Source organism: Antechinus flavipes, chromosome 6 (assembly GCF_016432865.1).
Source record: "Antechinus flavipes isolate AdamAnt ecotype Samford, QLD, Australia chromosome 6, AdamAnt_v2, whole genome shotgun sequence".
NCBI lineage: Eukaryota > Metazoa > Chordata > Mammalia > Dasyuromorphia > Dasyuridae > Antechinus > Antechinus flavipes.
Window position 1 is genome coordinate 203,465,169 of NC_067403.1, and position 288,358 is coordinate 203,753,526.

Here is a 288,358-nt window from a genome sequence, read left to right on the forward strand (position 1 = left end):
CTTGCTGATGAAATCTTATTTGAAACCTGGTAAGTCAGAGCAGCACCAGTAGCAGTAGTTTCACCAGTGAAATTCATCATCCCTATTTGAAGAAGTTTCCCCAGCTTTTCATCAGACATTTATTATAAGCAATTTGTCTGATTTGAAGGCTTGTGAATACAGTGTTTGTACACCTTAAAGATAACAGAACCAAAAACAAATACCTTGGAAGTTTAAAGTAAAAATAATACAAATCCAAAAGGAAAATCTTTATTAGAAATTATGCAATGCACATATGAAGTACAGCTGCAAGGATACTTAGCCTCTGAGCACAAAGACAAACATTATCAGTCTTTCATGAACGTGCACACCTAGAAACCATCAAAGGGAAGAGAAATAAAGAAGATATACTCCCGATTTCCAAGGTTTTATGTTTTTCACAAACCTACCCTGGCCATCTCTTCAGAGGATGTACTAGCCAGAGTCTCTTCCAGAAGCAATTTTGTCAGTTACCTAATTCGCTTCCTTTAAAAAAAAAATAAAAGCAAAAAGAAATAAATATTCAGAGAGGCTACATCACACAGTAAAGAAAGTACTGGGTTTGAAATTGGGAATATCTGGATTCAAACTCCATCTTTGATACTTAGAGTTTGTGTGAAAATGAGTGTCTAACTTAATTCTTGAGCCTGTTTAATTAGGTATCTTCCATCCCTAGAATCTATTAACCCTTCATCCATTCAGCATACATTGATTAAGCCCTTACAGTGTCAAGAACAGTATAAAAGAGATACAAAGTGGAGATCAAATGGAGATCAATCTCTACCTTCATGGAACTTAATACCCTAATAGGATGCTGAACATCATACAAGGATAACAATAATTCCTAGTTATTCATAACAAGTACATGAGCAATGATTAAAACAAGTGACTATTTGAGGTACCAAGGGGAAAATCACTACTAACAGAGGATGATCAGGGAAGGCTTCCTTGAGGAAATGCCATTTTGTTTAATTTTTAAAGCAATTCACTAAGTGAAGGGAGATACCTCTTCCCTCCTGGTATTCTTTAAGTGCCAATTGAAAGTCTGTCTATAGGAAGACTTTCCCAACCTTTCTTAATTCTAGTGCACTACATAACTCTTAACAAGAGACTAGGGGACCTTTTGGGCTAAATTCATATAGACTCAATACTATACCAAATTTCCTGATGCATGGGAAAAAACCTTTGATCTAAAACCTAAGATAATAGAATTAGAGTAACAGGAGAATAAAAAGTCCAATTTCTTGATTTTTATAGAATAGGAAACTGAAACTCAGAGAGATTAAGTAATTTGTCCATGGCTACATAGTTCGTAAGTTTAGAGATAAGATTTAAATTCAAGTCCTCTTGGTAGCAAGGACAACATATTAGCCATCACCAGGGTAATACTTTGGCCATTATACCATGCTGTTTATTCCCCTATTATCAGGTATGTTCATATGATAAGGTGAAGACTTGTTGTGCTACACAAAGTTCCATCAGTGAGTGTCATTCTTATGTTATAAAATCAGACATAGATACATCCTTGAAATATCTTTCAGGCAGAGGCTTAAAAATACCCATATATGACCTGAAATGGGTTCACTACAATTCTGAATGCATCATACTATCATGGGCCAATTTGACCAAGGACAGGTACAGTACCTAATTCTACTGCATAAACATGGTATAGTATCAAAGACTTTTGGTTTTTAGTTAACTCTTTTTAATTACTTATTAGCTAGAGAATATAGTATATTGTTATAAAGATCAGTTGAGTTCCTAATCTTCTGTGGAACGCCCTCCAGATTTTCCCCATAAACTCTGTCCCTTTAACACTATCTTTGCCAAAGGTCCATGTAATTTAACTAGACAGATGGATGGATAGATTGATATCTAAATAGACAAAATATGTGTCTAAATCTAAATATCTGTAGAAATTGTTCACAAAAGTAATTTTTTATAAAACTAAAGACTTATTGCAGATCTGTTACAAAATCCAGTTCTACTCAAAATCAAGTCTATAATACAAATGGCTAAGAATATAAATCATTTCTGGGTTCAAATCCTCCTCTTGGTTTATCTTTTCATATGCAATGTCCCACTGTCTATAATCATGTATCCACCTCCACAGATAGGCTGTGTTCTGGTTCTAGCCCTCAGTGAAATTTCATCAAGTTTTATAAAATTCAAGTTAGGAATTCCTAGAATATAATATTAATATTTTCAGTGCCAAGGAGTCCTACTAAATTTTCATTGTGAGCCATGCTAATTCTCAATCCATTTAGTCCATCTGGCTTTAAAATAAATCCAGGTAATGTTATCAGAAACTAATAGAAGGGATGTTTCTAAAACTCATAGTATAAAGTCAAAGTGACACATCACAGATGATATATCAATTACAAAGTAATCCTTTTTCTGCTTATAGTTATGAAAAATCAAAAATGCATCAGGGAAGTCAAGACATATTAGGTCAGAAAGTCAGTGAAGATATCATTTAAGAATGCTTAAATGTTGCCAACCTAGAAAGTTGAAAATTGCATCAATAGTATCCAAATCTAGTGTGGAAGGTTATCTCACATTCATCTCTAACCCTAAATTTCACAAGATCATACTTCCCCAGTTAATCCAGTTTATAAATATTCCCCCCCAAAAAAAAATTGGCTGCTTTACCACATCTCTCATCACTCACACCTGGCTCCTACCACTATTCTAAGACCCAAAGAATAAGATTGTCTGTCCCTGAGATGGAAGTGGTCAGGTAAATTGCTTTCTTCGTTTTTATGAGGGAGTTTATGGGAAAAGTCTAGAGGGCATTCCACAGAAGATTAGGAACTGAATATACAGTTTTCACTGGTCATGATAATTTAGTGGGTAACTCTACTCATGGAGCAGAAAATTCCCATAGATGAGAGCTTTCCCTAATCCGAGCGCAGTAGAGCTTCTAAACATCATATAAATCCAGATCCCTTGTTGATATTTGGTATACTTTGTCCTTCCTTGTTTCTATCAATCTTGGAAAACTCAAAGATTGAGTTTAATTCAAACTGAGAAGGTTCCTGCTTGAGAAATTACATAAACCCATATCCCATTCAATAAGGAGAGAGTTGTCCTGCCAAGTCAAACAGCACTTTGTCAAACCTGTCACACTGAGTACCCCCAATACATCCTTCTGAATTTCCCACTGCTCTTTTAGCATTGCCTGACAAAGGAGAGAAATTATTTCCTACTGCTTCTAAGAGGTCCTACCTTCTAGTCACCACATGTTCAGGTCTTTTGATGAAAAGACACTTTCTATTTGCTTACCATTTTCCTAGAAATATGAATCCTTGATGTCCCATAATCTATCAAAAACCCTCCATTAGTTTTCCCATCTCAGATGCCCTAAAGCATCTTTCCTGTGAAGGTGACCATAAAAGGGGATTTCTTCTATCTTTCTAAGTTTCTCTCTCCAGTCTCTGAACTGGGAATTCCTATCTCATTCTTTACTGGGTTCTATTCCCTGTCATGTTTGTTCTGATTCCAAATCTCTGTCAAAACTACATTTTCCATCCATTTCTCTAATTTGTCACTGAGTTGCATTGTTATTAATTAGCCTTTCTAAATGTTGTGATCTCATATCCTCTGCTAATCAATCCTGAAGATCTTTACTTGAACAGCTCCTAAATCACACTCAGCACTGGGTCTTCTCAGCCAAAAACAGCTTGTAGCTGACAAGTGAAAACACATGTCTATGTTTTCAATTAATGGCCTTTAAACCTATCTCATCTATATTCCTCTGAATGTACCCAAAGATCATGAGAAATTCAGATTGGTTATTCCCTTAACAAGAAACTTCCTTTATCTATTACCATTAAAATCTAGTCTTAATCATTCATGTTCTTTCCAAACACACACACACACACACACATACACACACACACACCAACAAAGGCTATTTGTATTAGATTAGTGGCAAATTGGAATGGTTGCATCTTAAAGACCAATTCATGGTGGCCATAAAACCAGTTTTTTCACCATCTATGGAAAAAATGAGGGAAGAAACTATAGCAGAGATATCATTGCACCCTTTCAGATTGATTAAAATGTTAAAGGGGGAAATGACAAATATTGGAGGGGATGTGGAAAATTTGGGACAATATACTCTGATGGTGGAATCATGAACTGAACCAACCATTTTGGAGAGCAATCTGGAATTATGCTCATATAATTACAAAACTGTCTATTCCCTTTGACCCAGAATATCACTAGTAGGTCTGTTTCTCAAATAGGTCCCACAAAAAGATTATAGTATCTCTCCGGGGACAAAAAAAAAACCCTAGAAATTGGGAGGATGCTCATTAGTTGGGGGATGGATAGCAAGTTGTGGTATATGATTGTTATGTAATACCCTGTGCTGTAAGAAATGATGAGCTGTTTGATTTTAGAAACACATGGAAAAATTTGCATGAAATAATGAAAAACAAAGTAAGCAGAATAATGAGAATTCAGTATACAAGAACAGGTCACACGAACTAGGTATACCAGAAGATAGAATGGGGACCCAGAAACCTGCAAATGAATCCCAGAGGTGATTTGATTTTTGACTTCTGCACTTTCCTGTATACCAGTCTGAGAATTTCACAAGAGTAAGAGTGTTAAGTTATACAGCAGTACTGAAAGAAAAAGAAACCTAGCCTAAATAAATTACTCTTTCTAAACTCAGGTGCATTTGGAGCCTTCAAAACACACCCACTGTTGTGTGACCCTAGATGTGCTCTTCAACTATCCTATGTATTGCCAATAAAAGCAAGGAATGAAAGGGCACTACAAGTATATAGTTTGCCTACAACAAAATGCATTCTGTACCTGGAGCCAATATATACCATGCTGTTCAGAGATAGGATGTTTAGTCAAGCTTTCATTCTGCTGTTCAGGGGTTAGCTAGGGGTTGAAATTAATACTTTCTTCTTTGATTGGGAATCTGGATAGTGCCAATATAAGGAAAAGGAATGATTTTCTCTTCATACATACCAGTATCATTAATATGCTGTTTGATCCAGTCAGTGAAAACAGTGACACTAGTGTAGACACCTGGATAATTAATCCTTCCACAGCCAAAGCCCCAGCTGGTTATCCCAAAAAGGGCATAAAGACCTGAATCTTCAAGGGAGCAAACCAAGGGACCACCTGAGTCACCCTAAGCATATGAAAGGGAAAAAATGTTAAATAATAAGGATGAGTAGCTTAAAGAATTAGAATGCCACAGGGGATCTTATTCCAATGTGTCTTACTGAGTCTAAAGGAACACATTAAGAACGGCCCTTGCAGTCTTATCTCATTTCCTGTTTCTTCTAAATTCCCAGCCAAAAGAAAAAAATAGTGCAAAAAGATCATCTCCTTTCTTTTAGCTCTGTCTCCCCACCATACCCTGAAATGGAAATTTTCTAAGAGTTCTCTGTGCCCTTGGAGGGAGAATTCTTTGGAAAAAGCTCAGCTATCCAAAATTAATCAACAGAGATTGGGTGTGTGGTTTGAGAACTGAATATGACATGAGCTTACTGAGCAAGAATCCTTGTCTCCTTTAGAAGGGAACCCAGCACAGAACATCCTCTGAGATACCCCCACAGAGAGATTTTGATAATATTCCTGACACACATCAGAATCAAGGATAGGAACTTCAAGTTGCTGTAATTTGTTGGATTTTTCTCCATCTGAAAGGTAAAACATTTTGGGTTTTCTTTGTTGTTGTTGTTGTTAAAGACCAAAAATGCTACCTTTACCACCGTGGCCTCTAGAATTTGGTCCTAATATAATCCACTCAATGACCCAGACTGAGTTCATTTCAGCTTCTATCATCCCTCTCGTCTTTACACATCAGCTCCAATTCCCTCTGCAAAGACCAGGAAATTTATCTTCCTCCACTACAATCTCTAGTTCTCACTACCTCTTATCCCTTTATCCATTCTGCTCTTGCAAGATTCTTCTGCCTAGCCAACCTAAATCTTCCCCCTTTCCCTGTTCAGCACTCATTAAGACGATATCTCTCCCAGTTCCATATGTTACCAGATTATCCAAACTCCCCTTTGAATGATCCATTCAGCATTCTGGGAAGGGACATTCAAAAACGTGTTAAGGGCCAGAAGAAACTGGAGGCTCTATGCCATAAGATTGAAGCACAACTCCATATATATTTTAAGAAAACTGGAGACACTGCTCTGGACTTTAAGAAGAGTATTTTAAAGGAAAAACAATTGTCCTTGCCCACAAATTACCTCAGTTAGAGACAAAACACTGAACTAAATGGACACAGTGTGGTCTGACTGAGTGGGGTCCCTTCCCACAGAAGCAGAGCAGGAAGGAGTATTTGTGGTTGTATATGAACCATAGTTCATATTGGCATGAGTAGAAACGAACAGAATGGCCATGCTTCAAGGACTGATGCTATTAGGTGGACAATAGCTAGCTCCCTATGAAGCTGTTCTACATGTGGACAAAATAGAAGAAAAGATTTCATACAGACCTAGATTATCAATCCCCCATCCAGTGACCACACACATGCTGGATGATGGTATTTCTTGACCTTTCTCAGGAAGACACACTGGATGAACATAGTGATTGAACTGAAATGGTTCAGTCATTTGCAAGAGAGCAATATCATAGTCCATTGTGGTTCTGTCAAAGGCTGGATGAATCAAAATGTGTTTTATTGATCTTTTCTAAGAGGAAAAAAGCAAAATGAGAAACCTTCCAAAGTAATGGGCCCAACAACAAGTTACTACTGACTCAGTACTTAACTGAAGTTCAAGACATACAAATGTTGAAAGCAACATAACCATCCCACTACTGCAAAACTCCGACTTATAGAATTGAGTGTTTGACTATTTTTTCATCATTTTTGATCCATAATCTTGATTCCATGAATATGTAGAAGCTTTTGAGAATCTTCTAACAGTATAAATTAATAATTGATCATTATAGATATAGAGTCGGAAAAAGAGATCATTTAGTCCAAGCCCACATTTTACAAGAGAAGAAACTGGGATGCATAGGTTAACTGACTTTTTTTAACACACAATTGGTGTTTGTGACAGGTTTCAAACACAGGTGCTTTGACAATAAATCTAGAACCCCGTTCACTCTGAGGGTGTAGGATACTCCCATTTGAGAAAATGTTATTTTTGTGTCATTGGAAAAGGATGGCCTAGTAATTAACTTCCCATGGTCACATGGGAATGTGTCAAAGTCAGTATCTGATTCTTAAGTCAAGACCATAACCACTACACTATACTGTCTCTCAGCACTGCCTCTATCATCACTAATAGACTAGGGACTGGAATTTTGATTTCATGATTGTAGCAAACTCCCACAAAAGGAAATTCCTCTACCCCCAAAAATGGGCACCTTCTATGCAAGTAACTTGTCTAGAACCAAATAATCAAGATGTGTCAGAAGTAAAATTTCAACCAGTCTTCCTGGCTCCTGCTGTAACTCTTTACCCACTATCCACCTGTCATATCATCACTAACATGAGAATTCAATGCCTAAAATCTCTTGCCTGAAGTTAGAACTACCTCTAGAGTTCAAAGAGAATATGCAATAGAAGATGACAACTGGGGCTAAAACATGTCCATTTCTGTCTCTTGCCACATGTCAGCACTAAATGCATTCAAGTTGCATGGTACCCAGATAGTATTAATCTGTGGGGTATTTGAGAAATATTCCTTTTAATGTGACGATCACGCTAGCACCCAGGACACCCAGAATCAGCCAGGGTCAGGATAAGCAAAAGTCCTTAGTCTTTATTCTTGTGCTTTAGGGATAGAAGTAAAGGGGATGGAAGCAGAATCTCCGCAGCCTTCTTATTAGTCCTAAGTGCTTGAACCGACTTCAGTGCAATGACTCAAGAGTTTCAGCCCTCTACACTTTTCAGGGCTAAGATTTTAGGGACAGAGACATAGGAACCATATCACTGTGAAGAAAAGTTTCTAGGAGCTGAGAGCCAAGGCATAATAGATCTAGTGAGCAAATCTTGTTCATCCATATAAATTTGAACAGTAAAATCATCAAAAACTCCTACAGCACTCCCAAATCCCTGAGTAGCAACCTGTTGTGAGTCAGATTGGCTGCATCCTATAAGTGCTCTAATGGAAAATGAGATTTCATAAAAGATACTGAATTTCTGGGTTATCTCTTTTCCAGTTCAAAGATCAAAGGCATTTTCCTTTAGCATTCTAAGCAATGCAATGGCCAGCCATGACAATTGAAGTCTTTCATCTCTTTTATATCATGTCCCTGATCTAGACTTGTGATGTTTCCCATATTCTTTTCCCCCTTTTTATTTTATTTTTTCCCAATTACATGTAAAAGCAATTTTAATATCCATTTTATATATATTTGAGCTCCAAATTCTCTCCCTCCCTTCCTTGCCCCCTCATTGAAAAGACCAACAATTTGATATAGGTTAAATCTGTACAGTCATTTAAAAAAACATATTTCCATATCAGTCATGTCATAAAAGAAAAAAAACCAAAACAAAGAAAAATAAAGTTTAAATATATACATATACACCTTGATATGCATTCAGACTCCTTCAGTTCTTTCTTTCTAGTGGATAGCATTTTTTTACCATAAGTAAAAATTCTTTCTACTGATGGATCATTCTATTGATGAGAATTGCTAAGGCATTCACAGTTGATCATCAAATAATATTACTGTTACTGGCTATCAGATTCTCATAATTCTGCTCATTGTTTATGTTCATATATGTCTTTCTAGGCTTTTCTAAGAACATCCTACTTGTCATTTCTTATAAAATAACATCATAATCATATATCACTCATTCAACTCTTCTCTAATTGATGGGCATCCCCTCAATTTCCAAATTTCTGCCACCACAAAAAAAGCTACTTTAAATATTGTTATGTATAGAAGTCCTAATCCTTTTTTGTTTTTATTTCTTTGGATACAGACCTATTATGTATTACTGAGTCAAAAGTTAATATAGTTTTATAATCCTTTGGGCACAGTTCTTAATCAGTTTACAACTCTACCAACACTGCATTAATGTCTAATTTTCCACATCACCTCCAATATTTGTCATTTTCTTTTTCTATCATATCAATCAATCTGATAGGTGTAAGGTGATTCTCAGAGTGGTTTTTATTTGCATCTCTCTAACCAAATGGTGACTTAGAGCACTTTTCCATATGACTATAGATAGCTTTTATTACTTCATCAGAAAATTGCCTATTCATATCTTTTGATCTTTTGTCAATTGGGGAATGACTTGCATTTATGACTTCGTTTTCTATTATGTTTGAGAAATGAGACCTTTATCAAAGAAACTTGCATATTTTTATTATTAATTGCATATTTACTTCTATCTTATTTCCCCCCATTTATTCTTCTCTTTCTCTCCTTTTATCCTGTCTAGCTTCAAAAGTGTTTTGTTTCTGGACATGATATTTCCCAATCCCATCCTCTCTTTTATCATCCCCTGACCCTTCTCTTATTCCCTTCTCCTACTGCCTTACTGTAAGGTAGTATACATTTCTATACCCAACTGAGTATATCTGTTACTCCCAATCCAAGACAATTCCAATGAGAGTAACATTTAAGCACTTCGTCCTTCCCCTATCTTCCCCTCTACTGTAAATGATTTTTTCTTGCCTTTTTTCTATAAAATAATTTACCCCATTCTATCTCTCCTTCCCCCTTTGCCCAGGGCATTTCTCTCTCACCCTTAATTTTGTTTTTAAGATTCATCCCATTATATTGAACTCATACCTCTGCCATATATATCTATTTCTACATAGATATAAATAAATAGATATGCTTCTTCTAACTGCCCTAATAATGATAAAGTTCTCAGGAGTTATAAATATCATCTTTCCATGTTAAAACTATAAACAAACTAACCTTATTGAATCCCTTATGATTTCTCTTTCCTATTTACTTTTTTATACTTCTCTTGGGTCTTATATTTAAAAGTCAAATTTTTATTCAGCTCTGGTCTTTTCATCAGGAATACTTGAAAGTCTTCTATTTCATTGAATATACTTTTTTTACCCTGAAGGATTATACTGTTTTGCTTGGTAGGTGATTCATAATTCTAACTCCTTTGCCTACTAGAATAACATATCCAAGCCTTCTGATCTTCGAATGTAGAAGCAGCTAAATCTTGCATTATCCTGACTGTGGCTCCATGATATTTGAATTGTTTCTTCCTGGCTGCTTGCAATATTTTCTTCTTGACCTGGCAGCTCTGGAATTTGGCCATAATATTTCTGGGAGCTCTTATTTTGGGGATCTCTTTCAAGAGGTATGAGTAGATTCTTTCAATTTTTATTTTACCCTCTGGTTTTAGAATATCAAGGCAGTTTTCCTTGATAATTTCCTGAAATAGTCTGCCTCTAACTTTAAACCTACTAATCCTAATTATGATTCTTTTTATCCTGCTAATTTTCTTATATATAATGTTCTTTAAAGTTTTGTGCAGGTAGAAAAAAAGTGACTGCTTTATGTAACTGAATAAAGGCATTAGGATGTAAAATCATCTTCTATAGGTAGACTGAATATCTGTGAGATACTTCTAGTGATTGTTAGAATGCTAAAAAATAATGTCCTGTTTCTATCTGCTTTTTTCTTTCTTCTGCCAGGTCTCTACATTTAGAAAGTTTTATAATTTTGCTATCATAAATATTATTTACAAAAGGTTTTGTCCTGTACAAATGCCACTGATTAGTATTATTATAATCATCTTGTTTGATGTAACAACCCTATGTGATGGGTTCAACAAGACAACCATTGTCTTTTGACAGAAAAGGAAAACTGAGGCTTGGATATATCATATGACATAACTATAATAAATATTCAAAGTATGAAAAAGATAATTTCTTGAAATATGATGTGTAGTGCCTTTTTTTAATCATGGTTTTCAAGTAGTATAATAATTCTTAAATTATCTCTCTTTGTGATCAGCTTGGTCGTTTTTTTCAATAAAATATTTCACATCTTCTATTTTTTCATTCTTTTGATTTTGTTTTGTTGTTTTTTAAGCTCTCACAGAGTCATTAGCTTGCACTCGTCCAATTCTAATTTTTAAGGAATTATTTTCTTTTCTGAGCTTTTGTACCTTCTTGGGCCAAAGATAATGATAAATCTTGAAGGGGGGTTGAAAATAACTGAGACACTAATGCAGTTGTGAAATGACTTTACCATTCTGAAGAGCAATTTGAAATTATATCCAAAGAACTGTAAAACTATGAATACCCTTTGATCCATAAGTGTCACTGCTGGGTCTATAACCTAAAGAGATCCTGAAAGGGGGAAAGGACTCACATGTGCAAAAACATTTGTAATAGCTCTTTTTATAGTGGCAAGGAATTGGAAATTGAGTGGATGCCGATAAGTTGAGGAATGGCTGAATAAGTTATGGTATATGAATATAATGCAATATTATTGTTCTATAAGAAATGATGAGCAGGTTGATTTCAGAAAAGTCTGGTACCTACATGAAGTGATGCTGAGGGAAGTGAGCACAACCAACGGGACATTGTACATAGTAACAACAAGATTATGTGATGATTAACTGTGATGGACTTGGCTCTTCTCAATAATGCAGTGATTCAAGACAATTCCAATAGACTTGTGACAGAAAAAGCCATTCCCATCCAGAGAGAGAACTATGAAGACTGAGTGTGGATCAAAACATAGTATTTTCACTTTTTTGTTTCTTTGTTTACTTTTTTCTCATGTTTTTTTCCCCTCTTGGTCTGATTTTTCTTGTACAACATGACAAATATGGAAATATTTTTAAAAGGATTACACATGTTTAAAAGATATCAAATGGAAGAAGAGAGAAAAATTTGGAAAAAAATCTTACAAAAATAAATTTTGGAAATTAAAAAAATAAATAAAATTAAATTGTACATCTTTAAAAAAAAAAAACTATCAGATTAAACCAAAGGAAAAAAGGACTTTTAACTCCTTTTGAGGTTTCCTCATATTTTGTAAAGATATCTAAGCTCATGATTTCTTTATTTAATTCTGCCTCTTAAAAATTCCTCAGTATCTCTACTACTATTTCTTCTTCCTACATTATAGCTATTCTTAAAATTGAAGCTTTTAATCTTTGTTCTTCATGGGTCAACAAACCTATGGATCTCATCTCAGAATGCTTTTAAATAAATACAATAAAATAAACCTAGAATTATAAAGGAAACTAATTATATTGAAATATAGCTTTCAAAATATTGTTTAAAAACAAGTTCATGGACTCAAAATTAAAATTTTCTATTCTATGGTATCTAGTGTGTGTGTGTGTACAGTTTTCTCTCTCCTTCCTTTCTAATTTAAAGCCCTTTGATTAAATTTGTAAGACTCCAGGAAAATACATTTTACCAGTTCTCCTTAGAGATGCTACATCTCTGAACAAGAACCTGTCATGTCTGTATATTAAATTATAATTCAGAAAACCATATCCCATTCTCAGACCCCAATAACCTATTTACTTCCCAGATCTTATCACTCTCTTTTCATGCTGCAGTACTCTGAAAGAACAAATTTAAAAGGGACCCATCTCATATAAACCAACAACAATTATATTGCTTCTTCCACCTAAACATATTGAAATCGTGTCACTGTCCAGTGCCTTATCTGTGGTCTTTGCATTGCACTGTCTCTCACAGATCTTTTCTGTGATTTTTTCCTGACTTGGTTATTCTCTGCAACATTGGACTGGGTGGTTGAAGCCACTTCTCATAGTGATTCAAGAGTACCAGTCCTTCTAAGATTAGGACCTTCATATAAACTACTAGATATAGGAGATCTGTACTATCCTGGAATTCTAGATTCTATGCATATTCTTCCCTATTCCAAGCCCAACCCCTTTCTTACATTTCCAAATGATCATGAACAATGTATTATTGGATCTTTTACAATATCTGCAGATGGATTGATTCAACAAATATGTATTGAATGCCTATGATTTTTTAATTCTTTATTTACTTTTTTCTCATGTTTTTCCCCCTCTTGGTCTGATTTTCTTGTACAACATGACAAATATGGAAATATTTTTAAAAGGTTTACACGTGTTTAAAAGATATCAAATGGAAGAAGAGAGAAAAATTTGGAAAAAATCTTACAAAAATAAATTTTGGAAATTAAAAAAATAAATAAAATTAAATTGTACATCTTTTAAAAAAAAAAAAACTATCAGATTAAACCAAAGGAAAAAAGGACTTTTAACTCCTTTTGAGGTTTCCTCATATTTTGTAAAGATATCTAAGCTCATGATTTCTTTATTTAATTCTGCCTCTTAAAAATTCCTCAGTATCTCTACTACTATTTCTTCTTCCTACATTATAGCTATTCTTAAAATTGAAGCTTTTAATCTTTGTTCTTCATCGGTCAACAAACCTATGGATCTCATCTCAGAATGCTTTTAAATAAATACAATAAAATAAACCTAGAATTATAAAGGAAACTAATTATATTGAAATATAGTTTTCAAAATATTGTTTAAAAACAAGTTCATGGACTCAAAATTAAAATTTTCTATTCTATGGTATCTAGTGTGTGTGTGTGTACAGTTTTCTCTCTCCTTCCTTTCTAATTTAAAGCCCTTTGATTAAATTTGTAAGACTCCAGGAAAATACATTTTACCAGTTCTCCTTAGAGATGCTACATCTCTGAACAAGAACCTGTCATGTCTGTATATTAAATTATAATTCAGAAAACCATATCCCATTCTCAGACCCCAATAACCTATTTACTTCCCAGATCTTATCACTCTCTTTTCATGCTGCAGTACTCTGAAAGAACAAATTTAAAAGGGACCCATCTCATATAAACCAACAACAATTATATTGCTTCTTCCACCTAAACATATTGAAATCGTGTCACTGTCCAGTGCCTTATCTGTGGTCTTTGCATTGCACTGTTTCTCACAGATCTTTTCTGTGATTTTTCCCTGACTTGGTAATTCTCTGCAACATTGGACTGGGTGGTTGAAGCCACTTCTCATAGTGATTCAAGAGTACCAGTCCTTCTAAGATTAGGACCTTCATATAAATTACTAGATATAGGAGATTTGTACTATCCTGGAATTCTAGATTCTATGCATATTCTTCCCTATTCCAAGCCAAAACCCTTTCTTACATTTCCAAATGATCATGAACAATGTATTATTGGATCTTTTACAATATCTGCAGATGGATTGATTCAACAGATATGTATTGAATGCCTATGATTTTTTAATTCTTTATTTACTTTTTTCTCATGTTTTTCCCCCTCTTGGTCTGATTTTCTTGTACAACATGACAAATATGGAAATATTTTTTAAAGGATTGTACATGTACTTTGGAAGATCAATTTCAGATAAGAAGCACTACCTGTGCCAGTAGATATTAGAAATAATTGCTGGATTGAAATGAATTAAAAGAATGATCTTGACAGTCAATCTTTCAGATTCTTATTTAACCTTCTTTTGAATATCTTCATCAATACAGCATCTTCTCAGCCCATACTCCTGATATCCACTGTCACTACAGAGGACACCCAAACCATCAACAACCTTGTCTATTTGTCAGAACTACCCTATTTATGTCACAGTAAAAAACTTCTAAATCGAGTTTTAAATGATTCATAGCTCCTTTATTCTGTTTGTACAGCCTAATTTGTACAGGACAACCTCCCCTAATTTTTCAATAATAGATGCTCTCCCTTGTCCAATTTAGTCTTATATAATCATTCAAAGCTAATTTTCAAATGCCAATTTGCTCTGGGCTAAGAAGTGTTTTTCTGGCATTACTCTAACACGTTGGTAGCTTCAAATTGTAACTATGTGGATATAGCCAGAAATACTGTACTATATGTAACCAATGTTACAGCTATCCAAAGCTCAGTCCTACTAAGCTACATATCATGAGCAGTTTCTGTATATCATCGAATTCATCCTCTTTTCTAAGTGGGAACAGAGTCAGGACCTAAGAAGAGTTACACAGGTTCCACGAAGCTAACACTGGTTTTTCCACATTGGGAGGTCAATCTAGGACATCTAAAACAATCTGGCTCAATCAATCTATGAAACAAGATGGGGAAAGAGTTATGATTGATGCTCAAGGAACTGGTTTCTTATTAGAGCCAGTCTTCCAATGACTACTGTTAGGAGAGACTTCAGGAAAATAGACACATTGATCTTTGTTGGGGGATCTATGGAGAAGTCCAGCCGTTCTGAAAAGTAAGTTTTAATGACTGAAAAGCCACTATACTGTCATTCCTTTTGACCCAGCAATACTATCATTAAGCCTAAATTTGAGGGAGATCAAAAAAAAAGAACCAAAGGTTCCATATGTAAAGTGTGTGTGTGTGTGTGTGTGTGTGTGTGTGTGTGTGTGTGTGTGTGTGTGATGGCAAAGAAGTAAAAACTAAAGGATCAATTAGAGAATGACTAAACAAAGTATGATATTTAAAAGTAACAAGATATTATTGAGCAATGACAAAGAAAGAAAGTAGTGGAAGAGAAATCCAGAAAGATTTGTATGAACTGATGCAGAGTAAAGTGAGAAGAGAAAAAACTTTATAGTAAAATAAAATTGTAAAAATGATTTCTTTTTTAAAGACAAGATTTTGCCCTACCTGTTGGTTGTTTCGCTCAGTCAGATCATGGATTCCAGCAATTACCATCCACACAGGCACATGCTGCTTCCTAGAAAAAAGGAAAGAGAAAATTCTAAGAGGATTTTTCACTTACAGCCTCTCTATCTGCTAAAACAGACTATGTCAGAAATAAAAAGTCACGTGATTCCCTTAAGTCCCATGATACAATGACCAGGTTCATGCATAAACTAACCTGGAGGAGTACCCTATACACAATCATAACTTGAATTTTTGTAGCACTTTAAAGCTTGTGAAGTACTTAGTTCACAATAATTCTATTAGAAAGGAGGGAGAGTTCCATTATCCCCATTTTATATATAAGAAAACAGAACTTCAAGGTGGTTAAGTGATTTATCAAGTTCCCACAGTTTAAAAATATAGTCAAACTGGAATTCAGACATATCATTCAACTATAAGATAGATGCTCAATGGATGTTTCTTGAATTACTAAATCTCATATCAAAAAGAAAGAAAAGACTGAGAAGAAACAAGCCTTAAGGATTTTTCTGACTTGTAATATGATAGATAGTTCGTGTTTTATAGCTTTTATTTTCAAGGAATTTTTTATTCATTATTCATTTCAACCATAATTTGATAATACCATGTTCATTTTATAAATGAAGGAAGTAGGCAGCTAAATGGCACAGTGGATACAGCACTAGCCCCAGTAAACAAAAGGACTTCAAATCTGGCCTTAGAAATGAAACATTGGGCAAGCCACTGCAAAAATAAGTAAATAAATAAAAGAGGCTACTGAGGCACAGTGAATAATTGCAGTATGGATATTATTATCTGTGTATATATAAATGTGCATTTTTGGCCTTTCTTTTATATTCCCAGCACTTAACACAGTGTATGACACATAAGATAATAAATGCTTGCTGAATGAATATTGCATTAGATTTATGATCAGAAAATGGATACAATCTGCTATGTTCTACTATTATTTTTTCTTTTTTTAAAAATAATTTCTTTGTTGAACTAAATATAAAATAAGAAAAAACAGAATAGAAAAAAGAAAGACAGAAAAGGAAAATTTTTTAAAACATAGTCATGTGCCAACAGAACATCAGGAAGGATTCAAAGTATATAACAATACATTTCCATTTCAAGAAAGAATATATAATAATAGAAGAAAATATATTCATGAGTATTTGGAAGAAAATCCAAGTTTCTGTCTTTACTCCGCCATCTTAGTTCCACTTTTCTTATTTGCTTTTTAAAGTCTTTTCTGAGTTCTTCTATAAATTCTTTTTGGGCAGGGAATCATTTAATGTTGCTCTGTGGGATAGAAGAAGCTTTTTTTTTATTTCAGTATATCTTCCTCTGAAGAGATGAACCCTGGTCTTCCCTATTCCCTAAGTTTCTATAGTTGTGTTCTTTTTTCTTTGTTATCAGTTTTTTTTTTTTTAATAAAAACTATTAATGTAAACACCTCTAGTCCTGGAATGTAAAGTAAGTTGTCTCTAGCTTCACTTCAGCTCTCTCCTCTGATCTGGAACCCTAAACCAAAAAGTTCCACTCTCCTGCAAGTGCCCATAGCCAGCGTCCCTGACCCACTCTTTCTGCAGTCATGGGGTGAGTTGGCTCCTTCTCCCCCAGGACAATGTCACTACAGCACAGGTAGGCTTGGGGTTTCTAATCAGAAGAGATTTCCCATTCCCAAAGCTATCCAGAGGTGAAAGCTCCTATGATTCCAGCTGGGACTCCAACCAAACCCAGCTAGCCCCCGAGTCTCCCATTTGCTAGTTCTCTAGAGCTAGAAATATTTGCCCTTCATACTAATTATATTCATACTAATTAATCCTTTTCCTGGAGTCTTTTTTGGGTCTTCCTGGGTTATCCCTAGAGGACCCCCATTCTGTCCCAAGTCCTTTTTGTTTTTCATTAGTGCATATTCACTCTGAGGTGTGGAGGAAATATGGAAGGCTTGAAATTTTCTAACCTACTCTGACATCTTACCAGAATCCTCCCTACGGTTATTTTTCAAAGCATTAATAACTCAGTAGAGCCAAAAAGTACTCTTATGGTTATTCTGCAACAAAGAGTCTATCTTGAGTACATGTTAAGATCATGTCTATTACAAATGTGACCATAGAGATAATATTATTTAAATGATCCCACTAAGTATTTAAATCAGAGCCAAAAAGGAAAAAGAGATATCCACCAAAGATCTCCTCTAGTGTTTTGGGGGAAGATATACAACTCCCAAATAAAAAAAATATATTTTCTATAGATAATGAGGGTCTCCAAGTGAGTTCATACTGATTGTATCAAGGACTAAAAAATATATATAATTTCCTCATGAGAATAACTACCACTGGAAAAATGTATACTAACTATGCACAGAGAAAAATCAAAGTAGTTGAAAGATATATATTACTGAGATTGCTGGATATATATATATATATGATTGCCAACTCATTGGACAATTCCATCAGTATATATATCTCAGATAGGTGTTATAGACAATGAGAAGAGCCCAGAATAGAATAGGAATAGATCAGGCAAGATCCCAATTTGAAAGGTTATTTCGTACTTCCAATGATCCCAAGCTCTTCACTACTTAAAAAAAGAATCTTTAATATCAATAATTTCTCACTGATGTAATATAGATACAAATCACAGAATATAATGATCTCAGAATGCTGGATTTGCAGGTGCCTCAAAAGACAATAGAAAGTCAAATGGAAGTTGTAAATAGATTGCTGATGATTTGGATTTGAGAAGCATAAAACATATCATCAATAAGATGAATGGCCAAAAAAGGAAGTGGGCCAGCCATGTAATAAGAGTGAGAGATTATACAGAAATAGCCTAAATGTAGCACTACTTAGCCAGAAAGTACTAAAAAACCAGAAGGCTGCCAATGCAATAGCTATATCCATCCACTAGCAGGGGATTATGGAAAGAAATAGATGTGATTTGTATAAGATGAGTTCCATTGCCATATCACTTATTGTCTATTGGACATTTCCAACTGGATTTCCCATAAACAATTCAAATTCAGCATTTGAATGAAACATATTTCATTATCTTTTCTCAAAATTCTCTCTTCCTAACTAGTCTACTTTTATAAATGGATGACTATCTTTCCACTTATCCAGGTTTTCAACCTTAGAATCATCTTCTAATCATCCATCTCCCTCACCATATCTAATCAGTTGCCAAGTTATGTCAATTTTACATGCACTTCTCTCCATGGAGACTGCCAGCACCTTACTTCAAGCCTTCATCCCCTTTCACCTGACTTCAAATAATTTCCTCCCTGGAGTTTCTCACTTTTTCAATCTATTCTCCACATAAATGTCAGTCATCTTCTTGCCTTAAGGTTCAAATACAAACTCCTCTTTGAGACATTTAAAGCCCACTATGTTCTTGCTTCAGCTTATTTTCCAGGCTTTTATATTTGTATCCTCAGCACCCAACACAATGCCTGGAACACTGGAGACATTTAATAAATGCTTTGATAAGATTAGTTTTGTATCTGTATCAGTGAAGGAATACTGACCTGGATGAGACCACTAATATATTTAAAATAAAAACAAAAATGATATTTCCTTTTAATAACACATGTATATATACATATATATACATATATATATATATGTTTTCCTAATACCATCCTAAAGCCAAATCTCATCAGCATGTCCACATCTTATGAAATGTTTATAAGATATATGAAATTCCAGAGGTCATTAGTCAATGATAATTATAGTAAGGAGCTTGCATTTCTGTAGCATTTTAAAAGATATTATATGCATTATTTCACTTGATCCTCATGAAATTTAAGTTAGGGATAGAAAATCTTTCTATCCTAAATGTAAATATGAGGAAATTGAGAGTCAAACATGTTTGGGATTGATGCAATGTCACACAGGATCAAGCTGCTATTCAAACACAAATCTCCTGACTTTTTTCTACTACCCCAAGTAATCACTCAACATTATTTTCCAATTTGTTTCTCCATACATCTTTCAGGTCTTTATTTAGAACTCTATTTGTGTCTAAAATCTCTTGTATGACCTTCAACATGTTATTCTCTTCAGGGGTCCTCAAACTTTTTAAATAGGGGCCAGCTCACTGTCCCTCAGACTGTTGGAGGGCCGGACTAGAGTAAAAACAAAAACTTTGTTTGGTGGGCCTTTAAATAAAGAAACTTCATAGCCCTGGGTGAGGGGGATAAACGTCCTCAGCTGCCACATCTGGCCCACAGGCCATAGTTTGAGGACCGCGTCTAATTCTTTCATGTTGATGAGTTTTGTCTTCCTGGAAGCAAAAGCGGCAGGGGAAAATAAAGGGGACTTCACAGTCAGAGAAGGAAGTTGCTACAACTCTTTTGATAACCCATGTGAGCAAGAAGGAAGGAAATAGAGAGATCCACAAGAAAGAGCAAAAAAAGACATCATAAGATGAGGCTGTTGGTCTAAGTAGTTGTCAGTGCTATCATGACTTGAAGGAATGAAGGATTCTTGGAAGACTGAGGGTTAAAGATAAATGCAACATAAATCAACCAGACCTTCTCATTGTACTTACTTATCATTAAAACAATGGGCAGCTGTGACCACCCAGCTCTTCCCAATCACTGTTCCCCCACAGAGATGTTCTGCAGCAATCTGCAGGCTGACCTGCCAAGGCCAAGATCTGGCTGCTGCTGGCTGTCCTCCCACAATCCTGCTGAAGAGAAACCTGGGAGGCTTGGATGCTGCTCCACAATGGTCATCTAGGAAGAGGGGAATAGAAAGATAACAAAATTGTCCATTGACATCAATTACTGAGGGACTGAAATATATGGAGCCCTTTCCCAAAAGCCAGAGGTAACACCTCTGTACTCCAAACTGGAGTAAAATGGAAAAGATAAAAATGATATTCCAGAGGCAGCCAGGTAGTGCAGTGAATCGAGCACTGCTCTAGAATCAGGAACACCTGAATTAAAATCTAGCCTGAAACACTTACTAGCTGTGTGACTCAGGTCAAATCACTTAGCCCTGATACCTCCAAAAAAAGACATTAAAAAAAATACAATATAAGACAGTAGTCAATGACCCCTAGGCTCCTCCCTCGTTTTCACTGTATTCATCCTATCATGTCTCAAATCCTCTAGATCAGCAGTTCTTAATCTAGTGATTTAGGGGGAAATGGATTTTCATTTTCACTAATCCTCTAACTAAAAATTAACATTTTCTTCAATTGTGAATTTTTTTTGAAATTCTAAAAAAAGGTGCCTGCAGTCTTCATCACTCTGCAAAGAGGTTCATCACTACAATAATAATAAAAATTAAACCCCTACTCTGGATTATTCTTTTCACATATTTCTCTTATCTCTTGTCATCATGTCTGTCATTTATCACTTATTATTTGGGCTATAGCTTTCTAACTAATCTCTTCCCTACTCCTCTCTGCCACTACAATCCAATCTCACTGCTGACAGATAAATCTGAGAACTGTAGAATGTATGGACAAGAAAGGACCCTAAAGATTATCTGGATTAGGGGTTCTTCAAAGCTTTGTATCATGGACCTTTCTAGCAGCTGAGAAAGCTTGTCAATTCCTTCTCAGACTCATCTCTCTAAATAAATACAATACCTATTATTCCAAAGGAAACCCATTATATTGAAATTTCCATCAAAATATTTTTAAGTTCATATATTTCAAGTTACGAACCCCTGATCTAGACCAGTCTGTTTGTTTTATAAAGGAAACTGAAAGGAGGAGAAATGACCATCCAAGATCACATATTAAAGAGGAGACCCTAACTCACTAGAATGAGATGTCTTGGCTTCCAGGCCAGTATATGCTACCTTAACTACATCATAATTCTGGGATCATAGACTCTCAAGGTTGGCCAGATCCTCAAGAATGATCTTATTCAGTCTTCATTTAAGCAGGTATCTTCTATAATATCACAAACAAGTATTCATCTGGTTCCTCCACTTTAAGATTTCCGGTGATGGGGAACTCACTACATCCCAAAAACTTCAATCAATTTGAAATTCAGATTTATGATTTGACAGTTCAAGGTACTCAGAATCCATAGTTCCAGTTCAGCTTTATTTCCAGTAGTTCTTTGTATACTGGACTCATCAGTAGGTTTCCAAATAACTCACCTGCAACACCCAGGTCTATATCTGTGCCATGGCCAGATGAAGGAAGCTCAAACTCGTCCTCTGTGTCTGAGATATTTAAATCTGGGCAGAAACAGAACAATAAAATAATGCAGAGAAAGTAGACTGTCCTCTTTTCTGAACTTATAAAACAGAGTTTGGAGATTCAACAGGAAAAGGTCCTTAATAAGAATGTGATCTATGCTAGGATCGGAAAATCGTTGCTATTTCAGGGTTTTTTAGTGTTTTAATAGAATTATGTATGGATTTTCTTGGGTGAAGTACCATTGCTCAAGCACCAGAGCAATTAATGAGGAAAATAGGGTTGGAAAGGGATTGGAAAAAGATGGAAGCTAGTTGAAGAAGAATGGAAGAAATTGGAAAATTGGATCAAGGGTTTGCTATTATTTACCTGTTTCAAAGATGAAGTAGAAGGAGGCCTGAAATCCCCTGAAGACATGGCTTTCATCTGCCTGGAAGCTGATTAGCATGACACTGGAGGAGCTCAGTACAGGTTGGGGCACAGCAAAGCCACAGTACCGAGCTAGCCCAATCCCAGCCCAGGAAAGCCAGCAGCATTGTGCACCAGCCCCGCACCAGTGAGGAGGACATCAGACATTAATAGCATGAAAAAGAAAAGGGAAATTTTTCTCAAAAGCAGTTACTGGGAGGGAGGGGAAACTCATAAACTCAGATATACCTAGAGATATTTTTATCAAGGAAAGAGGAAGTTTAAGTTATATATAGTAAATATTATTTCTTTTAAATACATTTTAACCTTGTCCCTGTCCCCAATATGTTGATTGTAATTTAGTCTCATTGATTGTTAGAGGTTTAAAAAAAAAAAAAAAGACCTTAGGAGTCACCTGTTTCAAACCTTTGTTTTATAAATGAGGAAACAGACTTTCAGAAAGTAAATGGTACACTGAAGATCACATATTGGCAAAGCCAGAACCCATACTCAGATCTTTCAGACTTCAACCCACTGCAAAACATTTAAATAGTCCATTTCAAGGACCTAGTTATGATTTTCTATAGTACCCTTATAATACAAATACCACCTAAATGCATTCCACAGTACTATCACTCACAGCAGAAAGCATTGTAAGATGTGTAATTTATCTCAAAATGCCAGTGCCTTCCCTCTCTTAATTATCTCTAATTTATCCATAACTTGTTTGTATGTAAGTGCTTTTGTGTTGTAGCCCCATTTATTAATTGAGAATAGGAGTTGTCTTTTGCCTTCCTAGTATCCCTAGCATTTAGTACAGTGCCTAGCATACCCTAAATATTTCATATTTATTGACTGATTAATCTTTTTTAATCTTCCTGACTTTTTGTCAGTTAGGTAGTACTATTATCCCTATTTTACAAATGACGAAACTGAGGCTGAGAGGTTTAGTGGCTTGAGCTAGTACCAGGGACAGTATCTGAATTAAGTTCCTTCTAAATCTAAGGATAGGAGACTTGACACCCTTCCGTGGATGTCTTTCTGCATGCTGAAGTTCTACTGGGATAGGAACCAAGGGAAGACAAAGAAGAATATCGTCTTTGTTTATTTTATCATTAACTGTTGTAAATATTAGGAATAAATAGAATCTTAGACACTAGCTCAATTCCAAACATTAGCTTATTCTATAGATGGTAAACTGGGGTCTCTTTTGACTTCTTTGTAAGTGCAAACATCCTCTCTGCCCTTCTCTCTAATTTACCTTTCATCCAAAGCAGGGATGTATGGCTGAAGAAATATGGATGAGAAAAAGAATTATTCCAATTCTGGGCACTTTTCTCTCCCCCAATTGCAAACCTTTATCTTCATCTATCATCAATCTTAAAACAAGTGGAAACAGAGGCTACCAAAGATAAAATAGACACCAACCTATTTCTTCTTTCCCTTCCACATCATCATATACTGTCACTGAATCAGAGAGGCAGCCATCACTTTCTTCAAGCTCAAAGTTCTGAAATTCAAGCTGAAAAAATGTGAAATTACATACAAAGCCAATATCATGGTTAGTTAATTTGCAAGTTAGACTGAAAGATGGAATTACATCGCCTCCCTGAGGCAAAATTTGCTAATAAGTGGAATAAATCCAATCCAAAAATATTCATTAAGTACCTACTATGTACTATATGACTATATGACTATACTGACTAAATGACTATAAAAGACATATGCTGGATGAAAGAGGAAAGGAAAAGACAGGGAGAGAACCTATGGCTTCACTTGAATAGGGAAATCTTAGTAATGATAAGGGATGAGGATGATAGTGATGAAAGCTGGCATTTATAGGGCAATTTAAGGTTTGCAAAGCACTTTACAAATATTATTTCATTATGCTTAGTAAGATTGTATATGTATAACTTATCTCAGATAACTTGCTAACTTGGTGGGAGAGGGAAGGAAAAATGGAAATCAAAATCTTACAAAGGTAAATGTTGAAAACTACATTTACTGGTAATTGGAAAAAATAAAATACTATTAAGTGAAAAAATGTCATTTGTTCTTACAATGATGAGAAGTAGATGTTATTATTATTTCCATTTTACTGCTGATGAGATGAGGCATAGAGAGGTTAAATGATTTGCCCAGAACTAAAAATCACACAACAATATAAGAGTCTGAAATGAAATTTAAATTCAGGACTTCCAAATCCAACACTCTATCCTAGTTGCCTACAATAATGAGGAAACTACTCTAATCGATAGAGGCTGGGACAAGATATGCAATTTGTTACAGTTATTCAGTCACTTTCAGTTATATCCATGAAATATATCCATATTTCATGACCTGTTTGGGGGTTTTCTTAGCAAAAATACTAGAATGATTTGCCATTTCAACTCCAGCTCATTGTACAGATGAGAAATTGAAGCAAACAAGTGACTTGGCCAGGGTCACACAGCTAGTATTTTTCCCTCACCTCAATATTAAATTCACAGAAACAGTGATTTAATAAGCCCCATTACCACTGGTACCTAATATCCAAAAAGGAGGCATTTTAGAGTTTAATCTCTGGGAGAATCTGGATCAGTGCAAGCCTTAGACTCAGAAAGAAAACTTAGATATCACCCAGTCTGAAACAGTTCCTACATAGTCAAGCTCAGTTTTGGATTCAGGACTTGTGGCTCCAAAATGCAGTCTTCTTTCTACATACCATAATTTCACATTTAGATGGATCTCCAGTGTAGGTAACTTTCAAACCAAAGAGAAATATAATTCTAAAGTGCATGCTAGTGATCACCAAAATAGCTTCTTCTAAATGTAAGTTGACTATTAAAAAAAAAATCAAAATAATACACCTGGAAGAAACTTAATAGATGATTTCATCCACTCAATCTTTTTTATATGCAAGGATACAGACTCATAGATATATAATGACTTGCTTGAGATCTTAGGGCCAGCAAGTAGCAGAAGTGGAATTTACCTTAGGATCTTTTAAATTCCAGTCCACTGTTCTGTTAACTAAACCACACTGACATAACTATCTCTTAATCCTGTTAGAGAAACTTCACTAGAATAGATCCATAATATATGCAAACAGTTCAGCACTTCTAGGATAATCTTGTCCAATCCTTTCTTTTTACAGAGAATAAAACTGAGTTCTAGAAAGTGGAAATCATTTGTCCAGGGACCCTCAATGGTGTCAATATTGTGATTTGTACCACAAGTGTTTCACCTCTTCTTGTGAAAAGGAAACTTTCTTTTCTCACTGTGTTTCATTGTCTTCACCTCATCAGTCCCTTGTTCTTTCCATTATGGAAGGTCATTTTCAAATGAAAATTGAAATAGATTTGCTTTCATCTTAAAGAGCTCCTCTTCATAATTCTTCAAGTACTTAATCTCCCACTTAGGAAAAGAAGCTATGGATCAAATTATAAGTTGAGGTTCATCATCCTCATTCTCAATTAAAAATTTACAATTTTTATAAGTTTCTTGGGCATTGAATCTGAAGCAAAGAAGCCAATGGCTGGACAATGGTGGCAGTGATAGCTGCAGTACACATTGTCTCATCTCTATTTCTTTCATTTAAATTGATGGTAATCCTTTGAAAAGTGTAATCCAATATCAAATTACAAATATCTATACTAACCTACCTGGTTCAATAATCATGGAATCAAAGACACTTGGGGTTAGAATGAACTTTAGAATTCCAGCCCCTCTACCTATTTTAAATATCCTTTTCTTAAAACACTAAACTGCTCCTCCATTGTGAATCTTCTGTTATACTTGCTATCTTCCATGGTATCTTTCTTTACAGTTTTATCTGAGCATTTTCTTCCTGCCCTTCAAAATGCCTTTCAAATGTTTCATTGATTCTCTATGTGTCTTGCCCCTGGTATTTCTAAAATACTCTCTTTTCCTTAGCAGACCAGTTAAATCTTCATCAAAATCATTTATATTGTCAGCTAATTTTTTTCTGATGCTGAGATCTTCAACTGGAAGAAAAGTTGAAAATATCATCTATACCCAGAAATATTTAACTTCCTACACAGGAATTTGTAGTCACACAAAACATTACCCACATTTCTTCTTGTTTCTATCATTTCTCTCCACATTGCGTCAGCAGAAGGAGGTGGAAGAGAGTGTATTGGCTAAGTCCTACAGATTTTTTTTCTTTTCTTTTTTTTTTTTTTTGCTGAGGCAATTGGAGTTAAGTGACTTGCCCATGGTCATATAGCCAGGAAGTGTTAAGTGTCTGAGGTCAAATTTGAACTCAGGTTCTCCTGACTTCAGGGCTGGTGCTCTAGTCTATTTTTAGGCTGGTCTTTAACACACATTGAAAGTAATAGCATATCTTCCAATTATCACTGTCAGATTAAATAAGATTGCTACTCAGAAGAGAACAGGATAGAATACAAAAAATATTTTTCCTGGGGCATTCAAAGGGAATGACCTAAGGATAATGTTTCTATGTAAAACAAAAAATACTACATATCATTATGAAGGATCCTTTGAAATGTAAATGAACTTCATTGAATCTTTTGCACAATTAAGTTCAATTCAAAAAACATTTTTAAGCATTTTTTAAAGTACTGTCATCAGCCCTGGGAATAAAAAAATAATAATAACAAAATGACCACTAATCTCTAAAAGCTAAACAGGCACAGTACAACATGTACAAATGTAATGGATTTTTGAAAAAAGAGAGAAGATTAGCAAATGGGAAGATTAGAGAAGATTATGTAGAAAATGTGGCATTCAATCTTAGCTTTAGATGAGGACTCCAATTACAGAGAAAATAAAGTTCATTTCAAGCATTTCAGACATCTTGTATAAATGCACAGAGATAGGAAAAAGAATACCTTACTCAAGGAACAGCTGATGATCAAGTTTAGCTGTAATGTACAATTCATGAAGAAAATGATGTGAAATAAAACTGGAGAGGTAAATAAGGATCATATTATAAAGGGCTTTAAATACCAGATCAAGGAGATGTCATTTTTTCCCAGAAGGAAGAATGAGCCATTGAAGGTTTTTGAGAAGTAAAGTAATATGTTTAGATATGTTTCTTTAGGAGATTATTTTAGTAGCCCTATAGATGGATTGAAAAAGGAAGAAAGTGGAAGAAGTTGGAATGGAAGACTATTAAGGAGACCTTTATATATATAGAAAGGATTTGAACTAAGATGATATCCAAGAGAATGTAAAAAGGGAAGGATATGCAAGAGATGCTGTTTATGCAAAATTGACAGAATTTAACCACTGGTTGGCTAAGGGACAAGAAATAGTCAAGGATGACTAAAGTTTTAAATTTAAGTGATTGATAATTTGGTGATGCCCTTAAAAGAAATAGGAAAGTTTGGAAAATGAGTAGATGTATGAGGGAGGGTGTTGAGATCCATTTTGACTTTACTGAGTTTGAGAATCCAGTAGGACATTCAGCCAAGTAAAGGAAGTACAGCTAGATTTCAGCAGAGACAGCATGTCTTACTTTATTGTATTGCTGACAACAGCTAAGTCACTCACAGTTCTACTCAATTATTCTAAGACTCAGTTTCCTCACTTGTGAAATGGATTTTAATTTGAGGTTCACTTCATTACCTAACATTTAAAGCTATCATCAATCAGACTATACAACCTTTGTAGTGTTAATTCATTTTTATTTCCTTTCACACATTCTCCCTGAACTACCTTCCTCGTTGTTTCGAATATAAACTGTGCCATCCCTTTTCTCTGTTTCTTTGTACAAACAGTACTCTCTGTCTTAAATGCACCATTTACCTCTACCTCATAGAATCCATAATTTCCTTCAAAGCACAGTGAAAGAGCCACCTTCTATTTGAGACCTTTTTAAAGCACTAGTACCACCACCATCTCACGCCAATTATTAGCACTCTTTTCCTCAGCATACCAATTGGAAGTGAATCGAAACTGAAAGAAACTTTTATGGCATTGTACCGAGCCTTGAGTGTCTGAAAAACTAGACCTGTTGCTTAGAGAACAGATGTGTTTAATGCTTAAATTAGGATCTAGGTTAAGCCTAACAGAAACCCAATGAGATCCAAAGATTGATGCAAGGAAAATGAATTGTTTTCTCCCGCTATACATCTTAAGCAACCCATGTTTTATCTGAAATTTGTCTCTGTGTTGGCCAATAAAGTCCTGTTTCCTTGTTCTTTTAGTTGAGAATTCTATACAAATGTAAATTACAATCTCAGGGACAAGAATTGGAGTAAGATATCCTTTAAGGGGTTTTCCCCTCTTTCTAAATTATTTCATTTTAGGAATCTTTTGTTGTCAGCTATAAGCACAACCATAACACTAAGAATCATTTGTCAATTGTTAAGTAATAAAAGAATATGAAGTTTTCATAGAATTTGTAAACAATAATCAATCACACAAAATCATGTTCAAATCATAAATACTAATATATATGTATGTACACACATATACAATAATAAGAAAAAGATACATTTAAAAACAAATGTGACTACATAGGAGCTCTCTAATAAGTTAACTTTTTTTTTAATGTAGAAAAGAAAAAAAAAATAAAGAAGAACCAAGACAAAAAAAAAAGTGGCAAGGAATTGTGAAAGTGGTAGCAGAAAAGCTAACATTGAATATAATAGTCATTCTAGAAAGGTTCGAACTAGCTGCTTTTTAGGGGATTTAAATTGCTTAAGATCTTAGAACTATATTTCCTCCCAACTCAAGAAGATTTAAAGCTATCATGGAACCCTAAAATGGAAAACAGAGCTCTGAACTACAGTAGCAATTTTTTAATCTCTCTGTAGAGAATTGCAAATAGGAGGTGGAGACAACAACAAAGTAGATAGAGCAGGTTTTCCAGGACACTAACTCAAAACCTTAGTAGCTGAAGTATGTTCTTTTCCCTGAAATCAGCAACTAGCTTATTAAGAGAATCTTGCAAGGTAAAGCTGAATAATGCCTACTTAGAAAAACTTTTGAAACAAAAATAAATTATTTTTCCCTTCTATTGTGTACAACAGAAGGCATGGTTAATTACCAGGTGTTTCTCTGTTGCTTTAAATTTTGTTATTTGTATTTTTAAACAATTGTTTTCCAGCTAAAAATATGATAATTTTAATTACTTACTGAGTTCCTTCCTTTTTACTAAAGAGAATGTGATGAGGCAGTGAAACTTTGGATAATTAAATACACAAAAGTCAACTGCCTGGGAAATCTGCTTCCAAGTCAGGGAATCAAATAAATCATCTGGGGACTGAAAGTTGTATGAATTTTTGTCAGCAATCGATGTTTTCCGGCTTTCTAATTTTGCAAAGACTGAAAGAGGCACGATTCTTGCCTAGATTAAAACTTCACGAATTAATCTCATTATTTCCAAGTAGAATAACTTGAAAAACATAATGGAGACACTGAAAATTGTTTGTAAGCTGTATTTGAGAAAATAAAGTCAAACCAAAAAGAACTGTACCATTGCCTAGTAAGAAGATTATGTTGGTAGATTAAAGAAAGAGAGTAAAACTTTTGCTCCCCATATTCTCCATCAAATGTAATTTTCTTCAAACTACAAAGGTATGAACATCATTAACAAGAAATTGAAGCCCACATAGGAGAGCTTCCATCTACTTCCCTTGCTTTGATAATCCATTCTATGTCAGTGAGTTCCACTTCAAATTCGCTTTGACCAAAATTGAACTCACTATGTCTTCTACAAAGCTTGTCACTCCAACTAATTTCTCTGATTCTATTCATGGCACCATCATCCCCCTAGTTTCTAGAGCTCAAAACCTTGAAGTTGTTATTGATCTTTCCCTCTTTCTCCCTCATCCCCACCATGTCCAATATCTTTGGAAATGTATCTAACAACATCATAATAGTTCCTTCTACATCTTCTTTCCTCCATTCCCACAGAAATCAGTCTAATTCAAGTTGTTATCAACTCTCGCCTGAATTGTTATGTTTCTTAATTGTTCTCACTGCCTCTAGTCTCACTCCCTCTCCAAAACATCTCTTATATGTGTCAAAATAACTTTCCTAATTCAAAGGTCTGATAATTTCCTTACAATGCTCACAAATTTCCCCTTAACCTTAATTCCAAAGCCTCCTCCTGTAGAGAGGCTTCATTCATCAAATCACATCTATATTGTAATCAGTTCTGATATTCCATTTCAGAAGGGATATTGACATGCTGATTTTTGTCCAGAAGAAGGTGAGCAACTCAGTGGAATAGTGAAACCAGTGTTTCTTATGATTTGGGGAGTGGGGATGTCAGACCCCAAATACAAGGAAAGAAAATAGCATAAAACAACAAAGCAGAAGGTACAGGAAAAAAGTCTATGTTAATCAAAACAATTTACAAGGAAACTAATCTCACTCATATATAATGATCTGCATAGCTGTTAATGTGGTTTTGGTAATTAGGAAAAATTGTAAACAATTCATTAAAATAACAAATTGGTATTTCCTTTACACAGTCAAACCAAGAGTCAGTTTCATGTCATATAAAATAAGAAAATTAGACTACATTCAAAAACTTTATGTAGAAAAGGAAGAAAGGAAACAGAATTGAGATGCAAAAATATGATCTAAGTTTGTCTTTGTCACCTTCCATCATCCCTTTCGATCCTTTTTCATTTTATTGAGTCATCTCATCTCAACCTTCTTAGAAAAAAGCAAGGGGAGATGGTGAAAAGAATGTTCAAGTTGGAGGCAAAAGAGATCTATATTCAAATCATGTGATATCAAAAAAGTAACAACCCCTCAGAAATTCAATGTTCTTAATTACAAAATGGAAATTATCCGTTTCAAAACCTATCTATAGAGTTGCTATAAAGAAACCATTTTAAATTTCAACATAAATGTCTATTTATATTATCCACCACTCATATCGTGTCTTTCCTATTCAGTCATTCACTTTGTAGCGCCAATCAATTCTGAAGTGAAAATATCTCTCTTTCCCTCTGTCCTTCAACAATATTAAGTATTTTTAGAATGCTATGTGAAGAGCACTGTGCTAGGCACTGGAAGATATATAGATAAATAGAGCATGCTCTCTCCCATCATGGACCATCCCATTATAAGACTATAAATTTGATTTAGAAAGGCCCTCAGAGTTCCAATCTTCTCATTTTTCAGATGATGAAAATGGGGTTTGGAGAAATGAAATAACTGAAAGTGACATCAGAAATAAGTAATTGAGACAGGATTTCAACTGAGGCCCACTAATTCTAAATCAGTGCCCTTTCCAAGAACGTTCTCTCTCTCTCTCTCTCTCTCTCTCTCTCTCTCTCTCTCTCTCTCTCTCTCTTTCTCTCTCTCTCTCTCTCTCTCTCTCTCTCTCTCTCTTTCTCTCTCTCTCTTCTCTCTCTCTCTCTCTCTCTCTCTCTCTTTCTCTCTCTCTCTCTCTCTCTCTCTCTCTCTCTCTCTCTCTCTCTCTCTCTTTCTCTCTCTCTCTTTCTGTATTACTGTCTCTTTTTCTCTCTGTCTTTCTGTCTCTCTAGGTTTCTCTCTGTATATCTCTTTCATACACACACACACAAATACACATAGAGTGATCTATCTTACTTGGAATATAGCTCAAAATGGACTATAACTCATCTGGAGATAAAATTATTAAAATAAAATGTTATGTTAATCCCATATAGAAACTCCTAAAATTTTTTCTTCAGATGATAAAAATGTGTAAGTTTTCTACAAACCAGATTTGATGGATAAAGTAGAATATGCTAAAACCACATAGAAGCCTGTTAAAATGTAATGAGCAGAGGTTTTGAAATAAAAAATCTATGCTCTAATCTCTGTTCTAATACTTACTCTGTGTATGACCTTTGGAAAAAGATATTTAATTTCTTTTGGTTTCAATTCTTTGATCTGGAAAACAAAGGGATTGTACTAAATAACCCCTTCCAAATTTAAGATTCTATCAAATGTGAATAAGTCTTAAACTTCCATATCACTGTCTTCATTTTAGAAAAGGAGTTTGCTAACCCAATTGATTGGTAGAATGTATTGACAAAAAAAAAAGTGAAAAAAGAGATCATTCCTGCAGAGTTCATTTTCTGGTCGATAAGTCAAATAGATGAAATTAGCTTTGTAGACACAATCCACCCACCATGGCTCCTGCTACTCACAATCCTTAGTATATCAAGATAAATCTGCAAAGCCAATTGGTTGAACCAAGTAGAAAATTCCAAAATGTGAATAAAAAGGGCCACCTTTTGCCATTCCCAAAGGTGCTTAGAATATGAGAATCTAGAGATCCAGCCATTAAATTCTGGATGTAGTAGCAGTCAGTGGGGTAGTTCAACACAGGATCTTTATCTTGTGTAACATTCCAGATTAAACTGAGGACTAATTACCAGATCAAGTCAAAGACTAAGATGAATCAGATTCTTGGAAATCTATGGTACTTATAGATGGACTGACTGCCTAATATTATGGGGACCAAAGTATTCAGGATTAAATCTGTGCTTTCTTTTATATAGGGAACTCCTAAGTAAAGGAATCTCTTTTACTAATGAAAATCAGCATATTCTCTGTAATTTATAGTGTCAGACTAAAGAGAATTGCCTGGAGTCCAGAGAAATTAAATAATTTTCTCAGAGTCACAAAATCATTATATGTCAGAAGTTGGACTTGATTAAAGGTCTTCCTGGTTCTGAGCCAATTCTTTATACATTAAGTTATGCTACCTCTCAAGGAGTCCAAGCTATTGGAGGAGAAAAAACTGAAACCAAGAAGAGCTAGCAAAGTCAGAGTAGCTCTGCAGTGAAGAGTCCAGTACCTGAGGGAGCTGAGGTGCTACTTCCTAATAGTAAAAACCACTTTTTAAATAGAAAACAATTATTGCAGCCCTGCCTTCTATATACACACTCAAAGAGGGTCAGATCCAAACAAGATTCTCTACTTGAATTAGCCATAAAACCTTTCCTTCGGGGTAAAATTGCTAGAGTGGCTGGGATAAGGGGAGTGTGATACCACTTATGGTGAATTGATTTCATGGCATCCATACTAGCTGGCCATACCAAACAGGTGTAAGCTGAAGCTTCAAGGAAGCATCAAAACTTAGTGAGAATTTTGGTCATTTTATGTCCTGATGGATTAAAATGTGCTTTTGTGTTTGTTTCTGTGTTTCTTAGTGGCTCCCATAGCAGAAGGAATTAATAACTGCTACACATATGCCCAGTAACCCAGTTGTACTAGTTAATAGATGGAACAATGATCATTGCCCTGAAAGAAAGAAAACAAATGCTTTTTTCCAGATTGTATAGGGAATAGGTAACTTTTAACTGAGTCCTAACTGCAATAATTAGGGGCCCAATTATAGTACCTTAATGATGCGGTCTTCTGGAGCATGAATAATCCAGTGACAAGTGAGCAGATTTGTATAAACATCCGGATAATGTAAACTTTGTATTATCCCTTCTTTAAAAAGGACAGTTAAGGCAACACAACCAGAATCTAAAATAAAAACCAAAAGTAAAAGTTTTCTCTCCATCTCATCATATATGAATTTCCATTTGAGAACAAATGAGATTGCATTAAATCTTTAACATCCCATCACCACCTGCATGGGCTGCCATTATCTCTGTATACATGATTTCTTATTAGAATGGTCACCAGGACAAAGAGATAGAGATGTATTCGATGTCCAATGTACCCCCTTGTCTGCCACAAAATTAAGTTCAATTTTCATGCTCTGTTTAACAATTTAGACTGGGGAGAAAAATGTGTCCCATTTACTTTCACTACTGTGCTCACCGTTGTTGTTCAGTCATTTCAATCATGTCCAACTCTTTAGGACTCCATTCTAGGATTTTCTTGGCAAAGATACTGGAGTGTTTTGTCATTTCCTTTCCCAAATCATTTTTACAGAGGAGGAAGCTGAGGCAAACAAGGCTAAGTAACTTGTTCAGGGTCGCACAGCTAGTGAGTGTCTGAGACTGGATTTAAACTCATGGCTTTCTGACTCCAGAGCTAGCAGTCTATCCACTGCACTACCTAGCTGCATTGTTCAATTTAGGATATCCCTATACCCAAGTCCTGCTGCAGTTTTTCACCTGAACTACAAAATTATAAAGTAAAATAAATTACTTTACCAGGAGAATGATTTGGTTTAAGAGCTTTGTAGGTGAGTGAAAATCCAGTGCCATACTCTGTAGCATCAGAGACAAACTTCAGGCTTACTGAGTTGGAGCTAATGAAGATTGGTGAAGGGACAACCACACCACAGAACTTCCCTGCAACATATCATCAAAGATTCTCAGTTCAGAATCTAGTGAGGAAAAACAAAGGTACCTCCTCAGTTCAACGAAGATCTGAAGAGGAATTACATTGCAGTCCATGGCCAACGCTCTGGACATTCTGGCTCCTTTCCACCCCATCCCTTTCATTACTAAGGCACTTTACTATGGCTAGTTAGTATTTCTCTCCACACTCAAAGAAGGTAGATGAATCACCAAGTCTGGATCAGTTAGTCACAAAAGGATTATAGAATTAGAGATTTAGAGATAGAAAGTAGCATCTTGTTTCATCCCTTTACAAATGAAGAAACTGAGATCCAACAAAGTTTAAAAATTCACACAGGTCATTAGGGATATAACCATTATTTGAACCTGCCATCCCCTGAATTCACATCCAGAGTAACACAACCAAAAAGAGGTTAGAAAATTGGGTTCTGGATTCAGAATCCTTAGAACAGGCTGGAACCATAATGACCCTTAGCTAGCAGGACTATAGGAGACTTTAAGTGACAGTCAGCATAAATACTAGTCCTTGACAAATCAAAGCACATCTCATGTTTCATTTTCATAACAATCCTGATTATAGTCTTGCTAAACTAAATTTTGAATTCAAAAAACCGGAATTTTTAAACTTAGAAAGCTTTTGCTTCCCTACTCTTCCCAATCTCCCCCAAAGCATCCCTCACCATTTTTCAGGCTGAAAAAAAAAGTGTAAATACATAAATGCAGTGCTCACAAGCCAATGCATTGTTAAGACCATAAACCATCGGGGCTTCTGAGCACCAATGAGTTCAAGCTTTCCCCTCACACAAATGCTCCTTAGGCACTGTTTTTTTCAGAGGACCCCAGGGGAAATCCACTCACCGATGAGCCTGTCTTCTAATGAATATACAGACAGGGAATCCCGGCGACAGAACTCCTCAAATTCCACATCCAAGTGGGAAAAATTGAGCCAGATGTGCATCTGCCCTATGACGTACACGGTCCACACACACAACCTAGAGACACACAGAGTGAATGAAAAAAGGACTGATTTTTCCCTGGCAAGTAGAGATGATAATGATCCAACAGGTGGAACTGGACTTGGGAAAGGGGACAGGTGAATGGTGCTGACTCACTCATCACTTCCATAGAACTGATGGGGATATCTTGGGAAGCGGAGCTGCCCCTCGGGCCCTGAGAGCTGCCCATCGTGGTCACTGCACAGGGCTTGGAAGAGAAGTCAAGGAAGAGCAGCGTTGGCCAGTGGTAAGTAGCACTACTTGGACAAAAAAACAATGAACAAACCGCTGCAGCTGTAGCTATGAGCTCTGGGTTTGTGTTGCTGGTGACATTGTGTGTCCTAGGTAAGACTGTGTGGGGAGGCTGTGCATCTGACCAGGGCCTGGTGCCAAGGGAGAGAGACAAGGGTACTGAAGCTTAGTTCCTGTTGGGTGCATCTATGCCAAGTCCTGCAGGGGCCACCTGGTAGAGACTAAGATGAACTCAAGAAGCAACTGTACATTACACCTTCCTAATCAATCCTTACAGACTACCTCCTAACTCTTTCCATCTCTCCTATAGGACAAGGGAGGCCATCCTGACCCAAAACTTGCTGGGACTAGAAACAGACATCTGTTCAGTTAAAGAGGACTCTTCCTCAATAATCAGAAATATAAATGAGTTGATTGTTTCCTAGGGTCATAGATTCAAAACCGAAGGGCACCTCAGAGATTATCTAGTGCAATCTGCTCATCTTATAAATGATTCATTCAAGACCCAGACAGGTTAAATAAAAAGCCAACAGTTACTCAGGTAGTCAGTGTCTGAACAGAGATCTGAATTTAGGTCCTCAGACTAAAAATCCAGTATTCTTTCAACTTCATCAGTGAGCTGTTGCTTACCCACAGAGCTTTTCATCCTTTGCCCTGGGTGAAGAAAGAGAAAGCTTTTTAAAACAACCACATTTGTGAAAAATCCTACCCCAATCCATCCAAGAGCCTCAGAAATAATAATCATACAATAAATAATAATAAATAAATAATAACGAATAATAGTCTTGCATTTATTTATATAACTTACAAATAATAATCATGCATATTTATATGATCCTTTACAATTTAATAATTGATATTTATAAAGTACTTTAATATTGACTAAGAAATCTTAGTGTATTATCTCATTTGAGCTTCACAACAGCCCTGTGAAATGAATATTACATATAAAGAATTGTCATAGGATCATGAAAGCACAGATTTCAAGCTGGAAGGAGTCCCATTTTAAGAATGAGAAAACTGAGACCCAGCACCCCTCTTGCCATGGGTATCCAAACTATACTTTTCCAAGAAGTGTGGTTCTAAAATTGACCTTTCAACATATGTTTCTTAAATGTCCAATTGACAAAAGCACATATAGAAGAAAAAGAATGTATTTTAAGAAACAAGTTCTAATTTCAGATTTCTTGTTTGCTGTATGATCTTGAGTAAGTCATCTAATTAATATCTTTGTGCCAGCCTCACAAAGCTATTGTGAGATTAAAATGAGATAATGAATATAAGACATTATTTAAAACTATATAAATAGTTTTTTATTGTTATTTGGCCACCACGACAGACAGAACAAAATACATATTACATCCAACTAAGGCCCTGATTTCTGGTTTCTCTTCTAAAGAATTATTTTGGATTTCTTGAAAAGTTTCCTTCATGAAATAGTATTTGAGTTAGGCTTTAAAAGATAGGTAAGAGTTAAACAGACAGAGTGGGAGGGATAAGTATTCTTAGAAGAATGAATAGCCTAAAAAAAGACACAGAGATCTTAAGATAAACTCTATATTGGAAAGGGAAAAGGGGAGATTTATTATAGGATCAGAGATTTAGAAGGAGCCATAAGTATCAAGTCCAACCCCTTGTTTTTCATATGAGAAAACTGAGGGAGAAAGAAGATAAATAACATGCTCAGATTCATACAGCTAGTGTGTAGGATGAGGTATAAGACTATACCTTCCTGAATTCAAGTTCAAAACCCTATTTACCCTGCCATGCTGTCTCTAATATATTTGGACTAAAGTATATTTTTTGGAGGGAAGTTTTAGGAAATAAGATAAGGAAACATTGAGTTTTAGTGATCCTTGAATGACAAAGAAGTCTAAACTTTACTCATGAAAAAAAAAAACAGGAAATCTACTAAAGATTTTTGAGCAAGAAAAATATGATCAGATCTAGGAATTTTTTAAAAAAGATTATTCTGAAAGCAGTGTAAAAAATGGATTGGAGAGGAGAAAAGTAGAAATGGATAACTGTTAGACAATTATCTAAAAATTCCAAATGAGAAATGAGGGCTTGAACTAGGTGGTGGCAAGCAAAAGAAAAAGAATATATCGAATGGATAAAAATGCCATAACAGAACAAATACTACTAGCCATACCAAAGGCAGGCAACAAATAGGATGCTCTCTTCTTAGGGAAGAAAGAACACAGTCCCGTGAGGGGAAAGGTAAAGATCCCAACATAACATAATGCAGCTACTTCTTGAGTAGCTCTGTAGGTAAGGGGAGGAGAAGGGTAAGGAAGGATCTTACTCCAGAATACCATCCAGTAAATTGTATTTTATCTAATCTTGATAACTAAGTACTAAACTCTGATGTTTCTATGTGATTAAAAGTCTGTGCTGTCCACTTCCTCTAAATTCAGGGCCCTAAATCAAAGTACTTTGTTGTTTACTCACCCCACCTCCAGGTAGAAGATAGAAGCTAGCAGCTAATTAAATGTGGGAAGTAAGGGAAAGAGAAGAGTTACCTTGACCACAGGAGAATGGGAGATGCTGCCCGTGATAGAAATAATAAAGAAACAGGAAAAGATAGTGAATTAAGTTTGAAGTATGGTTGATTTTATTTGGCAGTGGGTTATATAGGTGAAAAAGTCTGATGGCACTTGAAGATGCAAAGCTGAATGAAACTCCAAAGAAAAATCAGAACCATTTCTATAGATTTGATAGTCACCTGTATAGATATATTGTTTAAAGTAATAGGGGCAGATGAGATCATCAGTGAGACTCTGGAGATAGAAGATAAGAGATTGAGGGACAGATTCTTAGGAAACACCCAAATTAAATGGTGACAAAGAAGACAATGATGATCCAGCAAAAGAAACCAAGACGGAGTAACTCCAAAGGTATCTAGAAAACCAGGAAAGTGTAGTATCCCTGAAATCTAAGTAGGAAAAGGTAGATCAAAGGGTCATCAACAGATAATGTAGCTATTCACAGACTTCAGTTATGACATCTACACATGGTTACAAAACATTGGAATAGAAGAAACCTTGGAAAATTCTAATCCAACAATCTCATTTTATTGCAAGGGTTCTTGCTAACTTAATTGAAGAGGAAGGTACACTATAATATCAGAAATCAATGTATTCCTAATCATTACTACACGACTACCTAAAATTTTTAAAAATTAATGGTTAAATTATCATATTAATCTTCCATTGAATCTCTAAATGAAATATATTTTATTCTAGAAAAACATGTTGAGAATAAATAATTTCTATGTTCTCTATGAAACACAAAAGCATAATTTGGAGCCTGACTTCCCTCAATTTCTCCATGTCTCAACTTCCAACCTCACAAATTCTCTGCCCCTATCAAAAGAGATACTGCAACTTGGGTCTCTATAAGACATTGACTTTATTACCCATTTCAATAGTATTGTGAATCCAGGGAAGCACTTTAGTCAGGTCTGTAAAAACCCCAGGAGTTCCTCTGTAACTGGCAGTTTTCTGACAGTTGTGCCTCCAGCTGCGAGCACATCCCATCCCCCAGGAAGTCACACCAGCTAGAGTCCAGGCCCCATGCTTATTCCTGCACATCAGGGAGCCCCCTGAATCACCCTATAGGAAAAGAAACTCTTGTCATTAATGTCAGCATCAGTACCTAACAAAACTTCCACTTTTTGCCTTGGGACTTCTATAAGAGTGACTAGGAAGTCTTTTTAAACTCTGGGGGAGTTCTGAGGGAAAGGGGTAGTCTAGATAAATGAAATACCCAGATAATCCTCAAAACTTATTCTAGTTTTACACTTCTACTCTTTCTTTTTCCTCCAGCTATTTCTTTAGAATCATAGGAAGGAATAAGTCTTCCTAAATAAAGTTTCTTCCATTTCTTCCCTCCCAAATCATAGAGCTGATGTACAAGAAGCAAGAAATTACCCTAAGATTAATGGCTCAATGTTTAGGACTAGATTTGGCCATATTAGGTGCTAAATAAATGTATGTTGACTTGTCAAAGGGAGAAAGGGAGGCAAGCAATGGCCAAAATAATCCACAAACTGAATAGTCACCAAATAAGAGAGTTGGCCAATTTTTGTGTTTGGGAAAAGAAATAAGCATTTTCTAACTATTAAAAATTATCCTATAAGTGAGAGATGAATAATCATTCTTAGCTCCTACCACTTGATACCTGAGAGAAAGAGAGATCAAATCAACAATCCAAAAATGCTTTTGAATGATTATTTCCAGCTCTGATTTAACCTCCAGACTCATGGCTTCTGATTCTAGCTCTTTGGCCCTTCAGGGTCATCATGAAGAATTGTTGAATCCATCTCTCCCATGGGAAAATAAAAAAGAATGAGAATTCAAACTATTATCAAGCTAGGCTCTGCTTTCCCTTACCCACCTGACATGCATCCTTTCCACCATCTGGAAAGCCAGCACAGAGAAGCGTATTGCCCTTGATGGGCCTTTTTAAAGTTAACAGCATAGCTGCGCACTTCCTCTTAGTCAGAATGGGCAAGTCCACTTGATGCAAGACATGAGGGAGGCGGCCATCTAGGAAAACAAACAATAGGAAAATATAAGAGAGCCTGAAATCCCATAGTCTTTCACATAGAGATTGCTTAGGTGCAAATGCTTGTTATATTGAGATGTTGGTGTATCCAGTGGGATGGGATGCAGCTGCTTACTCTCTTCCAGACGGCCCCAGCCTGCAGTGGTACAGATGAATCCTGGCTCAAAAGTTTCCCCCCGTTTGGGAAGACACACGGGCCCAACAAACTGGCCTGTAGGAAATGACAAGAGGGACTCATCCAAGCCTGTACAGAACACCCAGGACTTACCCTCCCTAACAGGACACACAAATGCAGCTGTATCTTTAACATAATCTTTAACATAATCTTTAAAAAGTAATCATTAATCTTAAGAGCCAGAGCCTCTTGGATTTATTTTATTATGATACTCCCATTGGCAAGCATCCTTCCCAAGCCCTTAATTATCAACAGGGTGAAAAGTCAACAAGTGAAGTATCTCCCAGAGAAACACTGGAGCCAAAAAAAAAAAAAACCTTAGCTCTCTTCTCCTTTACCTTCCACAAACATGGGGCTACAATGGAGAAGAATTATCAACCAAGAACAGTAGCTTTAAAGCTTTAAAGTCAAGACCTTGACTATCAGAGCACAAGCTGGCTAGGCCCAGAGGAGCCAGGGCATGGCTAGCCTCAGATGGTTACCAAACTTAAATGCGCCATTCATCTTCAAGAGGGCAATGTCGTAATTCATTGGTTTTTTGGGTGTGAAATAAGGGTGTCTGATGATGTTATCCACAGAAAGGATCTGCTCTCCTTGCTCTACCAAATTCAAATCATGTTCTCCTGCTGTAACATTCAGAAAAGTTTTCATATCCCTACAGAGAAGAAAAGTAGTTTAAGAAAAACAACCAACCAACCACAGAGATCCAAAAGATTACAGGTAGTGAATGGCTATCATCATTAATCAATACTGACTAAATATCTGTGTGTGCAAGAACCTGGTCTAATCCCAGAGGAGACTTATTAAATGAGATTGTATTGCTCCCTACAACCAATTCTAGCATTCCTTTAGTACTCTATTTCTGGCCATGAATTTCATGACAAAAGGGGAAATACCAGCTGATCTCCAACCATGAGATTTTCCTTTCTTACTTATGCATGACACAGTGAGCAGCTGTGATCACCCATTGGGCAGAGATGATAGTTCCTCCACAGAAATGCTTTTCTCTTCGTTTCAGAGACACCTGAAGGACAAAAACTGTAGATAATAACAATGTCTTTCATTTGAGAATACATTACAGCAGGGGTCCTCAAACTACAGCCCGTGGGCCAGATGTGGCCACTGAGGACATTTATGCGGCCCGCCGGGTTAGGGCAAAATCAGACCAGAAGTGATGTTCGACCTAAACTCGCTTACAGCACTGGGCTGAGGTGGCAGAGACAGAGCGTGAGGCGATACCGAGGTGAGGTGAGTTCCCAGGCCGGGGTGTGGGGTGGGGGGAAGGGAGAGAGATGCAGAAAACAGAGAACTTGTACAGTAATGGCAGCCACCACCACAGACAGATGTGGGGGATGTACAGTGCATGCTGTGCATGTCACAGCCGCTGCAGGAGGAATTCCCTGCAGCAGTGAAGGTCGGAAGCAGGAGCGCTAAGCGCGAAGAGCAGGAGAGAGAGTGTGGAGAACGGAGGCATCACAGCTCAGAGACAGCTTAGAGGAAGTTGGGCATTGCAGTCTGTATGTCTCTGTATGGGCAAAGTTATTGCTGGTATATTGTTTTTGTAGTGCTGTATATATACATGTATATATATATATATATATATATATATATATATATATATATATAGGTATTTTACTAACAGCAATTTGGAATCTCTAGGAAATCATGATGTCAAGAAAAAGAAAAATTGACTCAGAGTATAGGATATTCAAAGAACAGTGGACTTATGATTACTTTTTCATAGGACAAGGAAAGAGCTGTATGTCTGATATGCCAGAATATAGTGTTTGTGTTCAAAGAATATAATTTGCATGGATACTATGAAATTCAACATAAAGATAAATATGAGTGTTTGGTTGGAGAAGTGAGAAAAGATAAAATATTAAAACTGAAAAATACATTGACAACTCAGCAAAATACTTTTGTGAAGCAGAAGCAGCTAAATATTTCATTACTGCGAGCAAGTTTTCAAGTTGCCAAGCTAATAGCACGCACTTGCAGACCATTCGTGGAGGGAGAATTTGTTAAAGAATGCCTTCTTTCTGTTGCCAAAGAGATGTGTCCAGAGAAGGCCGATTTATTTAGTACAGTGAGTCTTTTGGGATCTACAATTACATGGAGGATTGAAGAAATGGGAGAAAATCTGCATCAGCATTTGCAAAACTCCATTAAAAAAATTTCACATTTTTCCTTGGCACTCAATGAAAGCAATGATGTTTGTGATTCTGCACAACTTCTAATTTTTATTCGTGGGACAAATGATTATTTTGAAGTCATAGAAGAGTTTGCTGCACTGCAAAGCATCAAAGGAATAACTACAGGAAAGGATATCTATGAAAAGGTTTGCCAAACTATGAATGGTTTGGAGATGGACTGGGTTAAACTAGCCAGCGTGACAACTGATGGTGCTCCTAGCATGGTGGGCTCTAAGAAAGGAGTAATTGCTCGCATTAACCAAGAGATGGACAAACATAACCATTCTCATCCAATAGCCAACACTGCCTCATCCACCAACAAGCGATGTGTAAATAAATCACTGAAGTGGGACTCTGTTATGAAAATTGTGGTATCTTGTGTTAACTTCATTAGAGCTAATGCACTAAATCACAGACAATTTCAGGAATTTCTGCCTGAGCTAAATGGTGAGTATGATGTTCGAAGATGTTCTATATCACACAGAAGTCCATTGGCTGAGTCGAGGGAGAGTTTTGAAACATTTCTATGACTTACTTCCACAGATTACAACTTTTCTTCTTTCAGAAAACAAAGAAGTACCAGAGCTCAATGATGCAGAATGGAAATGGCACCTTGCCTTTCTGACAGATGTAACAGAGCTACTCAACAATTTCAATATGCAACTTCAAGGAAAGGGGAAGCTCATCTGTGATATGCAATCACATGCCAAAGTATTTGAAGTAAAATTAGGCCTCCTCATCAAACAAGTGAAGGAGGAAAACTTCTGCCATTTCCCCACAACTCAAAACCTGTTAGTGGAAAAACCGCTGATTGCATTCCCAAACAAAACCTGTATGGCTCCATTGGAAAAATTGCAAAAGGAGTTCCAATTTAGATTTAAAGAGCTTCATCTCCATGAACAGGACATATAGCTTTTCCTTAACCCATTTGCTATTGATATTGAAAACGTGGATGCAATTTACCAAATGGAAACTAGCTGAACTGCAGAATTGTGACTCTCTGAAAGACACATTCGAGTAGGCAGCTTTCAGAATTTCTATGCATCTCTCCCCCTGAGACATATCCTCATCTCAGGAACCATGTACCCAAAATGGCAACCATCTTTGGCAGCACTTATATCTGTGAACAGACTTTTTGTAGAAGGAAATATTTGAAATCTCCACCTAGATCAAGACTAACGGATGCACACTTGCATCACTTGTTACGACTAACCGTGACAAATATGAACCAGATATTGACGATCTCATTAGCCAAAAGCAGGTCCATAGTTCCCATTGAAATACTGCTAAGTTGATTTAATTTTACTTCATTTTAAATATTGTATTTGTTCCCATTTTATTTCTTCACTTCAAAATAAGATATATGCAGCGTGCATAGGAATTTGTTCACAGTTTTTGTTTTTACTATAGTCCGGCCCTCTAACAGTCTGAGGGACAGTGAACTGGCCCCCTATTTAAAAAGTTTGAGGACCCCTGCATTACAGGATGTAAAGTTTTCTTCCTAATCGTATTTGATTTTCATAATAATACTATAAACTAGTTAGAAGAGGAGTCCTTCACCCAAACTTCACAAATGAGAGTCCCAATTCTCAGAAATTCAGCCTGATCCTGGTTTGTACTTTATCTACATTTTTCATTATACCTTCAAGGGGAATGATTAAGTGTGAATCAACTCTCTTTCCCTCTGTCCCTCACTCCCACAGTGTCTGATAAGTTTTGGAGTTTATCTAATCTAACAGTACAGTGGCTCTTTATATATCCTTTTCTCTCCATTCTCATAGCCACTAAGTGGTTTTAATTTCTCAAACCATAAGAGATGGTGGAAGGAATCCTAGAGACCATCTAGTTCAAATCAATTTTATGGTTTTTTTCCATTATTTCTTAAGTTTTTTTTAATAATAACTTTTTATTGACAGAACCCATGCCAGGGTAATTTTTTCACAACATTATCCCTTGTACTTGGTTCTGTTCCGATTTTTCCCCTCCCTCCTTCCACCCCCTCCCCTAGATGGCAAGCAGTCCTATATATGTTAAATATGTTGCAGTATATCCTAGATACAATATATGGTTTAAATCAATTTTAAAGATAAGGAGGTTACATGAGTGCCCAAGATAACACAGGTAGTAAATGATATGAACAAGATTGAAACCCAGCCAAAAAAGTACTTTTTTCCACTCTCTCATGCTGTCTTCCTGGTCTTTAATTACTTTCTCCATCAAACAATGTTTACATGTAAAAAGAGCTATAGTGAACAACTACATTCAAGAAATCCTCAAACCTAAAAACCCAGAAACTAAATAAGTCCCAAAATAGTAACCCAGAAATCATAGTAGAAACAAGGTCTGTCATACCCTTGCTCAAGAAGCTACTTGATCTCAAGAAAAACTCCTTTGGTATTTAAAGCCCCTCATCATCTGACTCCCTGTGTATCTTCCAAGACTTTTGTCACATTGCTCTTCCTCATGCAATCTATATTCTAGCCAAGGTGGTCTTCCTATTACTCACTGTACATGGCATTTGATCCTTCTCTCATGATTTTGTTCAGAGGAACAAATGGAATCTTCTCTACTTTCATCTATCATTTGTCATCTCTAGGTTCTGTCAAGGTCTAAGTTCAAAGGTCAAGAGCTATACACTTCCTTTCTTGATTCTCCCTTTGCTGTTAGTGCTCTCCACCAAAAAATTTTATTTAAATATATATAATATAAATGTATCCTGATAGTAGAATGTAAGGTCTTTGAATACAGGAAGTGTTTTGTGTTTTTTACTCTATATTCCTAGCAACTAAAATGTCTTGCAAAAAAGAAGTACAAATGGGAATTATGGGCTAGGGTATTTCAGATACCACCCCACTCCTGGGTTGGAATCTGTTTACATAACAATGATCAGTACTGGTTTCCAAAACTTTAACATTTCCACAATGTTATTTCCATTATCATATAAGATAGCTTTGTCCACTGCCTATCCATTACCTTTTGGAAATTCAGCCTGATCCTGTTTTATATATACTTTATCTACATTTTTCATTATACCTTCAAGGAAAATTACTAAATGTGAACCAACTCTCTTGGATATAAAAACCAACTTGATGTCTCTGACCAAAGGCAATTTTAACCTATATTTGAAATTTCCTACCATTTCCTAGAAATACATATGGCCCTAAAATATGGCTTATTTTGGATTTAGAAGAAAAAAAAACAGCATGCAGAAATCTAGCAACATCATGTTTATGTTTTGAAGAAAAAATTTTGTAAAATACTAAAGTTTCAATATTTGGAAAATATTGGAGGACCTATGGGAAAATAGAGGGGGAAAGAACAGAACTTTTCCTGCTCCTCCAAGATCACCCCAGATTTCAAAGTAAGTATTCTTTATTCATTATTTCTCCACCCTTGATCACTTGATCCCCAAAATCCAATTCTGATCCTATCTCCTCTCTTACCCTCTTTGCTACAATATCTCTTTGGGTAAAAAGCAATTCTTAAAATTTCCAGGATTCATTTGTGTTTTCAAATATGAATTTATGGGCATATTAGACATATTTGTGTTTACTCTGAAATAGAATTAGAAAACAATTTAGATATGTGTGGCTGTGTATCTCTTCTTCCTAGATAGACAGAAAAAGTAGATGGTGACACAGTAGAAGAATCAGAATGTGGAAAAGACACATCTTCATGAGAGAACAGCTAATCTTCTATAGCCCAAGCAACCTCATTCTCCCATAGACCTTCCATAGCAATCAATGAATATTCATGGAGAATGAAAATAAAGGGCAAAAACTGACTTTGTAAAAAAAAATTATAAATTTTACTCTAAATATATACATTTGCCTGATTTTTATTTGATTATATTTTACATCCATTTGTATACTATAACTCAACAAGGAAATAATTTCAGATATATTTAAATGTCAAGAAACATTTATTAAGTGAGAGGATTGTATTAGGAGAGATAGAGAAATAAGTAAGTCACATTCCCCTACTGAGTTCACAGTTTGTCAGGGATATATGACATAGTTACTAATGACAGTATACTGCAGGCTTGTGTAGAGTGCTAGGCTTGCAGTTGGCAGATCTGACTTCAAATTCTGGTTTTGCCATTGGCTACTTATGTGACCATAAGCAAGTAATTTAAGTTTTCTGGACTTCATTTTTCTCAACTATGAAATTAAATTTTAGAGCCTTTTTGGCTAAATCTGTCATCCTGGGATCCTATAAATCCAAAATGATGCATGAAAAGTGTAAATCAAATACTAGTTAAGGCCTGATGCAGGAAAGGGTACATTACAATCTTTTCCTGACAAAGGATATCAAAGAAGGTTTCATAAACAAGAAGGAATTTGAGATCATTCTTCAAGAATGGACAAAGTAAACATTTGGAATAGGGTCAATGGGAGATAGGAAAGGGCATTCCAGTTATAGGAACCAACAAGAACAAAGTCACAAAAAATGCTTGTGGCAGCCCTTTTTGTAGTGGCAAGGAACTGGAAACTGGGTGGATTCCCATCAATTGGAGAATGGCTGAATAAATTAAAGGAAATATTATTGTTCTGTAAGAAATTCTGATTTCAGAAAAGCTTGAAAAATTTAATGAATTGATGATAAGTGAACAAAACCAAGAGAACATTGTTTTTGTTTTTGTTTTTTAATTTTTAAATAACTTTTTATTTACAGAACCCATGCCAGGGTAATTTTTTTTTTTTACAGCATTATCCCTTGCACTCCCTTCTGTTCCAATTTTTCCCCTCCCTCACTCCACCCCTTCCCCCAGATGGCAAGCAGTCCTTTACATGTTAAATAGGTTACAGTATGTCCTAGATACAATATATGTATGCAGTACCAAACAGTACTCTTGTTGCACAGGGAGAATTGGATTCAGAAGGTATAAATAGCCCAGGGAAGAAAAATAAAAATGCAAGCAGTTTATATTCATTTCCCAGTGTTCTTTCTTTGGGTGTAGCTGCTTCTGTCCATCCTTGATCAATTGAAACTGAATTAGCTCTCTTTATCGAAGAGATCCACTTCCATCAGAAAACTTCCTCAAACAGTATCGTTGTTGAGGTATATAATGATCTCCTGGTTCTGCTCATTTCACTTAGCATCAGTTCATGGAAGTCTCGCCAGTCCTCTCCAAGAGAACATTGTATACAGTAACAACAAGATTATGTGATAATTAACTATGATGGACCTGGCTCTTTTCAACAGTGAGGTGATTCAAAGCAATTCTAATAGACGTGATGAAAAGTGCCATCTGAACACACAGAGAAAACTATGGGAACTGAATGGAGATCAAAGCATAGTATTTTCACCCTTTTTGTTGTTATTGTTTGTTTGCTTGCCTTTTTTTTTCTTTCCTGTTTTTTTCCCCTTTTGATCAGATTTTTCTTGTGCAGCATAAAAAATATGGAAATATGTTTAAAAGAACTGCATATGTTTAACCTATATTGGATTGCTTGCTGTCTTGGTGAGGGGAGTGAGAAGAAGAGAGGAAGAAAAAATTGAAACAAGATTTTGCAAAAGCAAATGCTGAAAACTATCTTTCCATGTATTTTGAAAAATAATATTAAAAATTTTAAATAAGGAAAGAACAAAGGCACAACAGAAGCCATATAGAGGATGGCATTTTGTTTTTTCTTTTCAGGAACCATCTAGAACACACAGCAAGGAACAAATACTTGAGCATATTCTCAATATGTCTTTTCAGGAACCATCTAGAGGATACAATAAGGAACAAATACTTGAGCATATTCTCAAAAAGTAATGACGTGGCCCCAATCTCTCTGACAGCCTCTCAGATGTGACAATTTTTTCTGAGAAGTCATTCATTCCTGCCATAACAATCATTGTCTAGTACTCACCTGCCATGGATATGCTCCTTTTTCAACTGGACTTCCTCCAACAATTCGACTGAAATGGCCCAAATAATCCCAAGGCTGGTTGTCTATTGCACTCCGCCCACACATGTGACCTAGGGACCCCGATCAGGGAAAGCATGAACACATAGTGAGCTCCCTAACATTCCAGAGTCCTGCAGAGAACCCTGCTAAATCAAAAAATACAAAATCCATTTGACCAGTGTATAAGTAGGGTTCCACTGATTATGCCATCCACTTAAAAGTATTTACCATTTCGGGTCATTACTTTTGTTCTTGAGTGAATCAGTCAAATAGAACTGAGTCCAAATAGAACCCTTATCTTGAAATAATCAAAACTTCCTTAAACAATCAAAACCATGATGTGAAAAATTTGGTCATGGTCTAAGAGATCTATATAACCTACTTTACTATCATCCCTGATATGTTTTTCTTTCCTTTCCACAGCGTAAAACACAATTTAACAGATGCCTTTTCAAAAGGCATGAGTATCATGATAGACTTTGAGTAGCTTTCAGAAATAGACAATGTCTAAAAATGATCACCAAACTAAAAGGGGCAGGCATGTCAAAGCTGAAGTGGACTTTAATATTTATTTAGTCCCCTTCAGTTCACAAATTAATAAAGGGGCTCAGAGGAGACTTTTCTAGGTTTGCATCAAGCAGAGATAATAATAATAAAGGTATCAGCATTTATATAGCTCGTTAAGGTTTAAAAGCATTTTTATTTATCTTAATAATGTTAATTAACAGTTGTATTCCTGACTTAACATTTCATTCAACTGACATCTATTAAGGATTTGAAATTATTTGAAAAATAATTAATAATGAATCTGGAAAAGAAAAAAAGAAAAATTTTGTTTCTGCATAATCTTTCCTTCTCCCCTCCCCCAAGTTAATTGTTTGATGTAGGGTTTTCTTTTTTATAGATACCTCTGAGAATAGCTTGATATTGTGTTAAAAAAAAAAAAAAAAAGAGCAGCATTGTGTCAGAGAACTGGATTCGAATCCTCTTTGTACAACTAGAATTATGGGCAAGTTTCAGCCCTCTGGGTACCATAAATTGATCAGTTTTGCTCTTAATCCTTAATGCTTAATGATCCTTTTCCAATAGCCCTTAATAAACACATTGTCAGTTAATAAAACAAAGCATCAGGTTGGGAATAAAACTGTGAGCAAAGGCATTCAATAATATCAGACATTCTTAATTTATCCACATAACTTTGTCCATTTACATGGATCTCTCTTCTTCTGTAGAAAGCATAAAAAAATTAAGGCAGACAGAGTTTGGGGGCTTTGGAGAGGAGAAAAGGCAGGAGTTCAACTGGGGAGAAAGTTCCCTCTTTCCTACTTCCACTTTTCTTAAAGATAGCTCACTCTCTAGAGTGAAAGGACCATGATTTCTTATAAAATTCTTGCACTCAAGTACATCTGCACAGTGCATCAAACATAGAAGACATCTTTAAGCAAGAAAATGGAAAAAATAAGCACTTTTGAAATTTGATACAAGTTGAAGAACACTTCATGTGGGAGTCTCTGCTATGTTGTTATTCAGCCGCTTCAGTCCTGTCTGACTTTTGTGATCCCATTTAGGGTTTTGTTGGCAAGGATACTGGAGTAGTTTGCCATTTCCTTCTCCAGCTCATTTGACAGATGAAAAAACTGAGACAAACAGAGTTAAGTGACTTGGCAGGGTTACACAGCTAGTAAGTATTTGAGACCAGATTTGAATTCAGGAAGATGAGTCTCTTAGACTCTAGATCCAACTATCAATCCACCAAGCCACCTACCTCTCTCTCAGTTCTCCCCTGGACTGATACAGAAAATGTTTTTTCACTTGCAAAAACTGAAGATCAGCCTCAATGTCCTAGACTTATCATAACAACCAAATAGCCTGTCTTAGAACCTATCTATGAATCCTGAGTTCCACATTGTGGCTTCCCTTTTACTTCCTCCTCTTAAATAATTCTACTGTATTCAAACTCCTTTGTAACAGAAGGCAATCTTTAAGCAATGAAAAAGGTTGGTTTTCTGTTGCTACCATTTGAATGACACTTATAATAATTTTTGTAATGCTTTAGAGGTGAAATATACTGTTTCCTGAAGTGAACCTCTCTGAAGCAAAGCCAAGAAACACAATGGTTCTGAGGGCTGGCACCAACACAATCAGGAAGCAATTTGCTGGGGACCTCTTTATTTTTTTTTAAGGAAAAGGTGTCATTTGAAAAAACAAGAGGAAATGTAAATTTCATGTTTTCCAGAAGGCTGATATATGACATTTGTCTAAGGTATTCACATTTTTTAAAATATTGATTATTTTTTAATTAAATGACTAGAAAATCATGTAATTGAACAGTACATCTAGATGATGGAAACTATTGTAGGTTTACTAAGAAATCTTAATAAAGTTCACCTTGAGTCTTCCACTCTTAGTTCAAATGTCAATCACTAAGTAAAATAAAACATAAAATAATTAAAGTCAGCAATGCTCATATCCTAAACATCTGCCCCTTGCATTCCCCCAGAGAGCTCCTGCAAAAAAATCCCAGAACCCTGAACATATTTCCAGAAAAATCCTTTCCACAAGAAGATATTTGTTATCGTGGCTCATCTCAATCCTACCTCTCAGAAGAGACTGAGATGTATATTTTCCTGCTCCAAAACAGACCATTTCCAGAAGTAAAATGAATTTCCAAGTCGTTCCTGACATTTTAAGGATGAGACAACTCCCTGAAAGCTCAGGAGAGCAGACAGAAAGGAACTGTGGGACAGAGCAGCAATCAACCAATTAAAATGGAGGTTACTTATTAATCCATAGATAAAGGACTTAGCCATGCATATCTAGCACTTCAGAATTTGTTCAAGCACAGTGACTTCTTGCTAAGATCATTATAACTGAACACACATTGAAAGCTATCTAAGAAACAGCCTCCCCAAGACCAGGAGATGACTAATATTGTAAAATTTCATGCTCCAGCAGCTCTACACAACTCGATTGGTGATACATTTCCATTACTATCAAGAAGATTAGCTTCTAAGGGATTCATTTCCAAGCTTCATTTAGTGTAACTGACCCCTTGGTATGAGGAAGCTCCAAAGAAGTTGAGTGTTTTCATTTCAAAGAAACAAACAATTCTGAGACATTTTTCAGTCTTATTGACTGAGTAGTAGAAATATCACTAATTATTAGACGAGGAATGGATAAGAGAAATAATTGAAGAACAAACAAAACAAAGGAAACCCGCTGTCTAGATGAGCTTTGTCACTAGATGAGCTTCCAAGGCCCTCCTAGTCTTTTTTTAATACTTCATGATATGGATCATAATCTTCTAAAGTTTAGCTTTAAAACATCCTAATATTCTTCCTCTTCAAAAACAGTGACTTTTATCTCAGTTCATTTCATTTCAAGAAGTAATTATAAAGTACCTACCAAAGAAACACTGTTCCGGCATTAAAGGAGAGATAAATATGAATCAGTCATAATTTCTGTCCTCAAAGAATTTATAATAAAATAAAAGTAACAAGGTTGGTATTGCGTAGAAAGACAACAAAATTTCAGCAGCCAAAATATAGCACCAAATTTGAGGAAGGGAAGGGTTTGTAAGAGGGAAGTTGCTACTTAAAAAAATATGGGAAAACCCAGGTGGGCAGACAATAATGACCTTGACTCCTTCACTTTTCTCAGGGGTCAAACCTGTTTGCATTCCAATCCTGAGAGATATTAGAAATCAACTCTTACTCATAATCCAACTTTCACTTAGCTCCTATAGAGTTTCTTTGACAGAATCCTATGAAATTGGTTTTTGTGACACATGACCCCCATAAAGGATCAAATGGGAACTGTAGGAAATTTCTCTGCCTAAGTCAGAAAGTTGTCTCAGAGATTAGACTTTGATTCAGCCTCAGACACAAGAAATAAAAAAAGATTTGATATTATCTGGAGCAGTGGTTCTTAAAGTGTGGTCCAGAGAATACCAAAGAAATTTGCACAGAGCTACAAATTCAAAATTAATTTTTATTTCTAATATGATTAGTATCTATAAATATAAGCCACATAAGCAAAAACTCTTTGGATAGATCTTCAGTAATTTTAAAAGTGTTAAGATATTGAGAACAAAAGATTGAGAATCACTAATCTAGAGGACCCTCCACCTGGTTTTTGTTCAGCAGTTCTTTACTTAGATATGATAGCTCATAGAGCAAATAACTGTCAGCCCCCCTGCCAGGAAGAAGCTTTCTAGTCATTATACCCTAGCAGACTGGAGGTGAAGGTAGCTCTGAAAAGGTGAATCTAGTGGCAGCGATGATCAATGCAATGATCCTTGGAAACACGAGACCAACAGAGCCATATGCCCAGGAGAAAATGGAGACGTGATACCCAATAGAAAGTAACTGAAAGCAATGTGAAGCTATCACTAGAGAACATGATGTTGTATTACATCCCATAGCCATTCATAAGTTCCCTATGTACACAGAATGTACACATTTTGTCATGGTCTCTAACCATACAGGCATTTTCCCTAATCATATATACCTTTCCTTTATTATTACATTATTATAATATAGTATTATTATCATATTATGAATTATTAACATATCATAACCTATGGAAGGATACATACCTGGTATGCATGGAGTACTTTTGTTATTTTATTTACTATGCTATTTAAGGAAATAGCTTTTACTTGAACTAATGTATCTTCTGACCGGATAATTTTTTTTTTTTAATTACATACGCATGGGTCAATGAGCTATGGACTTGAAAAAATTCTAATCCTTAGAGTACCTCAAACCTTGGGTAACATTCTGAGAGAGGTAGTTCCTTAGGAACTATATAACATACTACAGTTATATGGGATTTTATTTATTTTTACATTTCACTCATATATTTCAAATAAAGAGACATGACTCATACTTTAGGAATTGACCTAAGTCCAAAATACTGGTATCAAAACAAAGAGCAGAGTGAGGAAAAAGATATTTCTGAAGCATAACTACCTGGGCTCTTAGCCATTTGCTCTAATCTTAAACTATTCCATAGCACCCAAAGTTCCAGCATGCCCATGCTTGCAAACTGGCCATGAATGGCCCTATGTAAAAAATAAATGAGCATTAATAAACTCCACTTTACAATCCAGGGTTAAAACAAAAATTCCCCTCTATCCATGAAGAAAACGACCCCATTGGACAAACTGGATAACAATGCTCCTATAATCTGTTACAATTCCTTTAATGTCTCCTGACCTTCCTTACCTTTTGGATTTACCATCTGTTCTGGCTATTCCTATTGACATTTCCTTCTCCTTTTGGAGGGAGGGGGAAAGAAGAGACCACCATCTGACAAGCCTACATCATATATAGTATTCCATTTAGTCCTTTTAACTAATTGATGATTTACATAAATATTATTGTCCCAAGCTAAAGATACTGTTTTTCAGTATTTCAGTATTTTCATGTATTTCAGTATCAAAGAAAAGTATTTCTTTGTAAACATGAGAGTGATTTGCCATTTCTTTTTCCAGCTCATTTTACAAATGAGGAACTAAAGCAAATAGGGTTAAGTAACTTGCACAGAGTCACAAAGTAAGTGTCTAAGACCAGAATTAAATTCAGGTCTTCTGACTTCAGGGCTAGCACTCTATCTACTGTACCACAGAACTGTCTAGTTAACTGACCACAATTATACAACTAGTACATCATGGAATACAATTAACCCAAACTTTCAAACCCCAATTCTAGTGATCTAGAAAAGTCTCTGACACAGTCCAGTAGAAGTAAGATGTAGCCACTTAATTATAATACAAAATAGACATTTTAAATTTTTCATGTTATGTGATCGATCATCAACTGTGATGGACTTGGCTCTTTTTAACAGTGAAGTGATTTAAAGCAATTTCAATAGAATTGTGGTGGAAAGTGCCATCCAGAGAGAGAACTATGGAGACTAAATGTGGATAGCATTTTCAGCTTTTTTTTTTTTTGTTGTTTGTTTCCTTATTGTTTTTTTTTTCGTTCTCATGTTTTTTCTCCTTTTAATCTGATTTTTCTTGCACAGTATGACAAATGGAAATATGTTTAGAACAATTATACATGTTCAACCTAGGTCAGATTGCTTGCTGTCTCCAGAAGATGGAGAGTGAGAGAGGGAGAAAAAAATTTGAAACACAACATTTTGCAAAGATGAATGTTGAAAAGTATCTTTGCATGTATTTGGAAAAATAGAATGTTTTTTTAAAATAAATAATTATATCACTGACATACTAAAATCTATGAGAATTCCAATTCTCATATTTCCATATATGAAGATCAGAAAAGACTTTGGAATTATTAAATAAAAAATTTAAAAAAAAAAAAAAAGAAAAGAAAAGACTTTGGTTTTGTCCGCCAGAGATAGGGGAAGGACTCTGGGAAAGAAAATTCTGAGTTTAGGCAACACTCTGAACAAAGGTACAGAAGCAGAAAATAGGACGTGTTCAAAGGGACAAAGAATAGCTCAGTTTGGCTAGAAGATAGAACATGTGGAAGAATTTACTGTTACAAGACTAGAAAAGCAAGAAGTCTCCAGAACATAAAGGACTCCGTAAATCAAGCTAAGCTCTTTAGATTTTTATTTAGAAAACAATAAAGAGCTATTGAAGATTTTTGAGCAAAATAATTATAGTCATATCTATGTTTAAGGAAGTTTCTCTGAAAACTTTTGTGGGATACAATCATAAAGTGGAAATAGAGTAAAGATGGAGAAACAAGATAAAAATCTATTGTCAACAAAGTGGTACAGTGGATAGTATCTAGTCTGAAGTCAGGAAGACTCAAGAATTTCCTAGCTGTATACCCTAGGCAAGACATTTAATTCCTGTTTACTTCTGTTTCTTCATCTGTAAAATGGAAACAAAATCAGATTTGTTGTAAGAATAAAGCAAGGTAATAATTGTAAAGTGTTTGCACAGTGCCTGTCACAAAGTATTATATTTTTTAAAATATAAAAATTATTGTTCAATCATTTTCAGTCATATCCAACATTTTCTGATCCCATCTGAGATTTTCTTGGTAAAGATAGGGGAATGGTTTTCCATTTCTTCTCCCAGCTCATTTTACAGATAAAGTTACTGAGATAAATAGAATTAAGGGACTTGCCAAAGGTAACAACTCATGAAGATGAGTCTTCCTGATTCCAAGCCTGGCACTCTATCCACTGCACCACCTAGTGGCCCTAATATTAGCTATTATCTAGGGCTCTGAAAATTGAAAGAAATGGGAGAAAATTTGCTTAAAATGTAAGAAAAATACAATTTAGGAATCGCAATTTTGATTTGAGGGCGAAAGATAAATCCCACATAACTCCAAGACTTCAAGTCTTAGAATTTCAGAGTTAAACAAGCTCTTGGTATAGCCATTTAGTCAAACCAATAGCTGGGAAAAAAAAAATTCCTGAGGACCAAACATATGACAAATGATCTCTCAGCATTGAGTTTTCTAAAGAAGAAGACATTACAGTTCCTGAACCAGCCTTTGGAAAACCTTTGGGCTATTCCAATCGTTTGAAGTGTGTTTGTTCTTCAGACATCGAGCTAAATTTGCCTCTGCAGCATCCACTCTTCCAACCTGGTTCTGCCTTCTGGAGCCAAACAAAACAAGTTGAATTCCTCTTAAACATGACAGCTTTTCAAATACTTGAAAACAGTTATCATTCTTTCATGTGCTTTCTCTCCTGGAGGCTAAGTAAGCCCAATTCCTTTTTTAAAAAATTTCCTCATATGGCAATATCTGAAAGTGGTTTATGATCCAAGGTGCACACTGCTGAATGCTTTCCAGTTTATCAAAGTCTTTCCTAAAATGTGGACCCCAGAACTAAATATAATATTATAAAAGTAATCTAATTTGGGCAGAGCATAATGAGACTACCACCTTTGTATTCTTGGAAGTTATGCCTTTTTTAATGCATGAATTCATTTTCTTGGCTGCAGTGTGAAACTGTTAATTAATATTGAACTTGCAGCTCATTAAAACCCCAAAATCTTTCTCAGATATACTGTTGCCTAATCATGCTCCCTATATTACCCTAGCAAAATAAATTTATTTTTAATCCAAAAATAAGTATGTTTATGCCTATTAAATTTCTTATTAGATTCATTCCTAGTAAATATTTGGGTTGGGAAAGATCCTTATATCATACAATATAATAGTTATCTTTCTTAGATCTCAATCATTTGAAAATTGGATAAATTTTATGCCTCTCTCCAAGTCACTGGAAAAAAAAAATATTGAACAGCATAAGGTCAAGCAGAGTTATAAGGCACTCTACTAGTAATCTTCATCCAAGTTGACAAAGAACCATAATTGATTATTACTTGAGTCCAGCCACTCAACCAGGTCTGGATCTATCTGTAATTTACTCTGGTTTGCTCTATCATTTCCACAAAAATAATAATAGATACTTCAGAAAATACCTGATGAGCATCTAAATAATTATGTCTACAGCATTGTCCTGATTCACCAGTTTAGTAACCATGTCATACACAGGGATTGCTTTGTTTCCCATGGCTAGTGTATGTAAATTCTACAAATCCATTCCTACATTTGCTTCATGTGATACACTCTCAATACCTTTGAATGAGCAGAGCAAAATGAGTCAGGGGAATATTCTACACAATAACAACAAGAACATAAAAGAAAATGAATTTTGAAGAGCTTCAGAACATCTGATCAACACACACACAAAAAAAACAGTAATCATTTCTTTAGAATACTGATTTCTTGTGGGCAGAGAAATAGTTCATCAAAGGTACAGAGTTAAAAATAATTTCATAACTGGCTAATTCATTTTATTTAACTATACTTCACTTGTAACAAGGCAAGTTTGGAGGGTGGGGGTTGGGAAGGGAGTAATGAGGATTAGCGATAGAGATCCCAAAAAAAGAGCATCACTAACATATTCAAAAGAAAACAAAAAGGAAATAGAGTATACAAACAGGAAGGTTTTGTTATTGTATTTTAAAATTTAGCATACACTTTGAAAACTTTATGTAACAGAAGTCATCAGGAAGGTATGTAGTTCTTTTTTTCTCATTAAAAAGAACATTTCCGGGGTGGAGTGGATAGAGAGCCGACCCTGACGTCAGAAGGACCTGAGTTCAAATTTAACACTTCCTAGCTGTGGGATCCTGGCCACTTCACTCAACCCCAGTTGCCTCAGGAAAAAAAAAAAATGGAGAATGTTTGTCTTTCCAATGTATTAGAATATTTGCGTTTGTTGATCCTTAGTCGCATAATTACCTACAACAATGCTCTATAATACAATCGTATATTACATATAATTCTTGTGAAGTTAACAGTGTGTTACATTTGATTATAGATAGCAATCTATATTGCTATATATATATATAAAGCTATATATAAAAAATAATAATAAGTCTATAATAGCGCTTCTTGTGGGTTTAATAATACATTATGGGTGATATGCAATCCCACGGGTGCCTACAAACATATATACATCTGCAGATATAGAAAACGTCTGTTGCAGCCTTAGCTATTTCTTTCACTCACTACTGAATTCTACCTGAACCTCAGTGTCCAACTCCAGTATTAGTAACTCCCATGGTACAACAATGTAAGATGTGAAAATTATTTTACATAAATGGTCTCCTTGACCCTCGCCCCCGCGCTACGAGGGAGGTACGACTTAAAGTAATTAAGTAATTAAGATCATTACTTAAAAGTAAAGTAAGACGAGGAAACGCGAGTCATTTTCGTTTGCTGTGACACATTTCCCGGATTTATGGGATACGACTCGTTTGAGCAAGCATCGATTAAAGCGCCTATTATGGGCAAGGCACCGTACTCACGCACGGTTAAAGAGCGTCCCCGCTTCTGCTCTGAGACAAAAATAGACGGCCGAGGCTAGGCGAAGGGAGACAAGATGCTGCTGGGTTTAATGCAGACAAGAAGTCAGATCTGGAGCCCTGAAAATACACCGTCCCTGCGGCCATTTATGAGCAAGCCGCCCTTTCCAGGGGTCGGGAGTGGTTTCCTTCTGCCACCTAGCGGAAAATAGAAGAATAACACCTCTGTGCTGCAAATTTCTCTTTCCGCCCGGGCCCACGGTTACAATCTGTCGCCCACTTAGCACCGCGGTGGGCTCACGGGACACCTCAGGCGCTCAGCGCTTGTTTGGCTTTGATAAGGAGCCAGGAAAGAAATGGCTCCTTCTGGTCGATCTCAGACCCCCGAGGGCAAAGCAAAAAGGCAAAAAGTTGCGGGCCTGGGAGGGTACCCCATCCTCCTCCCTAACTTAAAGGGCTCAGTCTCGTAGCTGGAAGAAGCCTCCGACAATCTGGAGTTCCAGCTGGGCTGGAGCGCAAAGCGCCCTTTTCGGAGGAGCGAAGCGATTAAATTATTGTCCATAATTTCCGAATTCAAGACGTCTCACTCCTTGGGGGCCCCGCCCGCACGCAAAGTGGGGGTACGAAGTTTTGAAAAGAAAGGCCCCGCTGGGATTCGAACCCAGGATCTCCTGTTTACTAGACAGGCGCTTTAACCAGCTAAGCCACGGAGCCCAGGTAATTAACCATCTTGCGTCGACCTAGAAAAGCGCGTAGCTTGTTTCTATCACAGAGTATGAGCAAATCACGTAGAGGACTGGTGCCGAAATACCGTTCTTTCACAGTGTTACTCTCTCTGGGATACTTTGAAAACAACAGAATTCAGCCTCCACACGGGAGGAGCTGGTTGCCATTTCTCCCTTTCCTTCAAGAGCCTCTGGCGCCCCCCAGAATCTTAGCATCATTTTAATTTTAGGGAGCGGAAGGTCCCTCAGAAATAGTGCAGTTCAACTCATTTTGTCTTTACAACGTTCTGGACCAGTGACCATCCAGCAGCTTCCATTCAATAAACTTTTTTTTTTTTTAAACTTAAGTGAATCAAATCTCCAGGGATAGGAATTAAAAATCTATCTGGATATGGCAGAGTACGACAATATCTGGTTCTTTGCGATTTCTAATCTAATGGGTTAATGGGGGGAGGGGGAAGAGGAGAAGTAGCAGTGGAGAAAGGGGAAAGCCAGAAATGATGGCAATGTCAAACCAAAAAGCATCACTGAAATTTATTTTTTAACCCAGTGTGTATATAGAATGTCTTTTATAGGATGGCAGATTTAGAACTGGAGGGGAACTCAAAGATTAGCCACTCCCATCCCTTCGTTTTCTAGATGAAAAACCTGAGAACCAGGTAGGAGAATTGATTTGTTCAGTCTAAAGAAGAGATTAAGTGACAGAGCTGAGATGTGACCATGTTGTTGGTAATGGAAAAAAAAGCCATCTCATTGTTTGTCACTTCATACAGATGTGCAACAAATAACAGAGACTAGAAGAGCTTAAAATTATGGAGGACGGTAAAGACTTGATTTACTGGCCAATGAGGTAGAATGATCATCAAACAGTGTCAGTTTCGAATAGAAATTCTTTTGCAAAATCTTATAAAACAAAGAATTCTGGGAGAGTATTCCCCTGACACTTCCCTTATTTTACAATAAGTTTATTTCCATAAAAGATATTGACTCCAGCCTAGAGACTCCATGGAGTCAAAAGATTAAAGGTTTAGTTCATTGATGTAACTTTCTGGTTGCATAAATGCAAAACAGCCATGAGAAGTTCCAGTTTCTCCTTCAGGTTTCTACCTATTATGGGCACAAAGTTAAAGAAATTATATTCAACCTAACTAGGGCTACATAAATCCTCACTAACTTTTTTCCCAATATAGCTAAGTAAATTTCATTTCTGTTTACTAGTAAATATCCCATCAGTGTTTCTTTGCCTTCGTGTGTGATATACTATAGAGAATTCCCTGACCTGATGTATAATCATAATAATAACAGTAATAACTGCCAACATTTACATAGCACTTTTTAAAAGTGCTTTACAAATATTTTTATTTCAATTTTATAACAGTTCTGGGATGTTGGAACAACTAGTATCCTCATTTAATAGATGAGGATATTGAGGCAGAAAAGTTGGGGAGTGAACTGCCCAGGATCACATAGCTAGTAAACATCTGAAGCTTCAGATCCAGCACTACATTCCCATTAGGATACCTTGTTACCATGCAAAGAAGGTATCCATATTTCACAGTAAACTAAATATTACCATCACAAATTTGACTGTAAGATGTAGAGCAGAGGTATCAAACACAAGACCTCTAGGTTACCCCACAACATTCCCTAGTTCTGCTACAAGCAGATTAAATTGTAATTGGGAAATGTTTAGTGAAATAAAATAAAATATAATATAATATGATGTTAATATGTGGTTTCGTAAATCAAAATATGCAGTTTGCAGGGATCCTTAGACATAATTTAGTGGTTTCCCATTTTTATCTGAACATTTGAAAATTAAGTTGAAGTTATATACAAAGTTCTCAGCACTATCTGTTTATTTAGTCGAGCTCAGATCTACTAACAAAGTGGGTCAAAGACTACCTCAATAATACAAAAAACCCAAATGAAGGATAACAAAGTATTTTATAGCAGTTAACAAAATGACAGAGTAAAATTGCAAGCTACAAAGACATGTATTCTTCTGTTTGGCTATTGATGACATGATCAGAGTTGAGATTACTTTATTTGAATCTCCCCTTCTGAAACCTCTTTATCCACAGTAAACTCATGTGGTTGAAGTTAAAAGACAAAGATTGTCAGGCAATGGAAGCGATTTTCAGATAATTAGAGTGGCTACAATATTTTTGAGATTTCTCTAGAAAGTGGGGGATGGATAAAATTTAAAAGGTGGAAGTAATTATAAAACACAAACTTGACCTTCACACAAGTTTCTGTGGAATGTAGATGGAAGGTAAAGTTTACAAGGAAAAGAACCAAGAAAGGGAATATTAAACTGGCTTGATTAAGTCTTAGCAAAATAGAATTAGAATCAATTTTCAATCTAGGATTATGGAAAATTCAAAGTCCCACTGTGCTTCCTTAAAAACTCTCTTTCAACAAGGTTACTCCACTCCCTATAACATAATTATTTGACATACATTGAAAACAATGACCTGATTTAACAAATTCCTAATCATGTACATCAGGAAATATTTTTAAAGGAAGAAATATGAACATTACGACAGGAAATCTAGCACAGATTCCAAGTTGAAAAGGATTTTCTGAAATTAAGAAATCTTCTAAATGCACTTCTTTGTAGCTGACATCATGCTAGTATCCACAGCTTTAGGACATTACAGAGCCTCCCAGAACAGATTTATAATCATTCAGAAGTCTTTGTCCATCAGTATGTATGTCTGAGACAGATAAATGGATAAAGTGAATCCAAAATTATACAAGAGCAGAGTGGATTCAGTTACCTTCCAGAAATTTCAAAAATCTTATAATGATCCCAAGTTTCTTCCAGAAACAACAACAAAAAACATTATACTATCAATATTCTAACATTTTTGTTAAATGGCAGCAATACATGGAATTTGGTAGATTCCAAAGAGCTGAAAACAATCATTCATAGTAAGGGAGAGCAGCATATAGAGAGTGTGAACAGGCAACAAAAGTAACAAAAGAAATGACTGGATCCGTGAGCTAATAAATGTGAAACCCTGAAGAGACTTCTAGACAACTGTGGTAGGTCTTTAACCATAAAAAATAATAATAATAATAAATCCAAAGTATTAAGGATTGATGGGGGCAGCCTTTGGTCATTTTAACAAAATTGCAGGCAGATGAGCATTGTTTTTGAGTTTGCCTCTCCCTATGGAGGATGTAAGCATTAAATTTCAGCCAAAATAATTGGGTTTTCACCCTAGCTCTACCCCTTTGTTTGCTGAGTGGGCCAAGCGATAGGAAAGTAGAGACTTTCCCTCTTTGGGCATTAATTTTATCATACTAAAATGAAGGAGCTAGAGTAGTTGATCTTTAAGCACTCTCCCAGCCCTACATCCTAAGATTCCATCTGCCTTCTGTTCTTCACCCCAGTTTCCTCTCTGTTCCACATTTCCTTTGGACACTCTAGGTTAGCCACATATTTCCTAATGCGGCAACCATTACCAAATGCAACACCTCAGATGTAGTGATAGTGACAGAGTAAAATGATGTGGATTGCTTCCCTAACCACCTGGGATAGCTTCTGAGTAATGTTAGGGGCCTGAAACAAGCTAGATTACAAATAGCTTATGAAAAACCCTATTAGGGAGTAAGTATTGATACATAGGTAGTATCCTCACTCCTTCTCCCTGACCCTCTCTTCACTAGAATTTGGGATCCAAGCAACCTGCAAAACTGAGAAGTTTTCCAAATCTCTCATGTAGAGGGCTGAAACTCCAAAAAGGTGTGTTTTAATCAAAGAACTGAGCACTTAAGGCTAATGACCTATTCGATATGAGATGACTCTATTAGTATGTATTTGGGTAATGGCTCTCCTCCCCATTGGTGCTTGCTGAATGTTTGGTGTTACAATAATCATAGGCAAGGAGTTGGGGGGGAGGGGGAGGACAAGGAAGGGGAGGAGAAGAGACCAGAATCACTTGGCAGCAGGACAAGGAGGAGAGAGGCTGGAGATTTGGGGACTCCAGAATCCAGGATGGATCTTTGACAAGCCTCATGGCAGCTTACTTGCCTCCTTTACTTCTCTCCCTAAAGATCAAGGACTTTGATTTATCCTGACTCTGGCTGACCTTGAAGCTCTCCAAGGAACTAGCCCATCTTCTACACTTTCACATTAAAAATGACAGCTTACTTCCAGCCTAACATTCTGAGCTAGTGATTCCTACCCTGATCCTTATCCCTAAAAGAATAAACATAGTTGCTAGAGATATTTGTTTAAATTTGGTCCCAGATGTTTCTGGGAAATCTGTGAAAGTCTAACATTAGTCTTCCCACTTTAATTAATTCTCCTCCAACCCATAGTAGAGCTGAGTGGAAGGAAGGAAAGAAGGAAGGAAGGAAGGAAGGAAGGAAGGAAGGAAGGAAGGAAGGAAGGAAGGAAGGAAGGAAGGAAGGAAGGAAGGAAGGAAGGAAGGAAAGAAAGAGGGAGGGAGGAAAGAAGAAGAAAAAGAGAAAGAAAGAAAGAAAGAAAGAAAGAAAGAAAGAAAGAAAGAAAGAAAGAAAGAAAAAAGAAGAAAGAAAGAAAGAAAGAAAGAAAGAAAGAAAAAAGAAGAAAGAAAGAAAGAAAGAAAGAAGAAGAAGGAAGGAAGGAAGAAAAAGAAAGAAAGAGTAAAGAAAGAAGGAAGAAGAAAAAGAAAGAAAGAGTAAAGAAAGAAGGAAGGAAGGAAGGAAGAGAGAGGGGAAGGGGGAAGGGAGGGAGGGAGGAAGGAAGGAAGGAAGAGAGGGAGAGAGAGAGAAAGGGAGCTAAAAAGAAAGAGAGAAAAGGAAGAAGAGAAAGAGAGAGGGAAGAAAGAAGAAAGGGAAAGAGGGAGGGAGAGAGGAAGGAAGAAAAAGACTTTTCTTTAAAGGAGAATTCTCCTTTGCTATCATCTATATTTCTGAACATTAAGATACAACAAACTGCTTATGATTTCTTTGTTGGGCTTTGTTATATTTTAAAGACTTAAAAACAATAGAGAAAACATAGGAAAAGAAACTTCTAGAGTTTTCTCTCTTCCAGGACCCTCAAGCCTGGATGAAGTGAAAGGAAACAAGGCTTCAAGTAAGTAAATAATCCAACAAGCATATTCAATTTACTCCTAGAAAGAAAGGGAGGGGAAATGTTTGTCACCGTCTCTCCCCATAATTTAAGCATTGTAGATCTTTCTCATTCCATATATTATGCACAGGTAGTTCCCCATAATTTTTTAAACAAGAGAAAGATAATTTAAATAGTTACATGGAGGGTAGATTGTAAAAAGAAGTGATGGTAAGGATAAAGCCAATCAGGAATTATTACAGTTGGCCAGGCTACTTCATCTTTCTCCAAAAACAATCAATTGCATTCGCATAAGATGGGAGAAGGCCTGGCTAAAAATTCATGTAAAAATGAGGTTTTGATGGAGTTCAAGAAAGTGTGAGTCACCACTAATGTGTTGACAATGCAGCCAAAGAAAAGATAAATTCTACCATAGGATGCAATAGTAATCTGTACTGGTGTACCCATTTCTTAAATGGTTCATTTATTTCTAGCTGCCACATTTTAAGAGACATGTTGATACAGTCACAAAAGGAGCAGAGAGAAAGGGGACAAGAAACCATGCTAAAAGATGATCTGCTAAGGAAATGTCCTGCCTGCAGAAGGCTTAAAAGAAAGCAAAGGATGTAGCACTGGAAAAGGTAGCAGAAGCCGTCTAGTCCAAAATTCTCCTTATTTACTACTTAAAACTCAGGCTCATAGACGACTAAACAGGTGGCAGGGCAGAGATAGAAATCCGCATCCTTTAACTAGGAATCCTGTGCCCTTACTGCTTCATGTGCCTTTCCTTGACATGACAGCTGTCTTTAACTATTTGTAGAGCTTTGAAATGAAAGGGAGACGACATCCCCGGAGACCAGGACCCGTACGTAGCACTGGGGGAAAGTTGCAGAAAGGCTTATAAGGGGGACCGTTCGGAAGCATTCTCCCCAAATGAAGTGAATTACACGTGTAGATGCTGAATCCCTCCGCCCAGGAGGGACTGGATTTAAGTCACCTAGGTTAAAAAGTAATCTAACGCAGTTTCTTCATTTTACAGATGAGGTCATCGAGGCCCGGGATGTCTCAGAGAACCTCTCCGGTCTCTCTGAGTGCAGAACAGGGCTGCAGACCTCAGCGTGTAATAACTCTGTGCAAGCTGAAGCTGCGCTCGCCCTTGCCAGGGGAGCTGGGTAAGAGCCAGTCTCTGCTGCCTCTGACATCCCTTCCAATCTCGAGACTGTGTTTATTCACGGAGAGGGCGAAGGGAAACATGGAATCCGCAAGCGATGGTTTACTTCCTTCTGGGTGAGATTGTTTTCAGACAAGCCTCCAACTTAGGGCGGGAGGGAGTGGAGAAAGGGAGTCGGAATGATGCGGGAGGAAAAAGATGGGAAAGGATCCACGCTGGCTTCTCTAAATTGGACGCAAATCGAAAGGCTGCTTTCATCCACATTTCCTCTCTTTTACAGATCCAAAAGGATGCTGTTATGTGGCTCCGTGGCTTAGTTGGTAAAAGCGCCTGTCTCGTAAACAGGAGATCCTGGGTTCGAATCCCAGCGGGGCCTTGGATGTTTTTTTTTTTCCCCCCCCCCAAAGCTTGCACCTGACACAGAGATATACAGATACAGAGAGCTTGACTGGAATATAAAATGTGTTAAAAAAAAAAAAAAAAAAAAAAAGGAATAAAATAAATGATTCAAGAAAGTTAAGTTGATTTCAGGCTACTGAAGGATTGAATGTAAAAGTTAGTGGGAAGCTGTAGAAAGTTTTGGAGAAAAGGCAAAATAAAGCTATATCCATAGGTAGGAAAGGTTATTCTGTGGCAGACCAAGTCTGGGAGACTCCTGGGTCTCCAGAGTTCATAATTTCAGATCTCATTCTTCTCTAATCCTCACCAATATCATAATCACTTATGGTTATGATAGAACACTCTTGTGCTATGAGAAATGATGAGCAGGATGCTCCCCCAAAAAACTGGAAAGACATACATGAACTGATGCAAAGTGACATGAGCAGAACCAGGAGATCATTGTTTACAGTAACAGCAATATTGTATGGTGATCCACTATAAATAATTTAGCTGTTAGTCTCAGCGATACAATGATCCAAGACAACTCTGAAGGACTTATGAGGATAAGTGCTGTTCATCTCCAGCAAAAGACCTGGTGCATCCTTAGTACAGATCAAAGATACTTTTTCATTACTTTATTCTTCTTGGGTTGTTTTGTTTTGTTTTTTTGTCTGTGTTTTCTTTCACAGCATGATTTAAATGGAAATGTTTGCACCAGTACACATGTGTCAAATTGCTTGCCTTCTGGATGGGGACAGGAAGAAGGAGGGAGAGAATTTGGAACTCAAAATTTGAAAAAGAATGTTAAAATAAAATATTAACAGTAGGAGGGAAAAGAAAGCTTATTCTAATAGCAACTGGAAGAACAGATTGAGTACCAGGGGAAAGCAAGAAGAAAGGCCTGATGAAAGGCTCCTAGAATGACTAAAGGGATAGAAATTAAAGCTCTGACTAAAGTAATTGTTGTGAACTGTTGAGGAAAGGATGGATTCCAGAACAATGAGAGAAATTAAATTAATAGATCCTGGGATTTAGAAATGAGAGATGAGAAAAGAGAAGAATCAAAAGTCAGCCACAACTCCAATACTAGTCATAGGTCTCCCAGGTCTCCAGAATTCGAAATTTCAGATCTCATTCCCCTTTGATCCCATCACTGTTGACCATTCCTTCTTTTTTCTGCCTCTGAGACATTATCCTTCTCTATTTTTTAATGTGGGTGTTCTCTCAACAGTGGGTCTTTGATTAAATTTTCTTCTCTAACCATACTCTCTTCCTTTTATATATTATTTCTAGTAGTGAAATGAGAGATGGTGAATGATGGTGCTATGGAGAAAAATGGTGAAATAAAAAAAAAATTAAGTATGAGTAGAGAGGTAAATAATTGCAATGATTTGGGGAAGTTTGGTTTGAAATGGAAGGTTATCTAAATGATTATGTCATATAGACCATTGGCGATATGGGTCTAGCATTCAAAAATAGAATAAATTGAATTTTATTCAACAAGCATATATTAAGAACCTATTTACAGTGTGCCACAAACCACAGTTGGAGCAAGTGATACAAAGGATAATCATGGTGCCAAGGGCAAATGTGAGGTTCTCTCCTCATTGGTGGAGATGAATGACTTAATGCCTCAATCCTGCACAAGAGAGGGAGATGCAAAGCTCTTCTGACATCCAGCTTAAAAAGAGAAGATGCAAGATGTCAATCTCTTTTCAGATTGCTGAAAAGAAAGAAAGTTTCAGGGAAGAAGTTGATATTAGAGAAGTTGGAAGTCTGTTGTGTCCCTATCCTAAGCTTGCCACACGAGACTTTGGAGAATTTTCCTCTTGGGTAAGATCCGGGATTCTCTTGCTTGAGCAGAGACATCTCAATCCTAATGGGAAAGCTCTTTCAATCTGTATTATCTGGATTGTATTCTCACATGTATACTTTCTCTGATTTCTGTTTTGCTATCAATTTACATAAATAGGCTTTTTGATATTTACTAAATATTTTCAGTGTCAATATTGTGAACTGGTACTGGATGGAAAGGGAGTCAAGCTTGGATGTATAGCTTAGTCCCTTCATTTTCCTTTTAATGAATATTGATGAGACATTTAATTTGAATTTTATGGTTATTTTCTCCTTAATGAAAATATTTAAAGGGACAAATAGATCTAGTTCTAACCCAGTAGTTTTTTGCCTCTGGTCCCAATCTCTAGCTTCACTTCCTATCAGGAATTAATGTCTCCTATAGAGAGAAGCTTTGAACTACATCAGGACAGTTAAATTACAAAAGGAAAAAAAGTAAATAATTCCCTAGATAAATTATATTCAATATGGAAAAAGAAACACATACACACACACACACACACACACACACACACATTCCTAAAAAATATCTCTAAACGCTTATGTAAGAAATAATCAAGTTGTGAAATAATCCAACCATTCTGGAGAGCAATCTGGAATTATGCCCAAAAGGCTATAAAAGGCATCTCCTTTAGCATAGTAGTGCCGGTACTGGGTCTGTATCCCAAGGAAATCATAAATCATAAATGTTTGTAGCAGCTTTTTTTGTGGTAACAAAGAATTGGAAAATGAGTAGATACCCATCAGTTGGGGAATGGCTGAACAAGTTGTGGCATATAAAGGGAATGGAATATTATTGTTCTATAAAAAATGATGAACAAGCTGATTATAGAAAGGCCTGGAAAGATTTACATGAACTGATGCTGAGTGAAACAAGCAGAACCATTAATACATTGTACACAATAACAGAGAAATGTGCCATGATCAACTACGAAAGACTTGGTTTTTCTCAGTGGTTCAGTGATCCAAAGCAATCCCAATAGACTTTGGACAGAAAATGCCATCTGAATCCAGAAAAAGAACTAAGGAGACTGAATATAAATCAACACATGCTATGTGCACTTCTTTTTTTTTTTTGTTTTTGTTTTCTCTCCCATGGTTTTTCCCTTTTGCTCTGATTTATCTCTTCCAATATGACTCATAGAGCAATGTGTGTTAAAAAATAAATTTAAATATAAATTTAAAAAAAGAAAGAAAGAACCAAAGAAGTTCCTCTTAAAATAGGGACACATGTTCTAGAATGTATTCCCTTTGAGTGCTGCCTAGGGCAATGTACAAGAAGCTATAAGAAGTCAATTAGAGTCATTTAAAATTTGTCAAAATCAGGACCAATTCTTTCTGAATTTTCTGCTAGAAAACTATCCACTGTAGGGGCTTCAGGGAGTTTCCACCATTTCCACCAGCTGCACTCCTTAGATTTGGACTCATTGTTATGCTTCCAGGAAATCTCTTCACTACTAAACTCATTATCCTGTGATATTTAATCAATTTTAATGTTCACCCTTCTTCATTAGGACTGGCAAATAATATCTCTCAAATCCTCTAGTTAAGAAGAGTTCAAAAAGTTTTTATTTCTCACCAACTGCATGAAATAGCTTCTAGATTATATCATGCTTCTGCACTAGTTTCCACCTTCCTCACCACCCCACCTTTGGTTTTCTTTTGTGGATTGTCTTTCCCTATTAGACCACAAACTCCTTGAGGGCATTTAATATATGTTTTTTGACTGACTCCCAGTCAATCAATGCACATTTATTAAGCACCTACACTCTGTCAGGCACTGTACTAAATCCTAGGAATACAAATAAGAAAAAAAAACAGTACCCCTGCCCTCAAGGAGTTTACTGTCCAATGAAGGGAAAGGACATCCAATAGCCATGTACAAAGAAGATAATTAGGGAGTAACTTCAAAGAAAAGATACTAAAATTAAGGAAGACTGGAAAATATTTCTTGTAGATAGACTTTAGCACTATAAACAAAATAAATACCAAGTAACATAGCAGGAGAAAAGAAGTACTAAACATATGAGGGAAGAGTGTTCTCAGGAGGAAGCATTTGAGCTATTCTTTGAAGGGATTTAGGAATTCCAAGTGTCAGAGGTGAGGAGACAGAGCAATCCAGCTATAGGCAGGAAATGAGATGGAGCAGATGGGGAACATTAAGTCAGCCATTTCAGATGGGATCTACCATGCTGGTAGGGGAAGTAATTTGCAATAAACAAGAGAGATAAGTAAGAGCCAAATGTATAAAAGCTTTAAATGTTAAACAGAAATTAGATGTTATCAGAAAGACAGCAGGAAGCTATTGAACCTTCTTGAGAAGGAAATTGTCCTAGTCACACTGCTTTAGGAATATTAATTCTGATAGCTGTCAGGACCCCAGTCAGAGATTTGGAAGTCCTCATGATAAAAGTTGCAACTATGAGATTGTGAAATCTCCAGATACTGACTATGGAGAACATAAAAACACCCACCTTTAAAAGACATGACTAAGAAAGCAAAAGAGTCAGCCAGCCTGTTGGTAAGATAAAAGAAAACATGTTCAGGGTATTTTAATTTTTCTTTATGAAGTTTAGGTGAAATCACAACTATACCAGGCTGAAACAACATGGACCATTGTCTGGATATAGGACAGAAGGAGTCTTTAGTAGAGAAGGATATAGTGTCCCGGACCCCTGAGTCCAGTAGTGATTCCTTAATATTAAATTTCTTTAAAAATAATAATAATAATCACAAGAGTAGAGATGGACAGTGACGTGACTCTGTCATCAAGAATTGAACTCTGAAATGGAAGAAAGCAGGGAATTCTGACCACCAGTGAATGACATTATTGTTCACAAGAGATTTCTTCTGATGGTGAAAGAGTTTCCTCCCACACAATTTCACCCTCTCAAAATAAAATAAAATTCAACATTGCTTCACTCTAACATCTCAGATTTCTCAAAATTGAGGAAATGCTTCCAATCTCCCAAGATAATTAGGGGGGAGAAATGCCCTAGACAGTCCCTGGCAATGGAATTCAGTGGTCCAGAAGCAGGCAGACAATAAGTATTTAAAGGTCTAACGATGCTCTCTGAGAACTGAATTCAAGGTAACAGGTAACGGGAAGGAAACTTGGTAATTTCAGTCAGTGGGATTCACCAGGCTTGGGTTGACAATGTCATTCAAGAGAATAATAAATGAAAACTGGGTTGATAATAAAAATAAGGTGGGTGGGAGAAAGGCTATGTTTGTGTCTAAGATCATAATAATTTACTGCCAAGTAAATTATCCAGAGCATTATGGAATCTCCTGCTTCCATTTTCCTGAAGTCTTCAATGTTTCTAAGTGAATAGTCTAGCTTTAGCCTTCTGATATCCTGAAATTCTTAGACATTTACCTTTGATCTTCAATTTGGAGATCACACCTTGATAAAGGAAAGGAAATATCTGTGGCCAGAATGTGTGACTAATGTGTGTTTTCTTCTAAAGAAAGCTGTATTTGGCTCAAATGCTGGAGCTTATTTTGAAATAAAAGTTCAAGGCCCAAAGGCCTGCTTGATTTTTGAAATTCCCATAAACCATTCCATCTGTTCTGAAGCTGCATCCTACCCTCAGACCTAATCTTTGAGAGAAGGAAAAATTGATGTTCACATCCAAAAACTATTTTGTGTAGTGGTTTAGACTTCTTCATCGTATGAATATTAAGTCTGCCTAATGTCCAAGAAATGGACATCATAGTTCTCAAGCTAAATGATGATGGTTTTGATAAGTATTTCCAGACCTTTAAATGGTAAGACTGAGCTATTTCAATGGGCTTAAGAAAAAAACATGAAACTAGAGGAATATGAATGGGACATAATAGGGATGCAAAATAAAACCAACAACAGAAAGCAGAGAAAATCAAGGAGACACTAGGAAAAATACACATATCAGAAGGATTTTTGGTATTTATAGCAGCTCTTTCTGTAATGACTAAGAGTTGGAAATCAAGGGACTGCCCATCAACGGGAAATGACTGCGCAAGCTATGGTATATAATTGTACTGGAATATTATTGTATGATAATAAATGAAAAGCAAAATGATTTCAGAAAAACCTGGAAAGATTTACATAAACTTGTGTGAGATGGAAAGATGAAGAACTTAAAGATGAATATTATATGAACCCCTTCTTGTTTATTTCCCTGTGTCTTGCATAAGCATAATATATGCAGACATATTTACTTAATAGTGGTCAGTAACATTTATCAATATTTAGTCTATTAGCTTTGTTGAGATCTGAATTTGGGGTACCTAAATGAGATTAGGGTTTAATTGAGGTCTAGTGGCAGGTTTGGGGTACAGGGAGTCAAAGAGAGTCCCCCCTGCAACCCCCTTGGATTCAGCGCAAGGATACAAGGGTAAAAGAAGTCTAGTAGCGCGAGTCCCCATTAAAGGCCTTTATTGGCCCCAGAGCTAGATTGATAAAAGAAGTTTATTACTGGGTTTGGAAGTAAGGAGATAGGTGAAGGTAGAGATAAGGAGGGCACTGGACAGAGCGTCCAGTGAACAGAAGGTCCTCACATGGCTAGCATGTTTGGGACCTCTGCAAAAAGGAGGTTCCCAGCGTGGCCCTTTTATAATAGGAGATTTAGCTAGAGGGGCTTTTTGGGTATAGCCCCAAAGTTGGCTCAGATCGGGATGGGGCTGGGACAGGTCCCAATCTTCTATTGGAATACAAAGGGACCAGGATTTGTGAGTTAAAGGATAATTACATTAACTAGTGGGGGGGGGGGGGGGGGAGGGGAGGGAATTAATTAAAGATAGGAATCTTTCCTACATCAGCTTGACCACGGTTAACTTGATTATCTAAAGCCTGAAAGCCTAAATTTCCATTTCCTAGAAATCAGGTTATTTGGGGGAAATTGAAACCTTCCATTCCAATCCTTCTAGGTAGCAACAACCAATTAGAGGGCCCCATGCCTCTCAATGCTCTCTAACTTGTGATGTAATCTCAAAATCTATAAAAGTTGTGTGTATTCACTGATTCTTTGGCTCTCCTGCTGTGAGTACTTTCACTTTCCTTTATTGCTCATGGCTGAACTACCTGCTTCTCATGAGATTCTCTAATAAACAATTTTCTGCTTTCTACTTTGAGTGATCTCTGAGTAGTCATTTTGGGTAAGGGTCTTTTACGTCCCACACAGACTGATGCAAGATGAAGTGAGTAGAACCATAAAAACACCCCCATCCCTCGAAAAAGAAACTATCACAGGAAGGAAGATACAACAATGCTGCTGAAAAAGCAAAAAAGAACAAAAAACAAAAACAAAAACCCTATAATCAAATGTCAGCAGCAAAGATGTGGAAACCCACCAGTGAATTATAAAAAGTTCACTCTAGTAATGGCTCAACTGATCTATTTCAGTCATCATGGGTAGGACTTAACATTTTCTCTTATTGTCTTATGCAGTTTTCATCATGAACACTTCCCATGGGATGCTAACAGTTTCCATGAGGTGGTGAAGATGTGGTCCACCAATAAAGGGAAAAGTGGTCAGTCTAAATGTTGTGCCAAAGTTCCCTTTTAATGTCGTGACCCAGTTTCTCCAATTTTCCTATTTACTTACTCTACCTCAGGTTATAACCTTTCCCTCTTAATGTTTGATGAGATAAAGGTCTACCTCAGTTGCTCTGCCCCAAAACCCCAAGCTATAATCATTCTCTCTTAAATGGTTGATGAGATAAAGGTTTTATATCTTTAGGTTATAGACATTTCTACTTAAGGTTTGACAGGATAAAGGTTTATCCATTTTAGATGTCATTAGAATATCAGTAACCTCCCTCCATTGTGTCATCCTAAGGGCCTCCCCCCATTAGATTACCCCCACCTAGATATCTCCCCCATTATGTCACTGTTCCTGTTATTTTATAAAAAAGCTTGCTGTCCCAATACTCGGGGCTGGACTCTTTGAGATGATAGTCTCGCCCAGCCCTGGGACCAAACATGGATCCATTGATCCCAGTATTTCTCTTCATTGAATAAACTATTGAATTGGCCTCTAATCTCTATCTTGCTCAGTTTCTTCGGCATTACACTACTGTGTATCTCAGCAGCGTAATGTGAAATATGATTATATTCCACTTAGCTCTCAATTCAGAGAATGAATTACTCACACTGCTTTGTATAAAAATGAGTCACACTATGAACAGACAATTCTCAGATGAAGAAATTGAAACTATTTATAGACATATGAAAATATGCTCCAAATCATTATTAATCAGAGAAATGCAAATTAAGACAACTCTGAGATACCACGACACACCTGTCAGATTGGCTAGAATGACAGGGAAAGATAACGTGGAATGTTGGAGGGGATGTGGGAAAACAGGGACACTGATACATTGTTGGTGGAATTGTGAACACATCCAGCCATTCTGGAGAGCAGTTTGGAACTACGCTCAAAAAGTTATCAAACTGTGCATACCCTTTAATCCACTGCCGGATCAAGCTCTACTGGGCTTATACCCCAAAGAGATATTAAAGAAGGGAAAGGGACCTGTATGTGCCAAAATGTTTGTGGCAGCCCTGTTTGTAGTGGCTAGAAGCTGGAAAATGAATGGATGCCCATCAATTGGAGAATGGTTGGGTAAATTGTGGTATATGAACGTTATGGAATATTATTGTTCTGTAAGGAATGACCAGCAGGATGAATACAGAGAGGACTGGCGAGACTTACATGAACTGATGCTGAGTGAAATGAGCAGAACCAGGAGATCATTATATACCTCAACAATGATACTGTTTGAGGATATATTCTGATGGAAGTGGATCTCTTTGATAAAGAGAGCTTTAATTGATCAAAGATGGACAGAAGCAGCTACACCCAAAGAAAGAACACTAGAAATGAATATAAACTGCTTGCATTTTTGTTTTTCTTCCCGGGTTATTTATACCTTCTGAATTCAATTCTCTCTGTGCAACAAGAAAACTGTTCGATTGTGCACACATATATTGTATCCAGGATATACTGTAACCTATTCAACATGTAAAGGACTGCTTGCCATCTGGGGGAGGGGATGGAGGGAGGGAAGGGAAAAATCGGAACAGAAGTGAATGCAAGGGATAATGCTGTAAAAAATTACCCTGGCATGGGTTCTATCAATAAAAAGTTATTTAAAAAAAAAATGAATCACACTACTTTATGTAAAAATGAATTGCTTACACTGTTTTGTGTAGAAACGAATTACACTGCTTTTTGCTTAATCAATATTGGAGGATGCAGGCATCAATCCCACTACTCACATGCCCTACCACTTGAGGTAATGCCCCATCTCACATAGCCCCCCAACAAGTTCGCCTTCTCCCAGATGGGGAGAGAAGTAGTTTTGTGCAAGTGGCAAATCTTTCTGAGGCAAGAAACAAAACTAAGAACCTGGCAAGGAACAATTGCTATTAGACCTAATCTTTGAGTCTTGTCCTCCCATTATTTCCCCATTTCTTTTTCAGGCCCTTTCTTTTTGTCCTTGGCCCACAAGAGAAACAGAATAGAGAAAGAGAACTAAGAGTCACCATTTGGGTGGGAAGGATTTCAATGTTTCACAAAATGATATAAGGAAGTCCTAATCCCTCCTTCTTGGACTTAAAGTTTTGGTTATTGTAGAAACACTACCCTAAAAAGAAACTATCACAAGAAGGAAGACACAATAGTGCTATGCGAAAGAAAGAGGATTTGGGACAAACAATTGAATCCCAGCAGCAATCTCAAACTAGAAACAAACCAGTGAATTTATGAAAGGTTCATTCTAGTACTGGCCCAAACAATCTATGGACATGAGTGAAAAGTGAAAAGTGAGTGGAAAAAACTCTCAAGTTTGCTCATCTTTGCAGTTCTCAGCAAAAAGTTCCCACAAGATGATGGTGAATTACTGCCCTGCTTCTTAGAGAAAAGAAATCAGGTGTTCTATAAAGTCCTGATTGACATTGCTATTGTAAGAATGAAGGGGAAGATGTCTGGAGATTAGAAAGTCTCTTCCCTGTGAGAGCACATTTTCACTGCTAAATGTGAAAGAAATCAAATCTGGCGAATGTGAGCATTGACCCTACTCCCTCTTACCTGCTAAGCAAACGTTCTACATCTGAGCTAATCCCCCCTCTAAAAAGATCATCCCAATTTCTCCTACACTTGCAGGTGGAGGAGAGGAGAAAGGAAGGGAGTTTGTATTTCATAAAAGGTAAGCCTTCCTGAGGGAAGAGCAGAAATTTCGAGAGAAAAAGATTAGTGTTGAGCCATCACCTAAATCAGAGAAGTGGAGAAGACAGATTAGGAAACTACTCTGAAGACAATGGAGGAATTGAGCAAGTAGAATAGGGACTCAAAGTTCCTATTGCCCTAATCTCCAAGCAACTAACTAAATATTGGAAAGGGAGCTATTTCCAGCCATTTTTCCTCCAAACTTCAGTCACATCTTTGGGTCTCTTTCGGAGGTGGCTATAACATTAAGGCTGGCCTACCTACTTCCCTTTCTCTGATTTCCTGCTTTCTTAAGACTCTACTATCTTTCTGCACATCACTTTAAACTGACTCTGTCCTCTCCATGTCCCTTCCTCCCCACACAACAACTGCGCTGACTTTAGTATCTGAATCTTAAGGAAAGCAGTAATAATTCTAGTAATAATTCCCAGAGTTCAAATTAACTGTTTCAGTGACCCCATGGACCTACTCCAGTAACTCCAGGATCCCTTATCAACCTCTAAGGTGAATCAAACCTTTGGCACTTTGAGAAGTTGAGGATGAAGGAAGGAAAGGGAAATTTTGTGAGATTGATTTTTTTGGGGTAAATTATCTGCCCAAGAAACAGTCTCAGAGACAGCCAGATAAAAAAGCTCAATGAGATCAGTAACTATATCCGAAACCTCTCCAACACTGCTCCAATAGGAATCTGTATTCAACAGCTCATAGAATCAGATGAATCTCTTTCCTCTTCCTGGGCTCCAAGGTTTATTTAGTTGAGTCTTCTCAGGATCAGTTTCTCTCTTTTTCTTTCCCTTTTCCTCTTCCTGCCTATGGCAAATTGTCATTGAGTTCTTTGGAGAATGAATCTGCTTTTGTTCTTTTATATATGTTAAGATGCCCAGACCTTGACTTCTGAGCTGCTGGACAAGAGGCATGATGGTCATGCATCTTTTTCTTTCTTTTTTTTTTTTTAATTTATATAAACATATTGACTTGTTTCTTTTCTTTCTTTTTTTTTTTTTTAAAATAACTTTTTTATTGACAGAATCCATGCCGGGATTAATTTTACAACATTATCCCTTGCACTCGCTTCTGTTCCGATTTTTCCCCTCCCTCCCTCCACCCCCTCCCCCAGATGGCAAGCAGTCTTATACATGTTAAATAGGTTACAGTATATCCTAGATACAATATATGTGTGCAGAACCGAACAGTTCTCTTGTTGCACAGGGAGAATTGGATTCAGAAGGTAGAAATAACCCAGATAGAAAAACAAGAATGCAAGCAGTTTACATTCATTTCCCAGTGTTCTTTCTTTGGGTGTAGCTGCTTCTGTCCATCCTTGATCAATTGAAACTGAGTTAGATCTTCTCTTTGTCGAAGAAATCCACTTCCATCAGAATATACAGTATTGTTGTTGAGGTATATAATGATCTCCTGGTTCTGCTCATTTCACTCAGAATCAGTTCAGTCCTCTCTGTATTCATCCTGCTGGTCATTTCTTACAGAACAATAATATTTCATAACGTTCATATACCACAATTTACCCAGCCATTCTCCAATTGATGGGCATCCATTCATTTTTCAGCTCTAGCCACTACAAACAGGGCTGCCACAAACATTTTTGGCACATACAGGTCCCTTTCCCTTCTTTAGTATCTCTTTGGGGTATAAGCCCAGTAGAAACACTGCTGGATCAAAGGGTATGCACAGTTTGATAACTTTTTGAGCATAGTTCCAAATTACTCTCCAGAATAGCTGGATGTGTTCACAATTGCACCAACAATGTATCAGTGTCCCTGTTTTCCCACATCCCCTCCAACATTCTGCATTATCTTTCCCTGTCATTCTAGCCAATCTGACAGGTGTGTAGTGGTATCTCAGAGTTGTCTTAATTTGCATTTCTCTGATTAATAATGATTTGGAGCATGTTTTCATATGGCTATAAATAGTTTTAATTTATTCGTTTGAGAATTGTCTGTTCGACAATTTTCAGAGGATGAAATTGAAACTATTACCACTCATATGAGAGTGTTCCAAATCATTATTGATCAGAGAAATGCAAATTAAGACAACTCTGAGATACCACTACACACCTGTCAGATTGGCTAAGATGACAGGAAAAAATAATGATGAATGTTGGAGGAGATGCGGGAAAACTGGGACACTAATGCATTGTTGGTGGAGTTGTGAACGAATCCAACCATTCTGGAGAGCAATCTGGAATTATGCCCAAAAAATTATCAAATTGTGCATACCCTTTGATCCAGCAGTGTTTCTATTGGGCTTATATCCCAAAGAAATACTAAAGAAGGGAAAGGGACCTGTATGTGCCAAAATGTTTGTAGCAGCCCTATTTGTAGTGGCTAGAAACTGGAAAATGAATGGATGCCCATCAATTGGAGAATGGCTGGTAAATTGTGGTATATGAATGTTATGGAATATTAATGTTCTGTAAGAAATGACCAGCAGGATGAATACAGAGAGGACTGGCGAGACTTACATGAACTGATGCTAAGTGAAATGAGCAGAACCAGGAGATCATTATACACTTCGACAACGATATTGTATGAGGACATATTTTGATGGAAGTGGATTTCTTTGACAAAGAGACCTAATTGAGTTTCAATTGATAAATGACGGACAAAAGCAGCTACACCCAAAGAAAGAACACTGGGAAACGAATGTGAACTATCTGCATTTTTGTTTTTCTTCCCGGGTTATTTATACCTTCTGAATCCAATTCTCCCTATGCAACAAGAGAACTGTTCGGTTCTGCAAACATATATTGTATCTAGTATATACTACAACATATCCAACATATAAAGGACTGCTTGCCATCTAGGGGAGGGGGTGGAGGGAGGGAGGGGAAAAAAATTGGAACAGAAATGAGTGCAAAGGATAATGTTGTAAAAAAAAAAAAAAATTACCCTGGCATGGATTCTGTCAATATAAAGTAATTATTAAATAAAAATTTAAAAAAAAAGAGAGAGAATTGTCTGTTCATATCCTTTGACCATTTATCAATTGGAGAATGTATGCATCCTTTTCAAAATGTTTCTTGGCCCATTACATTCTGTAAAAGGAGCTCAACATATCCAAAACCCAGTCTATTTTTTTTCTCCCTAGTTCTACTATCCCCTCTCCCCCGCTTTCATTTTTTTGGTCTATCATAACATCTATTCACTTAATGTCTGGAACTGATAACATATTTTGCAGTCTTTCCTCTCCCTCACCTCTTACAGCCTATCAGTTACTAGGCCCTACAGAAGATCCATTTTTGTGGTTTTTCTCCAATAATGTTCAGAAGCAGTAAAGGAATACAGGACAAATCATGTGATTGGTTTGTCCAGGCATAAGATTTTCCAGGTTTGGAGTGCCAAAAAGTCAGGATAACAAAAAGGTTCTATGGGAGTTCTTAGTGAAGCATTAAAGTGATCAAAATGGATTGTTTGTAAGCAAGTAAAATGTTTTAAAATAATAATTTTTTGAAATGCATGTAAAATGTAAAAAAAAAAAAAATTGTTTATGTTGGGCTTTAAATTCTCTCCCTCTCACCTTCCCCTATCCTCTCATTGAAAATGCAAGCAAGTTGATATAGGTTACACATTTGCAATCATGGAAAACATATTTCTATATTAAACATGGTGTGAAAAAAGACAAACCAAAAGGAAAGAAAAAAATCACTATAAAAGCTAAAGAAAGTGAAAAATAGTATGCATCAATGTTTATTCAGACTCCCTCAGTTCTTTCCCTGAAAGTGGAGAGCATTTTTTATCAAAAGTCCTTGGAATTATCTTATATAATTGTATTGCTGAGAATACCTAAGTCATTCACAATTGATTATCATACAATACTGCTATTACTGTTCTGGGTTTGCTCACTTCACTTTGTATTAGTTTATGTGATCTTTTTAGGTTTTTCTGAAATCTTCTTGCTTGTCATTTCTTATAGCACAATAATATTCCTTTATAATCATATACCACAACTTCTTCAGCTACTTCCCAATTGATGGATTTCCCCTCAATTTCCAATTCTTTGCCACCATAACAAAGAGTAATTATCAATATGTTTTCTCTTTTTAAAAATCATTTTGGGATACAGACTAGTAGTGGTATTCCTGTTTTAAAGGGTATATGTAGTTTTATAGAAATTTCAGCACAATTTCACATTTTTTTCTTAAGACTGGTTGTATCAATTCATAACTCAATCAACAATGTATTAGTGCTCCAAGTTGTTTTAATTTACATATCTCTGGTCAATAATGATATAGAGCATTTTTTCATATGACTGGGGGTAGCTTTTATTTCTCCATTTGAAAACTGCTTCTTCATACCTTTGGAACATTTATCAACTGGGAAATGATTCGTATTATTATAAATTTGACTCCATTCTCTATAGAAATTAGACCTTGATCAGAGACAGTTCCTGTGTGTGTTTGGGGAGTGACGGGGAGGGGAATTCCCAGCTCTGCACTTTCTATCTAATTTTGGTTGCATTGGTTTTATCTGGGCAAAATCTTTTTAATTTAATATATTCAGAATTATCCATTTTACATTTCATAATGCTCTCTGTCTCTTGCTTGGTCATTTCCCCCCCTTTTCCATTGATCTGTATGAGCAAGTGAAATTAAGTTAAGATGAAATCTCCCTTGTGTTACCTGAATGGAATTCAGAAGTACTAAGAAAATGGGGGATAGACTTGAACTCATTCCCAAAGCATGTCTCATATTTAAACTATGATACAAATTGTATTATAACTTATTAGAATAGTGACTCTTTCCTGTATTAGTGCTAGTAGAAGCAAAGGAAATTTTGTGGCTGTTTGTTTGCTTAAACCCCTGGTTCTTTTGGATGAGTAAGCACACTAGTACATTTGAAAGTTGTTGGGGTGAGGTGAAAGAGAGAACAGAAATTCAATGGCTTTCAGTCTATGTAGCCATGATTTCTCAATCTTTTTTGTTGTTTGACAGGTTATATTCCAATTTACTGGAGCAGTAGGTTAGTATTTGTTATATTTTGTGCACTGTTATTGTGAGAAAATCATTTGAGAAAGGCAAAGATGCTACATAAATGTGAGTTGTTATTTCCAAGTGATGAACCTTCCCATTTTTTTTTCGGAATTTCTCAGGGGGAAAAAAAATACAATTATGAGATTGGACGACAAATATTTTTTAGTAATAATCCGGCAAAAGTTGTCATACTTTCATACTGCGAATCATTGGAAATGTCATTAGGCTTAAATGGAATTGCAAAAAGGTGCTATTGCCATTGTATACAATCTTAATCTTGGAAAAATAATGCACAATTAATTTGCTGCTGCTCCATGTCTTAAGCAGGTAACTATTCATGGAATAACCCAGATCTCTCACCCAGGTTCTTCTTCAACTCAATTCATGAAAAACTCCCTCCCTCTGTAATAACTTAATTTCTTTGTTGGATCATTTTTATTTACGGGCATTTATTCCTTAATCCTTGGACAGATTTCAAATATTCCCAATTAGGAAAGGTTGTGGCTCCCACCCTGGACAATCACTCAAAGGAAGCTCAAACCCGAGCTTCACTAGCAGTAACCCAATGATAGTGAGAGTCAAAGCCTGATAGAAAAGTTTCAGGGACTACTACCAAATGTGCTCAGAGACACAACCAAGTAAATTGTAGAATCCCTTCCACTGCTTCTTCCCATTCCCATATTTATCTGTTTCTAGGGATCGGCATGAACAATTCTTTCTTAAGTTTTATTTTCCCAATTGCTCAAAATAAACTATTGTTGTGTTGTTGTTGTCCCAAGCTGGTATTACTGAATTCTAAGGTGGAATGGTGGAGGTGTTGGATAGCACAATAGATAGCTATTTTCGAACTTTAAGGACTATCCCTTGGAACAGGAATAAAATCGTTACTTTAGTCAAGGGATTAGAATTTACTAGCAATGGGTGGAAGTTCTGAAGTGGCAAATGTAAGGTGAATGTCACGAAAAACTTGCTAAAAATTACAACAAACGATGAACCCTGGAAGTTTGTGTAATGGTTCCTCCCTCTACACACACACACACACATGCAAATGCGCGCACACGCACATGCACGCAAGCACACACTTCCAAGGCGTCTGTTTCTCTGTCTCGTTGACATTTAAAGTTCATCAATTATCAGAAGAATAGTGATATTCTTCTTCAGACCTCGAGATCTGTAGTTTATCATTGTATTGATCAGTTCGAAAGCTTTTCAATATTGTGTCAGTTCTTGGGTAGGCCGCCCTACGCTATTCTGACAAGCAATTTCTAATCCGCCCTGGGAATTTCTGATGAGATCCGCAGTTTCTAAATGCCCTTGTTCCAGTTCAGAAACAGCCCCAAGGATACTTCTGCAACCTCTGTCTTCCTGCAGTTTGACTATTCTGTGCTCGTAGCTAGGGAAATGATCATCGGACTGTCTCTGTTGGCTAGAAGCAACCTAAACCGATTCTGTGCAATATATAACTTGGGACTTGCTCCCCTCCACCCATTTCCAATTATCTACCTAGCCGCCTCTCCTGGGCGTGTTATGATTTGTTTGCGACTCCCCTCACTAAACACTGTGTTAAGACAGTGATTGATCTGGATCGCGATTCTTTGAGCTTCAATAAATGCCTTACTTTATTTGTTGATCTGATTTTTATACTGGTTTTAAGATTGTTACTCTCTACAATGTTATCTTCACTTCACTCAGTGTCGGTTGCCAAAGGTCTCCCTATTTTGCTCTGAGATGGTCCTTTTGATCGTTCCCTCAGGCATAATAACAGTTCATTACATGTCTGTACCATCATGTGGCCATTTATCAACAGGAGGACAGCCCTGAAATGTTCAATTTCTAGCTATCACGAAACTCTTCAGGCGCTTTTTAACAGTCGATCACTTGCTCCTCTTTCTGCTTCTGGAGGATTATATTTTCAATGGTTTCTTTCAATGGTTTTCTGTCTCCTCTTCTGTAGCCAATTCTATACTTGATTTCAGAAGCAGAAATCCCGGTCAGAAAAAGGACTGTTAAAGAGAAAGGAGAAGAAGAAAAGTCTCTAAGTAGAGGAGGTCAAGTAAAATGATCAGCGAGTCAGGAGCACTAGAAGACTGGGCAAAACCGAAACCGGCTAAGTACAACGCCCAAGAGGGTGAAAGGTGCTTAGTATTACAATGAATAAAGCAAAGGCCGTCCCTGGGTGGGCTCGAACCACCAACCTTTCGGTTAACAGCCGAACGCGCTAACCGATTGCGCCACAGAGACAACACCGTACGAGCGGATAGACCAGAAGTAGTAAAGATTTTTCCCCATTTCTGTTTCCCTCTTCCACTCTAAAAATGAGGATGGTAAAGTTTTTCTAATAGCCTACTAACTTCAGCCATCATTTTGAACAAACATAAACCATAAAATACCAACAAGGAATTCTGATTCCTTCCAATAGACGCATCTCCCACTCTGAGAGCCCGAGATACAACAAACCAGTCACGAGGATTCCCATTATGTTTTCTTTCCCGAGATGGGGAGGGGGGGGGGGGGAGAAGAACTCCTTATTTGACTTTCCTCATTCCCTCCCTCTTACAGCTTGGACATCACTAGCTTCAAGATGCTTCCCTACTCCCTGAAACGAGCCCAGTGCGTGTTGCTAGGAGAGAAGCAGTTTGGGATTTTTCCTGCTTTGACCAAAAGGGAAGGAAAAGGAATCTCAAATGGTAAAATCTGAATTTTCCTTCTTCCTGTGACTTGTTTTCTGAACGTGATTTTCAGATTTCGAATATAACTCGGAGGACTTGCAGTCTTACTGGGAACCCCGTTTTCAGGACAAGTAGAACAAGATGTAGTTTTTGTCCGGATTAGTTCTCCGAGAACCACTTCTTACGGCGTCTCTGTGGCGCAATCGGTTAGCGCGTTCGGCTGTTAACCGAAAGGTTGGTGGTTCGAGCCCACCCAGGGACGGGAGCTGTTTTTAAAAAGTCATTAAAAGATTTCAACTCAGGCAACATCTTTGCTTAAAACTGTCAATTTAACCAATTCAACTAATTTCTCCTCACTCAAAGGACGAAGTAAAGATAAAACAGAAATTGTATGTATATAGACCACCTTTCGTTAACCAGCACCTCCATTTGCTTATGATGCTAGTTTTTTTTCCCCCTAGTATTTGTCTTGGTTCTCCATGTAACCATTTCTGAATGCTAAGAGACTCTTCCATAAAATGGTCATGAATGGCTCAACATTTAGGGATAGGAAAGGAGATGGAAAATTCTATGATCACTGGATCCAAATGGCATTGATATGTCTTCAAGTAACATTATTCATTCTATCTCATTCCTCCAGAGAAAACATGACATCCTGATTAAGGAAATTGATGCCCCCTTACTGAAAAGGTAGGGGATGTAGCTCAGTGGTAGAGCGCACGCTTTGCATGTGTGAGGCCCCGGGTTCGATCCCCGGCATCTCCACTAGTTTTCTTGTGATTCGTCTCTCTACAAATTTCCGTTCCCCAGATCCCTTTCGTGTTCCTTCTTTCCCATGTATTTCTCGTATCCACTGTTTGGGATTTAGAAATGTTGATGTTTTAGGGATACCCAAAAGAAAGCAGCGTCACTGTTGCTGCAAGTAAGAGTCCTTTGGAGAAATGCCTAACGTTTACACGGTCACAGGAGACATCCAGAAGAAAGGGCTTCTGCAGACAAAAAAAAAAGGCGGGGGGGGGGGGACTTCTCTTTAGCACAGCCTCACTCATGCTCTCAAGAAGTCAGATAGAATCTGATAAATACTATCCTTTCCTCTCTATAGAATCTGATAAATGCTATCCTTTCCCTTCTATAGAATCTGATAAATACTATCCTTTCCCCAATAGAGTCCACAGTGTGGTTTTGTTGCCCCTCTTTCCCCCTAGATTTTTTTTTTCGCCCCCAGCGCATCTCACTGGTGCATTCTTCCCTGCTTTCTCCTTAAGATTGGATGTCCAATTTTAAGATTACGAATGATGTAATCATTGAGGAAGGATCTGGAGAGAGACCCTGAAGTATATGAAGAGAAGAGGAGAGGAAGAAAACAGCTCACTGATAAAATCCTCAAGCCGTCTCTCTCTCTCCCACTGTGAATAAACAATCAAGGAAATCAAAAGTGGAGGATGCGGGTATCGATCCCGCTACCTCTCGCATGCTAAGCGAGCGCTCTACCATCTGAGCTAATCCCCCCACAAAAATTGCTATTTTACACACCACATCAAACGAAAATCCAGAAGCTGGTGTCTAAACAGATGAGAGAAAGAAGGGTTGTTACCAAGTGATCAATCTTTACGAAAATTCCTGTTTCAAAAAAATTACTAAACACTATTTGCATAGAATTTACCTGCTATTAACTTACACGTCTCCGACTTTTTCGATGTGAAATGTCCTCACGAGTACAAGAACTGTTTATCTTTAATCCATCTATAGGCGAAGTTCAAAAGGCGAAGAAAACTGAATTATGCATTTCTCTCCCTCCACATACTCTCCCCCACCCCTCAATTTCCTAAAAGTGTGCCTGTGTCCTTGTCCTTGTAGTGGTTTTTCAGTCAAACTCTGACCCCGGTACTCGGACCGAATTTCTCTAGGCTGATTAATTAACTTTTTTCAATTTCAACAGCTAGAAATCAAGTCAAAAATGGAAGATTAATTTCAAATTCAATTGAAACAGCTAGAAATCAAGTCAAAGGTGGAGGATCAGTTTCAAATTCAATTGCAACAGGTAGAAAGCAAGTCAAAAGTGGAGGATGCAGGCATCGATCCCGCTACCTCTCGCATGCTAAGCGAGCGCTCTACCATTTGAGCTAATCCCCCGTCCCGTTAGTCACCTTTTTAGGCTATTCCTACAAAATTTAGAAGGCCTCAAACTTTAGTATCCTGCCTCGCCTACTGCTGAGAATTCAAAGAAACCAGAGATAGCAGAGGAGAAAGAGCCAGGAGAAAGTTAAGAGCAACTAGTAGGCCGACTTGAAAGTGAAGACTTGGGTGGTGCCAGACCTTTGGCGACTCTTAGCGGGGAATCTGTGAGGATCTTGGGAAACTATACCTCTGGGCTGAATTGCCTGGAATCCACTCCCACGGATGACATACCAAAAATCAGGGAAAACACTTCTCGGAGTCCGGATCTGAATTCGAGTGGTTGGCTCGCATTAAAAGATGCTCAATATGTATGATTGAAGGCAGGTTGGCCCGTATTAAAAAAGGTGCTCAATAAATCTGATTGAAGACAGATGGGTCGCCGAGGAACAAAGTAAATCGGGGACCCGGGAATTGAACAATCACGCATTGGGGTATGCCAGAGAATGGGGAAAGGAGAGGAAGGTGCTGCGACAGTGAAGTAAAAAGGATACACATCCTGGATCGGTTGCAAGAATAATTGAAAATGTTTTCAATTCTCTCAAGTCTTTCTTGATATTTTCTTTTAAATATCAGCAAGCCTATAGTAAATAAGAAAGAGAGAGAAAAAATCCGTGGAACATAATAGCATGCCTGACGTAAAGTTAAACAGTGAATGTGTTTGAGTGGTGACCAATTCTTTGATTTGTCAGTTCGTTAGTGACTTTCTTCCCTTGATGATGAATATTTCTTCCCCAGGCAATCTCTTATAGAGGCAGTGAGTCCCTAATCAACTTAATGGAAACCTAGGCTCAGGATCCTACTTCAGAAACAGCGTAGCAATCTACCAAGCAATTTCATTCAGATTAAGAATATGGACTGCAGAAAAATCACTTATCTGAGTTGGTTAATACAGGAAGTTCTCTACACCCATAAAATCATAGGTCTTTTCCAAAACAAGCAATAAAAAATTTCTTCATTGCCGGAACTCAGATTTAAGAAGACCTTGTAAAATCTCTCGTGCATAATAGCTTTTTTCAAGTATTTCGTGAAATGTGTGTTTTTAATATACTGGAGAAACTTCTTTCCCTATAGACTCACCTCTCTGTATCTCAACTTCCACTCACACCCTATTGTCCTAGGTTTAAATAACCATCAGTGTTAGTGATTACTATTTATGAACAGTAAAGCAAGCAATACAACAGACATAAACACTTTAAAAACTTATTATATTATAATAATATAAAACATATATTATTATAAAACTTATTTCCCATGTATTGCCTGTGAGAAAGGACACAAAGCCATCTCTACAATTACTGCTTTCTCTTTATTTCTGAAAAGACAGACCCACCATTCAGTTTCATCTTATGCTAATTTAAGTCTCTTCTCAAGAATTGTCTTATTCCTGATAAGAGTTAACTCATTTCTCTAAGAATATAACCACTCTGCCTTTCTTCTTTTTCTTAACTTCAGCGTGGACGACGTATCTTATTTGTGGGTCCCTTGGACTGCTAAAAGTTTATAATTGTGTGAAATCGGAGTAGAGAAGACAAGTAGAAAGAAAGGGGAGGAAAGTGCTTGCAGACTTGAGGTTGAAATTTTGCTTCGATTTTCTGAACTACAAGGAAAAGATTAGGAATTCCGAGTAGAGATGAAACAGAAGAGAAAGTCGAAAGCTTCGTTGTTCGGCCTAATTCTCTTGGACAGGAAACAATAAAGAAAAGAGTCATGCTTTTTTACTATCGATTCAGTAGGAGTTTTCGACTTGGCTCCGTGGCTTAGTTGGTTAAAGCGCCTGTCTAGTAAACAGGAGATCCTGGGTTCGAATCCCAGCGGGGCCTTTTTTGACCTTTGGTCCAAAACTTCCTACCAATTTTATTCCTTTGACAGAATCTATCTATCTGTTCATCGTTATTTCCATTTTCCCCATGATTTGCTCCAGCCTGGCTCAGTTGTTCTGGGGTGAATCCTTTTGTGTGTGTGTGTGTGTGTGTGTGTGTGTGTGTGTGTTATTCTTTAAATAACTTTATTGACAGAACCCATGCCAGGGTAATTTTTTACAGCATTATCCCTTGCACTCACTTCTGTTCCGATTTTTCCCCTCTCTCCCTCCAGCCCCTCCCCCAGATGGCAAGCAGTCGTTTACATGTTGAATAGGTTACACTATATCCTAGATACAATATATGTGTGCAGAACAGAACAGTTTTCTTGTTGCACAGAGAGAATTGGATTCAGAAGGTATAATAACCCGGGAAGAAAAATAAAAATGCAAGCAGTTTATATTATTTCCCAGTGCTCTTTCTTTGGGTGTAGCTGCTTCTGTCCATCCTTGATCAATTGAAACTGAATTAGCTCTCTTTATCGAAGAGATCCACTTCCATCAGAATAATCCTCAAATAGTATCGTTGTTGAGGTATATATGAGCATGGTTCTGCTCATTTCACTTAGCATCAGTTCATGTAAGTCTCGCCATTCCTCTCTGTATTCATCCTGCTGATCATTCCTTACAGAACAATAATATTCCATAACATTCATATACCACAATTTATTCAACGATTCTCCAATTAATGGGCATCCATTCATTTTCTAGCTTCTAGCCACTACAAACAGGGCTGCCACAAACATTTTGGCACATACAGGTCCCTTTCCCTTCTTTAGTATCTCTTTGGGGTATAAGCCCAGTAGAAACACTGCTGGATCAAAGGGTATGCACAGTTTGATAACTTTTTGAGCATAGTTCCAATTTGCTCTCCAGAATGGCTGAATGTGTTCACAATTCCACCAACAATGTATCAGTGTTCCTGTTTTCCCACATCCCCTCCAACATTACATTATTTTTCCCTGTCACTCTAGCCAATCTGACAGGTGTGTGGTGATATCTCAGAGTTGTCTTAATTTGCATTTCTCTGATTAATAATGATTTGGAGCATATTTTCATATGGCTATAAATAGTTTCAATTTCTTCATCTGAGAATTGTCTGTTCATATCCTTTGACCATTTGTCAATTGGAGAATGGTTTGATTTCTTATAAATTAGAGTCAATTCTCTATATATTTTGGAAATGAGGCCTTTATCAGAACCTTTGACTGTAAAAATGTTTTCCCAGTTTATTGTTTCCCTTCTAATCTTGTCTGCATTTGTTTTGTTTGTACAAAAACTTTTCAATTTGATATAATCAAAATTTTCTACTGTGTGTGTCTCTAGTTCTTCTTTGGTCATAAATTCCTCCCTCTTCCACAGGTCTGAGAGGTAAACTATCCTATGCTCTTCCAATTTATTTATAATCTCATTCTTTATGCCTAGGTCATGAACCCATTTTGACCTTATCTTGGTGTACGGTGTTAAGTGTGGGTCAATACCTAGTTTCTGCCATACTAATTTCCAATTTTCCCAGCAATTTTTGTCAAATATTGCATTCTTATCCCAAAAACTGGGGTCTTTGGGTTTATCAAACACTACATTATTAAAGTTATTGGCTGTTTTGTCCTTTGAACCTACCCTATTCCATTCATCAACTAGTCTATTTCTTAGCCAATACCAGATGGTTTTAGTAACTGCTGCTTTATAATATAATTTTAGATCTGGGACAGCTAGGCCACCTTCATTTGATTTTTTTTTTCATTAATTCCCTTGAAATTCTTGACCTTTTGTTTTTCCATATGAACTTTGTTGTTATTTTTTCTAGGTCAACAAAGTAGTTTTTTGGGAGTCTGATTTGGTATAGTGCTAAATAAATAGATTAGTTTAGGTAGTATTGTCATCTTTATTATATTTGCTCACCCAATCCAAGAGCATTTAATATTTTTCCAGTTGGTTAGATCAGACTTAATTTTGTGGAAAGTGTTTTGTAGTTTTGCTCATAAAGTTTCTGATTTTCCTTTGGCAGATAGATTCCTAAATATTTTGTACAATCAGTAGTTACTTTAAATGGAATTTCTTTTTGTAACTCTAACTGTTGGGTTTTGTTAGTGATATATAAGAATGCTGATGACTTATATGGGTTTATTTTGTATCCTGCAACTTTGCTGAAGGTGTGGATTGTTTCTAATAACTTTTTAGTAGAGTCTCTGGGGTTCTCTAAGTATACCATCATATCATCAGCAAAGAGTGATAATTTGGTTTCCTCATTGCCTATTCTTATTCTTTTAATCTCTTTCTCAACTCTTATTGCCAAAGCTAGCATTTCTGATACAATATTAAATAGTAACGGTGATAATGGGCAACCTTGTTTCACTCCTGATCTTTTTGGGAATGATTGCAGTTTGTCCCCGGTACATATGATGCTTACTGCTGGTTTTAAATAGATGCTACTGATTATTTTAAGGAAAGGTCCATTTTTTCCTATACTCTCAAGAGTTTTTAATAGGAATGGATGTTGGATTTTATCAAATGCTTTTTCTGCATCTATTGAGATGATCATATGGTTTTTGTTAATTTGATTATTAACATGGCCAATTATACTGATAGTTTTCCTAATATTGAACCAGTCTTGCATTTCTGGTATAAATCCTACTTGATCATGGTGTATTATCCTGGGGATGATTTTCTGTAGTCTTTTTGCTAATATCTTATTTAAGATTTTAGCATCAATATGCATTAGGGAGATTGGTCTATAATTTTCTTTCTCTGTTTTCAACCTACCTGGTTTAGGTATCAGTACCATGTCTGTGTCATAAAAGGAATTTGGTAGGACTCTTTCATTCCCTATTTTTTCAAATAATTTATAAAGCATTGGGGCTAATTGTTCTTTGAATGTTTGGTAGAATTCACATGTGAATCCATCTGGTCCCGGGGATTTTATTTTAGGGAGTTGATTAATAGCTTGTTCTATTTCTTTTTCTGAAATGGGACTATTTAAGCAATTTACTTCTTCTTCTGATAATCTGGGAAGCCTATATTTTTGGAGGTAGTCATCCATTTCGCTTAGGTTATCAAATTTATTGGCATAAAGTTGGGCAAAGTAACCCCTTATTATTTCTTTAATTTCCTCTTCATCTGTGGAAAATTCTCCCTTTTCATTTTTAAGACTACTAATTTGATTTCCCTCTCTCCTTTTTCTAATCAGATTTACCAAAGGTTTATCAATTTTATTGGTTTTTTCATAAAATCAACTCTTAGTTTTATTTATTAGTTTAATAGCTTTTTTACTTTCTATATTATTAATTTCTCCTTTTGATTTTAGAATTTCAAATTTAGTAATTGATTGGGGGGTTTTAATTTGGTCTTTTTCTAGCTTTTTAAGCTGCAGGCCCAATTCAGTGATCTTCTCTTTCTCTATTTTATTCAAGTAAGCCTCTAAGGATATACAATTTCCCCTTATTACCGCTTTGGCTGCATCCCATAAATTTTGGTATGACGTCTCATCATTGTCATTATCTTGAGTGAAATTATTAATTGTGTCTATAATTTGCTGTTTCACCCAATCATTCTTTAAGATGAGATTATTTAGTTTCCAATTACTTTTTGGTCTATTTACACCTAACTTTTTGTTGAATGTAGTTTTTATTACATTGTGATCTGAAAAGAAAGCATTTACTATTTCTGCCTTCCTGCACTTAATTTTGAGGTCTTTATGTCCTAATATATGGTCAATTTTTGTGTAGGTTCCATGAATTACTGAGAAGAAAGTCTTCTCCTTTCTGTCACCATTCAGTTTTTTCCAGAGATCTATCATACCTAATTTTTCTAATATTCTATTTACCTCTTTAATTTCTTTCTTATTTGTTTTGTGATTTGATTTATCTAAATCTGAGAGTGCAAGATTGAGATCTCCCTCTATTATAGTTTTGCTGTCTATTTCTTCTCACAACTCTTTTAACTTCTCCTTTAGGAAGTTAGATGCTATACCACTTGGTGCATATATGTTTAATATTGATATTGCTTCATTGTCTATAGAACCCTTTAGCAAGATATAGTTTCCTTCCTTATCTCTTTTAATTAGATCAATCTTTGCTTTTGCTTGATCTGAGATAAGGATGGCTACCCCTGCTTTTTTTGACTTCACCTGAAGCATAATAGATTCTGCTTCAGCCTTTTACCTTTACTCTGTATGTATCTCCTTGTTTTAAATGTATTTCCTGTAAACAGATTGTAGGGTTCTGACTTTTGATTCAGTCTGCCATCTGCCTCCTCTTTATGGGAGAGTTCATCCCATTCACATTTACTAATTCTGCATTTCCTGCCATCCTAATATCCCCAGATTATACTTTTCTTTTTCTTGCCCTCCTTCCCTTCTTCCCTAGTATTAAACTTATTGTTCCCACTTACGTCATGCAGCTCTCCCTCCTTAGTATCCCTCCCTCCTCCCTTTGAATCCCTTCTCCTTTCTTGTACCCTTCCCTTATTTCTCTTTTTCCTTCTCCCTTTTCCTCTCCCACTTTTTAATGAAGTGAGAGAAGAATCGCTGTAAAACAAATATGTCAATTATTTCCTCTTTGAGGCAACTCTGATGAGAGTAGGATTCACACAAAGTTCCTCCCCCTTTCTAAGTTCCCTCATATATGATAGGTTTCCTTTGCCTCATCGTCGCATGCAGTTTTCCTCTTTTTATCTCCCCTCTTCCCTTTTTCTGACACTATCCCCTTTTCATTTCTACTTCCCTTTTTTATGTTATATCGGTAAAATCCAATTATACATATGGTTTTTATGTATATCCACAACAGAAATACAGTTCTCAAGAGTTCCTTTTACCTTTTTCTACTTCTCTTGAGTCCTGTTGTTGGAGATCAAATTTTTTGTTTAAGTCTGGTTTTTTCCTTAGAAACAGATGGAATTCCTCTATTTCATTAAATGTCCATCTTCTTCCATGGAAAAAAATACTCAGCTTAGCTGGGTAGTTTATTCTTGGCTGCATTCCAAGCTCTTTCGCCTTTCGGAAAATCTGATTCCAGGCCTTTCGATCCTTTAATGTTGAGGCAGCCAGATCTTGCCTGACCCTTATCATGGCTTCTCGGTATTTGAACTGTTTTTTCCTGACTGCTTGTAAAATTTTTTCTGTAGTCTGAAAATTCTGAAGTTTGGCCATAATATTCCTTGGAATCTTTATTTTAGGGTCTTTTTCAGAAGGTGTTCGATGAATTCTTTCAACGCCTGTTTTCCCTTCTGGTTCTATTACTTCTGGGCAGTTCTCGTTGATGATTTCCTGTAAAATAGTATCTAGGCTCTTTTTTTCATCATAATTTTCGGGTAGTCCAATGATCCTCAGATCTCCCAGATCTATTTTCCAGGTCTGTTTTTTTTTTCCAAGTAAATATTTGACATTTTTTCCCAATCTTTCATTTTTTTGGTTTTGCTTGATTGATTCTTGATGTCTCAATGAATCAGTCATTTCTATTTGTTCAGTTCTGATTTTTAGTGAGTTATTTTCTTCATTAGCTTTTTTTACTTCTTTTTGTATATGTCCAATTGAGTTGTTTTGCTCTATGGAATTTTTTTCCATTTCACTAATTTTTTTTTTTTTTTTTAGTGAGTTATTTTCTTTTTCCAATTCGCAAATTCTGTTTCCCTGCACTTCTTGGGAGTTTTTTATCTTTTCCAATTCACATTTTAGGAAGTTGTTGCTCTCTTGCACAGCTTCTCTTTCCTTTCCCCATTTTTCTTCTAGTTCTCTTTTAAGGCTTTTAATAGTCTCTTCTAGGAGAGCCTTTTGTATTGGAGACCAACAATTATCTGGAGATTGTCTGCTATTAGTCTCTTCAGGGTTGAAAAGCTGTTCTTTTTCTGTATAGAAACTATCAATCGTTCTTTTGATTTTTTTACTCATTTTGTTAAAGCCTGTAGGGTCTGCCTTCAGAGCCAGGAGGTTACCAGCTTCCTCTGCAGATCAGTGAAAGGTGTATGGACGGGTAGCTGTCCTGCCAGCCAGCTACAAAAAGCAGCGAGGTACTGGAGTGCTCTGGGAAAGAGTTCCTCACCCGGGAGTAACTCAGGCCTGTAGGGCCGAGCTGGGAAAGTGCCCTTTCCTCGCAATCTTCCAGATTGACTTCGGCTAGTAAATTGTAGTGCTTCTAATCTTCATGAATTTAAGCAGTGAAGAATTATTTTTGAGGTTGGATTAAATAGTTGGTTATGAAGGGAATGAGAGGAGCTTAGAGAGTTGTGTGTGCCTTCTCCACCATCTTGGCTGTGCCCCAGGAAGTCTGGGGTGAATCCTGATGCCTTTGGAATGAATATGTTCCTTTCTGTTCCTTTGGATTTCGAGTTTGGTCACCCAGAATATCTGAGCAAGAAATCTCATTCTTTTTGGTTCTTTAAGGGCAGATCGTGCCCTTTCTGCCTAATATTTCCTAACACATTCTAAATCCCGGATACAGCTAGCTTGCTTGCCGTTCATTTTCATGTCCAAAAATTCCTGAAACCAACATGAAATAGACTTTAGCTATTTGGGAGATAAGGTTTGAGTGGTTCGCTCATGGACTACTATTAATTTTGCTTTTTCCCTGTGGATTCAATTTCTGCTCTTGTTAAAGTCTGGACAGTGAGACTTTTTGAAAATCAGATGACTGTGGGTCACTACAGTATTAAAGAATGATGATTTCAGCTTCATGGGGTAGAGATTTTTTAAAACAACCTTTCAGGCCTTCTTAAAGTGCACAACCAATAGGCAGCAACTTAGGATAGATAAATAATGTATTTCAAAAGAGAGGATAGATATCAAAAGAGGGATAATAGCCCCGGAAGGAAAGAAGAATATATAGGGTATAAGCAGCTGAGTTAAAAGAAAACTTTTCCTATTTGAGGTCAGGAGACAAGGGGAAGTGAGAAAATACCTTTATAATTAAAGAAGAATTCCTTTTAGACAAAACTACAGGTTCTCATGCAAAATAACAAGTATTTGTCACTACATCTGACTAAGACCTTCCACTTAACGGTGTCCTTGCATACTTTCTTATATTTAATTTGACTTTCAATGGAAGGTTGGTTTCTAATATTAGACCACCAGTCTAATCCATCAAGGTGCTGTGAAATAATTGGGATTCTTAACATTCCCCCCAAGATATCCTATCCCTTTAATGGTCATTCTGATTTTAATTGGGAAATCTCCAGTGAGGAAGAATCTCTTATCATTCTGCAAAGTCTATTTCAATTTTGGATGGCTCCATTTTAGAAAATAGTTTCTTACATCAGGCCTCAAATGCTACTTTAAAATTTCCAAGCCTAAAAGTTAGCAAACTGCTGTGGCTGATCAATTTTAAGTCACTGGCCGGGGCAGGTGAGGTTAAAGTGACTAATCTCAGTTTCTTCTTAAGGTCCTAAGGAAGGAAGATCTCACGCCCTCGTTCAGCTATTCCTTTCTCCTTGCCCTATAGAGATTGAGTCGAAATGCTGGAGTTCTGGGCAGCAGCGACCAAAAAAAAAAAAAAAAAAAAAAAAAAAAAAAAAGCAATAAGGCCCAGCTGGGAAACATCCCTGTAGCTCCTAGATTTTCACTGGATTTGGGGATACGAGGCTTTGAAAACAAAAGGCCCCGCTGGGATTCGAACCCAGGATCTCCTGTTTACTAGACAGGCGCTTTAACCAACTAAGCCACGGAGCCGACGTGTTGACAGATTTCAAACCAACCGCTAAAAAAAAAAAAAAAAGCCATGTTCAAAACTGCTTTATTTCGTGGATGTTCGATGTGGAGAAATACAGGAGATTTCTTTTCCTTATTTCCTTATGTAAAGGAAATCTTTATTTTCAAGTCGGCCGCTGCCCTGTATGTATACTTGTCCCTCCTTGAGCTTTCCCCCATCATTGTTTTTTCCTCGGGTCTCTAATGACCCCCAGTCACCACAAGTCCCTTTTTCATCTTAAATTCTCAGTAAACAGGGACAAGCATTAAAGGATGTGGCTCTCTAGATTCAGTTAGAATGCCTCCAAAAAAGCACCTGTGAGGCGGGGGATTAGCTCAAATGGTAGAGCGCTCGCTTAGCATGCGAGAGGTAGCGGGATCGATACCCGCATCCTCCACTTTTGATTCCTCCAGCGACAGGATATCAGATGCCTTCCTTCCTACATCATCCATATTTCCGGGAGGGAGGCTATCAAACAGGAATCCCACCATTCTTTCTCTGGTGTTCTTCTTGGCTTCTATTTGGTACTCCGAGAATGCTCCTAATGGAAGTTCAAGAAAATAGAAATAGGCTGTGGGAAGGAAGAGCAAAAACTGCATATGGCACACGGAGGCACAAAGCAGAAAAGGACGGAAACAAGCACTTCTTAAGAGCCTACTTTTATTAAGTGCTAAGCACTTAATAAATATTATCTCATTTGATCCTCACAACAACCTTGGGAAGTATTAGGCTAAGATTTATGATTTGTTCCTGCAGAATGGGTCGCTCCCACAACAAGACCTAATTTACCAGGTTATATGAAAATGTTTAATAACAAATGAATTTTTAAAAAAAGGGGAAAACAAGAATTGACAGTACAGTTCTTACAATAAAAGCACTTACAGCATCCTATGATTAACATAACTGGTAGTATACAAAGAGATACATCGAGTAGAGGAGGAGAGAAGAAAGAATACGTCACCGATTTGGGAAGTACTAACTTTGCAGGCTTCTGGCCAGGGAATCCGGGATCACAGTCCTGCGAGTCCCAACCGGGAGGGTCCCAGGCAGAGAGTCCTTTCCAATTTAGGTATTGATCTATCGTGACTTAAATAGCTCAGGGAACAAAGGCGGCTAAATGCTAACAATACTGACTTCACTTTCTTGAAAGAATCCAGAGGGGCCAGTCCCACCAGAATCTGTCAAGAGTGAAACTTTACTCTTGGAGCTGCTAGTTCCAGTATATAGATAATATGTGCTTGGTGGATTTGGCCAGAATCCACCCAGGAGGGTATTCTTTTAACTATATTTGTTCCCAGAATTATTCATCAGCTGCAAAACACGGGTGAATAATAGTTCACTGTACTGTAATTACTCCCAGGGACGTGGAGGGAAACTGAGGGCTGAGACCTACAGAATCTTATCCTTTATACCTATGTCGTTCAGGAAATCGGTGCTATAATTTGTCATCATTTCACAGTTGAGGAAAACAGAGATTAAGGGACTTGCCCCGTCAATAGAAGTAATTAAATATCTGAGTCCGATTTTGAAATCCAGTCTTCCAGACACAAGGCACAGGACTCGCTAAGCATTCGTAGTCCATTGCCAGTTCCATCACCTCTTGCCTTCATCCTTTGTTCCTATGAGGGTTTTTACTTTACACTAGTTGAAATCCTTAAGTGTGTCAAAAGTGAACACTTTGCTAAAGGCATTTACACAATTTTTAACAGGAATCTTTATGAGAATGGACCCCAAGATCATAAGCATTATCTTTTTAGGTGTTCGAAGATGTACTTCTCTATTGGTAGGGCTGGATTGTGAGTAAACTAGCTTCTCCAAGAGAGAATTAACGGGAATAGATGCCAGCATTCTCTAGTTTTGATTCCCTCACTCCCTCTTATCCATCAGGAATACTGCATGGTGACCTGTTCCCACTTCTTCCGATCTGCCTGAAAAAGACTATGCTGGAGGAAAGTCTGTCTGAAGATAAAGCTACTCTTTCTCCAATATACTTTTGTGCCCTTGGTAAACATCCCACCAAATAGCAGGAACATAGAAATGATATAATTTTCTAGTTGTCTTGAAGACTGAGGCAAGAGGAACCACATGTTGATCTAGCTAACCAGTTAGCCACCTCATCACCTAAATGTAAGTATTGCATGTGTGAAGAAGCTTTCCGTGGAAAAGGAGGAAGCCTTCTGATAGATCACAAGTGAGTTTGCAGCAAAAGGGATTTGAACCATTTGCACCCAGAATCATCTCTATAATAGAGCACAAAGTAACCAGCTGCCTGTCTTCAGCTATTAGTAACCAAGTGCTGGAACTTGCTGTTTTGGGACCAGCAGGATGATTTCAGAGATGCTTGGGGACACTTACATGAACTGATGCTATATGAAATGAGCAGAACCAGGAGGTCATTGTATCCGGCAACAAGAAGACTATACAAAGATCAATTCTGATGGACACAACTCTTTTCAACAATGAGATGATTCAGATCATTTCGAATAATCTTGTGATGAAGAGAGCCATATACACCCAGAGAGTGGACTATGGTTCACAACATAGCATTTTTCACTTTGTTGTTGTTTGCTTGCATTTTGTTTTCTTTTTCAGTTTTTCTTCCCCTATTTGATCCAATTTTTCTTGTGCAGCAAGATAAGTGTATGAACATGTATCCATATGTTGGTTTTAACATATATTTTAATATATTTAACATGAATTACCTGCCATCTAGGGGAGAGGGTGAGGGGAAGGAGGGGAAAATTTAGATCACAAGGTTTTGTAAGGATCAATGTTGAAAAATTACCTGTGCATATGTTTTGTAAATAAAAAGCCTTGATTAAAAAAAAAAAAAGGAATTTCCTGTTTTGGAGTCCCCTGAACTCTCTGGAGAAACCAAGACACAGAAGAAGCTCAGCATTGCTTTCTGTTTTTTTTTTTTTTTTTTCTACCTTAGTAATAGCAGATAGATATCAAAGTATTAGGGTCGATATAAAATATATTCCACTGCAGCTTATCATCCAATACAAGCTTGAAAGGCTATATCACAGGTCAGGCCGAAGTAGTCCATTTGGACACATGAGATGGAGATGAATCTAGATTTGGACATCTCATGTTTTCTTTGGACTACTGCGATTCTGCTTTGCTCAAAGACCACAGTGCCTTCTTTGATACAGGTATACCATTGCTAGATGGTCCTTTGCAGCATCTCCATCATGTCATAATCAATACCAAAGTTCTTCAGAATAGCCTCTTACTGCTTCTTCTGATCTCTGTGAACACTCACCATGTGCCAGTTCTCCATAAATGGCCTTTTAGATAATCAGTCGTTTGGCCTTCAAGTTACGTGGTCAACTTATGGGAGTTGTTTACTTTGCAGTAGAGTTGGAAAGCTGGGCAGTTAGACTTGAGGGAGAACCTCAATGTCCAGTACCTTATCTTGTATAATCTTCAGAATCATTCTAAGATAATTCAAACGGAAGCAGTCCAATTTCCTGGCACGGTGCTGGTATACTGCTCAGGTTTCACTGACAATGAAGTCAGCACAAGTGCTCTGTAGACTTTCAGTTTGGTATGCACCCTGATATCTCTTCTCTCCCATATTTTCTTTCAAAGCCACCCAGAGGCTAAGCTATCTCTGGCAATCAATGTGTCAACCTCTATATGGACAATCATCTATGTGGACATGTCTGAAAAGCATAAAAATAATTCCAAGTATGGATGATGCAGTGCTGGCGGGTCAAACCTAGATGAAATGGCCCGGAGGAAGTTTTTCTTGAATTAACTTTTCCAAACCTTTCTGGGATTGGAAAGGTTAACTTGTGTTCAGAAAGGAGTTGCCACCTTTCTGGGATTCGAAAGATTGTATTGCTACCAATGCTAAGTTGTATCCAGAATGTGTCTGGAATGGAGTTGCCACCAAAACTGAGTTGTATCCCGAAAAGTTTTCTCTAACAACTTCGTGAAGGAGAATAGCGAATTTAGGATGAATCCAGGAAAAACCTAATGGAGATACCGGGGATCGAACCCGGGGCCTCACACATGCAAAGCGTGCGCTCTACCACTGAGCTATATCCCCAATTTGCCTTTTAGCTTTTTTTGCTTTTTTTTCATGAGGGTCTTAGCTATTTTCTCAGAATGGTTGTCATGGGACAAGCATTTAAAGAGATCTTAAAAAATCGACACATTTTCATTCTCCTTTTCTGACCCTGAAAGTCCGCTCCCACGTTATCATTTTATTTATTTATTTATTTATTTTTTTTTTGCATTTAAAAATGGAAAACAATGGAGAAACCCTGAACATTAGAGCTTTTGTTTTTCTGGTAGCAGAGAGGAGACTAGGTGGGCGATGGAAAGTTTTCTTGGGAAGCTATTGAAACAATCCAGTCAGTGTTGCTATGGAAATAGATTCCAAATGGGAATCCCCAAAATTGGTATGTAATTAGACATGAGAAGTTAAGGAGATAGACAAGTCAAAGGTCTATACTTTGCCATCACTATTGCCAAATTTTCACATATTTATATCTTTCAGTGTTTACCTGGAATTCTTAGACTATTTTGATAACATTGAAAATACTTGATCTCAACTTCCAATCCCTTTCTGCTTCAGGAGCATCTCAGTCTTCCTAAAATGTCTTGTCTTTATTACTGGTTCTTCACATTATTCATTTCTCCTCTCTCTACATTTTGTTCCTTAATTGATTGATTGGTTGTTGTCCTTCGGTTCTCCAGGAGGACCAAAATGACATCACGATGTTGGGGACCAAAACATGGCGTGTCAGACTATATCTGATAAGACCAAAATGAGCTCCAGAAAGTCCTACCACAGGTTAGGTATAAATATTCCACATGAATATTTGGAATGGAATTCATTTTATGGAAAGATCCAGTGAATGGTGATCCCAAAGATAGAAATGGTGTAGTCAGAATGAGCCACACTCTTGAAAGCGTATAGAAGTGAGCAAGGTTAGTTGTTGTTGTTGTTGTTGTTGTGGAGGAGGGGGACAACCTAATGGAGATATGCAAGAAATTGTATCTCTTGAATGCAGAAGAGAAATTAAACATGGAGCTGTTAATGTAGGGATCATTTTAGAGCTGAAGACTGGAAAGTCTAAAAAAAAATGGAGAATTCCATATTTTCATGGCTCAGTAGAAAAGGCACAAGAGGCTAAGTTCCCCCTGTAGGTTTTGAAGAAGACAAAACAAATACCTCTATATTGGCCAACAAACCCGTATGCCAAGTATAATCTGACAGTACAAGGACACTTTACTAGAATGTAAAACACAGAAAAGGCAGATCTCTCAGAATGCACCAGTATAGCAGGAGCAGGGCTCAGAGCAATCAAAATTCATTTTCTTTCTTTTCATTTTTTATTTAAATATTTATTTTTTGTTACTGTGAACCTGACAAGCATCAATATGTATGAGTGTTTTCATATATGCAGAAGAAGAGTATTAGGCTCACACTCGTGAATCTCTTCCCTATTATTACTTTTCTTTAAAGAACATAATAAATGTAATATCCTCAAGTTACAGCCTTCTGTATGTGCTTGGAGCATTGAGAAATTTGTAGATAGGGTCACAGAACTACAATGTGTCTTCTTAACTTTTGAAATCCAATTTTACCTATTACTTTGCACTATCTTTTAGCACTTCATAAAAAAATTAATTTAGAGGAAAAAAAAACCTTATCAATAATGCAGTCCACTCCTTTCACTTTACAAATTATGACACTGAGATCCAGGAATGATTATGGCAAAGTTTATTTATTATTATTTTTTAATTAACAAGCTTTAAAAAAAAAAAAGTGTCCCTCACTAATGCATTATTAGTGGAATGTGAACTGATTCAACTATTCTGGAAAGTAATTTAGAACTATGCCCAAAAGAATAGGGCTTTTGATCTAGCAATACTACTACTAAGTCTGTATCCAAAAAAGATCAAAGGAAAAGAAAAAGGACCTCTTTTGTGAAAATATTTATGGCAGCTCTTTTTTGTGGTGGCAAAGTATTGGTAAATGAGAGAATGCCCATCAATTGGAGAATGGTTACACAAGTTGTGGTATATGATTTTGATGGTATATGATTTCAAGACTTAAGTGAACTGATGCAAAGTGAAGTAAGCAGAGCTAGACGATCTTTTTATATAGTAATAGCAATTTTTTTGATGACCAACTGTTAATCACTTAGCAATTTTGATCAAAAAGATGATCCAAGATAATTCTGAAGGATTTATGATGAAAAATGTTATTCATCTCCAGAAAAAGAACTGAGAAACTCTCAATGCAGATCAAAGCATATACTTTCTATTTATTTTTCTTGCTTATTTTCTTTCAGAAGCTATCTAAAATGGAAATATGGTTTGTGTGACTTCATATATATATTCTACGTGAAATTGATTTCCTTCCCAAGAGTGGGGAAAATAGGAAGGGAGAGAATTTGGCACTCAAAATTTTAAAACACGAATGTTAAAGCTTTTTTTTTTTTTACAAGTAATTGGGAGATATTTAATTAAATAAATAAAGATATATTAGGGGGAATCCTCCTTCCTCCACTGAACAAATATTAAACAATAAAGCTATGAAAAAAAATCCTTATTACATGTCTCTAGAGGCTCTCTCTCTCTGTGTGTGTGTCTCTTTCTCAATTTGAAATTAATCTTGACTTATAAAAAAAGATATCATCCATCTTCAGAGAAACAGAGAACAACAAGCTTAGTACAGTCCTACATAGATATATGTGATGTATATATGTATATATGATTATAGAAATATATGTAGGTGTATATATACATCTGTGTATTATCCATGATTAATTGTAGCCTTAGTTACAAGAGAAAGGAGGAAGGGAATAAAGCAAAAAGTGCATAGAAAGGAACAAAAATGGACAACTCTGAATGCAATGTGTAGTATTTATTATATAGACTTTCTTGAACTAGAAATTTACTGCTTTATATTTTGAATTCTTTCTTGTTCAATGCTGTGCACATGACAATGTTTTTTTTCTTTTTCTATTTTATTTTGTTTTAAAATAATTAATTAATCACTTCTTTGTCAGGAAATGAGTTGTTTCCTTTGTTTAAACAATTAACTTTTCTTTTGACTTATGTGCCTATTTTTTGTTTGTTTATGATTTCAGCCAACAGTAGAGATCAACATTTTCATGAGTTTTACAGCAAATCTAATCAGCAATATTAAAAGTATATATCAAAAGAATCCATTTGTCCTCCAAGGAAATGACTTTTAATTTCTGTTAAAATTGAAATAAGATGTTAGATTGCTAGTTATTATACCCAGGGTCTGACTCAGAGAAGGTTTAGATATTTTATTTATATTTTTTAATTGTCTGAAGTTTGGGATAGAGTCCCTCCTTTAGTGTTGATGTTGTGGGAAGGGAAAGGATTTGAGAGGCAGAAACCTTAGAGTCATATGCTAAAATGCTGAACAAATTAAAGTCCCTAAAGAAACCAAAGCAAAAGCAGATGAAGACGTTATTTATCAAATGGCAGCTTCATACACACAAATCCTGGATTCTACATCTCTAAGATTGCTTGGACCAGGTTCTACTCTAGTAGGGCTAGGTGAAAGAGGAGATTCTTTGCCTCAATGGCTATTTAGCTTTAGTGACTGAATGGGTGTGGCCTCAGTCAAACAGATCTATTAAAGACCTTAGCTTTAAAAGGTCGAGGTCACTGGGTTTATATCCCAAAGAGAGATTAAAGAAGGGAAAGGGACTTCTATGTGCAAAAATGTTTGCGACAGCCCTTTTTCATAGTGGCTACAAAATGGAAACTGGAATCTGGAAACTGAAAGGATGCCCATCAATTGGAGAATGGCTAAATAAGTTGTGATACATAAATGTTATGGAATATTATTGTTCTGTAAGAAATGACCAGCAGGATGAATACAGAGAGGCTTGAAAAGACTTACATGAATTGATGCTAAGTGAAATGAGCAGAACCAGGAGATCATTATACATACACTTCAACAAAAATACTATATGAGGGTCAATTCTGATGCAAGTGGCTATCTTCAACAATGAGAGGATCCAAATCAGTTCCAATTGATCAGTAATGAACAGAACCAGCTACACCCAGAGAAAGAACATTGGGAAATGAGTGTAGACCACAACATGAGCATTTCCACTCTTTCTGTTATTGTTTGCTTGCATTTTTGTTTTTCTTCCCAGATTATTTTTACCTTCTTTCTAAATCCAATTTTTCTTGTGCAGCAAGATAATATGTATACATATATTGTAGTTAACATATATTTTAACATATTTAACATGGCAGGTAGTCCCAATTAGGGGAAGGGGTGGAGGGAAGGAAGTGAAAGGTTGGAACAGAAATTTTTGCAAGGGTCATTATTGAAAAATTACCCATGCATATGTTTTGTCAATAAAAAGCTATAATAATAATAATAAAAAGGTCAAGGCCTCCCATTTTATCTAAGGCCATCTCCCGTCCATCTTGATCTATATCTTAACACTGGACATAGAGGATCTGGAAGGGAAATGAGGCAGATGCCCTTGTATACCCCTCCCTCACTTAAATCCAATTCATTTACATATCATAGCATCACCTCTCTGGTGTCATGGTTCTTTACAAGAATCAAGAACAAACAACAACAACACTTATTATATTCTCCAGGAGTTACTTAGAGCTAAGTAATCCAGAAGCTAATCTTCCAGATTTCAGGGACAAGGAAAATTTACCTGAGTTTTTTTTGTTTCCTATCCACTGAACTCTTGAGTTAGTCCCTTTCTAGAGGAAAGAAGGAAACAAGCATTTTTTTTCTTTAAGCACCTACTATATGCTAGATGTTTTTCATAAATAGTAATTCATTTGATCCTTACAGCATCTCTAATAGGTAGGTACTATTGATCTCCATTTTGCAGTTGAGGAAACTGAGGCTGAGGGAGCTTTGATGATTTGCCCAGGATCACTCAGTGATCTGAGGTGAGATTTGAATTACAAGTCTTCTTAGCTAATTTAACTGAGACACCAAGAGAATAGAAATAAAAGTAGGGAGGGGGGAAGTGACGAGAAAAACAAAAATACATAATTTGTAATGTTCTCCCGAAATAATAAGGAGCCACCGAAGTTTTTTTAAGCAGAAGTAATCTTTTAGTAAGAATGATAATTGCAATAGATAAAGAAAAGACAGTTTGGGAACCTGAAGCCCTGTTAGTGTTATGGGAATAGCTTTAGATGAATGGGAATGAGAACTTGAATCTGAGGGGACAGAATAGTTGCTCCGGTGTTATGGGCCAGAACTCCGTACTTGAAACAAGGATTCTTATAAGGTGCTAACTCAGTGGAATTGATAGGATGGTTATCTATGTTTAGCATGGCGATTAATAGTTCTCTAGTTCAATATGATTGATTTAATCTTACAACAAATAATAGTTCCCTAGTGATTTAATGATTATTTTGTACTCAGTTTACTGTAAATGATCTAATTACAAAAGAGCATATAAACGGGGACAAATTCAGCCAGGATCAGACTTGGAGAAGACAGAGGACTGGAGCTCAAGCTCTCGGAGCCAAGGAGAGACAAATTCATTCCATTTCTCACCTTTGTGGTAGCCGGAGGCTACAGCACAAACCCTCAGACTCAGAGATTCACTCCAACTCACACCACCGTGGTGACTGGCCTGTCCTGCATTTCCTCCACAGAGACCAAGCTAGTCCAGGCTCCAGGCAAAGAGACAATGAAAACTTTGGACTTTATACCTGGCTATTCTCGTGACGAGTAATCTGCTGAAACGAAAGCTGCTCCAAAGATCTCCAGAAAACCAATCAGAACATTACACTCTGGGAATAAAGAGGAGACAAGTTGAAGAGCCAGGACAGATTAAAGAATCTACAGAACTTCAAAGATCTCTTCTATGACAACTCAGGAGGCGGTGTCCGGCTTCCTCAAACCTGTAATTTTTAGTTCTCCCGGCTTTAGTAACTCTCGGAAGCTTTAACGCCGCTCTTCCTCCTTTTTCCATCAAAAGCTTCGCATTCTCCCAGTCTCTCTTCATACTTTTCTCCAATCTTTGAGGTTTGTGTTTTGCCCAGTTCCTTGGGAATACTTATCTTTCTTCACTCTCATACTTAAATATATTACTTTTAAGAGACACAGAGGTGTTAGTGAAATGGTGAAATCATTAAGATGATTCCAAAATTTCTAGAAGTAGAAGTAGTTGAACTCTATTTGGATCGCTGGAGATTGTGATATTAGAATTGTGGCTGGAGCACCTGGAACAGCGATGTTTGGTAATTAGCTGATGCCTTGAAATGTCACCAAACAAAAGTCGATAAGATTAAGAGCTTTCACCTAGACACTAGTATGGCTTTTAAAAACTAGATTAAGAGCGTTCATCGAGACACTAGTGAGCTTAAAAAAGCACGTTCCGTCCCTGGGTGGGCTCGAACCACCAACCTTTCGGTTAACAGCCGAACGCGCTAACCGATTGCGCCACAGAGACTACACAAAAAAAAGCATTAATCATGGTAAAAAAATGGAATCTTATTCCCTAAGGTATTCCGAGCTGGATCCCGCTGAGTTTAAAAGATTCCCATAATTGTGTCGAAAGTCTGAAGCAAATATACTTCTAGAAAAATTGGCTGATTGTGCCCAGACTATAAGCGGGAGAGAATGGGGAGGGACAAAGAAGAGCCGATTGTAGTTTTCCTTTTTTCTGATAGGAACCAAAGCAGAGCCATGAGAATACTGTGTCTAGTTTATCATGTCCTGGGGTTTCAAACGAGGGGAGGAATCCTTTGCTTTCTCACTGACATGTAGGGGAGTTATTTGATTCAAAAATATAACTTTGAAGCTAGTATACACTGGAGAAACTCTATTGACCTCATTTTAAGCTTTATCTTTCCTTTGTTTGAGCGGGGGAGGGGGCAAGAGTGAGATGATTATCTCACCTCATCTGATCCAAAAACCTCTAACAGTATCGTCTCTGTGGCGCAATCGGTTAGCGCGTTCGGCTGTTAACCGAAAGGTTGGTGGTTCGAGCCCACCCAGGGACGTATTATGTGTTTTTCTAAAATAACTTAGTTTCTAGTCTTTCCACATCTCTAAATTCTGGCTATTCCGCTGGTCTCCATCTATTTACTGAGAGGCCATCTGTGACCCTTTCCACTTACTCTTCCCAACCCCTCCATACCTACCGGTTTTTGTTAAAACACTTTAGATAATAATAGGAAGCTGATCAAGGAAGGTAAGCATTACTGTAAAGAGTGTGTAAGATGCGGAAGAAGATAAAAGGATTGGGAGAGCATAAAGGATCCCGAATTGGGAAAAAAAATTACTGGTCAAAAGTGTTTTCAAAAACTACCTAGAAATTAAGGGGGAAATGGGGAACAGTTAAAGGCATGATAGATCTGGGAGATCTTGAATTCTTTGAGGGTTTTGTTTGGTTTTCTTTTTGTTCCTTTTGTCACTTCCTCCAGGGTTCTATGTTTACCATCTTAACAACGTTTGTATTATTCTTTCAATGGCCATTATATCCTTCCTTCTGAGTCAATAAATGACTTCTTCAATTCTTAATCTTCCAGTGACACTGTTTTGTTTCCCACTTTTTTTCTTTGATACCATCTACACGCTGCCATTTAAAGTAAACTCTTGTGAAGTCACCATCACATCTCCTGGGTAAAGTTAGCCTTGAGATTTGGAAAGATTTCCTTTACAACTTTAGAACACTGTTGGAGGAAAATGCAAAATCGAGATAATTTCACTCATCTGTCATGACTGAAACTTCTGTCTGGTGCTTGATAAGCCTTCTCATCCATTCTTAATGATTCCTTATCTCAACTCCCATATGTCAAATTTTATAACTTTTCTCCCTTCCTTTAGATACAACTCCATTCTGACATTCATTACCCTCCTCTACAAATTATCCCTTCCAATACACACTCTCACACACAGAGCAGAAGATCCTACTTTACTGAGAATATAGAGACCTTCCAAAAAGAGTTTCCTTAGCCCCTCTGCTCAGGATCTCCAATCCCAGAAACATCATCGTCTTCCTTTTTATAAGAGCAGAATTATGCTTATTACTATCTATCCCTCCACTTGTACCCTTGGCATTATTTCTCCCCACCATCTCTGGGACCATGATTCCACTCCTTATCCTTCATGCATCTTCTAGTCCTTTATTTTCAAGGGTTGGCCCTGGAGCATGACCCAAACTGTACTTTAAAATTACTAAACTGGGAAAATATGTTATTGCTTCTCTGAACTTTTATCTTATCAGTCATAATTCGTAGGGTATGCCCTTTTAAATAAAAGTTCTTTTTTATTCTTTGTCTCTGTATATTTAAGATTGAGGTATAAAAAAAAAGGCAAGATAACATCTTATTGTTGATACCTCTGAACTGGGGTGGTGGGGGAAGGGAGGGAGGGATTGAGTTGATTTTGTATTAGAGAATTTTATACTAGAGATAATAAGAAATCCCTGAAGATTTTTGAACAAAAAAAACTTGTATGACCATATATACTATATATATATATATATATATATATATATATATATATATATATATATATATATATATATATATATATATATATATATATATATAGTTTGGAGGAGGCAGAGAATAGAAGGGATAAGATCTACAAAGAAACTATTCAAACAGTATGAGGAATACTGATGAGATTCTGGACTAATTTGATAACTTACTTAGCAACATCTGCTTAGCTGCAGGATTCCCGGTCATCTTAAGCTGGCTTTGAACCCTCCTGAACTTCCTTCCCTAAATGCCAGCCAGCAGATCAGCTTACCTCACTATTCAGGTTACCTTGTATTTCAAAAGCTAAAGCCAGAGCATTTAGGAAGGGATAGGGAGAAAGGAGAAGGGAGAAGGGGAGTCATGAGGTTAAATCATTCTGGGAATGATGTGCAGAGAGAGGAATAAGTCTTAGAGAATGCAACCAGAGAGCCAAAGTCAAGTCAGCTTTAAGGATGTAGATATCCTAAAAAAGCTTTTTTTAAAAGTCGGGAAAACTTTGATCATATCCAGCCAGATCTGAAAGTTACTGAAAACACTCACTTAGAGATGTTTGAAGTTTGGAAAGGGAAGTCTCTAGAAACTCCAAGAAACAGTTTTCTTGTCATTTAGAGTTATTACCCTGGTATTAAGGCAATAGAAAACTGGAGCTACTATCCTATGTACCTGAATTTCCATTTTCTTCATTGTCTTTTGGTTATACCTGTGCCTCCTAATTTCTACTCCCTTTTTATTTTAAAATTTACTCAAGTTCAAGCCCAGCATCAGTTAGTTCTACCCTAGGCTCCTGCTTTCTGTTTTTGTTTTTTGCCTTGAAAAGATTTACCTCTTATACGAGACAATCTCTTTTCCCCATCCACTTCCCAAGTACTGGGACAAGGTGAAGCAGTTCGGCACAAAAAAACCTCGAAAGGAACCCCAAAGTATGAATCCTGGCACATGGGAGGAGAAAGTGGGGAACCAAACAAACAAACGAGGTGGGTGAAATCCGATTGTATTTATTGGAGAATCTGATGACTCCTAATAAGATTCTTTTATAGTCGACTCGAAGCGTAACGTGGGGGATTAGCTCAAATGGTAGAGCGCTCGCTTAGCATGCGAGAGGTAGCGGGATCGATGCCCGCATCCTCCAGCTCCGGTTTTGATTACCTTCCCTCAGAGAAGGTAACCAACAAAGTGTGTGCATTCTTCCTTCTTTGACCGAAGGTAAATACTACATGATTCCACATCCCCGCAGGGCAGAGACTCATAGTAGAGCAGAATACTCTACCCAAGTAGTGGAGCTTGACTATACTTCCATTATCCTATGGGGACGGTTCTCCATAAAAAGATCTAAGAGAAAAATTTGGATGCCACACACGGCCGTGAAAATAGATCAATTGGGCTAGCATTAGAATGAACTTATACATTTCAATAATTGGATTTTGCTGTTGAGATTTGGTTACTAGCTCCCAAATTCCTCCACCCACCCACCACCAGCCATCCCTATTGTCTTCTTATTTGAGAGGTGGGATGAGGTGGGGACAGAAGCGGATAGTGTTTCCACAATAACTAAGACTTAAAGGCCATAAAGGAGATGAGATATCCCTTCATCATGTTTTCAGACACATTGAAATCTGCCCTACCAAATCCACAGAAAAATAATTAGAGGGCAAGACTCAAAGATGAAACCTTCCCAGAACAGTAAAACTTGCCCAAGTTTGTGCCTCATTAGGATGGTTTTCAAGAATCCAGCATACATGTCCCAAGGTACTCAGAAATAGAAAGAAAGCCCAACATACACTACAAATTTTGCATAGCCATATTTTGTGCTTGACTGAATACACTATACTCAGTTTCAGGGCCCAGAGGCTTAACTATGGAAACATGACTGACTGTTCACAGCTTCTTGGGACAGCTTGCAGCATAATTGAGAGCCAGCACCTAGAAAAGTGCAGAACTGAGGCTGTTCTTGATCTCCTGACTCTGTAGCACTCCTTTCCCCAATGTTACACAAAAGCAATTGAAAAAGGAAGGTCAACTTTCTCCCGTTGACACTTGGGTTTGCTCCTAGTGCCTGATCCAAACCTTATTGCTAAAACACAGCTTCTAAGCTGGAAATAATGGGTTAGGACTCCTGCTGGACTCCTTTTCTTTTCTCTCTTCTCTCCAGTCTTATCTTTGGATCCAGCAATCTGAGGAAGAACCACTGAAGGCTTTCGCTTTTGCGTTCTTGGACTGCTTCCAGAATTCTCCTGATCTGAAACTATGAAAGCCAACAAGCATTTATAAAAGCACCTACTTTGGACAAGTCCTTCAGAGAGACTTTAAGAATACAAAGACCACGGTAAGCAGTCTTTGCTCACAAGCAGCTTATATTCTACTAGATCCTAGACAGGTGGTGCATTCTTTGCAGGTTAATGTATTCATGACACTATTTCTCCGTTGAGCCGAATATAATGGAATTTTACAGGAGACATTAGGATGTTCTTTGATCAAGGAAAGCAGACTGAATAGGCCATCTGAACTTGGGCCCTCCTGCCAGGATTGTTGTTTCTAGAAAGAGCCCTACATTTCATTCTGCTGGATTTGTCCAGCCTCTAATAGAAGGGAGACAGTGGATACCTGATGGAGAATACTAAAAAGCAGAAGGGTTGGGGGGGGTGGGGGGAGGGAGACAGGAAGATGGAGATGGAAGAGGCTGCTCCACTTGTCTTTCTATTTGTCTTCCCCCTATTTTGAGTTTATATTTGTTTTTTTTTGAAGTTTTCCTCCCATCTTTTCCTCCTTTCTCTGGTCTTTCTCATTTGCAAAAGTAAGGTGTTCTAAGGGAGTAGTAGGTCTTGGTCTTTGGTTTTAGGTTCTCAGGTACAGACAACCTCAAGCATTAAAATTGTGGAACCTTTTAAGACCTGTTTGGGGTAGTTTGGGATATTTATTTGTAGTGGTGTGGTAACGGTTATGAAACTTATTACACCTCGGGGGATTAGCTCAAATGGTAGAGCGCTCGCTTAGCATGCGAGAGGTAGCGGGATCGATGCCCGCATCCTCCACATTTTAAAATCTTCCTAGAAGTGAGCCTTTGTCAGCTGTTTTTCCTCTTCAGTGTCTCAGGCTGGATCTGAATACAGGTAAACAGATTCCACCTTTCATCTCCCTCCCTTCCTCCCCACCCCCTCCAACTCCCGAAGTCATTCATGACTCCCAAGTTCTAATTTTGTACATTAGGGGCCTGAGTGAAATACTCTACCGAAATGTCAGAAGATGGAGATGAAATAAAAGCCGATGTGAGCCTTAGGGACCATAGGAAGAGGAGCGATATTCAATTATGCAGAGAACAAGGTTCACTGTCTATATCAGCCACTCAACCGCTTGGTCATCTAAAGATAGATATACCTTTGGGATGTGAAAAGGTTTTTGCACGGAAAAAGCTCAGGTGTCTGGGAAATTTTCTGGAAAAGACCGATAGTTCATTTCAAAAGGAAAACATCACAAGGATAAAGCACAAGATAACTAGTTCTTCGTCTTCAGCTGCTAAAGAGACGTGAGACTGATTTCCTGTTCAGGCGTCCTACAATGGAACACCAGCCGCTTCAAATGGTGGAACGGAAGGCCATAGATTCATCCCAGAGATCCTCAAGGCAATTGAAAGCGAAGTTGGTCAGCCTGGAGCACGTGGGGCGCGCAGCGGTAAAAGAAAGTCCAAGTTAGAAGCGACAGAGATCAGGGTGATACTGTTGATTCCGACATAGGGAGAGAATGGGAGTCTTGTTTAACCGACTGACGCCATTCATGTGTGAGTGTGACCATGAAAAGGGAGGGCAGAGCATTTCCTCTAAAAGTTCCCAGAAATATTCAGGTTTGACCGTGACCATTTCAAAGAGATCCCAAAGGGATGCACTTTTGCTTCCTTCCCCCTTTCCCTTTTTCTTTTCTTCTTGACCTCCTTCTTTGGCAGAAACATTACAATTGCACTTTCTAATCGTTTCAAGTTTATATTCCTTCCAGACGCACGGAAAACTTACACTTTTCACAGTGCATCATGGAGGTACATCATCCTTCATTGAGTCGGATTATGTAAACTCAGTGGATCTAAGTATCTGAGAGTTATAATTTTTTTCCAAATTAGCAGTGTTGGGAAACCCAGATGTCTGTCTGCGGGAAAGGGCCTAGCATTACCTTCTTAAGAATTTTTGCTCGAGTAGAATGAGGGAGAGAGTTTACGAAAGTTTAACTTAATTGAAATGGGAAGAGAAGAATCCAAGGGAAAAACACCTGGAGATGCCGGGGATCGAACCCGGGGCCTCACACATGCAAAGCGTGCGCTCTACCACTGAGCTACATCCCCAAATATATTTCAGTGTTTTTCTATCAATTCTCATGGAATTCATTTTATTTATCAGGTGTATTGTGAATAGTTGAGAGCCTGAGAGAAAGGAAATGAACATTTATATAACACCTATTATGTGCCAGACTTTGCATTAAGAGCTTTCAAATATTAAATCATGATCTTCACAACAACCTCACAAGAGAGATGCTGTTATTACTCCTAGTTGAGAGAGGAAGTCGAAGCTGAGAAATTAAATTAGGTGACTTTCCCCAAATGTCACACAGCTAGTAAGTTTGTGAGGTCTGATTTGAACTCAGATTTATTTCGATTCTTCTAACCGCTTCCAATACCAAATAACTGGTATTCTAAGAAAACTTTTCAGTTAAGAAAACTCCAGTTATCATTTAGATCCCAAAGAACCCATAAATTTTCTATCTTCTTTCTGCCCCACAACATTTAGTCCTCTGTTATCCTTTTTTAAAAAAAAGTTTTTCTGAATGTAAAAATGAGAACAAAAAGAAAACAAATGCAGTTTGAATTAGATATGTAAGAAAGAAATGTGCTGAATAGTTGAGGAGGGGAAAGTCTTTTCTGACAACAGAGAGAAGGACGGAAAGACCGTTTATAAACTACTGACTTAGGCCAGAACAGGTTTATAATGAAAATAAAGGGTGGAGAACAGCCTCCAAATGACGAGCAGGCTGATTTCAGAGAAGCCTGGTGCTAAGTGAAGTGAGTAGAACCAAGAGAATATTGTACACAGCAAAAACAAGATTGTGCGATGATCAGCTGTGATGGACTTGGCTCTTTTCAACAATGAATTGATTCAAGGAAATTCCAATAGACTTGTGAAGAAGAGAGCCACCTGCATCCATAGAGAGAACTATGGAGACAGAATATGGATCATCTTTTTTTTTTTCAACTTTTTGTGATAATTTGTTTGCTTTTTTTTCCTCCTTTTTCCCTCCCCCTTTCCACCCTTCCCCCGTTTTGATCTGATGTTTCATCCGGAGTATAACGAATATAGAAATATGTTTAGAAAAATTATACATGTTTAACTTATATTGAATTGCTGGCCATCTGAAGAGGTGCCAGGAGGGGAAGGGAGAGAAAAAGATTCGGAACACAAGGTTTTGTAAAGGTAAATGTGGAAACCTATATTTGCATGTATTTGGGGGAAAAAATTAAAAGCTATTATGAAAAAAGAGGCGTCAGAGACAAAATCCACAAAATCTGTGTGAGAGTGAGAGAAGCAAGAGTCCTGTCACCATCTTTCTCTTGGTATCCCATGTCCCTTATGGCTATCCTTGAACTTTCCAAACTTTTAATTATCCCTATTCCTTATTGGCTCTTTTTTTCCATCGGGAAAATATGCCTTTATGTTCGTTCTTTTCACTTACATACCTTTGCACAACCCCCCACCCCACCCCCAACAAAGAATGTCAAAATCCTACCAAGTGCCAATTTAAATGCCATCTCTATTACAAATTGTCTGTGCCCAGATACTAAGAAACTTTTGTTTTCATGAAGCTTTCCTTGATATTCTTAAGATGTTATCTAGAATTTAAAATATGTTCAGAAGAATTGCACATGTTTAACCTATATCTAATTGCTTGCTATCTTAGGGAAGGAAAAGGAGGGGAGAAAAAAATTGGAATACAAAGTTTTGCAAAACTTTGATAGTGAAAACTGTCTTTGCATATATTTGAAAAAAATAAAATTATTTTTTTAAAGAAACAAACAAACAAAAAGATGTATTCTATCTTGCCTTCAAAGCCATAGAGCAATCTGGTGGTATTTCCATTCATGTGCCATCCACATGACTTTGTTTTGTTTATGACTTGTCCTTCATATATTCCCTTTTCCCTCTTTAACTCTGCTGTCCCATCTCTCTGCCCACTACTTCTCTATTTAATGTATTTCTATGCTAAATTTTGTGTGTGTATACCAATGAACAAACTCTCTTCAGTTTATATGAAAGTCAGGATCATGTCATGTGCATGATCACAACCTTTTCAGCTGGTTAGTATTTTTTCCATCTTTCCACTTCTGTTATATGAAATAGTAAATTTCCTTCCCTCCTTCTTCCTTTCTTCCTTAGCATATTCCCTTTTTCTTCTATTTTTTTTTCATCTCTTAAGACTCACGAGATAGAAACAAAGCACCCCAGGTCTTTTGTTTTTCTTAGCTAAGTGGCCCAGTGACTAAAGCACTAGATCTATAGTTAGGAAGACCAGGGTTCAGAGTTAGATTCGAACACTTATTAACTTCATGACCTGGGCAAATCACTTTACATCTGTCTGCCTCAGTTTCCTGATCTGTAAGATGGGAATATAACAGTACTTACCTCCCAAGGTCTGTGAAACCTGAACAATATACCAACACCATGCCAGGAAATTTAATTGCTTCCATTTGAAATGTTTTAGAAAGATTCTGAAGATCACCTGGTAGGATAAGACACTGAGGTCCTTTCTTGAACTAAACTACCAGGCATACCAAATCTACTGCAGAGAATACAATGCTGGTGGGCTGGTCACATTGTTAGAATGCCAAATGTATGCTTGCCAAAAAAAAAAAAAAAATGTTTTGTAGAGAAACACAGAGCAAGCTGGTCTGAAAAAGCGATACAAATATACTCTAAAAGTCTCTTTTAAGAACTTTAGAATCAATTGGATGACATGGGAGGGAGACACTGGCATAGGACCACCCAACATAATATCCCCTCATCAGATAGGGCAAACAAGAACTGAATTAGCCCAAAAGACATATGAGATATGCAAAATTAGAGCAGCCACCCCAAATGTTCATAGGGACTATTTGTGTCCAACGTGTGTGGCAGAGCTTTCCGAGCTCATATTAGTCTGATCAGCCACAGTCGGACATATTGTAACTCAACTCTAAATAGTGATAGCATTTTGGTCCTCTTCAAGTACAAAGGACAACAACCACCCAACCACCCAACTAGCAAGTTTTGAGGATAAAATAAAATATTATGCTTTATATAGTTTTTCAAATACACACATATACATATATACACATATATGTTCATGCAGACATATATGGTTATTATAATTATTATCTCCTACGACTCTTGATGACATTGTGGTTCTGAAAGGTCATATATTTCTTCCTCTCCTCTTAAACATTTCATCAAAAAAATAGATCTAAGTTTGGATACTATATTGTAGTGTTCTGGTTAGCTTTCTAGAGGTCCTCTACTTGGATCTATTTTTTTCTAGGTTCACCTTTTGGGCTCTCCCAATCCTTGGTTTATCTTCATTGTATTTGTCATCTATACAGTCATATCAAAAACCTCAGTTTCTTGACTGAGACTTTGTCCTTGGGTCAGACTATACAATCTTCCATATTCTCGAATGTTATTGTTTGGCCTGTATATATCAGCTAAGAGAAATTGCCATTCTCTGCAGAAATTCCTGGGTTTTAGCTGAGTCTCTTGGTGGTTTGACTTAGATTTGGTCTCCATTCTTTGACTTTCCCTTTTTTCCTCACATAGTCCTGAAATTAGATTTGGTTCTATCCTTTGCTGTTGCTGAATGGTGTCTAAAACACAGGCCTCATTCAGATGTTGACAATTGTCTGATACCAGGCCACCTGTGAAACTCTATATACTACTTTGGACCTTTCACCTTTTGGAGGGTTTCTCTGTGATGGGAGCATGGATCCTGGGTTGAGCACAGTCTTCCTGGGCAATAGTCTGGCTCTTTTCCTGCTACTGAGGAGGTTGACACTGGTAGAGTTTGGTAATTCTGAGCTGTAATAATGCTAAAGTCAATCTAGGATCTGCAATAAGTTTGGTAATGTCTCCCAGAGCAAGAGGTTATCAAACTGCATAAAAAACCCAAGTAAGAAATGGAACACAAAGCTTCTGTTGTGATCATCAATTGGATTGGGTTTGTAAATAATGACTTAGCTCCACATGTGCAAGATAGGAAAATACAGTCTCAAAAGAGAAATCTGTTTAAGTATTAATTAACAATTAACCAATTATTATATTATATTATATTACAGATTATAAAATAATAAATAAATAAATTTTAATTATCAGTAAGCACAAAAATTCCAGTGTATAAAGAAATAAGACGCATATGAAAATGTGAAACTATTACAAATAACTTTTAAATGTATGTTACTTATGAATTATTACTCATGAAATCAGATTTTTAAAATAAGTATAGGATGTCAATTCTTTCACTTGTATCATATTTATCCTTAAATTCTGAGCACCTACTGTATATTGTTATTCATATTAGGTACTTAATAAATGTCTGTTAAACAGTTGATCATTAACCTTTTGTGATACTAAAAAAGAGGAAATAGTGATATGGGATTTCTGGAGCTGTTAAAGATGAATAATTCACAAATACCAGCATCATTTCCAACTATTAACTCATAGAATATGTTAATTGTCCTATAGGAAAACTGAATTTGTTTATCAGAATCATTCATATCCCAGGAAATCATCACTTGGAGATTTGAAAACATGTCAATGTTGCTTCAAAATATGGATTGTTCTCCACATTGGGAATAGTATCTAGGAGCTGAAGTTTCTAGTGAAGTTGAGTTTCCCAGTGAGACCATCCAAATCAAGTATTTTTATGTGGAGACAACATGGATTATGACGAGATGGATCTAGTGAGTGAACTAGATTTCTTAGGGGAAATGTGAAATGAAGATTTTTCATATGAAATGAATACAGTTACCACCCTAACTGCTACATGATGAATCAGGTCAGTTTTTAAGACCCTCTATGCCAGATCATAGTTTGGCTAATTTGTTGTCCATTTTTACTTGTTTTAAACCAAAACAGATAAAGAACAAGAGAGAATTAATGGAGCCCTTGAGAACTCTTTTGTGTATATGCAATTTTCTCAATCCCGGTGGATTTTGAAAGGCATTTTAATGATATCTCCTACATTTGTTGCTAAGCTACTGAAATGATTATATCCCAGGTGTCATTAACTTGACATATATGTGGCAAAAATATCATGCAAAGAAAGTTATTTAGAATCTCAATTCATTGTTGTTTTACATCAACAAGTACCATTGCTATATCTTAATGGTGCTGTAAAGATAATTTTATCTAATTATTGTGTTGTATCACATCTCATAAGGCATGTGCACTTGTATGCAATTATCTAATTTGCTTATTTCTTTAATCCATTTGGTTTTTAAAATATTTGTCTTATTTTTATTGATGTCTTCGTCTTATGTCACATTTGTTTCAGAATATATCACTACTCTCATCATCACTTGTTTGAAACATTTTTTTTAAAAAAGAGATAAAGTAATTCTGACAAATTAGTTAACATGACCCATTCTAATGGCATAGTAAATATTGTATAGCCACAGACTTCCATATCTGAAATGACAATGCATTTTATCAACTTTTTTCCCCAATTAAATGTAGTCACTATGATTAGTGTTTAGATTTGGATTTCTTGCTGTTTTTGCTGGTTTAATCATTTGCAGTTTGGTAATCATTGGGTTTTGTTGTGGTAATTATTGCTATTTTTTTGTTCTTTTTTTTTCTTTTACAAAGTTTGATTCTATCCATTTGTATTGATGCATTTGACCACACTTCTATACCAGTTTGTTTGATGAGCACTTGCTTTATTTTATATTTTAAAAGTTTTCTTATGAATATTTTGATGTATATTGATCTGTCTTTCTGTCTTCTGTCCATTCACTTTTTCCCCCCAAAAAAATGGTTATTTCCAGATATTACATATTTGGTCCCTTGTGTAATATGACATGTGAAGTTAATGATTTGGAAGTAACATATTTATATAAAGCCTTATTGTAACATAGCATGCTCTTGAATAAATGTAATACAGGTTATACCATGTATGCTGAAGCATAACTACAAACAAGAAGTTCTGATAGAACATGATCAGTTAAACACATAATCTATATGTCTTCATATATGCAATGTTTTGTGTGTTCTTTTCTCCCTATCTCAGGTTGAAGCTTCAAATGAGGCAGAAAATCCTGAACATTTAAAAAGCATTGAATATTTAATATAAAAGAAGGAGAGCTAGAGTTTGAGTGAGTCTCAGGTTTGAATCTCATGTCTGACACTTAAAAAGTAAGTATCATGGGACAGTCTTGTTTTCTTTATCTTTAAAACTGAAATTTCAAAGAGTTGTTTGGCAGGAAATACTTTGTAAAATTTAAAGCATATTGACTTATTGTCATGTGATTATGATGATCATATCAATACTGTGAGTCTGGTGGTTTTCTTCTACTAAAGATCCCTGAATAGGATAATGAAATAGTCAAAGCTGTAGTTTGGGAAATGTATTTTCACCACTATGTGTAGGATATATTTTAGTGCAGAGAGCCCAGAAGCTTAGAGAACAGTTAAGAGTTTGTCAGAATAGTTCAGGCAGGAGAAAATGAGAGTCTGAAATAATAGTAATAGTGAGAATGCAGAGAAGATGGTAAATATGAAGGTGTTGTGAAAAAGGAATTGACAAGATTTTAGAATTGATGGTACATAGAGAGAGGGGAGGCAGTAGGAAGAATAAGGGGGTGATTCTGAAGTTTTGAAACTGTATGACTTCAAGGATAATAGAATCCCAACAGAAATAGAGAATCAGGAAGAATAGGTATGATGAATTTTGTTTTGAATATGCTAAGTTTGAGGTGCCTATGGTGTATGCAGGTAGAAATTCTGAACAGTCATTTCAATCTATGTGGCTAGACCCCAGGAGCAAGATTAGGTCTGGATATATGGATTTGGGAATTATCTTCATATAAGAGTAAGTGATTCGGTGGTAATGAATAAAATCACTGAGAAAAAGTATAGAAGGAAAAGAGAAGAAAGTTCAGGAGAGAGCAACCTTGGTTAAAAAAAAAAAATTAGAACATGGATGATAATCTAGCAAAGGAGATACAGAGATAAACAGATATATTAGGAGAAGCAAAAGAAGTCACAAAATTCCTGGGAGGATCTGGTACGTAGAAAGATGTGGTGATCAGTAATGAAAACTGCCAAATACCGTCAAGAGATCAAAAGAAACAAAGACCGAGAAAAAGGCTATAAGATTTAGAAATTGAGATAATTTTTAATATTGTATAGAGCAGTTTTTAGTGGAATAATTGATTCAGACATCAGATTTAAAAGAAATGAGAAGGGCAGGCAGGAAAGAAAGAGATAGAAACAAATATAGATTTCTTTTCTGGATATTTATCTTTATAAGGAAGAAAATATGTAGGAAGATATAGAGTAGATGACAGGATGATTGGGACAAGTAAAGGATTTTTAAGGATGAAACTTAGTATTGAGCCATCTGGTCCTGTCCAGGATCCTGATGACAAGTGGACTGATGGCTGGGTTTTTAGGGGACATGGAGGTTTAGACTATTGGTTTTCTAACTTTTCTGTATGTAATTGAAAACTCCCCCAATTGAATGATTCTAAATGACTTTACGAGTTAATAGATTTTATTCTTGATAATTAACTGAAATTTATTATATATTAGAGCCATTTAGCCTATAGTAAAAGAAAAATATGGACACTTGGGGCCTCTATTGCTCACCTTCAGAACCTGACATATCTGACCTTCAGAAACTTTATTTCTCCTGTGCTGCGTTTTCCTTTTTTCTCATATACTTGAACTGTTTTCTTTCCCACCCTTTCAAATCATCCCTTCTTCACTGCCTATTACCTAGATCAGGCCAGATCTCCTATGAGCATTGGAGAGTTCTACTGGTATCACACAATACCAAAATTCATTGATGTCTGAGAGAAATAATTCCTATGACTATCTAAAGCATCTTCTTTGTATTGTCAGATCAAATGTAAATAATAATAGGTGGATTATTTCACATGTACATTCATATAAAATCATAGGATGTCTGATAATTTAGTGAATCTGGCATCTCATTGATAGGTATTCTGCTATCACCTATATAAACCCAACCAATCCATATTTCCTCATAATGTGAAATACTTGTCCATATTTTATGACAAATCTTGCATGAAGTGGAGTTGAGGTCTTACTCTTGATTTTTTAAAATTTGATTTAATTTTTAAAAATAATAATAGCTTTTTATTTTTCAAAATACATGCAAAGATAGTTTTCAACATCCACCCTTGCAAAATCTTGTGCTCTAATTTTTTCTCTCTCTTTCCCTCTTTCCATCCTTTCCCCCTCCCTTAGATAGCATTACTGTCTGGATCTGGACAGTAGTTAATAGTTAATGGATAGCAGTACAGATCTTGTGATTTCAGTCAGTTATGTACCTTTTGTTATTGCTTCATAATACAAATACATTTTATTTCCCAATCATATGGTAGTGTGCTTAATACTTTAAAGAATTCTTATTGTGCTTACATTCCATTAGCAGTATAAAGTTTAGTGTGACATCTACTTAGCAAGAATAATTAATTAAGATACAGCTGACCAATTTAAAGTTTATTTTAAACCTTTTTTTATATTTTCAAAATAAAATAGACAATACAATTAATTTTATATTTTAAAATATACATACATATAAAGATATCTTCATCTTAGTCTTGTATTTCATTCAAATATCTTTTTGTTTTTCTCAATAGGCACCTTTTTCACACAGATGTCATTCAAAAATCACACTGCTGTGACAGAATTCATTATCTTGGGGTTAACAGATGCTCCAACTCTTCGCGTCATTCTCTTTGTGATATTTCTAGGTGTTTACATTTTCACATTAATTGGTAACCTTAGCATAATCATATTGATCAGAAATTGCTCTCAACTTCACACTCCAATGTACCTTTTCCTCAGCCACTTAGCTTTTGTAGATGTTGGATATTCCTCATCAGTAACACCTGTCATGCTCATGAACTTTCTTGGGGAAATACCCTCCCTCCCTCTAGCAGGATGTGCATCCCAACTGTGTTCTGTTGTCACTTTTGGTACAGCAGAATGCTTTCTGTTGTCTGTAATGGCCTATGATAGATATGTGGCTATCTGTAGTCCCTTGCTCTATTGCACCAACATGTCCACTAGACTCTGCACAGTATTAGTGATTGCATCCTATCTGGGTGGTTGTATGAATGCTTGGGCTTTCACTGGTTGTTTATTGAGTCTGTCTTTCTGTGGACCTAATAAAGTCAATCATTTTTTTTGTGACTACTCACCTCTACTGAAACTTTCCTGCTCCCATGATTTTCTTGCTGAAATTATTCCTGCTGTCACTTCTGGGTCAATTATTGTGGTCACAGTGTTAATCATAGTCATCTCTTACATGTACATTCTTTTTTCTGTCCTAAAAATGCATTCGTCTGATGGAAGACACAAAGCCTTCTCCACCTGCACCTCCCATCTAACTGCAGTCACTTTATTTTATGGGACTATTACATTCATTTATGTGATGCCTAAATCTAGCTACTCAACTGACCAGAACAAAGTAGTTTCTGTCTTCTACACAGTAATGATCCCCATGTTGAATCCCCTGATTTACAGCCTGAGAAACAAGGAAGTAAAGGGGGCCATAAGAAAATTGATAAGCAGAAAAGACTTGTTTTTATTAAGAAAAATGTTGTGATGACTATTAAAGTTAGTAATAAATGGATTTAAAGGGGAAATATAGCTCCATTGTTATTATTTATTTAATGCATCATTAGCTTGAATTGACTGTGTAGTCAAACATCACAGAATTAATTCATGTGTTCAATATACACTTTGTCATGTGGAAATGTCTTGGTATTCTGGATGTGCTTTTTGGTACATATTTTTAAAATATAAACAAAATTTCTCGAATGCTAATACTGTAGAATAAAAATTAATTTTGATATAAATATAATACTAATTTCAATGGCTTCTCCTACAGAGATTGAAGATATGTTGTTGTGTTTTTAAAAGATAATGGACTCTTTGAATAACAATTTAACCCTCAATCTATGAATTGTCTTTGAGAAGAATGAGTTTAACTATCATGCTGTAGAAACTATTAACATAGCTGAAAAGAGGACAGCAAAAAAAAAAAAAAAAAAAAAAAAAAAGAGTTAAGATAACATTTCCTGAGAGGTCTAACCAAAATCCTTTTCTTGAAATAAAACAGAGTTCTTGATGGGACTTGAATTGTTATCCTGAAATAAGTGATTTGTGGTACTGTGTTTACAGAATTGGGAGGTCAGAAGTTATATAGATGGTTAAGGTGCCTTTGTCTGTGATCTTTCTCACAGCTGATAGATTATAAATACTTATTTATATGTATTTTTATTGTTTGTGATATCGTAATAAATAGTTTAGTCAGTAATCTTGATGTCTATTTAAGATGTGGTGGAAGAAGGGAGGTGATACATGTGTATAATATGTAGAAATATGTGTATACATATATACACATGTATATACATATATGCACATATTACATATAAATATGTACAAACAAAAACTTTTGGGGAAATGATTTACTTTAAAATTCTTATTTGGAAATTCTTAAATACCACTTGTTTGATAAACTGGAACAAGAATAATAGATTAATTGGAGATATATTACAATTTGGGGAATTAATAGGGAAATCTCAAGATGTCGAGCTTAAATGCCTTAAGACTGGTAGGGACAATTTAGACTACCTGTTTCTCTATTTATGTCTATCTAGAAGTGTACTTCAATATCCTCTTGCATAATTTATTCATTGAAATTACATATTAATAAATTATTGGGGGGATGTCATACATTTGGTGTGGTAGTAAGAATTAATGAATTGGCATATTTTGGATTCTTTATGAAGTTCCAATTTATGTTCTAAGGAACCTTTCTGTCTTGAAATACTCAATAGTTACTCAAACTAATCCAAATGTCTTTTTTTGTTTGTTCACCTAATATATAAAAATTTAACTTAAAACTTACTTTCTAGATAAAGAGAATTGAAAATAAAAGATGCTGTTCAAGAAGACATCGAAATATATTTAAAATATGAAAGTTCTCTTGAGAACCTTTAAGTATTAACATTATTCTTGATATGAAAACATTTACTTTGTTCTTGTTCTTTTATTAGGGTTACAACTTGAGTAGTTCACATACTTCTGCTTTATTTGTGAAAGAGACAACAGAGATGAGGGTGGGGCACTTCATCCAAACAAACAAACAAACAAACAAACCCTGGCTTCAAACTTCTCCCAGTAAATAAGTCATCAAAAGATCTGGATAGGTAGTTATCAAAGAAAGAAGTCTAAACTATCAGTAAACATGTGGGGAAAAAATGCTCTAAATCACTAACAGAGAAAAGGAAATGGAAGTAATTCTGAGTTTTACATCATACCTATAAGGTTGGAAATGACAATAAAAGTGACAACTGTTGGTGGATCTGTGGGAAAACAGGCATAAACTGGAAAGATTTGTATGAACTAATGAAGAATGAAATGAGAAGAACCAGCAGAACAAATCATACAATTCCAATAACATTATATAGAAAGGCCAATTTTGAAAGCCTTAAGAGCTTTTATCAATGCATTGATCAATCATGATTTCAAAAGGCCAATGATGAAGCTTACTATCCACCTTGTAATAAAGAGATGCTGAACTCAAGATGAAGAATGAGACATACATTTTTTGAAAATTATTACAATGGGAATTTATTTTTTTGTTTTACTATACAAATGTGTCACAAGGATATTTCTTTTTCTTTTTTTTAATTGAGGAGAAGGTAAAAAGGACAAGGGGATTAGAAAAATGATTAACAACTCCAACTGCAAAAAAGGAGGAGAACCCAAGGAAAGCCAGAAAAATATTGGGGATGAGCAAGCCTAAATTTATAGGTTACATATAAATTTCTTTTAATTAAAAAAAATCTACATAATAAAGGTTTATTGTTTCATGGATAATCCTCTTCTTTTCTATATCATGTGTGGAAATAATCATTTCACTTGAATGTTTAGTTCAGAATTTTAAAAAATTAAATAACTATTAATAGGAAAGGAAAATGTGATAAACCATCTGTGACTTCTTTCAAAGTTTTCTTATCACAACACTTATTAAACTTCATTTAATGAATTTTTTGGGCAAAATAATTCATTGAACTTTCAGATTTTCTTCATATGAAAAAATTTTTCAAGAGTCATTTATGGTAAAATCAAAGAGAAGATATGTCTTGGTCTTCAGATAAGGAAAATAATAAAAGTAAACAATGGAATATATGGAATTAATTTAGAATAGTTGTTTTGCCAATAAATTGCCAAAATGATAAAAAAAAAAATGGTAACAGTCAATGTTGAGGAGTTATAAAAAAAAAAAAAATCACACCAAACATTGTTACTCTAATTGTCCTTAACATAATTCTTATAGAAAGTAATCTGGAAATATGAAAACAAAGTGGCTGCAAAATATCTATATTCCTTGACCTAGAGATCTCTCTAGTTTATCAAATAATTTTCAGTAAGTTTAAAAACAAATATTTTTATTATTTTTGTTAACTAGCTTTCCACTTGTATTTTTCTTTTTTTCTCTCTTCCATAGAGTCATTATTCATGACAAATAATTTTTAATAAATAAACTGACAAAAGAAGAAAAGAAAAAAACCAGCAAAACTTATCAAATCATGGAGTGGGGTAGGGAGCAAAGCTGATGTTTATATGTAAGGTTCCACAGCTGTGTGCCTCTAAATTTGTAAAGAAATAGTGGATGGTGTCTTTTCATATCTTTGAGATTGTTCTTTAGACGTTTTTATAATTCATTTTCATCTATTTTGTGGCTTATGTTACTGTAATCATTGTATGATGTCTTCTTGACTAAATTCACTATGCATCAATATGTGTCAGCTCATATAAGTCTACTTAGGATTCTTTGTATTCATCATATTAATTGTCTTACAGCAATATTTCATTAAATTCATATACTACAAATTTTAATCTACTCCCAAGTGGTTCTATAAATAGGTAATCGTGTGTGGTGTCTTCCTTTTTGTTACTGATCATCTTCAGACACAGTGGAAAGCAAATGTTAATATACTTTTACAATCTTCTGGAATGATTGAGATGTGTGTGTATGTGTGTGTTAGAAAATAATAACTTAGATCCACAATGTCCTATTCATAACTCCTCTAATCACCAAGAACTACAAAATTTAATCCTGAGCATGGTCTCATGATTTTGGAGACTGGTTTTTATTGTCTTAATGCATCTTTTAAGCCGCCTTTTCCGTCATAGATTTATAAGAAGGGTGGAGAAAGGAAAAGGTGTAAACATTTACATAAATACCTACTATGTGTCAGGCACTCTGCTAAATGCTTTACAAATATTTTCTCATTTTATGTAACACGCAGTTTTTGGGGAATGCGGCGCCTCTAGACATTTTCTCGCCGTGACCCTTGCGTCAGTTTCTTCATTTGTAAAATTAGCTGGAGAAGGGAATGTCAAACCACTCCTGTGTCTTTGTCAAGAAAACTTCAGATAGGGTGAGGAAGAGTCGGACACGAGTGAAACGACTGAACAATATTTCCTCACCTCAGCTGATTTGGTTGATAAAGAGAGTTCGTAAAGAGAAGATCTAACTCAGTTTCAATCGATCAAGGATGGACAGAAGCATCTACACCCAAAGAAAGAACACTGGGAAATGAATGTCAACTGATTTTTATTTTTCTTCCCGGGTTATTTTTATCTTCTGAATCCAACTCTTCCTGTACAACAAGAAAACTATTCGGTTCTGCATACATATATTGTATCTAGGATATACTGTGACATATTTAACATGTATAGGACTGCTTGCCATCTGGGAGAGGGGGTGGAGGGAGGGAGGAAAAAAGTCGGAACAGAAGCGAGTGCAAGGGATAACGTTGTAAAGAAATTTTTTTCAAAATAAAAAAGGAAGAAAAAAATAAAAAAAACAAAGAGAAGTCGTTTAACAAGCAAGAGGTTGCAGAATTGATGACGGCACGATCCGTTTTTGCTTAACTTCCTACTTCCTTCATTCTCAGTAACCAGAAGAAGTCACATCCAGTAGTGCTCCCTTTTCTGGCCATGAGTCCCTGCTCTTTCGTCCTTTTTTTTTTTTTTTTTTTTTTTTTAATTTTATTTTATTTAATAATAACTTTATATTGACAGAATCCATGCCAGGGTAATTTTTTACAACATTATTCCTTGCACTCGCTTCTGTTTCGATTTTTCCCCTCCCTCCCTCCACCCCCTCCCCTAGATGGCAAGCAGTTCTATATATGTTAGATATGTTGTAGTATATCCTAGATACAATATATGTTTGCAGAACTGAACAGTTTTCTTGTTGCACAGGGAGAATTGGATTCAGAAGGTAAAAATAACCCGGGAAGAAAATCAAAAATGCAAATAGCTCATATTCGTTTCCCAGTGTTCTTTCTTTGGGTGTAGCTGCTTCTGTCCTTCATTTATCCATTAAAACTCAGTTAGGTCTCTTTGTCAAAGAAATCCACTTCCATCAGAATACATCCTCATACAATATCGTTGTCGAAGTGTATAATGATCTCCTGGTTCTGCTCATCTCACTTAGCATCAATCCATGTAGGTCTCTCCAAGCCTCTCTGTATTCATCCTGCTGGTCATTTCTTACAGAACAATAATATTCCATAACATTCATATACCACAATTTACCCAGCCATTCTCCAATTGATGGGCATCCATTCATTTTCCAGTTTCTAGCCACTACAAACAGGGCTGCCACAAGCATTTTGGCACATACAGGTCCCTTTCCCTTCTTCAGTATCTCTTTGGGGTATAAGCCCAGTAGTAGCACTGCTGGATCAAAGGTTATGCACAGTTTGATAACTTTTTGGGCATAATTCCAGATTGCTCTCCAGAATGGTTGTATTCGTTCACACCTCCACCAACAATGCATCAGTGTCCCCGTTTTCTCGCATCCCCTCCAACATTCATCATTATTTTTTCCTGTCATCTTAGCCAATCTGACAGGTGTGTAGTGGTATCTCAGAGTTGTCTTAATTTGCATTTCTCTGATTAATAATGATTTGGAACACTTTCATATGAGTAGTAATAGTTTCAATTTCATCATCTGAAAATTGTCTGTTCATATCTTTTGACCATTTATCAATTGGAGAATGGCTTGATTTCTTATAAATTAGGGTCAGTTCTCTATATATTTTGGAAATGAGGCCTTTATCAGAACCTTTAACTGTAAAGATGTTTTCCCAGTTTGTTGCTTCCCTTCTAATCTTATTTGCAGTAATTCTGTTTGTACAAAGGCCTTTTAATTTGATATAATCAAAATTTTCTATTTTGTGATCAGTAATGGTCTCTAGTTCATCTTTGTCACAAATTTTTTTCTCCTCCACAAGTCTGAGAGATAAACTATCCTCTTTCATCCTTATCTATCTAAATCAATCAAATCCCTCCCATAAACTATCATTCTAATCTCCCCCTCTTTTATGCCTTTGGTGTTTACTTTCTATTGGCGTTTTGGTCATTCTCTACCTTTTAGTCGCTTCTCATTCACTTACTCCTTCCCTATTTAAAAACATTTCTAAATTCCCCTCTTTAAAAACTTTCATTAGATTCTATTATATCCTAATTCTACAAGATGGGTCTCTGTCTCCTCCTTTTTACATCTCCAACTTGTTTCTCTGGTCTTTCAAATATGACTTCCAAGCCTCATGAATCATCTGAAACTATTTTACCCTAATATACCAATGAACTCTTCCTTCCAAATTCTATTTTTCCTCTCAGTCCTTATCCTAGGACCCAGGTCACAAAAGGACACACTGAGATTACTCTTTGGGTGAAGGAGAAACCTTACTTTGGGAATGATATAAAAGCAGTTGATCATGTGTGCATTTAAAATGAGACCTTCCACAGAAGGAGTTGATTCCCTGAAACGAAGTTTCCCAGAGTAAGCCTCCAGAAAGGAGCCTAGATGTATAGCCCCAAAAGTTTCCTGACTAAAAACTTTAAGTTGTTTTTAAACCACTTTATGAGGTAGGTAATTATCGTTTGTCCCCGTTTTATAGAAACTGAAACTCAGTTAAGACTTGTTCACCATCATACAGATAATAAATTCTGATATTTAAACCTATTTTTCAGAATTCTCGATACAATATCTCTTTACTAGGATCTGAGACCAGCCTTTTTTTTAAAAGAGGTCTCATGGCCCTATTTGGGTTTCAGCATCCTTAGAGCCTCTTCCAAAAATAATTACCATTTCTCTCCAGGTTTCTAAACTCATGATATCTATGTCATTCTTGCCATCCTATTTTGTACTTTTATTAAGTTTCTGTTTTGGGGTTTGGGAGATGTCTTTAGTTTATGTTATTAACCTTTTGTGTGTGTCATGGAGCCCTTTGGGAGAAGAAAGGAAGGGAGGAAGGAAGGAAGGAAGGAAGGAAAGAGTAAAGGAAGGAAGGAAGGAAGGAAGGAAGAAGGAAGGAAGGAAGGAAGGAAGGAAGGAAGGAAGGAAGGAAGGAAGAAGGAAGGAAGGAAGGAAGGAAGGAAGAAGGAAGGAAGGAAGGAAGGAAGGAAGGAAGGAAGGAAGGAAGGAAGAAAGGAAAGAGTGAAGGGAGAATAGCAAAGTGGATTACTTAGGTACTAGGACAGACTCAAGTCCAAAGAAGCCGGAAAATGCATCAAAGTCTGCCTGCCCAAGAATCCAGAATAAAAGAAGTTAACGACAAGAATTCTCTTTGTTTCTTTTTTCTTTTCTTTTTCTTTCTTTCTTTTTTTTTTTTTTTTTTGTCCAAATCAAGAAAAATATTAACCAGCCATTATCAGACAATAAAATAAGCCCATTCCAGTGTGGATGGAGAGCACCCTGAATCTGCTCATCCCCACATGCTCTAGAAACTTAGCTATCAGAGGGAATGAAAGAGGCGAGAAAATGGGACTGGTAGTTTCCCTTTTGGTTGTTGTTGTTGTTGGTTGGAAGAAATTAATCCAAGACGTTTTGTGTAACTAGATTCGGGAATTCCGGGCTTCCAAAACAGAAAATGTTTGATTTTTGGTTTTGTTTCTTTGATTCATTTTTGTTCTCTGAGTTTGAACTTGTTGGAAGCTGCGAGTCTGAAAAAAGTAAGCTTTTTAGAACGTTCTTTTAATCTTCGATTACATATATTCTACAACAAAGTATCCGTTAGCATGCAGTCTCTGTGGCGCAATCGGTTAGCGCGTTCGGCTGTTAACCGAAAGGTTGGTGGTTCGAGCCCACCCAGGGACGAGTGTTTTAAGTCTCAAAAAACCAATATAACTACCTTCCCTGCATTAGCTCTCCCAGTTCTCCTAGCTCTTCTCTACGCAAATCCCAAGCTTTACTGCGTTTTACCCCACGCGTATTTCCTAAACATCGTTCCAAACCTTTCAGCTTCTAAAGTCGTTGAAGGGGAGAACTGTTTGTATATTTTCTACTCCGTCTTTTGAATGGGATTCCAAAATGAAAATAAAATGTTCTTTGTCTTTCCACATTCAAGCTGCTCATTGTGAGTTGTAATTACTCTCTCTCTTCTCCCAGACGTGTGAGAAGGTTGTGTAATTATTCTCTTTTTCAGGGGAATATAATTCCCGATTAAGGCCCTGCACTTCCTCAAGGAAAAATTTCAATCTGTCACATCTGTGGATTTGCTTTGGTAGGCAGTGGTTTATAAAGCCGTTATCTTTTTGAAGCCAGAACACTAGGAAATCCACGAGATCCAAAGATGGTACTCTGTCAAAATCCATAGAATTTAGAGTTCAGGGCTAAATTAACAGTAGCTTTGCCGCCTCCCTTATGTTCCGTAGCCTTTCAATGAGAAGTGAATATCTGAATTTGTACTTACTCTGGTCTGTGATTGCAGAACTCTCTTCAATATTATGAAAATAGTTGTGATATCCATGTCAATTCCCGTATTCTTTTAAAGAAAAGGATTCAGTTGGTTCCACTGAGGATCGAACTCAGGACCTTCTGCGTGTAAAGCAGACGTGATAACCACTACACCATGAAACCACTTGACAACCCTATTTCCTTCCAAGTAATATTTCTAGTTGAGATAGCTGAAATTATAAAAATTATGGTGAAATGTAAAATCTGTCCTCGTCCTTGAAAAGAATTCTCAGCTAATTTACTCCAAATCTCCCATTTCTTCTTCCATGTTTATATTTTCCTTCTAACGCACACCAATTATGAAAACTAGCAGTTCTTTCCCTCCTTTCTAAATGTGTTTTTTTTTTTTTTTTACATTTGCTCATAAGAGCATAACCAGTCAACTTCAGATCTTCTATCAGTCACTCAGTCGATAAGCATTTATCAAGCACCTACTATGTACTGGGCACTGCCCTCAGTGCTTTAAATATAAAGAAAGGCAAATGGTGGTTTATTTTGTCCTGTGCTCAAGGAGTTCATAACTCACTCGGAGAGATCAGCTCATAAAAAGAAGTCAAAAAGTGGAAGAGAGAAGAGGAAAGACGATACCCAGTAAAAGACTGATGATAAGGAGTGCGATGGGGAGGCTGTGAGATGGTTACGGTGAGTGTCCTTCCTTGAGAGGAGGATCTAGAAGTTCTCCACTGTCCATCCTCCACACATTCAACAACAAACAGCAGCATTTATAGAGCACCTTCACGTATCAAGCGTCGTGCTAAGCCCTTTATCTTATCTTCTTAACAAGTCTAGTGGGTAAATTCTGTTATCTTTTCTATTTTTCAGTTGAGGAAAGTAGAGAAGACAAATTTAAGTGACTTGATCAAGTTCAGACAGCTGTTAGATGAGGGAAAGGCCTTAGGGGCAAGAAGCATTTGAGAACCTGTGAGTTTCGGAGTTGTGATCTTTCCGGATGGTACTATTTCTGAAGGCATTATTTAAATCCAGGAAATCTCAGTAGGTGGGAAATGATGTGTTGTTTTTTTTTTTTTTAAAACTCCTCTGTGCCCTTTGGACACCATAAAGCACTGAAAGAACATTTCTTCTCCCCATCGCCACATGACACTTCTTTCCAACTGCTCAAATAAATTTGCCTTTCTGGCTTTCTCTTGTGTTTGAACTTGTGTTTTGATGTTGTCATCAAAAATTGCTGAAAATCCTCTGTTCCATTAATGATCAATTTTTTTTCCTTAAAAAAAATATGAAGTTCCTTGGAATTGTAATCCAATTTCTTTTGCCTATTAGCAAATAATATTCCAAGACCTTTTCTCATCTGTAGGATAAATTATCAGGTTCAGTAGAGTACTGATTGTTTCATCTAGCAGCTGGTGAATCTATGATTAGATTAGTTACTCAGTATGCTATATCTTATCAAACCACCAGCTGGCCATTTTAGTTTGAATTTCCCTTCATTTAATTGGGCATGTTCAAAAGAATTAAAACCCATAACATGCAGGGCTTAATGCTATCTCCTCCCCACAACTGGATTCTTGATTTTGTTGACCCAAAAGAATTCATTTATTTGCAGTTCAAGTTAAATTGCATTTACTACATTGAAAGAAAAAATAAAATGTAACATTAAGCTGAAAGCAGTTAAGCACTCCCAGCTTTAGCTCTCTTCACATTCTTTTTGTGTCAAGCCTCAGTAATCTTATAGGAATGAAGGAGGCTATTAAGTTTTGAGAGAAGTACTTTCAAGGATCCCAGTTTCAAAGCCTGGTAACTGGAAAGAGGGTGGGAGAGAGAAGGCAGAGTAAATCAACACGATATGTTCTCTGACCCCTTTCACTGCTGATTGTAAATGATCTCTACTTACTTTGGTTCACTGTAAATGTTAGCTAGTCTATGGAAAATCAATTCATAAATCAGAAACACTTCACATCCCAGCTGGCTTTCACAAGGAGATTTGATTGTGAATACCATATTTCTACTTGAAATTAGTTTCCACTAATATTGAATTTCAAGGGATTCTGTACCATAAGCAATATAGTATGCACAACATGATAGATGACCTGACAAAAATGGACCTGATATGTATATACTTGGGATAGCTTTCATGAATAATATTCATTGCCACAATGAACATATGTCTAAAACAATTTTTAAAAGAACTTCCATGATAGATCATAATGACTACTTTGCCTTTGTTGCTATTCACTACTTTTTGTTTTTAATCCTGAAATAAGATATTTGAGCCCTAGAGAACTGGGAGAATTTCTTGGATAATTAATCTCCCTATGTGTGCAATTTTCTCAATCCTAATGAATTTTAAGTGGTATTTTAATGATTTAGGCTGCACTTGATGTTGAAGATGCTCAAGGGATTATGTTCCAAAGGCCACTATATAAATCATAAACACAATAGGGCCAAGCTGCAATGTTCTCTTCTCTAAATTATAATCGTTCTCTGGGAATAGGTTTCTTGGGGGGTCTCTGGAGACAGAATCACCTTAAATCACCTTAAATGCAACCAGGAGTTAAAGTCCAAATCCTTTACTGTTTCCTTCAAAATAGCCTGATTAGCTTTCTTAGAAGCCTATCTCTCTCCTTGGTTCCAAAAACTTTTGCGGCTAGTCCTTTGTCTCTTCCAGCTTCAGCCTCTAGCTCTCCCCGAATCCAAAAGCCTCCAGCCAGCACAAAGGTGGAAGATGGAATGAATTGACTCTGCCTCCCAGAGAGTGGTCTTGTGGGTTTCTGACATGGGAATCTCCCAAAGTCTGTAGCTGGCTTGTGGGAGCTCCTCCTTATATATGATCTCTTAAAGGTATGAACTTTAATGTGTGAACTCTTAAAGGTGTGAACTCTAAAGGTGTGAACTAAGTACATAAGGATTGTCTCTATCAATTCCAGTGACTTAGCACCTTATTTCAAGTTCTGGCCCATAACACCAAACAAAAATAATTCCTTGAAGATTAGACTCACCAGCTTCTTATATCAACAGGAAACACGACTGTAAAAAACAATTAAATTTTTTTTTCTTTTAGCTTTCAACTTTTCATTTTAATAAGATTTTGATTTCCAAATTTTTCTCCCTCTCTCCCTTCTTCCCCACTTCCTTTCCCCCTTACCAAGATAGCAAGCAATCTGACATATATTTTACAAGTGCAATTTTATGTTAAACATATTTCCACATTAGTCATATTCTGAAAGAAGAATCAGAACAAATGGGAGAGATCATGAGAAAGAAAGATAAAAGTGAAAATAGTATACTTCTATCTGCATTCAGACTCCATAGTTCTTTCTCTGGATGTGGATAGCATTTTCCATCATGAGTCTTTTGGTATTGTCTTGGATCATTGAAAAATATTTAAATCTAATTTTTGTGCTGTACCACATTATGCATATCTATTTTTCTATCGATGTCAACAATCACACTTAAATTTTTACTTAGGTCTTCAGTGACTTGCTTTTTACAAAACAAAATTCTTATTACATTTTTGTATTTAAGTGTTTCATCACTTTCAACATCATATTAAGGCTCAAAACAAAGATAACAAGAAGTGCAGAACGGATTATTGGACATAGTTAGGAATATCTCAATCTAAATCCTACCTTATTATTCATGTCACTTAATAACTCTGGGACTCAGTTATGTCATATATTAAAAAGTGAAAGAATACTCTCTAAGGTGGGGATGTAGCTCAGTGGTAGAGCGCACGCTTTGCATGTGTGAGGCCCCGGGTTCGATCCCCGGCATCTCCAGGGAGTACTCATATTTTTCTTGGGACCTAGCACTTTCCCCAGCTTGAACTCCGATATTCTACTTCCAAAACTTCGGGAAAGTGAAAAGGTAGAGCAGTCTGTTGAACTCGGGAATCTGCTCTTCCAATCATAAACACACCTCGGGCACATTAATGGACTTGGTCTGATTGCAATATATTTATGCAATTCGATCTTTTCCCGGCACCGGAAAGCGAACTTGAAATCTCCTTTTTTGTGCGACAAAATAAAAGTTACCCCTAAGGGAAAAGAAACCAAGTCCTGAGGAAATTCTCCGATAGCTTTGGGAAGGCGTTCAGCTATTTAAGAGGCTGCTCATTATTACGACCAAAGGGAAAGACTTTTGAGAACTGTAAGTTTTTTTTTTTAAACAACCCTTCTCTCATTGCCCCAAATTATGCCCTCTTGACGTCACAGATCCGATCCAGGCTTAAAAGCTTAAGTCTCTTAGGCCAAGGATATCAGTCTGTTTCATTTTACGTCTCTCCCGTGACGGACTCGTTTTTCCAGAAAGCTCCTTTTCCGTTACCTTAGGCATCCAGAATGGAATCTTTTCCCTTCTGCTCTTTCAGAGAGCTGAAAATCTATCTCCTCAGAATAGAGTTCCTATGGTGGAATGGCCAACCTCTGAGCTGTTAAAAGCAGAGAGCTGTTTGGCAAGTACTTTTAAAAAAATAACTTTTTATTTTCAAAATGTATGCAAAGATAGTTTTCAGCATTCATCCTTGCAAAATCTTGTGTTCCAAATTTTTCTCCCTCCCTTCTACTTTTCTTCCTCCCTTAAACAGCAAGTAATCTAATATGGGTTAAACATGTGCAGTTCTTCAAGAAAAATCAGATAGAAAAAGGAAAAAAATTTAAAACAAGCAAACAAACGATTCTAAAATGCCCCTTCTAAGTGTTAACCTTCAATTATTTTATAACATGTCTTACCTCAGGTCAAGTTAGGATGATTTTTCTACAGACAATATTGTTAAAATCCCTTACCTGGTTCTTTAAAAAGTACAACTCTCCTGTAGCTCAGTTCAGTTTGCTAAACGCATAGTTACACAGAACTAATAAATTTGTAGAAGGCAGGACAGACACTATTAAACTGTGAATGTGTTTGCCTTTGACATAGTACACATGCTTTGTACATATAGACACTTCTTTGTATCTACTGGAAAGGCAGTTACATTTATATCCAGTGAAGAGAATGGACTCCAAATGTCATTCGTTTGCTATCCCTATAAAAAAGTAATTATGAAAATTGAGGCACATTCACATGAGAAAAATGAATAATAAAAAAGCAAAATTTGGAAGTTATATCAGCCAGATTCTTTGCCTTTGGTAAATTTCCATTTCATATCTGGAATATAAATGTTTCTAGTCATACCAATGTATTGAATAATTGAAGGAAATAATTCATAAGACTTACCTCAAGACAAGCTAAATTGACTCCAAAATTGACTCTGTGGAACTTGTTGGTCCAGGAAGAACCAATGCTGGGAAACTTGAAAATTGGGTTTGCTGGAAGAAACACCTGTGCAAAGAGACTTTGGACTTAGATGGGAAGGACCTTATCAAATACTATGAATTGTCAAACATGCTGATGTTGATAATTGAATACATAATTCACAAAAGAAGCCAATTATGTCTTTACTCACTAGATCAAAAAGCCAGCTAATTATTAAGGGGAAGGAAATTTCCCTTGCAGCAAATGGCAGTGAAAAGTAGATTGCTTTCCTAACAGAACAAGACAACTCCTGATCAGATGGAATCTGACAGGTACTCTTTAATATTGTTCTTTTTTCTCTTTATTTTTCTTTGCATAATTTCCAGAGCTGGTATACCCATTAATTCCACTAGGTCAAAATCATGCATCAGCTTATATAGACAGAAAGGAACCCAAGTATGGAATTTTGCTCTGGGCCCTGGGCCAGTGGAATCTCATTCCCAGCTCCCTTCCTTCAAGAGACCAGTTGTGGTCATGTATGGGTTACAGGCAACTGTGAGTTAGCACTGTTGTGAAGAGGTCAGGGTAAAGGAACCATCCCATTAGGACTAGACCAGGTTACAGCCTATCCACTATGTGGAGTGGAGGGAGTAGTCCCTCCCTACTTGAGTCTTCCCCCAGGGGGATCAGAACTATTTTGCTGTTATGTCCCAAATCTCAAATCTCTCTCCAATGGGCTGTTCTATCTGTAGCTCGAGGGGCTGTTCTTCATTTCTTGTTAAACAGCCTTCTCTCCCTCCCCCTCCCTCACCTGCCCAAAGGAAATTCCCTTAAATAACATCTCACCCAGCAATTGACCCCAAACAGAATCCTTCAACTCAGTCCTTTCCCACTCTTTTCTTAACTCAGGAACTTTTTCCTCCGTCTCTCCACAACGCTATAGCTACAACCTAGAATCTTTCTTTGCTGATCATGCCAGAGCAGGTTGCTGATATCTTTCTTGCTTCCTGGCAGTCAGTAGAATAAAGAGCAGTAGGAATCAGCCTGGTGACCCTTCTCTGCAGTTGTCCTTGGGTGGGGTGACTGCCCTTCCTGGTTTCAGGCTGACATCACTATTACCCTCCTCCTTCCTTCTCTTTGGCCTCCTCCTTAGCCCTCCTTGCTGTGTAACACCTATCTTTTTTGACATCACAATGGTCTTAGTTCCTTCTTTAGTAAAGTGAAGAAGGGGAGGGGAGGCATTTTCTACTTTTTCTAAACCTTCTATAGAAAAATACCTTCTATTTAAGTTCTTTTATCTTTTAGCCAAATGATTTCTCAAAAGTGGACTGTCATCCTCATTTTCCAGCTTCATTCCATACAACTTGACTTTTCAAATACATCACACTGATCTGTCCTCTTAAATCACAATTATTTCCTGCAGACATCAATGATTTCATTTTGTTTTCAGTCATATCCATCTCTGTGACCCTATTTGGGGGTTTCTTGGTAGAGATATTGCTATTCCCTTCTTTACTTCATTTTACAAATGAGGAACTGAGACAAATGGGCTAAATGATTTACCCAGGGTCACACAAGTAGTAAATTATGAAGCAAGATTTGACCTTAGATCTTCCTGACTCCAAGACAAACAATATATCTATTGTACCACCTAGCTACCACCAGTTATTGGATTCACAAATCTAAGCGACAGCAGATGGATCCATGCCAGTTTCTGTATTTATGATAATTACTTGTCCTCCATATTCTCAATAGTTCCTCTGTTCTCCTATATTTGCTACCTCATCTAACCTGCACTTTATATTCTTTAACAGTACATCTGAGACTGCTGATAGATTCATGATACTGAGCTTTTCATTTTACAGAATGAGTAGATTTTTTATAACTGTTTTCACAAAATTTGCAAAATTTTTTCCTTGGCCCATTTGCCAGGTTAAATCATTTTGATATGAGATACTGTATTTTTTTTTTGTTCAGATTGTGTTTTTTGCTATGTTCTCAAGTTATCTGCTTCTAATTGTTGTTTCTCATTTTTCAAAACTGACCTCTAGTACTTTCATTTATATATATATTTTTTCACTCAGTGTCTGAGGTTGGATTTGAACTCATGAAACTAAGTCTTTCTGATTCCAGGCCTAGATTGCTAATACACCACATTGCTGTTCCTGCCAGGTTTGTGACCCTGGATAAATAATTTAATAAACCTGTTTGCCTTGATTTTTTCATGTACAAAATGAACTGAAGAAGGAAATGGCAAATTACTCCACTACCTTTGCCAAGAAAATCCCAAATGAGATCATGAAAAATTGGACAAGACATGTTCTACTCACTGCACTAAATCGTGGAGACATAAATATGGCAAAGAACAGTCTTGCCTTAGAGAACTCCACAATCCAATGAGGGAAGACAATAAACAAAAGGTGAAAATAGAAAAGGGAGGAAAAGATAGAGAAAAGTTATTGACTGAAAGTTCATAATGGAGAAATCCAAAGTACCACAGCTGCATGGTAAAGGAAAAGATGTTCACTTACATGTCCTTCCTAAAATGAAGGTTTGTGGAGGAAATCTTCCCTCTGAACTATAATCAGAGGAATAGAGGGTATTGATGGAATGTGAATATCGTGACTGATAAGACATGAGGTTCCTTATGAGGTTCTTGGGGACATGGTGGCAAAGTTCAAATGAGAACATCTTTCCTAGGTCAGTGAGGTGCTGGATTTAGAGTTGAGAGAACTAAATTCTAATCATGGCTCTCAGGTTTTTTTCCTTGTGTAACCCAAGGACAATCACTGAAATTTTCTGGGAATCATTTTTCCTCATACATAAAATGCTCTTTTCAGGTCTGTCTCCCCATGCCACATGCCTTGGTGCTTTGATCAAGGCCTTGGTTAAGCCACATTTTTCCCCCTCCTTATCAATCACATCATTTTACAGATCTTTGAAAGGAACTCTTTTGGGAAGAATTTTCCTTATGAACTTTACCTGAGGTGCTGCTTCTTACAATTATCCACTAGTACTTGTCTTCAGCAAACCAGAAAGTGAGACACCTTCAATTTCATCTGTTCCCCTTCCCTAAAGTCGAATTTCTCTTTTCCACCACATGGCTAGTTCAGTCATGAACCTTCTCCTCTTAGACTTTCTTTTCCTAGTGAATTCCATGCTTGGAGGATTTCAATTTCTAAGGTAAAGGGCTAGGCATTGAGTGAATTACATCATCTGAGAACCTATTAAGAGGAGTATTTCGTACGGGGGATTAGCTCAAATGGTAGAGCGCTCGCTTAGCATGCGAGAGGTAGCGGGATCGATACCCGCATCCTCCAACTGGGTTTTTCTGTTCCCTAGCTTTCCACACTTTTCAGTGATCCCAAGATCTGGGGGAAAATTGGACTGGTGCTGGCTTTAGGAATATAATCCGCTCTGTTTCTGAGAAAACCACTTCACCAGCTACCCACGGAGTCGGTAGACCCTTAATAAGAGCTCCGGTTATCCCCCGAGAATTTGTAATCCTAACTGAAAATTCAAGAAACGATCCTCCCAACTTGAGCGTGGAACGACCTATTGGTTGGATGTCAGTTTCTGCAATTTGTGTTTAGAACTTTGTGATTACAATGCAAGCCTTTTCAAACTCTTCCATATCTATGCGTTTCGTTCACATTTTCACCAGATAAAATCCTACACTTCTTTTCCAGTCTGACTATTCTAGGAAGGGATCCTGATAATCCCTGATCATCTCCTTTCCTAGAACTCCGCTTCGCACTTTCCATTAGAACTCCAGGTAGTTTGTTCCGGAATATCTAGTGTTATTTTTATCCAGGTTGGCGTTTCCTTCCTTCTAGGTGAGAAACAGTTGCATGAGTTTGAGATTGTTTACCATGATGATTTTGACTACTTAGGAATTTTTTCTATTCCTTTCCCATTTATTCTTCAGTTCATCCAAATGAACTTTGAGGTTCCCTACGTCCTAGTCATAGGGGATCTGCATGCAATAGGAAGCCAGACAACAGGGACTCATTGAGCAGCCGTGTCTGGCACTCTGCTGAGCCCCGGGGATACAAAGAGAAAGAACTTTAGCAATGTCTTGGAAAAGCCTACGCCTTTTTAATACGCAAGGTAGACGTGCTGTTTAATGGTTGGAATACAGTCATGGATTCTTTAACGGACCCTGCAAGTGTTACAGGAACCTGAACCCTGTAATCTACTGTAAATTTGGTGTCCATTTCTCATAAGACTGCTGCACTCTTTTGCCAATTCATGAATCTTATGTCTTTTGTCTGGGAGATATATGCAGCCCAGAAAATGAAATCCATGTAGGCCACTCAAAATATATACTCTGGGTAATTGCTGCAAATTAGCTTACAAAACAAAGTTTCTAAATTTCTGTTTGGCTCTGCCCTCTGAGAAGTAATGTGATCAATAACTTCTCTTCGAAGTAAATAATAAACATGTCCAGTTAATACTCTCTTTCTATTCCATTCGTTAGGTTTTATTTCTTGTCTTCGACTTGGAACTAGTCTGTCGGTGGAGCACAGTCCTTTGGTCCCGTGACTTCAGTGCTTTTATGGATTGAGGATTTCCTCAATGAGAGGGTATCACGATGACAGAAAACGAAAACCATTCTCTCTTCCTCAGCCTGTTATGCAAATTCTGTCAGCAACTCTCCCAAAGTCGTGAAAGCCTTCCTCTAATTCCATGGACATTTCTGGGTTTAGGAGGGCAGTACGTCAGCTGTACTACATGATACCTCTTGGTAAACGAATTTTCAAAATCAATTTTCTAGCTGTACTAAGTTGAAAGGAATAGGGATGGAAAGAGATGCCAATTTATCTTCTTGGGACATGTTTTTTTCTTAAAGAACATTTGTCCAGGAGCCTTGAGAGCTGTTTTCCAAGGAGAAAAGTGGGGAAACACTGGGATGTGGGTTACTGGAACTGGATTTGTTTCAGGGAGTTAGGAAATATAAACCTGGGATGGTAACCCCAGTTTCTCTAGGGAAAAGAAAGATTTTTAAGTTCTATTTTTTAAAAACCCAGTCATTTCAAGATGTACTTCCTCATAAGCTCTTTCTTGTAACAACCACCACAAAGCTTTTCCAGTTTGATAGGCACTTTCAATGAGGAAGCTTTTTTTTTTTTTTCCCCCCTCAAAGTATGGTTCTAAAATCCTCTAGGCTATCTGGTTCGAAGCTTTTTAAACTGTGGATCAAAACCCCTTATTGTATTGCATAACTGAATGGGTAGGGGTCCTGAAATTATAATTTATCAGTTAATGCTATGCCTATTTTATGTAGTTATATACCCGGGGTCTGGTAAAAATTTCTGGGGTGAAAAGGGGTCACAAGTGGAACAAGTTTAAGTCCTACTCTAGATTACACCTAACATTTCACCATGGTGTCCTGAACACTCCATTAGGGGAAAAAAAATTCTCTAGTTTTATCCAAATAAAATCATATTTTTGCAACATCAAACTGAGTAACTTAAAATGCCAAATTCCCAGTGCTTTAGAATTGCATCTGAGATGTAAAAGAATCTCCTTAAATTTTTCATTTAAGCTTAAGATTTCTGGTGTTTTCTAATACTATTCCATTTCACAGGCCTGAAGTTTAGTCCACCCCCTATTCCCAAAGTAGTCATCCAGCCTCTATTTGAAGATTTTGAAAACTGTTCCTTAAGCAACTCATTCTCGTTTTTTAAAAAATAACTTGTGTTCCTACTTTTAAAAGTATTGATATAACTATTTTCAAATATATCCCTTCTGTCAACCTCAATGAATTGGTCAGGAGAAGCATAAATTTTTCTAATTGGATGATATAATGGATAGAGGCCAAGACCAAGAATTAAGTAAAAACTTGAGTTCAAGTCTGGCCTGAGACACTTACTAGATAGCTCTGTGACCCTGAACAAGTTAACTGTTTGCCTCAGTTGCATCCTCAGTAAAATGTGGTGAAAGAAATAGAAAACGACTCCATTATTTTAAATTCAATTTTAAATTTAATATTTCCACCATAACATGTATAAACAATTTTTTTTAACATTTTTGAGTTCCAAATTTTCCCTTTCCCTACTTCCTCTTCCTCACCCTCACTGAGAAAACACATTTCCCTCTTAGTCACATTGTGAAAGAAAACACAGATCAAAAAACAATAAGCAAAGTCCACAGTTGATCATTATACAATATTGCTGTCACAAATAGAATGTTCTTGTCCTGTTTGTCTTCCTAGGTTTTTCTGACTTCATTCTACTTGTCATTTCTTCCAGGACAATTGCCTTCTCTCACAATCACATACAACATCTGGCGCAGCCATTCCCCAATTGATGGGCATTTCCTCGATTTCCAATTCTTTGTCACCATCAAAATGCTTCTCCCCCCCCCCCCCCCCAGTATGAGTCCGCAGGCCTCCCTCCTTTTAATCTTTTTGGGATATAATAACAGTGTTATAACTCAATAGTTTCAAATTCCTCTACAAATTCTATAGCCTAACTGCATAGTTCTCAATTTCACCACATACCATCCATCATTCATCATTTTCCTTTTGTTACATTAGCCAGTGTGGTAGGTGTAGGATGGGAGCTCAGAACTTTTAATTTTGATTTAAGTCTATAGTTTTGATTTTGGCATCTGTTGACTGATATGAACTGCCTGTTCATATCCTTTGACCATTAACTCAGTAATGGCACATTTCTTTAAATTTGACCAATTCTCTATAATTATCAGTCTTTCATTCACCCAGTGCATTCTCAAAATGTTTCGCTTCTGCCTTTTATCTCAAAATCATCTTTCCTTTTATCACCTTCCTCCCCACTTTTCCCGCCCTTCCTCTTATCCCTTTGTCTTAATTTTTCTTTATGGGAAGATAGATTTCGATGCCCAACCACCGTTATCTTTGGAAGGAAACCCCAAATGGGGTCACTTTGAGTTGGACACGGTCGAAAAACGACTGGACTACGATATCTACTTTACAATTCAATGGAAAGCGAGCTCTTATTCATTTTTTTTTTTACATATTTTTTTTTAACTTTAATAGTTTAAAGTAGAGAAAACTAGCTGGCTACTTATGGGAGCCAATCTCAAATGATTCCCCATTAACTTCTAGCCAAATTGACAACACTCTAGCCCTTATTCTGTGCGACTTCTACAGCCTCTGTACCTTTCCTTATTAAAATAATCTTTGTTGAAATCCTTTTCTTCTTTCTAGTCCTCCTCCAGAAGCCTTCCTGGACATCATCTCTCCTCTCCCCCCAATCCCCATCCTCACATTTCTTCCCTTCTCCAAGTCTCAGAGAAGCTGTGTGGAAAATCTCATCTGCGAGTCTTAGTTCTCATTACTTTGCGTAAGGAACAATTTCCTTGGTTTTTCTTCGGTTTTCTTTCATTGCCATTAAGTCGACTCCTTTCAATCTTTTCAGTCTTTCATCTGCAATACAAAGACATCGAGATCCAACATTTCTGGATAGCAAATTGGAACTATGACCAAGAGGCTATAACACTGTACATACCCTTTGACCCAGCAGTGCCATTCCTGAGTCTGTATCCCAACTAAAGCATAAAGGAAGGAGGGAAAAAAGACCCACATGTGCAAATATGTTTGAAGTAGTTCTTTTTGTGGCAGCCCATCAATTGGGGAATGGCTGAATAAGTTGTGGTATGTGTAAATAATGGGTTATTGTTCTAAAAAAAAAAAAAAAAAGAACAAGCCGATTTTAGAAATGCCTGGAAAGATTTACGTGAACTGATGCTGAACGAAACAAGCAAAACCAGGAATACATTGTACACAATAAGGGCAGGAATGTGAGATGAACAACTATGAACGACTTGGTTCTCCTCAGAGTTTCAGTGATCCAAAGCAATCCCAATGGACTTTGGACAAAAAATGTCATCTGCATCCAGAAAAATAACTAAGACAATGTATATCAATACTCTTCTCTCCCCCATGGTTTTTCCCTTTTGCTCTCATTTTTCTCTCCCAACATGATTCATAAAGCAATATGTTAGGAAAAAAAAGACATCGTCCTCCCTGTTGTTGCCTTGCCCACTATAATTTCAAATCCAGAGGCTGAATTTCAAGAGTCTCCCATGATTTCAACTCTTTTCCTCCCCACCGTCACCTCTTAGATTCCCTAAGATCTCAGCAAGCGGCTTTCTGAAAGAAACATTCCCCATCTCAGTGAGAGAATGCCAATGATCTATAGCGTGTTTTGTATTTGTGTATTGTAATCCTTGCCCAACTGATTGGGAGCTGCTTGAGAACGAAGTCTGTACTTCCCCTTTCTTTGTAATGCAAGTCCTTAGTACAGCACCAGGCATCTAATAGTAGCTAACTAGACAACTGACTTCCATTCCCGCTCTGGTCCCTCCTCAAAGAAATATTTTTCTCTCTCAGGAAATCCATGAGAGTTAAAGAAAAGATAGGCCCCGCTGGGATTCGAACCCAGGATCTCCTGTTTACTAGACAGGCGCTTTAACCAACTAAGCCACGGAGCCAAGACCTTAGCTACTTTTCTATTCAAGCAAGAAAAAAAGGAAAAAAAAAAAAACCCATCCAGATGTGTTTTGACACTTTCCCTTTCCTGCCCTGACACTCAAAAATCACTTGCACTTTTCCTGCTTTCTCCTTCCCGCTCCGCAGCCACACAACCTGCGCATTCCTTCCTCCCCCTTTCCCTGGCCTACAATGCAGACGCCTCAGCCGCACCTTCCTATTCCCTACTCCGTCCACTCCACTCCCACCTTCTCTTCTCTCCTCCACCGCTCGCCCTACCAAGGGACCCTCTGCTCACTGGGTCCAGCTCCTAGCTCGCCGGCAGCCCCTACCATGGCATTGCGGGGCAGCCCGCAGCTAACTAGGCTGCGCTGGAAACGAGCAAGACTTCAAGGGGCACCGAGCACTGAAGCGGAACCGACTTCACCCAGCTGACATCCCCGACGCTGGGCCAGGCCGGAACGGGCCGGAAGGGAACGAGAGCTGGAAAGGCGAAAACTAGAAACGCCCCCACTCCCTGCCTTTCCGGGACCCTTGACACAACCTAGAGGGAACCTTCCTCCCGTCCATCAGCTAACTCCGTCCCGAATGCTGCGTGTTCCCCCGACAGTCGTCGGCACCCGGCCCCTCCTTCTGGACGCCCTTCTGTGACCGTTTTTCTTTCAGGGGGTTTCAGACTATGGGGACTGCGGGAAAGCTATGGGATGGGGCCCTAACAGGAGCTCGCGGGTAGCTCGCGACTATCCCCCGGTTAGTTTCCTTTTGCTTCCTGCGACACATTCTCTTATCCTAGCAATAGGCCTTCAGATGCCAGTTTCCTGAGGGAGCCCCGCCAAGAGAACCTGTTTTTGGATTGTGTTTTTGGAATTTTTTCCCTCCCTAAATCCGATTTTAGAGAGAGAGGGAAAGGAGAGTTATAAAGGGCAGTTTCTTCATCTGCGCCCAAGAAAAAGTGTTCTCTTTGGTTCTGCGACCCGAGAGTAACTTCCAGTCCCTCCATCCTCTCCCCCCGTCTCCTCCCCTGTCCCTCTCCTGGGCAGGGCACCTGAGCAAATGTGTTCACAGTAGCCAGCAGCCCTTTCCCATCATCTTAGCAGTCCAGAGCTGGGGCTTCTGCAGCCTAAAGGCGACGAGTCCAAAAGAGGGAAAAAAAAAAAAAAAAAAAAAAAGACTCGCCTCTGAAAGGATCCCACATCCCCTTTGGGTTAAGTACTTTCAGGGCGAGACGCAGAGAACCCTACCCAGTCAGGTAAGCGCGAGGATTCGAACGCGGGTGTGTAGCACCCTCTTGTACGCAAGCGAGAGGCTTTACCCACTCAGCCAAACAAGAGAAAGCGCCTCACTAACGCTTTGTATAACGGAAGTCGCCAGGAACCCGGGCAGCGCCGGCAGCAGCCGCAGCAGCGGCCCGCCCACTTCCTCCACCAGACTTCCAGCCCAGCAGCGTCCCTTTCTGGAATGCTCTGGAATCTTCGTTTCCTCCTTCTGGACTCCGAAGCCTGGCCAGATCGGGGGTCGGGGAGTAGAGGGCAGGCTCTGCCTGGCCCGCTTTTCTCCGACCCCGCCACTCTGTCCCTGTTCCTTGCCCGCAAACAGCCTCTGCACATGCGCTCCAGCTCGCTCTCCGCGAGGTACGTTCGCCTATTCGGAGCTCAGGGAAACGCCACGGCCAGACCCGCAGAAAGAAGCCTTTGCCCGATATTGCAGGTAAACTCCTGGGGCCCCGAGCCCTCACAAGCCAACTAGGGCTGCATCCATCGCTCCGCCAAGAAGCCAGCGGGCCAGACAGTCCATCATAGCGCACGGTTTCCTGGGAAGGTCTCCGCTTCCATCCACCCTCAGGTCCGAGTCTGGGTCCACTTGACCACGTGATCGCCCCAGGACTTTAGTTCACTCGCGACCCACGATCCAGAGTAGCTATGTAAATGTGCTGGCTGTTAGGATTACTGTGTGACGCAAGCGTCAAGTTTGGGGGATTAGCTCAAATGGTAGAGCGCTCGCTTAGCATGCGAGAGGTAGCGGGATCGATACCCGCATCCTCCACTTTTGATTTTCCCCCTTCTCTGTGTCCTTTTCACCAACCTCTCAGCACGATCACCTACTTTTCTAGCTTCTCCGCCACAACCCTGTTCTCGGCCCTACATGCACGCTCTCTTTGAGAAAAGCTCCTGAAATCGGGGCCGGGGAGAATGACGACATCCTTCCATTTCCGCAGAGGTGACGGACCTATTACGTTAGGGAAACTTGCTCGGTCAGCTAAGAATTAGAAACAAAATCCGCGGCAAAAACACTAATGACTGCAATAACGAACTTTTCAGCCTCTCTCGAACTTTTCGAAGTCTTTAGACTAGTAAAAAGGACTAGCCCCCTTACTTTCCCCAAAAAGTTAAGGGAAAAACAAAAACAAAAACAAAAACAAACATTCTGGAAAAGTCCAGTAGGGCTCCTTTTGAGTAAATTGCTCCAGCCACTCTGGAAAGCAATTTGTACTTTCTCTACCCATTTTACTAAATTATACATAGCCTTTGGGCCATGATAGCCTTACTAGATATTTAAATTTATAAATGCAGGAAAAGTGTAATAAATCTAACATTTCATTCTTCCAAGAGTAATTCTGTCCATTATCATATCTTATGCACGAATCTTCTATACAAAATAACTGAGGCCTTCCTTAAGCATCCAGCATTTAGGATTCCAAAGGCAGGGCCTATAATGGTCTATCATTGATAGGCCCGGCATTTATGCAAAGTATAAGACGACAATATATTAAATATATGTATATTATATATATATACACACACTATTTCATGCTTGGGCTTAAGAAAAACTTCCACACTTTCAAACGAAGGCGATAAATCAGACATCTATTTTCTATTAAAAACATAGTCCAAATACTAGGGCCTTTGATTACAAAGAAAAAAAAGGTCTGTTAAGTATACAGAGGAAACAACATCATGCATAACAATTTATTTTGAACGTTTCATCTTTCCCCAACATAAAATAATTACTTTGATAGTAAGGACTTTGATAGTAAGTCCTCCTAGACTCTAAAGTGATTTCAGAGTCTAACACATAGTAGGCATTTTATAAATGCTTCTTTGGCATCTTAGCTGGACCGCGAACCACGTCAGACTTATAAAAGGCAATGGGACTAAGTGACTTATCCAGGGTCACACAGCTACTCCATGTCAAGTGAGTTGAGACTGCATTTTAACACAAATCTCCTGACTCCAGGGCCAGTACTCTATACACTAATACTAGCTTCCCCTTAACTTGGATTTATAATAGAAATTCAAGGTTGATTCACAATTAGGAAAATTGAAAACATCCTACATAAATTTTCCTTTGTATTAAAAAGAGTAGGGGGAGAAATCAAAAGATTATTAATATGATTAAAGTATATAATTAAAATCACAATCCTACTGAAATGTACAGATTTAGTGCTACATCAAAAGGATACATATGTGTATATCTAGATGTATATGTGTATACTATACACATATCCTATATGTAGTATATATTATATCCTATATAAACAAAACTTAATCTAATAAAAGCCAAGAATCTCAGATTTAACAATAAAAAAGGGGAGGGGCTACTACTACCATACCTCAAGCTACACTAGGAAATATTAATTCAATCTGATATTTATAAAATAGAAAAATTGATCATTGCTACATATCAGATGCATAAGACCTAAAAGCAAATAGAATAGCATGGTGAGTAGTAAGTCACTTAATCGCTGTTTCCTCATTTGTAAAATGAGATCTGTAAAATAGGGCAGTAATGAGTGTAAAGTGAAGTATTGCTGAGTAGCAGTCTGGGGATCTTTTCTCCAAAGGATTTGATCAGACAATTCAAACAAGGTCAAACTATAAATAACAAGAAAGGAGGAGTCTCAATGCACTATTAAAAATTAAAATATAACCAAAAGTTACAATTGTTTGTATCAGAAAAAAAAAACCCACTGGAATCTCAAATTCAGAATCAAAATAGGAGTATGCACACTGCACACTATTATTTTTTAATACTATTTTATTTTTCCAAATAAATGCAGGTAAGTTTTCAACATTCACCTTTACAACACCTTGTGATCCAAAATTTTCTCTTTTTTTCCCTTTCTCCCCTCCCCAAGGCAGCCAACAATCTGATTGTAGGCTAAACATTACACTATTTTTATATGGTGTCAGAAATGCCAATTATGGGAGCTAGGTGGTGGAGTGGTTAAGAGCTCCAGTCCTGGATCAGGAAGACTAATAGAGTTCAAATCTCGCCTCAAGACACAACTAACTGTAGCCATGGGCAGGTGATTCAATCCTGTTCGCCTCAGTTTCCCCATCCATAAAATGAGCTGGAGAAGGAAATAGCAAAACACTCCCATATCTCTGTCAAGAAAACCGCAGATGGTGTTACGAAAAGTTGACGCGACTGAACAATAAAAGGAACCGACGAAGGAAGAAGAGCAAGGGGGAAAAGAGGAAGAAATAATTGGCAGGGACAAAATAGTCGTAAATCTGAAGCCAAAAAACCCAGCTCGGACAAATCCAAGTTCTAGGAGGCTAAATGTAGCGTTATTTTAAAAGGGTCTCAGGTTAACTCTTTTAAAAATACAGGAGTCAGAATAATTGCTAATTTACTTTGATTAGAAAGTTTCAACACTTCAATAAAATCTCTGATCTGAACAAAGTGGGTATTGAGTAGAAAATTGTCGTCTGGCCCACTTTTTCGTCATTTAAAAAAAAATACCTCCCTTCTGTCTTTTTTTCCCTTCTTACTCCTTTGAGCCTACCAGCTTTATAGTTGTATCCTTGGCTCAAGGACTAAACTGTTCGTTTCTGTAGTCAGTGTTTTGCTGTGGGTTTTGTTTTCAATTCTTAGCTGACCGAGAGTTTCCCTGAAGTGGTGGATCCGAAATCTGCTTGGAAAGGGTTCCAAAGAAGGGCCTGTCACCCCTGGGGAGGCGGAAGATTATGCCAAGGATTCTCCCAGGCCCACATTTCAGGATTGCTTTTTTTTTTTTTTTTCCTCGGCGAGTGCCTGCGCGGCGGGCCAAGCACAGGGCTTAAGTGGGCGAACGACGCTAGAGGGATGGTGGTGAAAAGAAAGGGGAATCAAAAATGGAGGATGCGGGCATCGATCCCGCTACCTCTCGCATGCTAAGCGAGCGCTCTACCATTTGAGCTAATCCCCCAACCTTGGTGTATACGTAACACCGTAATCCTAACAGCCTCTTACAAGCTAGTGTCTGGGACGCCGCTCGTGAGTGAACCTTAAGTCCAGGGGCGATCATGTGGTCGAGTAGGAGCCAGACTCAGACCTGAGGGCTGATGGAAGCCGGGATAGCCAGGGCGAGGGCCGCCCTCCCTTAGGTTCCTTCCCAGGACACTGTGTGCGATGGTTGCCGGGCTGGCCCACTGGTTCTTTGGCGGGGCGATAAACGCAGCCCCAGTTAGGTTGGCGAGGACTCGGCGCCCCAGAAGTTCCCTCTGACACCGGGCAGGGGCTTCTTTCTGCGGGTGTGAGCTGAGACTTTTCCCAAAGCTCCGAATAGGCGAACGTCCCGGTCCCGGAGAGCGAGCTGGAGCTCTTGTGCGGAAGCTAGCCGCGGGCGAAGGAGCAGGGACTGAGTGGCGGCGTCGGAGAGAGGCAGTGACAGTCAGACAATGCCCGTCTATTCCCCAGAACCCCGGTTTCGGCAGTGCAGCAGGAGATAACGGAGAATCCAGCGCGTTCGTGAAAGGGACGCAACGGAATTGAAAGTCGGGCGGAGGAGGTGGGCGGGCTGTTGGCTGAGTTCGTTGAGACTTCTGTTACACAAAGCAGTCAACGGCTGCTCTCTGTCGGTTGGCTGAGCGGACAAAGGAGCTCTCCTGTGCTGCTGACAGAACCCACCGCGTTCCAATCTCTGTACTTCACCCCCTACACACAACCCCTAACGTTTAGTTCCGAAAGCAATTAACCCAAAGGGCACGCGGGATCTTTGCAGAGGAGTCTTTTTATTTATTTTTTTTTGGACCCGTCGCCTTCAGGCTGCAGAAGCCCCAGCTCCGGGCTTATTCAGGTTCAGGAGAGGGCTGCTGGCTTCTGTGGGCACTTTTGCTCAGGATGCCCTGCCGGAGAGAGAGACGGGGATGGAGATGCGGGAAGAGAATGGCTGGATTTGAGGTTACTCGCTCGGTCGCGGAACCAAAGAAAATACTTTTCTTTGGGAGCAGATGGAGAAAACTGACGGTTACAGCTCCTCTTGCTCCCTCTCTAAACAAGATTTGGGGTGGGGGGGGGGTGGAGAGAAACGTAAACAGTTTGTCAAGGCGGGGCTTCCTCAGGAAACTGACACCTGATCCCGCTGCCAGGACAAGAGAAAGTAAGTGTCGCAAAAAGCAAAAGGAAACTAGCCACGGGTTACCTACGAGCTCTTTTTAGGGCCCCTTCCCGATCTTTCCCGCAGTCCCCACTGTCTGAAAAAAGTCCTTGAAAGGAAAGCGGTCACAGAAGGGCGTCCAGAAGAAGGGGCCGGGTGCCGACGACTGTCGGGGGAACACGCAGCGTTCGAGACGGAGCTAGCTGATGGACAGGAGGAAGGCTCCATCTAGGATGTATCAAGGGTCCGGGAAAGGCAGGGAGTGGGGACGTTTCTGGTTTTCACTTTTCCAGCTCTCGTTCCCTCTCGGCCTAGCCCAGCGTCGGGGATGTCGGGCTGGGCGAAGTCGGTTCCGCTTCAGTGCTCGGTGCCCCTTGAAGTCTTGCTCGTTTCCAGCTCAGGCTATTTAGCTGCGGGCTGTCCCGCAATGCCATGGTAGGGACTGCCGGCGAGCTAGGAGCTGGACCCAGTGAGCAGAGGGTCCCTTGGTAGGGCGAGCGGTGGAGGAGAGAAGCAGAGGAGAGAGGAGAAGGTGGGAGTGGAGGGGACGGAATAGGGAGCAGGAAGGTGCGGCTGAGGCGTCTGCATTGTAGGCCAGGGAAAGGGAGAGGAAGGAATGCGCAGGTTGCGTGGAGGAGGAGCGGGAAGGAGAAAGCAGAAAAAGTGCAAATGATTTTTGAGTGTCAGGGCAGGAAAGGGAAAGTGTCAAAACACATCTGGATGGGTTTTTTTTTTTTCCTTTTTTTCTTGCTTGAATAGAAAAGCAGCTAAGGTCTTGGCTCCGTGGCTTAGTTGGTTAAAGCGCCTGTCTAGTAAACAGGAGATCCTGGGTTCGAATCCCAGCGGGGCCTATCTTTTCTTTAACTCTCTCACGGATTTCCTGAGAGAGAAAAATTACATTCCTTTGAGGAGGGATCAGAGCGGAGTGGAGTCAGTTGACTAGTCAGCTACTATTTATTAGATGCCTGATGATTTGCTAAGAGTTTGAAATACAAAGAAAGGCAAAATACAAATCTTACACCTTCCTGAGATGCCAAAGGCTTCCTAGAGATGACCTAGAAACTTCAATAGAAGTGAACTGAGGCACAATGGGAGCAAGGAAAGGAATAAAGATTGTTGAGCACATTCCTCGTAGGGGAGAAGAGTGTTAGCTCAATGTGGCCAGTAGTTGAAAAGAAATAATATGAGATAAGGCTGGAAAAATAGATTTGAGCTAGATCGGAGAAGATCTTGAATGCCAGTATCTGGAGTCTAAGACTTGAAGTAATCGTGGGGGAGTCCCTGGAGTTTTTGAATAAAGGACAAATCTCTCTTCCTCTTTCTTACTCTTAAAAAAAAAAGGCAAATCATCAGACAACTAGTAATCATAGGAAAACATACCTAAAGAAAGATAGCAACTGGTGGAAATCTGAGTAGCTGGCCTTCCCTTCAATAGTAATTAGGACTAAATCTTACTATCTTTTTTGGCTGATTCATCAAAGTTGGCAGAAAGCATCTATTTAGAAGGGAAAGTAATTTGAAAACAAAGATATTGATGCCTTTTTAATGTAAATTAAAAAAAAAAAACTATTTGGGCTCCAAGGAAACTAAGAGTTCCTTATCAAATGGAAGATTTTAAAGAAGAGATTGGAAGTAGACTTTGGAAATAGAGATAGGATCAGACCTTAGAACTGTAGGATAGGATAGTGTTAGAATATATTAGGTATAAAGGAGCTTTCATCTTAAGCAAGGAAATTAATTTATATCACAAAACAATACCAGTTTACTCAACTTAATTCTAGATATCCCTGGAACACTAGATTTTATGTTTGTACTGTTTTTATAGATTGTAATAATGTTTTGATGTTATTTGAATAAAATATAAGCTAAGCATTTTTAATGTATAATGTTCAAGACGTGAATATTGTTAGATGTTAGGTAGAGCCTAGGGTGTAGAACTCGAGCTCGGGAATAAATAAGCTGTTTTCCTCTAAAATCTCAAAACAAACAGGTTGGTTTTCTTTAATTTTTCTTTCTTACAAAACAACAGGCTATAGAGGGAGTATTTCAGGAAATGAACGATTTTTAAAAAATGAACAGGCCATAATAACCTGGAGACAAAAATAAGTCTAATAATCCTAGTGTATAGGATAAAAAAGAACTGAAGGATGTTTTAGATTCCCCACTAGATGGCAGACTTAAACAGAAATATAGAAATTTTTATTATTAATCAAATTGAATGGTCCAGATGCATTTCATTCTCTGTGCTGTATGTGTTAATATCTGTGTATTCCACTCAACCAAAGAATGTGGAATCATGAACTTGTAGCAGGAAAGTGTAGCAATCTTCTGAGAGATATGTTCTAAGTCCACAGTAGGCCAAAGGTGCCTATAACAGGTGCCTATAACACTTGCCTATAACACTTGCCCATATTCTTGACAAAATCCATGAAGAAGAAACCGTGACTGAACTCAACCTTTAAACAACACGTCTTTCTTGTGTTTTACAAAGCTGTTGAATTTACCAATACAAGAAACATTGCTAAAGCTCCTCTTTGTATATCCAGCATTTAGCAGAGTACCTAGCACATAGTGACTGTATATAAAAATCCTTATTGCCTTGCCTTACCTCCTATTGTGTGTAGAACCCTGAGACATGAAAAAAGCAATAATAATAATAATAATAGTTTTTTTCATATTTCTTAATGTAAAATGACAATTGTGACCTGAAGATCTGCTTCTCATTTAGCAGACGCTAGTATGACATTGAATAAGTAAATTAATGAAGGTAGAATTGTCATTTTTATTATATTGTCTCAGTTTACTCATAAGCAATAAATATTTCTCTAACTGTTTAGATCTATCTTTATTTGTGTGAAAAGTATTTTGTAATTTTGTTCATATATCCTTGGATGGGTTTGGTAGATAGACCCCTCCCCCCAAGTATTTTTTGTTGTCTGCAATGATTTTAAATGGGATTTCCCTTTCTATCTCTTCCAGCTAGGCTTTATTGGTGATGAGTTGCATGAGTTTATTTTATATTCTGCCACTTTGTTAAGTTGTTTGAACTAGTTTTTAGTAAATTCTTTAGGGTTCTCTACGAGGACAATTACATCATCTATAGAGTGATAGTTTCATTTCCTAGTTTTACTACTTTGATTTCTTTTCTTTCCCTTAATTCTTTAGCTAGAACTCTTAGTATAATATTAATAATAATGGTGATAATGGACATTCTTGCTTCGCACCCTGATCTTACTGCGGATGCTCCAAGTTTCTCCTTACAGATAATATTTGTTCTTGGTTTTAGATAGATACAGCTTGTAATTTTAAGAGAGGCTCCATTGGGATTCAATGTTAAGGAAGATGAGTGGTGAGTGTGTATAACAGAATACAGAGATTACAAAGGTAAGAACTTTATCTTCTAGGCCCCTTCCCAGGCAACTAAACTGATCACTGGAAGAGGCAGCACTCAGGGTATTTTGCAAAGGAATTTGTTCCCACAGTATTTCCTTTCAAAGATAATCACTAAAATGGTCTTATTTGTAAGAGAAGAAAGTATGACCTCGTCAAGGCATCTGCCATGGTTGACAAAGACCTTCTAGGAACCTTCGGAGCCCATATATTCCAACCACTCCCTTTACCTTCTTTTTATAAAGAAAATGAATTCCAGAAACCTTTAATGATTTGGTATCAGGTTTTACAAAAACAAACTGTGAGAGGCATGATTCAAATTTAATTGTCCTAATTCAAAATAGAGCAAATTTTAAAATTACCCTGCTCCCTCTTCAGATATTCCAGCAGGAAACTGTTTTGACATCCAGTAATGGGGAAAGAAAAGGCAGATGTTTAGAAGGTGGAAAAATGCGCTGATACTTAATAGCTAAAATTCGAGGGAGAGCCTCGATCGTGCACTGAAGCCTTTTAATCTTTTAGGTATCACATTTTAACAATTCACTCTATAACTTCTGAGTCTTGGGGCATATTGGACTAGAAGATAAATTGACTTAAATTCTGAGAATTTAAACCCAGAAGAAATAGTGGAGATGCCGGGGATCGAACCCGGGGCCTCACACATGCAAAGCGTGCGCTCTACCACTGAGCTACATCCCCATTCCAATTTTGAATTTTTAGTCTTTTCCTAAAATTAACATTTATTGTTTTTTTTTTTCCCTCTCGGTTGTATCATTAAACTAGGTGAGGGTGGTATTCTTCAAAAATTCTTCAAAAATTCTGATAGTAACATTAAGGAATATATAGGGTAATCATAGAAATACAAAGGAGGACATTTTCCATTGCCTTTCTAACACCTGAATTCTGAATTTTCGAAATGGAATCGAACGAACAACAAAAAAAATTTTTTTTTGAACTTGGGAAACACCAAAGGTTTTTGTCAATTTCATGTCCCAGTCTTTGTGATCCCATTTGGGATTTTCTCGGCAAACGCTCTGCGATTTCATTCTCTAATTCAGAGTATAGTTGAGGAAAAGAGAGAGAGGGAGAGGGAGAGGGAGAAAGAGAGAGATTGAGAGAGGGAGAGAGGGAGAGGTGTAAGAGAAAAGAGAGACAGAGACAGACGGAGAAGGAGGAAGAAGGGAGTGGGAGAAAACTAATTTGAAAGATTGATTAATTTTGCTGCATTACTACCCGCCCCCCTCCCCATTCTCCGCCTTTTTTTAAAACAAGGGATGGCTTGCCAGGGACGAAACAAAATTATTATTTCGGAAAAGAAAGAGAAATAAAAATAAAGATACCAAGAAAACTACTAATTTTAAAAGGAAACTTTATTGTGGCAGCAGAGCAAGGATTGATAGGCTTTGGGAAGATTTCTTAGGAAGTTACAGAACCCGTGAGAGATGATGGAGATAGAAGAATCAAAGGTTTGCCATTTGGTGGTCCTATTTCTCAAGTCTGCCACAAGGTTCATGTCCAAGTCTCACAACTCTGAACTCTATTCACCATCCCTTCCCTGCTCTGCTTCACCACACTTTCCTAGCCCTTCTGCGTCTTTTGGTACTTCCGTTTAGACCTTTTAATACTCTTGTTGTGCCTTCTCTCCTTGAGTAACGGTGGCACCTCGAAGATTTGAAGAGGAGCTAAGGTGTCCTTATTGAGTGTGGGAAGACAGAAAATGCAAGTCTTCGATTTGAGCTTAAGTCCGGAGAGGCGGTGGGGACTTCCTCGTGGAAACTTTTTGGTAAGTGGGGCACAGAAGTCAGGGCTGGAAAATGATCTGAATGCGGGTCATTGGCCTTATGGAGTGGAGAGATGGGAAAAGACGTAGGGAAGGACTGAAGAGGCAGAGAACAAGAAAGACTGGTTAGTAAAAACATTTTGTGGTAAGTGTGAATCTATTTTGCAGAGTCCGAGAAGAACAACAACAACAAAAAAGGATGAAGCCACTTTAGCTAATAAACAGTCGAAGGTACTAAAGTTCGAATTACAGAAACTGCTTTTTGATCGTAGTTACAGCAGAGACAAGCATGGAGGGATGGGCGACGACAAATATGTACCTTACCTTCAGCTGGCATAAATTCCCTGGGCACCCTGACGAGACTGTCGTGGGTAGGCTGAGATCTGTAATTTTGGATAAATAAAAGCTCAAAAAAAGAATCAAAGGACATAAATCCCTTCCCAACACAATTTTTTTTGGACTAAAGTGAATTTCTCTTTGCATCCCATTCCATTACCGAGTCTGATTCAACAACTGGCCTCTGGAAAAGATATGCTCTCTCTCCCCCAAGGAAAGATCTACCTCTCGATTTATGGGAGTTTTGGATTGGCAGGTTTTTAGACAGTTGTCCCTCAGCAGCAAGGTAAGGAGAGTCTGTGTGACTTTGGGGCATGCTAGTATTCCCAGGAGGAAAGATGTGACTCTTAATTCCTACTTTGGAATTTCTTAGATTTTAATTTTGTTCCATATCCATACTGACATTTTATTTCTTCTTTGAGGTTCCTCAGAAGAGACCGTGTTCTGTGGACATAAACTTTGCCATTTTTTAATTTTGGTGATTTTTTTTTTTTTTTTGGTATTCTCTAGTCTCAATTTGACCCAAATCATAACACTGTCTGGCATCTGTAGCTCAATCGGTCAGCGCTTTGGCTGTTAGCCGAAAATTTAGTGATAGTTCAAGCCCACTCAGGGACGTTTGGAGATTTTTTTGAAGTCTTACCTTTCTCCCCCTTCCCCCACCCATTTTTCTCCTTTTTTTTTTTTTTAAAGACCCTGCCCGGAAATATCCATGGTCTCCATTCCTGGAGCTCGCTACAGTGAACTCTGAATAAGAACACTGCCCCTCTTCCACTGCAATTAAAGACCATCTCATTATGAATGAATAAAATGAATGAAAGGGCAGTTATAGCTGACTGCAGTAAAATTTGACGTATTTTTTAATTAAACAAGACATTCTCTACTCTAAAAGCAGAACAACAACAAAAAAGGCTAGATCCACTATCCCTTTGATAATAATCAGTCGATGGCACTAATCTTCGAGCTACAGAAACTGCTTTTTTTGATCGTGGTTACAGCAGAGCTAACCATGGGGGGATATGGGACGGCAAATGCGTATCTTATCTCCAGCAGGCACAAGTTCCCTAGGCATCTTGGCAAGGATATTAAGGTAAACGGCACATCTAGGAAATTGGTGACAAGGGAGGATTATTTTGCTCTGGGGAGTGGAAGAGAGAACTGGGGACTGTGGATTGGAGAAATAAATTGCATCCGGGGTACAGGTAAAAGGTAAATGGTCCAGGTGAATAGCAGTATGGGAGTGTAGCCGAAGTATGACCCTGTTGTCCAAGAGCAGATATCCTGGGCTAAGGGGATTCATTTGTACCCAGGCTCCATTCATCTGGATTGGACCCTACAGCAAATCTAATGATTAGGGAATGATTATCCACAGAAACTGTATCCTGGTTTTTGGAAGATGGGGTGTTGGAGGTACAGTATTCAGGTTGGGTACATCTTAGTTACTTAAAGCTCTGAAAAGTTGAATGACTTATCCATGGTTACAGAAACTAGTATGTATTAGAATAAGGCCTTAATAATGACTTTCAATGTCTTCATCATTATCCAATAATACACAAAATAGTCCCTCTGTTTGGAGACCTCAGGAACCTTAAATTCAATTTGTCCAAAACTGAGAATATTATTTAGCTTATCACCACTATACAGATAGACGTCTCCCTTCATTCTGTCTGTGTCACCTATTTAACTAACCTCTTCATGTATCTAACAGATAAGGCAGACAAGGGAGACACTTTTACAGAGTGAAGGGAATTGTACTACAGACATATCCTTGGAAGAACATATAAGGAGTAGGGGAAAAGACAAAAAGATAGGAAAAGTATTGAAAGAGTGGGATTGATGTCTCTGAAGCAGTTATTCATGAATATCAATTGTGGTTGCCTCATTTTAGGAGGAACATTGACATAAAGTGAGCATGAATAAATTAATCTCTGTCCCAAGCAACTCTAAAAGTCAGTGATCTGTGTCAGCGGGAATTTCAACATCTGGAAGTTGAGTATGTTTCAGGGCCGAAAATGAAGTGCACAAGTTGAGGAAAGAACTTTAAGCGAAACTGGAAATAACAGGTGTGTGTATATTGTGCTTGTGTCACTTTGAGTGTACTGGAAATACCTGGCTTGGAGAACAGATTTCGGGGTGCTCATTTCCAAAGGGAGGGGTAGTCATCCAAAAGCACAAGAAATAAATTTGGAGATGCCGGGGATCGAACCCGGGGCCTCATACATGCGAAGCATGCGCTCTACCACTGAGCTACATCCCCAGCAGTAAGAACACTAGCCGAATAAGAGACTCAGATGTGCTCGATGTGGTGATCTCAAACAGTTAATTTTCTGTTTCTACCTTCATCTTAGAAGCTGGACCCACGGCCAGATAGGTGACTCTGAGAAATGACAGTCTGTTGCCATGGACAGAGGATTAAGGTGGAAGAGGAGGTGCGTTGGATCTTTGTTACGGCTTCTCCCACCTGGGTTTCCGGTGTCCAATCACATTCGTTTATGTTTTAAAATCTTGGTTACAATACACAGAGAAAATTGTAGAGAAAATTTCTAAAAAGAACACGGGACAGAGGGGTGCCTAGTGACGTTATCGCAAGCTAAAGAAAGCGCACAGGAAGGAGGGACCCCAGATGACGTTCATTAGCAGAGGAAGAAAAGTCATTACTTTGATCGAGAATCGAACACACGCGATTGTGCATAAACAAAACACAATAAAATTATTTCCATTCACAGTTCAAAGGAGAAGGTTGAAGGAAAGAGTTCTTACGTCCTTCCCTTCCCCCAACATACTGTTCGTTCCGAGCTTTTTCTTTTAAGCCCCAGCATCCAGATCCTGGATTCAGACTGACCCCTTCGACGCTTTTATGCAAGACTATGCAAGGTGTAGAATTGTGGCAGGCCTAGCAATCAGAAAAACCCGTTTTTTCTATCTACTAGCTGTGTGACCATGGAAAAGGCATACCTCTTCCTGGTTCACTTATCTCTACTACCTCCAATAACCCCCAAGATTGTAAATTACATGAGTTGTGGGTCTGCACCAATGGGAAGTTCCCACACCGAGAATTCCCTACTTCTAAAAGATCACAGATTTGGATCATTAAAAAAATAAAAACACAAAATTAGGTAATTCTACTTTCTGAATCAGTTAAGAACACTTCTCTTTTTCTAGCTCCCTCTCTGGAGAAGAGAAGGGGTCCTGCTAGCAACTGACTGTATCCAATTCTTCTGATTCTTTTTTTTCCCAAGGCCAGCAGATTCTGCCCAAACTTTGCTCTGCTAGATCCTCTCTTAAGACTTAACAGCTTCGATCTGTCCTGGGGAACTAGAGGCCAAAACAGTCTAATAAGATCTTTTTGAGTGGAAACCAAAGCTCTATGTCCCACTAATTCCATTAGGAATAGATCTTTTCTTAGAGGCACAAGAGTGGGACCATCAGTCATGACAACCCACTTAAAATATCCACCCAAACCACACAATAGGTCTATTGAATCAAACAATATAGCAAAAATGTTTCAGCAAAGTATTACAGGGATTATATTTACAATGGTTGAGATTCTGCCATATACCTTAAGATTTGCCAAAAATCAGTAAGCTCATTTGAGAATTAGAATGTCTTGAAAAGATGCTCTAAATCACTATTGATCAGAGAAATGTAAATTAAGACAACTCTTGAGATAACCACTACACACCTCTCAGATTGGCTAAGATGACTGTTGGAGAGGATGTGGGAAAACTGGAGCACTGATACATTGTTGGTGGACCTGTAAACGGATCCAGCCATTCTGGAGAGCGGTTTGGAACTATGCTCAAAAAGTTATCAAGCAGCAGTGTTTCTACTGGGTCTATATTCCAAAGAGATCTTAAAAGGGGGAAAGGGACCCACATGTAGAATGTTTGTGGCAGCTCTTTTTGTAGTGGCAAGGAACTGGAAACTGGAGATGCCCATCAGTTGGAGAATGGCTGAATAAGTTATGGTATATGAATGTTATGGAATATTACTGTTCTGTAAGAAACAATCAGCAGAGTGATTTCAGAGAGGCCTGGAAAGACCCACAGGAACTGATGCTAAGTGAAATGAGCAGAACTAGGAGATCATTATACATAGCAACAAGATTATTCAATGATCAATTCTGATGGATGTGGTTCTTCTCAACAATGAGATGATTCAGACCAGTTCCACTTGTTCAATGATGAAAAGAGCCATCTACACTCAGAGAACCGTGGGAACAGTGTCGAACACAACATAGCATTCTCTCTTATTTGCATTTTGTTTTCTTTCTCAGGTTTTCTTTTTCTTATTGATCTGATTTTTTTTGTGCACTAAGATAATTGTATAAATATGTATACATATATTGGATTTTAACATATTTAACATGTTTTGGACTACCTGCCAGCTAAGGGAAGGGGTGGGGAGGAGGAGGGGAGAATTTGGAATAAAAGGTTTTGCAAGGGTCAATGTTGGAAAAATTACCCATGCATATGTTTTGTAAATAAAAAGCTTTAATTTTAAAAAAGAGAATTACAATATCTAAACAACCAGAATTGTACAAAGTTCTAGATGCTCAGAGGCAGTTGTTTCGGGAAGGGAGGAGGTAGGGAGTAGAGCTGCTCTGTCTCCCAACAACCACCATCAAAGGATGACGTAGACTTCAAAGGGTCAGAGGACTTGGAATTACCCATATCCCAGTAGCATCCCAAATAATGGCTACTGGTATCAGTATCTGAAACCAAGGATAAACTTAGATACATGGAGGTAAAGCAGCTTTGCAGTTCTAGAAAGAATCTAGCAGAGAGTTATTCAATAATGAAGTGGAACATCTTGAAACCTATTAAAAAAAGAATTTCCAGAAGCTACATTCTCCTTTGCTCCAAGATTGAACCTATTTTCTCTTGTGTTCTCTTGTATGTGCTATCCAGACAGTATTGCAGATTTAGGGATGGAGGTTAAGTGCATATGTACCAATTGTTCCTATTATATTATTTTAGTAAATACACTCTTCTAAAAACTAATAAAGCTTGATTTAGTAATTTATATCAAATGATAACCTAAAAGGAAAAGCATGGATTGGGGCTCATGAGCTATAATATAATGAAAGGGAAAAAAACACCCTTTCTGATTGTCCCTGGAACATGAGATAATAGCAGCCTTTGAGGGCTTAACTTGACAGTGAGAGTGTAATTTAAAACAGTAGTTCTGAAATTCTGAAGTGAAAAATAGACAGAACATACAATAATGTTAATATGTTAAATTGATTTATTAGTATTCTTGTTACATGATTTTAATTTTTGGACAAGACTTGTAGTTTGAGTGGTATAGGGAAATCATATTGAAGATAGAAACTCTTATCAATGTGGACTGTCACTTGCTATACAGCTTACTAAGTCACGTAGGAGTCCTCAAACTACTGCCCACAGGCCAGATGCGGCAGCTGAGGACCATTATCCCCCTTACCCAGGGCTATGAAGTTTATTTAAAGGCCCACAAAACAAACTTTTGGTTTTTACTATAGTCTGGCCCTCCAACAGTCTGAGGGACAGTGAACTGGCTCCCTATTTAAAAAGTTTGAGGACCCCTGGATAGTATCAGAGAGTTACATGTGATTATTATGATTATGATATAATGAAACAAAGTTTTCAAAAGTGAATAGTCAATTCAATTCAATTTGCATTTATTAAGCTTCTACATTATATATAGCACTATGTTAGGCATTGCAAATACAAAGGAAATTAAAAAAAAATTCCTATCTTCAGAGAGCTCATAGTTTACAAAAACCAGGTAACTAAGTAAAAGACAATTTAGGGGAAGGAGAGAACAAAGAAAACTGAATTTCTTGTAAGTCTCTTGTAGAGACTTAAAAGATGCTAAGGTTATAAGAGAACAACTCTTTGAGGCTGGAAGGATTCAGCTTTGCATAGGCACACAAGCGGATAATGGAATTCCAGATTCAGAAAATAGCAATTTGGCCAGTTTTAATAGAATGCTGAGTGAATGAAAAATAACTGTGAAATGCATCTGAATGAACAGAGTATATGAAGATTAAAAAACTTTAAATATTAATCTGAAGAGTTTGTGTTTTATGAGACAACAAGGAGCCATTGGTTGCTTATGAGTCTGCAATTTTGTGACCCTAAAAAAAATCACTTTTTCTGTAATTACATACTCCTTTTGAAGCTTTCATACTCTGATGTTTCTCTCTTTTTTTAATTCTTTTTATTTTCAAAACATATGCATGAATAATTTTCAACATTCACCCTTGCAAAACCTTGTGTTCCAAAATTGTTCTCACCCTTCCCCTACATGAATGAAATCTGGAGATGGAATGGCTAAGATTATGACTTTGTCAGCTTTGGAAAGTAGGAAAAACCATTAATGGTCCCATTACTTATTGCCACTGAAATTTTGAGCAGGAGAGTCATACAAAGAGATCTCTGCTTTAGGGAAACCATATTTTTAGCTTTGTAGGGAATCATTTAGAGCAAAAGTTCTACAACTTTTTTTGTTTTGTAGAATGGACAATATGAGGAAGTCTACGGACCCCTATCCAGAATAACATTTTGAAATAAAATATATAAGATTACAATGGTAGCAAAAAAAAGTTAATGAAAATAAAGATGTAATTTTTTTTCCTATTTAATTCATGGACTTTAAAAATCTATCCATGGACCTCTAAAGGGACAATGGACTCCAGAATAATAATACTGATTTAGAAGAATGGGAATTTGGAAGCTATAGGTCCAATTAAGAGATAGTTCCATTAGTTTAGATAAAAGAGGATTTATATCTGAACTAAAGAACATTGTACAAGATTATGTTGATCAATTGTGATGGACATGGCTCTTTTCAGCAATGAAGTGATTCAAGGCAATTCCAATAGACTTGTGATAGAAAGTTCCATTCACATCCAGAGAGAGAACTACGGAGACAATGTGTATCAAAGTATAGTATTTTCATCTTTGTTGTTGTTGTTTGGTTTTGTATGTTGTGTTGTGTTTGGTTTTTTTTTTTTTTTTAAGGTTTTTTTGCCTCTTTGGATTTGCTTTTTCTTATACAATATGACAAATATGGAAATATATTTAGAAGAATGGCATATGTTTAACCTATATTGGATTGTTTAATATCTAGGGGAGGGGAGTTGGGGGGATGATGGGAGAAGAATTTGGAATACAAAAGTTTTGCAAAGGTGAATGGTGAAAATATTTTTGCATGCATTTGGAAAAATAAAAAGCTATTTAAAAATGAATTTGCCTTGATTATCAAAGTTTTCTTTCAGCACTGATGTTTTGTGATGAAATTTATGTGCTAAATGGACAATACCATGTATATATTTAAGGGTAACTCCTAAATTAAGGAATGAAGGACCTGATGCACCTTCCCTCACACACAGACCTTCAGCAGTCAGCTAGACCTTCTTTTACAATGTCAGCAAGTCCAGAAAGAGCCAGAGGCAAGAGAATGATCATCATTGATTAGTGCCTTTTTAAAAAGTACTTCAGTTCTAATTCCATAACCAATCAAAGAGACTCTGTGTGACTTTCAGAACTAGTTACAGAATATCACTATTTGCTCTAAATCTGTTCAAGGCATTTCCATTACATATCATACCTTTCACGAAGCAGGTTCCTCAGTCTCTTCAAGATGGGGAATTGTCTCCTTCTTCCCCACCTGCTGCCTCTTAATATAATCAAAAACTACATGATCTTTGGAATATTTTGCTCTCTTTGATGTCCCCACTACCATCATGACTGCAGAACAGGATCATAAAGAATTGAGATATCTTGCATTTGTATTATTTGTATATTTTGGTTATCTTAGCAAAATATCCTGTTTTTGGATCCACTGTCTAAAGAGGTAATTTTTTTTTGAAAAACAATGAATATATTTAATCACATAAAAAAAAACATCCAAAATCTGATAATTATCTCAATAGATACAGAAAAGTCTTTTGACAAAATATAACATTCATTTATGTTTTTTAAAATCCCTACAAAACATAAAGGACAATTTATTTAACATAAAAAGTATCTAAAATCATTTGCAACTAGAATGTACTAGAAACTTTCCCAATAAATACAGAAGTAAAGCAAGGAAAAACTAACCCTATTTGCTGATGACATACTTAGAATGGCTTACTAAGAAAATCCTAAGATTTAGAAAATCTAAGATGATCAAATATAGTCAATGGAGCACCTAGAGTTTTAGCAAAGTAGTAAACTAAAAAATAAAACCAGCAAAACTAATAGCATGTCCATATATAGTAATAATAATAACAAAGGCAATAATAGGAAAAATTACATTCCAAATAACTACAAAATGAATAAATATTAAGGAATCAATCAAATACTTTCAATATTTGTGTAGATATCATTTCAATTTGCTTCTTAAAGAAATAAAAAATGACTTAGATAGCTTGAAGGAGTATTCAGTTTTCATGGCTGAGACATGGCAAAATATAATTGCCATCATAATGCCACCAAAATTAATTTAGTTTGAATAATATCCATACAGTGCTTACACAGTGCTTGTATATAGTAGGCATTGATAGATGCTTACCCATTCCTTTTTCCTTCCCCTATTGCTATATTAGTTAAATTAGCAAAAAAAACCTTTAGAGAACTTGATATAATAGTAACAATATCAATGGGAGAAACAGAAGATCTAGAGTATCAAGGAATATAATAAACAGAGATAAAAATGAAGGGGGCAGTAAAAGAGAATAGTATTTCCAGGATTCAAACTATATTAAAAAGGAGCAGTTATTCAAATCATTGGGCACAGCTTTTTCCTAAATAGAGAAATATATCTATAAACACATTAGTCAGGAGAGAATAAAACAGAATTCAAAATATAAATTATTTAGGAAAGAACTCCAAATGTGATAATTGCTGGAAAACCTAGAAAACAGACCGATAGAAATGAGACTTGGATCAGAACCTTACATGTGTTCTTGTTGTTTAGTTATGTCTGACTCTTAGAGACCCCATTTGGAGTTTTCTTGGCAAAGATACTGGAATGATTTGCCATTTCTTTCTGTTCACTTTACTGGTGAGGAAACTGAGGCAAGCACAGTTAAATGATTTGCCCACAGTCACACAACTAGTAAGTTATCTGAGCTCATATTTGAACTCTGGTCTTTCTGACTCAGACCTAACACTCTATCCATTGTGCCACCTAATTGCCACTGTATTCCACAATAAATTTAAAATGGATATGTGACTTTAATATTAAATATCATACCATAAAAAATTAGAAGAAATGCAGAACAAATTGCTCTCATTGCAGTGGGGTAGATGTATTCTTGTCTTAACAAGGGATAAAGGCTCTTAGACAAAATTTATGATTTTGATGACATAATGTTTTGGCCCCAATAAAATTAATACTTGTAGGATAAATAAAGAAGTGGTTGAATGAGGAAAATCTAACAAATTTCTCAAATGAGTTTAGTATTCTAGATAGTTATATTAAATATTGATATATTCATACACATATACATGTGAATATATGTCATTTGTGTCATTCTATTTTCAGCTCATCTCTCTTGTCATGTGTGTATTACATATATACAAACGTTTATGACCATATACATTAAATTCTATATGCCAAATGTATACATGTGGATATGCACACATCTATATACAACATTCCAAAGCCATTTCCCAGCAGATAAATGCTTAAAAATCATAAACAAATAAATCTTAAAAGAAGCATGCAAACTATAATCATCCCTCCACATTTGTGGAAGCTAGGACACAGAAGAGAATATACTTTAAAGAGGCTCCTTCTCTTTTCTCTTCCCGTTCCACTGGAAAATTTTTGTGCTGAGATGTGAAAGGGAGAGGATAAGCTTGAACTCGACAAGAACTTTAAAAGACTGGAGCTGTTTTGGTGGTAAATGGGCAACATTAAAATAGCAATTGGAGCTTCATCTTTTTTGACTAGGAAAGCAGCCTAAGAATCCTGTCTGGGAAAAACAGTTATTATTACCCTTCCACTTGACATAATTGATATCAGTGATTTGCCAGTTCTGTACTTCTCCATCCCAGCCTAGAAAAGTCTATGTTAATTCAAAAGTTTCCTTGTTTTATCCAATTTTTTAACATTTCTGTTTGATCGGCATAGCAATATGGTATCAGCTAAAAGTGTGGTTGATCACAGTAATTTCTGGTGTATATACGTTTCATCATTGAAAATAGAATGCAAGAGAGGAGTAATGGCAGGTTACACAAAAATAATACAGAAATAAGATCCTCCTTCCTGAAAATTCTGATTTCAATTAAAAGATCATATTGATTTTTATTCTATGACTTCCCAAAGTGAAGTAAAAAACATGAATCTGTTTTTTTCCCCTCAGACAAAAGGTGAACTCAACAATAGTTTCTGTCTAGTGAAGGGTTTGACAAAATTACAGGGTGGTAGATAATATGGTCTTCCTCATTCTGCCCATTCTCAGAAAAACCTTCTTACTAGAGTGGAGCCAAAGATGGGGACTAAAGAAAAAGTCACATTTGATAGGAGGAGGAGGGGGTTAGTTGGAAAAGACTGTCAGTTCTCACAAACCAAAATTGGGGGCCAGAGAGAGAGAAATTAAAATTCCTAATCCTTTGTTTTCTGCTGGAGTTTAACAGATTCATTCCAATTTATACAAACAAATCCTCCTAGAGATTCTGCTAGAGAATTCATAATTGAGATTATAAACAATCCGTATGAATTCACTATTTGCCAGGAGTATCAATTCAGACTTAGCATACAATCAACTACCTCTGCAGTTTTAGAAACATGTTACTATTAAAAGGAGGGAAGGCCTACAAAGAGCATTTTTTCATAATTAGCCTAATAATGAAATATTTAATGATCTTGGAATATAACTGTTATTCATTGGTGAACAGTGTCCACAAAACATCGGTAATAGTGATTTTGAGTGTGATTTGAAAAGAAGCTAATGTTGTTTTATAGTTGTTACAATTTAAATTTGGGGGTAGAAGCATAGCCCACTTAGCTTTTTTCCTTACAAGTTATAAAGAGAAAAAAATTATTGAACATTTTGACTGCAATACATGTAGTTACAAAAAATTTTTTTTCAAAGAAAATTCTTCACTCAACAGTAAAGCAGAAAAGAAAATAATAAATTCTACTCACTATAATGTTTCTTTTACTTAGGAAGTTTCCATTTTACTGTACAAGAATAAGTCCCTTACTTGTTCCACTAAAGCAGATCAAGCCAACTTCATCTATGCCTCACATTAGTATCTGTTCATTTTCTCAAAGGCCACATTTCCACTGAGGAAAAATTAGTATAATTTTCATAATTATCAAGATGATATGAGCAATGAATATACTAATAATTTAGAGTTCTCAGAGCTGCCTCTTCTGACTTGAGAATCAATACCTTACAATGTAGCTTGAAATGATCAGTCAGTTCTTAACAATGCTCTCGTGTGTTAAGTGAAGTGAATCAAAGATTGTAGAACTTATTCCTGTCCCAGAACTCTAGTCCTATGCCCTCATCAACTAATGATTTGAAATAATCACTTATAAACTATTCCCACAAGACTGGATAATACTCATATTGTGCTGGATTCATGGGCTTTTTAGTTTAGTTTAAGCCTCAGAGTGGATTTGTAGTCCCCAAAAGTCCTTGTAGTTCCCTCCTTTTTGACTTTCGGGAGTTTAAGATGAAAAGTTATGAGTTTAGTCACAATTTATCTAAGTCCCCATTTAGGAAAATTCCTGACATTCAAAACAGTGTCAATGACCTAATCTCTCTACCAAGGTTGACATGAATCCATGAACAAAAGATTCTGTGTTTGCTTCTGTTTATGTTGTATCTATTGTGACTTAGGTAAAAGACTGTTAGAAATGTGAATTTCAAAAATCAGAAGAAGAGTTACTATCAGAATGTGTGGGCAGCCAATTCTAGACCATTATCATAGTACTAAGTGACCAGAAGCCATACCAGCAAGGCATTGATTTCACACTCAAGCTGTCAGCTCCTACAAGCAAGGGACAGACTATTCTTTAGCTATACTGCATTTTGGAGTAAACTTTGTTAGAGCCAGTGCTTTGTGAAAGCTGCTTTAAATTTCAAGTCATTCTCCCAGAGGTGAGGTGGAAAGGGAGAGTATGCTAATGATCCACAGGGATATGTATCTAACTTCTGGTTGTATTACATCTTCTCAGTAATTGTCTTTTTTTTTTTTTTTTTGGTAACAGTAATTGATGGTAATTGGTTGAATGACATTGGGGAATAAGTCATTGAATCAAATTATGATATTAGGGAAGTATTAATTGCCACTAGAGATTGATGTTGGGGAAAACAATCCAAAATGGGGAGACAGATTAAAGCTGATAGTATTATTTTTTAAAATAGCATAAAGACAGAGTAGATGAAAGGTAAACTTTGTTTCAGAGGAAGTTATTATTAGCTTGAGAGGCTTGGAAGGCTTCTTGGGAAAATTAGGATTTGAGTTTTTGGAAGAAAGACAAGGAAACTAAGTGACAAAGATGGAAGAACAAAGTATCTTGGTACTATTAGACAACCAGTATAAAGACAAAGAAGATGGAGTGTCATTTTTGGGGAAAGGCAAATAATCCAGCATAGTTAGATTATACAATTGTGTGAATGGGAGTAAAGTGAAAGACTAGAAATGTAAGAATGGAACAAGTTGTGAAGGTCTTTATTTTTCAAATTATTCTTTATTGATATATTTTGTTTTTCATTACCTAAATTTCTTTAAGTAGCTCTCCCTCCTCATTTTTCCAAAGAGTTATCTCATAGAAAAAGACTACATTTTATAAGTATACTAAGCTACAAAACTGACCATTGATAAAGGAAAGTTACTGCATATACTAAAATAACTATAGCATCACTTTTGTGGTAGCAAAGAACTGGGAAAAAGCAGATGTCCAGTGACTGAGGGATGACTAAACAAATTGTGACATATGAACATAGTCAAATATTATATTAATACAGAAAGATAGAAAAAACTTACATAATCTGATAAAAAGTGATAATAGTAGAGCCAAGAAATCAATATATAAAATAAATACATTAATGTAATGGAAAGACTAACCCCTCATAATTAAAAGAAAATGAATACTGCAATATTTTAAAAAACAATAGTGGACCCAAAGAGGAGTGGAGAGAAGACACTTCTCCCTACTCCTTTGCAGATGGGGTGGTTCACGTTTGTGGAACACTGCATGTATTTTCAGATTTTTGCAATCAACATATAAATTCACAAATTTAATGCAGTAAATGAAAATGTACTTTTTCTAAAACCCATTTATTTTTATCACTTAATCATAACCATTACATCAGTAGACTGTTAGATTCTTACACACTGGAATTATTTATTTTTTGTGACTGTATCCCCCCAAGCCTAACACAATAACATAGTATGTACTTAATAAATGTTTATATGGGCAGAGTCAAAATGGCAGATTAGGGGCTGTGCTCCAGCTGAACTATCCCAATATTCCTCTCCAAAATTATATCTCAAAGAGAAGTGTTAACTAACCCAAGAGAGACATAACAAACAAAAGGTCAAGGTGAGATATTTTTCCAGCCTAAGAAAACTAAAGAAGTCAGCAGGAAAATCTGGTATATCAAAGTGGAGGCTAGTCTGGAGTCCACCCATGTCATAATAGCAACAGAGGCTCAAGCAGCAGCTGCAGCTTCAAGAGCTCTCAACCCAGAGACAGTAAGAAGAATTGGATATCTGGTCAGAGATTATAGGAGACCCTGTGCAGGGACTGGCCATAGCTGGCACTGATTGGAGATTATATTGTCCATATGCAATTCTAGGTTATATTTTGAGAATGGAGAGGTAATCTAGTGATGACAAGGAAACAAGGACTCCAAAATGTTTGGGGTTGCAGGGGCCTAGAGATCCTTTCTGAGGTGGGGGTATATACCAGGAGAGTAGTGAGCACACTTCTCCCAGGATCACACATATAGAACCAGAGAACTGGCTCTAAAAACAGCAACACAAAAAAAGCTTGAAACTTTGGACAATGCCTCCCATTCCCTAAGTGAGCAGAGGCCAAAATTAACATAAAATGAAAAGCCTAGAAATAGGCTTCAAATAAGCAAAAAAGAGCAACAACAATAAGAGTTTGAACCTAGAAAGCTACAGTGGTAGCAGGGAAAACCAAGTCATAAACACAGAAGGAAATAATGATGTGGAAAAACTAGAAAAAGCCTCAAAGAAAAATACTAATTGTATCCAAATTCAACAAGAATTCCTGGAAAAGTTAAAGAAAGAAATAAGAATAGTAGAGGGAAAACTGGGAAAAGAAATGAGAGTGATTTTTTAAAATTATGAAAAAAGAATTAACAACTTGGTAAAAGACTGAAGAAAATACTGAAGAATACTGAAAAAATTGAAGAAAACGACAACTTAAAAAATTGAGTTAACCAAATGGTAAGATAGCTCTATAAATCCACTGAAGAAAAGAACTCTTTAAAAAGTAGAAGTGGTCAAATGTAAAAGGAGATATAAAAACTTACTGAAGATAAGAACTACTTAAAAAGCAATTTTGACTAGTGGGGAAAGAGGTACACAAATAGAGTAAAGAAAATAATTCCTTAAAAATTAAAATTGAGCTGGGTGGCGCAGTGGATAGAGCACCAGTCCTGAAGTCAAGAGGACTTGAGTTCAAATGTGGTCTCAGACACTTAATATTTCCTGGCTGTATGACCCTGGGCAAGTTACTTAACCCCAATTGCCTTAGCAAAAAAAAAAAAAGAAGAAAAAGAATTGAGCAAGTGGAAGCTGATGATTCCAGGAGACATTGAGAAACTTAAAACAAAGTAAAAAGAATTGAAAAACAGAGATAAATGTGAATTATCTCAAAGGAAAAACGACTAAATGTAAAATAGATCCAGGAGAAGTAATTTAAGAATTATAGGACTACCTAAAAGCCATCATCAAAAAAAAAAAAAGACTCTAGACATCATCTTTCAAGAAATTATCAAGGAGAATTTCCTCCATATCTCAGATCTAGAGGGAAAAATGAAAATGGAATGTAAACAATTCAACTTTGTTGATTCCCTTATGATTTCTTTTTCATTTTTACCTTTTTGTGTTTCTATTAATTTTTCTGTTTGAATGTCAATTTCTATTTAGTTTTGGTCTTTTCATTAGAAATGCTTGAAAATCCTCTATTTCACTGAATGCTCATTGCCCTCCCAAGCTCTCTATTATTATTACTATTTTGCTGGGTAGGGTATTCTTGCTTGTACTCCTACTCTTTCATCTTCAAAAACATCATATACCAATCCCATAATTCCATTAGCATGGAAGCCACTAAATCTTATGTGAACCTAACTGTGATTCTACAATATTTGAATTTTTTTCTCTTGCTACTTGAACTCTTTTACCTGGGAGCATTTGAATAAATGAAAGAAAGTAGAATGACAAAAGAGAGAATGAACTAGGAAGCAGTGGTTACAAGCAAAAAGAGTTTTGAAGAGAGACAGAGAGAGGGAGAGAAAATAAGATGAATGGAATTATACTGTTAGTAATCACAAACTGAATGTTAATGAGATGAGATCAGTCATAAAATAGAACTGGATAGTAGAATAGATAAAAAGCTAAAAAATCCAATATTTTGTTTATACTTGAAACAGAAAGACACACAATGATTTAAAACACAGGGCTAGAGCAGAATCTAATATGCTTCAGTTGAAGTAAGAAAGGCAGGGATAGTTAACAAAAGCAAAAATAGACCTAATTAAAATAGATAATTAGGAAAACTGCATTATGCTAAAAAGTATCATAAACAATAGTCTGTCAAAAACCTTTATATCAAGTTTCTTTGGTAAAGGCCTCATTTTTCAAATATATACCAAGTGTAGAAGAGTCTAATTTATTTTTTTAAAAGGGCATTAATTGATTGATAAATGATCCCAGGGCATAAATAAGCAATTTTCAGAATAAATCAAAGGTATGTATAGTTACCTCACATTTATCAGAAATAACATATGCTGGAAAGGATGATGGAAAAATAAGTATACTAATGAAGTGCTGGTGGAATAGTGAACTAATCTAGTCTTACTGGACAACAATTTGGAGATATGTTCACAGGGCTGTAAAATTGTACATACCTGTTAATACAATAACACCACTATTAGAGATGAAAGAAAAAGGAAAATGACTTACATGTATAAAATAAAAATTTATTGCAGCTCTTTTTTTTAGTGTCAAAGAATTGGAAATCAAGGGGATGCTTATTCAAATGGAAAATGACTGAACAAGCTGTGGCATATGATTGTGATGGAGTACTTTTTGTTTGGGAAATTATAAGGGGAACATTTCAGAAAAATGTGGCAAGAACTAAGTAAACTGAAGCAAAGTGAAGTAAGAAGAACTGGGAGATCATTGTGCACAGTAGAAGCAATATTGTGATGATGACTGTCAAAGATATGGCAACTATCAAAACAATGATCTAAGACAATTTCAAAGGGCTTGTGGTGGAAAAGGAGAAAACTGATGAACTCAGGACAAACTAAAGTATAATTCTATAACTTTATTTTTCTTGCTTTTTTTTGGAAGACAGCTAACTTTGAAATATGTTTTACATGATTTTAAAAGTATAACTGATATAATGTTGCTTACCTTCTCAGTGGTTTTGAGAGAGTGAGAGAGACAAAGAAACTTTGAAGCTCAAAATTTAAAAATAATGTTTAAAATAAATTTTTAAAAATTTAATTGTAAATTCATGAAAAAAGATGTTTTCTATTCATCAGTTTCCTTAGGGCTCCTTTTACTTCATTGTTTCTTAAACTGTAGATTAGGGGGTTCAACATGGGGATCATTACACTGTAGAAAACAGAAATTACTTTATTCTCATCTGTTGAATAGCTAGATTTAGGCATCACATAAATTAAAGTAAGAGTCCCATAGTACAGAGTGACTGCTGTGAGATGGGAGGTACAAGTTGAGAAAGCTTTCGATCTCCCCTCAGTAGAATTTATCTTCAAAACAGAAAAGAGGATGTATACATAAGAGATTATGATAATTAGTACTGTGATCATAATTATTGACCCAGCAGAGGCAGCAGGAAGAATTTCAGCAAGATTATCTTCAGAGTAGGAAAGCTTCAAAAGTGGTGAATAATCGCAAAAAAAATGATTGACCTTATTGGTTCCACAGAAGGACCGATTCAATAGGCAACCAGTAAAAAACCAAGCATTCACAGAACCGCCCACATAGGATGTGATGAGTAACAGAGTGCAAACTTTAGGAGACATATTGATGGAATAGAGTAGGGGGTTACAGATGGCCATATACCGATCATAGGCCATCACAGCCAGCAGGAAAGACTCAGCTGTTCCAAAGGAGAAAGTACAACATATTTGGGCCATACACCCTGGCAGAGAGATTAAGGTGATGTCCTTGAGGTAATTCGTGAGCATGAGAGGTGTGACAGATGAGGAAATTTCAATATCCACAAAAGCCAAGTGACTGAGGAAAAGGTACATTGGCGTATGAAGCTGGGAGCTAATTCTGATCAATATGATTAAAATAAGGTTACCAACTAATGTAATTGCATAGACGCCAGGAATAACACAAAGAGGATGACACGAAGAGCTGGATCATCTGTTAATCCCAAAAGAATGAATTCAGTCACAGCAGTGCAGTTATTGCCAGACATCTGTCTTGGAAAGAGTGCCTATTAGACAGAAGAGAAGGAGATTAAAATAGAATACAGGACTAAGATTTGAATATGTCTACTGATGCATTCAGAAAACATTCACTGGCCACTTCCTACAGGCCCATGACATATTCTTACTCCTATACTTTTCTTCTATGCACCAAGTAGGTTATAGAGATGAATAAATTTGTTGTTTCTAGTTTTTTCTCCATGGACCAAGTATATTGTATAATTTTCTAATTTTGCCATTTTGATGACATGAAAAAACATTTAAGAACTGAAGATAGCTGTTTTCCAACCATAGGAATCTTTCTTGAAATATGCAAGGATTATGTCCAAATATGTAAATTTTGTTCTGTCAAATAACTACCATTGTTAATCCCATCCAAAGAAACAGAGCCTGCTTTGTGATCCCTGACTACTCAAAAGATTACCTTCCATAACTGAAAATATTATTCACCTCATGTTGATTATGAGGAAAGTCCTTATTTCCATGAAGACCCTTATGCTTCAAAATCACAAAAGAGGAGGAATGGAGAAATCTGGATTCTAAGTCTTCTTATTTAATTTGCTCTTAGTACTTGACATAAGGGCTATCATTATACTATATATTGCTTGCCTGAAGAACTATGAGAAATTTCCTAGGGGAAACACCCTCCCTGAAAGGGAGGGTAGGGAGGCAATGAAACAACCTATTTTAACCACATCTTCTTTACATATTGCTTCTTTCCATTATAGCTGAGCAAAATGGTATAGGAAAGTGATGGCATTTTAATGTTTTGTAAGAAGTGATGACTGTGACTGCTTATAGGAACACTTCTATTAACTGATACAGAGTGAACTCAGTAAAACTAGAACAACAATTTATATAATAACTACAACAATCATGAGAGGAGAAACCACTTTGACAAACCTCAGAACTTGGACCAAAGTGGTCATAAATCAAGTCTTCAAAAGGCTGATGAGGAAATATTACTTACCACTTCTTGACAGAAAGGTGATGGACTAGAGGTACAGAATGAGACAAGCATTTCCATACATGGCCAATCTGTTAATGTATGTTACTTGACTATACATAGATCATACAAGAGAGAATTTCTACTATGAGTCAGGATAGGTAACTAAGTGGATAGTGAGACATGAGTGGAGGGAAATAAGAGCAACAAAACACTTTCAAAATGCACAAAAATAAAAGATAAATACATGCACGTGTGTGTATGTATCTATCTGTCTCGATGTATGTGTGCCTATGTATATGAAATATTTCTTTTAAAGACCGAACTATCTTGAAATGTTGACATTTGTTGGTGCTTGGTAAGCTCCAAATAAAATAAATTATCTTGAATATTACTTTTTTCCTGGAATGCTCTTATTACTTTCAATTATAAACTTATTTTTCTTCTTTTCTAAATTCAGTAAGAAAATATATAAAATATTGAGATACTGTTCAGGTCAGAATCTGAGAAAGACCTGAACATAAATACTCATTTATGCATCAGTCAATGGTCTAACACTGTCTTTGTTACCACAGGAAAAGAATTCATTAACTAAACAAAAATTTGTGGAAAAATTGTGGAATAAGAAATTTCCAACACTACTACTTCATTCTTCCTTCCTTGAGGTTAAGACTTCACATCCTACTTTTCTAAGCAAAGAAAGACTCCTTCTGGAATGCCTTTCCCCCTGTTTTTCTACAGTTCAAAATATCTCAAATGTCTCCCATAGTCTACAACAATCTAAAAAAGAGATAGTCCTTTTCCCCGGACCAAGATTTTTACCTGTTCTACTGATCCTACCCCTCCTATTACAACTCTAAATTTTTTCCATTGAAAAACTCCTTTCAGTCTTTAATCTTTTTACCCTTTGATTTTTTTCCTTCTTTCTACAAATAAGCTGAGATCTGTCTAATCCTTTAAGCAGAATCAGGAGATCATTATACACTTCAACAACAATACTACTTGATGATCAATTCTGATGGAAGGGACTCTCTTCAACAATGAGAGGATCCAAAGCAATTTCAATTGTTCTGTAATGAACAGAATCAGTTATACCCAGAGAAAGAACACTGGGAAATGAGTATGGACTACAACATAACATTTTCTGTTATTGTTTGCTTGCATTTTTGTTTTCTCTTCTCAGGTTATTTTTACCTTCTTTCTAAATCCTATCTTACTTGTGCCACAAGATAACTGTATATATACATATATTAATTTAACATATATTTTAACATATTTAACATGTATAGGACTGCCTGCCATCTAGGAAGGGGGTGGAGAGAAGGAGGGGAAACGTTGACAGAAATTTTTGCAAGGGTCTGTGTTGAAAAATTACCCATGCATATGTTTTATATTAAAAAAACTATAATGAAAAAAGAAAAGAGAAAAAAAATTCATTTAACCCTGGTATTCTTTCTTTTTTTTTTTTAAATAATAACTTTTTATCAACAGAATCCATGCCAGGGTAATTTTTTTACATTATCCCTTGCACTCGCTTCTGTTCCGATTTTTCCCCTCCCCTAGATGCAAGCAGTCCTATATATGTTAAATATGTTGCAGTATATCCTAGATACAATATATGTTTGCAGAAGCGAACAGTTCTCTTGTTGCACAGGGAGAATTGGATTCAGAAGGTAAAAATAACCCGGGAAGAAAAACAAAAATGCAAATAGTTTACATTCATTTCCCACTGTTCTTTCTGTCCATCATTTATCAATTGAAACGGAGTTAGGTCTCTTTGTCAAAGAAATCCACTTCCATCAGAATACATGCTCATACCGTATCATTGTCGAAGTGTATAATGATCTCCTAGTTCTGCTCATTTCACTTAACATCAGTTCATGTAAGTCTCTCCAAGCCTGGTATTCTTTCAATTTATCATGCTACATCTGACCTTTCCCAATTAGTTCTCAGGAAGGAAAAAAAAATCTACCCTTGTGGAATTCACCTTCCTCTCCTTCTACTCATTTCTTAACAATCTAATCTGATTTCTAACCCTATCATTCCATTCAAATTATTCTCTAGGAAATTATCAATAATTTCTTAATTTCTAAATCAGAGTATTTTTGTAATCCTCATTTAAATTCTTAAATTAGAAATTGTTTCAGACTTTGTATTTGTGTTAGCATTAGCACCTAGAAAAATGATTGAATAATAGGAGATGCTTTTTTTTAATACTTGTCATTGACTGTTGATCTCTTTGCAGCATATGACAAGGTGGATCATCTACTTTTCGTGAATACTTTTTCCTCATGAGTTTTCCTGACACTGGCTCTCCTGGCAATATCTACCTATCTATCTATGCTACCCTACCTATCTAACCTTTCTTCATCAACCTGATTTGCCAGATTATGGTCCTGGTCCAGTCTTCTAATCACACATGTTCCCTGTACATCTATCTTATGCTCTTTCCTCTTTTTCCATATATTCTTAATGAGTGCATTAAATTCCACTGCCATTAATATCTCCATTCAAATGAATTCTGTCTATATGTCCATCCTTAAACTCTAATCCACACATCACCAATAGTTGGCTATTTGTATCTGGATGTCTTTTTTTAATTTTTTAAAAATTATTTTATGAAGAATTCACACAGGGCAAACGCTCATAAGGTAGTCAGAAAAGGCGATACAAGGACACTCTCAAGGTATCTGTAAAGAACTTTGGAATCAATTATATGACATGGGAGACACTAGACACTCAGGACCACTCAGCATGGCGTGTCCTCATCAGAGAAGGTGCTGTGCACTATGAGCAAAGCAAAACTGAATTAGCCTAAAAGAAACACGAAACACACAAAATTGGAGAAACCCCAGATGTTCACATGGACTATTTGTGTTCAACCTGAGGTAGAGCTTTCTGAGCTCATATTGGCCTGATCAGGCACAGTCAGACACACTGTAACTTGACTCTAACATAGTGATGTCATTTTGGTCTTTTTTGTAAACAAAGGACAACCTGGATGTCTCAGAGGCATTTCAAATTCAACAAGTCTAACAGAGAGCAATCTAAAACCACTTATCTCCTTAATTTTTTATTTCAATTCAGGACTTTACATAGATCTATCTTTTATGCTCATAGTCATAATAATTAGAATTACTCAGTCCCACTATTTAATGTTTGTACATTACTTTTCTCCCATAATGGTTAAAGGAAAATATTATCTCATTTTACAGATGAAGTAACTGTATCACAGAGGTTTAGTCTCTTATCCATGGTCACAATCATAGCCAGTAAGACTCAGATCTGAGATTCCAACCCAGTTCTTCTGACTTCATGTTTAATTTCCTTTCCACTATTATTAACCAATAAATATATGAGTGAAATTCCTCCTGCCAGGCTTCTATTTAAGAAGTGTGTGTGGGTGTAGGGGAATAACATGAGACAAATGCACCTATGTATACACAGAGCACTTTACCTAAGGTATCCTTTACTCAATAATGTTCTATCAGGTACTTACTATTTGCAGGGAATCATTTCAAGATATATGAAATGGCCTGTGATAGATCAGAATTTACTTGCTAATATAGTGTAATAATGCTCCATGAATATTGTTCATTCCAAATATTTGACTTTACTTGGCATTATAAGGAACCATAAATATAAAGATTTTTATTAGAAATGAAAAACAAATAGAGAGTAAGAAAAGGAGAGGGAGAGAGAAAGAGAGAAAAGAAAGAGACAGACAAAGGAAAATGAAGTCAATATAAAGTCTGCCATAGCAAGAGGAAGAGAGATGCCTTCCTGAATTGGACTACAAATCAAAAAATTAGATCTAAGTATTTTTATACTGAAACCAAGAACAGCAGTGGTACCTACTGATGCAAGAAGATGATAACTGTAGACTCCAAGGAATTATTTTTGTATGGCACCATGCTTTATATGCTGGCTTTTGTAGCATTTGGGATATAACCCCTTGAGCATCTTAATAGCAAATGTAACCTCATCATTAAAATGTCATTTGAAATCTACTGGGATGAGGAAAATTACTAACAGATAAATTGTCTGAGAAGTTTTCCAAATTCTCAAGGGTCTTCATTTATTTTTCCTTTATCTATGTTTATCTAAGATTTTTAAGTACTGAAAACAAGATTCAATAGCAACATAGCCAAACTAATATGATCTGCCATGGAAGCTCTCAATGATTGTTTTGGGATCAATATGTTGGGATCAATTGTTTGGGGATCAAAATGTTACTTTACATTTATGTTTTATTTTATTTTTATTAAATTCATGCAAATAAACTTTTCCAAATTTATGTTAAATTCTAAGTTCTAAACTTCCTCTCTTCCCACTTCACTCTAGAGAAGATCACCATTTGATATGTATGTAAATCCATAGTATGTATACTTCTATTTAATCATTAATTTCATTCTCCAGAAGTTGAAATAATTTTCTTTTATAAGTCTTTTGTAGTTGATTTGAGTATTTATTTATTCACAATTGTTCTTCAAATAATATTGCTGTTACTGTGTATACAACATTCTCTTAGTTCTGTTCATTTCACTCTTCATTATTCATAGAAATCTTTCCATGTTTTTTAAAAATTAATCAGCTCTTCCCTTCCACCACAGTAGTATTCCATCACAATAATATACCACAAACTTGTTTAGCCATTCCCCAAATGATGGGCATTTAATGAATTTCCAGTTCTTTGCCACCACAAAGAGAGCTGTTATAAATATTTTAAAAAGTAAAGATTCTTTTCCTTTTTTCCCTTGAGAAACAGACCTAATAGGTATTGCTTAGCTAAAGAGTATACACAATTTTATGATTGGGGGAGGCACAATTCCAGATTCCTCCCAAAATATTTGGATTAATTCACAATTCCATCAATATTGATTGTATTCATGTCAAAATTTTTCCACATTCCCTTCAGTACTTGTGACTTCCCACTTCTATTATTTTAGGCAATTTTTCATATGACTATAAAGTTCTTATTTCTTCATAAAAATTTTCTTTTCATATCTTTTGACCTTTTATCAATTAGGGAATAGTTCGTGTTCCTAAATATTTGATAAAGTTCTTTAAGTATTTGGAATTTGAGACCTTTATCTGCCTATAAAAATGTTTTCTTAATTCTCTACTTTCATTCTAACTTGCTCACATTGGTTTTATTTGTAACAAATTAAAATTAAAGAAAAACTTTTCCTGTAATATAAGTATAATTATCCATTTTACATATCACATGCTTTCTAACTCTTGTTCTCATCAATCCTTCTCTTATCCATAAGTCTAATAGGTAATAAGTTCCATATCCTCTTATTTTTCTTATAATATTTATCTTTATATCCCCAGTTTTCTCAGAAGTTTTGTCCAACTAGTGAATTCTTCTATCAAAAGCTTAAATCTTTAATTTTTTTCAAACACAAAGTTACTATAATCTTTTGAAAAATTATTTATTGTGTGTCTATTCCATTCCACTTACCCATTTTTCTACTTAATCAGTACCAGAAAGTTTTGATAATTATTGACATAACATAGTATAAGATCTTGTATAGGTAAAACTTCTTCCCTTATTTTTGTTCATTAATCCCTTGATATTCTTGACCCTTTGCTCTTTAAATGAATTTTATTTTTTCTAGTTGAAAAAATTTTTTTGCTAATTTATTGGGATGGCTTTGAATAAGTAGATAAGTGTTGTACTTTATCAAAATCTTTTTCTGAATCTATTTAATATAATCATAATAATAAAAACTATTACAATTATTAAAAATTAATCAATTATGTTAATAATTTTCCTAATGTTAACCTACCCTTCCATTCCTGGTATAAATGCCATTTGGTCATAATGCATAACCTTTTAAGACATTATTGTAATTCTTTAATTAGTATTTTATTTGATTTTTGAATCGATCATTTTCTTTCTCTATTTTTACTCTTTCTTGGTAGGCATCTGTATATTTGTTCATAAAAGGAGTTTGAAAAGATCTTTTCTTTGCCTATTCCAACTAATTTAACCCATTCTACTCTGATTTGTCACCCCATCACTTCATTCAAACTATTCTCTACAGTTTCCAATAATTTCTTAATTTTTAAAGTATGATATCTTTGTAATCACTATTTAAATACATAGAATATAGGAATCATTTCAGCATTTTTATTTGTATCACTAGCAAATATAGTAGGTACTAATTAATGGTTGTTGATTAATTTATTCTTGTCCTCTTTACAGTGTGTGGCACAGCAAACCATCCACTACTCTTGCATATATTCTCTTCAGGTTTTTTCATGATACTACCTGTCTTGATATTAGCAATCCTACTATGTTTCTGACATTTTCTTCTCAGCCTCCTTTGGAAGATCATGCTCCAGATGCAGCTTTTTAATTGTACATGTGCCCTACCAGCTGCCCTAAGCCCTTTAATCTTTTTCTATACCTTTTCAACAAACTTATTAGCTTCCATTGCCATTACTATCTCCAATCAAATGAATCTCACATCTATATATTCAACTCTAAACTCAAATCCACGTTGGATATTTGCATCTCAATCTCTCAGAGGCATTTTGATCTCAATAAGTCTTACAGAGAACTCATCTTAACTCTAACATTCACTTTTAAGACCCCTTATCTCTGTAATTTCTTATTTCCATGAAGTGCCTGATCATCCTTTGGGTATCATGGTCTGAAATATTGAAATTAATCTCTACTCTTTTCTCCATCTTCTCTCTCCCATCTAGGCAACTGCTAATTCTTGCCACTTCTACCTCAACCCTGAACACATCTCCTTTTCTGTCTCTCACACAGCCACCATTTTAACTCAAGTCGGTATGTCCTTTCACTTGGATTATTGCAAAGGACTCTTAATTAGAATTTCAGTCTCACCTTCCTCTAACTATCCTGCAAAAAGCTATAGAAATGATTTTCCTATAACACACAGCTGAACATCTTTTCTACTTAATGTTCTACTTGAACATATTCATTATTGCCTTGAGGATGAAATAAGAATTCTTTAGCTTGATATTTAGAATCCTGTGCAATCCAAATCCAGACTCCCTCTTCAGATTAATTTCCCTTTCAGGCATATACTCCAAATTCTAGCCCAATTGATTTGTTGTTTGTTTCCCAGACTGAGAAATCTACCTCATCTCTGTTCCTCTGCACAGAGCATCTCCATGCTCAAAATGCTCTTTCTCTATTTTGCTTCTCAGAATCTCAAGCTTTCTTTGTGCCTCAGCTAGACTACTTCTAGGAAGCCTAATTTCTAAATCTCTGTCCTACCTCAACTTACCTTCTGCTTATTTATTTGCATAAATATTTTATTTCTTCCTCTTCAATAGAAGCTAAGCTCTCTGAGATAAAAGACTCATACATTTTTTAGAGGAAAATAGTGTCATTCTTATTTTATAGCTGAGATAAGTGAGGATCATAGAGGTAGCTGGTAACTTACCCACATACATATTCATCGCCAGTAAGACTCAGAGATGAAATTCAAACCGAATTCTCCTTATTTCAAGTCTAATTCTTTTCCCACCACATCATGCAACAAATATATGAGGAAAAATCCTCAAGTCAAAGGGTCTATTTGGGAAGTGAGGAAATTTCATATCTGAAACCAATTACCCACATATACATAAAGACCTTTATCTACTTTTCCTTACCTAATCATGATCTAGAAAGTATTTACTGTTTGTAACAAGGTTTTAGGATGTATAATATGACCTGTGGCAGATTAAAATTTTACTTACTATTTCTGTAATGTTGCTCTATGCATATAACTTACTTCCAGATCTTTGACTTTATATGGCACTAAAAGGGAGCAGAAACTTGAAAATCCAGATCATGAACGAATCTTGGTCATTTAAATGGGGTGGAGGGAGAAGAGACAGACAGACAGAGATAGAGAAGCAGACAAAGATAGACAGAGATTCATTTAAGCTTCATGTAAAATAGAAATCGTTACAAAGTTTGTCATGGCAAGAGGAATAAACAGACCCTCTCTAATAAGCTACAAATTAAAAATTATATCTAAATATTTTCATAATACAATTAAGAATAGCATCAATATGGACAAAAGCAGCTACACCCAAAGAAAGAACACTGGGAAACGAATGTGAACTATCTGCATTTTTGTTTTTCTTCCCGGGTTATTTATACCTTCTGAATCCAATTCTCCCTATGCAACAAGAGAACTGTTCGGTTCTGCAAACATATATTGTATCTAGGATATACTGCAACATATCCAACATATAAAGGACTGCTTGCCATCTAGGGGAGGGGGTGGAGGGAGGGAGGGGAAAAAATTGGAACAGAAACGAGTGCAAGGGATAATGTTGTAAAAAAAAATTACCCTGGCATGGATTCTGTCAATATAAAGTAATTATTAAATAAAAATTAAAAAAAAATAAAAATAATAAAAAAAGAATAGCATCAATAGTTATTGATGCAAGAAGATGATAATTTTAGACTCCAGGAACTATCTTGCATAGTAGCTCTATATTTGTATTAAATTTAGCAGCATTTGAATTATAAATACCTTAACATTTCGTATCTTAAATATCTTAATTCTAAATGCCATTGAAATGCTATTCGAAATCCACTGGGAAAGGGCAAAATTACCAACCTAAAAATGAGTACTGTGAGAACTTCTCTAAATTCTCAGGTCTCTTGATTTATTTTTCTTTATTTTTATCTGGGTTTTTAAAAACTGAAAAATAAGATTAGAGAATAAAATAGGAAGATCTAAATAATTGTTCTGGGACCAATATGTGGCCATTGTGGTTGTGAATATGTTGACTAGATATAAAAAATTGGTCCTTGTCATTTCATCAGACTCATTTTTTAGACTCATTTTAGGTCATATTATATGCCCTGAAAAAGAGAAGCTTGAAAGGGCTTTCTTTAAAAGACCTTCATATGTGTTAGCCTATTATGTCACAGATCATGCTGGGACAAACTGGAGCTTGGGTAATCAACTGCATTAGACCTCAGTGTTAATTTGTACTCCCCCGCCCCAATCATTCTCCAATTGATGAGCAATTTCCAATTCTTTGTCAACACAAAAAGAATTTCAATAAAAATTTTTATACATATAGATCCTTTTCCTTTCCTTTTGATTGCTTTGAGGCTATAGACCTAGTAATGTTATTGCTAGATTGATGTGTATGCAAAATTCAATAGCCCCTTGGGCAAAGTTTTATGCTGCAATCCAGAAGAGGTCAATCAATTTAGTAACTTCACCAATAATACATGATCATCCCAGTTTTTCTACATTCCCTCCAATATATGCCATTTTTCTTTTCTGTCATATTGACCAATCTGATAATGATAATCTGGCTTCTCAAAGTTATTTAATTTTTCATTTTTTAATCAATTATTATTTAGAATATTTTTCATATTTATACAGATAGTTTTGGGTTTTTTTCTTCTAAAAACTACCTGCTCACATTCATGGACTATTTATCAATTGGAAAATGCCTCATATTCTTATAAAGTTGACTAAGTTCTCAATATATTTGAAAAGTGAGGTCTTTATCAGAGAAGCTTGCAGTAAAATATTCTCTCCCAATTCTCAAATGTCAACTTAACAAACTCAAGAGGGTGAACCATATTGAGATTTCGTAGTACAATAGTGAATTTAGCATACTGATTCTGATAAATGGATATGTTGCAGCTGATATTAAAGAAAAAGGCAGAGATAGTAATCAAGATCACAGAAAAAGCAAAAGCAAAATTAGACTTAATAAAATATTATTAGTGGAATTACATTATACTAAAAAGGGTACATAGAAATGTAAGATCAAAAACTTTTACATTAAGTTTCTTTAATAAAGATTTAATTTATTAAATATATAGAGTATAGACAAGTTAAGTTTATATTAAAAAAAAATAAGAGCTATTCCTTGATTGACAAATGGTCATAGAATATAAATAGGCAGTTTTCAGAAAAATCAAAACTGTCTTTGGATATGTAAAAAGTGCTCTAAATCATTTTTGATTAGAGAATTGCAAATTACTATCTCATACCTATCATAAATAATAAATGTTGGAGGAGATGATGGAAAATTAGGTATACTAATGAATTACTGGAGGAATTCTGGAGAGGAATTTGGAACTATGTTCACAGAGCTATAAAATTATGCAGATCCTTTGACTCAGTTATACAAGTACTAATCTCCATTCTAAAGAGATGAAAGGAAAAGAATAAGGACCTATATGTACAAACATATTTATGGCAACTTTTTTCATGGTACCAAAGAATTGGTAATAAAAGGGATGCTCATCAATTGGGAAATGACTGACCAAGTTGTGGTCTATTATTGTGATGAAGTACGATTATGCTTTGGGAAATGATAAGGTGATGGCTTCAGAAAAATATGAAAAGAACTATATATACTGAAGCAAAGTGAAGTAAAAACTGGCAGATTATTGTGCACAATAGCAATAATGTTGAAATAATGATTGATTGCTGAAGGTGAGGCTATTCCAATTAGAACAATGATCTAAGATAATTTCAAAGGATTCATGGTGCAAAAGGAGAAAATTGTTGAATCCTTAGTGCAAATTAAAGTATAATTCTTTAACTTTATTTCTCTTGCTTTTTTTTGAAATATAGCTAATATGGAAATATGCTTTACATGATTTCAACTTTATAATTGACATAATATTACTTGCCTTCTCAGTAGTTTTGAGAGAGTGAGAGAGATAAAGAGATTTTGAAGCTCAAAATTTAAAAATAAAAGAATGTTTAAAATAAATGGCAAAAATACCTGTATTTAGCTGAATTCATGAAAAAAATGTTTCCTATTCATTAGTTTCCTTAGGGCCCCTTTTACTTCATTGTTCTTTAAACTGTAGATTAGAGGATTCAACATGGGGATCAATACACTGTAGAAAACAGAAATCATTTTGTTCTCATCTGTTGAATAGTTAGACTTAGGCATTGCATAAGTTAAAATAAGCATTCCATAGAACAGAGTGACTGCTGTGAGATGGGAGGTACAAGTTGAGAAAGCTTTGGATCTCCCCTCAGTAGAGTTTATCTTTAAGACAGAAAAGAGGATATACACATAAGAAATCATGATAATGAACACTGTGATCATAAGTAGTAATCCAGCAGAGGCGGGAGGAAGAATTTCAGCAAGATTATCTTCAGAGAAGGAGAGTTTCAAAAGTGGTGAATAATCACAAAAAAAATGATTGATCTTATTGGTTCCACAGAAGGACCGATTCAATAAGCAACCAGTAAAGATCCAAGCATTCACAGAACCTCCCACATAGGATGTGATGAGTAACAGAGTGCAGATCTTAGGAGACATGTTAATGGAATAGAGTAGGGGATTACAGATGGCCATATACCGATCATAGGCCATCGCAGCCAGCAGGAAGCACTCAGCTGCCCCAAAGGTGAATCCATAGCACATTTGGGCCATATACCCTGGCAGAGAGATTAAGGTTATGTCCTTGAGGTAATTCATGAGCATGAGAAGTGTGACAGATGAGGAAATTTCAATATCCACAAAAGCCAAGTGACTGAGGAAAAGGTACATTGGAGTATGAAGTTGGGAGCTAATTCTGATCAATATGATTAAGCTAAGATTACCAACTAATGTAACTGCATAGACACCCAGGAATAACACAAAGAGGATGACACGAAGAGTTGGATCATCTGTTAACCCCAAAAGAATGAATTCAGTCACAGCAGTGCAGTTATTGCCTATTAGACAGAAGAGAAGGAGATTAAAATAGAATACAGGACTAAGATTTGAATATTGAAATATTCTCTGGTCACTTCCTACGTGCCTATAATACAATCTTACCCCATTGCACCATAGTATGTTATAGACATGAATAACTGTTGACCTTAGATACTTAACACTTCCCTGGGCAAGTGATTTAATCCTAATTGCTTTCCCAAAAAGAGAAAATTTTCATTATATAGCAAGAGAAATAAATAATTTTCCATGAAATGAACTACAAATGAAAATGAATACAATTAAAAATGAAAAAAATTGATCCATGTGTTTTTTATAACAAAATAAAGAACATCACAGATACCTATTGCCAGAAGATGATTTTACACTCCAAGGAATTATTTTTGTATGACAGCACTTATTTATGTTGAATTTTGTTGCATTTGGGATATAACCTCTTGAGCACTTTAATAGCAAAAGTAATTATCATTAAAATTTCACATTTAAATATGAACTCCACTGGGATAGGGAAAATTACCAACACTGAGATAAGTGGTCTGAGAAGTTTTCTAAATTCTCAGGGGTCTTCATTTATTTTTTTAATCTAGTTTTATCCAGGATTTTAAAAACTGAAAAACATCTTGAATAGCAACATAGCCAAATTTGTATTATCTGTATGATCTGCCACAGAAGTTCTCAACAGTTCTTTGGAGATCAACATGTGATAATTGTTGATGTGACAATGTTAAATAGGTTTGAAAATTGGTCCTCATCACCTTACTAGATTCATTTTGGCCAGGTATTAATTCATACTGATTAAAAACAATTTATGAAGCTCTAATAAAAACTGCAGATCATAGAAAAGAAGTCCTATTCACAGTGAGGGCAATTATCCATTTGTAAAAGCAATATTGATGGTCTTTCAAGGCTGCTGATAAAAATTTCCCTAGACTATAAGAGCACTTATGACATATGACAAAAAGATTTTTCCAAAGGACATGACATATGCTGAATCAGTTTAGGGTCAAAAGATACGGATCATAGAATTCCTGGTCATGAAAAGGACATGAGGTTGTGTAGATGATTTAGTCTTGTCCCTTCTGTCTTTGAAACAGAAACTTTAAAAGGACTTCCTTATAAAAACTTGCAGGTATATTAACCTATCATGTCATAAAACACGGTACAACAATTGGAGTCTGGATAATCAATTGCTTTACATCTCACATTTATATTTGTATTTTGTTTCAGTATGCTGAATAGGATTTCATTTGAGTGAATTTTATGGAGAAGGGGTCAAATTATGGAAGGAAAAGATAGAGTATTCAATGGGTAGAGCCCTTTCTTGAGCCAGGCAAATTATGACATATAAATATCTAAATCCAGTGGCAGGAAACCAGGAAGGCACTTGGGAAATGTAAAATTTGCAAAAGTCTAGGATATGAGAATATAATCTGTACATATTTAGAGAAAGTAAGGTAAATTCTCAGGGGCATAGCTTTTTAAAGTCTTTTATACATTTTCATTTGAGTGGTGTAGTGCATCTGAAGTTTAGAGCACCATCTCATGACTTGCTTAGATATACTATCTTAGATATATTATGCTTAGATATACTATGGAATATATAATATATTCCAGGGTTATATGAGACTGTTATTTAAACCAGGCAATGATATCATGGACCTTTGAACTCTTTATTTTCTTACTCTTGAATCATATTTGTCAACATATTTTTCATTCTCTCACCTATGCTTACTTTTACAGATTATCTTTAAATTAGATGGTCTTGCAAGTTATTTGTAATATTTCTTTATGCCTCATTATTTGTAAAAGATACATTTATATTTTGTTTTATATTTTTCTTAATGTCATGTAAAAACTTTTTCAAATTTAATTTAATTTTTATGTTAAATTTTAAGTTCTAAACTGTCTTTCTTCCTCTTTTCCCAATTCACAATACAGGCCCCCATTTGATGTGTGCCTGTATTTCAATAAAATTATATTGTACAAAAGTCTATTTAATCAGTTCTTTCTCTAGAAGTGGATGTTATCTTCTTTTATAAGGCTTTTATATTTGATTTAAGTATTTGTAATACTCAGAATTAGTTATGGTTGTGTCCTGCTTTTTAGAACCCCCAAGTTGGGGTGACAAAATGTACTGTGTTGATTAAAATATACGGCCCTAGTGGAGCAGTGATGAGACAAGACTCCTGAGGATGATGGAAAAATGGAATCCATTTATTACAAGGTCTTTTCCCCTTTTATACCCTCATACCCTTATGTAACAAAACAACACTGGGCATGCACTAAGTATATATGTACATACACATGGGACCACATAAACAACTTGCTATTGTACTTAGTTTGCCACCTGGTATCACTCTACTTCAATCACAACCCAGATTGTCACTGCCCCCTGACTTCTTAGGAAGGCTGAGAGCCCTTAGGGGAGATAGGGAGCTGAACCAGACATTGTTAGCAGGTTTCCTCTGGGCTGAAGGGTCTTATCCCTCACCCAGATTTTCCCTACTGTCTGTGACCCTCTACAAGTTACTCATGCTTATTCTTCAAATAATATTGCTGTTACTATATACAACATTTTAAAAATTCTGCTCATTTAATTCATTATTTTGTGCACATGATTCAATGTTTTTCCAAGATTAATCAGCTTCTTATTTCTTACAACACAGTAGCATTCTATTATTATCATATATCACAACTTGTTTATCAGTTCACTAATTGATCTCCATTACGCATCTTTAAAATTTCCAGGTTTTTTTGCCACTACAAAGAGAGTTACTATAAATATTTTAGAATACATATTCTTTTCCTTTTTTTCTGATCTAATAATGATGTCACTGAGTCAAAAAACACACACAGTTTTATAATTTGGGGGCATAATTCTAGATTGCTCCCCAAAATATTTGGGCCAGTTCATAGTTCCACCAACACTGATTGTATTCATGTCCAAATTTTTCCACATTCCTTTCAATATTTGTGATTTCCTACCTTTGTCATTTTAGGCAATCTGGTAGGTATAAGATGGTATCTCAAGATTTTTAAAAATTGTTTTTCTCCAGTAAATAATGAATTAGAGAATTGTTTTCATATAGTTATATAGTTTTGATTTTTTCATTGAAAAATGAACTGTGTATATCATTTTACCATTAGGCAATAACTCACATTCTTATGTATTTGATAAAGTTCTTTACATATTTGGAATACGAGATCTTTATCTGTCTATAAAAATGTTTTCTCAATTTTATGCTTTCCTTCTAATCTTGCCTACTTTGGTTTTATTTTTTTAAAACCTTAATTTAAATTAAATGAAATTACTCATTTTTACATTTTACTGTATTACTTTTTGCTTATTCACCATTTTTCTCCATACATAAATCTAACAGATAATAAGTTCGATGTTGTCCTAATTTTCTTATAATATCTAGCTATATATTTAGGTCACTTATCCCCCTTTAATCTTCCTTGATAAATAATGCCATATTGAATTATACCTAATTTTTGTCAGACTGCTTTACATTTTTCTCAACAATTTTGATGAAATAGTAAATTCTTTTCCTAAAAAATAAATATTTACATTTTCATTCAGAAAGTTACAATAATCATTTGTTACTATTTATTGTATATCTACTCTCCTCTATTCACTTGGTTTTATATTTCTTAACCAGCACTAGAAAGTTTTGATAAATGCTGACATAATGTAGTTTAATATCTCATATTGTTAAATGACATTCATATTTTTTCATTAATTTCTTTGGTATTCCTGACCAATTATTCAAATAAATTTTGTTATTTTTAATTTTTTTTATAATTTATTAAGATGGCATTGAATATTTAGATTAGTTAAGTTAAAATTCTCTTATTTGGTGCCCATGAACAATGAATATTTCTCCAATTATTTATAAAATAATTTTTTTATTTTATTTATACATTTTTATATATAAAATTTTTATTACCACATTCAAAAACAAATATTTGTAACATTAAAAAAATTAACATTTGTAACATAAAAAAAATTCTCCCTTTTTCCTTACCCTCTCCCTTCAGTGAAAAAGCAATAAATTTGATATGGATTGTCATGGAAAATATTTCTACATTATTCATGTTACAAAAGAATGTATAAATATAAATAAATACAAATCCCCCAAAATAAGAATGATAAAGAAAAAATATATTTGTATCATTTGATCATAACCATTATATCATTAGATTATTAGATTTTTACAGGTTGGGATAGTTTCATTTTTGTCACTGGATCCCCTAAGCCTAACACAATGTCTCAGACATAGTATGTGCTTAAGAAACACTTGTTCTTTTGAGTTAAATTCATGAAAAAAATTGGCTTTCAACTCATTGGCTTTATCAGGGCCCCTTTTAGTTCACTGTTCCTTAGGCTATAGATCTGGGGGTTCAACATAGGGGTGATTACAAAGTCGAAAACAGAAACTGCTATGTTCTCATCTGCTGTGTAGCTGGAGTTAGGCATTATATAAATGAATGCAGTGGTTGCATAAAACAGAGTGACTGCTGTGAGATGGGAGGTGCAAGTTGAGAAAGATTTGGATCTCCCTTCACTGGAGCTTATCTTCAGGACAGAAAAGAGGATGTATACATAAAAGGTTACAATAATTAACACTGTAATCACAACCCAGAAGAAGCAGCAGAAAGAATTTCAGTGAGATTACTTTGGGAGTAAGAAAGCTTATTTCTCAAAAATGAGGAATGGTCACAGAAAAAGTGATTGATCTTAGTAGGTCCATAGAAGGATAGTAAGGAACCAACAGCCATTGAAGAATTCACACAACTTCCCAAGTAAGATGTGATGAGTAAAAGAAGGCAAACCCTAGTAGACATGTTTGTGGAATTAAAGTAGGAGGCTACAAATGGGCCATCACAGCCAGCAGGAAGCACTCAGCTATCTCAAAGGTGGCTCCGCAACACATTTGGGTCATACACCCTGTCAGAGTGATTGAGTTTATGTCCTTGAGATAATTCATGAGCATGAGGGGTGTGGACAGATGAGGAAATTACAATATCCACAAAAGCCAAGTGACTAAGGAAAAGATACACTGGAGTGTTAAGTTGGGAGCTAGTTCTGATCAATATGATTAAGCTAAAGTTACCAATTAATGTGACTGTATAGATACCAAGGAATATCACAAAGAGGATGACACAAAGGGTTGGATCATCTGTTAACCCCAAAAGAATGAATCCAGTCACAGCAGTGCAGTTATTGCCAGACATCTGTCTTGGAAAGAGTGCCTATTAGACAGAAGAGAAGGAGATTAAAATAGAATATAGGACTAAGATTTGAATATGTTATTGATGCATTCAGGAAACATTCACTGGTTACTTCTTACATTCCCAGGATACAATCTTACTCCATTACTTTGCTCCTATGCACCACGGCATGTTACAGAGGTGAATAAATTTGTTGCCTCCAATTTTTTTCTGTGGACTAACAATACTGCATTATTTTCCAATTTTGTCATCTCGAGAGTGTGAAAAAACATCTAAGAAGGAAGAGAATAGCTGAATTCCAGCCACAGAAATCTTTCTTAAAATATGCAGAGATTATATCCAAATATGCTGTTCTTCCAACTAGCAACCATTGTTAATTCCTTCCATAGAAAAGGATTCTGCTTTGTAGTCCCTGACTTGTTGAAATACTACCTTCTACAACTGGAGATGTTATCCACCTTATTTTAATTGACTATGAGAAAAGCCCTTGTTTCCAAGAAGACCCTTGTGCTTTAAAATCACAGATGAGAAGTAATAGAAAAATCTGAATTTTATCTTATTTTATTTTGCTCTTGGAACTTTGCATAACTGAAAAGGACTATGATATACTACATATTATTAGCCTGAAAAGTTTCCCATGGAAAGATATACTGTTGCTAGGCATAAAAAGTTAAAGCATTTGTTCAACCTCTTGTAACCATATCTCATTTACACATTGCTTCTTTCTATTGAAGATTAGCTGAACAAACTGAAATAATAAAGAAGTGACAATTTATTGTGTTGTAAGAAGTGATGAGTATGACTGTTTTGGAAAATATGGAAACATTTTTATTAGCTGATATAGAGTAAACTTAGTACAACTAAAAGAACAATTTATGCAACAACTACAAAAACCATGAGAAGGAAACCATTTTGAAAGATCTCATAAAATAATAACACATCATGTCTTCAAAAGGCTGATGAGGAAATATTAGCTGCTTCTTCTTGGAAGAGACACGATAGACTAGAAGTACAGAAAGAGACACTGCATTCTCAGACTTGGCCAAGCTGTTGATGTATCTTATTTAACCATACAAAGATCATACATATGGTTCTACAATGAATTAGTACAGACAGCTTTATGGTATGAGTGAGGGGAAGGAAAAGCAAAAAAAAAAAAAAAATCAAAATGCATAAGAGAAAAAGGGAAGAATAACTTTATTATGTATATGTATGCGTATGTGGGTGTATCGTTATATCTGAAATATTTCTTTTAAAGACCAAGCTATCTTAAAATGTTGACATTTGTTGGTTCTTGGTTAGCTCCAAATAATATAAATTATCTTAAATGTAATTTTTTTCCTGGAATATTCTTAATGCTTTCAATTTTAATCTCAACTTTTTTTTTAATTCAGTAAGAAAATACATGAAATATTGAGGTGCTCTTCAGCTCAGAACCCAAGAATAGCCCTGACTATAAGTGCTTATTTATGTTTCTATGATCCAACTCGTACTTTGTAACTACAAGAAAAAAGGATGCCAAAAAAAGGATGTCTTAATTAAAAAAAGTTTGTGGAGTACTGAGTGAATTTTCCAATACCTACTATATTTCACTCTTTCTTCTGAAGATAGGACTTTACATTCTACTTTCTTTGAGAAAAGAAATGCTGTCTCAGTGGGATCTCTTTTCTTTCCTCTTTTATAGTTCAAAATTCCTCAATATTATTCCCAATTGTCTTTGCAACAATCTCTGAAAAATAGATAGTCTTTTCCCCCAGGACCAATTACTCTACCTGTTTCACAGATCCCTCCCTCTTATTTCTAAACTTTCTCCATTTAAAAACTCCCTTTCTATCTTTAGTCTTTTTATCTTCTTTCTACAGAAGGCTGAGATGTGCCCAATCCTTTAAATCATTCCATTTAACCCTAGTATTCTTTCAAGTTATCTTACTATAGCTCACCTTTCCCAATCAGCTCTCAGGAAGAAAAAAAACATCCTTGTTGAGTCCATATCCTCTCCACCAAATGATTTCTTAACACAGTATAATCTGGTTTCTAATATCATCTTTCCAATCAAAACCTTCTTTACTAAGTTATCAGTAATTTTTAAATTTCTAAATCATAGTATTTTTGTAATCTCCATTTAAATTCCCTACAATTGTTTCAGACTTTCTGTTAGCATTAGCCCTTAGAAAAATGATTGAATAATAAATAGTAGATGTTTATTAAGTACTTGTCAATTGATTGATTCTTGACCTTTTTGCAGCATGGGATGAGTGGACCACCGACTCTTTACTCTTCATGAGTTTTTCTGTCACTAGCTCTCCTGCTAATAATATTCCTCCTACCTACCCAATTTTTATCAGCCTGATTTGCTAGATTATGAGCCTGGTTCAGTCTCCTTACCATACATGGTATGTAATAAGTAAAATCTGTCTTTGATCCTCTTTTTATCTTCTCAATCAGCTCATTAGGATCTACTTAACCTTCATCTTCATCAAAAAACAGTCCCTTCCTTCCAGAAACTCACATTCTAGTGGGAGAAACACCATGTAAATAACTAGATGCTTACAAATTATAGACAGAGTAGATAAACAGTAATCATAGAGAGGAAGCTACTTTTAGCTAGAGAGGAAACACCTTGCAAAACATGGGATTTGAGCTGTCTCAGAAAAAAGCCTGGGAAACTGACAGTGGCAGGTACACAAAGCATTTCAGGTATATGTGATAACCAGTTCAAAAGACATAGAAGATGAAGTGTCATGTATGGGGAAAGGCAAATTTTTCAATGTAGCTAGTTTGTAATACAATGCATAGATGGAAAGAACACATAAGACTAGAAAGGAGGAAAGAGACCAGGGGGTGAAGATTTTTATTTTTTTAAATTATTCTTTATTTATGTCTTTTATTTTAACCTGACAATTTTTTTTTCTAGTATCTTTCCTTCCTCACTCCTCACAAAGTAGTATACCAAAGAAAAAAGAATAAATTTCTTTAGGTTATATTATGTCACTAAAGTAGTTCTTAATTTTTAAAAAAAGTCCCCACATGTGCCCCAAACACCACTTTTGTGTTAGGAAAGAACTGTCAACAAAAGATAAAGCCAGTGATTGAGAGATGGCTTAACAAATTGTGGCACATGAACATGAATACTACATTAATGCAGAAACATAGAAAACTAATATAATCTGATAGAGTGATAATAGCAGAGTCAAGAAATAAATACATAAAATGATTATACAATGTAATGGAAAGAACAGTGCCCACCCCACACCACCCCCATAAATTAGGAGAAAATTAATGCTACAAGATTTTTAAAAACCATCATGGACCCAAAAAAGAATAATGAGAAGACATATTTCTCTATGCCTTTGCAGAGATAGGCGTTCCATGTTTATGGAACATTACATGTATTTTCAGACTTTTCCAATTAATATATAAATTCACAAATTTAATACAATAAATAACAATGTACTTTTTCTAAGCCCCATTTATTTGTATCACTTCATCATAACCATTTTATCAGTAGACTATTAGATTCTTATACACGGGGCTATTTAACTTTTGTCACTGTATCCCCCAAGCCCAACACAGTGCTTGACACATAGTATGTACTTAATAAATATCTGTATTGGTAGAGCAAAGGTTTAATGTCATTTGCATAGAAGCAATTTTGAAGGGAGAGAGAAAGAGACAGACACACAGAGAGAAATAGAAGAGAGAGAGAGAGAGAGAGAACAAATAAAATAAAATGAGATAAATGGAATTATATTGTGAATGTAAATGAGATGAGCTCAGCCATCTTGATAGCAGAATGGATTAAAAACCAGAATGCAAAAATATACATATATATACATACATATTTATATATATATTTACAACAGACACACTTGAAACAGAAAGATAACAGTTAAAATAAAGGGCTGGAGCATAATCTAATATGTTGCAGCTGAAGTAAAAAAAAAAAGGCAGGCATAGTAATCAGGATCAAAGGCAAAAGCAAAGATAGACTTAATTAAAATATTATTAAGGAAAGTACATTATACTTGAAAGGGTACCTAGAAATGTATGAACAAAAACGTTTACATTAAGTTTCTTTAATAAAGGCCTCATTTCTCAAATATATATTAAGTATAGACAAGTCAAATTTATCCTAAAAAAAATAAGAGCCATTTCTTGATTGACAAATGGTCATAGAGCAAAAATAGGCAGTTTTCAGAAGAAGAAATCAAAGCTGTCTTTTGACATGTGAAAAAATGCTCTAAATCACTTTTGCTTAGAGAAATGCAAATTAAAACACCTATGAGATACCACCTCACACCTATCAGAAATAATAAATGTTGGAGGGGATGATGGAAAAATAGGTATGCTAATGAATTCTGGAGAATAATTTCGAACTATGTTCACAGTGCTATAAAATTGTACATATTCTTTGACTCAGTTATACTAGTACTAATCTGTATTCAAAAGAGATGAAAGGAAAAGAATAAGGATCTATATGTACAAAAATATCTATAGCAACTCTTTTCATGATACTAAAGAATTGGTAATAAAAGGGATGCTTATCAATTGGGAAATGACTGAATAAGTTGTGGCATATGATTGTGATGGAGTATTATTGTGTTTTGGGAAATGATAAGGGGGTGGCTTCAGAAAAAATATGAGAAGAACTATATATACTGAAGCAAACTGAAGTAAGAACTGGCAGATCATTGTGCACAGTAGCAATAATGTTGTAATGATGACTGACTGTCAAAGATGGGACTATTTTTATCAGAATTGTAGAGGGCTCAACTCTGAAAAGGGGTATTTGAATCTAAGACAGCAGAGCACTTAAGGCTAATTCCTACTCAATGTGTGATAATGATTCTATAAACATATGGTGATGTGATGGCTCTCTTCATGATTGGCGCTTGCTGAATGTGTTGTGATGAGGTAATCAGAGGAAAGGATTGGAGGACTGAGGGAGAGGGTCCAATGCTCTTCTCTGCAGTACACCGAGGAGAGAAGACTTCAGTCTCCTGAGTCCAGGATTCATTTTTAATGACCATATGACAGCTTGCCTGCCTCCTTCACTTCTCCTCCTAAAGACCAAGGACTGATCCTTTGACTGATCCTGACTCTGCTCCTGAGGCCCTCCAGAGAGCTAGCTTAGACATTATACAGAACAATGATCTAATACAATTTCAAAGGATTCATGGTGAAAAAGGAGAAAACTGATGAATTTTTAGTGTAAGCTGAAGTATAATTCTTGAATTTTATTTTTCTTGCTTTTTTGAAATATAGCTAATATGGAAATGTGTTTTACATGATTTCAAATGTATAATTGGGATTTCCTATTGCTTGCCTTCTCTGTGGTTTTGAGAGTGAGGGACAAAGTGCTCAAAATTGAAAAAAATGTTTAAGATCAATGACAAAAAATACCTGTGTTCAGCTGAATTCAAGAAAAAATATGTTTCCTACTAATTAATTTCCTTAGGGCCCCTTTTACTTCATTGTTCCTTAAACTGTAGATTAGGGGGTTCAACATGGGGATCAATACACTGTAGAAAACAGAAATTACCTTATTCTGATCTGCTGAATAGCTAGACTTAGGCATCACATAAATTAAAATAAGGGTTCCATAGAACAGAGTGACAGCTGTGAGATGGGAGGTACAAGTTGAGAAAGCTTTCGATCTCCCCTCAGTAGAATTTATCTTCAAGACAGAAAAGAAGATGTACACATAAGAAATCATAATAATGAACACTGTGATCATAAGTACGAATGCAGCAGAGGCAACAGGAAGAATTTCAGTAAGATTATCTTCAGAGTAGGAGAGTTTCAAGAGTGGTGAATAATCACAAAAAAAGTGATTGATCTTATTGGCTCCACAGAAGGACCGATTCAATAAGCAACCAGTAAAGATCCAAGCATTCACAGAACCTCCCACATAGGATGTAATGAGTAACAGAGTGCAGACCTTAGGAGACATGTTAATGGAATAGAGTAGGGGATTACAGATGGCCATATACCGATCATAGGCCATCACAGCCAGCAGGAAGTTCTCAGCTGCCCCAAAGGAAAAGGTACAACATATTTGGGCCATACACCCTGGAAGAGTGATTAAGGTGATGTCCTTGAGATAATTTGTGAGCATGAGAGGTGTGACAGATGAGGAAATTTCAATATCCATAAAAGCCAAGTGACTGAGGAAAAGGTACATTGGAGTGTGAAGTTGGGAGCTAATTCTGATCAACATGATTAAGGTAAGGTTACCAAAGAATGTGACTGCATAGACACCCAGGAATATCACAAAGAGGATGACACGAAGAGTTGGATCATCTGTTAACCCCAAAAGAATGAATTCAGTCACAGCAGTGCAGTTATTGCCAGACATCTGTCTTGGAAAGAGTGCCTATTAGACAGAAGAGGAGATTAAAATAGAATACAGGATTAAGATTTGAATATGTTTGTTGATGCATTCAGAAAACATTCACTGGCCACTTCCTACATGCCCATAATATATTCTTACTCTTATATTTTTCTCTTATGCATCACAGTAGGTTATGGAAATGAATAAATTTGTTGCTTTCATTTTTTTCTCCACGGACCAAATATATTGTATAATTTTCCAATTTTGCCATTTTGACGACATGAAAAAACATTTAACAACTGAAGATAGTTGTTTTCCAACCATAGGAATCTTTCTTGAAATATGCAAGGATTGTATCCAAATATGTAAATGTTGTTCTACCAAATAACTACCATTATTAATCCCGTCCAAAGAAATAGGGTCTGCTTTGTGATCCCTGACTACTCAAAAGATTACCTTCCACAAATGAAGATATTATTCACCTCATGCTGATTATGAGGAAAGTCCTTGTTCCATTAAGATCCTTGTGCTTTAAAATCACTAAAGAAGAGGAATGGAGAAATCTGGATTCTAAGTCTTCTTATTTTATTTTGCTCTTAGTACTTGACATAAGGGCTATCATTATGCTAGATATTATAGCTTGTCTGAAGAACTATGGGAAATTTCCCAGGGGAAACTATGCTATTTCCTGCATAGGAGGGTGGGGAGGCAATGAAGCAATCTATTTTAACCACATCTTCTTTACATGTTGCTTCTTTCCATTATAGCTGAGCAAAATAGTATAGGAAAGTGATGGCATTTTATTGTTTTGTAAGAAGTGATGACTATGACTGTTTTGGATAGTATGGGAACACTTCTGTTAACTGATACAGAGTGAACTCAGTAAAACTAGTACAATTTATGTAATAACCTCAATAATCATGAGAGGAGAAACCATTTTGAAAGACCTCAGAATTTGGACCAAAATGGTCATAAATCAAGTCTTCAAAAGGCTGATGAGGAAATATTACTTACCACTTCTTGACAGAAAGGTGATGGACTAGAGGTACAGAATGAGACAAGCATTTCCATACATAGCCAATCTGTTAATGTATGTTACTTGACTATACATAGATCATACAAGAGAGAATTTCTACTATGAGTCAGGATAGGTAACTAAGTGGATAATGAGACATGAGTGGAGGGAAGGAAGAACAACAAAACACTTTCAAAATGCACAAAAATAAAAGGGAAATATAAGTGGGGGGGGTGTCTCTATGTTTTGATGTGTATGTATATGTGTTTAAGATATTTCTTTTAAAAACCAAACTATCTTGAAATGTTGACATTTGTCGGTGCTTGGTAAGCTCCAAAAAAAAATTATCTTGAATATTGTTTTTTCCCTGGAATGTTCTTATTACTTTCAATTCTAAACTCATTTTTCTTCTTTTGTAAATTCAGTAATGAAGTATATAAAATATTGAGATACTGTTCAGGTCAGAATCTGAGAAGAACCTGAATATAAACACTCATTTATGCATCGATTGATGTTCTAACACTTTCTTTGGTGACCACAAGAAAAAAAGGATTCCTAAACAAAACCAAAATATTGTGGAATAGTGAGTGAAATTTTCAAACTACTAATTCATTCTTCCTTCCTTAAGGTAAGAGTCACAACCTACTTTTCTGAGGAAAGAAAGACTATCCCTCTAGAATCCCTTTTCCCCCATTTTCAACAGTTCAAAATACCTCAATGACTCCTATTGTCATTACAACAATCTGAAAAAGAGATAGTTCTTTTTCCTAGGGCCAATCTCTTTAACTGTTCCACTGATCCCATCCCTCCTCTTTCAACTCTAAACTTTCTCCATTGAAAATCTCCTTTCAGTCTTTAATCTTTTTACCTATAGACTTTTCCCCTTATTTCTACAAATAAGATGAGATCTGTCTAATCCTTTAAAACATTTCATTTAACCCTGATATCCTTTCACTGTATCATGCTACATCTGACATTTCCCAATTAGTTCTCAGGAAGAAAAAAAATCTACCCTTGCAGAGTTCACTTCTCTTCCTTCTACTCATTTCTTAACACAATCTAATCTGGTTTCTAACCCAATCATTGCATTTAAACTATTCTCTATGGAATTATCAATAATTTCTTAATTTCTAAACCAGAGTATTTTTGTATTCCTCATTAAAATGCTTTAAAATGAGAGATTGTTTCAGACTTTGTATTTGTGTTAGCATTAGCATCTAGAAAAATGATTGAATAATAGGAGGTGCTTTTTTTTAATATTTATCATCTGATTAACTGTTGGCCTCTTTACAGCATGTGACAAGATGGATGATCTACTTTTCATAAATACTTTTTCCTCATGAGTTTTCCTGACACTGGCTCTCCTGGTAATAGTACCCCCCTACTTATCTAACCTTTCTTCATCAGCCTGATTTGCCAGATTATGATCCTGGTCCAGTCTTCTAACAACACATGTTCCCTGTACATCTATCTTGTGCTCTTTCCTCTTTTTCCATACATTCTTAATGAGTGCATTAAATTCCACTGCCATTAATATCTCCATTCAAATGAATTCTGTCTATGTCCAGCCTTAAACTCTAATCCACATATCACCAATAGTTGGCTATTTGTATCTGGATGTCTTTTTTTAAATTTATTTTTTAAAAATTATTTTATGAAGAATTCACACAGGGCAAATGCTCATAAGGTGGTTAGAAAAGGTGATACAAGGACACTCTCAAGGTATCTATAAAGAACTTTGGAATCAATTGTATGGCATGGGAGACACTGGCCACTCAGAATCACTCAGCATGGCGTGTCCTCATCAGAGAAGGTGCTGTGCACTATGAGCAAAGCAAAACTGAATTAGCCTAAAAGAAACACGAGACACACAAAATTGGAGAAGCCCCCGGATGTTCATGTGGACTATTTGTGTTCAACCTGAGGCAGAGCTTTCTGAGCTCATATTGGTCTGATCAGCCACAGTCAGACACACTGTAACTTGATTCTAACATAGTGATATCATTTTGCGTCTTTTTTGTAAACAAAGGACAACCTGGATGTCTCAGAGGCATTTCAAATTCAACAAGTCTAACAGAGAGCAATCTAAAACCATTTATCTCCCTAATTTCTTATTTCAATTCAGGGCTTTACATAGATCTATCTTTTATGCTCATAGTCATAATAATTAGAATAACTCAGTCCCACTATTTAATTTTTGTAGATTGCTTTTCTCCCATAATTGTTAAAGGAAAATATTATTATCTCATTTTATAGATGAAGTAACTGGATCACAGAGATTTAGTCTCTTATCCATGGTCATAATCATAGCCAGTAAGACTCAGATCTGAGATTCCAACCCAGTTCTTCTGACTTCATGTTTAATTTCCTTTCCACTATTATTAACCAATAAATATATGAGTGAAATTCTTCTTGCCAGGCTTCTATTTAAAAAGTGTGTGTGGGTGTAGGGGAATAACATGAGACAAATGCACCTATGTATACACAGAGCACTTTACCTAAGGTATCCTTACTCAATAATGTTCTATCAGGTACTTACTATTTGCAGGGAATCATTTCAAGATATATGAAATGACCTGTGATAGATCAGAATTTACTTGCTAATATAGTGCAATAATGCTCCATGAATATTGTTCACTTCCAAATATTTGACTTTATATGATATTATAATGAAACAAAAATATAAAGACTTTTATTAGAAATGAAAAACAGAGAGTAAGGAAAGGAGGGGGAGAAAGAAAGAGAGAAAGAAAAGACAGACAGATAGACAAAGGAAAATGAAGTTAATATAAAGTCTTCCATAGCAAGAGGAAGAGACAAACCTCTCTGAACTGGACTACAAATTTAAAATTAGATCTAAGTATTTTTATACTGAAAACAAGAACAGCAGTGGTACCTACTGATGCAAGAAGATGATAACTGTAGACTCCAAGGAATTATTTTTGTATGGCACTATGCTTTATATATTGGCTTTTGTAACATTTGGGATATAACCCCTTGAGTATCTTAATAGCAAATGTAACCTACATCATTAAAATGTCATTTGAAATCTACTGGGATAAGGAAAATTACTAACAGATAAATTGATAAGTTTTCCAAATTCTCAGGGGTCTTCTTTTATTTTTTCTTTATCTATGTTTATCTAAGATTTTTAAGTACTGAAAAACAAGATTAAAAAGCAACACAGCCAAACTAATATGATCTGCCATGGAAGCTCTCAATAATTGTTTTGGGATCAATATGTTGGGATCAATTGTTTGGGGATCAAAATATTACTTTACATTTATGTTTTATTTTATTCTTATTAATTTCATGGAAGTAAACTTTTCCCAATTTAATTTATGTTAAATTTTAAGTTCTAAACAGTTACCTCCCTTTCTTTCCACCTCACTCTAGAGAAGACCACTATTTGATATGTATGTAAATCCATAATATGTATACTTCTATTTAATCCTTTATTTATTTCTTGAGAGATGGAAATCATCTTCTTTTATAAGTCCTTTCTAATTAAGTTGAGTACTCAGTTATTCACATTTATTCTTCAAATAATACTGCTGTTACTGCATATATAATATTCTCTTAGTTCTGCTCATTTCATTCTTCATTATCCATGGAAATCTTTCCATGTTTTTTCTAAAATTAATCAGCTTCTCACTTCGTACACTACAGTAGTATTCTATCACAATCACATATGACAATTTGTTTAGCCACTCCCCAACTAATGGGCATTCCTTCAATTTCCAGTTCTTTGCCACCACAAAAAGAGCTGTTATACATATTTTAGAACATAAAGATTCTCTTCCTTTTTCCTTTGAGAAATAGACCCAATAGGGGTATTGCTTAAAGAGTATATACAGTTTTATAATTAAGGGGGTATAATTCCATATTGCTCCCCAAAATGTTAGGATCAATTCACAGTTCCATCAATATTAATTGTATTCATGTCCATTTTTTTTCACATTCCCTTTAATACTTGCAATTTCCCACTTCTATTATTTTAGGCAATCTGATAGGTATAGGATGATACCTCATTTCTCTAATCAATAATGATTTAGAAAATGTTTTCATATGATTATAAAGTTCTGATTTCTTTATAAAATTACTTTTTCATATCTTTTGACCTTTTATCTATTAGGGAATAGTTCGTATTCCTATACATTTGATAAAGTTCTTCAAGTATTTGGAGTTTGAGACCTTTATCTGTCTATAAAAATGTTTTCTCAATTCGCTACTTTCCTTCCAATCTTGCTGACATTGGTTTTATTTGTAACAAATCAAAATTTTAAAAATTTTCTGTATAAAGTAAGTGTAATTATCCATTTTACATCTCACAATGCTTTGTATCTCTTATTCTCATCAATTTTTCTCCTATCCATAAGTCTAAGACATAATAACTTCCACGTTCTCTTATTTTTCTTATAACACCTATCTTTATATTCCCAGTTTTCACAACAGTTTAACCAACTAGTGAATTCTTATATCAAAAGCTTAAATCTTTAATTTTTTCAAACACAAAGTTACTATAATCTTTCTAAAAATTATTTATTGTGTGTCTACTCCATTCCATTTATTCATTTTCCTACTTAATCAGTACCAGAAAGTGTTGATAATTACTGATATAACATACTATGAGATCTCATACAGGTAAACCTTCTTCCCTTAGTTTTGTTCATTAATCCCTTTGATATTCTTGACCCTTTGCTCTTTAAATGAATTTTATTTTTTTTAATTGAAAAAAATTTTTTTGCTAATTTATTGGGATGGCTTTGAATAAGCAGGTGAGTGTTGTACTTTATCAAAACCTTTTTCTGCATCTATTTAATATAATCATAATTAAAAACTATTATAATTATTAAAAACTGTAATCAATTATGTTAATAGTTTTCCTAATGTTAAGCTACCCTTCCATTCCTGGTATAAATGCCATTTGGTCATAATGAATAACCTTTTAAGACATTATTGTAATTCTTTTACTAGTATTTTATTTAATTTTTGAATCTATCATTTTCTTTCTCTATTTTTCCTCTTTCTTGGTAGGCATCTGTATATTTGTTTATAAAAGGAGTTTGGAAAGATCTCCTCTTTGCCTATTATCCCAACTAATTTAACCCATTCTAATCTGATTTCTCACCCCATCACTCCACTCAAACTATTCTCTACAAAGTTTTCAATAATTTCTTAATTTTTAAAGAATGATATCTTTGTAATCTCCATTTACATACATAGAAGATAGGAATTGTTTCAGCATTTTTATTTATATCACTAGCAAATATAGTAGGTGATAATTAATGGTTGTTGATTAATTGATTCTTGGCCTCTTTACAGTGTGTGAGGCACAGCAAACTATCCACTTTTCTTGGATATATTCTCTTCAGGTTTTTTCATGGTACTACCTGTCCTGGTGTTAGCAATCCTACTATGTTTCTGACATTTTTTCCTCAGCCTCCTTTGGAAGATCATGATCCAGATGTAGCTTTCTAATTGTACATGTGCCCTTTAACCTTTTTCTATACCTTCTCAACAAATTTATTAGCTTTTGTTGCCATTAACATCTCCAATCAAAGGAACCTCACATCTATATATTCAACTCTAAACTCAAATCCACATATCACTAACAGTTGGATATCTGTATCTCAATCTCCCAGAGGCATTTTGAACTCAATAAGTCTAATAGAGAACTCATCTTATCCCTAACATTCAATCTTAAGACCATTTATCTCTATAATTTCTTATTTCCATGAAGTGCCTGATCATCCTTTAGGTACCATGGTCTGCAATCCTGAAATTAATCTCTACTCTTCTTTCCATCTTCTCTTTCCCATCCAGGCAATTGCTAATTCTTGCCACTTCTACCTCAAGCACATCTCCTCTTCTTTCTCTCACACAGCCACCATTTTAACTCAAGTCTTCATCTCCTCTCACTTGAATTATTGCAAAGGTCTCTTAATTCAAATTTCAGTCTCACCTTCCTCTAACTATCCTGCAAAAAGTTATAGGAATGATCTTCCTATAGCACACAGTTGAACATGTTTTGTACTTAATCAAGCTTTGAACACATTCATTATTGCCTTGTGGATTAAATAAAAATTCTTTAGCTTGATATTTAGGATCCTGTACAATCTGAATCCAGACTCCCTCTTCAGATGAATTTCTCTTAACTTTCAGGCATATACTCCAAATTCTAGCCTAATTAGTCTATTGTCTATTTCCCAGACTCAGAAGTCTATCCCATCTTTGTTCCTCTACACAGAGCATATCCATGCTGAAAATGCTCTTTCTCTATTATGCTTCTCAGAATCTCAAGCCTTCTTTGTGCCTCAGCTAGTGGGTACTACTTCCAGGAAGCCAAATTTCTAAATTTTTGTCCTACCTCAACTTACTTTCTGCTTATTTATTTGTATAAATATTTTATTCTTTCCTCTTCAATGGAAGGTAAGCTCTCTGAGATAAAAGACTCCTGTTTTTTTTTTTTTTCTTTCTCTACCCATTGATACTCAGACATAGCCTATGCATAGTGGATATATCAAAATATTAGTTGAAAGGAAGGCAAAAATTATATTTTGTAAATCTCAAGTCTCATGTTGGTAATAACAGATAACAATAATATTAATAATTCAATATGACAATTTAAATTTCATAAATAACTTTCTTCCCACAATTTTTATAGGAAAATAGTGTCATTCTTATTTTTACCATTGAGATAACTGAGGATAATAGAAGTTCAGTCACTTATCCACAGAATTAGTCATTGACAGTAAGTCTCAGAAGTGATATTCAAACCCAATTCTCCTGACTTCAAGTCTAATTTCTTCTCCACCACATCAAGTAACAAATGTTTGAATGAAAATCCTCTATCCAAAGCCTCTATTTGAGAAATGAGGAAATGTAATACCTGAAATGTGTACATAAAGACTTTTATCTAATTTACTTTATCTAATCACAATCTAACTGGTATTTACTGTTTGTAGCAAGGTTTCAGGATGTATAACATAATCTGACTGATTAAAATTTTACTTACTAACATTGTAATATTGCTTTATGCATATAACTTACTTCCAGATCTTTGACATTATATGGTACTAGAAGGGACTAGAAACATGAAAACCCAGTTCAGGAATGAATCTTAGTCATTTAAATGGGTGAAGGAGGAGAGACAGACAGACAGACAGAGAAAGAGAGACAGAGATGGAGATATATTTAGGCTTCATGTAAAATAGAAATCAGTACAAAGTCTGGCATGGTGAGAGAATAAATATTCTCTTGAAATAAGCTACACATCAAAAATTATGCCTAAATATTTTCATAACAAAATTAAGAATAACATCAATAGTTATTGATGCCAGAAGATGATTTTGGACATCCAAGGAACTGTCTTGCATAGTAGTTCTGTATTTATGTTAAGTTTAGCAGCATTTGAATTACAATTCTTTAAATATCTTAATTCTAAATGTCATTGAAATGCTATTCAAAATCCACTGGGAAAGGAGAAAATTAACAACCCAAAGATAAGTACTGTGAAAATTTTTCTAAATTTTCAGGACTCTTCATTTATTTTTGTTTGCTTTTATCTGGATTTTTTTTAAAAAGTGAAAAACAAGTTTGGATAATAACATAGTCAAGACAATATGATCTACCATGGAAAATCTAAAAAATCTTAAAAATCTGGAAAATATCTAGAGAATGAAATTGAAGTTGTTCATCAATCAACAAGAATTATAAAGACTTACTATATGCCAGGTTCTATGCTTTAACTTGGAATATAATGAAAAACAAAAAACAGTTCCTGCCTTCCAGGAACTCACATTCTATTGGGAGAAACACCATGTAAATAACCAGATGCATACAAATTATAGACAGAGCAGATTAACAGTAATAATAAAGAGGAAGCTACTCTTAGTTAGAGAGGGAACACTTCTTGCAGAACATGGGATTTGAGCTGACTCCTAAAAAAAGCTTAGTAAACTAAGTGGCAATGGTAGAGGGGCACAAAGCATTTCATGCATATGCGACAACCAGTGTAAAGACACAGAAGAAGAAGAGTCATGTTTGGAGAAAGACAAATTTTTCATTGTAGCTAGTTTATACAATGCATGGATAGGAGGAATGCATAAGACTTGAAAGGAGAAAAGAGACCAGGTTGTGAAGATTTTTATTTTTTAAAAAACTATTCTTTATTGATGTCTTTTATTTTAACATAACTTAAATTTGTTCTAGCATCTTTCCTTCCTCACTTCTCACAAAGTGGTATCCCAAAGAAAAAAGAATAAATTTCTTTAGGTATATTTTGTCACTAAGGTGGTTTTTGATTTTTAGAAAGTCTCCACATAAGCCCAAAACACCACTTTTGGGGTAGGAAAGAATTAGCAACAAAAAATAAAGCCAGTGATTGAGGAATGGCTAAACAAATTGTGGCACATGAACACAATAGAATACTACATTAAAGAGTGGTAATAACAAAGTCAAGAAATCAATATATAAAATGACTACACAAAGTAATGGAAAGAACAGCACACACATAAATTAGGAGAAAATGAATGCTACAAGATTTTTAAAAACAATTATGGATCCAAAAAAGAGTAATGAGAAGGCACATCTACTCCTTTGCAGAGGTAGGATGGTCCATGTTTATGGAACATTACTTGTGTTTTCAGACTTATTCAATTAACACAAAAATTCACATATTTAATACAATAAATGAAAATGTGCTTTTTCTAAAACCCATTTATTAGTATCACTTCATCATAACCTTTATATCAGTAGACTATTAGATTCTTACACACAGGGACTATTTAATTTCTGTCACTGTATCCCCAAGGCTAACACAGTGCCTAGGACATAGTATGTACTTAATAAATACCTGTATTGGCCGAGCAAAGGGCAGTGGTCAAGCTGAACTATCCCAACATTCCAAACAACTTGAAAAATAACACCTCAGAGAGAGGTGTTAACCAACCAAAGACAGGCATAACTAATAATGTTCTGGAACGCCATGGTGGAGGCCTGTCTGGAGCCTACTCTTGCCACAGTGGCAACAGCAGCCACTTTCAGAGCTCTCTGGCTATAGACATAAAGAGAATTAGTAAGTGCATTGTAAGGGGCAGGTCAATTCTCCATGAGCCTCCACAGCTGTGAACATCTGAAAGGGGTGGCAAAGCAGCCTTTACTGACACAGGTGTTGCTTGTGGAATGGGAAAATAAATCGGAGGCAGAGAGAAGAAGAGGGAGATCAGACAACGCAAAGGCCTCTCAGTGGGGAGGTCAGAGAACAGCAACTGCCTCTCAGTCTCCTTGAATCACCATCATCCTCTCACAAGAAGAGAAGAAAAGGTCTACAAGAGGTAAAACAAAGTTACGTATTGTGTTCCCAACAGGACAACTGGTAATATTTGGCATTAACTGGAAACTATTTTTCCCCTATGCAGTTCTGAGTTGTTCCAGGATGGAGAAAAGTCCTCGTTGTGGTTCACAAGAGAGCAGGGATCTTGGACACAGTTTTTATGTATTCACGGTTGCAGGGGATCAGGGGCACCAACCAGGAGAGCAGTGATCACACCTTTTTCAGGTTCACATTATTTTGGAAGTACCAAAAACACAGACTTCCAAAACTTGCTCTGAAAAGGGCAGCACAAATAATCCTCTAGTTTTAGACAATGCCTCCCATTCCCCAGGTAAGCAGAGGACAACATTATCGTAGAATTTTAAGTGAAGAAATAGACTGAGAAAATAAGCAAACAAGAACAACAACAAAATAATTTGACCATAAAAGGCTGCTGAAGTGTCAGGGATGATAAAAAGACAATATTAGGAGTCAATAATGTCAAACCAGCTATAAAGTCTCATAGAAAACTGCTAACTGTATCCAAATTCAACAAGAATACTTAGAAGAGTTAAAATATATATATATGATATATATATATATTTTATATATATATATAAATATATATAAAAATATATATATATATATATTTTGGTAAAAAAAAAAAACACAAAAAAATGCTGAAGAAAATAACATCTTTAAAAAATGAATTTGCCACATGGTGAGAGATTCAAAAATCTACTACAGGTAAGAAGTCTTTTTAAACTAGAATTGGTAAAATAGGAAAAATATATAAAACTGTACTGAAGAAAGAAACTCTTTAAAAGGCAGGTTTTGTGTTTAGAACAATGTTTAGAAGCAGAATGAAGTTTTGAAGAGGTAGAGGGAGAACAAACAGGAAAAAATTAAATAAATGGAATTATGCTATTAAACTGTGGATGCAAATGAGATGAGCTCAGCCATTTGGATAGCAGAATGAATTAAAAACTGGAATCCAATTACACACACACACACACACACACACACATTTTACACAAGAGACTTGAAATAGAAAGATTCATATTGAGTTAAAATAAAGGACTGGAGTATAATCTAATATGCTACATCTGATGTAAAAAAAAGGCAGGGATAGTAATCAAGATCACAGACAAAACAAAAGCAAAAATAGACAATTAAAAGATTATTAGGGAAATTACATTGTACTAAAAAGCATACATAGAAATGTAAGATCAAAAACTTTTACATCAAGTTTCTTTAATAAGACCTCATTTCTCAATATACTGAGTATAGACGAGTCAAATTTATATTTAAAAAAATAAGAGCCATTCCTTGATTGACAAATGGTCATAGAGCAGTTTTCAGAAGAAGAAATCAAAGCTGTCTTTAGACATGTGAAGAAATGCTCTAAATCACTTTTGATTAGAAAAATGCTAATTAAAACAACTCTGAGAAACAACCTCACACCTATCAGAAATAATTAGAGGGGATGATGGAAAAATAGGTATACTGATGAACTGTTGGTGGAATTCTGGAGAGGAATTTGGAACTATGTTCTCAGGGCTATAAAACTGCATATCCTTTGACTCAGTTATACTAGTACTAATCTGTATTCAAAAGAGATGAAAGGAAAAAGAATAAGGGCCTATATGTACAAAAATATTTATAGAATTCTTTTCATGGTACCAAAGAATTGGTAATAAAGATGATGCTCATCAATTGGGAAATGATTGACCAAATTGTGGCATATGATTGTGATGGAGTACTATTGTGCTTTGGGAAATAAGGGGGAAAAATTTGAGAATTGTATATTTATATTAAAGTGAATTAAAGTGAACTGACAGATCATTGTGCACAGTAGCAATAATGTTGTATTAATGACTGACTGCCAAAGATGGGGCTATTCTGATCAGGACAACGATCTAAGACAATTTCAAAGAATTCGTGGAGTAAAAGTAGAAACTGATGACTCCTTAGTGCAAATTAAAGTATAATTCTTGAATTTTATTTTTCTTGCTTTTTTTTGAAATATAACTAATATGGAAATATGTTTTGCATGATTTCAACTGTATAATTGATATCATATTGCTTACCTTCTTAGTGGTTTTGAGAGAGTGGGAGACACAGAGACTTTGAAACTCAAAATTGTAAAATAAAAGAATGTTTAAAATAAATGGTAAAAATACCTGTATTCAGCTGAATTCATGAAAAAAATCTTTCCTACTCATCAGTTTTCTTAGGGCTCCTTTTACTTCATTGTTCCTTAAACTGTAGATTAGGGGGTTCAACATGGGGATCATTACACTGTAGAAAACAGAAATCACTTTATTTTCATCTGATGAATAGCTAGACTTGGGCATTGCATAAATTAAAGTAAGGGTTCCATAATACAGAGTGACTGCTGTGAGATGGGAAGTACAAGTTGAGAAAGCTTTGGATCTCCCCTCAGTAGAGTTTATCTTCAAGACAGAAAAGAGGATGTATACATAAGAAATCATGATAATGAATACTGTGCTCATAAGTACTAATGCAGCAGAGGCAGGAGGAAGAATTTCAGCAAGATTATCTTCAGAGAAGGAAAGTTTCAAAAGTGGTGAATAATCACAAAAAAAGTGATTGATTTTATTGTCTCCACAGAAAGACCGATTCAATAAGCAACCAATAAAGAACCAAGCATTCACAGAGCCACCCACATAGGACGTGATGAGTAATAGAGTACAGACCTTAGAAGTCATGTTAATGGAGTAGAGTAGGGGATTACAGATGGCCATATACCGATCATAGGCCATCGCAGCCAGTAGGAAGCATTCAGCTGTCCCAAAGGTGGCTCCCCAGCACAATTGGGTCAAACACCCTGGCAGAGAGATTAAGGTTATGTCCTTGAGGTAATTCATGAGCATGAGAGGTGTGATAGATGAGGAAATTTCAATATCCACAAAAGCCAAGTGACTGAGGAAAAGGTACATTGGAGTATGAAGTTGGGAGCTAATTCTGATCAATATAATTAAGGTAAGGTTACCAACTAATGTGACTGTATAGACACCCAGGAATATCAGAAAGAGAATGATACGAAGGGTTGGATCATCTGTTAACCCCAAAAGAATGAATTCAGTCACAGCAGTGCAGTTATTGCCAGACATCTGTCTTGGAAAGAGTGCCTATTAGACAGAAGAGAAGGAGATTAAAATAGAATACAGGACTAAGATTTGAATATGTTATTGATGCATTCAGGAAAATGGCTCTTCCTACATGCCCAGAATACAACCTTACTCCTTTACTTTGCTCCTATGCACCACAGCATGTGGTGGAGATTAATAAATTTGTTGCCTCCAAATTCTTCTCTGTGGACTAACAATACTGTATTATTTTCCAATTTCGTCATCTTGACAGTGTGGAAAAAAAATCTAAGAATGAAGAGAATAGTTGAATTTCAGCTACAGAAATCCTTAAAACATGCAGAGATTACATCCAAATATGCTGTTCTCCCAACTAGCAACCGCTGTTAATTCCTTCCATAGAAAAGGACTGTGCTTTGTGATCCCTGACTTCTTGAAAGACTACCTTCCACAACTGAAGCTGTTATCCACCTCATTTTAAATGACTATGAGAAAAGCCCTTGTTTCTGAGAAGACCCTTGTGCTTTAAAATCACAAATGAGGAGGAATAGAGAAATCCGAATTTTGTCTTATTTTATTTTCCTCTTAGAACTTTGCATTACTGAAAAGGGCTACCATTTTGCTAGATATTGCTAGCCTGAAGGACTATGGGATGTTTCCTATGTTGCTAGGCATAAAAAAATAAATATTTGCTCAATCTCTTGTAACCATATCTCATTTACATGTTGCTTCTTTCTATTGGAGATTAGTTGAGCCAAATGAAATAGTAAAGAAGTGACAATTTATTTTGTTGTAAGAAATGATGATTATGATTTTTTTTGGAAAATATGGAAACATTTTTATTAACTGATACAGAGTAAACTTAGTAGAACTAAAAGAACAATCGATATAACAATTACAAAAACCATGAGAGAGAAACCATTTTGAAAGACCTCACAATTTGGATGAAAATAATGACAAATCATGTCTTCAGAAGGCTGATGAGGAAATATTACCTGCCACTTCTTGGAAGAGAGGTGATGGTCTAGAAGTACAGAATAAGGCACTGCATTCTCAGACTTGGCCAAGCCATTGACGTATCTTATTTGACTACAAAGACCATACATAAGGTTCCACTATGAATCAAGCAAGACAGCTAAGTGAATAGAGAGAAACATGAGTGAGGGGAAGGAAAAGCAACAAAAGATTTTCAAAATGCATAAGAGAAAAAGGGGAGTACAAATTTATTATATATATATATATATGATTATGTGGGTGTACCTATATATATGAGATATTTCTTTTAAAGACCTACCTATCTTGAAATGTTGATATTTGTTGGTTCTTGGTTAGCTCCAAAGAATATAATTATCTTAAATGTTATTTTTCCTAGAATGTTCTTACTGCTTTCAATTTTAATCTCATTTTCCTTGTTTTTTCTAAATTCAGCAAGAAAGTATATACAATATTGAGATACTCTTCAGGTGAGAACCCAAGAAGAACCTGAGTATAAGTGCTCACTTATGATTCTATGGTCCAACTATTACTTTGTGATCACAAGAAAAAAGGATGTCTTAACTAAACAAAAATTTGTGGAGTACTGAGTGAATATTTCAACAGCTTATATTTTATTCCAATCAAAATATTCTCCACAAAATTACCAGTAATTTTTAAATTTCTAAATGATAGTATTTTTGTAATCTTCATTTAAATTCATTACAATGAACAATTGTTTCAGACGTTGTGTTAGCATTAGCATCTAGAAAAATGTTTGAATAATAGTAGATGTTTATTAAAACTTGTCAGTTGGTTGATTCTTGACCTCTTTGCAGCATGGGTCGTGGTAGACCACTTACTCTTTATGGATACTTTCTCCTCATGAGTTTCCTGACACTGGTTCTCCTGGTAATAGTATTCTTCCTTATCTAATCTTTCTTTATCAGCCTGATTTGCCAGATTATGACCCTGGTGCAGTCTCCTAACCATACATGTTCCTTCGGGATCTGTTTTAGGTTCTCTCTTTTTCTTTATCTTCTCAATCAGCTCCTTAGGTTCAACTACCTTCTCTTATCCCTAATCCTAGATCTAAAACTACTTATTTCCCTAATTTCTTATTTCTGTTCAGGGACCATCATCCCTTAGGTACTCTGCTTTGTCATCCTAGAATTAATCTGCACTCTTTTCTCTGTCTTCTCTTTCCCATGCAATCAACTGCCAAATCCTGCTGCTTCTACATGTATAATTTGTTACTTTCCCTTTCATGTCCAGTCACACAGTAACCTTCTTAACTAAGCTTTGCATTTTATATCACTCAAACCATTGTAAAAATCCTCTTTATTAAATGAAAACCTATAAAAACGATCTTAAAGCATATGACTGACCATGTCATTTGAATCCTGAAGCCTTGATCAAATTCCTTATTGCTTTGAGCATAAAATTACATTTTTTCAGTTTGATATTTAGAATCCTGAACAGTCTGTATCCAGTCTCCCTCTAGATATGTACTTTTTATTCCAGTTGAGAATCAGAAGTCTATCCCCATCTCTGTCACTTTGCTCGGGCCATTCTCCATGCTCAAAATGCCCTTTCTCAAATCTGCTTCTTAGAATGTCAGTTATCATTTGTTGCTCAGCTAATTTTGCTCACTACTTGGAGGAAGCCGAGTTTCTTCAACTCTGCAGTTCTTCTTCAACTTACCTTGTCTTTTCTTATTTGTTTAAGTATTATATGCTTTCTTCTTCAGTTAAATATGAGCTCCCTGAGATTAAGGAAGATTTTGCATATTATTTTTTCTATCTTTCATTCCTAGGACAGTACCCTGTCTATATGTCAAAACATTAGTTGAATGGAAGGCAACAACTTGTGAAAATCTTAAGTCTCACTTATATTCATAACATAACCACAATAATTAGAATAACTTAACATCACAATTTAATTTTCATAAACTTCTTTCCTCCTATACTTTTTTTGAGCAAATATTATCTCATTGTACAGCTGAGATACCTGAGGATTACAGTTGGTTAGTCCCTTACTCAGTCATAGCCAGTAAGACTGAGATATAAAAATCAAACTGAGCTATCCTGACTTCAAGTCTAATTTATTGTCCATTATTATCAGGTAATATATTTGTCAGTGAAATTCCCTGTCAAAGCCTCTAGTTGAGAAGCATACATACACACACACACATGCGTGTGTAAATACGAAATGAAATAAATGCACCTGTGTATGCACAATGATCTTTACTCAAGGTTTTCTTACCCAATTATGTTCTATCAGGTACTTACTGTTGCAGGGATACATGATTTGTGATAGGTCAGAACTTACTCACTAATAGAATATAGTAATGCTCCAGGCATCTAGCACACTTCCATATATTTGACTTTATATGGCACTATAAGGAAGCATAAATATGAAGGCTCTAATCAGGAATGAAAGAGATGGAGAAGAAGAGAAAGAGTAGAGGGAACCCAAGGGAGAGACAGAGATAGACTAAAGCCCTATGTAAAAATGAAATCAATGTAAAGTCTGATGTGACAAGAGGAGAGACAGCTAGATGATACAGTGCATACAATACCACACTTGAAGTCAGAGGAAGTCCCGAGTTCAAATCTGGCCTTAGACACTTAACACTTCCCTGGGCAAGTGATTTAACCCTAATTGGCTTCCCCTAAAAAAGATTTCCATGATATAACAAGAGAAATAAATAAATTTCTATGAAATGAATTACAAATGAAAATAAATGAAATTCAAAATGAAAAAATCCATATGTATTTTTTATAATGAAATGAAGAATAACAGAGATACCTATTGATGCAATTTGATGATAACTTTACACTCCAAGGAATTATCTTTGTATGGCAGCACTGTATTTATGTGGAATTTTGTAGCATTTGGGATATAACCTCTTGAGCATCTCAATAGCCAATGTAATTATCATTAATATTTCACATTAAAATGTAAAATCCACTGGGATAGGGAAAATTACCAATACAGAAATAAATTGTCTGGGAAGTTTTCTAAATTCTCAGGAGTCTTCATTTATTTTTCTTTATGTTTCATCTATCATTTTAAAAACCGAAAAACAAATTGGATAGCAACATAGCCAAATTTGTATGATCTGCCATAGAAGTTCTCAACAATTCTTTTTTTATTATTATTATTCTCAACAATTCTTTGGGTATTACCACATGGCAATTTTAGTTGTGACAATGTGGAATGGGTTTGAAAAGTGTCATTACCTTATCAAATTCATTTTGGCCAGACTTTAATCCACACTGATTAAAGACAATTTATCAAACTAGTAAAAACTGCATATTCTAGAATAGAGGTATTCACAGTGAGGGCAATTATCCATTTGTAAAAGTAGTGTCCATGGTCTTTTCAAAGCTGCTGATAACATTTCCCTGGAATATAAGAGCACTTATGACATATGACATGGAGATTTTTCTAAAGAACAGTTGACATATATTGAGTCAATTGAGGGTCAGAAGATAAGGATCATAGACTCCCTGGTCATGAAAAGGAACATGAGGTTGTATGTCATGATAAGATGATTTAGTCTTGTCCCTTATGTCTTTGAAACAGAGAAATTTGAAAGGGTTTCCTCACAAAGATCCTAAGGCTTATTAGCCTATTGTGTCACAAAATGTGATACAACAAATTGGAGCTTGGATAATCAATTGCCTTAAATCTCACATTTATATTTGTATTTTGCTTTTAGTATTTTAAATAGAATTTCACTTGAATGACTTTTGTGGAGAAAGCATCAAATCATGGAAGGAAAAGTTGGAGAATCCAATGGATAGAGCCCATTCTTGAGACAGGCAAATTATGACATATAAAATATACAAACCCAGTGCCAGGAAACCAGGAAGGCACTTGGGTAATGTAAAGATTGGGAAAGTCTAGGAGATAGGAATACAATCTGCACATTTTTAGAGAAAGTAAGGTAAATTCTCAGGGATATATCTTGTAATGGGCTGAAGCTCTTGAGTCATTGCACTGAAGTCCCGAGCACTTGAGGCTAATTAGCAATTGAACAATACTCTATTAATATATGCTTGGAGAAAGAATGGCCCCGCCCCACTCTCTGTGCAAGTTTGATGTGTTTTATAGGAGATTGCATAGAGGATTTGGCAGGGTGGAGTGTGAGAACTAGAGGCACTGGTGGCCGGATTCCCATCGCAATTGTTCTCACTTCATATTGCCATTCCCCTTCACCTCCGCAAAGAATAAAGATCAAGGATTTTCCCTTATTCTGACTCCGGCTGATTTTAATATACTCTGGGTGCTAAACACGGTCATCACAATATCTTTTTAGAGTCTTTAACACATTTTTGTTTGAGCGATGTAGTGCATCTAAAATTTAGATTACCACCTCGTGACTTGCTTAGATATACTATCCAAAGGGGCCATTCTAGGGTTATATGAAACTCTTCTTTAAACTGAGCAATGATATCATGGGTCTTTGAACTTTTTATTTTCTTACTCTTGAACCCGATTTGGCAACTTATTTTCCATTCTTCTCACCTAAGCTCACTTTTACGCAAAATAGACTGTCTTTAAATTAGATGGCCTTTCCAAGTTATTTATACTATTTCTCTGTGCCTCATTGTTTGTAAAAGATACATTTATATTTTGTTTTATATTTTTCTTAATTTCATGTAAAAACATTTTGAAATTTAATTTAATTTTTGTTAAATTTTCAGTTCTACACCGACTTTCTCTTTCCCTTCTCACTTCACCTTAAAGAAGGCCACCATTTGATGTGTGCATGTGTTTGTGTAAAACTATATTGTATATAAATCTATTTGATCAGTTCTTTCTCTAGAGGTAGATATCTCCTTTTATAAGAGTTTTGTAGTTGATTTGGATATTTATTATACTCAGAATTAGTTATTTATGCTTGCGCTTCAAATAATATCACCGTTATTATAAATAATGTTTTCTTTATTCTGCTCATTTCACTCATTGCTATGCATATATTTCCATATTTTTTCAATATTAATCAGCTCCTCATTTCTTATAATCCAGTATTATTCTATCATCATCACATACCATAACTTGTTTATCAGCTCCCTAATTGATGGGCATCTCCTCAATTTCTAGTTCTTTGCTACTACAAAAATAGATATTAAAAATAGATTCTTTTCCTTTTTTACCGATGACCTTGAAAACTAGACCTAATAGTGGTATTTCTGAGTCAAAGAGTACACCCGGTTTTAGAATTTAGGGGGCCAAATTCCAGATTGCTTCCCAGAATATTTGGGTCAGTTCACACTTCCACTAATATTGTATTCTGTCCAAATTTGTCCACATTACTTCCAATATTTGTGATTTTCCATTTTTATCATTTTAGGCACTCTAGCATGTATAAGATGGCATTTCAAGATTTTTTAAAATTTCATTTCTCCAGTAAGTAATGATTTAGAGAATCGTTTTCATATAACTATATAATTTTGATTTTTTCATTGAAAAATAGTTTGTTCATATCATTTTACCATTAAGGAATAATTAATATTCTTACATATTTGATAATGTTCTTTACATATTTGGAATATGAGCAGATCATACATATAAAAATGTTTTTTTTTTTCGATTTTCTGACTCCCTTTTAATCTTGCTTATTTTGGTTTTATTTTAAAATACTTTTATTTCAAAGTAAATGAAATTATTCATTTTACATCTTACAATAATATATCTTGCTTATTCATCAATTTTTCTCCTATTCATAAGTCTAATAGACAAGTTCCATGTTCTCCTAATTTTCTTATAATATCTATCTTTATATTTAGGTCATGTAATCCCTTTTAATCTTACCTTGATAAATGGTGTCAAATATTTAATTAAACCTAATTTTTCTCAGGCTATTTTACACTTTTCCCAAAAATTTTGACAAAATAGCAAATTTTTTCCCAAAAGCTTAAATAAATCAACAAAAATTTTATAGACTTACTTTATGCCAAGTTTTATGTTTTAAATTGGAATAAAAGGAAAGGTAAAAAACTTCCTTCCAGAAACTCACATTCTATTGTGAGAAATACCATGTAAATAACCAGATGCATACAAATTATAGACAGAGTAGAGTAACAGTAATAAGAGAGGAAGGTAATTTTAACTAGAGAGGAAACACTTCTTGCAGAACATGGGACTTGAGCTGTCTCTTGAAAAAAAAAAAAAAAGCCTGGTAAACTAATTGACAGTGGTGGGAACACAAAGCATTTCAGGTGTATGTGATAATCAGTTCAAAGACAGGGAAGATAAAGTGTCATGTATAGGGAAAGGCTAATTTTTCAGTGCAGTTAGTTTGTACATATTGTGCATAGATGGAAAGAACACATAGACTGGAAAGGAGAAAAGAGACCAGGTTATGGAGATTTTTATTTTTTTAAACTATTCTTTATTTATGTCTTATTTTAACATGACTTAATTTTTTCTAGAATCTTTACTTCCTCACTCCTCACAAAGCAGTATACCAAAAATAAGAATAAATTTCTTTAGGTATATTATGCCGCAAAGGTGATTCTTGATTTAAAAAAGTCTCCCAAACACCACTTTTTTTGGTACGAAAGTACTATCAACAAAAGGTAAAGCCAATTATTGAGGAATGGCTAAACATATTGTGGCACATGAACACAATAGAATGGTATATTAATATAGAAACATAGAAAATATTAATATAATCTGATACAGAGTGATAAGAGCACAGTTAAGAAATCAATACACAAATAGACTATACAAAGTAATGGAAAGAACAGCCTCCCCTCCCTAAATTAGGAGAAAATGAATGCTACAAGATTTTTAAAAACCATCATGGACCCAAAAAAGAATAATGAGAAGACATATCTCACTATGCATTTGCAGAGATAGAAGGTTCACATTTATGGAGCATTATATGTTTTTTCAGACTTTTCCTTAACATATAAATTCACAAATTTAATACAGTAAATAAAAATGTACTTTTTCTAAGCCCCATTTATTTGTATCACTTCATCATAAGCATTATATTGGTAGACTATTAGATTTTTACACACAGGGATTATTTAATTTTTGTCACTGCATCCCCCAAGCCCAACACGGTGCCTGAGACATAGTTTGCACTTAATAAATACCTGTATTGGTAGAGCAAAGGGATAGTGGTCAATTGAACTATCTCAACATTTTAAACAACTTCAAAAATAATACCTCAAAGATAGTTGTTAACCAAAGAGAGGCATAACCAACAAATGGTCAAAGTGAGATATTTTCCAGATGAAGAAAACTAAAAAATTCAGCAGGAGAAATCTGATACGCCATGATGGAGGCTAGTCTGGAACCCATCTTGCCACAGTGGCAACAGCAGCAGCTTCAAGAGCTCTCTGCCCAGAGACAGTAAAGAAAGCTGGACAACTGCTCATGTTTGGCATTAGTTAGAAACTATATTGCCCCTACACAATTCTGAGTTGTCCCAGGATGGAGAGAAGTCCATCTAATAGTTCACAAGAAAATAGGGGTCTTGGACACAGTTGTAAAACATTTGCAGGGCACCCAGGGACTCTTCCTGGAGTGGAAGTACAAACCAGGAGAGCAGTGACCACACTTTTCTCAGGATCGAATTACTTTAGAATCATCAAAAATATGTACTCTCAAAGCTTGCTCTGAAAACAACAGTACAAAAAAGCCTCCAGTTTTGGACAATGCCTCCCATTCCCCAGGTGAGCAAAAGATAACATTATCATATAATTCTAAGTAAAGGAATGAACTAGAAAAATAAGCAAACAACAACAACAAAAGAATTTGATTGTAAAAGTCTACTGCAGTGGCAGGGAAAATGAAGGCATAAATTTAGGAGACAATGTGAAAACAGCTATAAAAAGTCTCAAGCAAAACTGCTAAATGTATTCAATTTCAAAAAGAATTCCTAGAAAGGTTAAATAAAGAAAAAAAGTTGTAGAGGAAAAATTGGGGGGGAGGGTAGAGTGACTCAAGGAAATTATGAAAAGATAATAACAGCTTGGTAAAAGAGGCACAAAAATACTGAAGAATATAACACCTTAAAAAATAAATTTGCCACATGGTAAGAGAGATTCAAACATCTTTTGAAGATAAGAACACCTTTAAAACTGGGCTTTGCCAAATAGAAAAAGAGATAAATATAAAACTTTACTGAAGAAACAAACTCCTGAAAAGGCAGGTTTTGTGTTTATAGCAGCTCTTTTGTAGTGGCAAAAAACTGGAAATTAAGTGAAAGCCCATCTGGGGGAAATGGATGAATAAATTATGGCATATGAATATAATGAAATATTATTGTTCTATAATGATGAGCAGGATGATTTCAGAAAAGGCTGGAAAGACTTACATGAACTGGTGCTGAGTTAAGTGAGTAGAACCTGGAGAACATTATCACAGTAATAGCAAGATTATGTGATAGTCAACTGTGATGGACTTGATTCTTCTCAGAAATGCTGTGATTTAAGACAATTCCAATAGACTTGGGAAGGAAAATGGCATCACTTTTTAGAGAGAGAACTATGGAGACTCAATGTGGATCAAAACTAAGCACTTTCACCTTTTTTGTTTTTTATTTCTTTTCTTTTTCTTTCTTGTGTTTTCTCCCTTTTGATCTGATTTTTCTTGCACAATGTGACAAATATAAGAATATGTTTAAAAGGATTTCACATATTTAATTTATATAAGATCTGTTGCTGTCTTGGGGAAAGGGAAGATAAATGAGGGAGGGAGAAAAATTTGGAACACAAAGTCTTACAAAAATGAATGTTGGAAATTATCTTTACATGAATTTGAAAAAAATAAAATACTATTGAGAAAAAAATTTAAAGAAATAAAAAGCAGATTTTGTCAAATGGGAAAATAGGTACATAATTTAACTAAAGAAAATAATTCCTTAAAAATTAGAATTGGACAAATGGAAGCTGATGACTTCATGAGACATTGAGAAACAATGAAACAAAGTCAAAAGAATGAAAAATAGAAGAAATGTGAAACATCTCATAGGAAAAACAGCTAACCTGGAAAATAGATCCAGGAGAGATAATTTAAGAATTATTGAACTACCTAAAAGCATGATTAAAAAAAAGAGCATAACCATTATTTTTCAAGAAATAATCAAGGAAAACTGCCTTCATATCTCAGATCTAGAGGGGAAAATATAAATGGAATGTAAACTATTTAACTTTATTGACTCCCTTATGATTTCTTTTTCATGTTTATCTTTTTATGTTTCTCTTAAGTTTTCTGTTTGAATGTCAAATTTTCTATTCAGCTCTGGTCTTTTCATTAGGAATGGTTGGTAGTCTTCTATTTCATTGAATACTCACTCCCCTTCCAAGCCCCAATTATTATTACTATTTTTCTGGGTAGAGTATTCTTGCTTGTAATCCTAGCTGTTTCATCTTCAAAAATATCATATTCCACACCCTCCACTCCTTTAAAACAGAAGCCACTAAATCTTGTGCAATCTTAACTGTGGTTCCACAACATTCAAATTGTTTATTTCTAGATGCTTGAAATATAGTCTCTTTGGTAGGAGCTTTGCAATAAGAGAAAAAAAGAGAAAAAGAGGAAGATGAAGAAAGAGGAATTAGGAGGAACAGTGGTTAGAAGCAAAATACAATTTTGAAGGGGAGAGAGGGAAACAGAGAGAGATAGAGAGAAAAGAAAGAGAACAAACAAAAGAAAATGAGATAAATGGAATTATACTGTGAATATAAATGAGATGAGCTCAGCCATCTGGATAGCAGAATGGATTAAAAACCAGAACCCAATAATATTTATTTTTAAAACAGACCCATTAAAACAGAAAGATAACTGTTAAAATAAAGTCTAGAGCATAATTTATTATGCTGCAGCTGAAGTAAAAAAAAGGTAGAAATAGTAATAAGGATGACAAACAAAGCAAAAACAAAGATAGACTTAATTAAAATATTATTAGGGAAACTATATTTTACTTGAAAGGGTACCTAGAAATGTAAGATCAAAAACTTTTACATTAAGTTTCTTTAATAAAGGCCTTATTTCTCAAATATATACTGAGTACAGACAAGTCAAATTTATACTAAAAAAAAAAAAAAGAGCCATTCCTTGATTGACAAATGATCATAGAACATAAATAGGCAGTTTTCAGAAAAAGAAATCAAAACTATCTTTAGACATGTGAAAAATACTCTAAGTCATTTTTGATTAGAGAAATACAAATGAAAACAACTATGAGATACCTCCTCACACCTATCAGAAATAATAAATATTGGAGGGGATGAAGGAAAGATAGGTGAATGAACAGCTTGTTGAATTCTGAAGAAGAATTTCAAACTATATTCACAGGGCTATAAAACTGTGCATATCCTTTGACTCATTTATACTAGTACTAATCTGTATTCAAAAGAGATGAAAGGAAAAGAATAAGGACCTAAATATACAAAACTATTTGTAGCAACTCTTTTCATGATACCAAAGAATTGGTAATAAAAGGGATGTTCATCAATTAGGAATTGACTGAATAAGTTGTGGCATGTGATTGTGATGGAGTACTATTGTGCTTTGTGAAATAAGGAGGTAGCTTCAGAAAAATATGAGAAGAACTATATATACCGAAGCAAAGTGAAGTAAACACTGGCAGATTATTGCAATAATGTTGTAATGATGACTGACTGCCAAAAATGGGACTATTCTGATCAGAACAATGATCTAAGACAATTTCAAAGGATTCATGGTGAAAAAGGAGAAAACTCATGAATCCTCAGTGTAAGCAAAAGTATACTTCTTTAACTTTTTCTTGCTCATTTTTGAAATATAGCTAATATGGAAATGTGTTTTGCATAACTGTTTAATTGATATCATATTGCTTGCCTTCTTAGTGGTTTTGAGAGAGTGGGATGGTCAAAGTGACTTTGAAGCTCAAAATTGCAAAAATAAAAAATGTTTCAAATAAATGATTAAAATACTTATATTCAGCTGAATTCATGAAAAAAGATGTTTCCTACTCATCAGTTTCCTTAGGGCTCCTTTTACTTCATTGTTCCTTAGACTGTAGATCAAGGGGTTTAACATGGGGATCATTACACTGTAGAAAACAGAAATCACTTTATTCTCATCTGCTGAATAGCTAGACTTAGGCATCACATAAATTAAAATAAGGGTTCCATAGAACAGAGTGACAGCCGTGAGATGGGAGGTACAAGTTGAGAAAGCTTTGGATCTCCCCTCAGTAGAGTTTATCTTCAAGACAGAAAAGAGGATGTACACATAAGAAATCATGATAATGAACACTGTGATCATAAGTACTAATGCAGCAGAAGCAGGAGGAAGAATTTCAGCAAGATTATCTTCAGAGTAGGAAAGTTTCAATAGTGGTGAATAATCACAAAAAAAGTGATTGATCTTATTGGTTCCACAGAAGGACCGATTCAATAAGCAACCAGTAAAGATCCAAGCATTTACTGAACCACCCAGATAGGGTATGATGAGCAACAAAGTACAGACCTTAGGAGTCATGTTGATGGAGTAGAGTAAGGGATTACAGATGGCCATATACTGATCATAAGCCATCACAGCCAGCAGGAAGCACTCAGCTGCCCCAAAGGTGGCTCCACAACACATTTGAGTCATACACCCTGGCAGAGAGATTAAGGTTATGTCCTCGAGGTAATTCATGAGCATGAGAGGTGTGACAGATGAGGAAATTACAATATCCACAAAAGCCAAGTGACTGAGGAAAAGATACATTGGAGTGTGAAGTTGGGAGCTAATTCTGATCAATATAATTAAGGTAAGGTTACCAACTAATGTGACTGCATAGACACCCAGGAATATCACAAAGAAGATGACACGAAGGGTTGGATCATCTGTTAACCCCAAAAGAATGAATTCAGTCACAGCAGTGCAGTTATTGCCAGACATCTGTCTTGGAAATTATTGCCTATTAGACAGAAGAGAAGGAGATTAAAATAAAATGCAGGACTAAGATTTGACTATATTATTGATGCCTTCAGGAAACATTCACTGGCTACTTCCTATATGCCCATGATACAATCTTACTCCATTACTTTGCTCCTTTGTACCATGGCATGTTACAGAGATGAATAAATTTGTTGCCTCCAAATTCTTCTCTGTGGACTAACAATACTGTATTATTTTCTAATTTTGTCATCTTGACAGTGTGAAAAAAAAACATCTAAGAATGAAGAGAATAGCTGAATTCCAGCCACAGAAATTTTTTCTTAAAATATGCAGAGATTATATCCAAATATGTTGTTCTTCCAACTAGCAACCATTATAAATTCCTTCCAAAGAAATGGATTCTGCTTTGTGATCCCTGAGTTCTTGAAAGACTACCTTCCACAACTGAAGATGTTATCCACTTCATGCTAAAGCACAACACCCTTTGTACTTTAAAATCACAAACGAGGAAGAATAGAGAAATCTGAATTCTGTGTTATTTTATTTTGCTCTTAGACTTTGCATTACTAAAAAGGGCTACCATTATTTTGGATATTGTTAGCCTGAAGGACTATGGGAAGTTTCCCATGTTGCTAGGCATAAAAGGGTAAAGCATTTGTTCATCCTCTTATGATCACATCTCATTTACTTTTTGAGGAAGATATTATTGCCTCATTGTATAGCTGAGTTAACTGAGGATTACAGATGGACTGTCAATTACCCACAATCACAATCATAGCTAGTAAGACTCGGATCTGAGAATCAAAGTGAACTTTCCTGACTCCAAGTCTAATTCACTTTCATTATTATCAAGCAATAAATTTATCAGTGAAATTCCCTGCCAAAGCATCTAGTTGAGAAACACATGTGTGAGTGCATGTGCACATGTGTGTGTATAAGTATGACATGAAATAAATGCATCTGTGTATACACAGAGATCTTTATCCAAGGTGTTCTTACCTAATTATATTCCATCAGGTACTTACTGTGGCAGGGATACATGATCTGTAATAGATCAGAATTTACTTATGTAATGTAATAACACTCCATGCATGTAGCACCCTTCCAAATATTTGACTTTTTATGGCAGTATATAAGGAAGCATAAATATGAAGGCTCTAATCAGGAATGAAAAACAGAGAAGGAGGGAAGGAGAGAGAGAGAGAGAGAGAGAGAGAGAGAGAGAGACAGACAATAAGGTGCTGTGTAAAAATGAAATCAGTGTAAAGTGTGACATAGGAAGAAGAGGGGTAGCTAGATTGCAGAGTGGATAGAGCACCAGTCTTGGATTCAGAAGAGGAACTGAGTTCAAATCTGGCCTTAAACACTTAACACATCCCTGGGCAAGTAATTTGCCTTCCCCCAAAAAGAAGATTTCCATGATATAGCAAGAGAAACAGACAACTCTCCATGAAATGAATTGTGAATGAAAATAAATGAAATTCAAAATGAAAAAATTCATCCATGTATTTTTATAACAAAATCAACAATAACAGTGATACCTATTGATGCAAGATGATGATAATGTTGCACTCCAAGGAATTATCTTTATAAGGCAGCACTATATTTATGTTGGATTTTGTAGCTTTTGGGATGTAACCTCTTGAGCACTTCAATAGCAAATGTAATTAACATTTCATATTAAAATGTAAAATCCACTGGGATAGGGAAAATTACCAATACAGAAATAAATTGTCTAAGAAGTTTTCTAAATTCTCAGGGGTCTTCATTTATTTTTCTTTATTTATGTTCATTCAGCATTTTAAAAAGTGAAAAACAAATTGGATAGCAACAGAGCCAAATTTGTACGATCTGCCATAGATGTTATCAACAATTCTTTGGGGATCAACATGTGGCAATTGTAATTGTGACAATGTTGAATGGGTTTGAAAATTGGTCCTCATCACTTTGCCAGATTCATTTTGGCCAGGCTTTAATCCACACTGATTAAAAACAATTTATCAAACTAGTAAAAACTGCACATTCTAGAATAGAGGTAGTATTCACAGTGAGGGCAATTATCCATTTGTAAAAGTAATGTTGATGATCTTTTCAAGGCTGCTGATAACATTTCCCTGGAATATAAGAGCACTTATGACATATGACAAGGAGATTTTTCCAAAGGACAGTTGACATATGTTGAGTCAATTGAGGGTCAGAAGATAAGAATCATAGACTCCCTAGTCATGAAAAGGAACATGAGGTTGTATAGCATGATAAGATGACTCAGTCTTGACCCTTCTGTTTTTGAAACAGAGAAACTTGAAAGGACTCCTTACAAAGATCTGTAGGTTTATTAGCCTATCATGTCACAAAACATGGTACAACAAATAATTATTATATTTATAATTGTATTTTTGTATTTTGCTTTTAGTATTTTAAATAGAATTTCACTTGAATGACTTTTGTGGAGAAAGTGTCAAATCATGGAGGGAAAAGTTGGAGTATCCAATGGGTAGAGCCCATTCTTGAGCCAGGCAAATTATGACATATAAAGTATACAAACCTAGTGACAGGAAACCAGGAAGACACCTGGGTAATGTAAAGGTTGGGAAAGTCTAGGAAATAGGAATACAATCTGTACATTTTTAAAGAAAGTAAGGTAAATTCTCAGGAATATATCTTTTTAGAATCTTTTACATGTTTTCATCTGAGTGATGTAATGCATCTAAAATTTAGATGACTACTTTGTGACTTGCTTAGATACACTATTCAAAGGGCCTATTCCAGGGTTATATGAAACTATTCTTTAAACTGAGCAATGATATCATGGGTCTTTGAACGCTTTCTTTTCTTACTCTTGAACCTGATTTGTCAACATATTTTCCACTCTTTTCACCTATGCTCACTTTTACAACAAAATAGAACATCTTTAAATTAGATGGCCTTCCAAGTTATTTGTAAAATTTCTCTATGCCTCATTATTTGTAAAAGATACATTTATGTTTTATTTTAATTTTTCTTAATTTCATGTAAAAACTTTTCAAATTTAATTTAATTTTTATGTTAAATTTTAAGTTCTAAACTGTCTTTCTCCTTCCCCCTTACCCTAGAGAAGGCCATCATTTGATGTGTGCATGTGTTTGTGTAAAATTATATTGTGTATATATCTATTTAAAAAGTTCTTTCTCTAAAGATGGATATCATCTTCTTTTATAAGACCTTTGTAGTTGATTTGGGTATTTATAATACTCAGAATTAGTCCATGCTTGCTCTTCAAATAATATCGCTGTTATCATATATGTTTTCTTAATTCTGCTCATTTCACTCAATATTTTACATACATCTTTCCATGTTTTTCCAATATTAATCAGCTCCTCATTTCTTATAATACAGTAATATTCTATCATCATCACATACTACAACTTGTTTATCAGTTCCCTAATTGATGGGCATCTCCTCAATTTCTAGTTCTTTGTCACTATAAAGAAAAATACTATAAATATTTTAGAACACATAGATTCTTTTCTTTTTTTCCTGATTATCTTGAGAACAAGACTTAATAGTGGTATTTCTGAGTTAAAGAGTACACATAGTTTTATAATTTGGGGGGGTCTAATTCCAGATTGTTTCAAAATATTTGTGTCAGTTCATTGTTCCACTAACATTTATTGTATTCTGTCCAAATTTGTCCACATTAGTTCTGGTATTTGTAATTTTCCACTTTTATCATTTCAGGTAATCTGGCATGCATAAGATGGCATCTCAAGATTTTTTAAAATTGCATTTCTCCAGTGAGTAATGATTTAGAGAATTGTTTTCATGTAACCATTGGTTTTTTCATTGATAAATAGCTTATTCGTGTCATTTTACCATTTATCAATTTGGAAATAATTCATATTCTTATATCTTTGATAAAGTTCTTTATATTTTTGGAGTATAAGACTTTTATCTGTCTACAAAAATGTTTTCTCAGTTTTCTGATTTTCTTTTAATCTTGCCTACTTTGGTTTGTTTGTTTTTTAACTTTTAAATTTGAAGTAAATGAAATTATCCATTTTATATCTCACAATACTATCTCTTCCTTATTCATTAATTTTTCTTCTATTCACAAGTGTAATAGATAATAAGCTCCATGGTCTCCTAATTTTCTTATAGTATCTATCTTTATATTTAGGTCATGTATCCTTTTTAATTTTACCTTGGTAAATTGTGTCACATATTGAATTATATCTAATTTTTGTCAGACTGCTTTACAATTTTCCCAATCATTTGGACCAAATAGCAAATTCCTTTCCCCACAGCTTAAATCTTTACATTTTCAATCACAAAGTTACTATAATTATTTGTTTCTGTTATTGTATGTGTCCTCTATTCCATTCACTCACTTTTCTATTTCTCAACCAGGACCAGAAAGTTTTGATAATTACTGACATAATATAATTTAACAACTCATCCTGTTAAACCATATTCATTTGTATTTTTATTAATTTCTTTGCTATTCTTGGCCTTCTGTTATTCAAATAAATTTTGTTATTTTTTCTAGTTAACATTTTTTATAATTTATTGAGATGGCATTTAATATGTAAATTAGTTAAGTTAAAATTGTCTTATTATATTCCTCTGCCCATGAACAATTAATATTTCTCTTAATATTTAAATCTGACTATATTTGTATAAATGTTTTATGTTCAAAAACAAATATTTCTAACATTAAAAAAAATTTAAGCTCCATATTTTCCCCTTCCTTCTTACCCTCTCCCTTCAGTGAAAAAGCAATCAATCCAATATAGATTATACATAAAAATATTTTATGGAAATATTATCCATGTTGCAAAAGAAAATGTAAATACCCAAAAATCAAGAATAATAAAGAAAAGGAAAATGTTTAATATCAAAACAGAAAACATTTACATAATCTGATACAGAATGATGATAGCAGAGCCAAGAAAGCAATACATAAAATGACTACACCATGATAATGGAAAGAACAATCCTCATAAATGAATAGAAAATGAATGTTACAAGATTTTTCAAACCAATCACTGGACCAAAGAAGAATAATGAGAAGACATCTCTCCCTATTCCTTTGCAGAGTTTGGAGGTCTATGTTTGTGTAACATTACCTATATTTTCAGACCTTTGAAATCAACATTTATTTTTAATAGTATCTTATTTTTCAAAACTCCTGCAAAGATAGTTTTAACATTGGCCTTTGGAAAACCTGATGTTTTCAATTTTTCTCCATCTCTCCTTCTTCCCCCTCCCCAAGACAGCAAGAACTCCCATATAGGTTAAACGTGCACTTTTCCTAAACATTTAAATTCACAAATTTAATGTAGTAAACGAAAACACACTTTTTCTAAAGCCCATTTATTTGTATTATTTGATCATTACCATTATATCACTAGACTATTAGATTTTTACAGGCTAAGACTCATTTTTGTCACTGGATCCCTTTAACCTGGATAGTGCCTGGGACACTTTACATGCTTTACAAACACTTGTTCTTTTGTGTTGAATTCATGAAAAAATAAGTTTCCTACTCATTAGTTTTTTCAGGGCCCCTTTTATTTCATTGTTCCTGAGACTATAGATCAGGGGGTTCAACATAGGGATGATTACAATGTAGAAAATAGAAACTACTTTGTTCTCGTCAGTTGTGTAGCTGGAGTTAGGCATTATATAAATGAATGTGGCGGTTCCATAGAACAGAGTGACTGCTGTGAGGTGGGAGGTGCAAGTTGAGAAAGCTTTGGATCGCCCTTCACTGGAGCTTATCTTCAGGACAGAAAAGAGGACATAGACATAAGAGATTACAATAATTGACACTGTGATCACAACAACTAATCCAGAAGAAGCAGCAGGAAGAATTTCAGTGAAATTACTTTGGGTGTAGGAAAGCTTCAGAAATGGGGAATAGTCACAGAAAAAATGATTGATCTTATTGGGTCCACAGAAGGACCGAATCAATAAGCAACCAACAGCGACTGAAGAATTTACACAACTTCCCAGATAAGATGTGATGAGTAAAAGAAGGCAAACCCTAGTAGACATGGTTGTGGAGTAGAGAAGAGGGCTACAAATGGCCACATACCGATCATAGGCCATCACAGCCAGCAGGAAGCACTCAGCTGTCCCAAAGGTGGCTCCGCAACACATTTGGGCCACACACCCTTGAAAAGGGATTGTGATTTTGTCCACAAGGAAGTTCTTGAGCATAACAGGTGTGACAGAAGAGGAATAGGCAGTGTCTATAAAAGCCAAATGGCTGAGGAAAAGGTACATTGGAGTGTGAAGTTGGGAGCTATTTCTGATCAATATGATTATGCTAAGATTACTGACTAAGGTGACAGTATAGACACTGAAAAATATTACAAAAAGAATGACACAAAAGGTTGAATCCTCTGTTAAGCCCAAAATAGTGAATTCAGTCACAGCAGTGCAGTTATTGCTAGACATCTGTCTGGGAAAGAGTGCCTATTAACAGAAGAAAAGGAGATTAAAATAGAATATAGGTCTAAGCTTTGGATACATCTATTGATGTATTCAGGAAACACTGACCATATTCTATATGTCCCTCCTATTCTATGATTCCCATGCTTTGTTAGTATGTATCATAGAAGTCTTATAAGCAAAACAGAAGAAAAGAAATCTGATTCTCCCATTTTTTTCTTTTTTCCCCCCTAAGGCATTTCAGTTAAGTGACTTGCCCAGAGTCACACAGCTAGGGAATGTTAAGTGTCTCAGGCTAGATTTGAACTGGTGTCCTCCTGACTTTAGTCAGTGCTCTATCCACTGTACCACTTAGCTGTCCCTCCCCATATTTTTCAAGTAGACTAACTGGACCAACCAGTAATATGTGATTTGACAATTTTGCCAGTGTGAATTTTTAAAAGCTTGCAGAAGCGAAGAGGATAAGAACCTTTTCTAAATACATGAATAGATTATATCCAAATGTGTAAATACTATTCTGATTCAAATGTTTAAGTGCTGTTCTGCAAAATAATTACCATTGCTAATCCCTTTGAAAGAAACAGAATCTGATTTTTGATGCCTGGCTTTGCAAAGGACCACTTTTCAGAATTGAAAATATTATTTACCTCATGTTAATTGACTATCAGAAATGTCCAGTTTTCTAAGATGACCCTTCTGCTCTAAAATTACACAAGAGAAGGAATAGCAAATGGATTCTATCTCATTATATTTATCTCCTGGAAACTGGTATTACTGAAAAGGACTAACATTAAGCGAGATATTACTAAGAAGAACTATGGAAAGTTTCCCATGAGAACTTCTGCTGTTTTAGTTTAAAAAATGGAAAGCACCTGTTCATCTTGCTGTAACCATATTCTGTTTTATATATTGCTTCTTTCAATGGCTGAACAAACTGTGGTAACTGCAATGAGAAATGATGAATATGATCGCTTTGGAGAAATATAGAAACTTTTCTATTAAGTAATATTGAGTGAACTCATAGGACTAGAAGAACAATTTATATTATAACCACAATAATAAAGAAAAGAAAAACAAGTTTGAAAGACTTCAGAACTAAGACCAAAATAATGGCAAATCATGTGGTCAAAAGATTGATGAGGAAATAATAACTATCACTTCTTGGGAAAGAGTTGATAGATTAGAGGTACAGAATGAGACATGCATCTTCAGTCATGGAGAATCTGTTGACTTGTATTCCTTGACTATGTCTATCTCTCACAAGGAAGGGCTATTACTGTGAGAGGTAGTTAAGTGGTAGTGAATTACCAGGAGGAAGGGAAAGGACTACAAGAAGACATTTTCAAAATGCAAAAAATAGATGAAGGGAAGCACAACTTTACTTGTACATGTGTTTTATTTCTTAAAAGAGGAAATGATCTTGAAATGTTTGTATTTTTTATGTTTGATAAGTTTCAAATAAAAGATATTATCTTAACTATTTTTCTTGCTGGAATATTTTTATTATCTTCAACTCTAAACTCATTTTCATTTCATTCTTTCTTTTTGCCAATTCCAGTAAGAAAGGATATAAAATATTGAGATACTAGTCAGCTCTAAGAAGAAATAGAAAACGACATTCATTTATGGGAATATGGTCAAACTCTTTCTTTGTGACTACAAAAAGAAATAATGCCTTAATTAAATAAACATTTTTAGAGTTCTGAGTCAAGTTTTCAACATCTTCTACTTACCTCTTTCCTCTCAAAAGAAAAAATTGAATTCCAATTTTCTGACAAATGAGAGGCTGTTTATGTATCTTTCCTCTTCTTCGTTATTTTATAGTTCAAAATTCCTCAATATTATTCCCCTATTATCTTTGCCACAATCTCTGAAAAGCAGATGGTCCTTCTCTTTTCTTTCTTTCCATCCAGATGGCTATTATTAGATAAAATTATATACTATGTAAAACTATTCTATACATATTTCTATTCACCAATTCTTTCTCTGGGTGCAGAAAGTATTTTCCTTCACATATCATTTGTAGTTAATTTAGGTATATATGCCAGTCAAAATGACATTTACTCAAAGTTCTTTTTAAAAGAATATTATATACAATGTTCTCTTGGTTCTGTTCATTTTATTCTTCATTATTACATGCACCTCTCCTCATGTTTTCCTAAGATCATTGAACTCATCATTTCTTATAATACACTTACTTCTCATCACAATTACATATCACAACATGGTTCAGCTACTTCCCAATTGACAGGTATCCTCATGATTTCCAGCATCTGGTTTGTAATATTGGAATTAATCTCTACTCTTTTCTCCATCTTCCCTTTCCCTGTCAATTGCCAATTCTTGCCACTTCTACCTCAACACTTAATGTCACAGTTCTTCTTATGTTCTCCCACACAATCGCCTCTTTAAGTCAAGTTTGCATCTCCTCTCACTTGGATTATTGCAAAGGCCTCTTAATTAGAAGTTCAATCTTACCTTCCTCTAACTGTCTTGCAAAAAGCTATGGAAATGATTTTCCTATAGCGCATGGTTGAACATGTTTTCTACTTAATTAAGCCTCGAACACAGTCATTATTGCCTTGAAGATGAAATAAGAATTCTTCAGTTTTGATATTTAGAATCCTGTGCAATCTGAATCCAGACTCCCTCTTCAGATTTATTTCCTTTAACTCTCAGGCATGTACTCCAAATTTCAGTCTAATTGGTCTATTGTCTATTTCCTAGACTCAGAAGTCTACCCTTCTCCTGTCCCTTTGCACAGCTCCTCCTCCATGCTCAAACTGCCCTTCTCCTAATCTGTTTCTCCGAATCTCAAGCTTTCTTTGTGGCTCACTTACACTACTTATAAGAAGCCTAGTTTCTAAACCTCTGTTCCTCCTCAACTTATCTTCTATTTATTTATTTGTGCAAATATTTTATCCCTTCCTTTCCAATAGAATGTAGACTTTCTGAGATCAAAGACTGTTTTGCAATTTTTTTCCTCTCTCCCACATTGCCTTAGATATTGCCTATGCATAGTGAGCACATAAAATAAAGTTGAATGGAAGGCAACAACTCCCTTTTGAAAATCTCAAGTCTCATTATATTGGTTACATAATAATCATAGAACAATAATATTAATAATTAAATATGACTACTTACATTTCATAAATAACTTTCATCCCACAATTTTTAGAGACAAATAATGTTATTCTTATTTTATACCTAAGGTAACTGAGGATCACAGAAGTTCAGTCACTTACTGATAAGACATTCATAGCCATTAAGACTCACATGTGGTGTTCAAATCCAGCTTTTCTGACTTCAAGCCAAATTCTTCCCACCACATCAGGCAACAAATATATGAACAAAACCCCTCTATTTCAAAGTCTCTATGTGAGAAGAAGGGAAATGTAATACCTGAAACCTAAGTGATCAAGTATTTACTGTTTTTTGCAAAGTTTCAGGATAAATAATATGAACTGTGGTAGATTAAAATTTTGCTTACTAACTTACTGTAATAATGCTCTATGCTTATAACTCTCCTTCAGATTTTTGACTTTACATGGCACTAGAAAGAGTCAGAAACATGAAAACCCAGATTAGGACTGAATCTTATTCATTTAAACAGGGGAAGGGAGGATAGGAATAGAGAGAGAGACAGACAGACAGACAGATCCAGACAGAGACAGAGACAGAGAGGTTCATTAAAGCTTCATGTGATAGGAATAGAGAGAGAGACAGACAGACAGACAGAGACAGACAGAGACAGAGACAGAGAGGTTCATTAAAGCTTCATGTAAATAGAAATCAATATAAAGTTTAGCATGGCAAGAGGAATAAACTGTTCTTCTGAAATGAGCTACAAATAGAAATTACATCTACGTAATTTTATAACAAAATTAAGAGCAACAGTGGTACCTACTGACGCAAGAAGATAACAATTTTAGACTCTAAGGAACTATCTTTGCATAGCTGCACTGTATTTATGTTGAGTTTAGCAGCATTTGAGTTATAACCCCTTGGATATTGTAACTGGAAATGTAACCTATATCATTGAAGTGCTATTTGAGATCCTTTGGGAAAGGGGAAAATTACAAAAGCACAAATGAGTTCTGTGAAAACTTCTGTAAATTCTCAGGGGTCTTCATTTATTTATTTTTTTGGTGTGTGTTTATTCAGGGTTTTTAAGAAGTGAAAAACAAGATGGAATAGCAACATAATCAACCCAAAATGATCTGTCCTGGAAGCTCTCAAAAATTTTTCTAGGATCAATATGTGGCAATTACGGTTGTGGCAATGCTGATTAGGTATGAAAATTCATCCTCATTATTTCATCAGATTCATTTTCATCAGGCCATAACTCATGCTGATCACACAAATACACAATTGAGGTTGAAAGATCATGTATGAGACTCAGCTTAAGAGACTGCAGATCCTGAAACAGAGGTGTTATTCACAGTGAGAACAGTCATCTATATGTGAAAATAGTATTGTCAATAACATACTTGGGATTTTGCTTGCCAAGATAAACCCAGAAACTATATGAACACAATTACAAAACACCTTTTCACATAAATTGTTCATGGGCACATCAAGCCAATATAAAAAAAATGACAACCCTACTTGAATTAATTTGCTTAGTCAGTGCCATACCAAACTACTAAGAAACTATTTTGTAGAGCTATAAAATAATAAAATTCATTTGGAAGAACAAAGGGTCAAGAAAATTAAGGGAATCAATGGGGAGAAATGAAGGAAGATAGCCTAGCTGTAACAGATCTCAGACTTTATTAAAATCTGGAACTGGTTAAGAAATAATGTTGTGAATCAATGTTATAGATTAGGTATACAATGTTTAATGACATTATTAATCTGGTGTTTGAGAAACCCAGATATCCTAGCTTTTGGAAGAAGAACTCGTTCTTTGACAGAATAAGCTGAGAAAACTAGAAAGCAACTTGGCAGAAACTAGTTATAAACTAACATCTCATTCCAAAGGTCAAAATTAGTACATGATTTAGATGTAATAAATGATATCATAAGCAAATTAGGGAAGCAAGAACTTGTCAGGTCAATGGATAAGGGAAAAATTTATGACCAGACAAGCTAGAGAGCATCATGTAATGTAAAATGGATAATTTGATTATATTAAATTAAAAAGGGTTTGCATAAAGAAAACCAATGCAGTCAAGATTAGAAAGACAGCAGAACACTGCGGGGAAATTTTTTTACAGCAATTTTCTGTGATAAAGGCTTCATTTCTCTGGGTCAAACTCATAAGAATACAATTTATTCCTCAATTCATAAATCTAGAAAAAGATTTGAACAGGTTTCAAAAGAAGAATCAAAGCTATCTATAGTTATATGAAAATCACAATGGATCAGACTGATTTATATGATTTTTAAAAATGACAACTGTTAGAGTGCAGTGGGAAAATTTTAGACACTAATGCACTGTTGGTGAAGTTGTGAAATGAGCCAGAGCAATTTGGAACTATGTCAACGGCTATCAAACTGTGCAAATATTTGACACAATAATACAACTATTTTATCTGTATCCCCAAAGAGATTTAAAAAATGAAAAGGATCTATATGTATAAAATATTTATAGGAATTTTTTTATGGTGACAAAGAATTGAAAATTGAGAGAATGCCTATTAATTGGGGTATTTCTGAACAACTTGTGGTATATGATTGTGATGGAATAGTATTGTGCTCTGAGAAATGAGGAGCAGGATGTTCTTAGAAAAACCTAAAAAAACTTATCTGTACTGATGCAAAGTGGACTGAGAAGGGGAATGAGAGAAATGAGTAAAGAAGATTGTACATGATAACAGCAATATTGTACAATGATCAACTATAAATGACTAGCTGTTCTCAGTAATACAATAATCTAAGAAAATTCAGAAGGATCTATAATGAAGCATGCTAAACACCTCCAGAGAAAGAATTGATGAAGTCTGAGTGAAAATCAAAGCATACTATTTTTCACTTTATTTTTCTTTTTGGGGGACAGGAGAAGAGAGTGAATCTGTGTTTTCTTTCACAACATGACTAATATAGAAATATGTTTTGCATGACTAAAAATGTATAATTTATATCAAATTACTTGCATCTCAGCAAATAGATTGGGAAGGAAGGGAAGAAGAGAATTTAGAAATCAAAATTTTTAAAATGCAAGTTTAAATTTTTTTTAGCTGTAATGAGGAAAAACAGATTTTCTTAAAATGAATAAAGGTAATAATTTCACTGGCCTTAATAAGACCAATTTTAGAACATACTATGATCAGTCCTGACTTCATTTTAGGAAAATATCAAAAATCTGGAGAGCATGTAGATAATGATATCTAAGTTGGTCCTTAATCAAGAAGGATTTTAAAATCTTACTATGTGTCATACTCTATGTTACAACTTGGAATACAAGGAAAAGCAAAAATTAGTCATTGCTTCCTTGGAGCTCACATTGTATTGATAAAGATGCCATGTAAATAACCAAGTATGTATAAATTATAGACAGAGTAGATGAACAATAATCTTAGAGCTAAGAAGCTACAATTAACAAGAAGAAACACTTCTTGCAGAACATGGATTTGAGCTGTCTCTTGAAAAAAGCCTTAGACACTAAGTGGCAGTGATGGAGGCACTTGAGAAAATCAGTATAAAGATATAGAAGATGAATTATCATGTATGGGGAAAGGCAACTTTTTCAGTCTAACTAGATTATATAATGCATGGATGGCAGGAAAGTATAAGACAGGAAAGGAGGGAAGAGGCCAGGTTGTGAAGATTTTCATTTTTAAATATGATTCTTTATTGATATCTTTTCTTTTGATGTGACTTTAATTTCTTCTAGTATCTCTTCTTCCTCATTCCTTTAAAAGAATTATCCCAAATTAAAAAAGAATCTATTTCCTTAAGGTGTATTGTGCACTAAAGTGGTCATTAATAAAAGGAAAGTCCCCACATACACCAGAATATTTAAAGTATCATTTTTGTGATAACAAAGAATTGGGAACAAAGGATAGGCCCAATGACTGAGGAATGACTAAACATATTGTGGCACATAAACATAATAGAATAATACATTAATACAGAAACACATAAGATTTACATAATCTGATACAAAGTGTTGATTACCACAATAGAATGAATTTTGTTGTTATCTAGTCATGTCCAACTTCTTATGACTCCATTTGGGATTTTCTTGGCAAAGATACTGGAGTGGTCTTTCATTTACTTCTCTTGCTCATTTTACAGATGATGAAAATGAAGCGAATAGGATTAAATAACTTGTTCAGGATCACACAGCTAGTAATTATCTGAAATCATATTTGAATGCAGATAGATGAATCTTCCTGATTTCAGGACAGGCATTTTATCTACTGTACCACTTAACTGGCCACACAATGAATATAACAATATAAATGGAAATTATAACCACCACTACCCCAAAATCAATAGTAAATGAATCTCATAAGAGTCTAAAAACAATCAGAGATCCAAAGAAGTATGAGAGGTCACCTCTACCCACTCCTTACAGAAAAGGTGGGAAGTCTATGTTTGTGGAATATTACATGTATTTTCATACTTTTGTAATCAAATTCACAAATTTACCTCATCAAAATGAAAATATTTGTGTTGTTACTGAGTTACTTCAATTGTATACAACTCTTTCTGATCCCATTTGGGATTTTCTTGGCAAAGATGTTGGAATGGTTTACCATTTTATAACTTATTTTACAAAGGAGGAAACTGAGTCCAAAAGGATTAAAATATTTGCCTTTCCTAAACTCATTGATTGGTATCACTTAATCATAAACATTGTATCAGTTCAATATTAGATCCTTCAAGTAATGTTTTATTTTCATACTTGCATTCCTGAAATTGAGCATAGCATTTGAGATATAATATATACTTATTTGTTGTATTGAGTTGAATTTATGAAAAAAGATGTTTCCTACTCATTAGCTTTCTTAGAGCCCCTTTTACTTCATTATTCCTTAGACTGTAGATCAGGGGGTTCAACATGGGGATCATTACTGTGTAGAAAACAGATACCACTTTATTCTCATCTGATGAGTAGCTGGACTTAGGCAACACGTAAACGAATGTACTGGTCCCATAGAACAGAGTGACTGCTGTGAGGTGGGAAGTGCAAGTTGAGAAAGCTTTGGATCTTCCTTCAGTGGAGCTTATCTTCAGGACAGAGAAAAGGATATACATGTAAGAAATCACAATAATTAATACTGTGATCATAATTACTGATCCAGCAGAGGCAGAAGGAAGAATGTCAGCAAGATCATCTTGGTAGTTCGAAAGTTTCAAAAGTGGTGCATAATCACAAAAAAAGTGATTGATCATATTGGTTCCACAGAAGGACCGATTAAGTACGAAAAAAGTGAAAATCCAAGCATTCACAGAACCACCCACATAGGATATGATGAGTAACAGAGTACAGATCTTAACAGACATGTGGGTAGAGTAGAGTAGGGGGTTACAAATGGCCACATACCGATCATAGGCCATCACAGCCAGCAGGAAGCACTCGGTGGTTCCAAAGGTGGCTGTAGAACACATTTGGGCCACACAGCTTCCCAGAGGTATCAAAGTCTTATCTACAAGGAAGTTGATGATCATGACAGGAGTGACAGATGAAGAATATCCAATATCCACAAAAGCCAAGTGGCTGAGGAAAAGGTACATTGGAGTGTGAAGTTGGGAGCTCTTTCTGATCAATATGATTATGCTAAGATTACCAACTAGTGTGACAGTATAGACACCCAGAAATATCACAAAAAGAATGACACGAAGGGTTGGATCATCAGTTAACCCCAAAATAATGAATTCAGTCACAGCAGTGCAGTTATTGCCAGACATCTGTCATGGAAAAGAGTGCCTATTAGACAGAAGAAAAGGAAACTAAAATAGAATACAGGATTAAGCTTTGGATATGTCTATTGATGTATTCAGGAAACACTCACTGGTTACCTCCTAATTTTACTGTCTTATTTCAATACTTTGATCCTCTATACCATGGTAGCATGCCCATAAGCAAAATAGAGTAGATTGAATTTGTTTTATTCAAAATTTTTGCTATGAACTAACAATAGGATTTTCTAATTTTTGCTATCTTGACAGAGTGAAAAAGCCTATAAGAGTATCAAGGATAGTAGAATTCTCACCATAGGAACTTTTCTTAAATATATTCAGGGACTCTATCCTAATGTCTAAATGTTTTTCTGCCAAGTAACTAAGACTTAATCACTTCCAAAGAAATTGTCTTTTTTGTGGCCCCTTGCCTCTTACAGAATATTTTTTCACATTTGATAGTGTTGGTCACCTCATCCAAATTGATTAGATTTTTATGAAGGGCTATCATTAAATGAGATATTGCTAGCCTGAAGGACTATGGGAAACTGCTGGTTTTAGGTAAAACAAGAAAAGCATTTGCTCATCCTGCTGGAATCATATCCTGTTTTATACATTGCTTCCTTCAACTGCAGAATACACTGAGCAAACTGTGGTATAGGAATTTAGAAAAAAAATGTTGTTCCATAAGAAATAATGAATATGAGCTTTAGAGTAATATGGAAACACTTATTAATTGATGCAGAATGAACTCAGTATATCTGTATACCCACAATGATCATAAGAAGGAAAACAACTTTGAAAGACCTCAGGACTTGGATCATAATAGTGATGCATCATAGCTTCAAAAGAATGATGTGGAAACATAAATTACTACTTCTTGGCAGAGAGTTACAGAATGAGATATACATTTTCAGACATGGTTGATCTGTTCATTTGCCTTACCTACATATACATCTTTCACAAGGGAGAACTTCCACTGTGAGTGTGGGAAAAGAGTTCATTGGGGTGGGGACATGGGGAAAGGAAAAGAACAACATCATAACATTTTCAAAATGCACAAAAGAATACAGAGAAATACAACTTTATATGTGTAGACATTATATTTCAACTGCCAAGTGCCAAACAATCTTAAAATGTTTGCATTTGATGATGCTTTTTAAGTTCTAAACTAATTATCTTAAATATTAATTTTTCTGAAAATGTTTTTATTATTCTAAACTCCTTTTTCTTTTTTTTAAGTCAAGTAATAAGAATATAAAATGTTGAGATACCATTCAGCTCAGGAAGAATTGACCATAACATCTTTTTATGGGTCTGTGGTTCAGTTCTTTCTTTGTGAAGACTTTTGGGGGGGGGGGCGGAGCAAAGGATGTTTTAAGAGTGTTGAAATAATTTTCCAATATCTTTTAACTCACCTTTCTCTCTCAGAAGAGGACTTTGGATCCTCTTTTCTGACAAAAGAAAGGTTATCTCTACAATCTCCCTTTCTTTTCTTTTTTTTTTTTTCAATTTGAAACTCCTTAAAATCACCCCCTATGGTTTTGGCAAAAATCTCTGGAAAAGAGATAATTCTTTTCTCCATAGCTAATCTCTCTACTTGTTCCATTAACCCTATCCCTTCAATTACAATTACTTTTCCATTGAAAATACTTTAAAAAATTTTTTAATTTTTAAAATTTTTTCAAAATTTTTTATGTTTTTAAATGTTTTTAATGTTTTAAAAAATCTGTGTGCTGCTTCTTTTTTTCCCCTAAAAATGGGCTTTAAAAACTTTCATTTGGTCCTGGCATCCTTTAAAGTTATCATATATTATATCTCACTTTTCCCAATCAGTTGGGGGTGGGGGGAAAGACTACCTTTGTTAAGGCTACTTCCTCTACTCACTTGTTAACCTAATCTTAATCTCGTTTCGGACTCCATTACTGCACTGGAACCATTCTCTAGAAAGTTGTGAATAACTTCTTAATTTATTAATCCCTATACCTGTATCTTTATTTAAATTCTTAGAAAGTAGGAATTATCTCAAACTTTGTATTTGCTTCTTTTTTGTTATTTAGTCATTTTTAATCATGTCCAACTCTTTGTGACTCCTTTGGGGGTTTTCTTGATAAAGATAATGAAATGGTTTGTCATTTCCTTCTCCAGCTCATTTTTACATCTGAGCAACCAAGGCAAACAGTGGTAAGTAACTTGCCTGGCATCACATTCAGTAAGTATCAGAGAACAAATTTGAATTTAAGGAAATGAGTCTTCCTGACTCCAGGCAGGGTACTCCAGACACCATATCATCTAGATGCTCTATTTGCATTATTAGTGCCAAGGAAAGCACCTAATAAATACTTGCTGATTAGATGATTATTGGCCTCTATCCATGACAAGGTGGACCATCTACTCTTCATGGTTATTTTCTCTTATGAATTTTCATGACACTGGTTCTTATGGCACAAGTATTTCTCCTACATGTTCGACCTTTCCTTCTCAGCCTCCTTGGGTTGATTTTGATCTCTGTGCTGCCTCCTAACTATACATGTGCCCTTGGATCTGCCCAGAATTTCTCCCCTTTTTTCTATACCTTCTCAATGAGCTCATTAGTCTATACAAATACCATTAACATCTCCACTTACATGACAATTAAATCTGTCTATCTGGCCCTAAACTTCATACAATAACAATAATTGGATTTTTGTACCTAAAATTCTCACCTTGATATTTAGAATCATGCACAATTTGAATCCAGTTTCCCTCTGAATTTATCTTACTTTACTCTCATGCAAACACTCTACATTGCAGACCAAGTGGTCTATTTTCTGTTCTTGAGACTCAGAATTCAACTCTCATTTCTGTCTCCCTGAAAAGGTTGTCCTCCAGTTCCAAAATAAAGTACTTCATCTCTGCTTCCTAGAATGTAAAGCTTCCCTTGTTTCTCAACCTGTGGGTCACCACTTACATGAAGTCTAGTTTCCAAAACTCTCTCCTCTTCAATCTTGTATTTATTTATTTGCGTAAATGTTTTATCCCTTTCTCTTTAATGGAATGTAAGCTCTCTGAGATTAAGAACTGGGTTTTTTTCCCCTTTGAATCCCAGTAATCAAGATAGATCTCTGTTCATAGTTGGAACAGAAAGATATTAGTTGAATGGAAGCCAACAATGTATTTTTGAAAATCTCAAGTCTCATTTATATAGGTAACCATCTGATAATAGGAATTCTAATAACTCAATATTACAATTTAAATTTCAAAAATTATTTTCCTTCCACAACTTAAAGGAAAATATTATTATTCTCATTTAACAGTAGAGGTAACTGAGAATCACAATTACTTACCCCAAATCACAGACAGAGCCAGTACAACTCAAATTCAAACCCAAGTCTCCTGGCTTTGACTCCAATTCTCTTTTTACCACATTAAACAACAAATATATCAGTAAAAAATTCCTTCATTAACCCTCAATCTGAAAAGTGGGAGAAAAATAAAATATGAAATAAATGCACCTGAGATCCTTATATAAGGTATCCTCCTTTACTATGTTCTATCAGGTACATATTATTTTAAGCGAGGTTTCAAGATATGTGATATGACCTGTGGTCAATAAGAATTTATTTTCTACCATGCTGTAATGAGAGGGGGGGAGCATTAAAGTCCTATATAAAACTGAAAAGAGTATTAAGTCTGACATAGCAAGAGAAATGGACAAGCTTTGTGAATGAATTACAAATTAAAAATCAGATCTTAATATTTTTATAGCAAAATCAAGAACAGCAGAAAGTTATAACTTTAGACTCCAAGGAATAATTTTTGCATGGCAGCATCATATTTATGTTGGCTTTAGTAACATTTGAGTTATGAGAGACTTTGAGTACTCTGATACCTAAATGTAATCTACATCATTAGAATGCCAATTGTAACCCACTGAGATTGAGTAAATTACAAATACACAGAAGACATGTCTAAAAGTTCTCCAAATCTCAAGGGCTTTCATTAATTTTTTTTGTTTATGTTTATATAAGACTTTTAAAAAGTGAAAAGCAAGATTGCATAGCAATATGGTCTGCCATGGAATCTTTAAAAATTGTTCTGGGATCAACATGAGGAAATTGTAATTGTGTGTTTTCACCAAGTATGAAAATTGGCCCTCATCACCTCACAAGATTTATTTTGATCATTCCATAACCTATAATGATTACATAAATATAAAACTTCAAAAGACCATCTATGAAATTCAGTTTAGTAGAAATTGCAGATCCTAGAAAAGAGGTGGTATTCACCTTGTGAGGACAGTCATTCATATGTGAAGGCAATATTGACAATCTTTCTAAAATACCTGATAAAATTTCCCTAGCATATAAGAGCATTTATGATATATGACATGGAGATTTTCTAAGGATAATTGACAGGTACTATGAGTCAATTGAGAATGATGATATAAGGTCATTCATTCCCTGGTCATGAAAGGGACCAAGAGATTCTGGAGTATGGGAAAATGATTTGATCTTGTCTGCTCTGTCTTTGAAACAGAAAGGACTTTCTTAGGTGTATTAACCTATTATGTCATAAAGTAACACAGGACAATTTGGAGTTTCTGCAACCAACTAGATTAAACTCAGCAACATATTTTTAGTCTGCTCTCAAAATATTAAATAGAATTTTACTTGAATGGTTTTTGTTTTGTTTTGTTTTGTTTTTGGTGGAAGGGTCAAATTAAAAAGGAAGTCCATATGGAGGATCCAATGGGTTGGGACTTGAGCCAGACAAGTTAGGAGTTGTTGGAATATCCAAAACCATATACAAGAACCTAAGAAGGTACTACAAAAATATAAAAGATTAGGAAGATCTAAGATAAGGGAATATAAATCTGTACATTTCCAGAAAAATAAGGTGAATTCTCAGGGCTGGAGCTATGCAGGGACTTTTATACATGGTCAGTTGAGTGATGCAATGCGCTTGTTTCCATCTAGTGGCTTGTTGAGATATAACATCCAAAGGCACTACTCCAAGTGTAGCCTCTTAGTTGTTATGTGAAAGTGTTCTATGAATCAGACAATTATATCACCAGCCTTTGTGCTCTTTCATTGTTTTTTCTTGAACCATATTTCCCAAAATATTTTTCAATCTTCTTACTATTCTCAATGAAATAATATAATTTTAAATGAAATGGTCTTATTGAGTCATATGTAATATTTTTCTACTTTCTCATTCTTTGGGAAAGATATTGACACATTAGTTACAATTATTTTCATGGTGGTATTTTTTATTTAATATTTTAATTATTTTATTTTTTAATTTTAATATTATTTAAATTATTTTAATAAATTCTGAAATATAAAATGGAAAAAATGCCTCATGAAGTGTTTCTTGATGCCTTTGAGCATAATGTAATATTAGCTCCACCAACATCTTATCTCTCCAAAACAAACAAACAAAATCTTTCAAAATCCTCTTCCTTTTAATTATACCTTCTTCATGTATTCTGGTTTGATTTATAGCAGAGATCCATGACATGATTTGTTGATCACTGAACAAGTATGCCATTACACTTAGAGTGATAATAACTAAGTTAATATTTATACACGGCATCACAACTATGCCAGCTAAATATTCCCCTCAGTTTTCCAACATACTACTGAGTGGTTAACAGGGATGTTTTTATTTAATTCTATGGGCTTATGCCTACTTCAATGTGTTTCTCTAGTTAGCTGACAGTGAATTACTGCCCTAGTTCCATTTGTCCAAATAACATTAATGAGATTTTACAGAGAGATATTTACTCAGAAGATATAGCAAACATAGAAGTACCAGTATTCCCCACTGCCCAATCCTTATATGAGTAGCATATTCTCCTCTATACTATTCTAGTCTCTGTGGAGAATGGCTTCAGACTTATTAGTTTCTACATAACATTCTTTCCTACCAAGTTCACATCCAAATGTGGCACAGCAATTGGATGACTTTGAGAGTTGAAGATTGCTGAACAGTATCTTGAAGTTCCTTCCTCAAAACCTGTATGCTATACTCACTACTCTACTCATGGACCTCCACATAGTTCATTCGCTCTCTTGATCTTTCCCTTCATCTGGAAAAAAATTTGTGAGAAGTAAGTTCAGTAAAGATGAGAGGGTGAGCTTGGCTACAATGCACGAAAATTTCAAGAGGAACAGAACAGTTAAGGTGGATGGGGTAGCATTTGAACAGCAACTAAAACTTCAACCATTTTGGCAGGGGTATCAGCCTGAGACTCTTGTCTGAGAAGACTAGTCATTGTTATCCTTACATTCAGTTCAAATGGTATTAATTCACTAGTTCTTCACCTCTATTTCCCTCAGTGGAAATGCTTGTGTTCATTCAAAAGTTTTCTTGTTTTATCCAATTTGTTTACATTTTTCTTCAGTTAGCATTGCAATGTGTCATTAGTTAAAAGCATTACAACAATTTCTGGTTATTCTTGGGAATGGGATTCAAGAGACAGGGGCAGTAGCAGTCATCCAGAAAATATGATAGATAAATTTTATTATTGGAAAATTCTAGGATCAGACTATGGCACAGAACTATGAGATTAATTAGAGATCTACATTGTTTAAAGAAGGCAAAGAAGATTTTTATTCTATAATTTCCCCAGATGAGGTAAAAGTGTGAATCTAATTGTTGCCCTCTGGGCAAAAAGTGTTTCCAACAACAATTTCTGTCTCCTGAAAGAATCACCAAGTTTTGTAGTGTTGTGGTTAGCTTTCTGAAGGTCTCAGGACCAGCCTTGGTTTTAGGTCATTAAAATAGTTTCTTGGGAGTCTGATTGGTATAGCACTAAATAAATAGATTAGTTTAGTTAGTATTGTCATCTTTATTATATTTGCTTGACCTATCCAAGAGCACTTAATATTTTTCCAGTTGGTTAGATCTGACTTTATTTGTGTTTTGCTTATATAGTTCCTGACTGTCCCTTGGCAGATAGATTCCCAAATATTTGATACTATTGGCAGGTACTTTAAATGGAATTTCTCTTTGTACCTCTAACTATTGGATTTTGTTAGTGATATATAAAAATGCTGATGATTTACGTGGGTTTATTTTGTGTCCTGCAACTTTGCTAAAGTTGTGGATTATTTCTAATAGCTTTTTAGTAGAATTTCTGGGGTTCTTTAAGTATACCATCATATCATCTGCAAAGAGTGATAATTTGGTTTCCTCATTACCTATTCTAAGTCCTTTAATCTCTTTCTCAACTCTTCTTGCCGAAGCTAACATTTCTAATACAATATTGAATATTGTTTGGCGACTTTGTTTCACTCCTGATCTTATTGGGAATGGTTCCAATTTATCCCCATTACATATGATGCTTACTGATGGTTTTAAAGAGATGCTACTGACTATTTTAAGGAAAAGTCCATTTATTTCTATACTATCAAGTATTTTTAATAGTAAACGATGTTGGATTTTATCAAATGCTTTTTCTGCAACCATTGAGATCATCATATACTTTTTGTTAATTTGGTTGTTGATATAGTCAATTATGCTAATAGTTTTCCTAATATTGAAGCAGCCCCACATTCCTGGTGTAAAGCCTACTTGGTCATGGTGTATTATCCTGGGGATGATTTTCTGTAATCTTTTTGCTAATATTTTATTTAAGATTTTAGCATCAATATTCATTAGGGAGATTGGTCTATAATTTTCTTTCTCTGTTTTCAACTTACTTTGCTTAGGTATTGGTACCATGTCTGTATCATAAAAGGGATTTGGTAAAAGTCCCTTATTCCCTATTTTTTCAAATAATTTATATAATATTGGAATTAATTGTTCTCTAAATGTCTGGTAGAATTCACATGTAAATCCATCTGGTCCTGGGGATCTTTTCTTAGGGAGTTGATAAATACCTTCTTCTATTTCTTTTTCTGAAATGGGATTATATAGGCAATTTACTTCTCTGTTAATCTGGGAGGCCGATATTTTTGAAGGTAGTCATCTATTTCACTTAGGTTATCAAATTTATTGGCATAAAGTTGGGCAAAGAAACTCCTAATTATTGCTCTAATTTCCTATTCATTAGTGGAAAGTTCTCGCTTTTCATTTTTAAGACTAACAATTTGATTTTCCTCTTTTCTTTTTCTAATCAGATTTACCAAAAATTTATTTATTTTGCTGTTGTTTTTGTCATAAAACCAACTCTTAGTTTTATTTACTAATTCAATAGTTTTTTACTTTCAATTTTATCAATTTCTCCTAATTTCAGAATTTCAAGTTTAGCATTTGATTGGGGGTTTTTAATTTACTCTTTTTCTAGCTTTTTAAGTTGCAAGTCCAATTCATTGATCTTTTTTCCTCTATTTTATTAGCCTCCAAAGATATAAAATTTCCCCTTATTACCACTTTGGCTACACAAATCTTGGTATGTTGTCTCATTGTTGTCATTCTCTTGGGTAAAATTATAAATTGTGTCTATAATTTGCTGTTTCACCCATTCATTCTTTAGGATGAGATTATTTAGTTTCCAATTACTTTTTGGTCTATTTACCCCTAGCTTTTTGTTGAATGTAGTTTTTATTGCATCATGATTTGAAAAGAATGCATTTACTCTTTCTGCCTTTCTACATTTAATTTTGAGGTCTTTGTGTCCTAATACATGGTCAATTTTTGTATGGGTTCCATGAACTGCTGAAAAGAAAGTGTACTCCTTTCTGTCTCCATTCAGTTTTCTCCAAAGATCTATCATATATAACTTTTCTATTATTCTATTTACCTCTTTAATTTCTTTCTTATTTGTTTTGTGGTTTGATTTTGCTGTCTATTTCTTCTTGGAACTCTGTTAACTTCTCCTTTAGGAAGTTAGATGCTCTACTACTTGGTGCATATATCTTTAGTATTGATATTGCTTCATGTCTACGCTACCCTTTAACAAGATATAGTTTCCTTCCTTATCACTTTTAATTAGATCAATTTTTGCTTTTGCTTGTTTTGAGATAAGGATGGCTACCCCTCCAACCTTGGTTTTAGCAGAGTGATCACCACAAGAATAGTCAGGAATAAAGTCCAAATTCTTTATTATCTCCTTCAATCTCCCAGTCTGAACTAGTCTCTCCCAAAGTGCAGGAAGGCAGGAGAGTCACCATGATGATGGGAGATGGAATCTCTCTCCCAGTCCTCGTTGGCTCTTATATACTCTATTACAAGTACATCATTATAGGTGTCAATCTTGTAGAACTATATTAAGTACTAAGTACATGTAAAACTAGATAACCATTGTCTTATTAATTCCACTGAGTTAATACCTTATTATAGGACTAAGTCAATCATACGGGGCCTTAAGTATATTCCTACAAAGTTCCTGCCCTTTACAAAATTTCCATAGTAGGGCACTTTGTCTTTCCTGTTTTGCCCATGCTCAGAAAGATATGCCCCTCTCCATCAATGGTGGAGCCAAGGAGTGAAGACTAAAGAGAAAGTCTGATTTGATGATATATAGCAGGAAAAGACATAATGTCTACCTTGAAAAGGTGAAGGTGAGATAGGAATAAATTAAGAATCTTAATCCTTTATTTGTGATAGCCAGTCTTTATCCCAAGTGGTCAATTTTCTTTATACAACTTCTTTGTACTTAGCTAGGCAGATTCTCAAAATACAAATATGGTTTTTTTGTCAACAATATTTTTCAAGACTTTATGGCTTAAGAGAACTCTGGAAAGCTTGTGTTTCAATGGCTCATCCTTTAAGCACGCAGGAATCTCACAATGCTAAAATGAGGAATTTGAGTTGGATTTCCCGCACTGTTCATTCTCAAAGACCAATGAACACAGGCAAGTGACTTGACTTATACATAAATTGGATTTATGTGAGGCAGAGCTGTGCTATTCATCAGCCTCATTCTGCCTTTCTTGCAGCTATGACCTGTTTATAAGTGAAAGGACAGTTAGATAAGGATGGGACTATATGATTTCAAAAGGTCAGAAGACCAAGATGCCAGAAGTTTGGATACCAGAGTCTTAGGACAATCAATTCCAAGCCACCAAAATAGCACTCAGAAGAGACCAGAATCCTGGATTTCACAGTGAAGATGCCAGTTCTTACAAGCAAGGAAAAGACTATGATTGACTATGCTACATTTAGAAGTGAAGTTGGTAGAGCCAATGCTTTATGAGCCACTTTCCCTAGGACTGATTTATAAAAGAAGAATAGGCTAATGATCTACTGTCATTTGTTTCTAATTTTTAGTTACCTTTATCATCGCTACATATCTCTTTGTAAAGTTAATTGATGAAGAATGGTAAAATAATATTAGAAAAGTACACACTGTAATGAATTTGGGGAAATAGTAATTGTTCCTAGAAACTAATGTTAGGAAAAAATACTGAAATGGGGAGAGGAGTTCAAGACCATAGCATTAGGAAAAAAATTAACACAATCCCTTAGGGTTACACCTGGAACCATGAGAGCAGGAGCTTTGCTCTGTGGACTCTGACTGATTAGTGTTTATGTAAATTGAGTAAGTACTCCAAGAGCCTATATTAACTTTACAATAAAATAAAGGGAAATTATGAAGAAAAAAGTGATAGAAAAACTAATACTAACAGATTTCAAATTATTATCTGACGGAATTATGATCAGATTGTACAAAAAAGGTAATTATTTCCTAAATTATATCTTATTGAGTAAAGAGCAGAAAAGGTAGAAATATAGTACAGAATAGGCAATGCACAATTATAGTCAACATTAAATGTTAAAGTAGTGTTTGGGAAAAAAATAAAGATTATGAAACAATGGAAAAGATAATCATACTTCATAATATGTCATGTCCACCATGCAAACTAATAGAAATTTAGACTGAATTGAGAAGCTTAGGATCCAGAATTAGGAAGCTAATATAGAATGCCATGTTCAGGCCTGGCCTTATAATTTTAGTAAAACATTGAAAATCTGGAGAGCATTTAAAGGAGGATAGCCAAGTTGGTGGTCAGTCAACAAGTTTTAAGTGCTTACTATATATATATGCCTGGCTCTGAATTGTAACTTGGAATTCAAAGAAAAGCAAAAAACAGTTCCTATCTTCCAGGAACTCACATTCTATTGGGAGAAATATAGTGTCAACAAATAGGTGCATACACATTATAGACAGAGTAGATGAAAAATCATCTTAGACAGGAAGATGCTTCTTGCAGAAAGTGAGTATTGAATTATCTTGGGGAAAGCCTGAGAAATTAAATGGAAAGGGTGAGGGAACACTCTAAAATAGCCAATGGAAGGACATAGAGGATGGGGTGTCATGGGTGGGGAAAGACAAATAGTCAATGTAGCTAAATAGGATACTGCAGGGATGGGATTAAAGTGTAGAACTGAAAAAGTAGGAAAGGGTCATGTGCAGATTTCTATTTTTTAAATAATTCTTTATTGATATCTTTTTTTATGACTTAAATTTTTTTAGTATCTCTGCCTTTTCACCCCTCATGAAGAGCTGTCCCATAGGAAGATACAAGGAAAATCCTTGCCTGCACCAAAATATTTATAACAATCACTTGTTGTAGAAAAAAACTGGTAACAAGGCAGATATTCAGTGCTTGAGGAAAGGCTAAACAAATTGTAGCATATGAAGATAATAGAATATTATTCTGCTGTAAAAAGTAACAAATACTATTAATACAAAAAATAAAAAAGATTTAAGTGATTTGTTACAATGACAATAGCAGAACCAAGAACATAATATATCCAGTGATTATAAAAAGGGAAATGGAAATAACCCCACTAAATCAATAGCTAATATTCAAAAAAGTAATTACAGATCCAAAGAACAATGAAAAGACATGCCTCCATAATTCTTTGCAGAGGTGGGAGATTCATGTTTCTGGAACATCACAGGTATCTTCAGACCTTTAAAATTAATCTTTTAATTCACAGATTTGACCCACCAAACTGAAAATATACCTTTTCAAAAGCTGATTAATTTGTATCACTTAATCCTAATATATATATGATAACATATACTAATATATATGTTAACACACACCATATATATGTAAACATTATATTAAAAGACCATTTCATTTTTGTCCTTGTATCCTCAAACCTATCACAGTTCCTAAAACATTGTATATAGTAAATGATATTTATTGAGTTGAATTCATGAAAAAAAGGTATTTCCTATTCATGAGTTTTTTCAGGGCCCCCTTTACTTCATTGTTCCTTAGACTGTAGATTAAAGGGTTCAACATTGGGATCATTACAATATAGAAAACAGACACCACTTTATTTTCATCTGTTGTGTAGCTAGACTTAGGCAGCACATAAATGAATGTAATAGTACCATAAAACAGAGTGACTGCTGTGAGGTGGGAGGTACAAGTTGAGAAAGCTTTGGATCTCCCCTCAGAAGAATTTATCTTCAGGACAGAGAATAGGATGTATACATAAGAAATTATGATAATTAACACTGTGACCACAATTACTAACCCAGTAACCGCAGCTGGAAGAATTTCCACAATATTATCTTGGGAGTAGGAAAGTTTCACAAGTGGTGAATAATCACAGAAAAAGTGATTGATCTTGTTGGGTCCACAGAAAGACCGATTTAATAAGCAACCAGTAACAACACAAGTATTTACACAGCCACCTAGATAGGATGTGATGAGTAACAGAGTGCAGACCCTAGTAGACATGTTGGTGAAGTAGAGTAGGGGTCTACAGATGGCCATATACCGATCATAGGCCATCACAGCAAGCAGAAAGCACTCGGCCATCCCAAAAGTGCCTCCACAGAACATTTGGGCCACACAGCCTTCTAGAGGAATTGTTATTTTGTCCACAAGGAAGTTCTTGAGCATAACAGGTGTGACAGTTGAGGAATATGCAGTGTCTATAAAAGCCAAATGGCTGAGAAAAAGATACATTGGAGTGTGAAGTTGGGAGCTATTTCTGATCAATATGATTATGCTAAGATTACCGACTAATGTGACAGCATAGACACCCAGAAATATCACAAAGAGGATGACACGAAGAGTTGGATCATCAGTTAATCCCAAAATAATGAATTCAGTTACAGCAGTGCAGTTATTGCCAGACATCTGTCTTGGAAAGGGTGCCTATTAGGTAAAAGAAAAGGAGATTAAAATAAAACATAAGTTTAAGACTTAGATATATGTTTATTAACATATTTAGGAAACATTCACTGGCCACCTCTTATGTGCCCATTCTGCTATCTTACTCTCATTCTTTGCTCCTATGAATCATGGCAGAGTGCCCATAAAGAAAGCAGATATGAATATATTTGTTGCTTCCAAATTTTTCCCTGGATGATTTGCCAATTTTGCCGTTATGAGAACTTAAAAAAGACGAATGAAGAGATTGTTTAATCATATCATTAGAAACTTTCTTAATCTTATGTAGACACTATATCTAAATGTGTTCTGTTAACTAATCACCATTGGCAATCCCCTCCAAAGAAATGAATCTATTCTGTTTCTTTATCTCTAACGGGACCACGTTCCACATTTGAAGATGTTATCTGCCTCATGCTAATTTACTACAAGTAAGGTCCTCATTTCCAAAATTGCCCTTATGTTCTAAAATCACAAGAGAGGAGGAAGGGGGAATCTCAATTCTGAGTTTTCTCACTGTACTTTTGCTCTTAGAACTTGACATTTCTGCAAAGAGCTATCATTAAGCTAGACATTGCTAGCCCTGAAAGACTATGAAAAATTTTGCATGGAAATGCTACTGTTTAGAAGTAAAATGATGGAAAATACTTGCTCAACCTGTTGTAACCATGTCCTGTTTATTGATTGTATCCTTCAATTGCAGAACAGCTTGAGTCAAATTATGGTGTAGAAAAGTAGAGGCAATTTTATGTGCCATAAGAAGTGATGAATAACACTTCTTTGGAGTTACATGAAAACACTTTTAGTAACTAATGCAGAGTGAAATTAAGTAGAATAACAATTTATATCATGATCACAATAACCATGAGAAGGGAAAGCACTTTGAAAGATCTCAGAACTTAGACTAAAAGAGTGAAAAATCATGCTATCATAAGAGTGATGAAGAACTATTATCTATCACTTCTTGGCAGAAAAGTGATACATTAGAGCTACAAAATGAGGCATGGATTCTCAGACATGATGAATCTGTTGATTTGGTTTCCTTGAGTATACATGTCTCTTACAAGATATGAGTGGTGAGAGAAGCAACTAATTGGATAGTGATAGACATGAGTAGATGAAAGGAACCAGAGCAAAATGTCTTCTTGATGCCCAAGAGAAAAAGGCAGTAATTTATATTTACATATGTTATGTATGTATTTATAAATTTTACATTGCTTTTAAAGACCAGATTGTCTTGAAATGTTTATATTTATTAATGCTTGTTAAATTGTCTTAAATGTTACTTTTTCCTGAAATGTCCTTTTTATTCCCAACTCTAAACTAATTTTCTTCTCTTCTCAGTCCAGGAAAAAATGATATGAAATATTGAGAGAAGAATCTGACTATAACATATTTATGGCTCTATGTATAAACTCTTTTTGACCCCAAGAAAAATGAGTGCCCTTATTAAATAAAAATTGGTAATGTGATAAGGCAATTTTTTTTAGCACCTTCTCTTTCATATTTCTCTCTCAAGAACACTTTGCAATCTACTTTTATGACAAAAGAAAGGCTGTCCCTGTGTGATCCCTTTCCTTTCTTCTATCATTCTATATTTCTCAATATTATCCACTTTGGTCTTTGCTAAAATCTCTGAAAAAATGATAGTTCTTCTTTTCTCCAGGGTCAATTCCTTTATTTGTTTCATCGATCCCTATTTCAGCCTTAAGTTTCTCCCATTAAAATACTATCCTATAATCTTTAATCATTTTATCTATAGGTTTCTTCTCTTCTTCCTATAAATATGCTCAGATCTGTCCAATCCTTTAAAACCTTTTATTTGACTCTGACATTCTTTCAAGTTATCAGACTATATCTCTTTTCTTTCCTTATCAGATCTCAGGACAAGATAGGGTTGGGGAGAATCTACCTCTGTTGAGTCTACTTCCTCTCCTTCTATGTACTTCTTAAAGGATTTTAATCTGATTTCTGACCCCATCACTCCACTAGAACTATTCTCTGAAAAGATACCAATGATTTCTAAATCATAATGTTTTTGTAATCTTCATTTAAATTCATAAAAGGTAAGGGTTGTTTCAGTCATTGTATTTGTATCATTAGTACCTAGCAATGCAGCTAAAAATAGTAGGTGCTTAATAAATAATTGTTGATTGATTGTTCTTGGTCTCTTTATAGAACAGTTGGTCACTTCCTCTTCATAAATAATTACTCATCATGAATTTTCATGATATTAATTCTCCTCCTCCTAGCATTCCTCCTATCTATCTGACTTTTCCTTCTCAGCTTCCTTAGCAATATGATCCCTGTTGTTTTTGGTGGAGGTGATGTAGTTTAAGTGATATTTAACTCTTGTTTTAATGGTGTTGAGCTCATGACTCTATTTGAGTTTTCTTAGAAAGATAGATACTGAAGTGATTTGCCATTTCTTTCTTCCATTTATTTTACAGATAAAGAAGCAAATGGGGTTAAGTGACTTCCCAGGATCATACACCTAGTGTCTAAGATCAGATTTGAACTCTGGAAGATGCATCTTTTTGACTCCAGGAATCCAAATCTATCCACAGTACAACCCAGTTGCTCCATGACATCTTTACAAACCTCCTGATCCTACATATTCCCTCAACTTTCTCCTATGCTCTCTCCTCTTTTTCTATGCTTTTATAATGAGCTTATTAGCTTCTAGTGTCATTAATATCTTTATTCAGATGAATCCCAAGTCTATTGATCCATAACTGAACTCCAATCCATACCTTACCAAATAGTTGGATATTTGTAGCTGGATGTCTCCAAGGCATTTCCAAATTAGCAAATTCAAAATAGAAGTTATCTTAATCCCAACTTTTAATCTGGAACCATTTTTCTCCATAATGTTTATTATCACACTTTACTTCTAGATACCTGGTTTACAATCCTGGAATTAATCTATATTCTTCTCTTGGTCTTCTCTTTTCCATCCAGTCAATTGCCAAATCTTGCCACTTTTACATCGATAGCATATATGACATTTCCTCTTGTGTCTACTTACACAACTATCTTTCTGATTCAGGTTTGCATCTTTTTTCACTTAAGACTATTGCAAGTCTCTAAATTAGAAGTCCAGTATCTCCTTCCTTTAAACTCCTCTTAAAATCCACAAAATTGTCTTTCTAAAGCATATAGCTGACTATTTTGTTTGCACTCAAGTCTTGAAAGAGTTCTTTTTGTCTTGGGGACAAAATACAAATTTTCAGCTTAATATTTAGATTCCTGTCTAATCTAAATACAGTTTGCCTCTTCAGATTTATTTCACTTTATTCTTTGGCAAGTATTCCAGATTTCAACTTAAGTAGCCTCCTGCCTATTTCTTAGACCCAGAATTCTTCTTCTGTGTCTGTAGAATCAGGCAATACCCTAATTCATTTCTGCTTCTTAGAATCTCAAGCTTCCTTTGTGTCTCAGCTACTGAATCACCACTTACAAAAATCCTAGTTTCTAAAACTTTGATCCTCCTGAACTTTTCTTGTATTTACTTATATGAATAAATATTTTCTTCATCTCAATAGAATGTAAACTCCCTGAGTTTATGAACTATTTCTCATTTTTTCTTTGTAACTGCAGTATATAGGACAGGGTTATGTGCATAGTGGACAAATCAAAATACAAATTGAATGAAAGGTAACCACTCACTTTTGAAAACCTGAAATCTCATTTATTTTGGCAATATAATCATAATAATCAGAAAACAAGAATACTAATAACTCTAAGTTGCAAGTCACTTTCTCTGTACAATTTTTGGAGGAAAATGTTATTATTCTTATTTTACAGATGAAATAACTAAGGATCATAGAGTTGCAGCCACTTACCTGAAATCACACTCATAACGAGTAAGACCCAGTTATCTTTGCTATAAGTCCAATTCTTTTTCAATCACACCAACCAACAAATATATCAGTGAAATCCCCCAACCCCAATTCAAAAAGAGTATCATGAAACAAATGGACCTATGTATATACATACATCTTTACCTGTTTCTTACCTAACTATGTTCTTTCAGTTATTTAGTGTTTGTAGTGAGATTTCAGGATATATGAGATAACCTGTAGTAGATCAGAATTTACTTACTAATATGCAGTAATAATGCTTCATGCATATACCTTATGCCTTTATATGACACTATAAGAGACTAGAAACATGAAAATCCAAATAAGGAATGAATATGAGAGGAAACAAAGAAACAGAGAGATACAGAATGGGGAGAGAGAGAGAGAGGGAAGAGAGAAAAAACAGAGACAGAGAGACAGAGACAGACAGACAGAGAAAAAGAAACAGACAGAGATGCTTTAAAGATTCATGTAAAATTGAAATCAGTCAACTATAGCAAGAGAATAGATAGACCCCCTTGAAATGAGCTAGAAATTTAAAAAATTATCATTAAATGGGTTTTTTTTTTACAGTCAAACCAAGAACAGCAATGGTACCTATTGATGCAAGATGATAATTTAGACTCCAAGGAATTACCTTTGCATGGCAGCATCATATTTATATTGAGTTGAGTAGCATTTGGGATATAAGCCCTTGAGCACCTTAACACCAAATGTTGCCTACATAATTAAAATGCCATTTGAAATCTTCTGGGATTGAGAAAATTACAAACATGCAGATGAGTTGTGTGAGAAGTTCTCTAAATTCTCAAAGGCCTTCATTTATTTTTCTTTGTTTATGTTTATCCAAGATTTTATAAAGTGAAAAATGACATAGCAAAGCTCTCAAAAATTGTTCTAGGAGGAGATGGAGTCAAGATGGCAGAGTAAAGGCAGGAACTTGCCCAAACTCACCCCCAAATTGCTCCAAATTCCTTTAAATAATGACTAAACAAATTTTAGAATATCATAACACCTAAAAAGATGGAGTAGAACATTTTCCAGCTGAAGGCAACAGCTCAACAGAAAAGATCCGTGGCAACAGGGTTGAGAGTCCAGCATGCAGACCCAGTGCAGGCCACAGCAGCACAGGCCCTGGCCCCACCCAGACCCCAGTCCAGACCCAGCCCTGGTCCAGCCCATGTCAACTAAGCAGGATCTCTGAATCAGCAGCAGTGTTGGAGGCCTCCAGACTTCTCAGCCCAGAAACACCAAAGAGGGCTTGGAAGATCACCAGAAAGGGTCTGTGCCAACAGGTTGGAGCCCAGCATGCAGTTCTATCACAGGCTGTACCAGAGCAACCCTAGGCCCATCCCCAGCTCCAGCCTCAGGGTCAGCAAGGCAGGACCTCTGAATTGGCAGTGTTGGAGGCTTCTGGACCTCTCAGCAGGAACACCAGGGAAGACTTGGAAGGTCACCAGAGAGGGTCTGTGACAGCAGAGTGGGATTTGGGCATGCAATCCCTGTGAAGGCACAGCCCCTGCCCTGGCCCTGGCTCCAGCATCAGCAGAGCAGACTTCTGTTGCTTTAGCATCCTAGCTCTTACAGCTACAGTAGGGCTGGGAAACTCTTGACAATTCTAAGGCACAAAAGAGTGCTTGTGGTTAAGTCGCTAGAAGGATTTCTGAAAACAGCTGCACATCCCTGAAGCTTGGAACAGTGTACCCTCTGGAAACAGAGCCCTGTTTTTTAAAAGTTAAAATAGGCTAGGAAAATAGACAACAAAAAAATGTTTTTGACTGTAGAAAGTTATTATGGTGACAAGAAAGTTCAAAACATACTCAGATGATAATAAAGTAAGAACTGGGCTCAGGCCATGAAAAAAGCTCAAAGGGGATTTTGAAAATCAAGTAAGAGGGAGAGCAGAAAAATTAGGAAGAGAATTGTGAATGGCCCAAAAGAAAATACAAAAAGCTAATGAGGAGAAGAATGCCTTAAAAAGCAAAACTGGCTAAGTGAAGGGGAAAAGTATAAAAGCTCATTGAGGAAAATAATTCCATAAAAACTAGAACTGAGCATTGAAGCTAATGACTTTACAATAAAGCAAAACCAAAAATAAAGGGGAAAAAATTTTAAAACTGAAATATCTCATTGGAAAAACAACTGACCTGGAGAATAGATCCAACAGAGAATTTAAAAAGTATTGGTCTACCTGAAATTAGATATCATATTTCAAGAAATTATCAAGTTATCCTGATATTCTAGGATAAAAGGGTAACAGAAATTGAAAAATATCCACTGATCACCTCCTCAAAGATATCCTAAAAGAAAAACTCCCAGGAATATTATAGACAGATATCAGAACTCCAAGATCAAAGAGAAAATATTGCAAGCATCCAGAAAGAAACAATTCAAGTATAATGGAAATGCAGGCAGGAAAACACAAGATTTAGCAACTTCTACAATTGGAGAATGGAATATGATATTTCACAGAACAAAGGAGCTAGGATTACCACCAAGAATCATCCACCCTGGAAAAACTGAGTATAATATTTAAAAAGAAAAGGTAGAAATTCAATGAAATAAAGGATTTTAAACATTTGTGATGAAAAGACCAGAGATGGAAAATTTGATTTTCAGATATAGGACTCTGGAGAAGCATAAGGAGATGATCAGGACAGTGATATCATAAGGGACTTTATAAAGTTTATCTGGTTATATTCCTACATAGGAGGATTATAACTAGTAACTTATTAGACCTTTCTCATTATGGCAGTTTGAAGGAATATATAAATAGGGCACCAGTGTGAGTTAAATATGAAAGGATAATATCTTGTGAAATATAGGAAGAAAGAGGAAAATATTGGGAGAAAGGGAGAGAAGTGAAATGGTTTTAATTACTTGCCATAACAAAGAGAGAAGGAAAAGCTTTTACAGTGGAGGGGAAGAAGAAGAGAGGGCTAAATGAGTGAACTTAACTCTCATCAGAACTGGCTTAAAGAGAAAATGACATGCACATTCAATATGGATATAGAAATCTATCTTGCCCTACAGGATAATAGGAGGGAAATGGGATACAGAAAGTGGAGAGGATGATAAAAGAGAGGACATATTAGGGGAGGGAGTGGTTAACAGCAAATTGCTTTTAAGAATGGGCCGGGAGAAAGAAGAGAGAAAACAGAATTAATGGGGGGAAATGCAGTTAGCAATAGTAATTGTAAAAAGCATTTTGAAGCAAGGTTCTCTGATAAGGCCTTATCTCTTAAACATAGAGAGCAAATTAGTAAAATTTAGTAAAATAAGAGCCATGTTCCAACTGATAAAAGATCAAAAGATGAGATCTATGCCCAAAGGGCTATAAATTCAGGCCAAATCCTTTGACCTAATAATACCACTATTTGGCATGAATACCAAGATATTTTTAAAAGGGTGGGGGAAGTGACCTATATGTACAAAAAAGTTTGCAACAGCTCTCTTCTAAAGCAAAGAATTGGAAAATAAGGGCATGCCCATCAATTGGGAAGTGACTGAAAAAATTATGATATATGATTGTCATGGAATATCATTGTTCTATGGGAAATGATGAGCAGAATGTTCTTAGAGGAAAAAACCCAGAAAGTCCTCCATGAACTCAAGCAAAGTGAAATGTACTGTGTACAAAGTAATAGCAATGTCCTGGGATGACCAGTTGCAAATGACTTTGCTATTCTCAGCAGTACAATAATCCAGGACTACTTTGAAGTATTTATGATAAAAAAATGCTTTGAATACCCAGAGAAGAAATTTGATTGTGTCTGAATACAGGTTGAATCATTCTCTCTCTTTTAAACTTTGTTTTTCATGAAGGCCTTTTTTTATTGGGGTAGAAGATCTATATTTTCTTTCACAACATGATTTTTATGGAAATGTTTTTGCATAACTTCAATTCAACAAATATCAAATAAGAATTTTTTTTTAAATCTGGGATTACCTCATCACAATTGTGGTTATAGCAGTGTTGATTAGGTGAAAAAATTGTTCCTCATCATCTCACCAGATTAATTATGATCAGGCCATAACTGATTACACATATACAAAACTGAAAGAGCAACTATGAAAGTCAGTTTAATAGAAATCACAGATCTTGGAGCAAAGGTAGTATTTATAGTGAGGTCAATCATCCACATGTAGAAGCAGTATTGACAATCTTTTCAAGGTTTCTAATAAAATATCATGGACTATAAGAACATTTATGATATATGAGACAGATTTGCCATAGGATAGTTGATAGATGTTGTGAGTCAATTGAGGGCCCCAAATAAGGAAATAAAGATCATTTACTCTCTGGTCATGAAAGGGAAAAGTACTAGAGCTTGATAAGATGATTTAGTCTTGCCCCTTCTGCCTCTGAAACAGAGAATCTAGGTTCTGCAAACATATATTGTATCTAGGATATACTGCAACATATCTAACATATATAGGACTGCTTGCCATCTAGAGGAGGGGGTGGAGGGAGAGAGGGGAAAAATCGGAACAGAAGCGAGTGCAAGGGATAATATTGTAAAAAAATTACCCTGGCATGGATTCTGTCAATATAAAGTTATTATTAAATTAAAAAAAAAAAACAGAGAATCTAGAAAGGATTTCCTTGCAAAATTTTCCAGGTATATTAACTTATTTGAATGGGACCAGATGAAGATTTCTCAAAAAGTCTATGAGATGGAGTGGGTCAGACCCTAGCTCTAAGTTTCAGGAAGTCATATTATCTCTATTCTCAGGGGTCTGTAGGGCAGAAAAGGTCAGACCCTAGGTCTAAGCTTCAGGAAGTTATATGACCCACAGGAAGTAAACAGCATTCCTGACCATTGGTCAATGGTTACTTCCTTTTCAGTACATCCAATGAACCCAAGTCTTTTGCTATTTAACCAAATTCACTAATTCTGGCTCGCTAGGTCAGGTACAATGCTGGGAGATGGGAGCTGAAAGGCTCCTTATCTGCCTGGCTGGTATGTTTGGACTTCTCCTCACAAGGAGCGAAGAAATGTTTCTTTGTATTTGAAGACATGCAAGTGAATTGGAAGTGAGGGAGGGCTGGGCAAGGACACCTGTTACATTTTCTCCTCCAAGTTCTTGTTAAGTCAGAACAAAATTATTCACTAAAAGGACCCAAACATACATGCCAGGACCCAAACTATATCTTCTCGGTAAATATAATCGATGATGAGTGGTTAAATGACATTGGAACACCAGAGACTACATAAAATAATGGTTTGAGGGACACATTAATTGGTACTGGACTTTGATGCTGGGAAAACACATTGAAATAGGAACAAGTTAATAGTATTAGAAAATGCAATATAATCCTTAAGGTTATCCTGAGAATCCTGTGATAAGATATAGATAGCCTTACTCTGTGGGTCCTGACTCATTAGTTTCTTTGTGAGAGTTACGATAAATACCCCAAAAACCCATATGAATTGTACACTACTATAAAAAAAAATTATAAAGAAAAGAGAGAAAGAGGAACTAAGATTGTCAGATTTCAAATTATTATATGAAGTTGATTATTATCATATTATACTAAATAATCACTATTTCCCAAATGATGTCTTTTTGGTAAAAAATAGAACTATATCACAGAATAGACAATGCAGAATTATAATCAAAGTTAAATATTAAACTAAAAGTTAAAAAGTGCTAGGAAAAAATGAAGATTACAAACCTAAAAGGAAAGGTAATCACTTTTAAGTAGTGCATTATGTGTACCAGAAAGTCAAATCGAAATTTGGGCTGAATTAAAAGGAACATAGAATCCAAAATTAGGAAACTTATAATTTCACTGATTCCTGCTGTGATAAGACCAGATATGGAATACCATGTTAAGGTGTGGCCTCCCTGTTTTAAGAAAACATTGAAAATAAGGGGGAGATAGTCATATCCCTAGCCAAGATGGTATTCAGTCAACAAGGATTTTCAGGGTTTATCATGTACCAGGTTCTATGTTATAACTTGGAATACAAAGAAAAAAAACCAGTGTAAGTCTTCCAGGAATTCACATTCTATTGGGAAAGACACCAGGTTAATATTATCAGATACATACAAATTAAAGGCAGAGTAGTTGGAAGGTCATCTTAGAAAGGAAGCTCCTATTAGCTTCAGAATCTCAAAAAGATTTCTTGCACAAAGTGGCATTTGAACTGTCCTGTGGCAATCCCAGGAAATCAAATCCCAGAAATGGGAGAGTAAAGTATTTCAGATCTGTGAGATAACCAGTGTAAAGAATCAAACGATGGAGTGTCCTGTGTGGGGAAAGGCAGATAGTTCACTATAGCTAGCTTGGACCTTGTGTGGATGGGAGTAAAGTATAAGTCTAAATAGGTAAGAAGGGGTCAGGTTGAGGAGTTTTTTTTTTTTTAAATAAATGACTCTTTAAAAAAATTTATGCTTTCTTCTAGCATTTCTCCCTCCTCACCCCTCACAAAGAGCTAGCCCACAGGAAAAAAGAATACATTTTTCAGATGTGCTGTGCCATAAAGTGGGTCATTGATAAAAGGAAAGTTCTCACATACACCTAAATATTAATAGCACCATTTTTGTGGTAGAAAGGAACTAGAAACAAAGCAGACAGCAAGTGACTGGGGAAGGCTAAACGAATATAATAGAATATGATTGTGCTATAAGAAATAATAAATATAATTAATATAAGAACAAAAAATTTATATGATCTTACAAAGTAATGATAATAGAGCCAAGAATACACCTCACACAATGAACATAATAATGTAAAGTGAAACAACAATCCTCCATTCAACAGAAAATGAATCTTGCAAGATTCCAAAAAAATAATTGTGGACCCAAAGAAGAACAATAAGCCCCTTCTTTAAACACTCTTTTTGGAGGTGGCAGATCCATGTTTATAGAAGGTGAATGTATTTTAAGATCTTTGCAACCAATGTTTAAATTTACAAATTTAATGCATCAAAATGAAAATATATCTTTTCTAAAGCTTAATTATTGTAATCACTTAATCCTAACCATTATATCCAAAGAATATTAAACCCTTAAAGTAAGGGAATTTTTCATTTTCCCCTTGCATACCCAAAACATATTATATTGCCTAGGACATAGTATGTATTTGATAAACAGTTGTATTGAGTTCATGAAAAGCAATGGTTCCTATTCATCAGTTTTTTCAGGGCCCCTTTCACTTCATTATTCCTTAGACTGTAGATCAAAGGGTTCAACATGGGGATCAATACAATGTAGAAAACAGACACCACTTTATTCTGATCTGTTGAGTAGCTGGACTTAGGCATCACATAAATGAATGTAATGGTGCCATAGAAGAGAATAACTGCTGTGAGGTGGGAAGTACAAGTTGAGAAAGCTTTGGATCTTCCCTCAGTGGATTTTATCTTCAGGACAGAGAAAAGGATGTATACATAAGAGACCGTGATAATTAGCACTGTGATCAAAATTATTGACCCAGCAGAGGAAGCAGGAAGAATTTCAGCGAGATCATCTTGGTAGTTAGAAAGTTTCAAAAGTGGTGCATAATCACAAAAAAAGTGATTGATCTTATTGGATTGACAGAAGGACCGATTCAATAAGCAGCCAATGAAAATCCAAGAATTCACAGAACCACCCATATAGGATGCTATGAGTAACAGAGTGCAAACCTTAGGGGACATGTTGGTGGAGTAGAGTAGGGGGTTACAGATGGCCACATACCGATCATAAGCCATCACAGCCAGCAGGAAGCACTCAGCTGTCCCATAAATGACTCCAAAGCACAACTGGGTCACACAGCCTCCAAGAGGGATTATGGTTCTGTCTACAACAAAGCTCTTGAGCATAATAGGTGTGACAGATGAGGAATATCCTATATCCACAAATGCCAAGTGGCTGAGGAAAAGGTACATTGGAGTGTGAAGTTGGGAGCTATTTTTGATCAATATGATTATGCTAAGGTTACTGACTAAGGTGACAGCATAGACACTGAGAAATATCACAAAGAGGATGACACGAAGGGTTGGATCATCTGTTAATCCCAAAATAATGAATTCAGTTACAGCAGTGCAGTTATTGCCAGACATCTGTCTTGGAAAGTATGCCTATTAGACAGAAGAGAAGGAGATTAAAATAAAAATACAGAGTTAAATCTTAGATATGTTTATTAATGTATTCAGGAAACATTCACTGGCCACCTGTTATGTTACTATCTTATTTTCATCTGTTGCTCCTATGCATTATGGCAGGGTGCCTGTGAAGAAAGCAGATGTGAATATATTTGTTGCCTCCAAATTTTTTAGCCATTATATCTAAAGCCCATATATGATTTGCCAGTTTTGTCACTGAAAATGTGGAAAAGTGTGTAGTAATGAAGAGGATTGTTTAATCACATCATAGGGATCTTTCTTAAATATATGCAGAGACTATATCCAAAATGTTCTGCCAAGTAACCACCACTTTTTTCCTCACTTGATGGCACTTTGTTTTTTTCAATGAAATTTGAAGATACGGTTTCAACCTTCACTTTTATGTGACTTTGAGTTCCAATTTTTTTCTCCTTTCTCTGGCTCCTTTCTAAGATCACAAACAATCTGATATAGATTATACATGTACATTCATATTACATTCACATTAATCATATTGTGAAAAAAGAATCAGAACAAAAAGGGGAAAGCATAAAAAAGTGAAAAAGTATGCTTCAATCTATGTTCAGTCTCCAATGTTCTTTCTCTGGATTTAGTTAGCATTTTCCATCATGAGTCTTTTGTAATTATCTTAGATCATAGTGTTGCTAAGGAGAGCTAAGTCTATCAAAATTGATCATTGCAAAATGTTGCCGATGCCATGCCAAAGTCCTCCTTATTGTGCTCACTTCCCTCAGCATTAGTTCATCTAAGTCTTTCCAGATTTTTTCTGGAATCCTCCTGTTCATTATTTCTTATAGCCCAGTAATATTCCATTATAATCATATACTTCAATTTGTTCATCCATTTCCCAGTGGATAGGCATCCCCTCAATTTCCAATTCTTTGTCACCACAAAAAGAGCTGCTACAAATATTTTTGTACATGAGTATCCTTTAACCTTTTTATGCTCTTTGGAATACAGAACTAGAAATGGTATTGCTGTATCAAAGCATATGCACAATTTTATTTTATAGCACAATATAGAATTTTATAGCACTTTGAGCATAGTTCCAAATTACTCTCCAGAATTTTATCACTATTTTAAAATTTTTAATAGCTTTTTATTTTTCCAAATACATACACAGATAGTTTTCAACATCCACTTTTGTAAAACCTTGCATTCCAAATTTTTCCCCCTACTTTCCTCCTTCCTCTCTAAGACAGCAAACAAACCAAATATAGGCTAAACATGTGCAATTCTTCTAAACATATATCCATATTCATTATGCTGAACAAGAAAAATCAGATCAAAAGGTGAAAGAAAAAACAGGATTTTAAAAAAAAACCAAGCAAACCACCACCACCAACAAAAGATGAAAATACTTATGCCTTGACCCACATTCAGTCTCCCTAGTTCTCTCTCTGGATACAAATGATTCTTTCCATCACAAGTCAATTGAAATTGCCTTAAATAGCCACATTATTGAAAAGAGCCAAGTCCATCACAGTTAATCACATAGTCTTGTTGCTGTATACAACGTTCTCTTGGTTCTACTCCATTTAGCATCATTTTATATAAGTCTTTTCAGACTTTTCTGAAATCAGCCTTGCTCATTATTTCTCATAGACCAATAATATTCCATTATATTTATATCCCATAATTTATTCAGCTATTCCACAGCTGATCAGCATCCACTCAGTTTCCAGTTCTTTGCCACCACAAAAAGGACTGTTACAAACATTTTTGCACATGTGGCTCTTTTTACCTCTTTTTAAATGATCTCTTTGGGATACTGCTAGATCAAAGGGCAAACACAGTTTGATAGCCCTTTGGGCATAGTTCCAAATTGCTCTCCAGAATGGTTCAGTTCATAACTTCACTAGCAATGCATTAGCATTCCAGTTTTCCCATAACCTCTCCAACATTTATCATTATCTTTTCCTGTCATCTTAGCCAATCTGAGAGGTTCACCACCATTGTTAATCCCTTTGGAAGAGTTTGCTAGATGTTCCCCCCCCTCACACTTCCCACAGCTGAAGATAGTATTCACTTGATACTAATTGAGTAAAAAGAAAGTCCTGTGTTCTAAATCACCAGAGAGGAGGAATAGAGAATTTCAATTGTGAATCTTCTCATTATATTTTGATCCTAAAACTTGGAATTTCTGCCAAGAGCTATTATTAAACCAGACATTAATAGCCTAAAGGACTATGAAAAATTTCCCATGGAAATGCTGCTGTTTCAAGATAAAACAATGGAAGACTTTTGCTCAATCTGCTGTGACCTCTTTCTGTTTGACTAGTGAATCCTTCAATTATAGAATAGCGAAGTAAATTCTGATATAGGAAAGTGTAATGTTCTGGCTAGCTCTCTGGAGGTCCTCCGAATGGGCCTTGGTTTCAGTAGAATAAACACCACAAGAATAGTCAGGGATAAAGTCCAAAGTCTTTATTATCTCCTTCACAGTCTGTCTCCTTCACCTGGGGCCAGGCTAGCTTTCTGGGGGACCTTCATATGGGCCTCGGTCTCAGTGGAGAAGTGAAGGAGTACAGGCCAGCCACCACAAGAGTCTTTTATTTTAGAGTCTGTCCTCCAGCCTCCAATCCTCTATCTTCTCTATCTCTCTCTGAGTCTATCTCTAGGTCTGACTCTGACCTCTTAAATATTCTAATATTCTTTAAATATTCTATTACAATTAAATTCATTCATTATACTGAGTATAAGCCAATCATTGTATCACTAGGGAACCATTATTTGTTGTAAGATTAATTCAATTCAAACTAGAGAATTATCAATAACAATTGTCTTATCAAATCCACCAAGTTAACATCTTGTTATAAGAATCCTTGCCTCGAGTATATTTCTCCAGAGTTCTGGCCCATTACAGGAAAGTAATGACAATTTTATGTACCATGAGAAATGATGAATAACACTGCTTTGGAATAATATGAAAACATTTTAAGTAACTGGTGCAAAGTAAAACTCAGTAAAACTGGAATAACAAGTTATATGATGACCACAATAATTGAGAACTTTTTTGAATTTTTTGAAATTTTGAAATACCTCAGAACTTGTACAAAATAGTGACAAATCATACCATCATAAAAAGGATGAGGAAATACTATATACCACTTCTTTGTATAAAAGTGATGAGCTAAGGTACAGAATGAGGCATGGATTCTCAGAAATGATGAATCTTTTGATTTGGTTCCCTTGGCTATAGAAAACTCTTACAAAAGAGAGCTTCCAGTGAATGGAAAAAGAAGTAACTAACTGGGTAGTGATAGACAAAGAGTATATGAAAAGAACAAGAACAAAACATTTTCAAAACGCAAAAGAGAAAAAAGGACAATTTTACATGTATGTGTCCACAAATATTGTATTTCTTTTAAAGACCAAACTATTTTGAACTTTTCACATTTATTAATACTTGTTAAGTTCCACAGGAAAGAAATTGTCCTAAATATTACTTTTTCTTAAATGTTCTTTGTACTTCCAATTCTAAACTCATTTTCTTCTCTTCTCATCTAGCAAAAAATGACATAAAATATTAAGAAAGTGTTTAGCTGAGAGAAGAATTCACTACAACACTCATTTGTGAATCTATAGATTTTAACTCTATGACTGCAAGAAAAGAGTACCTTAACTAAATAAAATTTTATAGTGTGATGAGACAATTTTTCATTATCTTCTCCCTCAGATTTCTCTCTCAAGAGGAGACTTTTTAAGACAAAAGAAAAGCTGTCCTTATGTGATTCCTTTTCTTTCCTCTGTCATGATTCATTATTCCTCAATATCATCCTATGGTCTTTGCTCAAATCTCTGCAAAAGTGATTTCAAACTCAAGTTCAAAAGATAAATCATCTTGTTCCCAGTGTTCAATCTAATATCACCTATCTACATAATTTCTTATTTCTATTGAATGTCACACTTTACTTCTAAGAAGCCTCATTTGTGATCCTGAAATCAACCTGTGTTCCTCTATTTTCTATTTCCTAACAGGTCAGCTACCAAGTCTTGCCACTGCTCCAACTAAAACATATCCACTACCATATCCATTTATGTTCACTTAAAAAGCCACCATCCTAATTCAGATTTTCATCTTCTCTCCTTTGTATTATTATAGAAGCCTCTTAATTGGAAGTTCAGTCTATTCTTCCTGAAAATTATCCTCTAAAAACCCACAGAAATGTTCTTCCTAAAGCACATGGCTAATCATGATACTTGCTTAGTCATGAATAAATCCCTTATTGTCTTCAGGACAAAATAACAATTTTTCATCTTAATATTTAGAGTTTGGGACAATCTGAATCCATCTTGGTTCTTTAGATTTATTTCATTTTACTATCAGGCAGGTACTCTTTATTCCAGCCCAACTGGTCTATTACCTGTTCCCCAGACTCAGAATTCTATCCTCATTTGTCTTCCTGCACAGGTAATCTTCCATGCTCCAAAAGTCCTACCTCATTTCTGCTTAGAATCTCAAGCTTCCTTTATGATTCAATGACTGGTTTTCCTTGTTTCTAATACTCTGTTCCTCCTCAGTTTATGTTGTATTTATTTATGTTAATACTTTATCCTTTTGTTTCAAGTAGCATACAAGCTCCCTGGCATTAAGCCCTCTTTTGCTTTTTTGTTTGTTAACTTTTCTATCTGAAAAACTTTGGACAAGGCTCTTTGCAGAGTGAACACAAAAGAAATATTAGTTGAATATAAGACACCAACTCCCTTTTGAAAATCTTAAATCTCATTTATATTGATAACATAATCATAAACAGATTACAGGAATTCTAATAACTCAGTTTCACAATTTAAATTTTATAAATTACCTTCTTCCCACAATTTTTAAGGGGAAAATATTGTTAGCTTTATTTTACAGATAAGGTAACTGATGATTCCAGAGATGCAATCACTTACCCACAATCACAGTAATAGCTTGTAACGCTTAGATGTGGGATTCAAACACATTCCCCTGACTTCAAGTTGATCAGTGAAATTCCTCCAGCTAAAGTCTCAATCTGAGAAATGGAAAAATAATACATGAAACAAATGTACCTATATATATACAGAGAGAGCTCATCTAATCATATTCTATCATGTAATTACTGTTTGTAATGATATTTCAAGATGTATGAAATGACCTATAGTAGATCAAAATTTATTTACTAACTTGCTGTAATAATGTTCCATACTTACTTACACCTCAATTGCAAAATCTTTGACTTTATATGGCCTACAAGGGACTAGATATATAAAGGTCTAAATCAGGAATGAATCTTACTCATTACGACAAGGAGAGAATAAAGCTCTATGAAAAACTTAATATTAAGTTTGACACATCAAGAGGAATTGACAGGTATCCCTTGAAATGAGTTATAAATAGAAAATCAGAGCTAAGTACTTTTACCTCAGAACCAAAAACAGCAGTAGTAACTATTGATACAAGAAGATGATAGCTCTAGACACAATAAGTAAATATTTATATTCTGTTTTGTAGCATTTGGGATTTAAATCCTTGAGCACAATAATACCAAATATAGCTGAGATCATCAAAGTGTCATTTGAAATCCACTGGGATTAAGAAATTTACTAACACAGAGGTGAGTTATTTAAGAAGTTCTCTAAATTCTCAGGAGTCTTCATTTATTTTTTTAATATGTTTACCTAGGAATTTTTTAATGGAAAAAAATATTGGACAGTAATATATCTAAACCAGTAAGTATGATCTAATTTGGAAGTTTTCAAAAACTGTTCTAGGATCAATATGTTGCAGATGTCATAGTGGCAAAGTTTACTAGACATGATAATTTTGTTGCTATTCTCATTTAACTTTCTATAATGTAAATTATCAAGTAGGTTGTTGATATACTTAAGAAATTCCAAAAACATTTGAGAAATCTGAAACTAATTTTTTTAAAGTATCACAGAAGACAGAAATCTTTTCAAATATGTAATTATTTAATTTTATTGCCTTCTCAATTTTTTTATTCCAACTAATATTCCACTTGAAATTAACCTTCCCAGTACAATTATTTCTACCTTATTAATGTTCTTTTAAAATATGCCCCAGTTCTAATTCCATAGTCAAAGAGATTTCTTTTTACTATGTGGATATTAGAACTTTTTAAAAATAGAATATCTCTTTTTGCTCTAAATTTCTTAAAGACATTTTCATTACATGTCAACATGCCTTCGAGAAGCAGCCTCTTTAATATGGGGGATGGTATCCTCAATCTACTATATATACTGGAGTCTAAAAACTATGATTCTTGTAACAAGTCATTCACTTTCATGTTTCCCTGCCATGAGTACTGCAGAATCAGTAAATATTTAATACATGTCCTTAATTTGAAAAAGATTTTAATTATGTTAAAAAATAATTGTCAAGTATTACTACTTTATGAGTAAATAAGCTCACAAATGAAAATTGTATATGAAATTATAGAAGTATTACATGTAAGTTTTGTGATATCTGCCACTTTTCATTTCTTAAAAGTTAGTGTTTTTAAAACTCCAGGCTTTCAGAAGACAGTAACCCTAGTTCTTATCTTTGTTCTTCTATGCTTTGGTTTTGTTGGATGTCCTGACAAACTGTCCTTGGTTCCAGGTCTAATTGCAAGCATTGGCAAAGTGATGAGTCTTTCCTGCCTATTTCCAAACATTTAGCAACATATACCCTTTAAACAAATAGCCTAACATTGACCATAGGATTATAGATTCATAGTTTAGGCAGCTCGTTGGTAGAGTGGATGGAGTGCTGAGTCTGGGGTCAGAAAGAACTGAGTTGAAATCCATTCTCAGACATTTTTTAGTTATGAGATCATGTTACTTAAATTCTTCCTATGTTCTTTCATCTGTAAAATGGCTATAACAGAGCCTCTTGTTATCTATCTTTCTATGATTAAGCAAAAGAACTTACAATCTGTAGTTCACCATTTGGAGGCCTAATATACAGAAGTTATAATCCCTACAATTATGGAATCATATACTGATTGGAATAGAAAGGAATCTAAATGAATTATTTCTCATATTTGCTCAACTTGATGTAAACATATCCTATTTACCTATTGTTTCCTTCAACTGTAGAATAGAGCAAATTCTGACTAGAAAAGTAGTGGCAAATTATTATTCTATAAGAAGTAATGAACATAACTGCATTGAAGTAATAGGAAAACACATTAATTTATGCAGAATGAACTCAGTTGAATTAGAAGAAAAATTTATATAATGATCACAATAATCATGAGAGGGGAAACAATTTTGAAAGACCTGAGAACTTGGACCAAAATCATGTCTCCAAAAGCCTGATGAGGAAATATTACCTATCACTTCTTAGCAAAGAGATAATGGCCTGGGGAAGATTAAAATTAATCCAGTATCATTTATTTGTCGATCTCATTTAAAATTAATCAATTTTGTAACTGCTTTTGTCCTACAATTATTTAAGTCATAATTCTTTGTCTCTGGCCTAATAATCTAGACTAGGTTCATTTTAGAAAGCCAACTCCTGTGCAAGTCACTCATCTAGTTTTGCTTCAAAGAATTAAGGTGTTCTTTGGGAATGTGCGGGAAAACAAGAGTCTTGTCCAATGTCTCTATACCACCAAGCTATCCTTCAAGGATGTCTGGTTTTCTGTCTAAAAGTCTGAGTCAGTATCCCACAATAAACCCAAATAATGAGCATTTTTAAATTCTCATTAGAGAACAAAAGCCACTGCTAGCCTGTATTACCAAATTTTTAACCTTCATTTTGTTCCCTGTATCTCAACTTTATAACCAATCATGTTGCCTTTAATCCTATAATGTTATTTACTTTAAGATTTTTGTTTTATACTTGTCAAAATTTATAAAAGGAAGAACTATCCCCTTAGGGTCTTTGGCATTAGTGGAGGGAACCATTGATCAATTTATTGATAGGCCATATGCCTCTACTAATAAATATTCTCTTATTCAGAGATCTTACTCAGTTTACCATTTTCTTCACTTTCAAATGTAACAGACAAGAAATATACATGCATTCTCAAATGTGGTCGATTTGTTGATTTGTATTCCTTGAATATACATACCTCTTAGAAAGGAAAGCTTGCATATACAAAATATATAAGCTATATGTGTTTATATGTATTCATATGTAAAATATTATTTATAAAGGGCAAACTATCTTAATAATATTTGCATTTCTTGATTCTTGTTAAGTTGAAAATGAAAGAAATTATTTTAAGTAAAGTAATTTATTGAGCATTACACAGCTAGTAAGTGTTACATGTTTGAGATTGGATTTGAATTCAGGTCCTCCTGACTGCAGGGCCTATGCTCTATGCACTATACCTTCTAGCTGCCCCCAAAATGACTTTCTGAAAGCAAATGGATAACCTTGTCATTTGCTTACTCAAGCCTTAAAAAGATCCTCTATTACAATGAGGACAAAAAAACAATAATTCTTCCATTTCATATTTAGGGTTCTGTGCAATCTGAATCCAGCCTCCTTCTTCAGATTTATTTCACTTTGTTATCAAGCATATACTCTATATTCTAGCCAAATTCACCTAATGTCTATTCTTCCGATTCAGAATTCTGTCCTTATCTTTGTCCCTCTGCACAAGTCATCTTCCATGCTCCAAATGCCCTACTTCATCTCTGCTTTTTAGAAGCTCAAACTTCCTTCATATCTCAGCTAATGGGTCACCACTTACAGAAAGTCTAGTTTCTAAAATTGTCACTTCTCAATGTATCTTGTATTTACTTGTATTACCCCTTTCTCTCCAACAGATTGTAAGTTCCCTGAGGTTGAGCACTGTTTTGCATTTTTTTCTTTCTATCCCAGTGCCTTGAACAAGGCTCTGTGCATAGTGGCAAAGAAAAATATTGGTTGAATAGAAGATACCAACTCACTTTTGAAAACCTCAAGTCTCATTTATATTAGTATCATAATCATAATAATAATAGATTATTGACTGAAAAGACCAAGATAATAAGAATATTAATATTCTTATTATAGTTATTTAAATTCCATAAATTATATTCCTCTAACAAGTTTTAGATGAAAATATTGTTATTCTCATTTTACAGATGAGGAAACTGAAGATCACAGAGGTTTAATCACTTACATTGCAGTCTCAGAGAAAGCTAGTAGTCATATCTGGGATTCGAATTCAGCACTCCTGACTTCAAACCACTTCTCTTTCCATTATATTAACCAAAAAATAAATCACTGAAATTTCTCTCCTCAAAGCCTTAATTTGAGAAGTGAGGGAAAAATAATCTATGAAAGTAATGTACCAATATACACACCTAGATCTTTACCTAAGGTGTCTTTACCTAATCATGCTTTATCAGGTACTTACTCTATGTAGTGATGTTTCAGGACATATAATGTGACCAGTGGTAGAACAAAATTTACCAATGCTAGTGCAATAATTCTCCATAAATATAGCTCACTTCCAAAACTTTGATTTCATATAACATTGTAAGGAACCAGAAACATGGAGACTCAATCAAGAATGAATCTTACTGAGACAGACACACAAAAAGAGACAGAGACACAAAGACAGAGAGACAAAGAAATGTAAAATTGAAATTAAAGTCTGTTATGGCAAGAGGAATAGACATAGTCTTCTGAAATAAGAGACAGATCAAAAATTAGATTTAAGTATTTAATATCAAAACAAAAATCTGCAGTGGTACCTATTATTGCAAGAAGATAATAACTGTAGGGTTCAACTTACTATCTTTGCATGGCACAACCATGTGGAATACAACTATTTGAGCACCCAAACAACAAATGTAACCTACACCATTAAAATACAATTTGAAATCCACTGGAACAGAAAAAATTATTCACATAGATATGAGTTGTCTAAGTAGTTCTCTAAATTCTCAGGGGGTTTTCCTTCTTTTTTTGTCTGTTTATGCAGGATTTTGAAAAATTGGATAACTACATAGCCAAAGTAGTAAGTATGATCCACCTTGGAAGTTCTTAACTATTGTTCTGAGATCAATACATGGTAGTTATGATTGTGATAATGTTCATTAAGTGTGAAAATTGGTCCTCATCATCTCACTAGATTCATTTTGGTCAGGCCATAATCCATGTTGATTACATTTACATACAACTGAGGAAGAAAAAACCATGTATGAAACTAAGCTTAGTAAAAATTACAGATTCTGGAACAGAGGTATTATTTTATAGTGAAAACAATTATCTATAGGTGAAGACTTTATTTAAAATCTTTTCCTGGTTCTTGATAAAAATGAATTCCATGAAATAGAAGAGCATTTATAATATATGACAAAATGATTTTTCAAATTAGAATTGATGGATACTATGGGAAAGCTGAGGACTAGGGCTTGAGGATCATTCACTTTCTGGCCATTCAAGGGGAAAAGAAGTTCTGAAGTTTGGTGAGACAATTTAGTCTTGTCCTTTTGTCTCTGAAAGAGAGAAACTTAAAAAGATTTCCTTATAAAAGACCTTCAGATGTGTTAGCTTATCATGTCCCAGAACATCATAGGATCTATTGGAACTTGTTTAATCACTATTGTATTTATATTTTCCTTTTAGTAGTTTAGTAATTAGAATTTTATTAAATGAATTATTTGGAGGGAGGATCAAGTTAAAGAGGAAATCAGGAGGGAGAATTCAATGGGTGGGGATTCATGAGCCAAACAATTATGAGTTATTGTAAAATCCAAATCAGAGTGGAACCCAGGAAGACACTAGGAAAATATGAAGGTTGGAAAGGTCTAGGAGATAGGAGGACAATACGCACATTTTCAGACAAAATAATGTATGTTCATTCTCAAGGGTACAGATCTGTAGGGTCTTTTACTCTTGTTCAGTTAATAGATGCAATACCTCTGAGGCTTAGGTTGCCATCTTGTGGCAATTTGTGGCAACTTTTTTATTACATGAAACACTGTTCTATTAACTAAACAATTATATCACAAGCCTTTGGAATCTTTTGTTTCTTACATCTGAACCATATTTTAGAACACATTTTTCATTCTTCTCACCTGTGCTTATCCTTAGATAAAAATAATCTAATTTGAAATTAGATGATCTTACTGTGACAGTATATAAAAAATTTCAGTTATCACACTTAGGAACATGTTGCTCACAAAATTTCTCCTTACCCCCTATAACAGAAACTGTCACCTGGAAGAATAGGAGTTTCAAATTCATGGCCCATTTTGATCCTCAAGCCTATTAACAGCTTTTAAAAGGTTTGGCTGCCCCTTAGCAAGAGAAATCTGTCATCTTTCCTAAAAACCAGTTTTTCTGATTAAAAGTTATACCCTCATTTTTGCATTATTGCTCTTCACCTTTTAGAATTTGGAGGATATTAACACAATAGTTTACAAATTGAGAGAGCTGTATTTCTCTTACTACTTTCACCAATATTATTGATAAACAACTTCTACAATGGTCATATGCATTCTGAAAATAAATTATTCAAATTCTAAAGTATTTAGATTTTATTTATGACTTTGCTGGATCAAAACGTCTTTGAAGATAAAACTTTTTTTGTAGTTTTAAATATGTTGCCCTGATGTCAGATATATTGGGGAAAAAAAACAAAGGCAGTTCCCTTAATTTAATTTCAGCACAATCTACAGACTTTAGCTTTGGGATCCAATTATACCTAATTAATATAATTTAGGAATAACCAAAAATACTTTTTGACTTTTTCTTCTTTCTCTTTGCTTTTTCCTTTTTTTCTCTTTTTATTTTCTTGTTAGTAGGGGCTTTTAGTAGATACTTAATTAACTTCACTTACTTAAAGCAGTTAGCATTTTTAATTAGAGAGAAATTCTGTCTCTGATTCAGCCTCCAAAATGATAAACTCACAATCAAAATACAGGAAGAATCTTTTTTTAAAATACCCTATTTTAAACATTATAGACTGGGAGAGTCATACCTTGCTTTTTTAGTCATTTCCCCCCAATGTAATAAATACAGTTCATATGTATCCAAGAAGGTATATACAAAGAAAAGCAAAAAAGAAAGCAACCCCTGTTGTCCACAAGCTACTGCTCTATTGAGAGAGACACCACATAAATGACCAGACAACATACAAATTTCTGATAAAGTCCAAGAAAGATCAAATTAGAGAGGAAGCTACTATACACTAGAGAAGAAAGGATCCTTGTAGAAGGAGGGATATGGGCTTTTTTGAGGAAAGGGCAGAAAATTAAATGCCAGAGGAAGGGAAACAAAGCCTTTCTGGTTTGTGAAACAGACAATATAAAGACACTGAAGATGGAGTATCATGTGTGGGGAAAGGCAAATAGTTCAGTGTATCTAGGTTATACACTGGATGGATAAGAGGGAAGCATGAGACTGGTAAAGTAGAGCAAGGCCATATTTTTGGAGATTGTAAAAAATGATTCTTTATTGATATCTTTTGTTTTCTTGAATGAAATTTCTTTTAGTAGCCCCGTCTTTTCATCTTCCATGAAGAGTTATCCCATAGGAGAAAAAAGAATACATTTTTGGGGAGGTATATTATACCACATAGCTGGTCCCTAAGATCCCCATACATACCAAAATATTTATAGCACTTATTTTGTAGTAGCAAAAAGTAAAAACAAAGCATATGCCCACTGATTGATGAATGACTAAACAAATTTGGCACATAAACATAATGGAATGTTATAATGCTATTAAAATATGATTAATACAAAAACAGAAAAGATTTACATGATTCATTACAGAGTGATATAGCAGAATGGAAAAAAAAACAACACACAATGTAAAGAACATATTTATATAAGTTAGAATGAATTTTATGAATGGAAATTGTGTATTTCCAGATTCCAAAAAACAAGCATAGATTCAAGATGGGTAATAAGGAAACATGTTTTCTTAAAATTCCTTTGCAGAAGTAGAAGGTCAACATTTGTGGAACATTGCATGTATTTTCAGACCTTTCCAATCAACATTTAAATTTACAATTTTAACCCATTAAAATAAAAATATATCTAATCTAATGCACATTTATTAGTATCATTTTGTCCTAACAATTATATCAGTAGAATATTAATTACTTATGGATAAACACAGTTTTATTTTTGTCCTTATATTCCTGAAAGTCACTGCAGAGCTTGAGATACAGCATGTACTTAATAAATACTTCTTGCATTGAATGAAATTCATGAAAACGATGTTTTCTCCTCGTCAGTTTTCTCAGGGCACCTTTTACTTCATTGTTCCTAAAACTGTAGATTAGGGGGTTTAACATGGGGATCATTACAGTGTAGAAAACGTATAACACTTTATTCTCTTCTGTTGAGTAGCTTGACTTACACAGCACATAAATGAACATAGTGGTCCTATAGTAGAAAATGACTGCTATAAGATGGAAGATACAAGTTGAGAAAGCTTTGGATCTTGCCTCAACAGAGCTGATTTTCAGGATAGAGATTAGGATGTACACATAAGAAATTATGATAATTGGAACTGTGATCATTATTACTGACTCAGCAAAGGCAGCAGGAAGAATTTCAGCAAAATTATCTTGGGAGTAGGAAAGTTTCAAAAGTGGTAAATAATCACAGAAAAAATAATTAATCTTATTGGGTCCACAGAAGGACTGATTCAGTAAGCAATCAATGAAAGAACAAGCATTTACACAACTACCAAGGTAGGATGTGATGAGTAATAGAGTGCAGACTTTAGGAGACATGTTGATGGAGTAGAGTAGAGGATTACAGATAGTCATATACCAATCATAAGCCATCACAGCCAGGAGGAAGCACTCAGCTGCCCCAAAGGTGGCTCCACAGAACACCTGGGACATACAACCTTCCAAAGGGATTATGGTTTTGTCCACAAGGAAGCTCTTGAGCATAACAGGTATGACAGATGAGGAATATGCCAAATCCACAAAAGCCAAGTGACTAAGAAAAAGATATATTGGAGTTTGAAGTTGGGAGCTATTTTTAATCAATACGATTATACTAAGATTACCAACTATAGTGACTGCATAGATACCCAGAAATAAATGGTTGGATCATCTGTTAACCCCAAAATAATGAATCCAGTCACAACAGTGCAGTTGTTGCCAGACATATTGCTAATCTTTTCCAAAGAAATAGATCCTCCTCTGTGATTCTTGAGTTCTCAGAAGACCACCTTTTATACCTGAAGATATTTTACACTACATGCTAATTGATTATGAGGAAAATCCTGGTTTTCAAGATAACCCCTTGTATTCAAAAATCAGAAAAGAAGAGGAATGAAGAATATAAATTCTAAGTCTTCTCATTTTACTTTGCTTCTAGAATTTGGTATTACTAGAAATGGTTCTCATTAGATACTGTCAGCCTAAAGGATGAGAGAAAATTTCCCTTGGGAACTTTGATAATTCTAGGTACAACAATGGGAAGCACTTCTTCAACTTGCTATAACCATATCCTCTTTACCTATTGTTTCCTTCAATTGCAGATTAGGTAAGCAAATTCTGGTATAGGAAAATAGGAGGAAATTATTTTGTCATAAGAAGTAATGACCATGACTGTATTGGAGTGATGATTTTTTTTTATTTAATACTTTTGTTAATGAATACAGAGTGAACTCTGTAGAACAATTAATGTGATTACTACAATAATCATAAAAGGGGAAACAACTTTGAAATACCTCAGAATTTGTACCAAAATAGCAACAAATCATGTCTTCAAAAGACCAATAAGAAAACATTGCATGTTATCCTACCTGTTTGACTTTGCCTTTTCCGGCCAGATCATAATCCCTGTACAGTCCCCTAATCATCCCTGTGCCTCAACCCTAGTTCTAGGCCTCTCCTCTTTTCTATACTTTTTTAAAAAGTGAGCTCATTAGGTTCTATTGTCATTAATTTCTCTATTCAGATGAGTCCCAATTATATGTAACCACCTCTGAACTCCAATTGATAGCTCATCAACACATAGACATTTGTACTTAGATGTCTCAAAGGCATTTCCAACTCAACAAATTCAAAGAGAACTCATCCTCAATTTTCAATTAAAAAAAAAACTTAGCCATAATTTATTATTTCTCTTCAGAGCATCATCATTTTCCATGTACCCTGGTTTACAACCTTAGAATTATCTCTACTTTTCTAACTTCCTTTCCCTTCCCAAACCACTCAGCTGTCAAATCTTGCCACTTCTATATCCAAAACATATATCACATTTACTCATATATCCATTTACACAGCCACCTCCCTAACTCAGGTATGCATCTCTTTTCACTTGGATTGAAAAAAAAGCCTTTTAACTAAAAGCTCAGTCTCTATGTCCTCTCAACTATTCTCTAAAAACCTAGAAAAATGATCTTGTAAAATATATGACTGATCATATCACTTGCTTACTCAAGCCTTGAATTGATATATACTAGAACAAAATAACAATTGTTCAGTTTTATTTTTATACTTCTATCCCACGTGAATCTAGTCTTTCTCTTCACATTTATTCTACTTTACTCAGCCAGCCCAAATGGCCTATCTATTCCCCAGACCCAGAAAACTACCCCATTTCTTTCCCCTTGCCCAAGCTATTATTCATGCTTGAAATGCCCTACTTAATTTTTGCTATTTAGGAAGCATGAAATTCATTTACAGGAAGCCTAGTTTCTAAAACTCTGTCTACAACTTACCATGTATTTACTTATCTAAGTTAATATTTCATCTCTTCCTCTCTAACAGAATGTAGTAAGCTCCTTGACATTAAGAATTGTTTTACATTTTATTTTCTTTATCCCTAGTAGCTAGGACAGAACAATTTGCAGAGTGTGCACATCAAAATATTAGTTAAATGAAAGGAAATAATGCACTTCTGAAAACTTGAAATCTATTCATGTTCATATCCTAATTAAAATAACCACATAACAGGAATATTGATAATGCAGCATGACAATTTAAATTTCATAAATTACGTTCCTCCCACAATTAGAAGATATTATTATGATAATTTTACAGAACAGATAACGAAGGATCACAGTGGTGCAGTCACTTTCCCACAATCGCAGTCACACTCAGTAAGAATGAGATGTAGAATTCAAACCTAATTCTTCTGCTTTCCAGTTCAATTCTCCTTCCATTATGTCAAAGAACAAATATAATAGTGAAATTTCTCTCCTAAAGTCTCATTTTCAGAAGTGGGAAACAAAATAATAAATGAAACAAGTATGCATCTAGACACAAAGATTTTTACCTAAGTTTGCCTTACCTATCAATTTATGATTATGTACTTATTGTTTGTAGTGTTTTTCTGGGTATATCATATGATCTGTATAGGAGATTAGAATTTTGCTTACTAACATGCTGTTATAATGTTCAATTCATATTTTTTCAGTTATTTTCAAATCTTTAACTTTGTATGTCAGTGTAAAGAACCAGAAACATCAAAACCAAAATCAGAAATGAATCTTACCTAATAAAAGTGAGACAGAAAACAAAAACATGGGCTACATATCTATAATCAGAGCTAACAATTTTTATAATAAAACCAAGAACAGCAGTGGTACTCCTTAATGCAAGCAGATATTTATTTTAGCCTCCAATTATTATCTTTTCATAGCAGCACCATATTTATTTTGAGTTTTATAATATTTGTGATATAACCTCTTGAGCATCTTAGAACCAAATGTGGTTGACATCATTAAACTGCCTTTGAAATCTACTGGGAATAAGAAAATAAAATCACACCCTTGCATTGTATGAGTTCTCCAAATTCTCAGAGGGCTTCATTATTTTTATCTAATGTTTCTCCAGGATTTTTAGAAAAAAAAAACAGATCGGATATCACCAAAGCCAAACTAGTATGAGCTACCATGAAGGTTCTCAAAAATTATTCTGGGATCAACATGAGGCAATTGTGGTTCTAACAATGTTCACTTAAGTATGAAAACTGGTTCTCATCACCTAACCAGATTAATTATGGTCAGGCTATAACCCATACTAATTCTATTTATACATAACTGAAGCTGAAAAACCAACTATGAAACTCAGCTTAATAGAAACTATGTATCTGGGAACAGAGATACTATTCATAAGCACTATTCATAGTGAGCATAATCATCCATGTGTGAAGGCAGTATTGGCAATGTTTTCAAGGCTCCTGATAAAATTTCCCTGGAATATAAGATCATTTATGATATATGATACAAAAGAAAATTGACAGATGCTGTGAGTCAGATGAAGGACAAGAGATAAATATCATTCACTTCCTGATGAAGTAAGAGAATTCTATAGCTTAGTAAGATGGTTTGGTCTTGTCCCTTCTGTCTTTGAAATGAAGATGCTGGAAAGGACATTCGTAATTTAAAAAGATCTTCATGAATGTTAGCCTATCATGTCACGGAATATGGTGGGACAATTTGTAACTTGGATAATCAATTGTTTTAGACCTCATATGTGCATTTTGCAATGTGCTATATTAAACAGAATTTCATTTGAATAATTTTTTTTCCATGAAGGAGGAAACCAAGGTGGAGGCGAGGTCTCTTGAACTAGCAGATTTTAAGGTACTGAAATAGCCAAAACAAGGCAGGGATTCAGGAACATAATAGAAAATTATAAAGGTTTTGAAAATCTAGGAGTTCTGAGTAAATTTGCAAATTTTCAGAGAAAATTGGGCAGATTCTTGGGCTAAAGCTCTCTTAGGACTTTTTTTGTTGTTCAGTTAGTCGATGCATTGTATCTGAAGCTTATGTGGTCATTCAGTGACCTCCTCAGTTCCAAAACTGCTACTTCATAGCATCTTTTCTGACATATGAAATACTGTGCTATGAAACTGGCAATATCATTTCTTACTCTTGAGCCATATTTTCTGACATGTTTTTTTACTCTTTTCACCTATGACACTGAAATGATCTAATTTTGATTTATACAATCTTATGGAATGATTTGTCTATTTCCTTGTTTATGGAAAAAGTTATTTTTACCTTTAATTTCTATCTTTTTTTAGATAATGAAGAATGCTAGAGAGGATGGGAGAAAACTAGGATACTAATATATTTTTGGTGGAGTTGTAAACTGATTTAACCATTCTGGAGAGCAATTTGGAACTATGCCCAAAGGTCTATCAAACTGTGCATACCCTTTGATTAGCAGTGTTTCTACTGGGCTTGTATCCCAAAGAAATCATAAAAGGAGGGAAAGGGACCTACATGTACAAAAATATTTGTGGCAACGCTTTCTGTAGTGGCTAGAAACTGGAAATTGAGTGGATGCCCATCAGCTGGAGAATGGCTAAATAAGTTATGGTACATGAATGTTATAGAATGTTTTTGTTCTATAAAAAAAATGATCAGCAGGATGATTTTGGAGAGGCCTGGAGAACTAATACTAAATGAAGTGAACATTGTACATAGCAACAACAAGATTACACAATCATCAATTCTGATGGACGTGGCTCTTTTCAACAATGAGATGATCCAGCCCAATTCCTGTAACATTCTCTCTAAAATGTAATGTTCTCTATTGAGGTTTCCTTGGAGTCTCTGGGAGCAGCCTTCGTTTCAGTTCAAGAATCGCCACGAGTACAGCTAGGGGTTAAAGTCCAAATCCTTTATTATCTCTTTCAAAGTCTTGTCTCCTTTCCTGAGGCCCTGTTAGCTTTTTTAGAGGCCTATCTCTCTCCTTGGTTCGGAGTGAACTCCTACCTCCTTCTCTGACTTCTGAATCTCTCCAAATCCAAAGGTTTGTGCTTTAGCCTCCAGCCACCACAAAGGTGGATGATGGAATGAATCTGTCTCAGCCTCTGAGAGCTTCTTTTCTGGCCCCGAGAGCTTCTTGCTTATATGTTATACATGAGTGTAAACCCATCACTATATCACTAGGAAACCATATTTGTTGTAGGATTAAATTAAACTAGTTTTAACCATTGTCTCCTCAATTCCACTTAGTACCTTGTTTCAAGTTCTGGCCCATAACATTTCCTTATAGGATTAAATCAATCATACTGAAGCATGCTAAATTAGATAACTATTGTCTCTATCAATTCCACTGACTTAGTAACCTTGTAAGAATCCTTTGTTTCAAATTCAGAGTTCTGGCCCATAACAAGTTCCAGTAATCTTGCGATGAAGAAAGCCATCTACATCCAGAGAGAGGATTGTGGGAACTGAGTGTGCATCACAATATAGTATTTTCACTCTTTTTCTTGTTGTTTGCTTTCATTTTGTTCTCCTTTTTTTTCTTTTTGGTCTGATTTTCTGGTACAGCATGATAATTGTAGAAATCTGTATAGAAGTATTTCACATGTTTAACATATTTGAGATATATTGGATTCAGGGCAGCTAGGTGGTGTAGTGGGTAGAGTACCAGCCTTGAAGTCAGGAGAACCTGAGTTCAAATCTGGTCTCAGACACTTAACACTTCCTAGCTGTGTGACCCTAGGCAAGTCACTTGTTTTTTCAGAACCCAGTTGTTTCAGAAAAAAAACCCACATATATTGGATTACTTGCTATCTAGGGAGGAGGTGGAGAGAAATAGGGGGTGAAATTTGGAACACAGGCTTTTGTAGCCTTGTTTTTTATGTTGAAAAATTATTCATGCATATGTTTTGAAAATAAAAAGCTTTTAAAAATTGTCTTTCTTCCCCTCAAGTTCGTGTAAACATTTTTTTAACTTTTAAATTATTTATTTCCTATTTCTCTTCTCCCTTCTTTCCCTTTCCTTGATTTAGAAAGCAAGCAATTTTAAACAGATAATATGTTTGCAATCATGTAAAACATTTCCATGTTAGCCATGTTGTAAAGGAAAATGTACATCCAAAAAAAATGAAGAATGATTAAAAAAAGTAAAAAAGTTTACTTTAATATATATTCAGGTTCCATCATTTTTTTTTTTTCTGAAGGTGGATAGCACTTTTCATAATAAATCCTTCAGCATTGTCTTGGATCATTGTATTGCTTAGTATAGCAAGGTCATTCACTGGTGATCACTGTAAAATATTACTGCTACTGAACACAATGTTCTCCTGGTTCTGCTCACTTCACTTTGCATCAGTTTATGTAAATTTTCCCAGTATTTTCTATAATCATCCTGCTCCTTATTTCTTAGAATACACTACTAATTACACCAGTAATGATCAAAACATCACAATCAGTACCACAACTTGTTTATCCATTTCCTGATTCACTAGCAACACTTCAATTTCCTGTTCTTGAACATGCAAAAGAACTGCTATAAATATTTTTGTACAAAGGTGTTCTTTTCCTTTTCCTTGATCTTTTTGAGGTAAAGGCTTAGTAGTGATATTGTTGATTATGTACAGTTTTATACTCTTTGGGTATAGTTCTAATTTACTCTTTAGAATATTTGGATCAGTTTACACTCCAACAATAGTGCATTAGTGTTGCAATTTGCCCACATCCCCTTAAACATTTGTTTCTTAATAGAGAAAGAGAAGATCAATGAATTGGGTTTGCAACTAAAAATGCTAGAAAAGGAACAAATTAAAAACCCCCAGTCAAGCACTAAACTTGAAATTCTAAAAATAAAAGGAGAGATCAATAAAATTGAAAGTAAAAAAAACTATTGAATTAATTAATAAAACTAAGAGTTGGTTCTATGAAAAAACCAACAAAATAGACAAACCCTTAGTAAATCTGATTTAAAAAAGGAAAGAGGAAAATCAAATTGTTAGTCTTAAAAATGAAAAGGGAGAACTCGCCACTAACGAAGAGGAAATTAGAGCAATAATTAGGAGTTACTTTGCCCAACTTTATGCCAATAAATTCGACAACTTAAATGAAATAGAAAAGTACCTCCAAAAATATAGCTTGCCCAAACTAACAGAGGAAGAAGTAAATATCCTAAACAGTCCCATCTCAGAAAAAGAAATAGAACAAACTATCAATCAACTCCCTAAGAAAAAATCCCCAGGACCAGATGGATTTACATGTGAATTCTACCAAACATTTAAAGAACAATTAACTCCAATGCTAAATAAACTATTTGAAAAAATAGGGATTGAAGGAGTCCTACCAAACTCCTTTTATGACACAGACATGGTACTGATACCTAAACCAGGTAGGCTGAAAACAGAGAAAGAAAATTATAGACCAATCTCCCTAATGAATATTGATGCTAAAATCTTAAATAAAATATTAGCAAAAAGATTACAGAAAATCGTCACCAGGATAATACACTATGACCAAGTAGGATTTATACCAGGAATGCAGGGCTGGTTCAATATTAAGAAAACTATTAGCATAATTGACTATATCAATAACCAAACAAACAAAAACCATATGATCATCTCAATAGATGCAGAAAAAGCATTTGATAAAATCCAACATCCATTCCTAATAAAAACACTTGAGAACATAGGAATAAATGGACTTTTCCTTAAAATAGTCAGGAGCATATATTTAAAACCATCAGTAAGCATCGTATGCAATGGGGAAAAACTGGAACCTTTCCCAGTAAGATCTGGAGTGAAGCAAGATTGCCCACTATCACCATTATTATTTAATATCGTATTAGAAACACTAGCCTCGGCAATAAGAGTCGAGAAAGATATTAAAGGAATTAGAGTAGGCAATGAGGAAACCAAACTATCACTCTTTGCAGATGATATGATGGTATGCCTAGAGAACCCCAGAGATTCTACTAAAAAGCTATTAGAAATAATTCATAATTTTAGCAAAGTAGCTGGCTACAAAATAAATCCTCATAAATCCTCAGCATTTTTATACATCACCAACAAAACCCAACAGCAAGAGATACAAAGAGAAATTCCATTCAGAATAACTGTTGATACCATAAAATATTTGGGAATCTATCTACCAAAGGAAAGTCAGGAATTATATGAGCAAAATTATAAAAAAGTCTCCACACAAATAAAGTCAGACTTAAATAATTGGAAAAATATTAAGTGCTCTTGGATCGGCCGAGCGAACATAATAAAGATGACAATACTCCCTAAACTAATCTATTTATTTAGTGCTATACCAATCAGACTTCCAAGAAAATATTTTAATGATCTAGAAAAAATAACAACAAAATTCATATGGAACAATAAAAAGTCGAGAATCTCAAGGGAATTAATGAAAAAAAAAATCAAATGAAGGTGGCCTAGCTGTACCTGATCTAAAATTATATTATAAAGCAGCAGTCACCAAAACCATTTGGTATTGGCTAAGAAATAGATTAGTGGATAAGTGGAAAAGGTTAGGTTCACAAGACAGAATAGTCAACTATAGCAATCTAGTGTTTGACAAACCCAAAGCCCCTAACTTCTGGGAAAAGAATTCATTATTTGATAAAAACTGCTGGGATAATTGGAAATTAGTACGGCAGAAATTAGGCATGGACCCACACTTAACACCATATACCAAGATAAGATCAAAATGGGTCCATGACCTAGGCATAAAGAATGAGATTATAAATAAATTAGAGGAACATAGAATAGTTTATCTCTCAGACTTGTGGAGGAGAAAGAAATTTGTGACCAAAGATGAACTAGAGACCATTACTGATCACAAAATAGAAAATTTTGATTACATCAAATAAAAAGCCTTTGTTCAAACAAAACTAATGCAAAAGAGATTAGAAGGGAAGCAACAAACTGGGAAAACATCTTCATAGTTAAAGGTTCTGATAAAGGCCTCATTTCCAAAATATATAGAGAACTGACTCAAATGTATAAGAAATCAAGCCATTCTCCAATTGATAAATGGTCAAAGGATATGAACAGACAATTTTCAGAGGATGAAATTGAAACTATTACCACTCATATGAAAGAGTGTTCCAAATCATTATTGATCAGAGAAATGCAAATTAAGACAACTCTGAGATACCACTACACACCTGTCAGATTGGCTAAGATGACAGGAAAAAATAATGATGAATGTTGGAGGGGATGTGGGAAAACTGGGACACTAATGCATTGTTGGTGGAGTTGTGAATGAATCCAACCATTCTGGAGAGCAATCTGGAATTATGCCCAAAAAATTATCAAATTGTGCATACCCTTTGATCCAGCAGTGTTTCTATTGGGCTTATATCCCAAAGAAATACTAAAGAAGGGAAAGGGACCTGTATGTGCCAAAATGTTTGTAGCAGCCCTATTTGTAGTGGCTAGAAACTGGAAAATGAATGGATGCCCATCAATTGGAGAATGGCTGGGTAAATTGTGGTATATGCATGTTATGGAATATTATTGTTCTGTAAGAAATGACCAGCAGGATGAATACAGAGAGGACTGGCGAGACTTACATGAACTGATGCTAAGTGAAATGAGCAGAACCAGGAGATCATTATACACTTTGACAACGATATTGTATGAGGACATATTTTGATGGAAGTGGATTTCTTTGACAAAGAGACCTAACTGAGTTTCAATTGATAAATGACGGACAAAAGCAGCTACACCCAAGGAAAAGAACACTGGGAAACGAATGTGAACTATCTGCATTTTTGTTTTTCTTCCCGGGTTATTTATACCTTCTGAATCCAATTCTCCCTATGAAACAAGAGAACTGTTCGGTTCTGCAAACATATATTGTATCTAGGATATACTGCAACATATCCAACATATAAAGGACTGCTTGCCATCTAGGGGAGGGGGTGGAGGGAGGGAGGGGAAAAAAATTGGAACAGAAACGAGTGCAAAGGATAATGTTGTAAAAAAAAAATTACCCTGGCATGGATTCTGTCAATATAAAGTAATTATTAAATAAAAATTTTAAAAAAACATTTGTTTCTTTTCTTTTCTTTAATAATATGCAATTGGTGTCTGCCATTCTTCATTTCTCAAAGGGTAATATTTTAAAAAAAACCTCTAACCTTTTAGAAGATTAATAGTAATCAGTATCATTGTTCCTCTACCCTTTGATTTTGTTGGGTGTCCTGACAAAACTGTCCTTGGTTCTAAAAGCATACTTATACTTATAAAGTATTTGTAAAAGTATACTTATATTTATATAGTACTTATAAAAAGTTTAGGCAGCTTGCAGGTACAATGGATAAAATGCTGGAGTTAAAAAAGATCTGAGTTGAAATCCAGTCTCAAATATTTCCTAGCTATTTACCCTTGATCAAGTTACATAACTTTTTTTCTACCTCAATTTCTTCATCTATAAAGTGGATATAATAATTTTAGCTATGTTACTCAGCAATTTGTAAAGCAAATTGTAAACTAATGATCTGTTTTGAACAGTGCTTAGAAATAATATATAACAGAATCCCCTTGTACTATTTAAATATAAAAACAAAACCAAATAATCACTATGCATATTCACCAAAGAGGTTTACTGAAAGATATGATACTTCCTCCGGATTATGTGATGATCAAGTGCCATAGACTTAGCTCATCTCAGAAATACAGTGATCCAAAACAATTCAAATAGACTTGGGATGGAAAAGGCTATCCACATCCAGAGTAAGAACTATAGAGAGTGGATGCAGAACAAAGCATATTATTTTAACTTCTTTTTGCTTTTTCTTTCTCATGATTTTTTTTCCTTTTGTTCTGATTTTTCTTTCATAACATGACTAATATATTTTAAATGATTATACATGTGTAGCCTATATCAGCTTGCTGTCATGGGGATGGGGCAGGGAAGGGAACAAGGAAGAAAAACTTTGAAACTCAAAATTTTAGAAAAATGAATGCTAAAACCTAGCTTTATATGTAACTGGAAAAATAAAATACTATTAAATGAAGGGGGAAAATATAGT

At 35.6% G+C, this 288,358-nt stretch overlaps 11 protein-coding genes, 25 non-coding genes and 1 pseudogene across 36 annotated transcripts; 14 read left to right on the forward strand and 23 right to left on the reverse strand.

Moving 5' to 3' along the window:
• Positions 1–246: 246 nt before the first annotated feature.
• On the reverse strand, positions 247–48,567 carry OVCH2 (ovochymase 2). The gene is made up of 20 exons (XM_051966745.1): positions 48,463–48,567; positions 41,342–41,433; positions 40,892–41,064; positions 40,350–40,445; positions 40,064–40,215; positions 39,084–39,279; positions 36,296–36,319; positions 35,531–35,621; positions 35,277–35,410; positions 34,269–34,409; positions 33,500–33,630; positions 23,623–23,716; positions 22,156–22,287; positions 21,747–21,827; positions 20,176–20,362; positions 15,619–15,688; positions 6,500–6,695; positions 5,539–5,690; positions 5,011–5,176; positions 247–504 (listed from the first exon to the last, which is right to left on the reverse strand). Exons 1-20 carry the CDS (start codon positions 48,565–48,567, stop codon positions 485–487), a joined length of 2,433 nt encoding a protein of 810 aa, XP_051822705.1. The 3' UTR covers positions 247–484.
• A 10,388-nt stretch (positions 48,568–58,955) lies between these two features.
• Positions 58,956–59,029, reverse strand: TRNAT-AGU (transfer RNA threonine (anticodon AGU)). Its single transcript has one exon. It is a non-coding gene; the product is annotated as a tRNA-Thr (tRNA).
• A 6,531-nt stretch (positions 59,030–65,560) lies between these two features.
• On the forward strand, positions 65,561–65,634 carry TRNAT-CGU (transfer RNA threonine (anticodon CGU)). Its single transcript has one exon. It is a non-coding gene; the product is annotated as a tRNA-Thr (tRNA).
• A 17,229-nt stretch (positions 65,635–82,863) lies between these two features.
• On the reverse strand, positions 82,864–82,937 carry TRNAN-GUU (transfer RNA asparagine (anticodon GUU)). The gene has a single exon. It is a non-coding gene; the product is annotated as a tRNA-Asn (tRNA).
• A 616-nt stretch (positions 82,938–83,553) lies between these two features.
• TRNAN-GUU (transfer RNA asparagine (anticodon GUU)) lies at positions 83,554–83,627 on the forward strand. The gene has a single exon. It is a non-coding gene; the product is annotated as a tRNA-Asn (tRNA).
• A 431-nt stretch (positions 83,628–84,058) lies between these two features.
• TRNAA-UGC (transfer RNA alanine (anticodon UGC)) lies at positions 84,059–84,130 on the forward strand. Its single transcript has one exon. It is a non-coding gene; the product is annotated as a tRNA-Ala (tRNA).
• Positions 84,131–84,801: 671 nt separating this feature from the next.
• Positions 84,802–84,874, reverse strand: TRNAA-AGC (transfer RNA alanine (anticodon AGC)). Its single transcript has one exon. It is a non-coding gene; the product is annotated as a tRNA-Ala (tRNA).
• Positions 84,875–87,289: 2,415 nt separating this feature from the next.
• On the forward strand, positions 87,290–87,363 carry TRNAT-AGU (transfer RNA threonine (anticodon AGU)). The gene has a single exon. It is a non-coding gene; the product is annotated as a tRNA-Thr (tRNA).
• Positions 87,364–94,984: 7,621 nt separating this feature from the next.
• Positions 94,985–95,058, reverse strand: TRNAT-AGU (transfer RNA threonine (anticodon AGU)). Its single transcript has one exon. It is a non-coding gene; the product is annotated as a tRNA-Thr (tRNA).
• Positions 95,059–95,401: 343 nt separating this feature from the next.
• TRNAA-AGC (transfer RNA alanine (anticodon AGC)) lies at positions 95,402–95,474 on the forward strand. Its single transcript has one exon. It is a non-coding gene; the product is annotated as a tRNA-Ala (tRNA).
• A 3,588-nt stretch (positions 95,475–99,062) lies between these two features.
• On the reverse strand, positions 99,063–99,134 carry TRNAA-UGC (transfer RNA alanine (anticodon UGC)). Its single transcript has one exon. It is a non-coding gene; the product is annotated as a tRNA-Ala (tRNA).
• A 6,323-nt stretch (positions 99,135–105,457) lies between these two features.
• Positions 105,458–105,531, reverse strand: TRNAN-GUU (transfer RNA asparagine (anticodon GUU)). Its single transcript has one exon. It is a non-coding gene; the product is annotated as a tRNA-Asn (tRNA).
• Positions 105,532–106,010: 479 nt separating this feature from the next.
• On the forward strand, positions 106,011–106,084 carry TRNAN-GUU (transfer RNA asparagine (anticodon GUU)). The gene has a single exon. It is a non-coding gene; the product is annotated as a tRNA-Asn (tRNA).
• Positions 106,085–108,625: 2,541 nt separating this feature from the next.
• On the forward strand, positions 108,626–108,698 carry TRNAA-AGC (transfer RNA alanine (anticodon AGC)). Its single transcript has one exon. It is a non-coding gene; the product is annotated as a tRNA-Ala (tRNA).
• Positions 108,699–110,525: 1,827 nt separating this feature from the next.
• On the forward strand, positions 110,526–110,598 carry TRNAA-AGC (transfer RNA alanine (anticodon AGC)). The gene has a single exon. It is a non-coding gene; the product is annotated as a tRNA-Ala (tRNA).
• Positions 110,599–111,821: 1,223 nt separating this feature from the next.
• On the reverse strand, positions 111,822–111,893 carry TRNAA-UGC (transfer RNA alanine (anticodon UGC)). Its single transcript has one exon. It is a non-coding gene; the product is annotated as a tRNA-Ala (tRNA).
• An 8,570-nt stretch (positions 111,894–120,463) lies between these two features.
• Positions 120,464–121,426, forward strand: LOC127541507 (olfactory receptor 5P3-like). Its single transcript, XM_051966746.1, has one exon. The coding sequence runs from the start codon at positions 120,473–120,475 to the stop codon at positions 121,424–121,426; it is 954 nt and encodes a 317-aa protein (XP_051822706.1). The 5' UTR covers positions 120,464–120,472.
• Positions 121,427–128,936: 7,510 nt separating this feature from the next.
• Positions 128,937–129,010, forward strand: TRNAN-GUU (transfer RNA asparagine (anticodon GUU)). Its single transcript has one exon. It is a non-coding gene; the product is annotated as a tRNA-Asn (tRNA).
• A 689-nt stretch (positions 129,011–129,699) lies between these two features.
• TRNAV-UAC (transfer RNA valine (anticodon UAC)) lies at positions 129,700–129,772 on the reverse strand. The gene has a single exon. It is a non-coding gene; the product is annotated as a tRNA-Val (tRNA).
• A 3,542-nt stretch (positions 129,773–133,314) lies between these two features.
• Positions 133,315–133,386, forward strand: TRNAA-UGC (transfer RNA alanine (anticodon UGC)). The gene has a single exon. It is a non-coding gene; the product is annotated as a tRNA-Ala (tRNA).
• A 4,700-nt stretch (positions 133,387–138,086) lies between these two features.
• TRNAA-AGC (transfer RNA alanine (anticodon AGC)) lies at positions 138,087–138,159 on the forward strand. Its single transcript has one exon. It is a non-coding gene; the product is annotated as a tRNA-Ala (tRNA).
• Positions 138,160–143,243: 5,084 nt separating this feature from the next.
• On the reverse strand, positions 143,244–143,317 carry TRNAT-AGU (transfer RNA threonine (anticodon AGU)). Its single transcript has one exon. It is a non-coding gene; the product is annotated as a tRNA-Thr (tRNA).
• Positions 143,318–145,285: 1,968 nt separating this feature from the next.
• Positions 145,286–145,358, forward strand: TRNAA-AGC (transfer RNA alanine (anticodon AGC)). The gene has a single exon. It is a non-coding gene; the product is annotated as a tRNA-Ala (tRNA).
• A 3,075-nt stretch (positions 145,359–148,433) lies between these two features.
• TRNAA-AGC (transfer RNA alanine (anticodon AGC)) lies at positions 148,434–148,506 on the reverse strand. The gene has a single exon. It is a non-coding gene; the product is annotated as a tRNA-Ala (tRNA).
• Positions 148,507–150,453: 1,947 nt separating this feature from the next.
• Positions 150,454–150,527, forward strand: TRNAT-AGU (transfer RNA threonine (anticodon AGU)). The gene has a single exon. It is a non-coding gene; the product is annotated as a tRNA-Thr (tRNA).
• A 3,166-nt stretch (positions 150,528–153,693) lies between these two features.
• Positions 153,694–153,765, reverse strand: TRNAA-UGC (transfer RNA alanine (anticodon UGC)). The gene has a single exon. It is a non-coding gene; the product is annotated as a tRNA-Ala (tRNA).
• Positions 153,766–157,367: 3,602 nt separating this feature from the next.
• On the reverse strand, positions 157,368–157,439 carry TRNAA-CGC (transfer RNA alanine (anticodon CGC)). Its single transcript has one exon. It is a non-coding gene; the product is annotated as a tRNA-Ala (tRNA).
• A 14,454-nt stretch (positions 157,440–171,893) lies between these two features.
• Positions 171,894–172,831, reverse strand: LOC127540775 (olfactory receptor 480-like; annotated as a pseudogene).
• Positions 172,832–184,542: 11,711 nt separating this feature from the next.
• LOC127541508 (olfactory receptor 508-like) lies at positions 184,543–185,484 on the reverse strand. The gene has a single exon (XM_051966747.1). It carries the CDS (start codon positions 185,314–185,316, stop codon positions 184,543–184,545), a length of 774 nt encoding a protein of 257 aa, XP_051822707.1. The 5' UTR covers positions 185,317–185,484.
• Positions 185,485–196,135: 10,651 nt separating this feature from the next.
• On the reverse strand, positions 196,136–197,074 carry LOC127540644 (olfactory receptor 480-like). Its single transcript, XM_051965422.1, has one exon. It carries the CDS (start codon positions 197,072–197,074, stop codon positions 196,136–196,138), a length of 939 nt encoding a protein of 312 aa, XP_051821382.1.
• Positions 197,075–205,958: 8,884 nt separating this feature from the next.
• Positions 205,959–210,518, reverse strand: LOC127541509 (olfactory receptor 508-like). The gene is made up of 2 exons (XM_051966748.1): positions 209,585–210,518; positions 205,959–206,002 (listed from the first exon to the last, which is right to left on the reverse strand). The coding sequence occupies exons 1-2, from the start codon at positions 210,516–210,518 to the stop codon at positions 205,959–205,961; spliced, it is 978 nt and encodes a 325-aa protein (XP_051822708.1).
• An 11,910-nt stretch (positions 210,519–222,428) lies between these two features.
• On the reverse strand, positions 222,429–223,367 carry LOC127540645 (olfactory receptor 480-like). The gene has a single exon (XM_051965423.1). It carries the CDS (start codon positions 223,365–223,367, stop codon positions 222,429–222,431), a length of 939 nt encoding a protein of 312 aa, XP_051821383.1.
• A 5,502-nt stretch (positions 223,368–228,869) lies between these two features.
• Positions 228,870–229,808, reverse strand: LOC127540630 (olfactory receptor 5P3-like). The gene has a single exon (XM_051965400.1). The coding sequence runs from the start codon at positions 229,806–229,808 to the stop codon at positions 228,870–228,872; it is 939 nt and encodes a 312-aa protein (XP_051821360.1).
• Positions 229,809–237,725: 7,917 nt separating this feature from the next.
• Positions 237,726–238,664, reverse strand: LOC127540625 (olfactory receptor 480-like). Its single transcript, XM_051965395.1, has one exon. It carries the CDS (start codon positions 238,662–238,664, stop codon positions 237,726–237,728), a length of 939 nt encoding a protein of 312 aa, XP_051821355.1.
• Positions 238,665–250,741: 12,077 nt separating this feature from the next.
• On the reverse strand, positions 250,742–251,695 carry LOC127541510 (olfactory receptor 508-like). Its single transcript, XM_051966749.1, has one exon. It carries the CDS (start codon positions 251,693–251,695, stop codon positions 250,742–250,744), a length of 954 nt encoding a protein of 317 aa, XP_051822709.1.
• Positions 251,696–262,706: 11,011 nt separating this feature from the next.
• Positions 262,707–263,645, reverse strand: LOC127540621 (olfactory receptor 480-like). The gene has a single exon (XM_051965391.1). It carries the CDS (start codon positions 263,643–263,645, stop codon positions 262,707–262,709), a length of 939 nt encoding a protein of 312 aa, XP_051821351.1.
• A 13,085-nt stretch (positions 263,646–276,730) lies between these two features.
• On the reverse strand, positions 276,731–277,758 carry LOC127541511 (olfactory receptor 491-like). The gene is given in 2 exon segments (XM_051966750.1): positions 276,731–277,692; positions 277,695–277,758. Coding segments are annotated over 2 exon segments (1,026 nt in total).
• Between the last annotated feature and the right edge of the window lie 10,600 nt (positions 277,759–288,358).

Excerpts from the sequence above, each read along its gene's own strand:
- OVCH2 (XM_051966745.1), bottom strand. The coding sequence starts at position 48,567 with ATGTGTGGGCGGAGTGCAATAGACAACCAGCCTTGGGATTATTTGGGC. Across the intron at positions 39,280-40,063 it reads GTGGAAAGGATGCATGTCAG|GGTGATTCAGGGGGCTCCCT; the intron begins GTGGGTAAGGGA and ends CTTTTCCTATAG. Across the intron at positions 15,689-20,175 it reads GCCCATTGTTTTAATGATAA|GAAGCAGCATGTGCCTGTGT; the intron begins GTAAGTACAATG and ends CCTTTTTTCTAG.
- LOC127541507 (XM_051966746.1), top strand. The coding sequence starts at position 120,473 with ATGTCATTCAAAAATCACACTGCTGTGACAGAATTCATTATCTTGGGG.
- LOC127541508 (XM_051966747.1), bottom strand. The coding sequence starts at position 185,316 with ATGTACCTTTTCCTCAGTCACTTGGCTTTTGTGGATATTGAAATTTCC.
- LOC127540644 (XM_051965422.1), bottom strand. The coding sequence starts at position 197,074 with ATGTCTGGCAATAACTGCACTGCTGTGACTGAATTCATTCTTTTGGGG.
- LOC127541509 (XM_051966748.1), bottom strand. The coding sequence starts at position 210,518 with ATGTCTGGCAATAACTGCACTGCTGTGACTGAATTCATTCTTTTGGGG. Across the intron at positions 206,003-209,584 it reads GAGTAGGAAAGATTTTTTTC|GCTCAAATCCCATGTTCTGC; the intron begins ATGAATTCAGCT and ends TTTTAGGAGTCA.
- LOC127540645 (XM_051965423.1), bottom strand. The coding sequence starts at position 223,367 with ATGTCTGGCAATAACTGCACTGCTGTGACTGAATTCATTCTTTTGGGG.
- LOC127540630 (XM_051965400.1), bottom strand. The coding sequence starts at position 229,808 with ATGTCTAGCAATAACTGCACTGCTGTGACTGAATTCACTATTTTGGGC.
- LOC127540625 (XM_051965395.1), bottom strand. The coding sequence starts at position 238,664 with ATGTCTGGCAATAACTGCACTGCTGTGACTGAATTCATTATTTTGGGG.
- LOC127541510 (XM_051966749.1), bottom strand. The coding sequence starts at position 251,695 with ATGTCTGGCAATAACTGCACTGCTGTAACTGAATTCATTATTTTGGGA.
- LOC127540621 (XM_051965391.1), bottom strand. The coding sequence starts at position 263,645 with ATGTCTGGCAATAACTGCACTGCTGTAACTGAATTCATTATTTTGGGA.